At 38.0% G+C, this 288,358-nt stretch overlaps 1 protein-coding gene across 11 annotated transcripts; it reads left to right on the forward strand.

Annotated features, from left to right (window-relative positions):
- The first annotated feature begins 13,962 nt into the window (after positions 1–13,962).
- On the forward strand, positions 13,963–202,398 carry RAPGEF2 (Rap guanine nucleotide exchange factor 2). 11 transcript variants are annotated; one of them, XM_065633153.1, is made up of 30 exons: positions 13,963–14,408; positions 72,730–72,800; positions 76,367–76,423; positions 90,100–90,183; positions 109,526–109,601; positions 112,462–112,629; positions 115,269–115,286; positions 154,117–154,248; positions 163,564–163,741; positions 165,689–165,825; positions 166,393–166,551; positions 168,429–168,581; positions 168,953–169,117; positions 172,130–172,237; positions 172,328–172,531; positions 172,649–172,757; positions 175,073–175,319; positions 179,785–179,942; positions 184,549–184,789; positions 185,031–185,414; positions 186,678–186,889; positions 186,976–187,099; positions 187,718–187,741; positions 188,794–189,017; positions 189,865–190,050; positions 191,245–191,397; positions 193,909–194,134; positions 195,729–196,288; positions 198,755–199,060; positions 200,306–202,398. In XM_065633153.1, exons 1-30 carry the CDS (start codon positions 14,340–14,342, stop codon positions 200,329–200,331), a joined length of 4,959 nt encoding a protein of 1,652 aa, XP_065489225.1. In that variant the 5' UTR covers positions 13,963–14,339; the 3' UTR covers positions 200,332–202,398. The 11 variants fall into 11 exon arrangements, with proteins under 11 accessions (XP_065489225.1, XP_065489221.1, XP_065489224.1 ...); XM_065633149.1 differs by having other exon boundaries at positions 201,648–202,398; XM_065633152.1 differs by having other exon boundaries at positions 191,263–191,397; positions 201,648–202,398.
- The last annotated feature ends 85,960 nt before the right edge of the window (positions 202,399–288,358 follow it).

Raw genomic sequence — 288,358 nt, forward strand, 5'->3', positions numbered from 1 at the left:
TTGCAACAGGGAGGCAGCACACACAGACAGGCTCAGAAGCTGGCTTGGTCCTCGAGCCCTTATCTTCATGGGAAAGTTTAGCTGTTTAAAACACCAGTGTAGTTGAAGAGGTGTTGTGATGCTACACTTGTTAGGTCTGCTTATGTTTGTATTCATTTTCATACAGGAAGGGGAATAACCTTTATTTCTCTTGTCTGTACACTGTGCAAACTTCTTCCACAATGTGGAAGATGGTGAATATGTATGAATGATGAAAGTAAAAAACCACCCTTCTAACTGGCATGGTTATATTTTGTATAGAAAAAGTTTAATAGGTCACAGAAAGATAAAAGATCGGAAAATATGACTACTGTGTAATTGGACTACAGATTAAATCATATGACTTCAAAATTTTCAGCAGCAATAAGAATAGTAATGTCATTAGAAAAGTTTACAAAAGTATATATAGTTTTGAAGCAGCCTCCTGGTGGACATCAAGACTTCCTCAGGCCAAATAAACAAAACAAGCTGTCTTGCTGGAGAGGTCTGTTTCTGAGATGGAGGGAGATACGAGGCAACACTAGAGCTGCAGCACACGTTCCGCTCTTTCCACCTGCTTAGACTTAGTAGGGTTTTTTTTATTTTAAAACAGAGATCCTAAATGAACAACTGTGATAGCTGGATGCTGCAATCTATCAATACAAGAATGAATGAACTTGCTGCCAACCTTTTTGCTGAAAGGCTGGGTTAAAAAAACCTTATGTTTTGCTTCCTGAAATTTAGTGGTAGCAGATATTAATTATGCTATTTATTTGGTAACAATGCCATTGTAGGTGGTGTGAAGATGGTAAAGCATGGTGAAGACTTTGCTCTTAATACGTGATTTTCACGCTTCCCAAGGTTTGACTCTGAGGATTGTGCTTTGTCTGTCACTATGCAGTGTGGTTTTGTGTGAGTTTTTTTTCTATGAATGAATATGTTTGTCTGTACTTAAGACAGGTCTGAATTTGGTTGAAAAAAAGCCCTGGAGATCTCAGGCAAGTCATTGATTTATTGGAGAATTTATTGGCTTTGCCCACATTTAAATCACTTCTCTCAAGCTGAAGTTAGGGCAGATACACTGGAAAATGTATCCAAAATAACAGCCAAATGAATGCAGGTACCAAGCTCACCTTTGCATGCTACAGATCCCTAACATCACTGTTTCACAGAATCATAAAATAGCTTGCGTTGGAAGGACCTTCAAAGGTCATCTAGTCCAACGCCCCTGCAATGGGCAGGAACATCTTCAACTAGGTCAGTTTGCTCAGAGTCCCGTCCAGTCTGGCCTTGAATGTTTCCAGAGATTGGGGCATCTACCACCTCTCTGGGCAACTTGTTCCAAGTTCGTTTATTTTAAGAGAGCAATAGCTAAACTTTGTTGTAAAAGATAGAAAGCTTTAGTATATTAGACAACAAAATAGTTTCCAGTTGCCAGTCTCTCTGTTGCGGGTTTCCATCCCTGTAGTGACTGACTGGATGCCATATACCCTCACCAGGGTGAATAGTGTTTGCTTCAGTCCATGGTGTGGCGTCTCAGTTTCAGCTGCAAAGATTTTGGATTCAGATGCCAGGCTCTGGACTGGAACAGCTGAGGTGTGGACACATTCTCTTCTGCCATCCCTGCTGCAGTGATGAGAAGGTCAGACAATCAAATGCTGAGATTAGTAACATGATATACCATGGCAGGAAAATTCACCAGGGCTCATGCGTTGCACCCTGAACACTTCTGTGAGCATATTCAAAGTATTTTGCTTTGGGTTTTGGTTTTTTGTTGTGTTTGTTTGTTCGTGTTTGGGGTTTTTTGTTGTTGGTGGTTGGTTGGTTTGTTTTTTTTTAATTGCAGTGGCCTGAACTCCTGTATAAATTACATTCCGGTGAGCCATGGTAGAGCTGGCCTGTTCTCCCCAGGCTCATGGAGCAAACTGTAGGAAGATGTTAACATCCCTGAACAGAACTCTGAAGTAGATGACCTGCAGCCACATTAATTATTGATTATGTTAGTAGTTGCTGAGTTGTGCTAAATTGATCTGTGGCAAGATAACGTGAGTTAAAAACCACTTAAATATTTAATTCCGGGCTCTTTCTGTGTGGCAGGAATTTGAATGAAAGGCTACACATGAGTCATGACTGGAATCAACCTTTCAGTAAAGATGAGCTATCAGAATAAAAGGTACTATCTAAATGTAAATTATGCTTTATTAAGGGAGAAATCTCTTGCGTGTAAACATTTTAATGGAGGACTGGAAATCTTTTCAGATTAAATTATCTGAATATATGATGATAGATGGAGATTTTCTTGTTATTAATTCAATTCCTGCATATTTTTCTTTAATTAAACCTTGCTGCATCCGAGGCAGTGCACAAAGCACTGTAGGGAGAGAGAGAGAGAGAGAGACTGAAAGCCTGTAGGAAGAGACGGAGGACTATTGGCTGGAACTCTGTATGTTTGCTGCAGCATTGCAACACTGTGCAGCTGGAGCACAGCTTGAGTGAAATGAATCCGTAGATGACTGGTGAGAGGAAGTAAGGGGCTTAGTTCTGACATCGGAGATATATATACATATGTGTGTATATATATATATATATCGGACAAAAGAATTTGCTGATGATTGTGCACAGGGGCTTGTAATAGCAGGGGAGGACTCAGGAAGCCAGTGCCCTGCATGTCAGCAGCACCAGTTGAAGTGCCTTTGACAGCAAGATAAGTCCTGTTGAATACAAAGGTTGGCATCACTCCACCTGAAGAAGAGCCACTCAGACCTCCTCGGCATGCTCTGATTGTACTGCATTGCCCCACAAACTTTTTGAAGGACTTTGTGGTATCGTTAATAGAGTTTGGAAGGTTGGCACGCATTCTCGGTTGGCTTAGAAGCAGCAGTTCCAAACAAATCCTTCCCTGGCTTCTCCCAGCCTCTCCACAGAGGAACATCCTTAATGTAAAGCAGGCCTGGTCCTGAAGTAGAAATGTGTTTTATTTCAGCATTATAGTGCATACAGGCCAGAGTTATCTGTAGTGAGAAGAGAAGGCTTCTGCCTACTATAGCTTCTTCCTTCCCTTTCATCTCACTTCATTCCTTCATGTACCAGAGAACACTTTGGCAGTTGAGGGAATTTGTCTTGTTTTTTCTCACCCTTCACAAAGGCTGTCCTCTGCTTAACATGCACATTTTTGCCTTTGGAGCCATTTTCCTCCATAGGCTCTCTGAGCTGGCCAGCCGCCAAACAGTAGGGTGAGCTGCATGAAAAAGCCTTGATCATTGACAGGCTGTCTTACATTTTCTTTCTTGTATTCAAGATGCAGATGGATGTTATTAGAAAGGTTTTTACTTCGAATGTGCATGGCTTGTCTACATGCCTGAGATTAGTGCTCAAGACTCATCTAATGCTTTTCATCCTCAAAAGGGCTTTGCAAGCGCCAGCCCTCAGAACACCCCTGCGAGGTAGGTGCACGTGCTTTGTTATGTGCCTTATAACAAGGAGGGACACATGTTAGTAGCTTGTTCAAAGATGTATCGCACAGTAAGCATTATAAAGGAAGGAAATCTCCACACTTTCCTAATGTACTTCTGTGATGTTTTCCTGGCTAAAAAGCAAGGTTTCACCATGGCAGCATGTTTTTCCATATGAAAGAAGTGATTTGTGACATCAAAAATTAAAATGTATCTCAGGTTAGAGGACTACTAGCTAAATATGCAGCATTTCTAAAATTTATGAGGCCAAATTTCCTACTGCAGTAAGCCTCAATTAATCTAGCAGAACGGAAGCCTAAGGGGATCATCAAAGAGACCCAAGTTTGATAGAAGATTTGGAGTGCCTGCCTCAAACCATACTTCAAAACAGAGGGAAATGATTTTTGGAAGAGTGATGAAAAATGCCTGTCTTCTCAGTTGAAAGGACATTGCAGGATTTTTTTTTTCTTTAACTGCATGATTATAATTAAAACAGCTACAGTAACAGCAACAGCCCCAGTATGAACTCACTTCTTCTGAAAGGTCTTGTAATATTGTATCTCATCTTAGCGAGGGGGATGAAATAAGCTGTCGCTGTGAAAGGCATTTTTATAATTATGTATGCTCATTGAGCTTTCACTGGCATGACTACATTGGCAGCTTTGCTTTGCACAGACAAGCCAATAAAATTTTCAAATGTCGACCAGCATACATAAGGTGGCTGAGGCCATGATCACTGTGAGATGTGGTTTCTAAACTGGGTCGGTAAGGCCTTGAAGGGTGTCTAATAATCAGCCTTAAGGGTCTTTGTAGCCTCAGTGAGCTCCAGGGCCCGCAGAGGTAGCTGGAGGAAATTTGCTTGGAAAACAGTAGTCACCTTAGCCCTGTAAGGTGAGGCTGTGAGATGGTGAGGCTCTTGTCCTGAATAAACCAGCTCCTACCAGGACCAGGACCGTGCCCATAAGCACAAGGATTTGCTTTATAGACATACACCTTCTTTATGCTTTCTGGGTAAATAGGTCGACGATAGCCTGTTTAGCTCAAGTCATAAAAAGGATAAAGCTAGATAGGCTAATGTAAATGTTTATTTTAATTTTGCTCCATTTTTTCTATTTTGATTAAGCTTTGTTTTCTTTAAGATTATTTTTTTAACTGAGTAAATAATTGCATAGTTTTGTCCAGTAAAAAAGGACTCTGCAGCATCTCAGGAAACACATTGAGAATCAGTGACCTAACCCTCTGGTGCATCTGAGAATACTGTCTTCTCACCCTGCATACAATAGGGTGAAGGAGTGGAAGGGAATAAGCTAGTCATGCTTTTTTAACCCCAAGAAGGCATCCTTACTTGTTTTCCAAAATAATTCTATATTCAGATCTCATCTCCCTCTTGCTGCTCTGGGAAAGGTATCTGGCCCCAGAAATTACTCTGGAGAAAAGGGAATTGTGAGTTCTTTCCTGGTTTTCTGACCACTACTGAGTGTTTCAGGTGAATTCAGAGAAGCGATGGGCAAATCCCTGAAAATTATTTTATGGGAAATTACAGCTGGAATGAGTTATCACGTTTTTATTGATGCCACATCCATAGCCTTTAATGCCAGCTATTCTATTTCACTTTATAATCACGTGAGTCCATTTGGGCCAATTAAATATTTTCAGTTGCCTTCAAAAGAGTTGCAAATGCCTGCTAGGAGTTGAAGATACCATATGATTCAACCTTAAACATTTTGGGCAAAGACATGCTCTATCAGGGCTATGATGTACCTGCATGGTTTTGATGACAAAACATTTGTATGCTCATTGCAAAATCATGAGGTGTTTATGTTAATATCTCAAAGCTATGTAATGCTTTGGGTATGTTCAGTACTTTTATTCCTCCTTAAAATTTACAAAACCAAAGATTTGCAAGTGCTGCAGAACGGCTTCAGGTCACCTGTGGACCATTTTTTTTTCAAATGCCATCACATCTCCATCCACCTAAAAATCCCTTTCTTATTTTCCACAAGACTACTCTTGGAGGTGTCAGGTGCAACTTGGCTCCCACATGCACAGATCTTTTAAGATCTAACTACAGTAGGAAAATACTTCCCCTAGCTTCAGTGTTGCTCTCCAAGTTCAAATCAACTGAATATCCATACCATTATTGCTGGTTTCAAAACAATACGTGATGTTTTTGCTTGTAAGTCCCCTCTTTGCACTTCGAATATGTGCTGATGTGTGTTTTTTAATCAATGGTATTTACATTGCCCAGGGAGTATCAAATCACTATCTGGCTCAGAGATTTACACATGCGGTGAGAAGGACCCTTACTTGAAGTGTATAAGTGATGAGTGTGGGTTAAGAATTAAAGGTACTTCAGATAAAACTTCAGAAAGTCTATTTGAATATAGCAAAATATTCATGCAAATACTTAACTTCTGGAGCACTGATACTATTTTTGGAACACATGGGACCAAGACCAATCAATTAATGATGAAATTTCTCTTGTACTTCAGCTCCTCTTTTCCATGACAAGAGGAATCTTAACTTCATACCTGAATGCAATAGTAAGGTGAAGGCTTGAGGCAAAATTGTTAGTTATTCACATCAATGGAATGAAGTTATACAGCTCACTTCCACCTGACAGCAGAATCATTTTAAAAGTTTGTGTGTCACTAACAAAACACAGATGTCGCCATTGAGGGAATAGGGGCAAGATTGTTTTGTTGTTGGTCATGCACCCCTTTCCAGGGGCACAGCTGAGCGTATGTTAGAGAAGTATCTCTTTCTGGGGGATTAAAACAGTGCACTGTTTTTTAGCTAGAGACCAAAAGGGGTATATCCAGCCTTTGGAGCAACACTGTGAGAACTCCCTGCAACCTCAGCAGGGATCAGATCCAAGGAACAGGTCCTTAGCTGTTTTAAATTAGCAGGATTTTGTTAAGCTTATTGAAATACATGGATTTTAATCAGATGAGGACCTGGACTGTAATACAAAGATCTACTGAAGCAAGAGTAATGACCCACCCTAGCTCTTCTCCTGCTGAAGAATCTGCTTCCTCACGTGGATGCTAATTGCACACAAACAAGAGCATTTGGATGCCAGTCCCCATCCTCCAGTTTAATTGCAGGAGGTATTATTCTGAGGTATTTCAAGACTTCCTTATCCCAAGGACTAAATTCATTGGGCTGTCTCCATTCCAGCCAGCTCGAGCTGAAGGAAGAGAAACAAAAATTAAATATGGATAACATGAGTGTGCTTATTGTGGCAGTGTCCAGAGCTCTTGTCATGCCAGTCAGATACCAGCATGTTAGCAGTCTCTTAAATTGTTAATAGCATGAAAAAAGGGGAAAATTCCAGCAAATAACTTCCCCATGACAAAATCTTGAAGAGTTAACATGTTTTTCAAAAATGTACATCTTCCAAAGAGTCACCTGATTTCACACAAAATGCTAATCTCAACTACCTCTTTCTGTACAATTGCTTCCCACATTTCAGTTTCTCTTCCTGACTTAGAAAAACACTTTTACAAGATATACTTGGTTGGCTACAGATCTTCATTGGCAACTTCCGTGTGCTAGTTGCTTTGCTAAGCATAGCAACAGCGAGAGAAGCAGGTTATTTTTAATTATTATTATTATTTTTTAACTTTGTTCTCGAAATCAGGAGTGAACTCAGCAGCAGGTTCCCATGTTTTTCCAGTAGTGGTACAATAAGGCAATGGTGGGTCTTCTCAGCACAAATCAGTTGTTACAGGAGTAGGAAGATAGTGTTTATCACAACTAGCTACTGAATATTTAAAGAGTATTATAAGTATCTGCTTCATAAATGAAACAAATAGCAAAATAAACACAGAAAAACTGAGGGAAATGGATAAATGATTGCTGTCTGTCTTAAATATAGATCCAGGTAACACAAGGAATACGTTGTGTAAACTTCTACCCCACAGTTGGTAACTGTTTACAGGTGCAGTGCTGCTTATTTTTGTCTGTTCCTTCATGTCTCTACTTTTATATCAGTCAAGGATTTCTTGCTCCAACTTAATTTGATGCTTGAATTTATCACCGTATATTTGTACAGAAGCTGAAGGTCATAGTGGAAAGAGGGATCTCTTTGTATTAAGTTATTTATGAAAAGAAAGGAGTAGAAAGTCTTGGTTTTCACTGCAGATGTTACTGTTGATTGTAGAGATTCTGTGAGACAAATGTGGTCATAACAACGTTTTGAACACAAACTATTTTTTTTTTCTGTGATCTGTCTAATAAGAGTATTCTTGGACTACAGATGCAGTGAGGAGCTCTGCACACACAAGGTTAGGCATATTGTCACTTAATTTTCTGGAACAATAGGACGGTTCCATGATAAGCTTAGATCACCTTGGTAGCTTACCTCAGTGTCAATCTATCTGGAGTATGCTGTCTTTGGATAAGGTAAAATTAGATTTTAATGCTGTTTTATTCCAGGTACTAGATGGTTTCTTCCTGGAAAAATAAATGGAACATAAACTGATGGAGTATGATATCACTGATTCGTAAGTAACAAAAATATTAACTTTTCTAGCATTTACTGAACTCAAAGTTGATTCCATCCCTTTAAATCGGTACCTAGTACTTGTCACATTATGATATAGGTGTGAATATGCTTTGCCAGGATATGTATGCACAGCACAGAAACATTCACTTAAGTTCACACCCACACATCCCCATATGCTTTGAGCAGATCTAAACGGTGGCTGAAGGATGAAAGCAGCTGAACCGCATAAATATTATACACAATGACTATTAATTTCAAAGCAACAGAATAATTTATAAAGGTTGTTAGAATGCAATGTAAATGCAAACGCTCTTCTAATAAGCGCCGGTAATATCATGTTGGAACATATTTGTGATGCAGTATAGTGTGTTAAAGCAATGAGGAAGAGTGGGGATGATTTCTCTGGAAGATGGTGACAAGACTAAAGAGGTGAAAGCTGACCGGAATGTGGCATTTGGGGACTTGGTCCAAGGAATAGTTCTAGCACGGGCTGACTTAGCAGCGCCGTAAGCAATGCTGGGTGGCTGAGCGAGGACAGGCAATATCTGGAATAATTAATCAATAATTCATTACAGAAAAATGCTGCCAGCTGTAAACTTAATTTGTAGAATAATGCCCTGCAGTAATGCCAAAAGGTATGAATATATATCCGTATTTTTTGAAATAGCTAGTACAGACTGAAGCCAAACACTTCAGTCATATATAATAAAGCTGACTTTTTTTAAAAAAAAGGTTTCTGATAGTAGACAGAGAAAATTAGGCAATCAATATAGAATCCTAATACTGAAAATAACACATTTGGAGTAAAAGGTCTTAATAACAGAGTTAACAAGAAATTATTCTCTTATAAATATTTCACATCTTTGTGAAATATTTTTATCTCTGATGTGTTTCATTTTCCTTGCAGAGCTTTACATGTTTTATTTATCATTCTGCATGATCTATTAGATAACTTTAGTATCTTCTAGTGTCTTATGAAAAGTGGAATCATTGGATATTAATGATCATCTGGCTATCTACTGTTAATACATATGAGTTAAATTCTTTTAAAGACTTGGCCAGCTTTGAATAAATAGTAATCCTGTCTAGATTGATTTCCAGACAATTTCCCTTTTTCATACTTCAGCACAATCGTGTAATGTTTGGATTGTAGAAACTTCGAAAGATTATTTTAAACAATTTGATTACAGTTATTTTAAAAATAGTAAGTTTGTATCTTCTTTTAGGAAATATATTGTTTTAAAACTGAAACATAGAAATTTAAGTTCAGGCTTTAATTTGTCCAGTAATGAAAACTTCGAAGGCAGTAAATAAAGAATGAAATATTTTTCCATATTTGGGATGCTATTTACTGAAATATAATGTTAGAAATATACATGAAACTGAATAAATAGTTCACAAAACTGTGCTATAATATATTTTCAACAGCTGCAATTGCTCCTATATATAGATATCCTGCATGTTCTAGATTGTGCCTGACTATTAGGAAAGGAGTAGAGTGCATTTTTTAACCTATAATCATTCGGAAGGTGTCAGCTATCTAAAGGGACCCTGTTCTTAGTCTGTCTGATACCTTTGCTACTGTGCAGCGGGTGCAATTCAAGACCCACCGCAGGGCATGTCTCCCTGCAAGCAGCCTGTCCCGGAGCACACCAACGCCGCAGCACCCACTTATTGCTGTGTGCTTTGTGCCAGCCCACCGAAACAACCTCAACACAACCTGATCATGACAAAAGATGCCCTTCGGCTGTTTATATGTTTGTTGTTAATTTCCTGTTTAAAAAAACCCTCAAAATGCTGTTAGTGTTATTAATAACAGCACTTGCAGTGCTTTCCTTATGTCTCAGAACACTTCAGCTAAGAAGTTGAGTTGTTACTTTTGTGCCTCTCTTCACAGAAAGAGGAGCTGGAGCAGATGATGTTGAAGCAAGGTCCTGAACACCCCTTTCCCAGTAGAGGTACCAGGGCAGGAGACTCACTGTCATCTTCCATCATCACTTCCACTCTGGAGAGAAATGGGGCACACCTGTATCACGGTCACAAGCACCAATGAAGCTTGTGTAGACGTACATGAGTTTCTGAAATACAGGCTTGACCTTCAAGAATTCCTGCTAGTTTGTTCAGTGTTCATATAGTACATAGCATGGGGAGCCACCATCCATTACTGTGCCTCCTGGGTGCTGCTGCCACACAGATTTCAGCCACCCTTCCTTTTGTCCGGGCACCTTTATCAGAGCAGCTGAAGGGAACACTCTGTGGGCTGTGAATTCCTCTCAAACCGCCATGTAAATAGTTGGACAATCAGTTCATGCTGCTCCCTGAGCTGCCTCTGCTAGTGTTAAACTAACGAGTTAAAGCCGGTTTGCGCATATTTGCAGCTACAGCAGAAGTCAAATGATAAATATTCCCAAATGTAGCTGTGCAAACAGCGGCAAATTCTGAAAAAATGTACGCATTATGAAATGCATTATAGTATTCACAAATTCTTCTCTTTTTTTTCCTTTTTAAGAAAAAACAGAAGAAAAATTTTGCTTTATGCCACATGCCAGGCTCTCTTTTATAGCCTTTTGGATTTCGTACTGTCTTACAAGTACAAAAGGACCATAAACCGATGGTAAAGATTCAATAATTATTTTAGCACGGACTGTATTATCTCGCTGCTACCTTGCTGTTCTACTCTTGGGTTCAGGGGCACAGGATGGCGGTTACATACTGTGCCTGTACACTAGTGATCTCTAGTTGATAAATAGCCACATAAGTAGAGGATGCTGTGTAAAAAAACCTAACAAACAAAAAACTCCAAACAAACTAAGAAAAACACCTATATGTCCTTAATCGTGTTGTAAAAGATGATAAAAACTGGGGTTGCAAATGGTGGTATTCCCAGCCATGTATAAATCCCAAAGGGTGAGAGACAGCATTCTTGCAAATGTTAATATCCTGAAAGACAGAGCACAGAGTCTCATCTTATTCAAAGAAGATAGTCTTCCCTTGGTAGTGGCTTTACTTGTACCTGAAATTACTCATCTTTTACTTCAAATCCAATAAAATTGCATTCTGCCCAGCCCAGTGGGGATGGCTACTGTTCTCAAGGTCTGCCACTGAGCGGTTCACCAGATCGATACCTCTGTTCTCTTTTACTGTCCACCTCCACAAATAGTTATGAAAGTAACTTTTTATGGTTGCTGAGAAGGTGCCGGTGAGAGCTGGGAAGCAGACGGGTGGTTCTGAGAGCCGGAGATCAGCTGCATGAACCTGCTTCAGCTGCCATGCTCTCTCCAGAAGACAGATAAAAATGAGTGTTTATCCCAAGAAAGGGGATAAAGGGACATCCTTGGGTTTATATTCATACTGACTGTATATAATCTACTGAACTCCCCAAGGAGACAAAGTTCTTTTTCGCTACCGGAGCAGGCTGGCCTCTCCTGAGCAGACCAAGCATTTAACTGAGTGTGTGATAACTGGTATCACAAATTAAAAGCCATGTGGCTAAGTCAAGTGCAAGGCTTTCAAAATGTAAGTATCTTTTTAAAAATGAGGGTTAGCAAATGAACAAAGAGCTCACAGAAATGCTGAATTTGTTTCCTTGGCATTTAAATAACTGTTTGACCTGACCATTTCAATTTATTCCTCGAAAGAAAAGGAGGTGTTCAGGAAGGCAGAAACTCTGTATTTCTAAGGCAAAATACTTTTCTAAAATACCTTAACACAATGCTTAGTTACAGCTATCCAAAAGGATATTATGCTGAGCTGTCATATTTTGAATTGCAACCTTTTCATATTGCTGAAATATCAATACTGTAGGTACTGTGTGTATTGTACATGCTTAACTATTGGTTTCCTAGTGTAATATGGGATATGAAACCCATGTAATATTATAATGTGATCAGAGCAAATAACCCCCCTCAAAAATCCATTGTAAATCAGGATGGATAATGCAGACTGAAGAATAACCAAAAAGAAGATGCAAAATGAATGGCACATGGTACATGTGTATATTCTAAAATATACTGATCTACTGTTGGAAGTTAGAAAGCAGGGAAGACAGTGAGACTAAGAGAATGCGAAAAATGCAAAAACATTATATGCTGTAAATTCTATTTTGTTGAATATTTGCATGAAAAGGGTGTTTTCCAGTGATAATCACGTGTTCTCTAATAATTATTGTTCATACTCTAGATATTGATAATGATTTTCTTTTTTTTTTTCAGATGTAAGAACTATTCTAATTTTAGCTAAAAAAACCAGCATAAAGGACAGAACTGTATCCACCATGGAGAACATAAACAATCAGAAGCATTGGCACTATACAAATATGTTGCTTACAGACACTAAAAAGGTGTTAATGCAACATATCCTTAAATATTATTCAGAAATTGTTGGATATATTTGTACACAATTCTCTACCTTCCATTCATTCCCATTTCTAACACTTCATGTGGTGTGCGATAGGCCCTTGACATACATCTATAACCATCGAGATTTGTTACACTAATCAGAGTACAATTGGAGCCCCCAAAATCCCGTCGGCTGAAATTAAATATCACTGTGAATCACAGGTATTGTGTTACCAGATAACACGACAAAAAACGAATCAGAGCGGAACACTTCATTTGATGCTGTTACAGCTAATAGGTCTGAAATAAAAGATAATTATATATTAAAATAGAGTGGGTAGCTCTATTTTGATGTAGAGATATGAAGATGTCAGGCAAGCTAGTCTGTAGCAGGAGGGAATGGGTGCCCTGAAGTGGTTGAGGAGAGAAGCCCAGGAGAGCATTCCTTGCATTCCTGTGGCACTCTCCCTGTACATATGCCCCACAAAAAAAAGGGAATCAGCACTCTGGGTTGGTAAATGGAGCTTCGGAAAAGCTGGCACTTTCCTATAGCTGCAGGCTTGATTAATTTGAAGAAATTATACTCTCTGGGTGATGAATGCGAGGCATATTTAAAACTGTGATTTTTTTAGGACAAAGGACATTACATTTTCAATCCGTTAGTTAAAAAAAAAAAATCCCCCATAAGGACTACTAATAAACACCGACAAGCAAGATGTAGTCGGGATGTGGAGCCTTCCTTAGTCTTTTCCCATGGTCTGCCCAGAATTATTGGTATTAGCTGCAAAAATATTTTGCTAACACATATGAGTGGGATTAGCCCAAAGAGTTATCTTTGTTAATGAACCATATGTAGAACTTCTGTTGGTTTAGTAGATTACTGTCTGAAGACACAGGCTGCTTGGGAGCCATGTATGTCTAAAAGTGTAAGATTTTGTCTCCTAATACCAGCACTGCCTGTTGTGTAAGGAAAAAAAATGGTTATCCCTGTGATTTTTTGCAAATCAAAAGTAGAAATACAAATTACACTACCTTGCTCGTGATTAAAATGTGTACACCCCAGCTAGTGACTGGAAATCACAGATTTGTTAATGTTGACATGATTTATACTGTGTGATCCATATCAGCAAAGGATACACATCACTCGTAAATGCAAATACATTAATAGCATTACACTGCCGTTAATGGCACATTAATAATACTTCCATGATTCCTATTTGTCAAGCTGCTGTTGAGACATGCTCGGCGTCGCGGTAAACAAAGAAAATCAGCCATGTTGCCAGACCTTTACTCTTTAAAAACTTAAGTCCACGTGAGAAGAAACGGCTAGACGACCTGCAGAAAAGCGTTAAACTAAAGCTCTCCCGCCCTTCCCTTCCTCGTTTTAATCCCACGCAGCAACGACAGAGGGGTCAGCCGGCTGATAGGGATTACTCTTGAGAAGAGTGACAACAGGTGGCCTGCCCAAAGCAGGGAGTCACTAGATCGATGGATGCTAAAGCAACGATGTCCTGGGGCGGGGGGAGGCGGGTCGCTGGGGGCCGCGGCCGGCGGGGTCCCCCCGCCGGCCGCGGCCCCCAGCGACCCGCCCCCCCCGCCCCCGGCTCCTTCCACCGTCCCGCCCCGACCCGCCCCCCCGCCGCTCCGCCTCCCGGAGCCAGCAACTTCCCCGTCTCCGAGGCGGGCGCGGAGCTCCCCATCAGCCCGGATGGGAGGAGGGAGAGGAGAGAGGCGGCGACGGTGCCCGGGGGGATGCGGCGGAGCGGGCCGGCGGGAGGCGTAGAGCCGGTTAGAGCGGGAGCGCCGAGCCCTTGTCGCCGCCGCCGCTACCGGCGGGGCTCGGCCGCCGCCGCCTCCTGCTCCGGGCGGCGGCGCTGCTGAGCTCCGCGGTGCCTCCGCGCCGCTCCGCGCCGCCCCCCAGCTCCTCACCCAGCGCTCCGGCCGCGCAGCCCGCAGCGCCAGGCCGCGGCCGGCCTTCCCCCATCCCCTCCCCGGGCGGCGGGAGGAGGCAGGAGGGGCGCGATGGCGTCCTACGTGGATAACAGCTTCCGCCAGGCGGTGATGAAGAACCCGGCGGAGAGGAGCCCCCAGGTAGGCGGCCCCTTCCCCCGGACCCCGCGACACCCTCCCACTTTTGGGGGGTGGGGGGGCGCCCCGCTGCCCTCCGCGCCCGGCCGGGCGGCCTCCGCCAGCGCGCCCGCCCCGCGTAGCCCCGGCTCGGGGAGGAGCCCGGGAGCCCCACGGTCCCGCTCCCGGGGGTGCGGAGCGGCTGCGCTGCGGGTTTCAGCCCCGCTCCCAAGCCCCCCGGCGCTGGATTCCCGGGCGGCAATCTCACGGGAAGGGAAGAAACGCGTGAACGCGGACAACTTTCCTCCTGCTCCCTAATTTTGGGGGTGGAGGGGAGAGGGAGGGAGAAACGCCAGCTGAGTTTATTTTTAAGGTTGCTTCCGGTGAAAAGAAAAATGCACTTCGAGTATAATTTTGGGGGGTTTTGTTTTGCTGTTATCCCACAGCATGCTGTGGCTCCGGATCCGAATTCAATCCCTACTTCTACATAGCTGGCTGGAGCTGGCAGCGCTGTTTCATAATGTTGGGGCTGAGGTCAGTGGTATTCTTGGCAAGTCCTTGCTCTCCGAAGTAGGGTGAAATCCTACTATGGCACCAGGCAGGAATTTTTTAGATACCTGCACTGGGTTCCTGGAGCCCTCTTTGTTGGAGGAGTATGTGAGCTGAAGCTGTTTGTAAGCGTAATTGAACGTGGAGAGGCTAAGGAAGGTTAAATTGGGAACTGGAGTGTGTATAGAAACATTTTGACTTAACATGACCTGAAAAACAACTAAACTGAATGAGTTCCTTCTGCTCCCGAATGGTTGCTGCAGCGGCTGTTGCTGCCAACTGTCTAAAGACTAATAAGCTTTACGCTGATCCCCACATCAAGCTGCGGTTCAATAGCTAATGATACAAGGAGTTACTTTGCTTGGAGTTGTAATGCCATCTGTCCTATTTTCTAAAGGCTTGTGCTGCTCTCTGAGCAGTCCGTGTGTTCTGGTTTGGGGGAAGAGATGGTATTACTGATTATTTTGGCAGGCGGCGGATTGGCTGGTGACATTTTCAAATTGGGGGCAAAGAGGAAACCTTGACTTTCGGTCGGCAACCATAAGTCATTCCTCCTACTATAGATACGTCATTGTGGTAATGTTATTTTTATCCTCATGCTCATGGAATATGTGTGAGAAAACAAAAACTCCCATGGAAAAATATCCTGACTGCACAGGCATCGTATTTAGCATGTCTTTTTTGCAAATCTTTCTTTTTTTTTTTTTTTAAAGGAGAAAACGCAAACTGCTTCTGGAATGTATTTTTGTGGTGGTAAAATTGTTTCTCTGTCCTTGCTTGACCTTTTCTAAATGTCTGTTTGCCTTCGGTGCTGGACCCAGCCCTTCAGTGTGTTGTGAAAGCTGAAGGAGGCCGAGTGCTCTCTCCAGGGGAGAACACTCTCTGAAAACTCCTAGTGAGGTCCCTTGCGTTGATAGAGGCATAAATTCCAGCCAGAGAAGCCTGCTGGTGGTGTCTGGCCTCAGGAGATGGTCATCGAAGGATGGTGGGGTGTTCATGAGGAGTGGCACCGGCCGATGCTCAGAAACCAGTTGGTCAGGTAGTGGGACTACCAAGCTGGGTTTGAGGGACGATGCTTCCCCTGTGACACGGTCTGTGCCGTGTGGGCTGTTAAACTTTCTCCTGTCCTTGCTGCTCAGCCCTGCTCTCTAGAAGGGATAACAAAAAAAAAAAAAAAAAAAAAGGCAGAAAATAAGAAATGACGCAGTGAAGAAATTAGCTCGAGTGCAGGGATAAAGCCAGTGTGAAGGGCACAGAGAAGAGCTAAATCAGGCTCACCAGGGCTGCGTTAATGCTGTAAAACTTCCTGAATCAGCAGACTGGAAGCCTGCTGTGGCAATGGCCACAGGAAAAGAAACCCACCCTTAAATCCACAAAGCTGACACTGGCCAAAATAATCCACAAATAAGACTAAATTTGTGGGAAACTTAATGTGTTGTTAGCACTGGAAATACTTGAAAGCGATGATCAGGCGTGCCCTCCTGTTGCTGCTGAGGAAAGCAGAGCTTGCAGCAGAAAACTCGGTTGGCATTTTTGTGAATGGCTCATGTTGAATTATATGTGTTGAAGTGTTTTCTCATGTTTGATCTTGGTTCTGGAAATTTGGTTTTATTTTACAAAGTACTGGAATGTGAAAGAAATATGTTTATGCATAACAGCTTTCAGTCATTAAGTAAAACTTAAAAAATAATCTTTCTGTGGAAAGACGTGATGACCTTGTCTCTTCTTCATCCCTTAAAGTAGCTTCTTATTCTCTCTCTTTTTTACTTGTGTTTTCTTTTCGTTGCTACACTGTCTTGTAAAAGTAGTTACTTGATTTTGGCTTTTGGGAAGTCATGAGATATGTTTAAAGCTGAGAGAGGGTTGGAAAGACAAAAGATGTTTATCATATTCATGTCAGTACAGGAAATAACAGGAGAAGTATGTTAGTATTTGCTGCCTACTTCTGTTAACAAACTCATTGTGCTCAGCTTCTCCCAAATCATGAAGAGGTAAATATGCGTTTGACACTACTACTCGCCCCGCATTGTCATGGTGCAAATTTGGCAAAAGGACTTCACTGCAGGCTCAGAGGAGTGACAGTAAGATAACCAGCTCATATTTGTATGTACAGCTCTGAGAACTGCTGGGTCTGATACACATTGTCAGAGAAAGCAAACTTAACCCTGCATGAACTTCTGTAGTGCAAAAGTCTCTTGGTAATTTTGGACTGGACTGATTTTATTTTCTTTCCGAAGGTAACGGTGTATTCCGCAGTTGATCTGGAAAATTCTTAGCTTCATATCTCTTTGGTGAATTCTTGCTTACAGAGTTTTTCTGAATTTTGTGAATTACAATTCAACACTCCATTGACTAAAGAAACTCAAAAATTAAAAAAAAAAGGTACATGGCCTGTACTTTAATATGTCTGTTGTGTAACAAAGCTCTCCTCTTTAATTGCTTTATTAAACTATTCATTTTCTCTTTGAAGACATGAACTAGGAAGTTAATTTACCTACTTTGGGGAATCTAACTTCTAAATGTTCATAAATTACACATGGTTTTATGCCCTTAAGCTGTGAGTAATAGTGATCTACTTTTTTTCTCCAAATGTTGTCTTATATGAGCTGTTACAGCTTTAAGTCTTTTCAAAACAAATTCCTTTTGGCGTCATAGGCCATTTTAGAAAGTGTGCAGTTTTATACTGGTGTAGCTTAATCTGAAAAAATAGGGCTGCTTTTGTTTTCAAACAAGAGGAACTGAGCCCTAATCTCTTCCTTTATCCAAACAACTCATTTGCATGGCACGGTATGTGAATAACTAGTTATCTCAGAAACTCTGCATACTAGTTCACTGTTTTCATGCCACGTAGTGACGTCTGCAGGAAGAATTTTTCTTAATGCATGCCGTATATATGTTACGTGCCTAAGGTTTTCTTCTGGAAAATGCCGCTGTGGTACATTGGGGCAATTCAGTACAGCAGTAATGAATAGCAGAGAGTTAACAGCATCGGACAACATCTTAAGAGCAGAAGGGAGAACTGTGCAGGAGGCCTTATGTTGATCATAGTGCGTCATTTAATGTCAGAAGACATCTAAACAGGATGCTACTGTTGAGCAAATATTCCCTTCTCGAGCACTTGAGAGGAACAATGGTTTAATTATAGGATGTACCTACGCTTTTTACAAATAAACTTTCAGCTTGTTCCCCAGTTGTGTTATTTTTATACTTGTGACCACTGGTAGCACGATTGTGAGCAATCTTCAGATAAGCCAGAAATGAATGTTTCCTTCTTGCCATAGTGATCTCTTCGAAAATAAATACGAGGCAGTCTAATTTCATGGGATCATAGAAAATAAGCATTCTGTGTGTGAGTCTAGCATAAAGGATTATATTATACTTAGTCTTTAAATTCAGGCTTATTGTGTGCCTGTATATCAAATACACCAGACTGAAATTATCCTTTTCCAAAGAGCTTATTTGGGATTTCTTTCAATGGGAAAACAAAAATAGGTTGGAGCTGGAGTTTTGCTTTCAGGTTTTCTTCACTGTCAGCATGCTACTGTGTTACCATCTTGTTGTCGCTGGTATTTGAAGAGGAAGGCAACCCCTGTTACCATGCTGCGCATAACAGCAGTATAATGCTGAGAACTGGTTTTGTTGCTAAATTCTCCTGCTAGTTCCCAGTAGCCCTAAATAAAGCCTAGGGCTGCGACAGCTGATGCCTGATATCTGGCTGTATTACATCATTATAATGGTGTTTCCGTCACGCATCTCAGGGCTTTGTAACATGGTTATTCAGGAGTAGCTTTAGTTTGCAAGGTTTGATGTTATGTTTTTTGGGGGGAGCCAAGAAAATGAGGTTCTTCATTGCACTTCTCATGGTAGTGTTCAGACTTCGATGTCTACAGTAACTAATCAGTGCACGAGCCTCTTACATTTTGTGTTAACCTTGCGAGCGTAGTCAGTAATGCAGCTTGATAACAAAAGGCTGTTGCAAGTTCTTGGTCCAGGCGCTTTTCTCCTGCTTGACACTTGGCTCGAATTAAAGTTGCCATCGTAAAGTCAGCTGTCAGGGTAGTTGTTCTGAGCAAAAATAGCTCTCCAGATGCTGCAGGGTTTTGGAAACTTGTTCAAAATAGTTAATGTCTCCACAAAATGAAGATCCAGTGTGTGATGAACTTAAGTGGTGTCTCTTTGGCTACAAGTGAGGGAGATGGGTACAGATAAAACAGAAGTTATAATAGACATATACGTATGGACCTTTGGCCACAGGGTATTTTTTTGCTGTGTTTCAGCACTTAACCAGAGGATAAAAAAGCAAAGTAACTATTTGGAAAACGTGAGACCTTTACCTGACAAAGCAAGTAATGTATTTGTTTAGGACAGAAATAATTTTAGAAAATGTATTTTTGAAGTAAGTATACTCTTTTTTTCTCTTAATATTTTTTCTCAGGCTAGTATTACTATGTAAAGTAATTTAATGCAAAACAAACTTGATTATATGAATATGTCTTTTTGTGGCTGATAACAAAAACTGAAAACCCTTGCGTAGCTCAAGTTTTCTTGCGACCTTTCTAATCTCAGTCTGTCAAAACAGCCCTGGAATGTCTGGTTCTGAACTTCCACCATAAATTTTCACGTGCTTCCTAAAACTTGGGGCATGTATTGCAGCAGCCTGATCAGTATCCTGTTTGTTTTGAAAGAAAATGTTTATTTCCCAGTCTTTCTGATGGAGGGTGCATTTTCCCATAGCCATCCATATCTTTGTTGCCAAGAGCTTTGAGAACAGCGAGAACATTGAGTTTTGGATTTCTTTTGCAGTAGTTCTTCCCTGTCAGAGGACTGGTACTTTCCGCATTTATAGATTTTTGTATCCTGCAGTTATGAGTTTCTCCAATGCTTGCAAAGACCTTGGTGTGAACAGGAAGCCTTCACCCACAGAGTAGAAATAGCCGATTTGAAGCCTTGTCCCGAACACTTGTCTGCTTTCTCATTACATCAGAAGATTGCAGCTTGCTTAGCTGTACATACTCGAGCCAATTCGAAACGAGGTAACTTGGGAAGTGAGGGCTGAACTGTAGCACCGATAAACTCTGTGTAATTTCCTACTTGATTAATTATCTGCTTGCTAGAGTTTACTTTTGATTTGTGCCCTGCTGTGGCTGCAGAAGTGTTTGCACTGGGTGCAGGCTGGGTATGTTCCTGTGAGCATGTTTGACAGCCGTGTGGACGTACTCTCCTGCACTTAGAAGCCAGGAGCATAACAACGCTGCCTTGCCTTCCCCTGGCAATCCTGCCTAGGAAAGTTACTCAAGTCAGCAGTGCTGGGCCTGAAGCCCAGGGATCTTCTACTCATCCCGAGGTTTTTTTTGTCTCCTAACCTGCTGTTCAGACGTAAGAACGTGTATCCGTAGCCTCAGCGGTGCCGCATGGACATGACGGGTCCCACTTGTCCTCGCTCGCCCCTCTCTGATGAGGCCGGAGGTACCCAGAGGAGCTGCTGGGGAGGCCACGGTAGAGGAGGGTTATCGCAAGGCAGGACTGATTGCCCGAACTAGGCTTGCCCTTCTGCTCGGGCGAGTAGTGAGAAAAATCGTCTGTTGAACTTCTGAGGCAAAAAGGACTTGTCGTTTTCTTGCCCTGGGAGTAAAACTGTAGATCGGTAAAAGTCAATGGCAGAAAAGCATTTTCCCCAAATTGTGTTTTTCCTTAGTAGGAGGATACAGTGGTCTGTGCGTTATCAGGTTATTCAGGGAAAACACTTTTTACCTGGTAAAAAAATAGACTTAAATGTGATCTCTGAAGATGCTTCATTTATTTTGTGCTATATTACACTAGAGGTTAGCTAAGGTTTTGTTAAAACAGCTATTATTTCTTGAATTCCATTATTTTAAAAAATCTGTATGCTTATAAGTCTTTAAAAGTCTGTATACTTATGCAAATTACTGAGTAGTAGTTCCTAATTCATTCTGGTGAATTACTGATCTGATTTTGATAGCTTTTTTCCCTAAATCAGAATGCTGCTACTGAATCTTGTTAGCATGTTTCAGGAATAACCATATGTATACTGAACAGTCATTGTAGGAACTTTGACTTCCTCATTGAGGGTTTTTTGTATCCTCATGAGAAAATATATTTTGGCCTGTGTTTTGGGAACTTTCCCACAGTAGGAGATCTAATTTTTGCGAGGTATTGTTTGGGAATTCAAAAGGAGCGCTGGCAGAAAGATAGCTCTACAAAGATGCTTTGTGAAGGGCAGCCGAGCCTGCGCGCCTTGTTTGCTGCAGCCAGTGTTGCAGATTTAATTTGCTGGATATATTTTGCGTGAAAGGATGTATTTGAATGAGTCTCGAAATGGAAGTGGTGCTCCGCTTCCCTTTTTTTGAAGTTGGTGAAGTTGACCGCTTTTCTTGAAAAGAGGGAGAGAGAGGAGGAGCCCTACTGCAGTGCTTTTCTTATAGCTTTGTTTTGGAGTTAAAATTAGCTATTTGTTCTCTCTGGGTATCTGCGTTCTGACCGTATATCTGTAGATGTATTTCTTTGTGTGTCTCTGGCTTGTCCGACCTGAATAAAAGTGATTTAATAGTTGATTTTCAGCAGTTCTAAATGAATGTGGCCAATAATAACGAGCAGCATGTATATCATTACCTGATTAAAACACTGAAGGAATAAGATAAGGTTAAAATATGTAAATGTTCTCAAAAAAAAAAGAAAAAAAGAGCATGAATGTACTTCTTCAGTCCTGATAAAAATTGAAGGAATTTTCTTGTCTTAATATTTCTATGCATAGCAAGATGTCCCCATTTTTTTTCCTCTTATTTGTGTGTATTCTATTAAACACAAGCAACACAATGGCTGGCAGCTGGTATCAGTGTAAATTACCTGGGAAGAGTATTAAGTTTTGTGGAAGACATGTTCCTGGAGCATGCCTGTTGTTGTCGTCTGTCTTTACCAGACTGTTTGTTTTTGTTTGCTTGCTTTTTGTATGTTTTAAAGTTAAAATAAACTTGGCTTCATAAATAAAAACATTTATTTCGTAGTTATTTCTGGCTTCCAAAGGGGAAGATGGATCATGTTCCCTGTGGGATGAGGCATTAAAATTTTTGAAGGTGGTTGTGTGTTTTATTTTTTCTTTTTTTTTTTTTCCTCCGAGTTTGCATTTGCAGTTATGTATTTTTAAGGATACTCTGCCTCCCATCTTTATTTTACTTTTTCTGTAGTTGGGGAAAAATATTGGTACAGTCTTTTCTGTTCGAAATTAGTAATTCAGACTTCTTGTCCTGTTAAGCAAAAAATAGCCCAAAATTTAGAGGGGATGAGATAGGATGTTATGAAAATGTGGTTTGTAAGCAGTTGATGGGAAAGCAAGTCTGTGCCACCAGGACAGTTGGAAGAAGCTTCTGCTTGAGAATTGACTTGCTGAAACCAAAGGTTAAATCTTTCATGGTACATTGTATTTTTCTAGCAGCAACGCTTATTAAAATCTTTGTTTCCCATGCTGATGTTCTATGCTGCCTGATTTGTGCAGATCCAAATGTTTGTGAGGCTACAGTATAAACAGGATAAGTGATACAATCTTGTTAGCTGAACAAAAGAAAAGCGACTTATTTTTGTGAGATGGCGTGTGAAGGTTTTTTTTCTTTCTAAAATCTAAGTGACTTAATCTGTTTTAGATTAGGGCTCCAAATGTCAGTGTTGGTGCAGCTGAAGGTGTGAAGACTTGTGCTACAAGATTCAAGAATAAATGCTTATTGCTGTGTGTAGAGCTTCTGAAACAGCTTAATCTCCTCCAGGGAGTATATGGTGATCTGTTTTCAAACGCTCTCTTGAAGTATAAAACGAAATTAAACTGGATGGAATGTTATGAAATTATTCTTGATGCGTTTCCTAAAATGAAGTGTGGTTTTTTTTTTAACTTACAAGGCAGATGTGCAAGGTGCTTCTTGAGAAAGAAGTCTTCCTTTTTTGTTTGTTGTTCTGAGGATTAACCTCGAAGAAAACTTTTGCAATAAGTCTCTAGCGCTAGGGTTTTTCCTAATTAATGTGTAGCAATGGTGAGAGACTTAAGTAGTAACATTACCTTTGTGTGCATTCAATTGAGTGGATAAGAGGTGCTAGGGCTTGATATATTTTTGTATTGTTAAAACTGAATCTTGTCTGTATTTACATTGCTTTGATGTATGGTGGCTGAAAAGTGGATATTGGTGGCCTGTCTTCCTGGGGACAAAGAAAGATGTGAAGTGAAACAATTTTGTTTGTATGCAAGTTAAGAGACTTGCATGCTTTTCTGTTTGGTATCTGAAGTCTGGGGCATAAATAAAATGTTTTTGTTTTGACTTTGAGATAAGTGCTTAATCTTGTCAGGAAACCATTCCCTTACTCAAACAGAATAATGATTTTTCTCAAAATATGTAATCTTGCTGAAATCAGCAGTACGTTGCAATTGTGTGAGTAGCACGTACTGATTTGAATGGAGTGGATTTCAACTACTTTTCAAAAGATGTGTCAGAATACACAACTTACACAGTAGTAAATATTTAGATACATTTTGACCTGAGAGAGAGACTTAGCCCTGCAGTATTACAGATTTCTTTGTATGTGTTATCAGGGTTCCTGTGGGTGTCTCAAGTGTTTCTTATCTGTGCAACAGGGCAGGCAGGGGCTGCTGGAGCAGACACAGTGCCCCATCATGTACTGTCACCTCTGTGCTGCAGCTCATTCAGTTTTCAAAGGTGGCGTAGCTATAGCAGAAGACGACGCGCTTTTGTTTAAGTTGCTATGTGAATAGTTTGAAGTCATGGCATTTTACTGTGTTTATGTATGATGGTACCTAGTGTCGAAACAGCTTTGCATTTTGTAAGTTAGCAACTGCAAAATTAAAATGTAGTTAAAATGTGTTGTAAGTTGTGTGGAGGAAGAGCAGGCCCCACAGCCTACAAGATGATATTGTTAAAGTACCACTGGATTCTGTGAGAGCTGATTATCAATCATTGCTATTAAAAAAATCAGAGGAAGGGGACTGACTGTGCCCACCCTGACAGTCCTGCTGGGGAGCTCTGCCTCTGGAATCATTCCTTGACTCTGGAGGAACCTCAACCTCCAAAAATATTTAAAAAATGGAAGAAAAAAAATGCAGGTTCTGGGTGCTCCTGAAGCAGAATGTGTGGCAAAGTTATTTTGTGTGGTTGGGCTTGTTATCCTGGTTACTAACGTCATAACAAGATGCTGAAAGCTGAAGTGGTGTAGTCGATCTTGATGCGCGGTGTGATTTCCTATTGAGGGTCGTTAGCGACTGGCAGCTTCTCCAGAGAAAACAGTAAGTGGTCCATCAATTGAAATTACATTAGTACTGTTTCTTTGTAAAATATTAATTTAGTCCGTGGATGAAGCACATGTTGAGAATATGGAAAAATACAATTTGATAGTAGAAGTTCCTTTTTGGCTGTAGTCTCAAAGGAACAACTAGCAAATGTATCTCAAGGAAAACAATAAATGGGGGTATAGTTTATGGAGGATGTTCTCTCTGAGTATGAAAGAAGAAATAAGACTGCAGTGGTTAATCATGAGTCCCAGTCAGGTGGTCTCGTACTCTCTAAACTCTTTATTAGTGCAGTAGCTAAGTAGTTCGAATGTATTCCCTGCTAAGGAGGGAGTGAGCGGATGGTAGATACCCCCAGTGAGGCATTTTTCATTCTGTGTTCTGGAAGAGTGATTGTGAGGGTCTCAGTCTGAGTTGCATCTTGTGATCTCTGCCAATCTGTGGTACCAATTTCTAGATGGTGCATCAGATTTGTTGGGGGTCTGTAACGTATTTGTTAAAGCAGAAAAAAATCAGACCCGTTTGAATGGCAGGCAGTGATTTGATCTGAAGGCTGAAGTATTTCACACGCGCCGTAGGTACGGAAACACCAGTGGCTCCGCCAGCTACATGCTGACCAGGAACAGGCGCTTGCTGGAATGAGGGTAATTGAGTTTCCATCCTTGTCACCGCTTCTCTGTTACTGCTGAAAGCTGCTAATTAGCACCGATGCCTTGTTTTAATTCATGATGATTTAGTTTGAAAATGCCAGCTCCTTGGTCGTAGGCTGCTGAATGACTGTCAGATGGCAAGGCAATTCAAGCTCAGCTATTAAGAATAATTTGAGGTAGCAAGGCCAAGGGAAGGAGGATAATTGTTGTTGTAAATGTTTGATGAGGTAGAGGAGAGGAGTATATTGCATCTCTGCCATATTTATGTAGCCATCTATTTTAGTGCTACTACCCTTTTTCCCTGAAAATAAGACGTACCCCAAAGATAAGCCCTAACATGATTTTTCAGGATTTTTGAGGATGCTTGAAATACAAGCCCTATTCCAAAAATAAGCCCTAGTTACAGTTAATTAAAAAGTCAATTTAAATAGTGTTCAGGCAGCTATACATGTAAAAAAGTAAGCATGTTTTGGAGCAAAAATTGTATAAGACCCTGTCTTATTTTTGGGGAAACAGGGTGGCTCTTATTTTACCGGACTGAGTATTGATGGATGGCTGGTCTGCACTACTCCTAAATCCTCTTTAAGAAGATTTTAAGACTCCCATATTTAAGATGACTCTTAGAGGGACATTGCTTTAGTAACTGAAAAATTTCTGGACTACTGGATATTGCTGGAAAGTAGGATTGTGTTTGTGACACAGTGGTTTATAAAGGCCCTGTTAGCTTTGTAAAGCAGTTGTAAGGACCTGGAGCAAAGAAATTTGAGATTTGTGGTAGAATACTTCTTTTTGAGATAATGGGTGTGTTTCTGAATTCCCAGGTGAATTATTAATCCTTTATAAATTTCTCCCCTCTCTTACTTGTTCTTTGTACCTAGCCCTGATTTGACTGATGTCTTATTAATTGGATGTCTTATAGTTTCTCCCATTCTAAACCTCTCTTGGTAGTGTTTTTTAACTTTATGCCTTAAAGTCATCACTTTGGATATTTTTCTTATTATGAGAGCACTTAGAAAGAAACAGCAGGGTGCATGTGGCTAATGCATTCATTCACGTGTATTAATTTCTGAATGGGAAGTAAACTGTTTCTTTACAAATGGCAATACAGTGGGCATTATACAAGTTATTGTCCACTTTTAAAACAAAAAGTACAAATACCATCAGTATGTCCTCATTGGAATTGGCATGTGTAAAATTTCTAAATTTATTGGGTCTATAATCTAGTGTTGCTGTTAAGGTCTAATTTTCTTATGTGAATGAATATTCTATGTGAATTTAAAAGTAAAGAGAAAATAATGGTACTTTCTTACAGTCCATTTTAGCTTTTAAATGCTAAACAAGCATTTAGCAATGACGAAAGTAACACATTTTACAGTGACACAACCTACATAAGTCCACTTGGGTTTGCTGTTGACTTTGGCCCATGTTCCAGTGTATGAGTTACCTTACATTTCTTTTGAACAAAGGTGGTTTGTTTGAAGCAGGTGCTCTAATGGTTACCCTGGCCTTTATAAATAGCTTTTAGGTGAACTATTACTGCTTTTTGCTATGGGTAACTTCACAAGGCATCTTGGCTTATTGAGTAAGGTTTCCGCTCGAAGGGGGGAAAAAAAGGCATCTTGGCTATAGTTTCATGATGTTTATTGCCTCATACATTGCTGTTTATTTTTAGAGTGCGTTTGCCACAATTTGTCAGCCAAATATTGGCCTGTCACCTCTGCTGTTAGGTAGCTGCTGAAATGCTGTTTCCCCAGATGACTTTTTTTAAACTACATGTAATGAATTAATGCCTACCCTGGTTGTTCCAGGGTAAATAACACAGCTAGAACTTGCCAACTTTGCAAAACCTATAAAGAGGTTGAAAAAAATGAGACACTCTTTAAGTATTGTGACCATAGCATAATGTGTTAAACTCAATTAATGTGCTAAAATGGTTGTGAGACTCTGTGGCGAGTTGCCTGAGCGTGTCGAAAAGCTTGAAGTTTGTTTATGAACAGTTGTGAAGAATATTTCTAAGTCAGGAGTAAAATGAGCCAGGATATAAGGAAGAAATAGCAGGGCTAGTATCTAGGCTGGTAAGACCTGTCTTAACACATGGTAAAACATGGGAAGACACACCGTCCATTGCTTTAGGAAAACTATATCAGAATTTCTTTTAAGGAAAGATGCAAGTTCTGCTTTATACAAGTGACATCACATATCTGACTTGATTTCTTTTCCTGTTTCTTCTATTTATAAATGTCTTGAGTTTGGGATTTATCTGAAAAAGCTAAGGTCAGGAAGTGCCTTCCTCCAAAAATGCTACTTGTGGTTTTCTGGCATATCCTCTTCCCTCTTCTTCCCAAAGGGACTGTACAGAAAGTATTTTTCCACAATGAGACACAGATCCTTAGCTCTGCAGATTTCATGCTCTGACTGTGGCATATATTGCTTCACCTCCAAAAATGAAACTTTTGAAATTGTCTTCTGGTGTCCACAGCAGTTACGTGACTGTTTGATTAAAACGCAAAAGGCAGTAACCACTTCAATTTTTAATAGAGTTTACCTGTGGGTTGGGATGTGGAGGCAGAGGAATGTTAGGCTGTATCCTATTTGGTAGGACTTGCTTCCCATGTGGATTTTCAGTTGAGCGTAACAACTTTTAGACAGGAGCCTGTATAGACATGTGGGGGTTATGGTCATCCATTCCCTACGTTTCCACCAACCACTTAAGGTCGTGGTCTTAGCACCAACATCTCTTCCTCTCTCCTGTCGTGGAAGCAATAAGAGTAAAAAGCACAAGGTCATGAAATGCATGAAGTTTTTTGCAAGTTCTGGTGTATTTAAGATGTTTTCCCCAACTTGCAATCAAAAGGCAATTACTTAAACCAGTCCTCTGACAGAATATGGCAATTCTTAGGGCAGCAAAGATGTGGGAATGCAATGAATACTTTTGGCTAAATAACTGGTTTTGTCATAGTCAGGGTTCAATGCAAAGTGCTAAATTCAGGATTGATTTCTCACAAACAGCCCTGTTTAGTCATTAAAGTTTGCATTATTGTTTATGCAGCAGAGCAACTTGTATGCTTGTGGTATGACCATTTACAGCAAACATGTACCTTAAAGTACTTTTGAGGAATAGCTATTGCTATAAGGAATTTAAAATGAAGTTATGTTTCAAGACATGATTAAAATCTTTACCTGAATAAAGGTCCAAGTCCTCTTGTGATGTTCCACTTTTAAAAATTTATTGAAACCTATGTACTTATTGAAACTACTGATAACCAGTAACAACTCCTTTTTGGAATACAGGTTTGACAGTATGTTATATAGTTATAATGACTGCTTTGTCATTTGACTTTTATGCTGTTTCGTACTCCCATATGCGTTAAACTAAGTTGTATTTAGAATTAGGACTGTCAACAGTAGTTGAACATTTTGTTTAACTTCAGATTCCTGTATCTGTCTGTTGTAGACCTTTTTATAATGGACCTCGTTTGTGTTTAGTACTTTGCATTTACTTTTAAGAGGCTTTGCAATCTGTTGTCTTGAACAGGTTTCAATAAACCAATTGAGAGTTTAATCATCACTGTTTAACTATCTCATCCTCAGTGTGCAGTGCCAGTTGAAAGAGGCTTATGAAACCAGCTCTGTATGTTTAAAGTTTTCTTAGCTGTTGAAATTCAAAATCTGGCCAGACTGTTTTAAATGTATACCACAAGGTAGTGTGGCATTTGTTAAGAAACAATCATGAATAAATTCTTTTTCTATATTTGCCATTTTCCTCACAGTCTTGGTGCCCTGATGATTGATATCTAAATGTTTAATTCTGCATTTAACTAAGAGATAAAAAAAAAAGTGTCATTTTGATGTGAGTCCCAGTGCTCAGGCGGCTTGTGAACTGGACCTGGTCCTCTTTTTCTTGGCCAAACCCCCTCCATAGATTCTGCAGAGAGAGTAACTTGTGTGTTTTCACAACTTTTCTTTTGCTTTCAAATAGTCACCATAAAAATGAGACTGCTTTCATATTTTTCTTGTATTCCTAATTGCTAACCCTATAAAGTAACAGGGTCCTACGATTAAGACAAAAAAACGCTGAACATCTAACCTCTGTGTCTTGTCTTCTAGCTGTAAAATGTAAAGAAGTGGTAAGCATCTTTTTAGTGCTTTGCTGTCTGCTGAAAGTTGGCCTTGAAGCCACTGGGATCAGGTTGCATGTTGAAATGAGTCATTTTGTATTAGATTTAATCACTAGAATCAGTGGCTGTAAAGTTAGGTGAGAGGATGTGTTGAGTGCTGAAGGTGATCCTTTTTGTGTTGAAGATTTTCTTAGTTTAGTTAGTGCCTGAATGCTCTCTAAAATTTCAGAATGGACATTTACGTTTTAATATGGAGAGATATCTAGGGTTTTTTTTTCCCCAAGAAAATGACTAATTAGCAGCTGTAAGTAGTTGTAAAAGCAAGATCTCTTTGTTGTGTAGTTGAGTTATGAGTGCATCCAGTGGCAGACAGTCACATGTGGTGGTCTGCAGGCAGAACAAGGGTGTTCAGCAACGAGCTGTTGGTGTTGAGGCATTTGAGCAAATTCCACCTCTAAGAGTTGTATGGCCTCTGTGATAACTGCATTGCAGCTGCCCTGGAAGGGTAACTTGCTCGGAGTACACATTCAAACCTTGAAAATGCTGCAATCATGACTCATTTAGAATATTTTAGTCAGGAGCCTGCTGTTGGGGAACATATGTTTATGTATAGTAGTTTTTCAAATATATTCCAACTTAATTCACTTAGAAATTCTTTACTTTGAGAATATTAAAAAGAAATTATTCCTAGGGAATTAATTCACCACTTCAGTTAATTTTCTCAAGAAATCGGTGAAGAACTTGGAAAAGGTTTTTCCTGCAATTAAAACAAGAAGGTGGAGGCACGGGGAGAAGTAAATAAGTGATGTGTGAGACCACCTGCTAATCAGAAGATTGTCTTTTGATCCAAGATAGATACAGAAAATGGAGTGAGAATCTCCCAGGTATGAGCAAGATAGTGACCTGATAAAAAGTCAGATACAGAAAAAATGTTGGACTCTTTCATACAGCACCATCCACATAGTGGATCCTCTTCTGTGTCTGTCAATTTGCATATGATGCCACCATCAACTAATTCTGTTTCTTGGAGGACCAGACGGCTTTTTTCTTTCTCTAACTGAGAATCTCCCAGTTAGTATCAACTGTAATTTTTCTTTTTTTTTTTTTCTCTCTCCTGTCTACTGTTCTCATTTTACTTTTTATTTTTGCTTCTCATTCTCTTCACAATTGCAGGCATTTCCGTGTAGCATCTTTATTTTTGATTGGTTTGAATTGCCAGAATTCAGCTTTCCAAAAATCCCCAAATTATTCATTTCGGTGGTGAAGAATGCAAGAAAAAATGCTTTAGGGGTAGATGGGAATTCAGTCTGTCATAAGCACTTAAGTGTACTTGCTGCTTATGGACGGATTACTTCCCCAACCTCAAAAAATGCTCCTTTTATAAATCCTCTACAGTGTCGAAATCTGAAGGATGAGATAGTCATTGCACCCACATCTCTGTATGCTCATTGTTTTTAAAAAAAACACTGGGATTTTATTTTTTGCTTGTTGTTTCTGAAATGTTTATTTAATCAATAGTCTATGGTTTACATTTGCTTTTTATTAAAAAATAAAGTTCCCAGTATTAACAACATGATACAGAAATGACACACATTAGAAATGGTTTCTGCCTGTGTTTGTATTAAAAAAATTCTATTCAAACATCTGTTTACACTTGGATAAAATCAAGAAAATGTCCTTGCTGTCCTGTGGGGTGTGTGTGGTTTCTTTGGTTTTGTTTTATTTTGCATTAAAAATAAATGCGTTATGGCAACTGAAACTAACTTAGCTACACTGAAATGGTATTGATTGATAGCATGAAATGTTTGAAACAACAGGAATATGCTCTAAGTGTTCAGATGTAGAGCTTTTTTTGTTATTTTGTTCTCATTATGACGTATTTCTCTAGTGCAAGTTACAGTTGCTATTAATATAGATGTAACATTTCATAATTATCCTCAGTTTTAACAAATAAAGCGTGTTCTTTTAAAAAAAAAGGAAACAAAACTTCGCCACTTTGCGTAGGACGACTATAAAATACCTTAAATGACTGTAAGAATAAGCACATACTTTCCGAATTGGTATTTCATATTTGGGATTATGGGTAGCAGTTTGTCAGTCTTTCCCCTGGTCGGTCAAGTATGTAATCTAGAAAATCAGTTGGCAAATAAATTAATCAAACATTATGCCAACTTCAAAAAAATAGATAGCATGCACAATTAAGTACTAATTAATAACTCGTAGTGGAACCCTGAAGGCTTATAGTTGGATTTCTATGTAGTTTTGAGAAATAAGCTGTAGCTCATGAGTTTTCTGTTAGATGCTGTTTGTTTGGCACTTGACAAAGTAGCAGTAGGAAAAGTTATGGATCTGGGTACTGAGAAATGCTTTTATAGTCAATGTAGAGTGAGGGTTAAAGGTATATTTTTGTGTGTGGAAGTAAAAGTTTTAATGCCAGACTCTTCTCTCTACTGTCATCAGAGCTGAGACAGCAAGCAGAGGACTCGAGTGCTCTTTTTTCCAGCCAATTTGACTTCTTATAAATAAACCCTCTGGTGTGTATTTTTGCGTCCATCTCCTTTTAGCATTCCTGGAGGTTACAGTAGTTCCAATGATAGTAATATAGAGAAAAAAAAAATTTTTTTTTGGTGTTTCTGCCTTATGATTGTACTGCTCTTCTGTGATTGCTACCCTGAGGACAGATGAAAGACATTGCCTGTTTAACAAGGCAGATCTGGCTTTTCTGTTGAAGGGACTAGTGGTAGGCTGCTATTTGGAGGGATCTTAGAGCCATTTTAATTAGCTGAGTCGCTAAAAAGTTAAATTTAAAACACCACAGGACCCTATGTTTCTGCAGCCTATAAGGACCTACTTTTAACACTCCCAGGAGAAAATGATTTTTGCATATATTCTGATTCTTTAAAGAAGACAAAAGGTGTTTCTCTCGCCATGCAGTTTGACTTGCTACGTGAATGTGTAAGGATCATGTACTCCTCAGTAGCTAATGCAGTTACACTCCATCCTTACCTGGGTTCTTGGGTCTCCGTGGTTAGCCTGTAAAAATAACCAAAATTGTGAGGGTGAGATAAAAGCTTTCACCACTTAAGAGAGACAAAAATGATTATTGGTGAGACTATATTTGCATTCTGGAGGACTTGAGCAGACTTTTTTTAGGGAGCCTGCTACAGTTTTGGATCACTTTGACCCTCTTTCCGAAGTAGAGGAGGGAGAGTGTTCTGTCGTGGCTAGGCTGGTTGAGTCCAGGTGTACGTGTAGACTTGGGTGCTGCCAATGAAATGGATGTTTTTTCTCTTGCCCAGATGAGATGCCCTGTGTCAACCTGAGCACCTCTCTGCTGCTGTGTAAAGCTTTTATTAAAATAAACATCTGCAATTGTTTTTTCCTTCAGAACGAAGAGATCATCCTGTAACTCTGTAGAATGCATTTTGTATACAATTAGTGGTTTTTTTCCATGTTAATATAAGCTTTTCTTCCTAGTGGAATATCCTGCATTATCCAAACCCAAGAAAGATAATTTCATATTGATATTTTTTCCTGTTTATCTTAAGAAAAACTTAGTGTAGCTTACTTTGGGGAAAAAAAATATGTTCCTATGCAAAAAATGTAGCGCCAGCTTGAAAGTGTATGTTGGATCCTGTCTCATGAACAGATGCTAATATTTAAGAATTATAGGGGCAATAATTACTGTCTTGGACAACTTGGAAATATTAGCTGCAAGCATTTTAAAATGTTAATGACCTTCAGCCCACTAGTCCAGACAGTTTCTGAAGGCTGAGGAAGCTGTTAAGTACTGAAATGTAGCCCGACAGCCAACAGAGCAGATACTGCGTTGTGCGACGTTTTAACATGTAGTAGATGAATATTAAGTGCTTTACCAGAACGACATCTTTCCAAAAGCTTGGTGGTTTTTTAAAAGCTAAGCCCCAGGTGGGTAACATAGGAAAAGGAATGAAATGGAAGAGGATAGGAGGTCAGAGTATGTGCTGCATGTTTCCAGGTAGCTCCTTTTTCCCCTTCTATTAACTGTCCCCTCCAGCCACTTGGCACTTGATTTGTGGTTCTTTAGAAACACATATTGTTTCATTTACTGTAGTGACAGAAGAAAGTAACTTTTGGAGGAAGGTTACATAAGGAGAAAGTGGTGGACTTGAGTTCATAGCGACTTAACTAATTTTTTGCTTAAAGGCAGCTCAGTTGAGTTTGAAGATAACACTATTTTCAATTTACAGAAGCACGTATGGGAATATCTTTTATTGCAAAATAGTGTGGAGGGCTTTTTCATTATGACCAGCTTTTAAACTTCTTAAACTTTTTAACTGGTTTGGGTTTTTTTGTGTGTTCCCTCCCCACCCCCCCCCATTCATTGCTTTCTTTCAGATTCAGGTAGGAGTATGCTTTAACTGGAATCACATTTTCACAGTTCCTTGATTTAAATGAACTGTACTAGCAAATACACTTACTGAAGAGACTATAGTGTCATACATAAATTGCATACAATAGTGTAGCTGTGGGAATTTCTTATGTCTGAACTGGGATTCTCAGAAGAGAAATGTCCGTGATGCTTGTCCATACAGTGGTGGCAGCCTAACTTAAAGCTCTGATCAGTTTTCACACCAGCCCAAATGCTTTTAATCACGTCATATCACCAAATACTCATTTTGTTCTGCGAAGTGACATAAACTGTACTGGCAAAGCAGCTTTTGCAGATGTCTCCGCTGGTGTCAGCGAGGTTTGACTGCCTTTGCAGGAGGTTCTTTTTATAGGCCTGTCTGGAGAGAGAGGGAGCGTAGGAGTGACAATAACAGCTTTCATTTTCATGCAATTTAGTGAAGTGTTTGCAGTCTCCTTAATATCTTCCTGTACACGTATTACTTCACCAATGAATTAAACGACTGTTAAGCTTACCGATATGCAGGTGTTCCTAAATTTTTGAATGTCTGTGATGTCGATAGGTGTCTCATCTCGCTGTGCTGATGTTCATAGGAGAAACTGAAACAGTCCTCTAACTTTTTCCAGTAGATTACAAAAATATGGTGCAACTCATTATGAACCTTATTTGGAGAGCAAGAAGGGTGAGAGAAGAATGCTAAAATGATAAATATTGCTGTATGAAAACATTAGGCAGGCTGACTTCAAAGCAGGGGTTGGACTACTGACTGTATTTCATATTTGTGGAGGAAGAGCAGAGGAATGGGATAGATAGGTTCTGTAGTGTTATTTCTGATCTTGCCAATCTGGTCTGTCTTTCAAAAAGAAAGTGCTGCTATTATAAAGGGAGAAAAATCCATAGATTCATGATTATATGGTTTGATTGGGAAGCATAAAATCAGATATACTTTTAGTAAATTAAGAAGGAAAAAACACCTTTCTGTACATTTATGCTTGGCTGCAAAACAGTGCTTGTAGGGGGAAAGTTGTGAGCCAGCTAACCTTTTTGTCCCTCTTTCATTGACAGTAATATAGTACCTGTAAATACAGGTCTGATTGTTTAAGGTTTTGTTGCTTAAAATATTGGTTGTGATAATTTGAAATTGAAAGCAGCACTGCTAATGTCTACTAAAACAAATAAGAGCTTCAAGTTTTGATGAAGTGTATTTACAACAAAGGCCTACGTTCTTTCTTCTTTACTTAAAAATCGGCAAACCAAAAGAAAACTGAAGGTAGTTATCCATGCTGGTATTGGTGGATACACTGCTAATACTGCTTCAGAACAGAAGCAATATCCAAAATTAATACATGAAATAAACCTTTTGACTTACAAGTGTAAGTCTTATAGTCTCTCTTAGATCTGTACAGAAATAAAATCTGAAGCCTGACAAAGACTCAGCCTTTTGTTGCCATTAGAAATGAAATATATTCACTCCTTGGTATCTAAGACAGCCAAGCATTTATCTAAGACAGCCAAGACTTTAAATGATCTTGAAGTGCTAAGAGTAGAATTCGTGTTTGTTTGGGATGCTTATGTTCTCTTGAAGTCTGTATTGTATGCAGGGACTTGAAATAAAGATAATGGCATAATGTTCATAACTATATAAATACTTTAAAAAGTTTTCTGTCTTAATTCTTGGTGCCAAACTGCACTGGAGACAGAGGTTATATTTTGGTAATCTGAAAACAGATCTGTTTCAATCATAGCTAAACAGTAATTTTGGAGACAATGCTGGTTGTGTAAACTACAGAGACAAAAAATAGACTTCCAGTAGTCGTAAGACTTGCTTGTTTTTCATAGCTGCATTGTTGCTCATAGGAAGGCTCAGAATTCGTTTAATTAAAGCTTGCTCTGTAAACAGTGGAAAAAGTTACCATTTCTTTTATGTGATGATTCTTTTCATATCCTTTAAAAACCGGTATGCCAAATTTGACAGGAAAACTGACTGTGCTTTATATGTTTGGTTGTTTCCCACACCTGAAATTAAGAAGGAACTTCTTTAAGTAGTCATCATCTAGATTTACCAGATTTAAAAGTGAATCATTTTAGCACTTTTGACAGCATGCGTTTAACGGCACGTGTTGTGCATAGCAAAGAGGGAGCAGCAAGTAGATGGAGTGGTCGTCAGCAGCTGCCAGAACTGTACACTGGATTTAAGCCATAGCTATTAATCAGTTCTACTATGAACAGGAAAAAATGCATCAAAAGCCTTTGGGGTGTTGGGAAGGGAAATTCCTTCACTCTGCTAGACAGAAAAATATACTTTATTTAGTCATACAGCAGCTTCTTAAGTTGTCTGAACTAGCAGAGTTGCCTTTAAACCATGTTTCACTTCTGTAAATTTCATTTGTTGCAAATGTGCTAATAGAAGATTTTTCCAAAAAAGCAACTGAGGCTATTGGGATTAATTGATTATCTTTTAAACAAAGATGCAAAGGCTTAATCTATTAAATTGCCTTTCCGTGTTTCCAGAGAACTTGGAAGGAAGAACATAAATTGCTTCTGTTGCTTCTTTCAGGTCTTGCAAGTTCACTTTCCCTTGCCCCGTCTGAAATACTTTTTCTGAATCCCAAGAAGATAACACTGTGGTATTTCTAAGCTATAAATTGTGTAATGTGGAAAATTACTGAGACATCCTTGTGTGCTGTCGCTCACAAAGTGTAAGTTGTGCTGGATTGGAAGTAGAACTCTAGAAATGGTTATGTTGGTGGAACTTGAGAAAACTGTTTTCTTTCAGATTTATATAAGCTACCCATACTGCTGGACTTGCTTAGATTTAAAGGGATGTATTTGGCAAAACCCCCACAGTGAGTCACAAACGTTTTTCTGTAAGAAAACTTTGAATTTCCATTTCAGGAAGTGGAATATAAATAACTTTCTGTAAGGAGACTGAAAATTCTTTATTTAGTTTAAAATATTATTATAATAGTAAAAATTAGATCACCTATATTTTCATGGCCAAGAATTAATCAAGTGCAAGTCAGTAGTAGTTGTGCAGGCTTCAAAAGATTTTTTTGTTGTTGTTGTTTAATGTTTTTCTAGATCACTAATGGTAAAACAGTTGCAAAGATTGGTGATGGATTTAGTTATATTGATAGTCTCTGTTTTGATTTGCTACTTTAAAATTTTGAATTAGGGATTTGGAACAGGAGATAGAGACTATTAAAAAAATTAATAAATGACCTAGTGTGCACCACTGTTTCTCATTTATACTTGAATCAGTAAAAGCTGGATTTTTTTTTTTTAATGAGATGATTCTGCATAGACTGACAATTAAAGCTACTCTTGTGTCCTGTAAGGAATGACTTGCCTGTCAGTTGTCAAAATGTCACTTGTATTGCATTGTAGTTTAAAGAAATCACTGGATTTTCTGATACAGATCACAACTCCAGAAAAGTACCTGTTCTGCTCTGGTGTGTGGCTGTTGAATCACTTACATAAAGCTGCATATTTGCACAAGTGCTACAAGGGGTGGTGTTACTTTACACAAGACAGACAGAGACCTTAACATTTTTCAGATACATTTTGTAGACAGAATGCTGATGTTTCTGTTTTTCTACCTAAACTTATCCTAAAATGTGCCGTCCACATGAAAATAAACCTGATTACAGTTATTTGCATATTTCTGTTAATTTGGAAGGATACAAGTCAGAGTTTTCCAGTTATTACTACATTATCTCAAAAGATGTCTACAAAAAAAGGAAATTTCTGGCTCATGTTCCTGAAGATAACGAGGGACATGTGACAAGTTAAACGTTTTTTATTCTTCTGTATGCTTCAGCTTTGCTGCGGCTGCATATAACTTTTCTCATAGTACAAGAGAAAAATGACAGCAGGGAAATGAGAGGAAAGATGCCATTCCTCCTATGAGATGTGGTTTCATCAAGCATCTAGAGAGGAAAATTTATGCTATATGTTCAGAGTGAGGGAGGGGAGTGGGGAGCAGGTAAGAAGTTAGGAAATGGGATCTTGTAGCTAGTGGAAAAGATAAACCTGTTCCTGAAAGAAGAGACCATTATTAGTGAATGATGCGACTGTTTGCTTTTAAAATGAGCATGAGAGTGGTACAAAAGCAATTTATTTGACAATATAGGTTTTCCTGGCCTTCTCAACCTTCTTCTACAGATTCCTTGTTTTGCTGCAACAGTGACTAGAGAGGAATCTCAATGAAGCAGAATCCTAAATTAGTACCAAAGGGTGCAAGTATGAATGTTGCTGGTATCTCTTTTAGTCCTGACCCGCCTCACGTTTTTCATGTTCCGTTCAGCAATTATGCTGTCAGAGATGCTAACTGATTGACAGCTGCGCTTTGCATGTTGGACAAGTGAATGACGGGAAAAAAAGGGTCTTTGTGGTTTTGAAAGAGGCCTGATTTGTGTTGGGTGGAATATATGCAATTTTATGCTGTTATTTTACATGCAGGATTTAATTGAAAGAAGTAATGCCAGCTTACTTGTGTAGCAAGTAGGAAGGAAGTAAACATTGTAAAATAAATATGGAGATATATTCCTGTTTTCTAGGCTTCTTAACTTTCTGTAATGTCTTTTTGCTACTGCCTAGTAATAGCAAAGCTATCAATCCTAGCGATCTTATTTTTTTGATGATTCTTCTATTGTCTCAACTCATAAAGAAGCTAGAGCGTAATGATATTGTGGGAGAAAAATTAGTAAAAGTTTACTGTTATACTGTAATTAATATCGAGTTAACACGTGTCTCAGTGGAAAGACAAAGTACTATTTGCCTGCCAGGTTTAAAGACTTAGCACTGCCCTTGCTGATACCAACCTGATGATAAAGGCCTTTGTTATGGCAACTTCTGTATGTTTGATGATTTTGGGAGGCTTAGCTGAAATTTCTATAGTATTGAAATATTTTGTTGGATGTGTTTCTTCTGTCGTTCTCCCAGGTGCAGGACTTTCTAAGGTGAACCACCCAGGTAAGCAGAGCTCTTGAAATGCCTGCGTCTCTCTCCACTGGAAGTACTTGTGCTACATCCTACGAGTGTATTTTTGATGTGCACAATCTTGATACTTCTTATATGTTCAGAAATATTTTAAACTCATTGAAGTACACAGAACAGACACCCATTAAATAGAAAAGCTTCAGGCTGACTAAAAACGTTCAGTGGCAAATTCATTTGAAGGGTTACAAAAGGATTTATTTTAAGTACTTTTAATGAGGATTCTTGAGCTCTATGGTGTGATTACACCTACCTATTAAACCAAAAGTTGTTAAGAAAAAGGGTGTGTATACAGTTATTGTGGGGTAATTAAATGAGGCCTAAAAAGATAGCCCTCTTCAGTCCTGACCCTGTGAACTGATGTAGCTTGCAGTCTTGTTATTTTAATTAAGAGACTTTTGTAATGCTTGAACTTGGTGATTTGAACTACATGTCTTGCTCATATGCTTTTCAAGAGTGAAATAGTACTTCTGAGTATATAAATTGTATATGTATCGATTGGCATCTGCCATCTATTGCCTTAACCTCTAAGCTCTTCACAAAATCTGTCTTTTGAGGAGTGTGTTTTCCTCCTACTTCCATAGTCCATAGTGGATATTGTGGGCCATGACCTGCAGGGGTTTATAGAAGGTATTTAAAGCCCGTAGCTTAATTTCATGGTCTTGCTTTATACAAAATGTTGTAAAAATAAAAATCTGATCTGCACTGAAAGAGAAAGCTATGTTACCGCAAATAAAATATGTAAGTAATTCATGCTGTCCAAAGGAACTTAGAGGTCATTAAAGGTCATTAGTCAAATGTCTAACTTCTTGGCTTTCCTTATCATGAACATATTTTCATGTCACTGTGATGTGTCTAAAAATAGTGACCATATCTCCATATTTTAGTGCAGTACCAAACAAAAATGCATCCTGTTGATTATGTAAAAAATATCTAATGAGTATCTACTTTAAAAGAAGAGCTGTTTTGTTTTCTTGAAGACTAATGGTGGGGTCACTGGTCATGAAGACGGATGTTTGCAGACAGGAGCATTCAAATTTTTTGGAAACAGAAGCCTGTCTTTAAGAAGGATGAATTCTTTTGTGCTGTTCTTTAAGTTTATATGAGCCTTAGAGTACCATATAATCCAAAATGGAAAATAATGGAAGCTGTTTTCTCATAGTATTTTCTACCTGAAAACAAATGAGAATGTGTGCTTGTCCTTTCTGGGGGAGAAACCCAACAGTCCAGGAGTCTTAACATGCTTAGACCAAGCACAGCTCACTGCAGGAGTGTGGATATTGTAGAAGCTGTAACTTGCTTTAGGGTATGTTTATACTCAGGGCATTATCTTTGCTCAAATAGTGATTGGTTGGTTGTTTTTGGTTTGTTTTGGTGTGTTTTTTTTTTTTTTAAGAACAACGACAAAAAATTCTGAGTTTATTAAGGTAGATATATTTGATTCCACTTTCCTGCATTTCATAAAGACCTGATTTCTTGTATGACTACGTTTTATAAGAATAAAAACACTTACCTTGTATTTGGTAACAATGATTCCTACAGAAAGTATAGAAGGGTGGACTGTGGGTTTGTGTGTTGTGTTTTGTTGTTGTTGTTTTTTGTTGTTGTGTTTTTTTTTTTTTCCCAAGGAATATATAATCCAAATAATATTACTGTCAAGATTTTACTATCAAATGTGCATCATGATTGAGGAAGACTGGGACACGAGTGGTGGCAGTTAGCAAAAGATGCAAGCCTGAATTATACTGGAAGGTTGACCATAGCATCAGGATGGGCACAGGCTTGTGATGTGGTGTTAAGAGTTGCACTGGAATCTTGATATATTGGAACACTGGTATGTGTTGTAGAGTAGTGAGGAACATGAAGTGAACAGGTCTGACAACACATTTCAATATATCAAACTGTAGCTATCATGGTATGTGAATTTCACACTCCTGTTGTAACAGCATGCATGGAGAGGTATGAGTTTCTATGGAGTAAACCAAAAATGACCACTGATTCTTGTCTCACTTAAATAAGTTGCTATCAAAGATAGTCCTGCTCATCTGTAACGCTTCCTAAAGGTAGCCTTCAAGGGTTTGTCTAGCTCTTATTCACCTAGCTTTTCTTATAACTATTTCACTTCTCACCTTCTCGTCATGACCCTTTACCTGCGTTGACTCTGTAACTTAACGTTTGTTATAACCTAGCTAATAGTCCTCGTAAGGACTCTTCCTTTTGAGTTTGAAATTAAAGGAATAAATCAGAAATAAAGGAAATGCAAGGAATAAATCAGAATATTCAGAAAACGTGTTTCTAGTGAGGTGTACTGCACAGAGAAAGTTTCCTGCGGGGGGGACATCAGAAACCCCACCGACCCACTTGCTGCTGGTTGCACGAAGGGGCCAAGGCTGCGCTGCAGAGGGACCCGGAGTGCGTGTGCTCGCGGGGGACGTGCCGCTTGGCGTGGGGGGAATCTTTTTGGTTCTGAATTTCACTGATTCAGTTTTACAGCACAGCTGCTGTGTGGGACCAGCTCCTGCGTGTGACTGCTGCAGTATTTATGGAGTGCAGATGAGTAGGATTCGTCTTTGTTTGCAGTGAGGCAGGTTGGAGATGATAAATGGTAATTGTTTGGTAATGAGAAAGGTGTCATATCCCAAATGAGCTTAGGCTGCACTTTTCTTTTAAGCAATTGTATTCTTTTGTTTGCTACATCAAATGACAACTTTCACATAACAGAAAAAGGCGGTGTGCAGAAATTATCCTAACGCCGAATAAATCTGTTTCAAGTATGATCTCAGTCAGTTCCCTAAATAGGTTTTGTCCTCACCTAAAGCAGCAGCTGGGAAGTTGGGAAGTGCGATCCCACAGAATACTGCCCTCCCAGGAAGCGCAGCGGTGCAGGTTGCTGCCTGCCTGCACCTCTTGAAACTTTTGCCTGTAGTAGGAGTTATTTTTTTAAATGAACCAAACAAAAACATTTGGGATTTTTCAGATTATAGTGAAACTTGGGAAAAAATAGGATAATATGTTTCTTTTAGAAGTACGAATTCTGGGTAGTGGGACTTACCACTCAGTAGCTACGCAAGGGATAAACACTATGCTCTTAATGTCAAGCTTTTTAAAGCTGGATTTGCTATGCACTCTAATGCTGAAAAATGAATTTAATACAGGAAATCCTATTTGGGTGCCACTGGGAGGTTGAGAAAGGAACGTATTTCAGAAACAAACTTATTTGGCAGAACCAACAGCTGCTTTTGAGCCCTGCTGGCAGACAGGTCAGATAGCTCTGACCGTCTGGGTTTTTTTTCTTGTTAATGTTGTGGCTGCTGATTTCCTGTTACCTTTCTTGCCTTGGCTTTTTTCTTTTTGAATACCATTTTTAATTGGTACTCCATGGCACAATTATGAAATTGTGTCTTTACATTCCAGATCATAGACTCTTATGAATCCAGAATAATGTCATTGGACAATTTTGAGCTGGCATTTCCCTTTCTGTACTCATGCCAGAGTGCAATTGTCGGGTACATTAATTGGAGCATATGAAGTAAGCAAAGGAGAAGGCTGAAAAGTTCTGTTGAAATGATAGTGGAGGATACTGTGTGTCTGATATATAGGTCTAGAAAGGACTACCCAGAAGGCATTCAAGTGAACCACCTAAATGATTTGAACTCTGTTAGAGACTTGGATTTTTCTGCCTTTTCCTCAAGCCTTTACTTTCAGAGAGGGATCTGTGATTAGCAGAAGCCTGTGGTCTAGTAGCACTGAGAACAGGGAGACCCCCAAATTAAACCAGAGGAATTAATAATCTGAATAACCAGGAAAATGTTAGTTGTCAGTAAGTGCTTGAGGCAGGGCACTGTTGGGGTCTGAGCGGGTTCTCTTGCTTGAAATCATAGATCTAGTACAGTTCTATGTTAGCGGGTGTAGAAGTTGTAGGTGTGCTGCTGTATGGGGTGGCATGTGAACTGCTGCCTATGGGAGATTGGACTGGTGGTTCTGCATTTAAAACTGGTGAATGTCACACTGCAAATTACAGCTATTACTCTTCTACTGGAATGTTTTGAGGTATTTGGCACGATCAGTTGCAGTCCAGCTCTTTACCTTTAAGATGTTTAATGAAGATGGGCAACTGTACTTGGTGTAGGTTATCTTGGTGGTCTCTATTTTAAAGAATCTCGTAAACTAGTGAGGTCTCTATAGTCACCTGGATCAGCTGGAGTCTGGATTTAGTGACCGACTCTGAATTATCTTCCTTCTAAATTTCTTACTTTGGATTGATACATTTAGTGCTTATAACAACTCAGAGCTTCTTATTAGCATTTTAGTATTTTAAATATAACTTTATTTAGCTATACTAGCTTTTTGAAATTTATTATTGCATGCCTGGTGTTATTTGTAGGTGCAGAACTATGAATTTGCTTCCATCTCTCCTTCTCCCTTCTTTCAAAGGAGTCTGTTTAGAATTCAACAAAGCAAACAACTTGCCAATGTTGATATTTTTCTTTTTTCCCCTGAGCTATATGACTATTGTGAAACATGAGAACTAAAGAGTTGAGGAAATGCTTAAAGTTGCTGTTCTCCTGACTTTAATTGGTTTTGCCCTTTTCACTCACTTGTTATGAATGAGAGGACTTCATTTACAGTAAATGTATTCACTAGGAAAAAAATAAAGGATATATTGGAGAAGTAATTTTTCATCTTAAAGAAAGTATTGAGGACTTTCCTGCTTTGTTGATTGTGGTGGGTTTATTGAATACTGAACTGCACAGGAGTTATTTGTGTGGCAATCCTGCTTCCCCTGTTACCTCAGGTGCTGATCAGAAAGGATGCAGCTAAGGATATAGCTTTATTTTGGTTTAGTTTTGGTTGAACAAATGTTGGTAATTAATGTTTAAACTCAAGTTTTTGAACAAATACTATTCTTCTGTGTCTATGCTCAGAAAACTAATTGTTATGTGGGCACCTTAATTTTTTTTCTCAGTAGTGGAGGCCTGCCCAGATACTTAGTTTTTTCCTGGTCCATTTTTCTGTCTTTAATTTTTCTTAACATAGCTGAGTGTCTTCAGTGCGTCATAAGCTAGGAAACGTGTTTAATGCAACTGTGATCAGTTCAAAATTCTTCAGTCACCTTGAATAAGCTTAGTGCTGGTGGGAGGAGGACAGAAAGCAGGAGAAACAATATTTTGTACTACCCAAATTGAGCAACAAGTTATTGCTGCATGCAGTTTCTGAGAAATCCAAATTGTGTTGGTTTCCAGAAGATGGAGCTTTAATTATAGCTTCTGAAATGTTGTTTGCCCTTATTTTTCTTTTCAAAATTCTTCTCAAGCTTGTCTGTCCAGTATTATTCCAACTTTTGAAGTAAAAGAATATGCTCTGCTTTCAGAAATGTGTGTGAACTTTTATATTAAATGTCTTACAGCATTGGTGTCATTTCAGAGTTGCAGGAAAAGGAGAATAAAATGCTTGGTATCCATCCAGGCAGAGAGAATCTTGACAGTGGCAGTTGAGTAGTTTAAAAAAAAAAAAAAAAAACAACAAAACCCCAAACATTTAAAGTTCAAAACTGTGCTCATTAGAAGAATCTTTTGTAGGTGTTGTGCAGTAGAAAAAAAACCCCAACACTTATAGTCTTTAAGTTCGGTGTTGATAGCTCTACTTCATACACTGAAGTTTTCAATTTTTTTAATTCAGTAATTGGTGTAGTCTGTGCAAGTCTGTTTCTGCTGACACTGTCAGGTAGGCACAGTTATTTAAAATGAGGCATTTTGGAAGCTTTAATGGCAAGAATAGGTCGTTCAGCTGTTCATAACTCATGGCGCTCACTGTAGGTGAAGGCTGAAAAGGGACTCTGTCTCAGAGGTGCGCAAGAACTATGATTTCTCTGATTCAGCTCATGGAAGAAAATGTGGTTAATCTTGTCACCTTCCTTCTCCTGATTCAGGTGCCAAAAGATAGGAAAGGTAATAGGGAAGGACATGTGCCAGAGCTGAGATGAGTATCACAGATAGATTCAAGGAAACTCAACTTACTGGTTTGAGAATCCTGAAACCAATTACCGTGCCTGGGCTGGTACTAAAGAATGAGGAACTGGGGATACCACTCTCCTGAGTAATAATAACAACTTTGTAAGTGTCAGAGTGACACTTGAATGTAATCCTAGGTGTCTGTCACTCATTCATCTGCACGTCCTATTTCTTCAGTTGAAAACAAGTAGCTCAGCTTGGGACAGATGGTGAGTAGGGACTCGCCAGTAGCTGGTGTTACCCTTCGCGGGTTATACTAACTTCAGAGCTAATATGTTAAATTAAGATCACTGTCCCAAAGAGTAAAGTATGCAACTATAAACCCTTACCTGTTAAACTTCCTGTGCGAAGCAGGGCATTAGTCTGCCTACTAAGAGTAGGAAAACCTTTTTTTTTTTTCTTTTTTTTTTTTTCTTCTCTCTTCATGAATTGCTGTTCTAAAGTGGGCTGGGACATTTAGTTTGAGTGGAAAAAAAAAAAACAAACCAACATCCCCAAAAAACCCAACAAAACCAAAACCCTTGCTAGTATTTCAGTCATGGTGTTTTTTATGGTGTTGCGGTGTGTGGGGTTTTTGTTCTTTTTTTTTAAACAAACAGACGAACCCTTTTAAATAACACTCCCCAATACTACAAATAGTTGAATAATGCTTCTTGGTAACTATAGGAGTTGAATTCACTGTGCTTACTACTCTTTGGTTTGGTAAAATGCACACATGCTCTCTTTATTCTTTTTATGGTGAGAATAACCATCATCTTAAAAGCTAAACATCCTAATTATCGAGGTAATAAATGGTTGAAGTAGCTGTAGCTCAATGATGCAGTCTTTGTACTGTCTCCTACAGGTGTTTTCTAATAAAGGGCAGATGGCTGATACATTACGGGCTCCTCAGGGACAGCGAGTTAGGAGAAGGCAGCTATAGTTTACTGCTTCTAGAAAACAACTCCATGTAATTTCGTTCTTCTAAAGGTTTCTCCTTTTCCCTGTCCTTGCTAGAAACTCGTGTAGCTTTTATTAACAGCAAATTTAAGGAAGAATACAGAGTTTTATCTTGCTGTTTAAGTGACAACCCTTTAGGAATTGTTTGCATGGGCGAACATGTAAAAATGATTATAGTTTGTATGTATAATTTGTAGTATAAGTGTTACCAAATCTAATCAATCTAAAATAGGCCTCGACCATGAAACTGGCTTATTAATGAAATGACAAGAGAGTTCGTTTTGTTTTTCTAACATCATACACTTGAGCCTTGTTTTAGGACTGAAACAGAAAAGGCCCCCGGGTGACTGAATCCATCTTTTACAGTTGCAGACTATGATGCAGCACAGCATTTCCTAAACTGTTTGTCTTCCTTCCCAAATTTCCATTTTGGTGGTGCTCATGTTATTAGGTCAGCTTTTTCTTCTAATAGTCTGTATATTCTGTTTAACTTTATTTCTAGGGACTTGCAACTGCCCGTGACCTCTTGTGTTATCTTAACATAGCCAGCTTTTTGGGAATCCTCTCTTGCAAAAGAGACTCTTTTCTGTAGCTCTTCTGGTTTTGAGTTAATTTGAAGGAAATGACTAGGTGGGGTGTCAAGCAGTTTGTAAAAGGGCTTAAATAGTTCTGCTCTTATGGGATTTACTTCCGTCATTGCTATGTTAATGTGCCCTCAAAACTGTCCTGTTGTTAATTTTTTTTATTAGTTCATATATGGTTTTGGATCACATATGACTGATTTTTATGTGATAAAAATCCCTTTGTTTATGTATGCTTTGTTCATGCCCTGACTGTACCCTCCCAATTTGGTACCTTAACCAGATTTTTTTTTTTGGTCATAGGCATGAATTTGGGAAAAGGTTTAATAATGAAAAGGTTGGAACACAAGTGTATTCCAGTAATACCTTTCTATAATAGTTTGCTGTATGCCCCTTTATTCTAAATTCTTGGTTTTTGTGTTTCTCTATAAATAGTTACATTCTCCAGCTTTAAAAGTTTTCTGTGTGGCACTGTATTCAATGTTGTGTTCATTCAAACCATCTAATCTTTCTGCGTCCTGCCTGAGAGAGCCAAAAAACAAACAAACAAAACCAACAAAAACAAACAAAAGAACCAACCAAAAAAAAAACCCAAACTCAAATGTAACCAAAAAGTGGTTTCGCTTGTATGTATTTTCAATCTATAACTTTTAAATTTGTTCAAAAACCTCCTGTGTTTACAAGCCTGGTTTCTCACTTGCCTTGTTTAAGCGAAGCTCCTATGGGTGCTCTGTGTGTATGTGCCCATCACTTAGCAGACATACTGGAAATCCTAACACGGGTGAGCTGTTGTGTTTGAGTATTATGGGATGAAAATGATCCAACCCTCTGATTTAGTGCCCTTTTTGTCTTTTGCTTGCATTTTGTTTATGGTAGTTTACACTTCATATCCTATTTTTTTTTTCCATTAACGATTGTTGTTTTCCCTCTTAAATCCAGTGTTATATTTTGTTCTTGGCTCTTTGTAAAGATACAGTTAATTTTGAAGAAGACGATAGCTAATCTCCAATTACATATATCAGAACAGCCTTGTTTCTTCTTTCTTTGCTCTCTACTAAGGTGCTTGAAGAAGCTTTGGATGTTTAATTAGTCTTGCAAGCTTTAGCTCTGTTTGATTTATAATGATTCCACTCTCTGTTACTGCATGTCCTTGTGTCAAACTGTGGCTGCTGTTATGGGGTAACAGAATATTGAGAATACCTGCAGGCTGCTGCTTAGTGAAGGAGGGGACACAAGTGCTTGGGAGTGTGGTGAGATAGTAAAGATATATAGTTATAGAAATACCTTTTCAGATCTGTTGTCGCTGTTTTAAGATATTGCTATGGCAAAATGAGTTCCTGAACTGCACTGGTAATGTTTGAGCAGTGAAACATCTACAAATGGATGTAAACATGTGCAGTCTGCAAGTAAAGCAATTTTGCCAAAAGAAAGGAGCAAAAGCAATGTTTCTCATTTTGTTCTTGGTATCAAACTAACTAATTCCTTTCGTCTGAGGGATAAATAAATGATCAGACTGCATCTGTATATGCCTTGGGTGATTGCAGATCAAATTTTTGAACAGGCTGCACTGATTGTATCAATGTTTTTTTCAAAACGATTGTTATGTGAACACACAGGCAAATTGATGCCAGTGTCACATAACAAATGCTGTAGGCTATGCATTGGTGGTGCCAGATAAGGAGAGAAGTGTAGACTTGTTCACACAGTTATTCCATTTTGTCTAAAATGATTTCCGATTTATTCTAGTTCATCTGGTAATTGTCCAGCTTCTCACTGGGTAGGTACAAAGAGCAACACTATGAGAATTGCTTGTTAAAATGATGGCTATCCTTGAAGAAACTGGAAAAGATTTAAATGTTTAATGTTGAAAAAAGATAATTAGCTGTACTTCAGTTAACAAGATGAGTATAATGCTTCTGTAATTCTCAGGGTTCCAAGCTCAGTGCAAAGCCTTGACGTAGTTGAGTAGACAGATTTCCTTTCTCTGGAGGATGTTGATCACCTTTGTCCAACCACCTTTCCTCAGAGTGTGCTCCTGCAAAATAATAGCAAATATGAAATCCTAACATTCTGCAGTTGCATATCCATCTTCCAGAAGATGAATGGGAAGAATAAGAATTGAAGATCTGCAAAAGTCTGTTCAGGAGATCTAAATAAAAGATAAATAAAAAATAAATAAAATAAGTTCTTTTCACAGACAGGAAACAAAAGAAGCAATTTCTGTTCTTGTTGTGGAAGAACAAGTTTTCTTTTTCATCTTAAGAGGCCATAATTATTCAGTGCGAAGCTATTGTTAAATAACTGTACAAAAAATAGAGAAATTGCAAATGCCTATTCATTCACCACAAATCCAGTCAAAGCTTGTAGAGTTAGTAATCATCTGTATATTTTGTGCACTGTTTCAGCATTCAAATCTCAGATGCAAGTACAAAGTAAATTTAACCTTAAGTGTTGATGCTATTTGAAAGAATAGGAGGTGGTATGTGACTTTTTTAAAAAGCAGAATCAATTACAATATATAAATGTAAAAGGCTTGATGTACGTAAACATTTGTATAGCAAGTGCCTGGGGGTTGGGAGTCCTACAGAGGAGAGAAGGAAGGAAAGCTGTGGCTCCCTTAATTTGCTGGTACTGTGATACCTTTGGGAAATAAAAAGTAGAACAGTATAGGTCGTGATCTTTCCCGATCATATCTTTGCCATGGCGGAAACGCTCAGATGGGCTATACTGCTCTAGCTGTTCTTCCAAAGGGTTTGTTTTGCTGGGAAGAAGGGGATATTTCCTTACGCAATAAGGAAAGTGCTTCCTTTTACCCCATGTCTTTGTGTTTGTGCTGCAGCCGAATTACTCAAATTCTTCTGAGTGGCTCTTTTTTTTTTTTTGTTAATATGGTGATGCTTTCTGTTGTCAATAGCTCACACTTAACAATGCAACCTCGATGTATATGCTATATAGCTTTGTCTATTTTATGGACATACTGGTTGGAGTGGGAAAAATAAAAATCAAAACTAGAGGAGGAGTTGCTTTATACACTGGGACACAAGAAATACCTACATTAAAATCTGTCCAGAAGTCACCTGGCAGCTTTAGCTTTGGACAGCTGGAAATACTTCTTTCTAATGAGAATGCTGTGCATGGCCTTTTTAGAGGGAACAGTCATATAAAAAGACTTCTAGATATTCAGCTCAGTCATGTTACGTATGGTACCTAATACAGATAATAAATTGAGTGTTGCTATAGCTTATCTGGTATTCAGTTTAAGTAGATCTAATATATTATTACTGTGCTTTGAACATATGCTAAAGAAATAATGTTTTTTTCCATTGGTCTATTACAACTTCTGTCAATTTGATTTGAAACTAGAAAAATACCTCCTTATAATTGTATGGTGTATGATGCTTCATGAACTTTGTAGTGTTTGTTCTTTACTATGGCATTTTTTTTTTAATTGGTGAAATGTGTGCCATGGGCAGTTGGCCCCTCCTCCCCCCTCAAAAAAACCCGAACAACAAAACCAAAACCAAAGCAAAAACATTGTTAGACTTAAAGAATGCCATTTTGAAACTTTGTCCAAGGTTTTTTTCCAAAAATAAGACAATACATTTTTCACGAAAAAGATGAGTGGCAGGTAAGTATTAAATTGAGATAACTTCGTAATGTCAAGACTTTTGACACATTGCTGGAAGTTATGTTTTACTAGACACTTGACTATCTGATGAGCTTGTACAGTTTCTGTATGCTATTTTTTTAAATGTATCTGGACCTATTTCAAGTCATTGAAATCCTTTAATAGATTGATACTTGAATGTTATTTTTTAAGAAGAATTGGAAAAATATAGTCCTTTCTGAAAAATTATTTGAGAACTAAAATAATCCATGTTACATCATGTAAGTCTGTGTAGCATATCCTCTTACCAGCTAATAATTGACTTAGCCTGTTTTCAGATGGGATTTTTTTATTATAGTTCCAGATGTTTGTAGACTTTTGTGATTTGACACAAAAATGATTTTCAAATGGTTCTGGCCATGACTAAGAGGGAACTAGATCATCAGTAGTTTGGAGCCATGTGAATTGGTGCAGAGTTTATTTAATTTTGAATTGAGTTTTGAACCTTAATTTGAAAATTTGGCAGAGTAATGAATGTGTGTGGAGGCACCACAATCTCTAATGCTTTTATTTAATAGAAATGTGCAAGTTAGTTATTTGAAGAATACCATAAGGCACTTGGTGAATACTGAGTTTCACTTTGTTGCTCTTGATGGAAGTCATGTTCTTTTGCTTGACACAAAGAGTCGCTAATTGATGCTGGAAGTTTGTGACGGTGTTGAGTGTAAAAATAAGGCTTTCCTGCTAGTAAGTACTGGAGAGAATGTTTCCTCCAACATAATGCATGTAAACTTTTGAGACTGAAAAGCAAAACAAAGTTGCGTTCTTGGCTGTTGTTCCTTCGTGTATAACAATTCCACTAATTTTTAAGCACATTCTAGTTTTTGTTTGCATCTCCCTTGTTCCTTTGGTCACTCGGGAGTGAGTGCAAAGTACTGGGTACCTACAAATTGGTTTGGAGTGTAATATGTGTTAAACACTTCCTAAACTCATGCTCCTAATAAAATGTACTCTTGTCTTGGTTGATTGATAATACAGGCTTTTATACTCTATTTCTTGTATATTCTCCTTGAAAATTTGAGATGTGATTAAAATACAAGTAAATAAGTACTGCTAGACCTCCCAGCTACAAAAATGTTAATGGAAGCTTAGATTTGTTCTTTCACATAGGTGCTTTAAAGTACTGCTGGATGTACAGAATATGACGGCTTCATAATCTGATAAATTAATGTTAAAATAGAAAATCAGTTCCACTGTTTAGTGGTTTCTGTCATTACTGTTCAAGTTTGTCTTATGTCAAGGAGCTAGAGCGTATGGGAGATGACTTGCGTAATCTATTGTGTTTCTCTTTTGTTCACCTTTTTGGTCTTTTTTTTTTTTTAAGGTAGTGGTCCTCTGAATTCAAAGAAGGGAAAAAAAATACACCTTGACCCTTGCTTTTAGTCTTCTCATTTAACTGATGGACTGCTGAAACAATAGCAGTTACATCTGATACAACAACATCTTATTTATAGATGGAAGCAGCTGCATCCTCTGTCTTTGCATGCAAGAAGCCCTATTGTTTTCAAGTCACCAGATTAATGAGACTGTGGGGAAAATGAAGGCCTATTACAAAAGCTTTATTAAAGATAATTGTTTAACACAAGAAGGAAGGGAGGATGTGGCTGGTATGACTGACTTCTAAAACTGAATTAGGTGTGGTGTAAATGCAGAAGTTAACAGCACTGACAGTTTAAGCTATAATATAGCCCTGAGTTTGGCTACATCAAACCCAGCTATTTTCACAGGCCTGTAGTTTCTGAGGGTAGAACACTGAATAAGTTTGGTATGCAGGGAAAAGTCCCTGCCCCTTTTCCACCACTATGTGCTTTCTACTCATGTGCTCCCCTCAGGTGGGTTATCTGCCTGCTCAGCGTGGTTTATCAGCAGATACTTCTGTACCGTCGCCACTGGGTCACTGGGGCAGGGGATTGCCGAGAGCACAGTGGGGAGCGGACGGCCCTGTCTGGTGGTACAGTTTCTTCAGCTTGGAAATGCTCCTTTGGGATCTGGGACCAGCTGGCCAGCCTCTGAAATTGGAGCGTGGAATTTGGGAGCTCTAATAGGTTGTTAATCCCTCTGTTGCCATCCTCATTTTCCCCCTCTGTTGGATGCCCTAGATGGACGGAAGGATTTACGCCTTCATGCGAGTGTTCTCCCAGGCTATGGAGAGCACCTTGAGCTTCATTAAGAGTCCCGGAAAGACTGTGGGTGAGCAGCCGAGACGTGTTTCTCCATCCTGTTTCAGTCAGGTGTCAGTTTAAAGCCCGTATGCAGCCTGTGAAGCAGGGAATGGAGCTTAGTCCAGCGTGTGCTCCTCTTGTGTAGCACACACTCCTAGGAACTGTGAGGTATTTCCCATCTAGTTCATGCTGTGCGAATAAAAAAATGAAAACAATTGCTAAATGGAAAATATTAGATCAGGGGAGTGGTAAGAGTGAGCTTTTTTTTTTTCGTAATACAAACTCAAGTGACAACAGCGCTAGATTGGTTTGAAGTTTTCCGTGTGAATTATGAAGAACATACCTTTAAAATTTGTGCAAGTGGAAGTCTGACTAAATAATGAAGAATGCATTAAGATCTATCTGAGTTTCTCTACAACATATGGCAACTCCTCTGGTGTTGTCTGTAGCATACCTGTAATTTGTAGTGAATGTGTCTTTTGAAAGCTATCTGGTCCTGGTGTGAAGTGATAGGATTTGCTGAATCCTTTGGGTAAGTGGAGTCAATGTTTGCTTTTCACAGTCTCCAAGAAAACAACAAAGACTCCAACAGCCCCTGGAATTTCTAGTTTGAATTGTCTTGTTCCAGGTTCTGGGTTATTGAATTTCACTGTACCGTATTCTGTTGAACTGGGTTTTGGAAGTTTGACCCATTATATTTGCAGGTGGTCATCAGGTCTGGGTACCTCAGAGCCTTCTTTTGGTTCAGCAAGGATGAGTTGATCAGCTGGGTTTTTTTTAAGCTTAGTGAAAAGTTTGTTCTATATCTGACATGATTTGTTTTTCCTTCCCTTTAAAGTGGTTATACTAGTTTTTGGGAGAGAATCCCTTATCTGAATTGTGGAATATACTGAACAGATGTTGTTACTACTAGAGTTTTAGACTTCTTTTCTAATTTCAATTAAAATTTGGCTTTAGTTTACTGATTTGAAACATTATGCCGTTATAAGATATAGGATTTTTGGGGGAGGGCAGGGAGACGGGTAAGGCTTTTGTTTTGGCATCCATTCTTCATCTTTAAATGTAATTAAAAACAAAGGATTTAATTTTTCTGGTCAGCTTGTCGCTTGGCTTATGTTGTAGTGTGTTTATTGTAATTTTGGCTCTTGATTTAACCCATCTAGAAAGGTGGGGTGTTTTTTTTTGTGTGTGTGTGTGTTTTTTTTTTTAATAAGACATTTTTACCAAAAGTCAGCAAGGTAATATCTTTTTTGCCTGGAACATATTTTTATTTTTAGAATAAGCCATTATTAGGGAGATGTTTTGCACTGTTTAGGTCCCTTGACTCTTCTTATCTTGTTGAAAAATCTAGCCTTAGTAATCTTTTAGTATTAGACTGCTTTGTTGCATGGATTCTTTGGTAAATAGATTAATATCTAGGTCTTGTGACTATTAATCTTGCTCTGCTGCTTAGGTTTATTGAGGGATTTCTAGTAATTAGGACGTCTTTGTGCTTGGTCTCAAAACAGTTACTGTGTTTTCCTGGAATTCTGATGGTGAAGTAGGAAACACTGGAGACAACCAGATGTATTAGCAGTAAGAGGTTATTTGATTACTTTTGCTTTCCATGTTGTATAAAAGGCTTATAAATATTTAAGTAGTTTTTGTAAGATACTGACCTGAAACAGCACCTTCTAAACATATTAGCTGTAGGATTCAATGTTTATATGTTTGCGTAGGAGATCTTAAAAACCAAACAAAACCACAAAAAACCCAACTATAGACTATTTCTTGAAGTGCAGGCATTTTATTGCATCTTCTGTTAACTTCACTATGGGTGCTTGTAAATTGTGAGCTACTGCTAGGCTAAATCAAGTATTTTGATAATGTCAGAATGTATTTCTCCAGTAACATAGTTCTTTCATGGTGTTCGGGGCTTTGGACAATCACATGGTATCACTACTTGCTGAAGAATTTGTATTTATCAAAAGAGCTTGTTTAATTTGCTTCCTCATGCCTTTCATTAATATGACATTCTGAATAAAAATGTTGATGTCAGAACCAGGTACCAAGAGGCAAATTTGGCAAAAATGGAATATTTCTTGTCAAGAAATGAAAGCTATTGAGTGTATGTTGCAAGTCCGTTTCAGCATACCTCTTCCAATTAATTAATTTTCAAAACTTTACTGTTGCTTTGAGCTATTTTAGGATGCTTCTTAGTACCAAATGAATAGCAAATACAAGAAGCCTTTGTTTGTTTTACACAGTGCTACTTGGTCTGAATTTGTTTGTTCTTTGGATAAATTGTCAACCCAGAAACCTTTTTCCATATGTGATTTATGTTGATTTTTTACTAAAGCAAGTACTCACCAACGAAACACGTTCCAGGAGTTAATCTGGACACGTGAGCCATCTCAGTTGTTGTGTGTGCATTCCAAGCCTCAGAGACTTTCCTCTGCTGGCTTGAGGTCAGAAATAAAACTTATTCTTGGTAGTAGTTGTATTAAGCACTCAAACAGCAGGCTGTTCAAGTGAATGAAATGCCATTAGCCAGATGGGCAACGAGAGCATTTTTTTATTTTAATTTGCTTAAGAGAATGAGATTACAGCCAGAAAATTGTCTTGTCAGCCAGCCAGATATTGACTTCTTGATCTTCCATTGCCAAATGTTCAGGCTTCTCCAGCTCCCCCTGCAAGCCCTCTGCCAGCTTGCTGTGAGAGCCAAGAGTGAAAGCCCGGGCTAGTCCTTTCCTGTTTGCTGGGCAAAATGTTACCCACCAGAGATCTAAGCATTATTTTTTACTAGATATGAGAATTTGGATAAACTGTATTTGCTAAAAAACTAACAAAGCTCTGTTGGGTTTTTTTTGAGGTCACCTTTTATTCGGAGGCGGTATAAAAGTATATTTATAAATTGGAAGTGAGCAGGGTGCTCTGATTTGCTAACGTACAACTCACTATTAGTAACTGTACTGAGGGAAACTTGGTATTAAATATTAACTTTAATTTAGAAACCTGGGAAAGCTAGAAGTTCTGTTTCAGGTCACTTGTGTTGGTATGAAGTACTTGACAGGTGTTTTAATTTTTAAAAAGAAGTTATTCTGTGAGCATAAAGAACATGCGTGAATATTTGCATTTTCAAGTGCTTGACGTCCCCAGCTTGCACCTTCTGTGTGCTTCCCAGCCCTTTAGCTTGTTGCTTCCAGTTTCTTTGCAATTCTTGTTTTCTTTCCTTCCTGTTCTAGATCTTCCATGCTGTCAAATCAGTTTAAAACCAGCTAGTGGGCTTGTAAGTGATGAAAATTGAGACAGGTTGTGTACAAAAGCCTGCCTTCTTCAATCAAAAGAATAAATGTATTGAAATTAGAGATAGTGTCCTTGATTCACCTGTTTTATATGTAGCTTTGAAAAACTAGTTGTTTGTGTCAACTTCAGTTGTTACTATCTCTTTTCTCTGAATTACCTTTCAACTTTTTTTTAGATGAGGTTTGCAATTTTAGTCAGTTCCTGTAAAGCTGTTAGCATAGTACTGACATTTTTTTTCTGCCAAGGCATAAAATCAATCTTAAAACCAATTTTTCTTTGCTGATAAACCTTTATAATGCCACTCAAATTACTTCTGTAAAATGATTTCTTTTTTTTTTTTTTTTTACATCTTCTTAAAAAAGATGAAAAAGATGTTTTGTAAGTAAATTTTGAAAAGTCTCTGTGAAATCAGGCCTGCTGCAACTCAATTAGTTTGTTACTGGGACCTGTGATTTCTTCTTCAGATATGTCTCTGGATCAGTGTTGAATACAGTATTTGTTTCTCTTCCCCTGTCCCTTGGGAATTCGAAATTGCAGCAAAAATAAGACCAGTTGGCCTTACATGAACTCCCATAGTTACCAAGTGAGATGATACCGATACCACAAGTTGCTCAGCTATTGCCAAAGCCCAAGAAGGAGAAATACCTAAGGATCTGTTATACAACATTGCTGCTCGAAAAAAAATTCCTTTATTCCACTGTTTAAAGTGTAAAATTGATGTAATTAATTACCAAAGCACTTAATATGTTTGAAGTAACTCCAGGAAGCTCTATTCCATAGCACAGTACAAAGTTGACCTGTAGACTTTCTTACAGTAGCCTGAGTGTAGCGTTGTGCTGTCGTCTCCCTGCACCCTCACTCTTGTGACCATTCCCCCAAATGCCAAAGGAGCCCCCTCCCCATACCCTTGCCATCCCCATGATATAGTTAAGGATACGTTGTTGGCCCTAAACTAACTGGAGTTATCAGGTGCTTCACTGAAGGGCAAATAGTCTTTGCATATACTTCCATAGCCAACTGTGCTCCCTGCATGCACTGTGCGTGACTGTAACCTTAACTGAGTAAATAGCTAACCTCTAATAGCCAATCTCTTGCTTCTTACTCAGCTTGTACCTTCTGTAAGTTCACAGGGCAAGTTAATAATTTCAGGGAGTAGGTGCTCTTGCATTCAATCTTGAATTCAGACTTTCTTCATGTGCCATTGGAAAGAAAATCAAGATATCCTTGGAAGAAAACTGCTTTGTAATTTCAGGTTATGTGGGTAGGAATCCATGACTTCTTCATATACTAAAATGAAAATGTAGTATTTCAGTGCTTGCACAAAGAGAGTGCAAGTCAATGGCAGTAAAATACAGAACTGACCTCTGGGTGAGACAACTGTACAGAGCCAGCTAAATCATGACCGTAGCATTGGAGAATCTCCTCTGGCAAAATGTGCTGTGGACACTTAAGGAGCAACTGTCTGTGTCTGTCAGCATGGTCTTTCATCTATATAGTACCCACTCGAGCAGAGCCGGCAGAAGAGAGCACATAGTACATGTGCTGCATCAGTGCATATCTCACGATCCTAAAGCAATCTCTGGGAGGCTGCAAAAAAGCCTTCCCAGTTCTCCAGGACAGAACTGCAATTTAGCAGGGGGAGCCAAGGACACTAGTGAGTGCAGGCTTCTCCAAAGCTCATGCTTTTTCAAGGCAAGTTTTGGGCCACTGTATGTACTAAATAGAAGTGAGCAATTAGGATTTATCCAAAGTGAAGTGAAGGTGTTAAGTTAACTGCAGATACGTTAAATCTGTTGCTTGTGACAGTGAGCCACAGGCAAATCTTGCTTTGTTCCTAGACAATTCAGTTGTGGAAGAATGAATCTCAAATATAAGCAGTGCAGCCTTGGTGTTCTGCAGTCAAAAGACGGAAGGGGAGGAAGCTGTGGGGTCTCCTATTTGAGAAGAGCCATAAAGTATTTACAAAATTTTCAAGAAAATCATTGCATTGCTGATCATTTTCACAGACATATCCAGCGCGTTTACTTGTTCTAGAGCCGCTGGCTGCTTCCCATACCTTCAGAAGTGCTAAAAAGCTTTAGTTGAAAGCACAGCTGGAAGCTACATAGAACTTTTACCAGATTTTGCAGGATTTGGCTGGCCATGTAACGTGTGGGGCTTTGGAGCTGCTGCTGTATTTGTTCAGTCTTTTTCTAGTATCTGAGACTGCCAAGAGAGGTGACGCTTTCTTTCCTCCCTTGGTAGTTTTTTAGGGCTCTTTGCCCTCTAGCAGCTGCTTTGTGGTCTCTGATTTGTTTTTATGCTGGCCATCAACCATGTGTCTGCCTGTTGTGGCTAAATGCTAGTATTAGTGAAAATATAGAAGGTAATGTCGTAGAAATGTAATGAACTAATTTCTGTGAATTAAGGATGAGAAGAAAAGCAAACGGTTGACATATTTGCCATTCTGTGGCTATTGTGTGTGGCTAGGTTCATGAAGGAGCAAAAAACCTCAGATCTTTATGAAAAAGTGGAACTGGTGGAATGTGTCAAAAATGCTGATGAGGGCAGGAAGACAAAGCAACTAAAGTGACAAGTCAGGAACTTCTTTTGGCAGGAGTGTATGGGTCCTGTATGTAGAAACAATGACTTTATAATCTGAAACCACTATAGTTGCATCACCTGTTGCAGATGAAGAGTTTACAGTCTGACTGCTGTTTCCTGGACTAGACAGTTTGCCTGAGGCTACTAACCATTTGCAGATTAAATAGATAAAATCTGATAGATGAGGCACCCATTGATATGTTGGACACTAGAAATAATAATAATAATAATCGTCTGTGTTAAAAGTAACTGAGGATGTTGTTTTAAAAGGAGAAAGTCTCAGCCCTTACAGGCTTCCCTGTCGGTAGGTGTCTGGATTGCATGTGCTGTGATGATCTTTCAAAGAGAGGTCAGGTCGTGCTGGATGCTTGAGCTGAGATGCAGCACTGCGTGGAGGCAGCAGGCATGCTCTGAGGAAAGGTGGTGACAATGCACGGATGGTGTGAGTAACTCCTCAGCTATGTTTCTAGACCTGGGGGCAGCAAGCAGGATGCAGCGACGCCTTGGGTTTCCACAGAGCTAGTTTCGATCCAGCTCTGTTGCTCCTGAGGTGATTCCCTATGGATCTGCCTTCTGCACCTCAGTCTCCAGGGTTTCTGTGGCTTATTTCATCAGCAGAGAAGTGCTGTCTAAATGTACGGAGACTGCTGTGGGTATTGCCAGGCTCCTGACTTAATGAGCCCTTCCCAGTGGGGTTGAAGAGCAGAGAGCAGAAACAGTAATTATCTGTGCTGGTACCAGCACAAGGCCAGTAGAGGCCAAAGCTAATAACAAGGCTGCCTGGATCTCTGTTCCTTGTGCTGAACACCACAGGCGTGGTGTCCTCCTGCCTCACCCTCCCAGCCCTCTGCGGCACGGGAGCCGATTTACCTTTGTAGGAGTCCTTTGCTTTTAGTCATGCCGTCACTAATCATCCCTCTTCCTCTGCCCAAAGCTCATGAGCATGCTGCAGCCACAAGTTCCACTGGGTGATCCTGGAAGAAGCCTCCTGGCTACCACCCTGCTCCTGGAGGAGACGGCAGTGCTTCTGCACGGGTCTCCAATTCCTTGTCATCCAGCATCATCCCAGGCCACTGTATCTTCAGGAAATGTTCCCTGCTGTTTGAAATCACGTTTGTCACTGATATGTTCTTGTGCCGGACTCAGGAAAAGAAATGGAAAGGTGTTTGTCTCTTTTTCAGGTTTTAGGACATTTTAGGTCTGTGGAAGCAGGTAATTAATGTTGGTCATATTTCTTAGTATGCTCTTCGGAATGCTTAGATACTGACATGGTGCTCAAACATGTTTAGAGCTGGGTTTCTAATAGCATTGCAAGGGCTTCTGTGGGGCACCCATGGAGGAGGTCACACCTATTGTACATCAGAGTGCTTTGGGGAGGAGCGCAATATTTCACTGCCGTGTTTTAGCTGAGCTCTGCTTGGAGTTGCTCTTAGTGTTAAAAGAAGAAAAGGGGTCGTCAGGCTGGGTGGTAAATTACTAACTCAGGAGATAAGCAGTAATCTCTAATGAGGAATGTGCATGCTTTTAATGTCCAATTTTGGAGTTCAAACACGTGATTTTAAGCTGCTGTGAAGGTATGCGTTCAGTGCTTAAGAACAAATCTGCTTGCTCATCACTTGAGAAGTAGTATCTTGTTAAGATTTGGTAAATTGGCTGTCATATGATCAGTCTAAATTAGTTTGCAAAACAACCAGTAAGCTTTTCCACATGAAGGCTTGCTTTAAAAGTTTGTAAATAATGGTGCTTAGGTTCTGGGCCAAAATACTCTGTTTTGAAACCGAGGGCATGTATTTTATTTTACACAAGCAATTTCAGTGTTGTATCTCTAACCCTTTTTTAACTTACACTAAGCAAAGCGTGTGACATATGGTACCACTCTGGAAAGAGTATAGAGGCTGAAAAACCTGTTTCCCTTTAGTATGGGTTGGATTAAGATTCTGAGAGACTGCCTGCTGCTCTCCTGTGGACGGGGGTTTTGTGTGTCCGTGTGTTTGGTTTTTCCATCCCACAGCACTTGCTGTTGGTCCTTTGGCAGCTGCACCACCCGCTGACCTGTAAATGTCGGTGTCTGTTGGGTCCAGTGGAGGTGTAAAGAAACTAGTGTAACACATGGAGAGACATATTTGAACTTGAGGTAAATAAATAAAAAAAATCAGTTGTGACCGACAGCTAGATATCTCATTAGCAGTAATTAGAAATTGAACTCTAGTTCAGTAGTCAGTTCGTAGACCATCTGTAAGCAGTCACTGCTACTGGATTGCCTTGTGTTCTTAACTATGAATCCCTTGGCCACAGAGAAATTGTTGATAGTATTCCTGTCTCTTTACAGTTGTTGGTACAGTTACTGAACAAAAAATACAGAGCCAGCCAGGTCAGGTAATAGAGTAAACAGTATTTCCAACTTCTAGCCTTTTCAGAATCTCTTGTGTGTGGGTGATAGTGAAAATCACGTCTGTATGACTATCTCTGTAACCTGTGGTACAAACGCAGTGTTTTAAGGCATAGAACTGGAGATTCAACAAAGACAACATGTGTTATGTCTTGATCTTGAGCTTGTCTGCTGTGCAGAAGTGGATTTAGATCTGATGTATCTCTCCAGCAGGTGTGATGAGATGAAAGGGATTTCAAAAAGCTGAGAAAGAGCCATATAGAGCTGCTAATGGGGGATATAAAGAAAAGGGTGTTTCCAGATTCTCTGAGTATAGTTCGACAATACAGATGAACCAGTCTGAGTGCCTTGTTCCCTCCAGAAGGGATTTTTTAGGGACTGGCAGAGTGTTTCACCATGTGAATTCTCTCATATTCTTTAAGCTTCAGTGTTGTTCCTGACGATTTTCCCTTGTGGATGCAGTGCCAGGTAAGACTGAGTCAAGAGAGCAGTGAATCCGTTCCATTGTCTGAAGCTGCTCTGTGTCACTTCATCTAAACAGGCAGAGGCAGAGCAGATGGGCTGAACCCAGCTCATCCGCCTGCTCTGCCACCAAGCCACGGTAGTCCCGTGTGCCCTGTGTGCCGGGACAGCCTCACGTGGGCTGGCTGCGGGTATGTGCGTGACCTCTGCTCCTTGGACTTGGACCACTAAAGGGTCCGAGCATTAGCCCGAGTCAAAGAGGAGATAGCTTTGGCAAGGGGTTTGGCTCACTGAGAGCGTCTGATGCTCTCTTGGTACCTGAGAGAAAGTCCAGCCCATTTGGCAATGGAAAGCTATTATTATTATAAAGTTTGTTTTTTTTCCATATGGCGGTACTCAGAGCTGCATTTAGGTTGCAGGGTGGTGACCTGAGAGGGGCCATGCTTCACCACCACCGTAAGCCTACAGGTGCTTGACCTCGGTAGGTGTTTCCCCGTTTGACTGGACAATTTCTTTCTTGGTTGGTGTTCTGCTTCTAAGTGTGCGGAAATCTGCTCAAGCCAGATCAGAGCTCATCTGAGAGATGGTAATTGATTCATCCCCAAGTGATATTTCAAAAAGACAAGGCAAAAAAAATCCCACAGCTCTTTTTCAGAATCCTACCATTGTTCATAAGAAGAAAAAACAAACAAACAAAACCACAAAGAAACAAATCACAACCGAAACCACAGGAAAAACAAGATAAAAATTTGGAGTTATTAAATGCAGCTTCTGTTTCAGGAAATACCCGAGCTAATCAGTAAGTTTAGGCTTCGAGATTATTTTGTGGAACGTACTTTAGCATTTTCCTGTCATTCGCCTCATTTGCACAGCATGGTAAGCCCAGGTTGGGAGAATGTAATCACTAGCAGCTTTTGAGCTGAATTTTTGGGTGAGGATTGATTCGACATGCAAATACGTACTTCAGTATGATAATATGCATGATAGTCTGGGAATAATTTTCATATGACCTACTGTTGATGCTTCAAGTAAGATTAATTTGTGTTGGAAAAAATGCTCTGAAATATGCTGCTGTAAATTCACCTGCTCCAAAAAAAAAAAAATACATGAACGTAATTCATTCCTATCTCCTTTTAAAGCATGAAATCAAATTACAAAGCTTTTGTTTAAAGTATAAGCTGAACTAAGAGGAGTTGTTTGTGTCAATGTGGGAAAAATTGTATGTGTCTAAATGAATCTTTATGCTTCGTTTAAGTGCATGAATATAAAAGATGTATATTGGGGTATAAACCTTTGAAATCAGTTGGGATATAATCCCCCCGCTTTTATGGTATCTGCTTTTTTTGATTCATAAATATAAAGCAGCTGAGTAACATGGCTTTTCTTAAACGAAAACAAAACTGTCCAAAGCAAAAAGGAATGGTGCAGTTTTACTGCAGCTAATACTCGCTGTTGCCTCTGTGGTTGGAAAGGGGAACTTTGTTTTGTTTGTTTTGTGTTTTTGCTTTGATTGGTTGTAAGCCAGCAGTATAAAATTGTTGTAGCCCAGCCATAGAAAATAACTCGTATTTTCTTTTGATTATAGTACTACTGAGATATTTCTGTTGCGAGTTCTGGCAGAGCGCAGTTTCCAACGCGTGCTGGTTTCTTTTGTTTCTGGATGTGAGTTGTCATGGTAGTAACGCGGCGAGCTGCAGCACAGAGCTCCTCGCCGCTCACCCTGGGTCACTGGGGCTGTTTGCAACAAGTCACCCCTGGAGGGAGTGAGTGGGGGCTTCTGGAAAATCCCGGTTTGCAAAGTGGAGGAGGCCCTGATGCTCTGGATGATTCTGGAAATTAGCATGTTGCTGGCTGGGTTGGGATTGAATTATTCTTGGGAGCTGATTTTTCTTGACCAGAGTGTGAGGTTTGTGTTTCTGGGTTGGCGTATGTAGCTTTTTATTTTTTTTTTCTTTTTTCTTTATTTGCTTGGCAAGGGAGAAATGCAACAAGCAGAGGGTGGAGTGTGGTGATGCTCAGCGTTTGGGACAGCGCTGAAAGACCCCTCTGGTGATTTATTGCCAGGCTTCTCTGTCCGAAAGGCACTATGAGGCCAATTCTAAGGTTGTCTTTTAACAAGGTATTCCTGAGAAGTTAGATGAAATAAATCTGGGCAGTTGGGACTGTTACAGCTTTCAGATGCAGGCAGATGATCATGGGTGATTGTGCAGAGGTGGCTTACCAGGTTATCCCTTCATCAGCTAAACAGCATTGCTGCCTTAGCCTGTTAGTAAATTTACAAAGCTTGCTGGCAATGGAAAATTTTAAATGTTCACATGAATAGTTATTGCAGATCAGTTGACAAATTACAGCTCTTTAATATCACTGCAACTTATTTGCTCATGATTTGGAATGCCTGCCCCATTTAACAAATCTGTTATGCTGTGAAGGCAAGTGTACTACAAAGCATGTATCACTGGGATTTTTTTTTTAATAACATTTTAATGATCATTTGAAGAAGGAATACTATTTAACTGTGATTACCACTTGGCTCTGATGTTGAAGTACTGTGACCTAGGCTTTACAGAAATGGAGATTTTTCAGAAAATGGATTACTCTTGCCCACTATAAGGAAAAGTGTATGAAAATTTCATCTAGGCCAAGACTGGAGAGGTGGTGTTCGTTTGTGGCAGTTTGTCCAACTTGCTTAGTTATGCCTAGATTGTCTAGACTACAGTCCTTGTGCTTAAACTGGTATAATGGATATTAACTCCTAGCTGCTTTGAAACCTGTAGGCTAATTAAGCACTCTAAAACCCTACCACCAGAAAAAAGTATCTGAGAATCGTCATATCTTAATCTTGCTCTGACAGCTCTTGGGGAATCCTCTAAGCACAGCTGACTGCTAATCCAATTTTTAGTAGGCAAACCTACCTGATACACTGTGGTTGCCTTTTATTGGCCACCCTGGTAGCTCTTCCTGATGTCGTTCTCTAGGCTGAGGTCCTTCAAAATGCTTCTGTCATTGCAACTTGGTACCAACTAGGAGTTTGTTTTTGTCTGTTTACTCCAGGACCTTTGTGTATCATTTCATTTCCCTGTTTGCTGCTTTGTTCCTGGTTTTCTTTAAACGGTTTTGTTATTTAAAAGCTGCCAATCATTATAGTCTGCTCTATTTGGATAAACTTACGTAAAACTTGCCTCTGTCACAGATAGTTGTTTAAAAATAAGTCACGCTGTATTTAATAGCTGATATATTTATTAGTCCAAGATTGATTTTTATTTAGGAGGATATTGAGTATTATTCCATATAGGTAATGGAGAACATAAGACAACAGATTGTCTCAAAACAATTCAAGACTCTCCTTAGCATTGCTAAAAAAAAAAAAAAGGCAAAACTCCCTTGGAACTGGCATAACTGCAACAAAATATGTGAATGTTTGTGTAATGAATGTGAAAATGGATAGAACAGGTTTAATACAAGCTTCCCACGGTTAGCTATAAATATTGAAAAGGCATGAAAAGGCAATTATATATTTTTAATGGTGAATAACTTTAAGTGCCTTTCATAATTATGGACTGTGCAGTCAGTAGGAGAGATCTTTTGTAGTGCAACCGTTTTGTTTGCATTTAGACATGCGACTAACGTTTGGATTTTCGACTACAGAACTTAGGCTTTTGTGTTAAGCATTTAATTGTCTGACTTAGAGTCTGGAAAGCAAAAAAGAAATGCATGGTGCTACCCTGTAATTTCCTATGCTCATTAGTTTCTTCACTGACTTCTATGAAATGGCAGGCTTTAATTTCCCATCTACCCTTTCCACGTTTATACTCATCTTATGGGATGATTATAATAATGAATGTCTTAATTTCTTTATTCTGCTAAAAGCTTTATGACCAGCAGGATATGTTGAATCAATTGTGTTAATCTTGAGCCGATGTTAGAAGTCTGGTGGTGTGGGTGGGTCATTGAACCTTCCAACTCATTTTTGTACGTTTGAGCAGGTTCTGCTGGCAAGATTGTAAACAAAAACCTGTTTATATTATTATATGTAAATCTGTGAGGCATTAAGTGGAAGTAGAGGTCTTCCCGCTTCCCATTGAAAAAAATTCAAAAATAAACCCGTAATGAAATTGTCTTTTGAGGGAAGCTTATTTAAAAAGAAAATAATTCACAAAGCAAACAAAATGCATTTGAAAGACAGGAAGGCTGATTTAAATATCCTGTTGAAACATCTTGTTTCTCCACAACTATTTTACTGCAATCCTATGGTGTTTTTCCAGACTCTGACTTTGAGGCAGTAATGCAGTTGAAGTCTTTGGAGGAGCATATTTTTGTTCTGTACTGAGACAACTCCCAGTTAAGGCAAGCGAGGAAAATCGGCTTTCTCCTTTTTCTTTATGAGGTTTTGGAGTTTTTCCTGATTAGCTTCATGTGTGGGTACTTCAGTTCCAGATGAAAAACGCCTGTTCCTCTTGTTTCTAATCCTGTCTAAAAATTCCACCCGTAGCCCAGAACAACTGTCCCCACCCTCCCCACAGTGGAGCTGAAAATAACAATTTTTGTGTGTCAGCAAGTCTTAACGAGATCAATACAATTTCCCTGTTCTTTTCCCATTGCCTGACTGAAGCAGAGGAAGTGCTGAGGTGGGTTGACTTGATGGCCTGTAAACTGCCTTTCTGATGAAGGCCGATTCCCAAGCTTAGTTGTGCCTGGTTGCTGTGGAATGATGTTTTGTCATAAATTTCTTGGAATACAATACACATTAGTTGAGACAAATTCATGCAGACTTAGAACTTCAGTGGCCGCCAACACGTTTGTCTGAAGCTCAGATAACTAAGGTGGCATTTGATGGCTCTAACAGACCTTCAAATTCGGAAGTTGCCTTTAAATCCTAGTCACCTGTTTGGAGTGCGAGTAACAAGATATTTGTGTTTAGAAACTCCTCAGTTTCAAATTGTCTCCTCATTATACTGGAGAGCTGTGGTTTTGAGGTAAGCCAAGCTATTGCCTGCAGCAAGCATTTTATGGGAAGGTAGACTAGGCTGGTGGGTGGCAAACTAGGGACAGCAAAGCTACTCCACTACAGTTAGTTGTCTTTTTACCCATGTTACTGGCTTTGCTCTCCAGCTGTCCCCAATACTACTTGTTCTTGCTTCCCACCCTTCCACTTTTTACATTTTTCCTGTGCCAAAAAAAAAGAAAAAGAAGAAATGATAATGGCAAATGTGCTGTGGTGGATGATACTTGTCAGAGCATCTCTGCTGAGCTGAGTCCCCTTGAATGAGTGTCATGAATTTTGAGTGTCTGGACTTGCAGCTTGTCTGGGAGCTGATGGTGCTTCTTGGGAAGGAGAGGGCTGTGTCGGGCTCGATGGTGACTGGGTAGGTCTGGATGTTCTTGGCAGGAAAACAGGAGTCCTACGGGAGAAGAGAAGGGCAAATAGGGTCTGAAACTGTGCTAAATGGGGTCGATGAACAGGATAGGAACTTCTTCAACCCTACTGTGAGATAGTTGGAGAGAAAAGCATCACCTGATTCTGTAGGCTTTCTGTTTGAAGAATCAGACTTCAATGTTAAAAATGTTGAGTTTGGTGAAAGGAAATGCTAGTTGGTTGTTATGCAAAACTGATAGACTAAGCTTTCCACCCTGGACTATGCTTAGAAACTGAATGTATTGAGAATTAGCAGTTTTATTTTGTGTTCAGGAATGAACTTTTATTAGTCTTAGCTTACAATTTTTTATATGCTTCAAAATAGACTGATATAAATGGAATAGTTGTTTCAGGTAAATTTTCACAAGTAAATTACATAACTATTAATCCTTATAATACGGACCATGGGATTTCATTCACAGAAGTACCAATTCTGGGCTATTTGACACGTAGTTTCACTTAAATATTTATATCTGTGTAGCTGCCAATTCAGCATCAAGTCAATAAATTGTTTCCTATAACTTTGGCTTTAGTTTTTTTTAAGCTACAGATCTCTATGTATACTAGGAAGAATGGCTTTCAGAAAAATGCTGTGGTAGCTTATAGCGAAGTTAAAAGGAATAATTGATTTTAAATTGTAGTGTAATAGATTGGATTCTGGCAGGCTTCCCCTGTGGCAGCCCCGCCACCTGAATATGAAGGTCCTGATGTAAGAAAAAAAATGTCAAAAATTTGGAATACAAAACAAATACTTCATTTTAATCTCTTCAGCAAATTAGTCTTGGTATGGCTCCCTGGTAAGTCCATGCATACCTGGGCATGCTCCTGCACAGCAGCTGTGAGATTGTTTAGAAGCTGGAGGTGAAGATGAATTCATCATCTTCACGTGTGCATGGCAAGGATTTTGGTATTAGTAATACTGGATTTTTTTGTCATTGTGTAAGTCTTTTTTTTTTTTTTTGTGCTTTTGCTCCTGTCTTTTGGCAGCTTAATATTTGCAAGATGTGAACTCACCCTTAATTGGGGTAAGGTCTTACCTTTGGAGATAGGTTTGGCTGAGGTAACTGATGCAGCTTCCCCCTGCAACTGCCCTGCCTTTCTTTCAGAGGTTGCTGTCTCTGAAAGCAGTACCTTGTATCATCTCCTGAGCTGCTGTTGGTGAGAGCCTGGGAGCAGACACGTCACTTCTGTGCACATGGAAACTTCTGTTTAAGCCAGAAGTGTTTGATATTGCTGTAGTCGATTCTATTTCTTTTGGCGATGCTGGCACTGCTTTGGCCTCGGTGAGCCAGCACAGGCAGCCAGGCAGGCAGGTCCTAAATCAATGCTAGAGGAAAAATGAAAATATAAATGCTTGGTATAGCTACTGGAGTGGCTGAGGGTCAAAGGAATTCAAGTGTTGGATGCAAGAAGAAAAGGGAAAAAGACAGGATCCTGCTGCTATAAAGAAAGAGAAGCAGGACTTCAGCAACCTGCATTTGGATTGTGGCTTCATTGCTGACAAGGGAGAAAAACTTGGCATTGCCGCTCTCGTTAGTATATAATGATCTGGGGAAAAAAAGCATTAAAATACTGAAACAGAAAAGGAAGGTTCCACTTTGAGCTAAAGTAACTTTAATCAGTCATAGAAATGACAACTCCCTCCCCTCCTGCCAGCGGTTTTGTGGTCTGTTTAAACCTGTCGAAGACTGTGAGGTGCCACCTTTCCCCGGCTGCATGAGCTGTTGCCTCTGTGACTCCAGCACTGGACGCCATGGGTCTTGTGCTGCCAGCAGAGAGACTGGAAGTTCTGTCCCCACCAGCGTGTGCTCGTCCCGGGGCCAGGGAGGTGACAGGAGTGCAGCAGGGAGGGGCCGGGTGGGACCTCCCGTTTTCACAACAGTGAAACCTGGGCTTGGGGTGGGGTCTGGAGCTGCCAGGTGTGACGGGGAGCAGGGACACCCACCTGCCTCCCCCATCACCCTGGGAGCTTGGTGTTCCATGGTGTGCCGCTGGTGGTTGGCTGAATGTGAGCTCGAAATGGGTTATTTTAACAAAGATCAGCCTTTCAAAACCTGTCAGCTCAGCAGGCAGGTCTTTTTCAGCCTAAGGTGAGTATCAGGTGCTTTGAAAAGATCCTTTTTTCTTTCTTCGTCCAAGACAGTGAATTAAGGAATTAGCTTGTATTTAATTTTTACGCTTTGATTTAAAATAAACCAAACTATTATAAGATGAAAGCTTCTCTCTGCTTGTTTGCCACTTCACAGAAACGAGTGAATTTCTCACTAAGAGAGCAATGGATTTCTCAGCTCAGCGTTTTGCTTTTTAACTGTGGCAAGGAGGAATAGTTGAGTTGGGCCCGTAGTTTCATACCTCAATGCAAACCAGGGCTGAAACCAGGGTAAGTCTGATTGTTAGAGAGGTTTAACTTTTTCAGTCCAAAGTAGCAAATTTTCATGTCCTTATCACTCTACTAAAGAAAAAATTCTTCATTATGCTAGTATGAATTTGAGGCCAACCTTCTGTTTTGGTTTTGTCTGGTTTGTGTGACTGGCATTGCCAAATATGTTTGAAACACAAATGAAATGGATAGAAATGTCTGGGCATAAACATATGCAGATTTTTATTAGAATGGAGAGCAGAGGTGAGGTTGCATACTGTGTTTCTACAGATCTAATTGAAGTTGAACTGGGTTAAAACTTGAGTCTCAGTTTCGTTTCGAAGTATAGTCAGAACTTTAACCTGAGCCAGCTGATACTGTGGAAACAAACATATTCAGAAATAACACTGAATCAATTTTCGGGCTGCTCCACGCACAGCAACCCAAGCATACGCCTTTGGCTACAGTACAAATTTAAGTGTAGATTAGATTTCAGTCTTTTAGCCTTCATTTAAATAAAAACATGATTTAAGAACTGTGCTAATTTGTGCTTTGCATTTAATTTTTGGTTTTGGAGTTTCCACTGAGATGTTTTGTCAAGCTTTTGCCACAATCTTTGTGTTGAACTAGATTCTTGTAGCAAGACCAGCTGAGCCTTTGCGTTGCTTTTGCAGTTGTCTTGTTGTCTTTATTAAATTCTGCTGGATGGGTAGAACTGGAAAGCAGAAAGTTGGTGGTTTCTCTGTGCTTTTGTATAGATAGTCCTTGCTGTAGCAGAATATTTAACCAGTTATACTGGTGATGATTAGCGTTGCTCCTCCTGATTTTTAGAAACTGTTATATTAAGATAAAAGGAGAAACTGCATGTGGAGGACTTTTTCTGAAGTTTTGATGGCTCAGTCTGCCACCTTGTGGTAATTTGAGTATATGTACTTTAAAAACAACCACCAAAAAAGCATCAGACTGCTGCTGTCACCTGCATGCTTTTGTATATTCAGTGGGTTAGTTAGAGGTGGCTTTCAGGGACACTGCAAGCTAGCAGAAGTGTTTGTGTAAGTCACAGTGGGATTGACTTTAGCTGCTGCTTTAAGGTTTTGCTCAACTAGCTGGCATAAATCACATAGGCAGGCTGTGTTCTTATTGAAAGACTAAGTTATTTCCTGAGAATTGTATAATTTTAGGTTTTTGTCAAGTGTCTAGAATATAAAAATGAAAAACTTTCATAACTTACATGCCTTAGCTTATGTGCACGTGCATTATTTTTGTGAAATGGCTTTTATTAAGCCACCGTTTTAAGCATTCAGAATCTGTTCAGGATTTTTACAACGCTTGGCATAAGTATTTCTGAAGGACTCTTGCATTCCATTAATTCACTTTTAATTAAGAAGTTGAAACAGCTATTTATGTTTGATAATGGATATGTTTGCTAAGTAAGCAAAGCATAGTTTTTCCTGAGATGAATGGAAAACTGAGGAGGCCTAATGACAATAACTTGATATTCTGATTTTTTGTTTATTTATTTTCAAATTGTTTTTCTGCTACTTAAAGCTGCAGACTGACTGGAAGTGTGCAGTGCCTACTGACAATATATGAAAATATATTTAGCTGTTTTGACTCTCCTGTAGTTTTCTGTACCTTGCACCATTATGGAGAGTTTAATTGAAACAGTGATGCTGGTGGTTACTCCAAGTTCAATGCCAAGCTTTTGTGGTAGAGGGAGCTCTTTCATGTTACACACCCTCTGGAAAGGTAGAGCTTAAAGAACGGGCTGCAACACACTTCTCAGAAACAGTTGGCTGATTTAATGCCAGTGCACATCAGCTGCAGTGTTATAGTGACTATTTACTTTGATAAGATCCCACTGCCTAGAGCAGCGGTTTGTTTTCTAGCTGCCTTTTTTTGCAAATCAAAAGAAACAACTTAGTTCTCTCTCTGAGATGTCTTCAATGTTGTCTTCCCTGTGTGGCTGCAGCTAGCAACCATGATGGAAGCATAAGTAAAGATTTGTTTGAGTTTGGTTTTTTTTCTGCCCACTCCCCTTTTTTAGATCTCAAAGTACAGATCTGAGAGGCAAGGAGCTCCACCATCTGCAGTTCCTGGTGTGGGGATCTATGGGATGTTGCATTTGCAAATATTTGACAAGTGTGCTTATATTTTGAAGACTGATTATTATTATTTTTTTTAAGTGTTCATTAAACTTACCTTGTCTGTTGCTTGTGAAACTGGTCAGAATTGTACCCTTCAATGGTTAAATGCATTCCTCCTGCCTTTGAGTCACTTCAGCTGCATTTCTCAAGAAACATGACCTGTGTTCTTTACTGCCATGTACATCTGCAGGCTTTGTCACTAGGTTTGTGACACCCGGCAGTTTTGGAAACCAAACGTCCATGAATCCCTTTTACTATGCACTTCCACTTTTAGATCTGTGAATCCCTGTAAGCCAGAGTCTTCAATGGTTCTTTATTCATCTGTGAATCCTTTATTGCACATAAAATGTGTGCCACTCAAGAGAAACCTCAGTGCAAGCTGGTGGCAGAGGATTATTCTCCTGCTCGGTGTCTGCTTGTTGTTAGACGCACTTGCTGGAAATACAGCAGCACCTTCTGGCCAGGCTCTTTTCCATGTAATCCACAGCTACGGGCACCTGATCCCCAGTGGTCCGCTCCCAGCTTCCCACAGCAGCCGGTGGCTGGTGCAGCGGAATCGGGCACGTGCGGATGAGCAGTGGCGGTGCCAGGGGGGCTGTCGGGCTCGTGTCTTTCCCCACCACCAGGACAGGGCCCCCGGGAACCTCTGCTCACCCCTGGCTTGTCTGGCAAGTGGGCAGGTCACTGACTGCGACAGACATCTGCTTTCACACACTTTCATTAGTATTTAAAAAAAAAAAAAAAAAGTAAAAACGCATGCGAGTAGTATTTTCTCTTCAAAGCCTTCTATGTGTAAGGTCCCTCCATCCCAAACCATGCATAATTACTTTTGTCATTGGTGTGTCCTCTGCTCCTTACAGGACGACCAAAGCCTCTAGAGGGCAAGGGAACAGAAGGACCAGAATAGAAGTGAAATCACAGCATTTTGGCTTGTGCCTTTCTTCCACTTTTCAAACTGAGTATTTGCTTTTTTTTTTCCAGTGGGAGAAAAAAGGTGTTCTTTCTGATAATGAGTGAAAGACATCTGTTGAGTCTTAACCATTGAGTTTAACTCCTGATATCTTTTCTGATCTGTACCATGGTTTAAACATGTACAGTAACATTTCTACACTTAATGTATTTAACTAGGTTTTATTTCTATTTTTCTTCCTTAAAATTCGAATTCTTTGTGTGACATCAGTTCTAACGTCTTTGCCCACCACATAGAATCATTTCAGTTGGAAGAGACCCTCAGGATCATAGAGTCCAACCGTAACCTAACTCTAGCACTAAAATCTGACATTCTTTCTTTGTCTGAAAACAGAAGTATTTCTGTACTTCATGGTCAATTTTAAATACACAAATATTTCAATGTTTTCAAGTCTTTCATAAGCTTAAAGCTTTTATACATTCCATTACTTGAAAACATCTTCTTACAGTAGGTTATGAGAGCGGTATTGGTGTTAGTTTATTCTCAACTTTGTCAGCCTCAGCTAGCGGTTATGAGCCACCGCTCTGATTTTCACTGAATTATGGATAATATGTTTTCTCTTAACTAGCGCGTTTTAAAAAATGGATGATGAAACAGCATAAAATCCATGAGCCAAAGTTAAATCACCCCAGAAGTTGTGGCCTGCACTCTTCAGTGCTATAGTGATTTATAAGTATAACATTAGTAAAGTGTCTAGACTGACATTAGTGTTTCCATAGTTGCATCTTAGGAAGTTTTAGTCTTGAATATTGTTTTAATATCTTTGTTAATGTTGTTCTGTGAGCTGGATGTTGGAGGTCCACAGCAGTTAAATGTAAATAAGATTGTTTATGATTTTTTTTTTTAATCTCGTGCCAATAATTTTGTGTTCATACCAGCTTTTTCTGTCATTTAAGCTTGTGGTTTACCTTCCAGTTGAAGAGGATACAATTTTATAAATATTTATGTACAGTGGGGGGTTTTTTATACTGTTTTGTACTTTTCTCTTTTCCCCTGAATATGGAAAGGCCAATTTCCATGAGCTTGCCTTACAAAATAAATGAAAGTTTTGGGGTTCATTGACAGTGGGAAGCAGGTCAGTGGTAGCTGTTATTCTGGCCCAGGCTTGTTGCCTGGACATGAGTAATGACAGCAAAAGCAGAAAGGTTTCTGTGTTTGTATTTTTTGATGCGGACATACCATCATTCTTCCCCATGTCAGGTTCCAATCTATAATCAAAGGTATTCTTGCAAATTTTAACCTCCTGTAAATGTGTTATTTCAAATGTTCCTGCTGCCCCTATTAGGAGAGCTCTGGGTGCTTTGCAAAAACAGTGTTTTAGCAGCTTGTACTAAACTGAGAATCCTAATAATGTTTTTCTTATGTTTGTAGGATTTGGAGATTGTGTATTCCTATTTACATGGAATGGAAGCCTTGTCTAATCTGAGAGAGCATCAGCTAAGGTATGATACTTTATCGTTGAAAGCACTTATGTGTTAGTGGACTAACAAAGCAAAGGAACCACAGGTTTGATAACTATACACTGCTCTTGTGTACCTTACCTCAAACTGAAAAGCTGACCCACTGTATCTATTTCTTCCCTTCTTTATTTTCCTGAAACTTTCTCCTTGTATTGCGCATATGTGTCCCTATTTGTTTCTTCTGATTTCTGTGATGGACGTGTTTGTTTTCTTTTTGAACTTTAGGTCTAGAAGTAAATGCTTTACATAAAGCGTAAAAATTCCAATCCTGAATGAAAGTCTGTGTATAGTCTAGATAATTTGTGTAATATAATAATCGTAACAGCAGAATCTGTTAATCAATTTTTGTTCGTTTGTGCTTGCTTTCATGTGGAAGTTTTAGACAAATTATGTACTGCCAGTGCAAATGATACGTGGTAAAAAATTACTAATAATTGCCACCCACATGTTTTTAGTGGAAATACTTCACAAAGCAAATAAATTCCAGTAAAAAACTTCCAGATGAACTTCCTATTTTTTCTGAAGACTTGTGCTTGTTTGATTTTTTTTTTTTTTTTTTAAAGTAATTGTTTCCGTTGTCCTTACATAAACATATTGCAGCAAAGGTTTCTAAGGGTATTTGGACATCAGCATGAGGCTGGCAGATAGAGGAGGAGGCAAGCACATCTCCTGTATGTTCTACAGGGAGAGAGGGTGAATTACTGTGACTTTGCATCCTGGTGTTTGCCAACATTTGCCGCATCTGAAGATGCTGAAGCAATTTTGAACTTGATTAATCCTTGTTTAGGTTCTAACTTCTGGCCTCTTGCTTTGTTATTCTGTCAGAGTCCACATTTGGAAGCCAATATTCTGTAATTTGGAGAAAATAAAATGTAGGGTTTTCGTTCTCCAAAAGTGCTCAAGACATTTCGCGATGTGCATGTTGACTTCAAAGCAGTCTCTGGAATTACTTCTGCTTTGGAAGGAGGCCACGATCACATTCAGTTAAAGTATTTTGTGTTATGCTATTACATGCAAGACTTTTAGCACGTCAAGTTTTGCATAGTTGGAGTTGAACTGATGTTAACTTGTTTACAAAGATCCAAGTGTGCACATATGGTTGCGTGGTATGTTGATGTGTGCTTCTTGGCTTCCTGTGCAGAATGAGGTTCTTGCTGAGGAATGTGTGGAACTCGCTCTCCCAGCACAGTGAATTCCTAGAAGAGAGCTTCTGTTTGCAGTACCATACATGGAAAAGGCTGGGCTCCCAGCAGATGCGGGACAGAACGATTTATAGTAGCCTGTACGATACAGTATTTCTTGTGGCAATGGGATGCCACAAAAACGTCCGAGATGCATTAAAAAGTAGTGTATTAAATATAGCCTCTAGTAGTGAATAATGTACCATACGACTTGCTGATTATTTCATGTATTACATTTGTTTAGGAAGCAGATGAATATCACATTAGAGCAAAAATTAGACCCCAATATTGACGAGAACTAATTCAGTTTTTCAAAAATTTGAGGAAGCAATCTAGCTGGTGCTACTTGGTCACTGTAATTGTTAGCAGTTCCAGTTTAACTTAAGAATTCAAACAGTTGGCTGCCTTCTGTAAGAGGCATTTTCTCCCCATTACTGTCCTAGTAACGGGACCGAAATGCTGTAAAACTCGGACAGTATCAGTGGTGAACTTGCATGACTTTATCAAGAATGTACTTCCTTTGCTCCCAGTTCAGAGGGAAACAAAACTTGGCTTGTTAAAGTGATTCCGTTTCCTATAACTCCTTCTCTTAGATGGCCCATTGCCCAGTGTTGTTTCAGACCATCAGGGCAGAGAATATGCTTAAGCAGTATTTTAATTTTTAAATCTGACTGCTAGCAGTGACTTTCCTTTTGGTATCTTCTCACCAGTAACCTCATGTCTGCTCTCCCCTTCCCCTCTCAAAACGGAGGATTAGGGAGAGAAGATGAGGACACAGGAGGCAGAAGCAGAAAGTGTCTTTTCAGTGTTTGCAAATGATTTTGGCAAGACCTGATGTAATGGTGGGGAGCAGTGTCTGAAAAACAGGAGGTTCTGTCGTTCAGAAAGTCTTTTGCTGTGCCAGGAAGCAAGAAGATATTTCATTAGCTGAAATTGATACACAATACATAATACTTAATTACATACCGAACAGACGTTGTCTGTAAGAAAAGTACTCAAAGATGGTCCAAAGAGTAGATCTAAAATACTGGGGAGGGGGAAAGGCTGTGGTACTCGCACTCGATTTTATTTCTGAGCAAACAGAATTCAGATATCAATTTTCTATTAATAATTTATGAATCGGGGTACTACTATAAGCCTGCCACTTCTGGACAGAAAAAGTATTATTTCTTAGTGGGCTGAATAAGTAAAGTCTTGAGAGTGATGAATGCTAAGGTAACTTTTGTGGCAGCCTGTTGGCTGTTGAAATGAATGATTGAGGAAGTGATGGGAAGTGGCAATAAGAAGCTTTTTAAATGTTACATCAAACCCAGACCAACTCTTCCAGGCCTCAGATAAACTTTTTTGAGGTGTTTTGGTTTTTTTTTTTTTTTTTTTTTTTCCTGCTCGAGCAGTGATTTCTTCAGCACTTTTGTTCGCGTAGGGTATAATTGCGGGCAGCCAGTCATTGGTGCACTGAGGTTCTGGTGACTGATCCTGTGAGGAATGAGAATTTCTTTCCCAAATTTAAATATAGTTCCTCATTTGAATGTTCACATGAGCCTCTTAGGCAAATCCCTGTCTGTCTGTCAAATAGGCTTGGTGTCTGCAGTCTGCTTCAGAGCCATAGAAAGTCCAAGGGAGGCGGTAGGGTCCATTTCCTTAAGGCAGTATACGGAAATGGCATGTTAATTTTTACACCAGGTTAACATTGCATTTCCTAATCCATGGTAAATTCTATTGTAGTTGCTCTCTATTATGTGACATTTGTCAGGCAGTGAAAATGAAAGTGCTTTAATTCTCCTTCCCCGCTCCGAGACAGAGGATTTTTCTGCGAGAAATTCTCTCCACTTTGAGCCCTCTGAGATTTCAACATTAAAATCTCATGGTAATTTTTAAGTTGCTGAATTTTAGCAAAATGAGAAGCATCGATTTACTGTGCAGTGTAATTTCTTGTTATATGTGTTGTGCTTGACTTGAAAATGGAAGCAGTTTCTATATCGTGGTATCTCTGATTAGTGTTACATATAATAAATTTCCATCTGTTTCTAAATTTCTGAATTGTTTCCTCATAAAGCAACTTCCTTTTGTTAGATCACTTTATAAGATTAGATCAATATCATTTTACCCTTTTAAAATAATTTTTTTATGGGAGCAATTACATCCAGTGTCCTAAATCAAATCTGATCTTGGATGAACTAATAACTTTAATGCTTAGACTTAACAATTTATTCCCTTAAATTAAAAATCAGCTTAGCTTTAAATTGAAGGTTAGTTTCTGGAAGTGCTGGGGGCAAATGTGGAAATGCTGACTAACTTTAGAAAGTGAAGTCTTTGTGACATTGATAGGAATCGTAATTAAAAATTACTTCTTTCCTTCTTTTTCAGACTGATGTGTGAAACTGTTAGATATGAAAGGCATGAAGCTAATGAAGTTCTGTACTAGTAAGTATTTCTGATTCCGTTCCTATGATGTTCAAGGATTTAATTCATTCTAGAGTGCATTAAAGACAGTGTTTAGTGCCAGCTCCCTTGCCCATTGCACAGTCTGTATACGAATAAGAGCCACTTCATTTTCATCATCAAGCAGTGGAGGAATTGGCTGGTGCCAGGCAAGGAGCTAAAAGTGATTCTCACTTGGTGAAGTGTGTTGTGTTAATTTTGTAACCAGTGAGATTATATAGAATTAGGGAACGTGGGATGCATTTGCGTTGGAATAAGTTGTCATTTAGTCTCACATCAATTTTGTCAAAGTAGTAGCGACCAGCTTTTCGTGCCAGAGGTGCCAAATCGACATATCTGACATTATAATTAGCAAGGATGTGATCTAATGTCAGGTCTGATCTACAGTAGACATCTGAGGATTGCAATTGCTTTGTTTATGCAAACAACTCATTAAAACAAAAGGTTTAGCAGCTTTTCACTTACTGCAGCTAAGCCAGATTCTAAATGAAGATTTTTCTGGGTTGCCTGGTATCATTTGAACATTTGTGCATACAAAAAATGCCTGTGTATCCTTTATTTTATCCATGTGTATTTTTTCCCCGATGTTGACCGTCAGGATGAAGATGTGATTGAACAAACTTTAATGCTAAGCCTTGAACACTCAGCAAAGTTTAATTAATGTCTAATGAAACCTAGTAATCAGTTATGTAGGGAAATGCACAAGATCAAAATCTATAGATGGATAGATAATTTTAATTAGACCAATATAATCTTTATTCATTTTACAGACAAATTTGCTAGTGACCATTGTGTTTGTGATTTGTCCTTTTCTAGGCAGTTGGTTTGTGTCCATTATGTTCTAGAGTTTTTTAGACCCACTATCTTGGCTCATTCTAACTGTTGGTTTAAATTTGAATTAAATGCTGAATGAATCAAGACTGCTAGTTATGCATATACCCAAGGCAGGCAAAAGTTACCAGGAGATAAGTGCCTGAGAAAATACAATGTACAAACAGAAAATTGTGAAATCTGGGTTAACCTGAAGTGCTTTTTGCTATTATTTTGCACTGATTTAGTTTGTCACTCCTTTCATATGACTTCATCTTCACTTTGGTTGTTTGCTTGTCATTCCTATTTAGTTGCTTCTTGACATTTTTTTTCCCCATGATTTATTTAGTAGATTTAATGGGCAGTTTGGCAGTTCCTGGATATAGATGCTGATGCAAAATGTGCTTGCTCTGGCATTTCACATCTCTGATTTAATGTTTGATGGGCTAAACCTGAAAGTTAACACTGAATATTTTATTAAAAAAAAAAATCAGTATTTCAAAGCCAGTAATATATGTTCTGTTTCTCTGAGTTGCATCTTTACATTTTATTTTAATGGACAATTTGACATCTATTTGGTAAGAAGATCCCATGGAACATGCAGTCTAATTTCAGTATTCTATTTTATGATAATAAACTTGGAGGAGTCCTTTATTTGTTTCACAAATTCAGCAAATGTATTGAAGATGTATTCTTCTAAAAACCAAAATTCCAGCTTTACAATATACATGTTTGAAAAAGTTCTTTGCGTGCTACAGGAGAGAAGCAATGTGATAGCCAGGTTAGAATCAATCCATGCAGTTAGGATCTGCAGAAAATGAGTTTGGAAACCTAAGGTTTGTGTGTTGTCGGTTTGGTGTGTGTTGGTTTTTGTGTGTGTGTGGTGTGTGTGGGTTTTTTTTGTATTTAAAAAAAAAAAAAAAAAAGCTCTGATTTGAACTCTTAAGTTACAACTACTTCCCTCTCTGCCCCCCCTGCCCCCAGTGATGGTATGACTTGCACTGAAGTCTGAAATGGGGTGCTAATTTTCTTTGTTCATTAGAAAAATCTATTAAAATAGCTGCAACTGTTGGAGCTGTTAATTGACCTGTGTGTGTGACCTCTCTGAAGCATAACTTGATGTCTCAATGCAGATAAGCTAAATCCTTATCTCTAAATGCCAACATGAAAATGAATACAGTTACTCTGTTTATTTGCTCAAATTTTTTTCATTCTGAAAATTTTGTTCATACCTGCTCTGCTTATGAAAAGGTACATTTCTATTACATGCATGCAATGCTGAAGATAATTGTCTGCATTAAGTACAAACATAGCAATTTTCTTATCCTTCATTAGAAAAAAAAAAGTTGTTAATTTTCATAGTATCTCTATAAATTTTTTTTTCATGGCCAAAGGGATAAAGTGGAGCACGTTGTCTAGAATTGGCTCATCTCATCTGCATTTACTTTACTGTCAGTGGGTATACATGGTAGTGACAAATTCTCAAACCCTACGGCTATCTCGCTGTTTAAATGGAAACTGGGTTATTAAAAGTGGCAGTTCAGCTCGAGTTATTCTTCATTTGCCAATCATTCTACTACTTTGGTTTGATGGGAAGTTAACAATAAAAGGGCTTAAAACCTGCAAGGCAAAATTTCAGAATTGAGGTTTACTTGACACACATACCTGAGATTTTTTTTTTTTTTACCTGCTACCTTTATTAAAATCTACTTAAAGATTCCATTTAAAAAAATACTTAGTTTGGTCACTTGATATATATTTTATCAATAGTTCAAAGGCAAAAAAAAAAAAATCCAATCTGCATAATAGTCATTCTTGACATTTCCAGCACTAAGTTTCTAGTCATCATTTTCTTTGGAAACCAAAGTGTTTGCAGATTTGTAGAGAGTGTGTATACCTCTTGACAGCTGAACACAATTTTTCAGATAAAAATTGAAATGTTTGCTATGATGGCAGAGAGGAATCTTTGGCAATAAATGTTTTGCTTATAAGCAAATGAAAATGTCTCCAATAAAATAAGCACCTCTTTTTTCCCTTCTTTAGTCATACAGGGGCTGTATATGGTTTTCAGCAATGCTGTTTGATATTCTGTCTGTATGCATTAGTGGTGCTTCGCTTACTGTAAGAAAGTCTTGTGTGTCTTTAAGCTTCTCTTACTCTCTTCTCTAAAGCTACTGGATTGGCAGAAAATGTTTTAAGTTTTGATGACCTCCTGTCCGCAGTAATTCAGTATTAAAACCTCATGTGTTTCTGAATGGCCATGCTGTAGCACAGAAAATTTTGTGATCATGTTCCCTTTACTTTCTGAGCAATTTAATCTGGAACGAACTTAAATGTGCTTATAATGTTTTTAAAGAATACAGAGGAAACTCTAACCCAGGTTATTGTAAAATAAAGTGTATTTTTTAGTATTTTAGAGAACCTTCCAATAAAGCCTGATAGTGTACATGCTCCTACCTCCGACATGTCCCTTCTGGGAAGACTGCAAGAAGTATATTTTGGGTTTAAGCTCTTGAAACAGAATCACACCGTTCAGTTTTGTCTTGCTTTCTTCTTCATTCCTCACTTTTCATACAATCTAGGATGAAAAACACCCACTTAAGACTGTAGTGCTTATATTGGGGCGAGGGGGGGATATGAGAAGTAGAGAAGGCTACAAAAAGAATAAAGATATGTAATTTCAGCTGGTCTTTTGGGATATTTCCAAGTTTTGAGTTAAGTTTGCTGGTCCAGTAGCTGTAATATCACTGTCTAGATTTAGCCAGATTTTCTGAGTTACATCCCAAGACACAAAATTCTTGTTTTGAGCTAACCGCGCGGCCTTCTCCAGAGCTGGCTTGGCCCAGCTGCTGAAGCCTGAACTGAAAGAAATCTGGAAAGGAAAAAAAGGAGCATGACTTTTTGGTTGCTACTGAAATTCTTCTGGTTTTCTTAGATGAAAATGTTGGCATCTTTCCTGAGGTGGAGCAGAATGTCTGAGGGCATTTGCTTTGCGTAGCTTTGGGACAGGTTGCGTTAGAGGATCGCCCAAAGGCCCCGGGGAGGTGGGCTCTGGGCAGGGACTAGCAGGGAACTTCCTCAGGAGGGTGTTCTTCCCGAGGAGATGTGCTGTCATCTCCCCATGTTTCAAACTTTGCACAAAAAGTCAAGTAGGGATTTTTGGATGTAGCTGTGAAGTGTCTGGGTGTGTCTTAGCTAGATATCCAAGCTGTAGTTTTATTTGCAGCTGTGAGTCTAGGTAATTAACATACAGTAGTTCTGAGCAAGGACAGGTGAGAAATAGATCTATGATTAGTCTTTAAGAGCAGGACTCTGAGAGTCAAACTTTAAGTCCTACAGCGAAAGTGACATTTAGGGAATTCATATTTCTTTCACAGTGGTGTATTGCCCTGAAGACCCTCAGGAGGATAAAAGAAGCAAAAAGCAATGCCAAAGTTGCCATACTTTTCTGTGTAGCCTGACTTAATTGTGTGATGAAATGCAACAAAAATGAGCTAAAAGCTGCTTCTTTAGCTGTTGGTGCATGATTTTTAATCAGCTCTGTAGAGACGACCTTGCTGAAATTTGTATTCTGTCACACACATTTGTGTTATGGAGTGCTTTTATGTTTCTATACATGTTCGAGAAGTTTTATGATAGTGGTATCATAAACCCAAGTTATTTTGTGTAGATACAGTACATGTGATCTATAGCTATATATGTTTGTATCTTATAGATATAAAATTTAAAACCTAAAATGTTACAGAAAGGAATTTCTAGAGAAGGGTATGAGGATCAAGCTGGTGTTTCCACTAATGATATTCTAAGTTATCAGTAAAATTATTCCCTTGTATACTTTAATACTTTTTACCAGAATTCATGATTTTTGGATAGGATGCACTTGTTCATGGAGGCTTGGGTCACATTTCTGCATTTACTGTCTTTGTTTACTGAATGTTCTTGACTTCAGAGAGCCCCTATAAAAGATTTCTTCCCTAGTTTTATAGAAATATGACATACTTCAAAAATTATTTAAAATGCTCTGAATAAACAGTAAACTCAGAATATATTTGTTTGAAGCATCTCTCTGGGTGAGCATCCTAATTTTCAGGTAGGCCTCTACAGGCAATATATAAATTCTGCTTGTGCATCCATGGGTTTGTGTGGAAGTAATGCAGCAGAGCAGTGTATTTAGAAGAAGAAATGCTACAGCAGGGCTGGTCTCTCTCTTTTTTTTTTTTTTTTTTCCTTCCCTAATCCTTTAAGTATTCCTAAAGGTGTATTGCACCTTCTGATAGCTGGGCAGTTGCCAGGGTAGTGTTGGGATACTGCCAGTTCTGCACTGCAGTAAATCAGGAACTTGAATTTATACGTTGTGTTGTGGATACATTTTCTGTGAGGAATTTCTTAAGCAATGTGTATCATTAAAACAAAGACTGAATCAAGGCTTCTTAATAGTGTCAGTGGTCAATGTTTACAATCTGTTAGCTTTGCACAGCCAGTTCCAAACTTCTGTGTTATTGTTTGACCTGATTTTGAGAGTTCTTTGAATGAAGACTAAAGTAAAGTTTTTCTTGAGGGGATTTTAATTTGCACCTTTTTTTAGTGTAAATGTTTCACTAAAACCTATCATGCTTTTGTTGTTGTTGTAGTTTTGAGAATAAAAGCTTTGATTTTGGAGAAATCTGGCTAAGATTTTATAGCAGAATTCTCTGTCTTGATTGACCTTGGAATATTTTGAATCGTTTTATTTTATTACATCTGTCATAGTTTTCCTGATGATTTAGGAGACTAATTCTCTTTCTGAATTTCTCTTCTGATATCAAGGGCTAATTCACTATAGAAGTTTAATGACAATAGGTCAATTAGCTTGTGTATGTATCTTTGCATAATGTATTTATTGGTTGCCTGTTTAATCAGCAGTCTTAGTTATTGACACTGCAATAATCTCTGATTTGACTGAATTTTCAGTTTTATTTTACTGATTCTATTTCAGAAGTGGAAAAAATACAAATAAATTACATAGTCTACAGAAAAAAACATAATTCTGATTATTTGTTTTCACTGAAGAATTATTTCTTGGCTACATTCTTCTTTTTCTCACTCTTGCTACCAGGAGACAAGACACCAGTTTTCATCTCGTGTCTATTAATAAAAGAAAATCATGGAAATGTGTACTTTAAGATGTTTTTTTGGGTGAAAATTAGAAGTTCTAAATTTTGAGTTATCAGTTTTACTACTGGATATATTTTAACTTTTTCTTACATTTAGAGTGAAGACTAGGGGTAAGAATAAATGTAACTTTAAAGTGTTCATTTATTTAAAAAAAAAAAAAGTATTTGAACATTGTATGTGGCTGATGCATTAATTACCCAATCTGTTTTATTTCTGTGTTTGGGATACACTTCTTAATGTCATCAAGAGCATCTGAAGTGTTCTGGCAGATGTCAGGTAACTGCTTAACTAGCTTATTAAGGAGGGTTGTAGGCATTGCTGACAACGTGAGTAAATGGTTTTATGATTATTCTGAATGTTACAATAATACAATACTAGTGGTCAGGATCTTCTGGCAATGAGATGTTTGCTTGAGAGAACAGTTAAACTTAAGGACCTGTTTGGCATCCCAAGGCACTCCAGGGCTACTGTCTAATTGTGGCAATTGGTATTAAATTAAACTACCTATAGCTTTCAGCACACAGAGGATAACTGAAATGAGCAAAGAGAAACAGACAGATTAATCTGCTGAAACAAGATCCTATGGAGCGTACGCTTGCAGAGCAATGTTCTAATTCCTTCTTGTGTAGTAGTCAAATGCCTGAAAGAGGTCCCAGTTCTGACATGTCAAGTTTTCATTGTTTCTGTTCCTCTCAAGTGGAAATCTGGGAGCAGGAGCAATATCTGTTCTGAATTAGTCTGTGTTTACGTTCTGAAATTTATTCAACTTTTAACAACATTGAGTATACATTTTCAAGAAAATATAATCTGCTAGGTACATTTTGGTTTGTAATATAAGCTCTTTTATCAAAATAGTTACAAATGTTATAGCTTGTAGGAATGGTACTATATCCAATTTAAATGTAAATCTTGAATCTTTCAGTGGCTGGAATTTTAGCGATTTATGGAGAGAATAATTCTAGCTCCTTCATAACCAAGAAATTGTTCTACTTATGAAGTAGCTTGGACCAGAAGGTGGTCAGAGAGGCAAATTCTTCTATTAGCATGTTATTTCAAGTCCAAGTGTGGAATTTGGCACTGAAGTGATGTCTTATTTGACAGGATTAAAACATGTTTGACAGTAGCCAGCATGAAGACCTGCAAGATCTTGCCACTGTACATAGTTATGATGTTCATTATCCTAGTTGAACCAAATGTGTGCACAAGTAAGCATGTGCTAAATATGGTTCATTATTCCAGAGATTTTAGTAGTGCTACATCTTATCTTAATGAGAATGACAAGTAAATGGATCGCTGTGGGTAAAATATAACTATTTCTAAAGAAGTTCTAAAGGAAAGTGGTGCATCAGGGCTTGTTTAGGATAGGGGAAGACTTACGAGAGATGCTGTGGATATTTGAGATTTATTTGGTCTTTCAGCAGGTTGACTTAAATCTTTATTGTAGTTGAATATTTTGGAAGGTTTTACAGCATCTTATGTGATCAGGAAATCTGACGGCTAGTGTGAACACCTGTGCTACTGTAGATGGATGCCCTTTAGAATCAGTGTGTGTGGAGATGTGGCGGATTCAACGGGGGAACATGGACTGAAACGAATTATTTTTTGTGCATAATTTCTTTGATATGCTGTTAATATTGATTCGGATTCGTAGTTACAAACCTGGTGTACAAGTGCTACACATTGCGGTAAATAAAAATAACTGTAATTAGGAAATAAAACTTAAATTTTCATTAGTGTGTGTGTAACTAGTTGGGATCTGGGAATAAGAAGCTGCCACTTCCAGTGGAGTAGATAATTCACAGCATGAAGAGTTTGATAGAAATGCTGAAGGCTCTGAGAGAGCCTGCAAACTTCTTGGATCTTGGCAATCCAGAGCTTTAGAAAAACTTCCTAATTTTTGAACTCTGACTACCTCTGAGGTCTCAAAGAACAATCATATTCTAGAGGATGTAAAGACTTGAGTCTGAAAATACTGTCTAACCTTATCAACGGTGACAGCCAGGTGATGTCATCTTAGGCTATTGCATAATTATGGAACTGAAGTTTCCAAATAGAACAGTTAGAGTGACAGCTATGAAGTTACTTTGCAAAGTTCTGTCTTCAGTTTTTGGGTCACTTTCAAGGCTGAGAGGGCTGCTGTCTGGCTGCAGGTTGTAGTTGTGTAAAAGGACTACGCCAAGGCAGCTGGGGAGGAAAATGGGAAGGCATTGCAATCCAGTTTCTGAATTTCCGTTCCTAGCTCCCAAACTGGCATAAAGCATGCTGTCTTGCATTCTGGGAAATTAAATATAAATTCCCCAGGAAATCCCCTGCTCTCAAAAGTGCTCTAACATTCGGGTCAAGATTTAAAGTAGCTTTATTTGAATTTCGTACAACTAACTGAGGCAAGTGCAGATTACGAATAAAGTCTGCTTATTGGTGACTGTTTTGGTATTGGTGTTCGGTTTTGAACCACTTTAAGGTTGCTGCTAGAACCTGAGTATTCTGAAAACTTCATCAACAGGTAGCTCTATCATAGCAGTTATAAAACAATGTTAAGTCTTGGTACCCAAGTCCTTTTGTTGTTGTCTTCACAGAATACAAATCCTATCTTGTGTTAAAGATCTCTGTTCTTCTGCTTCTTACTTTTAAGATTTAGGTTTTTTCCTCTGCACGGCAGGCAAATGCTTCAAGTGCATGTAGACAAAGGGACATTAGTCTAAAGCTGGTGTGACAAGAGCAGTTACAGTTGTAGTGGAGCTGATGCCTTGAATCTGGCCGTAGGCCTGTTGGTTCTGTGAAGGATGGATGGAAGTTTGTGTCACCAAGGTTTCACTGGGGCTGTCGTTGGCTTTAATATAGCTAGGACAGAAAGACTATGCGTATTGATTTTTGTTCTTCTGACTGCCCTTTAATGTGTGACTTCAGGACAAATTGCCTGTGTCATCTTACTTTCTAAGTAATAAATCTTGTTTTCTGTAACTTGGGGAAGTGAAATAGTTGTGCTGCATGTAGCAGGCAATACAACTTTAACAGTACTGAGTTTCATCCAGATGAATACCCAGAACAGTAGATAAGCTGGAAAAAGAAACAAACAAAACCCAAATAATCCTGAGAACCCCCCACCAGTCTTAATTTGAAGCAATGCACTCCATCACTTAAGGCCAACAGATAAAGCAGTTTCTTGCCTGCGAAGATAATCTGTGGATGCCTGCTTAGAAATGTGTCAATAACTTCCGATTTCAAGTATTTTCACTCCTGCCGTGCATGCAGCCTTGCAATACTTGGGGGAGGGTGAGAAGGGGAACTCAAAACTAGATAGAAGTGCTGTTTGCCTGGGTTGGGGGGCTTTGCCTTCAGCCTGATGTGGATTGTTCACTGCAGCTCCCAGTCCCCCAGTGTCTGACAGCTGCTTCTTTAGTCATGGTGATTGGGGTGAATGGCACTGGCATCCTTACAGAAGTAGAAATTGAAAAGATCTTGCGGAAGCAAATGTCTTTCCTTTCTATATCAACTTGACTGACAGGTGCTACTGGACTCTCCCCTCGACTATCCCTTGACAAAACAGCCAAATGTCCCTCTAAGGATGCCTTTGAGGGGAAGTCATCAGCATCTATTCTGCTTCAGCTAATTCTGGATGAAGTGCTTACACACACTTAATACCCTCCTGCAAACCCAGTCAGGGATGTGTCCTGTCCACAAAAGAGCCCTTTTTAGCACAATTTATTGTCATCCCTTTAACAGAAGAAATATCCCGAGAAGGACAAATACAAGTTTTTATGATAGATACCACTGTGGACTGCCAGTGGTAGACAGTATTCTAGCAGTGAAAGAAAAACTCCTTCATTAGACTTAGATTTATTGTCTAGAATTCAATTTTGATATTTAGAAGCAAAGTGTAAAATGTGATTGCAAAGAACCTTTCAAATGCAAGTATTCTACATTGGGTAAAATGGTATTTGCACAAGTCCTCGTGTGGCTTGAAAAAGTGCTTTAGTAGTTCAGTGTAGGCTGATTCTGCAGTTCCTTCTGTTGTTCATTACAGGCACAAAAGTCCTGAAGAACGCAAATGCATTGTTGATAAACAGATGTCAAGTATAGGACAGAAAACACGGAAGCTTGATTGAAAGCCACCTGATGTTTGAATAGGATTGTGGAAAGCCCAGGGTCCTTAAAATGAAAGAATTGCATGTGGTTTGTGTAACAGCACTGTCTAGCAAAAGCTGGCTGCCAAATGGCTTTGAGGCTTAATTCTAAAAAACTGCAAGTGTAGCAAGTGTTGAGAAGTGCAAGAGTTAAATTTGTTTTCATATGAAAGGAATAAATCCGTCTTTCATTTGCCTGTACCGTTTCTGGAGGGAAGCATGTGTCTTCTGGGGGAAGGAATGTATTTTTTATAGATGTGGGTTTTCTTAAGATGTTTTGTTCGAGACTATATTAAAACACTAGTAGAGCTGTAAGGGTGAAGAGAATAAAAATCCATCCGTCAGTGTTCTTTGCTCTTGAAGACTGTCTTGGAAATATTATTATGTCTTGGCTGGCAATGACAGTTTAAAAGAATACACAGTGCATTTCGGGGAAGATACTTTGGATGCAAACATATTCTGTGGTAACCTTTCACTATTGTGGTACAACAGTACTGAAGTTGTTTTTTCATTTCTTTCGTTGGGTTGAGTACAGTAGAATGGTTTGTGCACGACATGATACAAGTACCGTAGAGCTTAGAAAGTCTCAAATATGACTGCAAAAATAAAAACAGTTATCAAAGTACACATAAAACAAAACGAAAATAAACCTAATCAGATGGTATTCGTTAAGTTTATTATTTTATCAGCACTTTCAGCTGTTGAATGAACAGATGCTTGTTTTGATTATATATAAAGTGGATGAAGTATGAAGTTTATGACAGATGAGTGAGAAGGAACAACAACTGCTTAAGAGCTAACCTGAAGGGAAAGTGGACAAACCCATGAACTGGTAAAAAAATATAAAACTGAGTTGGATGATTAACTGAGTGAAAAGACCTGCTGTGTGTGATCAAACAAGAAAAAATTAAACCACTGTAGTTAAATGTATAATCATTATAGCTGTTTGCTAAATGATTCAAAGGGAGATTCAAAAGTAGCATTAAGATGAATTTGAATATTGAACATATTGGCTGATGCTTGTGAAAGCCAGTGGCTGCCTTTCTCTTTGCAGATAAAGATCTCCAATGAGAAAAGATAGGTAAAGCCCCTTAAAAATAGATGATTTCACACGAGGATTTAAAATAGTTAATCAGCTCTCAAAGGAGGAAAGAAAAAAAAGTTTGTGTATTATTAAGTTAGCAAAAGTTAAAATATTTTATTATTGTTTTAAATACATGGTTTTAATTCTTGTTTCTATTACTTTATTCTTGGAAATGGCTTTCTGTAAAAGTATAAACAGATCTAGATTACTTTTGCTTTAGAGTCATAAAGCCAGATGAGGTTCTTTTCTGTCAGACTACACTTCTATACATAATCAAACTCCCAGTTTTTAGGAAGAAACCAAACCAAATCAACAAAACAACAAAACCACAAAAAAACCCCCAAACAAAACCACACATACACAAACAACCCAAACAAAACACAACATAAAAATATCTAATAAAAACCCACTGTAATCCACATGGAAAAATTATCACTGGCATCCTCATAGAATTACTTCCCAGCAACTTGGAAAGTCACTCAGTCTAACAGCCAATGCTAAGAATGTCAATTTTAGAGACTTTTAACTATGATAATTAGTGCAGATTACTTGTATTTAGATTGTTGTCTCTGGTTTTACACAGATGCCAAAAAACCCAACAGACTTGCAGTTCAGCAGCAATGCTGGCTATATGCCTGGCAGGGTAGGACTCATTTTGGGGGGAAGAGTGTTTGAAGATGTGTGGCTTAACTCAGGTGCATGTTTATACTTCTTAGAATGATATTTCCTTTTGAAGTGGTGGTTTTCTTGAGTTTATCTGCTCTAACCTGGTTCTCTGTCCTTATGGACAGTGTTGATTATTCTAAAATAACAAGATTGAGGACAATACAGGTCCACATGAGAAGCAAGCATGAGAAGCACACTTCAGAAAAGGCAGCTTGGTGCACGTCAACTATGTAAATCAAAATTTTTGTTGTTTAAGCAGTGTCACAGTGTTATCACTTCATTTGCTATTGTTTATCAGTATAAAGAAGTATTTTCTGAAGTCTCCATTTTGAAGATATTAGGTTTTCACTGATCGGTAGGACTTCGGTGGTCAGGTCACAGGCTGGTAGAAAAGAAACATAGGCTGCATCATCTTAGTTCGTATTCTTTGCCATAGATTGTGTCCTCAATTTCCTCTGTTAATTATCCATGTTTCTGATGTTTGTCCTTTCTCTCATGGTTATATTACAATGGAAATGGAGCACGTTTTTAGATTGGATGGCTTGCTGTTTTGCTCTCTACTGCCTTAGGCCAGCTCCCTCCCCCTAACTTCAACTTTCCTTTCACAAAGTGCAATACAGTGAGTGCTGAGGAAATAGCACTCTTGTTTTGAGGACCCTGCTGTATAGGTACTCCTTAAATTGAAGTACTTCAAATGAGAAAACACGGTGCTAACATGTACATAGCCTACTTATATTTAAGATTGGGTTTTAATACTACGCTGTCATTGTCATTAAAAGATGTGGGCTGTTCTTGCTTGAAGTTAGAACTAATTGTTGCTAGAGATTTGAGACATGTAATTTAAAAAAATGATGGTGCTACAGATTAATTAAGTAATCTGCATCTCAGTGTCACTAGGGACGTGGTTTTCCGATAAGAATGCTCATGCAGTTCTTAATGGCATACTTGAATCCAATTAGTGAGTGTCTTTGGAAGAAGCAGAAGTGGTAAAAACTGAAGTACAGATATTCTCAGTGTTAACTCTTGAAATGGCACAAGATTTCTACCGCAGCTATTTCTAGTAACCTTAAAATATTTTATTTTCCTGTCTAAACATGATTTGAAGTTGTCCAAGAAGAGTCTAAGCCTATGAAAAGGGTTTTGTATTTCTCAAGGAGCAAGATCTGAATCTACAGTAGGATGAACTGGGCCTGCATGACAAAGTCCTCATCTAGTTCCTCTATGGGATGAAGAGAGGGGGAAAGAAACTTTGTCCCTTTTATTGGGAATTTATTCTTGTGCCAGGAACAGGCGTGAAAGGGGCAGCGTGTAATAGCAGCAGATAAAGTTGATTAACAAATCTGATATAGTTATCCAATACTGTTTTACCTTGTGGGAAGATAGACTGATGCTGAAAGAGAAATTTCTCTCTTGAAAAAAGGATGAAGAAGGAGATGGCTAGAATTGGGAAGGGAAGCCTTATTTATAGAGGGGAAGATGCCACACTTCTCTTCAGCAAGAGGAAAGTAGTGGATTTGACAGAATACAATATATTTACAGTATATTGACTTTCAATTATATTTTGCAGGATTTGTGCTGTAACTGAATTAACAAATATATGTTTTTTAAAAAATGAAGTAAATGAAATGAGGCATTCTAATAATGTATATATTTGCAGGTGAAAATTAAATAGTTTGGAATTGTTTTGTAAATGATTGAACTGTGGCTTCTGTGATTTTGAGCATTTTTGCCTCTGTTCTTTGTACTGCAAATTTGGTAGTGCTATGAGTAATTTAAATTAAGTGTCTTAAACTGTGTCCTTTTTTTTTTTTTTATTCCAGCCCTGATGATATTGGTACCTGTTGGTATATCCTGCTGTCTGGTTCAGTCTTTATTAAAGAATCTATGTTTCTTCCAAGGAGCAGGTATGTCAGCTATGAATGTACTACAGTCTGTATTTTCAACATAAATCATGAGATATAGAGAATTTTTAAAATCAAAAGGCAATGTCATATGCTTAATAAAACACATAAGTACACACATAAACACACTTTTCTTACCTTTACTAGCTGTGGCAATTGTTTTATGCCTGTAGCTAGAATTGAAAACCGACCATTGTAGACAGTGTACAAACATCCGAAGTGTCATGCAACTGCTGTCAATTTAAAAATAAAACCACCGAAACCCTGAAAAATGGAGTGAAATACCAAGTTCTTGTGAGTAATCAAACTTTAAATCACAGGATGCACTAGAGCATATGATGTTTTCCTGAGGCTTTACTTACTGTGCACAAGTCTTCAGTATATGTTTTAACATATGCTTGGATCATGTTAATGCCAGTTTTGCTACTTCGGTTTAAGGTTGTGCTTCATGTAATTTTGCAGTGAGGGGTGATGTTTTACATGGAAAAAGATAAGTCTGAGAGTGAGACACTCAGAACTTATATTGCTACTGTAAAAAGCTTCATTATTTCAAGCAATGGAAAAAATGCGAATGACTGTGAGGATTTTGGACGAAGGTGGCTGAGTTTGATCATTTTAGTGGAAGCAGAGCAGAATCACTTTAAAATGCTGGTTATATGCATATTCATTCAGACTGCTATAAAAGGATCCTTTGAAGTACATAGCATGTAATAAAGTCTGTGAAAGGCGGAATGAAAGAATGACCCGTCTCTGTATGGTATGATAAGAATGAAAACACCAGAAACTTCCTTACAATTTTAAACAGTAGAAAACCACTTCAGAGCTAGTGTTGGTTGGCATATGAACAATTAGATGTTCAAATCTGTCTTTCAGTGGGAGAGTGATGCTGGTCTTGGGACCTCCACTTGATGATGGTGGCATGTTCTTGGTGTAAGCAAGTGTGTTGCATCTGTAAGAGGACAGGCACTCCTGATAAAACGGTAAATTTGATGTGCCATTAAACAGTATATGCTAAAGGTGCAAAACTGTTTTTTGTGAAAAATAGCACAACAACAGATTATAGGATCCCTGCTGCAGGCAGATGGAAGAAAATTGTCCCATATGTCACCCATGAATAGGCAATGCCAGAAAAAAAGCTGGCAGAAAGTGCTACCTTTAGATGCCAGGAGAAAGGATATATGATATCTCAGTGTAGGGTGGTTGTATATAGCCTGGGGCAAGAATTTTCTGTTCCTTTGAGTTTCAGCAGTACTTGTGCTTCAGGCAGGTTTTGACACTTGATGGGAGGTGAGATTTAATAAGATAAACAATTAACTTGAGATTCTTCCTGGAAGAATGAACAGAAAATTACAGGTCCTGTGACTCTAAGCAGAGCACTTAAGGGCTGTTCACCTGGAGAAATTCAGAAATGACACCTGGGACAATGTTTGAGATCTTGGTGAATTGTGAGTGTGGAATTTGCCATTAAAAGAAGTTTCGTAGTTGTGGATGGGGTCAGCTGCCAAAGCTGGTGTTTTGGGAAAAAATCGTAAGAGAGACGATTTGTTAATTAGCAAATATAACATAAGTCTGTGAAAGCAAACTTAAGAAACTTTAATGGTGTAAGATACAAACTATTTCTGAAGAGCAAATCCAGAGTCATTCCAGTGAGATGCTTTGTTCTCAGAAGCTGTAGTTATTAAAGGTGAGGGCCTTATTTATACTTTATTTTAATTTAGGACAAGGCTAATCGGGATTTTTACTTTATAAGTGAGTAAGCTGCAATGTCTGGGCCTTGGGCTCATCCATGACTGAGAAACTTGGGAAAAGTGAGAGGACACCCAGGTTATCCCAATTTCTGATTTGGGATACTGGTAGGTAATAAGGGATTTTCTCTTCTTTTTTTTTTTTTTTTTTTTTTTTTTTTTTTTTTGATAAAGCAAAGGCTTGAGAAGAAAACTAAGTTGTTCAGCTTTACTTATGCTGCCGGTGAATTGCTCACAAGGAAATCATAAACTGCTCAGATATACAGACTGGGTAGAAGAGACGGATTAACAGCAATACTTAAGTAGAATTTTACACTTCTGTAGAAAAAAGGGAGTGAGGCCTCCTGAAAAGGTTGCTGTCCAGAAAGAACCGGTAGGATGGTATTTCAAAATGTAAAGAATAGTGTCAAAAGTGGGCAAAAGGGAGTTACTAGATAACTTTGCTTAAACTGGCTATTTATACACATACAGGGAATAATAGTTTCAAGAGCCTTTTTGAGAATTGCATCATTTGGGAGTCTTGAAGTCTTATTGCTGTTAAGATGAATTTGCTACGCTTTAGCAAATGGAGCATGTCCTGATGCATCATTGATATCAGGTAACAGGAAGAGACCTAAACATTGCCACTGAGAGATCATCTAAATTTGATCTTGTTTGGCCAAAACATTGTCATATGAATAAACTTATTGTAAATACATATTTAGATTTTTCTGGTGGTTTTTTTTTCCAGTTCAATCCATTTTATCTTTGCCCATCTAGAAAGCCACTAGGAAATAATTTTGCAGCATGTGAAGCTGGTGAGTAAGAGAGCAGGATGGAGCTGAGAAGTCTGTGTAGGAGCAGAAAGCAGGAAGTATGTTCCTTTCTCCAAATCTGAGCGACTCAAAATTCTTGTTTCCCTAACTTTCCCCAGAGCTTAGAGTAACCCATCCCTCCTGTCCCCAAACATCTCACCATCCAACACTCCTATTTTTTTTTTTCTACATTATAATTTTTCTCCCCCCCTTTTTTTTTTTTTTTTTTTTTTGTTCCCCATGCACCCTTTGCAGGGGTTCTCTGGGCTGCATCCAGCACTCTCAGTGGGGCCTTAGGAGCTGCTAGTCCTGCTCAGACTGTGGACTTCTCCTTGCCCATCCTTCTGGCTTTGTGAAGCTCAGCTTCACTGGATGATGGTTGGGCAGTACCTGGCCAAATTTAAAATATATTTGTGTGTTGTTACCCTCCCCTCCCAAATTTCAAGAGCTTTTGCTATTCTTCGTTGGATTTCATTCTTTTAAAATGTATGTCTGTATGTAAGCTAGGGTTAAAGTAGTACCTAGACAGGGTAATTCAGATAGCCCTAGTGAAAAAATCTGCCTGCAATCTGGGAGGTGTTTTCTGAGTCGTGCTGAATTCCATCCTACTCTTAATTTGGTGGCTGTTGGCATGTGAGCCTGTAAGGAATAGGATGGAGTGCTATCATCAGACTTAGAACTGCAACTTGGAAGTACCTTAATGTATTTGACTAGGTTTATTAGCTAATTTAGTTGCACTGGTTTCAGATACAGCATCTTCAAACTGGTTGGTGGATAACACTGGAAACATTCCTTTCTTGTCTATTTTATGTCAGGCAAACATGGTTGGTGTGTGTGGTTTTTTTTCTTTTTTTTTTCTTCCCCAAATCATTGTTTCCATGCTGCCTAAACGCATAAGAAATGACCACCTCCCTGCTTTCCCACTCAAACCAGAAATAAATAATAGTATAGCAGTCCAAAAATAAGCAGCTTTGTAATGTGCTATATTTGGTCAAATAGCTGCTAGTTGAAATAATTTGAAATGAGTGGCATAGCTGCCAATTTTAGCAAAGTTATATAATGTACTGACTGGCTTGTAAAAGTACTTGTAGCTAGCTACTTGACAAGTCTTTAACTCAAAATATGTTCAAGATTGAATATTGGAATACATGAAATCCCGAATCAAGTAACTTTCTTTGGAAAATGTAGCATCTAAACCACGTCTGTTTTGTGAAAACAAGCATGAGTAACGTATTATTTCCCTATTGTAATATATTTTAGCTTGTCTTGGTTCAAATGCCAAGTAAATAGTGTTCATAAGATAAGGCTGGATTTTAAAAGTTTACAATTCAGAGTTTTAAAGAATTTTGACCTGAACAATTAAAGCTGGTGACATAAAGTAAAGCTTAATCTTGTTCTCACATCTAATTTCTCTAAATTGCAACAGTGAAATTTATTCTGACAGGTTAATGTGAGGAGGATATTTTTTTCTCCCCATATTTTCCTGCTAACAGTTTTCATACTGATTGCCTTTCTTTAACATGGCAGGCATGTACTATGGTCAAACTAAACATTCTTTAATTCCCTGCTCCTACCACGACCTAGCACAAATCAACACTTGATCCCCTCGCCATTTCCACTGAGCATCTCTACCCTGAGGCAGTTCACATGATAGAATAAGGTTTATGTATGAAGTCCAGAAAATAAATGAGCAGAAAATACAATTCCCTGAAGATTGTCCTGCCTCTCCTGTGTTTTCATGGAGTCACTGGCAGCAGTAATGTGACAGTGCCTCAAAATATCATTAGGAATGGTCTCCAGCATCCCTAGGTCTGCTTCACGCTCTCATCACGTTTTCTCAGCTGCTTGGACTTCCCCTGTGGTTTTTGTTCTAGGACTTTGGTTCCAGTGTAAGTTTTACCATGGTCTTTCATCTTATCTGACTTGGAGCTGCATTGCAAAAACATCTCCTAGATCTCCCACAGCTAACCTTGTGCTTGCCCGTGGCCTCCACAACCAGAGGATGCAACTAACTCTTAGCAGCAACAAAACGCAGAATTGCTGGGCTGTTGTTTGGTGCTTGGGTTTTTCAGCTTTTCTCCTAGAATTCATCTGAGAACATCTGGGTGGTGTGTGCTGTGCTGCAATGCCAACTTGCCATATGCAGACCTGGCTTTGCACGTCTTTAACTACTTGTTCATCTACATTATTTCCTCTTATTTTCCTTCTTTACTGCCACACCCAACCAGTTCTCCCCTCATCACTTGATATGGCAATGGAGAGCTGCTCTCCGTTTGGCAAGTTCACAAATTTTACGTACGAGAGCAATTATTTAAGCTTTTTCCTCTAATTAAAAGATTGAGTTTTGAAGTTGAGAGAACATCCGTTTTTTCTCTCTTTAAAATGAAGAGGGATTATCTATTTAAATATTGATGATTTAGCCCTGTGGTCTTGCCTGTACTAAAACAACTTAAAAAATGGAATAGAATATCAAATTCTACTGGAGAGCGATTGAAAGAATTATGGACTTGTTTTGAATGTGTTTAAAGCAATAACAAAACTAATTTTGAGTATAAATGCTTTGTCCTTGTCCAAGTGTGTCCTGAGTAACTTAAAGTAACCTCTCAGAAGAAAATTTCTTAGGGATTTTGGCAGCTTTTTTTATTTTGACAGGTAATGCATGTGAGTATACTAGTGCTGGAGCAGAGCTCTTGGCTGGATACATGCATTTATACAGCTTTATGTATCTTGAAACATACTTCCTAGCTTTTGTGATGCCTAGGACACGCTGTTTGGTGTGGTTTACATACATCTGATGATACATTTATATTTTGAATAGAGAATGGGTTTTGATCAATCTTTTCAGTGAATAAAATTATATCGACAGCTTTAATCACAACCTTCTTTCAATATATGACCCTAATATACTTGCAATTCAGTGTTTGTTAATGGCTGTTGCTGGCTGAGATTGAGATAACAGAATGAAACCGGTGTTTTAGCTGAAATAGTGTACACAAATAAACCAAGATAAATTTTGAATTTTACTAAAAAAGGTGGGTGGTTGGTTGGGTTTTTTTTTTTTACCCTGAGTAGGAAACTGAGAGTTTTAGAACAAAGGATTTGGGGCGGCTTAAGGTTGTACTTTTAGGAGCTGCTGGTTTAGTTACTTAAGCTGCAGAGGGAGTTAATCCAGAGCTGTGCTGAACTTATTGAGCTTTTCTGTTTGAGTTTTGCCTGTGGCTAAGGATTTACAGTGTCACAATGAAAACACAAAGACTGTACGTTGGATCTTTGTAAAGAAAAATAACTCCCCAGGTTATGGTTTCAAGTCTGTTTAAGAAATTACGTGAAAATGTGTGCTTTGGTTTTTTAGTTTGCCCTCAGAACTCTCACTCTTTAATATAAAACTTAATTATTTTTACTGCTGGATTTTCCCATGACCTGTTTGCTGCTTTGTTATTTCTGTACTACTCCTACATTTATGGAGTCCTAAAATTACATTTGGCCCTTTGAAGGCAACTGTGAGGCTGATGTGGCCCCCGGTGAAAATGAGTTTGACACCGTTGGCATAGAGTATGGTATCGTTGCGGGCTGACCCCCAAAGCCATCTGGTCTTGTCTGGTGTGGATGGCTTGGTCCAGCATTTCAGTCCATCAGCTGAAACTGAGGCATGGAGGAGTGTCATCTTATGGATTAATCTAGGAAAGGCTGAGATCATAAGCTGAAGAAATAAGGTGGAAGTAGTGGAGATGTTAGTCCATTTATGACTGACTGTGCATCTGCCATGAATTATTCACAATGAATTTCAAACAGACATTAAGAAAGTAATGCTAATTGCTTTGTACTGTCTGTCTCTACCTAAAAGACTGTGTATGTCCTTTTGGATGGAGATTTTGCTGTTACCTGCAAGCACAAAATCAGATTATCACAGTGGATGTGACTGCAATTACTTTGTGAGACTCCCGGAGCAAATAAAAGCTTGCTAGAGGTAACATCTTATTGCGAATGCCTGGTGCGGCCATGTACCTTGAATCTGGTGTCATGGCCAGTGTTGTCAGTGAAGCCTGGACCTTGCTGATGTGTGGCGTTGCCTTCTTCCTCACGAGGTTCTGGAGGAACTGGAGCTGCCATGAGTTTGTCCCTGGGCTCAGCTCCCTGAGGGCCACCTAGACTGGGAGGGCATGCAGGGAGGGCTTCAAGCTCTCTGGATCTGGCTGCTTCTCTTAAACATGGTCATAGTCAACTCCAGGTGTAGCTGAATTAGCTGAGCCAGAAATTAACGGGGCCTCGTCATATCACCCACTGTTACAGCAAAGTTTGTGATGCAGAGCACATGCTACTTGAGCCAGTAATGTCATCTGTCCGTACTCTTTGCAGAAATTGGTATGCTTTTAAAAAATATGAATACTTAAAATTATTTTCACAGCTAAATGAATTTGGTGTTGGATTTTGCTTTATTCCACCCGTCTCCTGTTCTGCTGAATAATTTAAGAGTTTATTGAGGTTTGAAATTGGTCATCTTCCAAGTGTGCTGCCAGTATCTGAGGTGTTGGGAAATACAAAAGGACACAGTTCCTAAATGATGAGATTGGGTGGTGTCTGGCGTTGTTCCTGTCAAAACAATTATTTTAACGCTACTGGAGTTATATTCTTGCACAGCTGATAAAATGTTAAGGAACTTAATCTATTGCGCTGGCATCTTTTGAAAATAGAATTCCAGCGCAGTGGGGCTGGTGCTACCAGGCTTTCTTCCAAGTTTGTAACGGGGAGAAGAGGAGGTACCAAAGAAGCAGAAAGTGTCAAATGACCTGAATAACTTAAGTGAGCCTGAATATTTCTAATTCCTCTTAAGGGAGGGGAGGTTTTCGTGGAAGGAAATGCTCTATGTTAGGAGAGAAGCCAACTTCAGAAGCCCAAACAAGCTGGCAAATGCAAGCATTGCGCTAGTTTCTAGGTTTGTATCCTGGAGCTACAGGCTTCAGTCTCTTTCCCTATGAAAGATCCGATGATGGACTTGAGGTGGTCTGGATCACCTGCTGATGCTCAATTGGCAGAATGATCAGGCCAACTTTACACACTTTCTGTAGGAGAGGCCCTGTTAATTGTGTAGCGCTCGTAGGTTCAAGAGTCCTTTTTCTGGTCCAGTTTTTCGTTGTTTCACTCACAGTAATTGTAAGCCAAGTCAAGATGACATTTCCTGCCAATGTTGCTATGTAAAAAAAAAAAAAAAAAAGTAAACTCTTCTTATGTTGTACTTTATTCAGGCCAATGGTGTTAATCTTCCCCATTGAAACCACAATTGTATAAAAATACAAAAAAGTTAAATGTATCTATTTTAATGTCAAAATTATGCTTAAGACTTTGTAAATGGAGCACAGAAACAAAGTATATAACAGTATAAATCTAACCCACTGCTTCTATAGCAAGTCCTGCCTATGAACCAATTTAGATTATTTTTGCATTTGCTGTGTAGAATAAGTATAATCAAAATTTTTCAGTGTGATATTAGTATGGTCTATAGCTAATGCAAAGGAAAACCAAAATCTGAGGTAACGTGGATAATAGAATTTTTCTCTGTAAGCATGAATATATCTCAATAGCTGAAAGTAACTGAAAAGTACCTTAAGGGAAAACTAAAATTAAGTGAAGGAGTTTGATAGTCTAGATAAATAGAAGATAATCTTTTAGCAGAAAGAAATGAGAGGAAAGGAGAGAATCTTTGAAAGTAGCTGATAGAGGGAAAAAAAATGGGATTAAGAGTTGGCATCATTTGCAGATATTGAAGACAATAGTCTACAAATGATGCCAACTCTTCCATTTTTTTAAATGTTAGAAAGTTGGGGTTAAAATGATGGCTGTTTAGTGTTTGAAATGTGTGCTAAAATTGTGAGCTTTTTGTTTTTGCTGGGAATGTTTTAAAATACTCTCTGGGATGGATGGGAAGACATTAATTCCACTGATTTTATTGTGGTGTGGGGTTTTTTTTTTGTTGTTTTTTTTCTGAAGGTGTTCCTGTTCTCATTGTTGAAACGCTTAGGTGGTTCTTAGTTGATACTTGTTTTTTAAAATGTGCTGCAACAAACTGGCCTTAAAATTGTATGGTTTTTATTGCTGACTCTTAGCTCATATTGTCTCTTTAGTTAGAGAGAGCTTTCTAATCTGAACGTTTGGGTTCTAATGCAGCATGTCACAGTTTGAAGTAATTGGGAACAACATCTAATCAATCGTGGGAACATGGTTCATCTTTGCTTTTATTTGTTCTTCTGTACATTATAATTATGTGATATTAATTTAATTTCAACAGTTCTCACTTATACTAGTATCTATTTATAAAAAAATCAGTCTTGATTTTAATATTAAAAAGTTGTTATCTAAAATGATAATAAATCACTTGCATACAAATGAGATGCGGAAAAAATTGAGAGCTCTTTCTGAGTAGTTAAGGAGGGGAAAATTGTCTATTAAAGTACGGTAATTATTTCAAAGTTAAATGTGGGACTTGTTATACCTGGGTATTCACTCCTGCCTACATTGCTAATTAAAAGAATCAGAAGAAAACTTGCTTTTTTTCAGTTGCTATTGCAGCCGATGAGATGACCAGTTCTGCAATCTGTTTCTTTGATTTAAGGTTCCTCCTGATTCTAGTATTTAAGGTTTTGAGTTTTATTACAAAGCTGCAAAACATCAAAAAAACCTTCAGTTACTTGAGAAAAGTGCATGATGAGATTCCTGCTGAGGGCAAAAGGAAGACTGTGTGTGTTTTACATGCTGGTAGGGTCTCTGGGCAAGTTTATAAATGTAATGATCTTTGAGAACTTACCTGGTCATTGCTCACCTAAATATAACAAAAGAATGAACTATGTGCAAAAATAGAATTTAAAAAAAAATACCAGAAAGGGAGAAGTTTACTCATATGGAGAGAGAGGGTGGAGTGCTCTGGAGAGCAGGTGATGATGCTGGTCTAGCTATCATACACTGCATATATATATATTTATTTGTTTGTTTGTTTTTGGCAAAATGTCCAAAAAAACTTTTGAGGGAAGTCCAATATAAATGTGTTATGGGATGGTTGTGCCTGTGTTACAGTTGGGCTATATGTATGGAAGAGCCTTCTCTTTGTCTCATGTGGAACTTCCATGATCTAAACTTCTATAGACCTATCTTTGGTGAAGGATAATCTTGATAATCTGAAGTAAAGACTTACTTATGTATTTGCAGGACTGTAGAAAGCTAGAAGGATTGAAAAATATGTGAAAAATATGTAAATTTTGTGAATGTTTCTGAAAAATAAAGCCAGGAATGCTAGATATGGTATAACATGCTAAATTAAAATTAATTTATTTTCAAATTCTAATCTAAATAGCTAAGCCAAAATTGTCACTATTACTTTAATGTTTTAATTTACTTATTCTTTCAGAGTTATAGGGCACTTATTACAATCATATCTTGAATGCATCTGCATTGTACTGATAAGATTTATGGAAGCTAGTTCTTGAGGTCACGTATTTAGTCCTCAGTATGAATGAATTGGTTGTATGGAGTGAGTCAGGCGTATAAGTGAGCGTGGAAAATGTCATTATGTATGATTTTACTACTAAAAAACTAGATGACATGTCAAGTTTTTTTGGTTTAGTTTTTTTAAAAGATCAGTTTCTAATATCTTAATTATGAAAGACTTTAAGGGGAATTGAAAAAGCTTACTATGTATTTTTCAAGGTAAAAAAAATGCTCTTCATTTAGGATAGAGCATCTAAAGACTTTGTATGAGGTTGGAAAATACTCCTCTGTTTTCATGAATTTCATGAATAAGCTGAACTGTGTTCAGACAAGGTCTTGCCTCTTAGGTAATGTTTTCCTACTACTCCTCATTCTTTGAGACCATTATGTAGATCTTATGATGTCATAGTTATATCCATGACAACACAGATGTCATTAAGATGAGGTATAAGCAGTTTCTCTCTTCTTTTTTTTTTCTCCAAGTAGGTTAGGAAAAAAAGCTTTCATCTTTTTGAATGTTTTCCAAGATAAAATAATATGGGAACGAATATAAAAATAAAATAAGGGTGATTTTTTCCAATTAAGAATCTTTTCTGTCAACTGTTCTGATGAGGTACCTGACTTCTAGCCTTCTGTATTATAGAGGCTGCGAAGCTGAACTGCTGCAACAGGCTAAATTTTGTTATTGCCAGTACTCCTACTTTCTAGTTTTGTTTATGTAGTTGTGTATATAGCTTATAAATACAGATCTTGGATATCACAGGAAAATTTCATAAACACATTTCTCTTATTCATATATATATATATGAAAGTCTCATAAAGAACCCCAAGTGATATTCTAGTCTGAAAAGTATTCAGGATCACCTGCTGCTTTGAAGACGCTGAGCATCTACCCTTATTTGCAGTAAATTTACGCAACAATTTGTCGTTCTTTGCAACCCTTTTTCAGATTGGTTTTTTAGCTGTTTTTCAGTTTAACTTTAGTTTTAAGGTAACATTATAAAAAGCAAAAGTGAAAAGCAACAAATTTGAAACTTTACTTTTATTTTTTAACATAAACTAGTCAAAACTTGCTACTCAGTCTTGTAACTAGGTAAAATTTTAAAATTAATGGCACTTTTTAAAACAGTTGTCTGTACTGAAAGAAAAAACTGTGAAGATCATAAGGCATATGTTTCAGGGATTGACTGAAGGGACTTTCTGTGGAAGCAAACCTCCAGAATCTAGCTAACTTCAAATTATTCACTGTGGGTTTTCAGGAACTCCTTTTGGAGTGCTTTCAGTAATCAGCTATAAAGTACCAGGTTAATGCAACCTCTTGTCTGGGTTTTATTTGTGTAAGAAATCAAGAAATCCCTATGAGTATTACTTAAGTAAAGTACTATAGTCTGTCATCTATAAGGATGCTAACTAAATGTGTTCAAAATACTGAAGAATTTCACTAAAGATTTCAGCTCGGGTTCAAATGATCTTTCACATATTTTTAGCGGGAATTCTTTAAAGCATTAATATACTCTGCATGTGCTTCTCCTATAATTTTAGTGTCCTTCACAGAGACTGGTTAGTCATCAGGGGTTCTGCGGCTGGTTTGCTGGGTTCTTCCTGCCTTGACTCCCTCCTGCCGCAGCACCGGGGTTATTGCCCTTGACACTGTCATTCTTCTTCCCCCACACGCAGCAGGTAGTTTGGGTCCCAGATGAAGCTAAGGAGCTGCAGTGATGTTTGAAGCTTTTTTTTCCTTTTCTTGTGAAACACTCCCCCCAAAGCATTAAGTGGCATGTACTTAGCTGTGACATTGCGAGTCCCATCCCTGACACAGGAGCCGTTGTATCACAGACTGTAAACATCTAAGCTATCATATGACACTGGATAAGCCTAATCATCCTTATCCATGGCATGTAGTGAGCTCATGAATCCAGGATTTGCAAACAGTGACAGGTCTGCAAATGCCTCTTCAACTCATGTTCCCATTGCCAGCATCTCAATTTTCCTTTCAACTGAAAAGCCTTTCTGTAAAGCAGCTATTTGCACTTGCTGGGAAAAAAAAAGTGCTATAAACATAATTATATTGTGAGAATCAAAGAAGTTAAAGAAAAAAAAAGAATCTATTGGTTATTTTGATAGGTATATGACTGCCATATTTTAATTAATATTTAACACAAATTAAAGAACAGCTTGTGTCTTCCCTTGCATACTTGCTTACTTTTCCTGAACACAAGCACTAATTTGAATGAGAATGGGAGAAGTCAGACTATATTATACAGAAGATCAAATCATCTGATAACACTCCTCTGTCTTTTAGTTGACAAACCAATGCTTTCCTAATTTCCAGTGTGCAGCTTTAAGTGTGGGGAAACCCGTTGCTACCTTCCCTCCTTGCATTGTCCCCAGCGGATGACTGGTCACGTTGGAGCTGCTCTGCATGCATGAAGGGCTCTGTCTTTTGTTCTGAGGGGTCAGAAAATGGCCATGCCAAATTTAGTTTTCATCAGAACACTTAAGCATTCCCCCAGGGATGGCTTGTGCATGTATATACTCTTCTAAATTGTAACTTTCTCTTTTTTTTTTTTTTTTTTTTTTTTTTTATCCCTGGCAAGGGTGAGTTGGATGGAGGAGCAGTCTGGGTTTCACAGCACATTCATGTGAAACCCAGCTAAACCTAGCTTGGCTAGAATAAGCCATTAAGAGGGACTGATGTTTTTAATTCTAATCTGGACATACCAAAATGAAACATGATGTTTTTATTATAACAAAAAAGATGCAGGAGGAGGAACTTGACTGAATCTCTTACTATCTCCCTAAGTGGCAGATAGAAAATAGTCCCCATTTTTGTTCCATCTAGACATCTACTAAGTACTGCTTTCTAATATTTCATTCAGGAATTCAATGTGACTGGTTTGCTTTAGAATTAGATCTGGCATTGTTGCAACTTAAATGTTCATCATCACATCAAGATTTGACTTTGGGATTTGTCAGAGACCAGACATTCTGCTTCTGTATCATCTGAGAATAATTGATGCAGTGATGGGAAGCAGCTGCTGGTGGTGGCTGAGGTCACGGCGCTGGTATGAGGATGCAGCACGTGCAGGCGGGATGTGCAGCAAATGATCCATCCAGAGGAACGGTGGATCCTCTGTGCCCAGAGTTTGAGAAGCGAAGGGTAGAAGGAAGATGGGAAATGCAGTAGAGAGCATTTGAATATAAATAGTGATGGATATAATAGCATTTGCAGGGTGGGTGCTACCCAAAAGCAAATGGAGACTTACATAAATGATGTACTTAATGCTATACATCTGTACTTAATTTTTGTAGTTTTCTGTGATTCTCCGAAATATGGATGTCAACGGGAGAAATGTGATTTTCACAAAAAGAGTTTGGTGATATTTGATTTATGTAACTTATTAATAAGATTTCTTTTTATCATGTATATGTTAAAAGCTCGCGAAACTGAACTGAACTCAAGCATCGTGCTTACAGATTTACTCACAGTTTAGAAGAGAAAAGGATTAATTTCAGGGATGATGGGGAGGGAAAACATTGACTTTAATCTCCAAGTATATTTAGATGTCCTGTATTGGCAAATATTGCACAGCAGAGATCTTAAGCTATAGGCTTTTTTACACCTCCCATTTGAAAACTTCAGAATAAAGCTTTTGAATATCTGATTACTAGAGCTTTGGCATAAATCATTTCGATAATCATGCATTCTATTTCTAGTTTTAGTATCTGGTAGAATTTTTTTTTAAAAAAGTAAAATTTATATTGAATTTATTTGCCTGCATAAATGTACCACAGAAAATTCTAAGAACTTGAGAAACAAGAAAATGTGTTACTTGTATTTTTCCTTGCTGTAGAACATGACTAAACAGTGTGCTTTTTGGCTTAACGGAAATGCAAGTTAAATAGACTATATGCTAAATCAGCAGCTTCATTCCAAATACTGCATTTGCAAATATGTACAATTATACAATATTTTGCACTTTAAAATGTGCTGAAGAATGTGTATGATATAGATGACCATATTTTGTGAATATTTCTTTGTGAGTCTTAAGTGTAGTTTCACTAAGACTTGTGATTCATATGTGAATTAATTATTACTTTAAGGTAATGCAAGGCGGTGAATAGCAAATGAAGTAAAGGTGAAGATTACGTGATGGCAGGAAAAACTAGAAGTTGTGTGTATCCTTTTTGAACGGGAGTTGTTACCAGTGAAACTGTGTTTTCTGTGGGTGATCTTTGATCTGTAAGAGGAAGCTTCTCACTGAGAAACCTTTTCTTGGTGTTCGTCATCAGTGAAGTTTTCTTCAGATTCTGCATCACTTTTGATGAATGCGTTTACATTCCAGTGCTGAGAAATAATTTTCCATTTGGGAGCTGGGCTGATGTGAAAACAGGAATGTGGAGGCCCCGGGCGAGGGGCCAGGGCTGAATGCTGATAGGGAAATGTTCCCTTTTCGGTAGCTGCTGCCTTTCCTGCGAGCTTGGAGAAGAGCATCTGTGTGCGTGTGTATGAGTATGTCTGGGGACCTGGGGAGATGGATGGGTCACGTCCGGAGAAAACTGCTGTGTCGTCCAGTGTCATGATAATAGTAGAAAAGATAGGAGTCACCCTTGATACCTGGAAGTTTTTGACTGTCTCTGTGTGTAAGTGCTTATAAAAATTAATGTGTTACTTGGATCCTTAGCTGTTTCAGTTAATTGAACTACTTTGTTGTTTTGTTTTATTAGTAAATCTAATAAATTTGAAGGAGAAGTGCAGATAGTGGTCTTAAATTATTCTCATGTTGCTGTTTGTTAGCCACTGCACTAATTGTAGTTTTATGATTGTCTATGTGTAAACCTGAGAAACACAGAAACAGCTTTCACTTAAAACTTGTCTTCTATTAATCAGTATGTTGTAAACTGTAATACATCTGTTCTTTAGCCAATCTGTGTATGTTTTGAGTGTAAAAAGTTTTAAGATGTGATATGTATTGCAGTAAGGTACAATTTGGGAGAAAGAAACCGTCATCTCCAGTTAGTGTAAACTCGATTTTAGAATGCATTAGAATGGAAGTGAAGTTGTAAATTACTTACATGGATGAAAATACCTGCTTTTAATACACATACTGAGCAAAAGGTTGTTTTTTTTTTCTTAGTGAATTTAGTGAATTTATTTGGAAATAATGCCTTTGAATAGTCAAGTGGGAAATTAGACTTTTTATCAATTGCTTCAGGGAATAGTATAGTTAGAGAGCAGTTGCTCAGGGAGAATGTTTAACCTTGTAGGAGTTAAATTTTTTATCATCCACTAGAAATTGGGTTTCTGAAAATAAAATTTTGTTTACCTCTAAGATATCTTCAAGTGTGTGTTGTTTGTTTTTTTTTTTTTGTAGATTTATATTAATGTCATGCATTCAGTAGTTTTATGGGGAGGTGAAAGTAGCCATAAAAGAAAAGGACTCCAGCATGAAATTGCCTCTAGGACAGGTACTGAGGAGAGCATCTGTGAAGTTTAATACTCAGGGAACCTGAAGACAGAACTTATGTGGTAGCAGGAAAAAAAGGTGTTGGAAAAACTGCTGCAAAACAAGGTTCTTTGGGGAATATAGGGGAGGCAGCAACATCCTAACCAGGCAGCCTTCTGGCTATCTAAATTACTGTTATAACCTCCACATTCCATATTGATAGCCACCATTTCAAAGATAAGTTTAAACTGTCTTAGCTTGCTCTCTTGCATATCACTGATTTTGAGAAAATAGTTGCAAAGCTGAGGTTTTCTCAGGTGCATCACTGACTTCATAGTTGCAAATGAGCTGTTTTTAACAGTTGAAATTAATAAGGCTTATGTAGGAAGAGAAGATTTTATCTTTCTGCAATAAAATATTTTTGACTGTAATTATTAAGGAATAATATGATACAGCCAAATGTGAAATGTATGTTATGAAAAATTCTCTCCTGTGTTTTGAAAACAAAAATGTAGTTTAACCTTAAGCTCCTTAGTGAAGTCATATATCCACAGGCTTATTTCACCCTACAGGAAGGGAAGGAATAAATTTGTCAAATCCCTGGTCCATTGAAGTTGGCTAATAAAGGCTTTAGCTAGCCAGTGCTCGCATAGACTGCAGTTTGTGATAAATCTGGGTAGACAAACTCACTTGCTGTGATGAGTCTGGCCTAACATCAAAGAAAGAGGAAAGAGGAGCATCTAGCAGAAGTTACTAAAATAGAATTGTTATTATGAAAATAATCTGTCAGCTGTTCCACTGAAACTTCAGTTGCTGCTGTTTCTCTCTGATATGTAGCATCCCTCAAGCCAGCTTGTCCCTGGTGTGAAGCTCTTCTGGTATTTTATAAAATGCTTTACAGCTTGGCCTTTTGGTTAACTCAGTACAGATACTTTATTATGTGTTTTGTATTTGCTGCTTTTTGCTGCTTGCTAATATTCTAAGTAACTTATTTTCAATTTAATCAAGCTTGTTTGGTGGCTTCCTCTGCCTAGTGGCTGCTTACTGACTGCCCCAGGGATTTTGAGTGGAGAAGAGAGTATCCGATGTCCTTTTTCGCTGGTCTTTGCTTTTTGTTCTTGTGCAAAGCTCTGACAAATTAATTCTCATAAGACTTACTGACTTTGATATCAGTCTTCTGAATTAAAACAATGGGATTGGCGGCGCCCTGATATCCCAGTTGTTTGTTAGAATGGCATGTCAACAGGCATTGGTGTGACTATATGTGAGTATCAAAGTGTGGTTCTGCAACAGATAGTATGAGAATAATGTGATGGATGTTCTACCACAGTCAGAGTTGGACACTTCTGAAGTGTCTAGTGGACGGTCACAAAAGAGTTTCCAAATTTGCGTTGGTTACGTGAATTCTTCACTGATGATGAATCTTCAGCAGCAGGTTGGAAGTCGAGACGTTCACAAAGATTACAGAGTTTGTTTGCAGACTGAAGTGCCTTGTGATCTTTGGTCAAAGATAATATATACGTGTGATGCGCTGTCTGCTCCAATAAATTTCATGCTGTCATAGGAACTGGAACAATACAGCAATGACGTGGTTATTTGCTGTGAGACCCAGGGTGTTACTGGCAACAGGAATCACCGGTTTTCTTTATAGTAATTCAGTACATGCCTTCTGTCTTAATATGTTGACTACCTGTTCCCTTGCGCTGAAGAGTATAACCCAAACAAGTTATTTAAGAGTAGAAGAGCACGCCCAAATCACAACTTTGCCTTTTAACCATTTTGCTAAGGGTTGAAGCTTTTGGATGCCAGCAGTGACTAGCAACGGGCAGAAGTTTAAAGCTGATAGTTACGGTCAGCAATAGAGGGAGAAGAAACGGTGGGATGGAAAAGTGTATATGCGTTTTCTGTTGAAATAAGTGTTCGCGAGGCTAGAAAATGGACTAGCAAAAATACAGTAATGTTGTATTTTAGAGCCAAACCCAATGGTTAAGAAAAAAGTATGATCTGCAAGAGGAAAGTGAATAATTCTGTGTTTGTTTTCAGTTAGAATATCTAATAGATTGACCTCCTAATCACCATTTTTACGTTGTTGTTTTTCAATCAATTAGTTGATTTACTTCCTCTGTTCTCTCCCTCTCATTTCCTTTTTTTAAAGGAAAAACTGTGTATAAGGATCAGGTTAATGACCAAGAAAATAAGTTTGTCACTTTTTCAACAGTCTGGTGAATCAAGATATTGGCTTTATTTTCTGTTATCTTTAAGAGTAATTGTAATTGTATAACATTCAAGATGGCATTGTAAAGTAAAACAACCTGTGTCTTGTTGCTGGACTACAGGAGGAAGCATGTGTTTGCCTCTAGGAAAATACGTATTTTGTCGAGAGACTTCTTTATTGAATGTTTCTTTTCAAGAGGCTTAGTATTCTGGAAATTTTGTTCTATTGTAGAAGTTCCATGTACCATTAAATGTGATTATTTTTTTAGTGAATAAGCACAGCTGGCATTTCTTTTCAATATCTGACTGCTGCCTTTTTGAACTATAAACATGCTGTTGTCAAGAGATTAGCCTTTGGTGTAGCAAGTTAAATTGTTCATTTCTACTAATCGCCAGGCAGGACAGGAGAATAGATATAAACTGGCTGGATATACTGTTCCCAGTGGCATATGAACTTCAGTTTGATTGTTATGAAATAAAGCTTAAAAAATGTTACTTTTAACAAACACTGTAGCTGAAGTATGTCACTGTGACTGTGCATTACAGGATTGGTTCAAATTCAGATTTTACAATTTTATTGAGTCTGGTTTGTTTTTCGTAAAGTTATTTAATAGCTGTTGCCCTGTGAGCTTCAGTAAGGAAGGTTTCCCCTGCCTGCTGCACAGTGCTGGGTTGGAGAAGGGGAAAGGATGACGAGCTACATTGGCTCTTGGCAAATTTTAGAGCAGGCTGGTTACAGCAGGCTACAAGAGGGGGCCTGAAGTTCCAGCCATTTTCTCATCTGTCCTGCATTCTCCTCTGCAACGGGAGAGGTCTGATATTGACCTGGCGGGCTTAAATATGAACTACCCAGAAGCACACAGCACAGAAACAAACTTTAGCTGGTTGACTTTTCTTCCACTCTGATGGCATATGATTAAGGCTGTAACCATAAAGGTCTTGTATTTCACTGAATTATGTATTGATTCTCTGCACTCCACCTTTACCTGCTGCATTTCGAGGATTCTTTGCAGTTAAACCTGCAGACACACACATTCATTTAATACAGGCAGAGCACTTCAGAAACGGAAACTAAAATAGCTTTCTATTTTGTCCTACAGAAGAAAAATAGTGTCATGCTTAATTATTACTCTAAGGTGGGAACGTGTCATAAAAGGCAGAACAAACTTGCCCTCATCTGTTACATTTGGGAATACTCTCATGTTCAGCATCCTTATTTTATTAATTTATTTCAAGTAAAAATGGACTAATTGAAGTTGATTAGCCTTTTCGTTCTTTCCTTGATATGCTCGTTAGCTTTCTTTATAGAAATGCAGATAGCTTAGGTAACTTGATACTGTAACGTCAGAAGATGCTAGATCAAACTCTGTGGTGTAGCTCAGAATCAACCATGCATCTTCAGTAGACAGCACTTGATTGACGCTTGTTTTAGTTTTAATAGAATTATTTAGCAAATACTCTTAGTAAACTGAATAGATACAAAATACACAGCTCTTGGTGTCCTGGATATCAGTTACTTGTCAAAGGACATATGCATGAAACTTGTATTGTGTAGAGGTATGTACTTTTTTTTCGTATGCTTTACAATACGTGGAGATGATGTAAATATGCTTATGGATTGTATTATAGCTCTGAATTTTGTTCTGACTGAAGTATTTTTGTTCTTCAGTTTTGGCAAGCGTTCTGCAGGAAGCTTCAGGCGTGGCTGTGAATGCATTGTTTTAGAGCCATCTGAAATGATTGTGGTAAGAATATTTTTATTCAGTTGCTTTGAAATTTTACCAACCAGCTTTGGTAACACCTCAGCTTCCGATAAAACTTGAAGAGTTTTCTGTTTTACGCATGATCTTTTAATAAATCTAAGATGTCATACATAATTTCCTTGCCATTCTTTCCACGCATACTCGCATTGTTTCAGTGATAAAGGCATCTTTTATATCGTTACATTTACTATTGCAGATATCCTGTAAAACGAAAGCTTTCCTGTGCTAGCAGAATGCGGGGGGTTTTGTGTGTGTTTTGGGTTTTTTGTCTTGTTTTGTTTGGTGGTGTTTTTTGTCTTGTTTTTTTTGTTTGTTTTTGTTGTGGGTATTTTTTTGTTTGGTTTTGTGTGTTTGGTTTTTTTTAAGCTGTTTTGCTATTAAACATAGATGCTTTGAAGTATTGATCTTGGGTTAGCTTCAGTAATTAATGTTTGATTGATTTTAAATTTGTTCTCAGATGTCTGGGGTTTCAAAAAGCAGCATGAACATTTAAAAATTCTTCTGGCTTTTCTGGATGAAGGTTATTTTGTTAGCAGTATCTGCTGTAGTCCAGTGGCAGAATAGTATTGTCTCTGAGGGTTCACAGATTCAAAAGCTTTTAATCGCTATGTCAGGGTACATCATCTGAACAAATGCATAATCAACGGGCTAAATGTGTGGTGGTTTTTTGTTTTGTTTTTTTCTCTGTCACTAAGATAGCGATCAGTTCATAATACAGGCATGACAGTTATCTAAGCCATATACTGATGATAGTTCAAATATAGGCTGTAACACTGAACATTTTTTTTCTAAAAAGTGATAGTTTCTGTGAAACTCACAGAAGCTCGAGAAATCATGGTATAGCTTTAGGCTTGTAGAAGAGATTAGGTTACTTGTTTAAAGTTGATTGATTAAAAAAAGCAGGTTTTTAACTTACCTTCATGCAAATGCAGGCATGGTTTTGTGGGCTTTAAGATCTTTGTGATTTCACTGTGAATAGGTAAAGGAGATTACATAACGGTAGCTTTTTCTGTCAGATATTTGATGACATCTCTCCCTCTTCCAATTCTAACTAAGAAAATCATCTTACGAAGCTGATACAATGTAGTAGGAGATACAAAAAGCATACGTGAGAAATGCCAATTATTTTTTCACTGTTCTTAACTAAAGCTCTCTGTATCTTGACTTCGTAAAGGAGCAGCACCTTATGCCTCCCAGTTCAGCCCAGTATTGGCCTCTTGATTTGTCTGATGGGTTTGCGTAACTTGGATCTGGCCACAAGCTCAGGAAAGTTTATTGTCCAAGATTTGTTCTCTAGAAGTATACAATTTAGTTGGTGGTAGCTGTGTGGATGTCTGTCTCGTGCATTCCTCGGTAAGCTATAAGGAAGAGTGATGTAACGATAGGCATAGGGAAAGGAGATGACTAAATGACAAGAGTCCAGAAGAAATCTTCTGGACTGATGGATGATGTCAGGTCAAGGACAAGTACTCCCACATGGATCATCTTAGTCCAAAAATAACAACCTCTACCATCTTAGGAGAGCTGAAATTTAAAACTTCAGCCTTTCGAAGGAATAATTGTACCTTGAATAGAGAGAATCCCATCCCCAGAGTTTATCGAGCACAGTAACTTTCAGTCTCGCGGCTGGATGGGGTCACTCTGTGGGGAGGAGAAGCAGGAGAGGTGATGGGGTGTCGATGTGAGTGTGTCAGGTGGGAAACAGCTACTCAGGGCTGAGGGGGTGAGTGTTACCAGCTCTTCCTGGTGATCCAGGAATTGTGCTCGTCCCCTCGTAGTAGTACACTGAAAGCTGTGTTAGAGGCGTGAGCAGACTGGTATGGGCGACCTCTGACACAGACATGCTGCAAATTCTTATGAGTATTTTGTCTGATATTTCTTTTCCTTGTTGAAAAATTTAGAGGAACCTTGCAGGGTGTCTCATAAGCTGTTCTTTACATCCTCAGAAATACTATTTATTTATCCCTAGGGGGTGGAACTGAATAGGAGAATGAGTTAACTGAATCCCTATATTTGGCTAGTGCTGAAAGGTGGTTGGTTTGCTTTTGTGTGTTCTGCTCCCCCCCACTTCTCTGTTAATCTGGAGTAAGGTTTCTATTAGGAGGAAGAACACAGAAGAGATGTTGATTTTTACTATAAAAAGATAAAAAACCAGTACTCCTAGTTCAAATATTTTCATTGCAGTATGCTGTTGTGTAGTAGCTTAGGATGACTTGAAAGACTCTGAAACCAAGACGACTGATTTTATATTAGGATATGCCTAATAGGTATTTTTTTATTCTCCCTGCTGCTGTTTTGAAGTTATTTGCTTTTATGTAAATCCAGTCTATCAGAAATCCTTCTTTTACGCTCCCAAAATATTTTAAGTAAATAATAGAAATATTGCAGCCTGTTGAACGGTGAAGTCTTTGCCATAGCTTGGTTAGGGAAGATCCCAAGTACGAATAGAGGTCAGTAGGAAAACTACCAAATGCTCTCAGTTTTCTTTTTGTAATGGACTGAGTGGTGACATGTTTGTATTTCTACAAGAATAAGAAATAGGGAGAGGGAAGGGGGGGTGACAGAATTGGGGGGTGACCATTTTTTTTCTTCTGTCATTTTTGAAAAGTGTTCATACTCAGTGATGATGTTCCTGCCACTGTTTATTTTTTTGTCATCCCTGTGGGCATTTTATTTTATTTAATTTATTTTATTTTTTAGTAGTGGCTTCATTCTTCATGCTGAAAATGCAGGAAATTCAAAGCTAACTGCTGTTTTTTGAAAACAGTATTTGTTGTGTTTCTAACAATAAGAAACATCTTTGTCTTGTGGGAAATGACACTTTCTTGCATGTGTGTTATAGGTTGATTATATGGATGAAAATGAGGAGTATTTTCAGCGTCAAGCTTCTCATAGGCAATCTCGAAGAAGATTTAGGAAAATCAACCAAAAAGGGGAGCGACAAACAATTATTGATACTGTTGACCCTTATCCTGTGGGGAAACCACCTCTACCTAGAGGCTACCATACGGTAAGTTGTCTGTGTTTATGGTTCACAACAACATAAACAGGAAAACTACTGACAATATAACAATCAAAATGACTAAAGTTGCTGGTAGCTTCGAAGAGGTGTGTTTCTGTGGTGAAGCATTCCCCTTAAAATACTGTGAATTCGGCTTCATCAATACGTGGACCTGTGCACAGCTTGCATCTTAGTTCAGAGTTGAAAGCACATTTTTTTTACTGTGAATGTCATGTGTTATTTCTTAATGTTCCAATCATTATTTGAAATTGTGAGAGAAGCTATGTTCTCATTTCCTTTTGATATTAGGTTCCTGTACAAATAGTTTCGTGTACAGTGTTAAAAGGTCAGTTAGTGGAGCAGTCATTCATGTATATGATAATGGTTATTGCCTGAAAAGGACTGTGATGCATTGCAGTAGGCCAAATTCATAGAATAAAATCTGTCATTTCTTTTTGGCATCTAAAACTTAAATGTCAACCTAATCTTTACTTGTGTCTGCCTCAAGAGCCCTTTATAGTTGGACTTCAGTGAGCTACACAGTGTACACATCATCAGGGAGATCATTTGGTCTTTTTACTTGATTTTTTTTTTTTTTGTTTTGGTATGTCTTACATCTTGAAAGTAAACTAATAATTAAAACTTATTCTACAAAATGTGGCTTTTAAATCTAAAAAAGCTCTACTAGATTAATATGTTTAGTATTGATTTCAACTGTAAGCAAAATACTGGAAAAGCTGTTTGTCTTTTGGCTCTCATTTATTTAAGCCCCCAAATCTGCTAGAGTCACAAAGATGTGGGCATAAAAAACCTGTGCATATTTAATCTCATGGAGTTCACTGGGCTGAATTTTTGCACATTGTAAGCCACATGCATGTAAATTTGCAGGATTAGAGCTTTAGTGTTTTTAAAATAGTATCTTTGATCCAATACAGTTGTAGATATTTTTCTGTTTTTTCCTTATTCCTTGACTTGTTTGCCAGTTCCCTGTACATTCTCTGTGTGTCTGTAAGTGTGTAGATGTTTGATTACATCTGTTAATTACACAGGCTTTTCCTCATGAGCTGAATAATTACATTTTATGCCAACAATTTGTTTTTGTTTATACAACAGCTTTTAATGGTTTAATTTTCAGTGCAGTTTTAATTGCCTCTAAATTTATTATGGATTCAACCAGTTCACTTGCTTTGAAGATGAAACATTTTACTGATCTGTTTTTGAAAAAATAAATATGTGGTATTGCACTTCATAGGAGTTACAGGAAGAATTACTTTTGTATTCAGATGCGTACATTGTGCTTAGCAAACAGTTCTAGTATGATTTTTATCTAACTCTCAAAGGGCAATATTTAGATTACACACAGTGCCATTTGCATTTGTGGATCCTTGCCTGTTGTATAAATTACACTTCAGGTGTGCCTTATGAATTTTTGTACGCTTAACTGGTACTAAGACCAAAAGCCCATTTTGTGCCGTTCTGTTGTGCGAGTTCATAATGATTTTGTGTATGTGTTGGGAAATTCATTGCAAGCAAGATTTCGTACTGAGTTGGAAGAGATTGCCAAATAAACTGTAAAATTTGCAATAAGTGCAGTCAAATGTTGCTTTAAAAAGTGTAATATGATGGCTATTACTGACTTTTTTTTTTTTCCCCCAAAGTAAATGGAGTCAAATAGGCTCAAATGAGTTTTACAACGCAGTCAAGAGTCTCTATACTAGCCCATTCTCTCCTAGTTTTACAGTTTTTGGTGATCTTGTATACATTGTTCTTTCATTCACTTCTATTACCAATAGGATTTCTGTTGCTTTAACCATACATGTTAAATGCTCCATTGTCTTTTCTTCTTTCCTATTTTATGTGCCCTGGCCTCCTATGTTTTCAGCCTTAATTTCTTGAAAAAATGACTGAAGAAAGCAAGGGTTTTTTTAACCACATAGGAATTCAAAGCATATGATAGCATATATCTTGTGGGCTTGTTGCCCATCCATTCTTTGGTCAGCATCTGTCAGGGTTTCGTATTTGGTGCTACTTTGTAATTTTGGACAAATAAAGAAGCATTAAAAAATGCAGATGTTCAGGTGTTACAGTAAATAATGCATTAAAGTCAAATTGAAAAAGGATTAATCTGATGCATTTGCTTTCAAGTTTGTTCTTCCTTGTGGGTGTGTTCTGATTTAGGTGTTAGGTACACAAGAGTCAAAGTAATAAAGCTGCTTTGATAGCATCCTCAAAATATTCACAAAATGTGTAATTTTCTCGACTACTAAAGCTGTATTTACCATGTAGAATGATTTTTTTTTAGTTGATAAATTATTAATGCTTTATTTGCAGTAGTCTCAGAATGCTTTTCTTCAGAAAGTTCATACAGTATTTTCTGAAGAAAGTTTTCTCTATCTTAGTGAAAACGTAGAGTGAAACATAAAGCTTCAGTGAAGATGCATGGCTGTGCTTTTCAAGAATTAAAAATTAAATGCGATACTCAGTTGTGGCATGATTTTGTGCAACAGAGTGAACTTGTAGGGACCGTGGACCCTCATTAACATAATTTTAACATTATCTTCATAGTGGTGGAATGTACTATGGCATGTCTGATAATGTTCATCTTTTCCTTTCCTCCTATATGGCATTCATTTCATTTTGGCTCACAGGAATGCACTAAACCTCAGGTATTGTAACTTACTGTGTATGGTCCACTAACAATTTACTTGTGGGTTTGCAGTGTGATATCATAATACTGATGCAATGTTATGACTAAAATTGCCTTCTAGCCTTTGCTTTGATACTTGAGTGATCTCACTATGATATAAAAATACTAATGTAAATGTGGAGTTTGGTGACAGCACAATGTCTCTTGCCCAGCTTGACTGGCCTTTCATCTTTGCTTTGATGTTCTGTGATTTAGAGAAAATGGAGAACAATAAGCAAAGCATGTATATTAAATATTTAGTGTGAGACAGACACTTTACTCGGGTAAGTCTTTCATGACATGGAAGACTCAATCTTTGATTTTGATTTAAAAAATAGGCCCCTTGTCACTACTTAGTACCTGTATTTCACCAGAACAGGGAGATGGAGTATGACAAGATGAGCACCAAAAAGGCAGCAAGAGTTTTTTGTTAGCTGAAAACTTGTGACAGTGCTTCTTCCTTGTTCTCCATTCTGATGGTGTATGCTGGTTTGATATAAGGTAGCTGGATTTTGTAGACTCCTATCAAAGTATGTGTAAATGGGCCATTATTTGAAACACAGGCTTGCCAAGCTAGGGAGAAAAGTGTGCCCGAGTCAAGTATCTGGAATGATACCAAACCAAACAAAATATAGACGTTTTGCCTGACATCAGATCTCAAACGCAGTCAAAGTAATCTGAAGATCTGAGTGGCATCTTTTAAAATTGACTTGTATTTTATAATTGCATTTGTCAGTGCCAAAGTGAGTAAATACTGAGCATCTACCAAATACAATGTTTGATAAGAATGTATCTTGTCAAACTGTTAAATGTCTCCTCTGTTAAGACTGAGGAATCTCTTGCAATAGAGCTGAAAACAAATTAAAACTATTTTCTTTATCTTCAAAATTCTTCCTTTCCTTTGATATTACTTTGGTCAATTCTTCTGATATTTTATTAGGAAATGTGCTTATTTTCAAAGTTCCTTCTGTGCCACATTGTTCAATTAATTTCTTTAAAAGACTCGGAGGGTTCAAATTTCAATGTGGTTCCAGTATCGTAAGCAAGTGACTTCTGTGCTGAAATTCTCTTTCTTCAATGTGTATGGTACATTTCTTTGAGCAACCCAGTTCTTTATCTTGAGATCAGTTCTCGCTGGTATTTCAGTGGAATGAGTCCTGAGAAACCCACAGTTACTAAAGTATTACGTCTAGGAGTGATAATGTGCTCCTCAAATCCTGACAGGAATTTGAAATACTTAATACTTGGATAACTTACCCTAATGCTTGAAGGACCATATGAAGTAAAGTCTAATGTAGACTAACTTAGGCATGTTACTTTTGGAACAAGTGTTGCTGATTTCTAGGGTGAGGAAAAATAGCAACTTGATAATGCATGGCAATAAAATGAATGTGTTTTATCAGACTGATAAAATGGTACCCTTTTTGCCATGGTTTGTGGTTTGGTAAAATGGATCTGTTCTCTTCTGGGGAAGAAAAAAAAATCCTGATAAGTTTAGGTTGAGCTGTTATTTGAATCTGGAAAACCTTGTTCAGATTTTTCTGACAGGAAAGTTTTGCTTGTGCTTGTAATATGTCAGAAACTGTTTTTAACGAGATTAGTGTTAACACCTCTTTACTTAATAATAGTAATTGGATTTTAACTTCTGGAAGTGTTTTTTTTTTTCTTTGTGTGTGTATCTATACCTAAAGCTCCTTAATGTTTTCAGTTAAAAGCCTTTGTTTTGAGTAACTAGAATGAAAGAGTGTGGACCCTTTCTTCTGAGAGCCTACATGGCTTTTCCTCTGCTTTAAGATGGTATTTTTTTTTCCTTATTTTTTTTTTTTAAATTTTAAAATAGGATAGTCACCTATGGAGTGACTTTTAAAAAGGGTAGACTTTTCTTGCAATATCTTATTGCCAATAAGCTTTGTGGCTGCTATAGTGCATCTGTGAAGAATTGGTCACGCCCAATGATGCCCAACCCAAGCGTTGCTGAGCTGGCTATTATGTGTTTAATGCATGACATATTTAGTATGAATTGACAGAAGTTCATAAAGGAAACATACATTTGTCTGAAATAAGGTCCTGTTCTTTAGTGGCATAGAGGGTACAAGCAGTAATTTATAACTCCCTGGTTTCTGACAGTCTGTCTCTCTCGTGCCTTAGACTTGATATGTAAGCTGAGCTGTAGGATTTTAGTAGTCTGTACTGTAGTCTTTACTTCGCTAAAAGCAAAATATCAAAGCTTACTGGGGAATCTCTGGTGAGATGCAGGTAGGCCTGTAAATAAAGTGCTGAAGCACCTGTGAATAAACCTGGACAGAAATGATAGTGTGTGGTTTTTCACTCTTCGTGAGAACCTGTCCAGATTTGAATTAGCTAACAGGCTTATGAAAGTTGCTGCTAGTGCATCCTCAGCCAGGCTTTTTAAACCTGGCTGCTGCAATCCCTGCAAAAGGCCTCGCTGCCTTTAGTAGCCCCTTTCTTATCCCATTCAGCTTGAGATTCATGTGAGGTGACAATCTGTTTATCCAGTGTCGGAAGGAAAAGAGCAGTGGACATGGAGCCATCAATAATCCGGGCTTCTACCCCAGATTAGAAGCGTGTAACAATTTTACTCTCACACACTCTTCCATGGAGCCAGTCATCCTGTCGATGCGTTAGGGGCAGACAAGTATCGTCCTTCTGGGTTTTACTTGAAGGAGGTGACTGAAAATTTGAATGAGAAGAGGGCTGGGAATGAAACCGTGTCTAATGTCACTGAGTCAAGTCTCATCTGCAGCCATGACTCCCTGAAAAAATGAGTGTTTTTTCTAGCTTTTTTTATATTATTTTTTAAAAAAGTATTAAAACATGCTCAGTTAGTCACTAGCAAATTGTAGAAATCTTGCTTCCTGCCTGTCTTCTCTTGTAACTAAGAGTTATTGCAAAGCATTGGCAGAGTAGCCTTTTTTTCCTGATACCATTTGCATTCACATTGTCTAGGGAGAGTCTGAAAGTTCTGGATTTAAAATTTATTTTCAGATTGTTTTGTTTTATGAAACACATTTGCTTTTTCCTTTTTCTGAAAAATCACATTTTAAAAATCAACAAAGCTGGTTTATATAATATTTCTACATTTAAGAAGGATTTGAAAATATGAATTTTAATTTTTTCTCCCTGAATTTTATGCAAAAGCTTAGTTGTTTTCCTTACTTTATTCAGTGTGTGTGGCTACTGAACTGATGTGGAAGTTTACAAGATGACAAGCAGTGTTTTCTTGTGGGTAATACAGTAGATGTGAATTCAAAAAAGCTGATTCTATTTTAGGACTTCGTTACAGATGCCCAATATAATTTGGGATGAGACTTAATGTTAAAGTGCATAGTACAGTTGCTTCTCCGAATGTATATTTATGTTTATGTTGCAAAATACATATTGCTGGTTGTCTTTCCATGGACCACTACAAATGATCATGAAATATAAGTGCTTGCTTCTCAACAGTGTTGACTTTCCAGTATTGTAATATACCTTACTATAATGTATTACTAGTGCATTGTATTCTATGTATTAAATTGATACCAATATAATAGTATACTTAATGATCTTTACATTTAGAATTTCGGTCATTTCAGTTTGAATCAGTAGGAACAGTTGTCAGATGCCCAATCTACAAGAAATTAGTTTAAAGGAATACTGTCAGTCTTTCAAGCTTGTAAATAGCTGCAGCTTTTAATGTTCCTGATGATTTTTAGTATTAGCTAGTGCTTTCATTCTAATACAAGTTCTCTTAATAAAACAAAGAGCAAACCTCATAACTATTTGTGAGTATTCATATTAAAATAAGGAAAAGCTTGCTTTTAGGAAGAAAGAACCACATCTGAGCCAATTTGTGAAGTCTAGGAAGATTACTTCCTAGGGCAGTGAAAAACGAGGTGTGGACACACTGAAAGCTTGACTTTATACAAAGTTATAAAGGGAGTGGAGAGGTCATGGGGAAAACACTCAAAACACACTTAAATTTACAAGGTATTGCTCTTAGGAAGTACGGTATGCAAGGGTGTTTTAATCACACATTGGCACAAATACCGTGTGTGTGTGTTTGCTCAAACAAATTTGTCTCTATTGATAATACATTCCACTTAAAAGAATTTATTTAATATTTATAGTGTTTATATTATATTTAAAATAAAATATACTCTATTGATAATTCCATTAATAAAAGAAAGAGGCTAGTTCATAACGTTGTCAAGTCTGAGTGCCCTTTTACCAGGAAGGATGTTTGTTTAGTTGATTTTGTTCATTTACAAAATTCAGTGTGCCATTTCAAAAGCAAATGGTTTCATTATTCTATCATGGTGATAATCTATTTATGATTTGGAATGAGATTGTGTATATCATACTATGGAGTAATACAAAATACTAAATGTATACACATAGTCTGTATATGTAATATTTGAAAACATGCAGTAATGCTAATTCCTGAAGTATGTGGCTGTGTTATATATGCAGGTGTATTCTGAAGTGACACACTACATAAATAGTGGGGTAATTTCAGGTGAAATATGAAATTCTTGAGATAAATTGGGCAGTTCCTGTTAAACTTTTTTTGTATAGAAATTGGATGTTTCTGTACTGGAACATCCACTGGTAATGTTATAATGACAACATGTAATTCCCATCCCTGTGTTCTGTGTTTGTGACAAAACATAACCTTTTTAGCCACACGGCTTCCTTCCTTCATCTGTGTGGTAAGGCACTATTACTGTTTAAATTTATGTATTATGTTATGTATTATTATTAATACATGAGCAATGCTATCATTTCATTTTGTGTAGCACCCGAAGCAAAACAAAATTGTTAGTTCATCATCCTTTTAGTAATGTCTACTGGCAAGCTAATGCAAAGTTAATGACATGCAGTGTGTTATTTACTCAACTTGCAGCTTCTGTCAGAGGCTGTCTATTTTTATATATTACATCATCCCTGCTGAAGAGCTCATATATCCATTGGGATTTACTGTTCTTGCATTCCCCTTGGAAGGGCTCACATTGATGTCGTAAGTGGACTGTAATTGTGATTACATTTGGAAATTCAAAGAGAATCATTGAAGCTATGCAGCATTTTCTACAACTAAAGTGTCAGTAATATTACCGAGGTGGTGGTTTGTTTGGTTTTTTTTTTTAAGACATTAGGTCCTGTTTACAGCTTGTAGAATTGCCAATACTTCACGACCACATACATGTGAAACTTCAGTTAATAATAGCATAGATTTTCCAGAGTAGTGAGTTTTTTTGCTGTTACTGACATGTATGCTTTTTAATATTATTTAAAAGATTACTTTTCTGAGATGTAGGGGATAAAACTAAATATGAGGTTTGTCATCAAAGCAGAAAGTTGTTGTGCAACAGAAAAATGTGTTTTTCATAACTCTCTTCTAAACTGATTGTTGCATAACGTAACTAAATACAAATATTTAATATCCACCACGTAAACTTGAGTAGAGCTGACAAAGATTAAAAAAACAAATGTGTTCTTAAATATTTTTAAATAGGATATCCTCATTAGTGTAAGGTGGTTTATTTAGGAACAATGTTTACATATAAAGTACATATGGGGAAATGGGATTTGTCTATGCATTGTATTTGTAGAATACCAATACAAATCCTTTCCACACTGCCATCTCTATACAGATGGGCATCATGAGGGATAGTCCTAATGTAGATGTTTGCCCAGTAAAGCTTGGAAAGAAGCTGTCAGTTCATTTTTTTTCCCGAGCATCTGAGCCACTGTTACGTGAGCTCTGCTTGACATAGTGACTTAAAGATAAAATGATAAGTATTTGGTGTCAATCTTTCCACAAAAGGTTCTGTTTCTGAGTACTTTTAATAGTGCTTTTGTACTTGATTTGAATAATTTAAAATGATCGTTTTGCTGAGTGAATTTCAAAGCTCTAAAAAAACCAAAACAAAACGGTATTAGTTTAAATATCCTGAGCAACTGAGGAAGTATGTAGAGCATTGAAACATGGGAAAGATGGAAAGTTCCAAGGTGGCCAACAGCATCCTGGCTTGTATCAGAAACAGTGTGGCCAGCAGGACAAGGGCAGTGACCACCCCCCTGCACTCGGCACTGGTGAGGCCGCACCTCGAATCCCGTGTTCAGTTTTGGGCCCCTCACTACAAGGAAGACACTGAGGTGCTGGAGAGAGTTCAGGGAAGGGCGACGAAGCTGGTGAGGGGCCTGGAGCACAAGTCTGGTGAGGAGCGGCTGAGGGAGCTGGGGCTGTTCAGCCTCGAGTAAAGGAGGCCGAGGGGAGACCTGATCGCTGTCTGCAACTACCTGAAAGGAGGTTGTAGCGTGGAGGGGCTTGGTCTCTTCTCCCAAGTAACAAGTGATAAGATGAGAAGAAATTGGCTTCAAATTGTGCCAGGGGAGGTTTAGATTGGATATCAGGAAAAAATCCTTTACTGAAAGGGTTGTCAGGCATTGGAACAGGCTGCCCAGGGAAGTGGTGGAGTCACCATCCCTGGAGGTGTTTTTTAAAAGATGTGTAGATCTGGCATTTAGGGACATGGTTTAGTGGTGGACTTGGCAGTGTTAGGTTAATGGTTGGACTCTGATCTTAAAGGTCTTTTCCGGCCTAAATGATTCTATGATTCTTAGACCAGAAGGTGAGTTTATTGTTTCGTTTTCTATTTTGGATTTGCAAATACTTGTTTTTTTCTTAGACAACTGGCATATGTTAGTTCCTGACCAGCTTTGCAGTTCTCTGTTGTGAAGGAAAAACAAACACCCACAAAACCCCAACAAACAAACAAACAAACCCAAAACAAATCCAAAATAAGACTGTTTCTATATTTTGAAATATTTATGTTATAGTCATGCCTGAAGGCTCCACCGAAGACTGGAACCCATACTAACACATATATACCAGACCCTTCTGTGACAAGTTTTGGTGGATAAATATAAAACAAGTTTAAGATGAGGAAGAGTGAGATTAGAGGCAATCTAATAATTTAGTAATAAAACAAGAACTGTAACCTGCAACTCCTGGCTTCCAGTGTGTGGTCGTGATCTTAAGCAGTAATTTGTGAAAGTAAATTAGAACGATGATAGTATATTTGAAGTAAATTGTGTCTACTTAGTGTAACACAGCTTGTATTTGTGTGTGTTTGAAGTATTGTGCCACTTGTAACTTTTGCTGCGTGGAAATAATGCTATAATTCCTATTTGTGAATTATTTCCAGATTTTTTTTTAAAGGTGCCAAAAAACTAAACATTTCAGAGCCTGATTGAAAACACGCTTAAGGAGTAAAGGAACTGACCAAGGTTTCAGGATAGATCTTTGAAATTGTGTTTGTTGTGGTAGTTCAGTGGTGGTGGGTTTCTTAGGGTAAAAGAGAGGGAGGTACTTTGGTTTCTTTAAAAGCTGTGTTTATTTAAAATGAAGGAAATACAGTTGTTACAATGGTAACAATAGCTTCTAGTTGAGACTCAGTAGTCCAAGTTGGAGATAGCAGGCTTCTCTCAAAGTGCTGTCACAGCTGCTAATAAAGAGGCAGCAATGCCCCTCATACTTTCCAGGTAGTCTTAAAATTTACACAAAGATTTGTCTTGGTCAAAGGTGCTTGTTAGGAAAAAAGGTGGAATAATTTGCTTTATTTAAACACTAACAAGTCTGAGATTAAATAAATCTTCTGATGTGTAAACCCTTTTACTAAGTGTGAATGCCATTGTTCATGCTTACGTCTTCCAGTAGGTCACAGTTCAGTTCAGGGGAGCTAAAAGTCCTTAGTAAAGCAAGGTAGTTACCTTGAATTTAGCACAAAGTTTTTCTGTAAATTCTTTCCCTCTCCTTCATCACCCTGTTGAAATGCTTATGCAGCCATACTTGGGTCACTTTGAAATGAAGTTGTTCTTAGATGTAAGGTTGAGCATCCTTGAGCACTTCTTAATTCCTAGTATTTACACATCTCTGGAGAATTTTTTTTTTGGATGTATAATGAAAACAACCATTGCTTTATGTCAGTTCTAGTCAGAGTCTTAGTATTGTGTTATATGAGTACGGGGACCTGGGCTTTAGTTTCAAGTGGTTAGCCTTGATTTGAATTTTCAGATAGTAATGTTATGACGTGCACCTGGAACAGCTGGCAGGTGTTTTGTGTATTGTTGATGTGGCTGGGATAAAAACTACACAGATTGTGCTCTCGCTCTGTTTTGCATTATTTGTATATGTATGTATGTGGATGTGCTAGAATGTAAAATATTTTACCTTTTCTTCCTTTCACTTCACTGAATTATATTCTCTGTATTACTCTTGGATGTTGTAATTTGGTAACTATAAAGGCCTGCAGCTAACGGGTTTTAAAGGCTGCAAATGATCCATGGCACACAAATGATCATCTTAAAACTAAGCATGCTGACAGGTTTTCTGATGGCAATCTTGGAATAAAAACCAGTGTAGAATCAAATTATTAGTGAGGCTCAGTCTGGTAGGTGCACTTCTACCTTATTTTATTTAGCACTTCTTTATCAAGGTAACCGATCTTGTAATAGCAAGGGAAAAAATTAATGCTGAATTTGCAAAATAGGATATCCATCAGTTGATGGTAGTTCATGCTATGATTTATTTGATTGGGGAAGAGAGGGAAAGGGCATTTCTTGGAATTTTGTATTGAGGTCTCTTCATTTGAAGGATGTAATTTTGTGTTTTGACTTTTTACCTATCTAAAACCAATTTGGCTCATTTTGCTTTTTAATTTTTTTTTACAAGTAAGAGACAACTGAAGTTGCCTGGGGTTTGTTACTGATAAAAGTGAAAAGTCTGGATTAATGATTTCTGTACAGTTTCTAGAGCCAGGGCATAAAGCTCTCAAGATATGTTAGTGCATGGTGCATTACACAAAGGAGGATATGCAGGGGCATGAGGAGAGAGTTCTTCAAAAAGAAAATTCTTATGCTGGTAAACTGGTTTTGGTGTTGATTTTAATTGGGAACCCTGGAGTAGGCTATTTGGAGGGTCTCTTTGCATAAGACTGTGGCTGGAGACAAAAGCAAAAGTTATTTCCTTCCAGCAGACAGTTGAAGTGAATGAAAATCCTCTGTAACAGCAACCAGCCCTTTCAAAGTTACACTTCCTCAAAATACCAGAGGTAAGTAGTTAGTTGCCCCAGGAGACATCTGAACAAACATTCAAGGAGAAAGGACTCAACACCATCACATATGGTAGTAAAAATGACACACAATTTTCACCATTATTTGGGGAATCTGAAAACCTAATGGCAGACTGGAGGTTTTCTGCCAGTCTCTTCTATATTTGCACCTTGGACGTAGTGATGAGAGTTTCAGATTCTCCCTTAAATATTTTAAGTCAGTTCAAGGAAAACTGCTAGAAAGCGTATTGTATTTGCATAAAACAAAAATACTCCCTCTCCACTACTGCCAAAATGTCCCAATGAATAAACAAACAGCAAAAACCATCAGAAAACCAGCTAGCATTTAGAGAAGATTGGAAAAATCTGGGAGTTTTTTTTTTTAATCCATTAATGTTTTATACTGAAACATTAAATTATTCCCCTGCCTTGGGTGGTCTCACATATGTTCAGTTCCTTGCCAGAACAATCATTCTTGTAATTCAAACATGTCAGCGTATTTCAGGTAACAGGATTCAATGAGGCTGGTAACATAATGATCTAGAATTTGGGCAGTTGATTAACATCAAAAAAATCCCTGAGTTTTAGTCTTACCTTTTAACAGTGCAGCAGTAGGATACACATGTAAGAGGTATGCAGTTATCCGGCTTCCATAAGGTTTTCCTGCATTATTATACAGTGAAGATCATGAATTTTTGGAGGTGTCTCATATAAGTGAAGAACTTGTGTCTCTGGATTCCTCTTGTGAAATTGGTATGGATGCAATGATATGTGTGTTTTTTGTGTTTTGTTTTGGTTTGTTTTGTTTTTCCTCCAAGATACTAAGGCAATTAGTATCTTAGTAGTGAACTTCATCCGCAGCGGGTGTGAATGTCAAGGTATTGTTTAGGTCTGGTAAAGAGGCCTTGCTAGTCCTATGTGCCCAATACCGTAATTCTTGATCTCAAGAGTGTTTGCTTTTTTGCTTTCATGTCTTTTTTTTTTTCACAGTTTAAAAGCAGAAAGCACATTCTCATGTTCTCTGCTTTAATTAACACGTTATAATAAAATCTTGTCCTTACACCAAAGTGAGAAAATTTTGTGAACACTGGGAAAAACTTCATCTATCCTGATAGACTCCCGAAGTACTGAAACAGTTAAGGAAATTAAACTAGTGACCATTCTCCCAACTGAAGTCATTAATATCTCAAATTTTGATGTCTATTTTTTAACATTTAATAACGATAGTGTTTATTTTAAAGCCATATTATATGCACTAAACTTGAGGATTGTGTAAGAAATAACTTTTTGCTTTCTGTAAAAAGCACAGGTAGGTCAGTTAAACATCACATGAAGTGGCTTCACAAACATACATACTAAACAGTGAGACCTTATAAGTGTTGCAGGAACACAAAAGATATGTGTTTTGTTTTGTTTGTGTGGTTTTTTGTTGTTTGATTGTTTGGGTGGGTTTTTTTGTGTGTGTGGTTTTGTTTTGTTTTTTGTTAGAAGTATTGTTAGATTTAAAGCATAAATATAGAGTCCAGAGAAGTTTGTGTGCTCTGTTACTGTGGTGAGCCTTTGCTCAAGTTGATTTTGTAAGCTAAATTAGATGCTCTGGAAATGGGACATTTTGTCACATTTGGGATGAGTATCCTTCAGTTATAGATTTTGTTCGTGCCTGTTCTAACATAATCATCATCTGTAAGAGAATTCGATGGCAAGTATTTTAAATGAATACTATAACTTGGTCCCATTTTAAGATGGATGGCGTGCAAACAGAAAGTTTGCTGTACTGAAAACGGAGCTGTGCACAGAAGATGACGAACGACCCTGCTGTCGAAGGGAAGATGGGCAGTCTATAGCACAGCACCCAGCTGAGGCACCAGCCTGACTGCTCTGGGCTTCTCATTATTTTAAAGATCTGGATTATAGGTTCATCTGCAGCAGCAGCTCAACAGAAGGGCATTTGTTCAAATGGTCTGTAACGTTAGTAAGTGTGTTATCAAAACAGCACGCATTGCTCCATTGTAACTGTTGCTTTGGTGTTGCCAATGGCGCGGTGAACGTTGTTATAATGATGAGAATGCCACAGCTGTGCGGATAAATAATTAATTTGGCAAATACTTTATCCATGTGTTTTGACTGAAGTGTTGCTTTAGTCATAGAAGCTCACCATGGAGAACATATTTGGTAACTTTACTTTATTCAACAGAGTTTTAAAGTTCTCAAACTTCTCGAGAAAATGCAAATAGGACAGGCGTGCCTGGACCAACCCATGTCTGTGTTACGCTGACAAACTGGAACTCGCTTGCATGAAATTGGGTCATATGGCCAGAGATTTAAATCACTGGCAGTAAATTTGCCTAAATACATTAGAATAAGACTTGTATTGTATGGGACATTTAATTGTATTGTAGCATTTGGAGTCAATTGTTATTCTGGGTTTTAGTGGTTTCAGTTAGTGGTTTTGAATCTGATGGGAGCATCAGATTGTTATTTAGCAATCTCTCATAAGGTTAGTGGGAGGGAAAGAGAGCATCAGCATTATGAAATTAAGAAGTGTGCTCCTGGGAGCTTAAGTTTTGTGTCCAGTAGCCCTGAGCTTAAAATTAAGTTTTAAACTTCCATTTCTTTCCAAGTGAGGAGGGTGGGGGGAAGTGACAATACCTCTGCCTTATTTTCCTTAGAATGATGTACTCCATTCTCGTACTCTTCAATTTAGCTGTCTGTATTCCACCTGCACATCAGTGTAATATCTGTGTAATAGTCCACTCACTGTGTATGTTTTTGGGATACACATAGTGATTGTGGGTGTTTTTGCCTTCTTCCTTCGTCTTTTTTCCTATTTCTTTGACTTCCCCCCTTGCCCTGGTTTTCTAGCTACTGGAGTTACGAAGTGGCAGTAAATTTGGTGACCTTACAGTGTTCTGTTGTCTTTTGTCTAAGTTTTCGAACACAAAGGAAATGATACTTTACATTGTGTTTAAAGGAAAAGGGAAAATGTGCTGATAACTTATGGTTTTGAGGTACTTCAGGAAAAGAATGGTTTTTGTGTATGTAATCCGAATAAAATTTTAAGTACTCCTGTAAATAGTTGTTAATGTGACTGCTCGAAATTGAAGATTTGAGGCAATCTGGTGCAGCATTTGTCATTAACCTAAAAAGTTTTAATACTCCAAGCATTGTTGACACTGCTTAGGAGAATAATATCCATGTGAGATTATATTCTAGAATGCACAATAGCTGAGAGGCATTACAATCAGATAGTACATGCTGCTGACATCTCTACCAGTTTTTACCTCAAATTCAGAACCGGTGTTTGTGAATCCTGAATCCTGTGGGTAGTCCAAGGATGTCCTAATGTTTGTAGTTACTTTTCAAAGGGTTAGGGTTTTTTTTTTTAACATTCTTTTTTGTGACTTGTAAAGAGATGCCAGCTTTCTTATAAATACAATATTTTGAAAGCAGCTGGGAATAGCCCACCATGTTCACTTATTGCACATCAGGTTTATTAAACATCTCACTTTAATCTCCTAAAAGCATTTGCAAAAATGTCTTGCTTTTTTTCAAACTTTAAGCAAGGAGTTCTTATGTGGGTTTTGAAATATACCTGCATGCAAAGTTGCAGTTAGGTTTTGTAAAACTATTCTTACTTGTTTATGATAGAAACTTTTCACTATATATTGTTCTGGTGTCTTACACTGATTTAAATTCCATTAGTTCTTCACTGAAACATATAACAATTCACCGAACCTCTGCTTTAATTATCTTTTATAAAAGATACATGTAATTATTTTCTGAACTGATAATGGACAGTGCATTCGATTACATTGTAGCACTGTGTCTGGGAAGTGGTGGTGGCTGAGGAGGGGGGAATAGGGAAATGGATTCAAACATTTATTTCTTGAAATTGTTTTGATTCACAAGTTGCCTGAGTGATGTTTTCTTCACCTAATTACATAAATATAACTTTTCATATTTTGAATATAAAGAGGATTTTTTCTGTTTTGGAGACCATCTAGTTTTCATCAGTCTGATACATGGGAACATCAATTAGACTTTGTTAGGTTGTTTTAAATTTTGCATTCATGTGTGAGGTACTGACTTAATTTTCTAACAGGCGAGTAGACGTGCGTAGTAGTGACCAGCAGAAGTAGTAAGGACTGTTTCATGGCATCGTCATCTGGAAGTTCTGACTTTCGCTACTGTCTTAATGGTTTTATTCATCTTTTCATGTAACTCTTCAAGACTTATGCCACACAAACCTCAGCTAGATTTTGGCTGGAAATACCAACTGCTGCAGAGTGAGATGCACGTTGATAGTTGTATGTAATGAAATTCAGAAAGTGGTGTGCTCCTAATGCTGGGGAGATGTTTCTGTCTTGGCAGAACTACATTTTTTCCAGACATGAGTGTAAAACACCACGATCTAATTCTGCTCATGGTGTTAACCGCAAGGCCATCAAATCATTCTCAAGAGGATTTTAATTGCTTTGTCAACAAGTAATATTTTTTAATTTTGTACTAGAGGGTTTGTCTAAGCTTCCTAGAATGAATAACTTCCGCTATTTCTGGTCAGCACGTCATCAGAAAATTGATAGCACTCAGCATTAGACTGTTTTACAAGGCTTAAGCATAACTTAGCTTTTTAAAATTATCTGTTAGTTGCACTGGCACAATACAAAGACGTCTAAAAATTCTAAACGAATTTTTGTAATTCAGTCATTTAAAGAATAACTTCTCTTTTAACATATACTAGAAGACCAAGGGCCCAAGTGTCATTACACTCTCGTAAATATATTCCATTTAAACTGTGCTGTGTATGAAATGGTGTCCTGAGAATAACTGTGCAAAAAATAGACCAGATATTTCAGGATCTTTTCTTGCTTTACTAGAATGCATTTCCACTAATTTTTATAGCTCATTTACTAGCAGTAATTGTCAGTACTGAAAGAAATCGCTGTGTAACAAACTAAACTCATTATCAGTGGACATGTTATGTTGGTGGAAGGCAGCTGCAGATTGTATGACATAATATTCTGTAGTATTCCTTTTTTTCCTTTGTGTTTATGCCTGTGTAAAAACTGTTAAGTCTTTTTTCTATTGTTTTTGTTAGAAAAAAAAAAGAAGAGACATTGAAGATACTTTGAAGCACAGATGGTCTCTGATTTTAAAGAATGTGTTGTAAACGTGTTATAGAGAACTGTACTAAAGTTGAAGCCTAATGGAAGAGTGGCATGTTCTGTTTGCCCTGGGTTGGTTTCCCCTGTGTCAAGTGGCATGAATTCATGGCACTTAGGATGTACATTATGTTAGGGCTGACAATTAGTTTATTGCTTGAGCACGTTCCCCCTTGTGTTTCAGCTCCTCTGCAGTATGATGTTGCTAGTACAGCATGAGAAGTGCTATAGTGTAAATGGGAGTGACTGGGGAAATTTCTGAGTTTCAGATATAATTACAGTCAGAGAGGAGAACTATAAAAGCCATCTGTATGTCAATCTCTTCCAGATCTTGCATCTCTCACTCTCTTTTTTATTTTATTTTTTTTTTTTTTTTTAGTGGTATTGTGGATTTGGTGTGTAGGGAAAAGCAGGAGCTGCATTCAGAAAGACTTTCAATGACGTGTTAAAGGGTTCTGGAGGGTTACTGCCACAACCCTTGGATATCTGTGGCCTGTGTAGCCGTGAAGCTGCTGAAAATCTGAGAGAGCTTGTCAAGTGCACTGTTTATAAATACTTGATAACAATGTTTACAGTTCTGCAGCAGCACTCTTTTGGGTGGGGGAAAAAGGGAGGTGATGTCGAACCCTCTGCTTTATCCTCATCTTCATGAAAAGTCGAGCTCAGTTCAGGATTTGGCAAGGTAAACGTGGGTCCTTATTCCCACCCTGACTTCAGTGATATTCTTGGGAGCCAGCAGCGAACGGATCCCTCCCCTCTGGGGCTGCCTTGATCTTCAGAGGCTGATACCAGATCCAGGCAAGAGCTTGCTGTTTTATCTGCATTGTCCATCTCTGCCTTAATGAGTGAAATGGTTAAGTATCTGAGGGGGCGAGCCTCAAGGAATGTGTCTTCCATTTGACTTGAATATTTCGGTGGATAAAGGGAGAGGGAGGGAGAGGAGAGAGAGAGAAATCCACTTACATCACTCGAACTGCATTGAGTGTGTGCCTGTGTGCAGGTTAAGAGACAGACTACAGTGTCTTTGCTTTCTGCAGGAAGCAGCAATGCCGTTTGTATCCTAAGAGGAATTTTTTATTTAGAAAAGGAAGCATTCTTTCTACCCAGGAAATGGCTTTCCTTGTGCGTTGCTATGCCAACTGCCTGCAGCCATGGTCTTCCAAAGTAAGCACAATAACGTAATTATATTGGCGTATTGCATTCAGACTCATGATTCTCTGGGTTTTTGTGTGTAACTGCGTTGTATTTTTGCTGCTGACTCTTTGGGCGGTAGACGTGTTTGTCTTGATTGCGAGGAACAGGCATCATAAAATTAAATGTCCATCAATGTCATGCTGCTAAGATTAATTGTGCAAACTTGGTTAGCTGAGTGGAACAGAGATCACTGGTCACTACTCTGTCAGCATCATTAGCAGCCAGGGGAGGAGGTCCCTATTCGCGTGCTCTGCCCTGATTTTGGGGGAGTGGAGGGTAGTGGTGGCGGGGGCTGAGGGGGGAGGCTGCGTGTGTGTGTGTGTGTGATTGCAAATGAAACAGGAGTATTAACAATGCTTGGCTGAATGCTGGAGGCTGGTTCCTGCACCCGGACTAATATAATACTGTATTAAGCCTTTTTGAGGGAGTCTCTGTGCAGTCAGCCATTTTAGCTTTTTTCCTCCTTTTTCTTTTCTTCCCATTACCCAGGCTCAGGGAATGGTTTTGTTCCCTTGGACGAATGCTGGGTATGTAGGGTTGCATCAGGCTCTGTATGTCCTGACATGCTTAGACTTTCGGTGTTAGAAAAATGGAGACTAACGCTGTCGTTTGGATTGCTGCTCTGCACTACAAGTGCGAGGGGGGTTTTGAGCTTACCAGTAGTGACACTTTTAGCTCCAGCTTGGTTTCCCCCCCTCCTCCTCTTTTTAATTTAACGCTGTAGAGGGTGACTTGCCATCCATAAGAAATTGGTACATGATGTGTAAATTCAGTTCAGCTTATGTTTCTTCATTATGAAACCACTTGCAATCCCAGCTAACCATGGAGTTATGGGCCAGCAGGAGAAACACTCAGTAAGTATTGCAAATTCTGTTTGTTCTATCAATAACCTGTCACGGGCAAACTGCATGGAGATTGAAACTGCTTGTCATCCTGCTCATGGGCTTTTCCGCTTGTGAATTTAATATTGGGTGTACCTGAGGTGGCATTAGAGTCGGTGGCTGTATTTAAGACTTTTCAGCTTAAACAAGGCAACTCTGTAGATTCTTTTTGAATGTTAAAAATTGGCTGGAAAAATGCTGACATACTTTCATTGGGCAAGAAGCTATGAGCATTCAGTTAAAATCCTTATGCATTTGTTAAAACTTTAAACAAATATTCAAGCTGTATAACAAGTGATATAATGATAGGTGGTGATAAGAATAGATTTATTCTGTGTAGTGCATGGTACTAGTGTGCCGTTGCCTTGTAGCATGGCGTTTAACATCTGTGATACACTTATGCTGAAAACGCAGAAACTGTTAGTAAAACATGGAATGAACAAAAGGCGTAAGCACTGATGCTTTTTAATTGATCCCATGAGTCAGCTACACCTTTGTCATGCTTTAATCCCATAGGCTGTCTGTGTTTATTGTTTGGGAAAAATGCATTCATAAGCAGAAGAGCAAACATTATTTAACAAGGCCTCAGGTGTCAGGAATTAGAAATGAACATTTTACATGACAAAGATTCTACAAGAATAGTTTCTTATTGCTCAGCTGACATGTTTAAATCTTCATGCTAGATTTTATATGGTTCGATATAAGTTTCAATCTTACAATTTGTTTCTTGAATAGATATTTATATATATGTTCTCTGCACAGCGTGTTAGAATTTGCATGGGAATGTGTACAGTATGTTCAGCATATACAGCTAAGAATCATAAATATTGGGAAGATGTGATAGCAGGAACTTTTTGAAGGAGGAAAATTTTCATCAGTAATTCAGTTTTGATTGTATAGAAATACAGAAACTAATCGAGAAACATTTCAGAATGTGACTGGTGGATTTTTCTTATGCATGTAGCAGACACATCACAGTTTCTTGTTGTAGACTGTTCTGTTCCTTTCCCTTCTTCGTAATTACATTCTAAGTATAAAGGAGTTCATGTTACCAAATCATTTGGTGTTCATGAAATATTTAGAACTTAATCGAAAAAAAAAATCTGCTTTCCTTCTGAAACTCAAGTACTGAAGAAGCTGAAATAGAATAGGATACCTTGAATTTGCAAATAGGAATAAAATGAGAAAGCTGCTGCATATGTATTGGTTTTTTTCTGCTCTTTCTGCTCTCCAAAGAATGTTGATGAAAAGTTCTAGATTGCTTCTGGTAACACAGCAAGTCTTAACTAGTAAAAATAATTGCTTATAGATAAAGGGAAAAATTAACCTGGCATTTCAGAGACTCTGTGTTACAAGCTCTGTCATATTTTAGTTGTATTACTTCGAGTAAATTAAATAACAGAGATAAATTTTACTCTCTGGACCAAGATGTAGGAATAGTAAGAGGGAGAAGGTTGAGGTATCACTTTACAAGAAAATTTGTTTACCTTGAGAAATGCCCACATATGTGAGAGAAAGAAATCTTACCTTGACATAGGGCTGGCACACAATTGCAGATTTTACATGAACAAAAGCCCTAGCTTAGAGTTTATAGAGAGTTTTAAAATGAAACTGTTAGGAGACTATGTAGCTCAGCAAAAAACTCCGCTTTGGCAATGAAACTTTTCTGTGCTTGCTCTCCAGGTAGAGGTTATTTTGCTTGGAAAATGGGACTGAAAAATGTGAATTCTTGGTAGAAAGAGAAGGCGAGCTTGGAGTTTCAGACTTTGTCTTGCGTTGCCTAAAAGGAAAACTTACTGAATTAGTCATTTTTGGTGATGAGTTATTTTCATGTTAGTATGTTCCCAGAATCCTAAATCTGTTATTGACATCTGACTTGATCTTATTTCAAGGAGAGAGCCTTAATTACTTCTGTGACATCCCTGCCTAGAGTCTCACGCTTGATTTGCTGGGACAATCTGGAACTGAATGCAAAAATCTCCTGTGCAAGATTTCACAAAATACTGTGAATTAATTTTAGTTAATGCTGTTAAATCTTAATTTCACAGTAGTTTAGTTAAGGAATGAAGGGTATGGTTTAAATCTACTGTTCTGTGTAAATGGTATGCAGACTAGCCGTTGAGTTCATCATGGTAAGAATGGAGGGAGGAAAAGAGAAAAATTGTGTTTTGTTTCCTAGATTACTTAATATAAGAAATAAAATCAGCAGCATCAATCAAGTGTACTGACCCTACATGCCTAATGTTTCATAAATTAGGAGAGTTTAAAGCAGTGCAATGTACACCTGTCTGAAGCTGTTGATGCTTGATGCACAATTGAAGGTGATGTTTCTTGACACACAACTGTTGTCATCTGCTGACCAGGGAGTAAAAATACGTTCTGAGTGAAAGATGGCAGAGAAATGAAAGCTGCATAGTTGAAAAAGGCATTCTGCTTAGTTCTTGTATTTAAAGTACTTAACCAGATCTTGTGTAGTTCAGTAGGTTTGTTCTATCTGGCTGTATCCTTGCTGGTTTTGTGTCCTCTCCGCTGCCTTTATAGTGCTGTCATTGTAATTTTCCTGTTCTTAAATGTTAGGAGGATGAGTGATGTTCCAAAACATGGTAATTTTGTTGATGTCAAAACAACTGTCTCTTGAACGATTTCACACATTCCATTGTATACCCGCTTTATTATATGGAAAACTCACATCGAGGTGTAGCATATGAAGGTTTCCACAGTAGACTCAGGCCTTCTAAAATGTTACATTTCTCTCTCATTTTCCCTTGTATGTGTTGTTCATAGGAACTTTTCTCCAGGTTATTGGGGAGGGGGGGGAAAAAAAAATTGACAGGTGTAATGACTTGAGATGCGTAGTTCTTTCATGACTGTAGTGATTTGCTCATGAATTGCAGGGTACATTGGAGTGACTTCTGCACAACCTTTAAGAAAGGACAAGTTTCCTTTTTACTTTAGGTATTATTTCAATAAAGTCTGCTACTAAAGGATATGTTTCACTGCCAACCCAGTCATTCTCCTTTAGTGATCCTGTAGCTACTGCAGTCTTTTGATGTGTTTGACCTGTCTTGAATTACTGAAAAAATATTGAAAGCAATAAGTAAAATCTTTCGCTTGTTCTTAACCATATTTTAGATCACAAAGATTTGTGGCTTGTGTGTGGGGGGGCCCCCTCACTCCCAAGAATGAGAAGGAAATAAGTGGTATTTTGAAGAAGAGTATCGAGTGGTAGTTGTTCAAATATGGTTATTTTAGTATGGTGTGTGGTGAGGGTGTTGGTTGATGTGCTTTCCTAAGAAATCTAGAACTACAGAATAAGCATAGTTTTCTGGAAGAGATCATCAGTATTGTTTTATAACTCAAATAGTAAATCTAACCTAGGATAGATATTTGTCCTTTGAGTGAGCATTAAGCAGCACTAATAAGACATGGGAAAGAGAGGTGTGATGATGTGATCAGGTGGCTACACTTGGTAAGCTTAACAATCTGAGGCGGCATCATACCTGGACATTTATTTATATATGTATGTATATATATGCATATATATATATGGAAAAAAAAAATAGATGTATGAAAAAACTCCAGCTAGGTAGTAACCTATTAGCTACTGTAGCTGCTGATGGTTGTGATCTTGTTCAACTTAATTACATTGTACTGAGACATGATACAGATTTGTTTCTGTTGTTGTTAGGCACCTTTATTTTTATTGCTTATTGAAACCAGATTTCTGGTTTCACCCCTTCTGGTTATTTCTTTCCTTTTAATTTGTATTGTTTGAAAAAGATGTCCTCTCTGAAGACCAATAAAGGACTTGTGGATTTTTCATGCGATTAGCAATAGTATTTTGCCTCTTCGTAGGTACATTATGATACAGTCTTTAATTACATGACCACGTATCTCCCACAAAATTCATCTCAAGATGGATAGCTTTGGTTTAATGAGCAGCTGTTTGATATTTTGTGCTAGCTTCATCACTTAAATGGCCTGGTTGTGTTTATGGCATACTATTTGAGTCCTACTCAGAAGATGAGAGCATTAATTTTATATTTCTTCTGTGGCCTTTTTTAGGTGTTTGTAACTACGGTGTTCCTTTGATTCATTAAAGTAGTGTAGGGGGACATTATCTTCATTTTCCAGGTAGCTCTGCTGAAGCAAGGCAAAAGTAAGGACAGAATTTTGAGAACTTAAGATGCTTATCAGCATAGCTTGTCCTAATTAAGTGTTCAAAGTATGGATTTTGTTATTTGAATTATCTGTGTATTGGCCCAATTCAGGCACCCCCCAGCCTAATGATCATCTGAAAGCTTTGTTTTAAGTGACTTGCCTGGCATCCTACCAGAGATCAGTGGTAGACTCTGGCTAAATTCCTGTTCTCCAGGACAACATTTAACTGTAGATTTTCTCAAAAGCTTATAAATAGCAAAATTTGGGTCATTTCATAGGAATGACAGTTGAATGCATTAGTGACCTGTAGAGATGGCAATGAAAACATCTTTGGCGCATAGGAGATATCCTGCCATCTTTCTGTTACTGTTTCAAGGCCTGGGGATTACACAACATACTTAAATGGGAGAAGAAAACAAACCAAAACAAAACCACAGACCCCAACCAACCAAAACAAACAAACAAAAAACCAACCCAAACCAAAACACAATAAAAAAGCCACCATCTATATGTATATTGTGTGTGTGCGTGTGTGCACAAAACTGCTTTCTATACCTTCTTAAGAAGTAGCTGAAACTTTTTCAGGTCAGCATCGATAGTTGGCACAGAAAAGCTCACACTAGGGCATTTGTTTAGCAAGTTTATGAAGCAGGAAAAGTCCAGGCCTCGCAATGAGAATTGGGAAGCTAAATATTACCAATTTTGGTTTATGTTCCAAATGGCCAGATGTAGAGGTGATGTCAGAGTGTTGCAAAGTGAAATTTGTGATGGTGCACACCAAAATGTTTCGTTTATATCCAAAATACAGATGTGAACCTGAAAAGGGATGTTAGCTTCTTCCAAACTGCTATTTTGAGACAGACTAATACTACTTATCATTACTAAACTATAGGCTCTCCTGCCTGATCTTCAGGAATTCTAAAAATCCCACTGAAATTGAGAACTGCTGAAACCCAAGAATTATAACAAACAAACAAAACAAAAAAAAAAACCCAAACAAACCAACCCAAAAAGCCAAACGTCAAAAGAAATAAAAAATCCTAAAGCCCTCAAGGTACTGTTGGTTTGCTCCTGGTTCTACAAGCTAATAAAGACATAGGAATAATAGAAGCTCTAAAAAGCAGATGATGATGGAATGTGGTGTGCTAAACAGCTGAGGTTAAAAATATCTGGGAATTAGCAATATGCACATCGAGTAGCATGAAGTCCATTGTAAGTAGAAGCAAGCACAGTCAGCTAAGGAAATCGTGTGCCTCTGTACCTCAAGTTGGTTCTTCCACCTGCAAAATATTTGCATTCCTGTGCAGAACAGTGGCTTGAGAGTTTTAAAGGGTGGTACTTATTCTTGTACTTCAAAAATTTCCAAGTGCATAAACTGAACATTTTAGCAAATGAACCTGTAAAAATATTTCAGCAAGATGAAGTACATAAGATTTTTGGAAATTTCATTTTTAGTTACATAAGGCAGGGAATCTCAGTGATATGCAAAGAAATACGTGGTTTATAAAAGGATTGGAAACTGCTGTCAGTTGTGTTGCTTGTTTTTGCGGTTGTGATCGCTGCTGCTGCTGATAGTACTACTCCGGTTTGCAAAATTAAGGAGGAGTGTCTCATGTTCTATATCTGCTGCTGAGATGACCTGAAGCTCATCTGCAAAATACTTCTGTACTTGATAGTTTTACAGGTTGTCTGCAGAATCAGTGAGGTGTCAAAAGATAACTGCACCTGGTTTAACAATCTGAGTGTTAAGAACCATGATTTCTAATTCGTAAACTAGAATTGGATAAACATTCAAACTGTCTTCAGACCATCAGCTCTCTGGGATAATGAATGATGTTGATGCTGGAAACTCTTAAGGTTTCTTTTCAAGCGTATTTAAAGTTCATTTTTCTTCAGCTATCTTAGGTGGGTTTTATTCTTTGATGTCTTCCAGGCTTTAAATTGCTATAAGTTAGTCCTTAACAGCATCCTTGGTGTTTGAAAAGCTGAACTAATTTTACTAACCCTTTCTTGGGTACACAGCGGTGTGATTTTTTTTTTGGCTGACTGAAATAAATGCAAGGTTTTGAGAATCTCAGGGTTATTTTATTAATGTCTGATTTTCAGTTTTGATATCATAGTTGCAACAGCAAATATATAACTCGACTAATAATTCTTTTCATTTACTATTATTGTTGCATTCTTGTTAGCATTCTCTAAATTTAAAAATTAATAAAAATGCAAGAAGAAAATATTGATACTAGGGTATTTTGGGAGTAATACTAAAGCTGTGTTTTCAGTGTTCTTTATTGCTAATGGATGACAAGTACTACTGACTGTGACTACATGACTAGTATAGTTATGTTAAAGATTTGAGAAAGTGAGATATTTATGTCTCAATATTTATCCTTGACCAAAGAACCTTGTACCTGCCATACTTAATTTCCAGTAGTGTATTTAAAAGTCTGGTTGCTGTAGCACAAGAGTAGTGTGGGATGACCCCTGCAAGTCTACAGGCTTTTTAGGATTCTAACTTTTGCATGCTTAACCCATCAATCTGTTCCTGAAATGTAACTGGCACTCATATGGTATCCCAGTACTGGATGGTTGGTTGTTCTTCCAATTTTGTCAGCTTGCCAGTAGTCTCTCTTTTTTTTTTTTTTTTTTTCTGTTCATTTTGAGGTAGTGATGATTCAGCTGAGAACTACAGGAAGAATAAACTGTACTGGCAGGGTCTCCGAGTGCTGCTCAGTGGGTTGCTTGTGAAAGCTGATCATATGCCCAGCAGCTGGAATTTAAAGGAGTGTTTGTCATTCCTTCCTAAACCCGTGTTTGTATGGGGACACTAGAAGGGCAGATGAAGGAAAACAGTCTGTTTCAGATTGGATGGGAGTGTGAGTGCCCCTCCTTTAATTCAGAGAGGCTTTCTGATTTTAATTTACATGTCTTCTGAGTTCCTGTTTAGTCAGTCGCTGTAAATGACAACAGAAATCTCTGAAGTATTTGACAAAATGTGAAGATTTTGCCTTGAATGTGAAGATGGCTGTGACTCTCTGCACTCGAATGTATGCATGCCTCCATGGCATTTGCAGCTTGTAATGGAATTGACGCTTCTCCTTTGGACTGGGAAAGTAAAAGCTGGTTTAACACCAGCCTTCTCTTTCAGCTCTCAGCTTCTTGTCTTGACTTGAATCAAGAGCCAGTTGCTTTTCAAAATCAAGGAAAAGCAGGCTTTTGAGATAGGATGCAAAGAATTACAAAGTATTACATTAAAGCTGTGTTTAGCATCTGCTAATAAGCTAACAGATGCCATGGTGATCATAAAATGTAGCTCCATATAGTAATTGTAACTTTCTAGCTGTAGATTACTTATTTTCAACTGATCCAGGGTCGGCTGGTGACCAAATGCCGGTGTTTGGTAGCAGTAATGCATCCTCTTGGTAACTGCAGTTACCTGACCTTCAGAGGTATGTGAACAGCCAGGAACCACATTGCAAACCCAGACAATAACATAGTGGTCAAAGTTCCTCAACCTGCGATTTCTTTTGCTCGGTCTATAAATATCGCCCCATTTTAGATGACTGCAACCTGTCAGCTTGCTTGCTTGCAAGCCCAGGTCCTGTATGCTGGATCATTTGGACATATCAGCTGGGTAGGATTTCTTAGTTTATAGCTTGACTCCAAACTGTGACTTTGCAAGTAAGAAAAATGGATTAAAGCTTTTTTTTTTCCCCTCCTCTCATCAATGATTTCATAAAAATGACATCGTGCTATTTTTTAGGTCTGCTCCCTTCATGTATTTAATCATGTTGGCTTGCTTTATAGTTAAAAATAGGCTTTTACTGTTCTGTGCTGCTGTTATTCCTGCAGAGCCAGGAAAATGAGAGCTGGTGTGTGCTCTTAGGACTCCATCCATAGCATTGTTTCCTAAATGCCTGTCTGCTGCTGCACTCCAAATGCTGTAGGAGTTACACAAGTGTCAGGAAGGTCTGACATGGGATGATGTGAAAGGGCATGGTAATGCCTGAAAAAAGGGAGTGTGGCTGCAGAACTGGGCTATAAATTTGATATTGGTAGTGGGATCAGTGTCTTGAAAACAGGGTGATGAAGGGCATTGTGCCTGAAAACTTGGATGTATTTGGTTGTGGTTGAAAGAAATAATCATTCTAGATTTTGGGAAATCTAAACTGAATTGTGGGAATCATTTCTTAGTTAACTATATCCTAGGTTTGCTGAACTGTCAGCACTGTTCTCATTTTAATCCAACTACATTTTTTGTGCTCTTGATATTTTTTTTTTTTCCTTCCTTATATGTAAGCAGCTGAAGGTACTCCAAAACATGCATTGTGCACACTCTGCCTCTGCTGTTCCACTGATCAGGGTACAGGTTGACCTCTAAATCTTAATGTATTCCTGATAACAAGCTAGGAAAAAAAAAATCTTCCAAATACTTGGTAGGCAGTAGCTCTTTACTCTTCTAGATTGTTCAGGAAAGAGCCAGATGTCAGACTTGGATGTGTCTCCCTGGTGTGCTTGCCTTTTCAGTTTTGACCCACATCACTTGTGGATTTTTATGAGGTTCTTTTGGCCTTAGAATGAGAAGCTGACTATAGGGGGCTTTTGTTTGCAATATCCATAAATAATGTAGAAGGGTCTTTTTCCCATTGTCCTCACTTTCAAGGAACCACAAGGAAAAAGAAAATGCATGAATTTATGGATTTCGTAGCCTTTGTAATGTGTCCTACTTAAATAATTAACTCTGTGTCTGACAGTGGTGGTCCACTGTATATTTTTAAGGCAACAGAGAAGACTCGTACTAATTATTTTAAAAGTGAAGCTGTTCATAGCTGTAGGAGCAGAATAAAAAGCAGACTAAAATGAAAACAGTGTTTCTGTTAATAAATGTAGAAGCTTGTATGCTTTCGGTGTACCTCGGCTGCTGGTGTATGACTTGGGCAAATTTTTCTGTTGTCTGACTCCAGGAGTTTCTGTCCTTTTCAGTATTGCTTGTTCTCAAAGCAATAGGTTCTTTTAGTTGATAACGGTGTTCTGATTTTGTTTTATTTTTATTTTTTAATTTTTTTTTTAGTTTTGTGAGAAAATGAGAGATTTCTTGCACTTCAGAGCAAAGAATTTCAGACTTTTCTATTTAGCAGAGAATTTCCAAGGTCCTGGAATACAGCTGTTATTTCTAAATAAATGGATACTGAAGCATAGTTTCACAAACAGTGGCTACATGTCAGTGGTCGTATACAGAAAATCTAGTTATCTGCCTCTTTCCTGTTGAAGGAAGAGGTTGTTTAGATGGGTAAATGTCACTCCTACACCTGCCACTTCTATTATTATTGTACATTACTATTCTTTCTGTGATGGTGTTACCCAGGGAAAACTAAATTGGGCAACTCCTGAGTTAGAGTTGTTTGGTTTTTTTAAGTGGTGGTTCGATGTTCCAGCAGGGGTTTTATTCAGTTTGACATGCAGAGATATCATTTTTAATGTAGTGCATGGCTAAAACATTTACCACTTTTATGAAAGAAATTATCCTTCTTAATATCTTGCACCATGGGGTGTTACAGCAAAGACCATTCTAGTGCTCTCATAAATCAGCAGTAAAGATTTGACTCTTAATTTTTCTGGTTGTTGCAAGGTGACCTAATGCAGTAGGTGATGTACATGCACATAACAAGGGAAAGTGTAGAGTCTTGCATCTGGGCAAGAACAACCCCAGGTTCCAGTATAAGTTGGGGAATGACCTATTAGAGAGCAGTGTAGGGGAAAGGGACCTGGGGGTCCTGGTGGACAGCAGGATGACCATGAGCCAGCACTGGGCCCTTGTGGCCAAGAAGGCCAATGGCATCCTGGGGTGTATTAGAAGGGGTGTGGTTAGTAGGTCGAGAGAGGTTCTCCTTCCTCTCTACTCTGCCCTGGTGAGACCTCATCTGGAATATTGTGTCCAGTTCCGGGCCCCTCAGTTCAAGAAGGACAGGGAACTGCTGGAGAGAGTCCAGCGTAGGGCAACAAAGATGATTAAGGGAGTGGAGCATCTCCCTTATGAGGCAAGGCCGAGGGAGCTGGGTCTCTTTAGTTTGGAGAAGAGGAGACTGAGGGGTGACCTCATTAATGCTTATAAATATGTAAAGGGTGGGTGTCACGAGGATGGAGCCAGACTCTTCTCGGTGACAACCAATGATAGGACAAGGGCCAATGGGTACAAACTGGAACACAAGAGGTTCCACTTAAGAGAAGAAACTTCTCAGTGAGGGTGACAGAGCACTGGAACAGGCTGCCCAGGGGGATTGTGGAGTCTCCTTCTCTGGAGACATTCAAAACCCACCTGGACACATTCCTGTGTAACCTCACCTAGGTGTTCCTGCTCTGGCAGGGGGATTGGACTAGATGATGTTTCAAGGTCCCTTCCAATCCCTAACATTCCGTGATTCTGTGATCCTGGGTCTCCATAGCTTATCTTCTGGTAGGTGGGAGAAAAAAGATGAACTTCACTAATTGTTTTTGCAGAATTGGCTTCAGTTATTGGTCCCATTATTTCCAGCTGATTTCTGTTCTGCTTATTTTTCTGCAGCTTGGCAATCTCTGATTTAAATTCTCTTCCTAAATAAACACCATTGAAATATTTCATGCTGTCAGAATATATAAGTTGCTGCATGCATTGTGCTTTTAGTATGCTGTTGACCTAAGGTGGGAGTATAAGGGATGATTTAAACTCTGTATGCTCACCTGCACAGACACAAATAGGTAAATTTCCAGAAATGACATCTGAATGTCAACATTTTTAGCAGAATAATATAGTGCTTCAATTCAATTGACGGTGCCTCCTTGGTCTATAGCAGCCTTGGTTTTAGCAGGCTCCATGTGGGGCTTTGTCATTTTGCTTATCTTGTGAATATGTTGTTGTGGACATTTGTAAGTTAGATGATTTGATATTACAGTTTTGAATAACTGACACTTAGACTACAAAGAAACACTATGCAGGTTGTTTCAAAATTCGATGAAGATAATGTCAATATAAAAGATCCTCTGTGTTGATTTGTGTGAATAATTTCAAATGGCTTTGCAGAGTTCTTTCTGCACCATGCTCCAGAATTTAGGGAACATCTTTACACTACCCAAAGGCTCTTTTGTGAAAAGGAGAGAAATAGTCCTTTTCTTTTTCCCTTCCTATGATCACAGTGAGCACGCATAAGCAGGTGTTTTGTCCAAGCCAATAAATATTCTTACTAGTTCAAAGAAGTCAGAATCTTGTTCTGCGCAGCAAAACTCTGGGGCTGTTAGGAACACATGATACCATGTACAGTTTTAAAAGTTCGTGTCAGTGTGAAAAATATTCAATAATTTTCTTTAGTTACCGTATGAAGGAAAAATGTAAATTAAATAATGTAACAAGCAAAGCTGGGGAATGTTATAGCAATATTCACTGCTGTTACGTTGCTATGACCCGAGTACAGTTGCACTTTCAAAACTCATAAAATAAGTAATAAAGCTGTTTAGTAAGCATGTTAGTATAGCTTTAAAAATCATAGATAAGGTAAAATCGTACTATTTTAAGATTTTTGCAACATTAGTCATGTATAAAGGGAAATGGTTGTCATTTAAAAATATTTTGAGTGAGTTGTCTTGTTGCTGTGCTATTTTTGTTATCCAGAAAAAGTGAGACATTACGTATATTACTTTATAATGCAAATATGAAACCTTTTTGCTGTCTGTACATCAGTCTCAGAAGCATTATATATAACCTTTTTTCCAAAATCAGCTTATTTTAAAAATATAATCCCTATTTTAAGGCAAAATTATTTACCTTTTCTTTTTAGCAACCATTTTTAAAAGTTTTGTATTCTTATTTTGAGATGCACAATTAAGAATCTCGAAACTTTAATTATTGTCATAGACATTTTTGCTTTATGTCAAAGAACGCTACAGTCAGGTTATTCTTAAAAACAAGGTTGAACAAGTGCTTTTGTAGCCTCTTGTGTGCTGAGAACATGCACCCTGCAATATTGTGTTTCTTCAGTTTTTTTGCTTGAGGTAAAGCAAAAATGTGCATCTTCCATTGTCAGACAAGGAAAATAGAGGAAACTTTCCATTGTAGAGCAAACACATGGAAAATGAGTAGCCGCAGTGCATGATTTCTTATTTGGAGCCAGTCATTAGCAGAAGAAATTGTTTATGTTCCTCTCCTATTGCTTAAGTCACTGAAAAGCACAGTTGTTGTGTTAGGAGAAAAAAACCCAAAACAACACCACTTTTCTCGTGAACTATTCCTTGATACTATAAAGCAAAGATAATCCGTTAGTTAAAACTCCAAGGGTGGCATTGACATGGCTGCAGCCAGTAGACTTAAAAAAAATTATACATTTAATTGCCTGTGAATTGTCATGTCTTTAAATTTTCATCATATTTCTTCCAATAAACTTGGTGTTTCATAGAGGTACGACTCAATGTACAAATGGAAATCTCCTGTTCTTACATCTGTGCATAGCAGCTCCCTACATATCTATATCTTTAAAAAATATTTTCCTTGGAAGTGTACAGAATACTTAAGTCTTGACTAAGAAGCTACCAGTAAGAAAATCTAAAATGTTATTATATTAATCATATTGCTTTTTGTCTTTTTTTCCTCATTTGGTTAGTCCACTTCTGAATGATAAGTATATAAAAATCCAGACTGGCTTCAGATTTTTTTGGGTGGAGGAGCGACATGGATCTGGAAGAGATTTTCTGGGTCACTGCTGTTACATGCTGTTGCACAGCACATCCATAACTTTGTCTAGCTTGGGTTTGAAAGCCTTCTCTACCACAGCTCCTGTTGAGTCTGGTTTTCAGAATCTCTGTTGTTCGTTAGGCAGCAAACTTCTTTCAACTTGCTGCTCATTAGGCTTTGCACCTGCATTGCCTTTTGCTGGAAATATTTCTTTTTCCTCCTTTCTATTTCTAGATAGTGAATATACCCTCTCTCAGCTTGGGCTGGGTAAGTCATGCTTCTCTTGCACTTTCCCAAAATACTAGTTCTTCTTCTGATAATTCTGATAGCTCTCCTCTGTGTATGACTTTAAGTCCCTCTTTATTGAAAAAACATAGAGCTGGGAATGTGTGTAACACTTCTAAGTAAGATCTCTGCTGGGACCATGGAGAAGAGCTCAGAAATTCTCTATTTTCGGATGGCACATGCTATGATCTCATTGTGTTCTTCTCCTGTGTCACCTTAACGTTTCAGTCACCTTCTGATTAACTGTTACGCAGAAACTTTTTGCTGTCATTTCTGACAGATGAGTTCCTAGATTCTTGGGTTTGGGCTCAAAGTAATCTTCGCATGCCACATTGTGTTTCTTTTACTGCAAGTGGAGTCATTCCTTGTACCAACAGTGTCTTTTCCCACCAGCACATTTGCCAGTATGTTTGGTGTCGTGTGGGTTTTTTTTGGTGCGTGTGGGTTTTTTTAATTGTTGTTGTTGGGGTTTTTTTGTTTGCGGTTTTTTGGTGTTTGCGTTTGGGTTTTTTTTGTTTAGTTGTTGGTGGGTTTGGTTTTTTTTGTTGTGCTGGGGTTTTTGTGTGGTTGGGTTATTTTTTGGGGGGGGAGCGCTGTTTGTATTTTGGATTTTGTTTGGTTTGTTTTGTTTGGGTTTTTTCCCTCCCATTTGGCAAGAGGGAAATTCTAAGATCTTTCCTATATCTGTCACTTTTTCATATTGCATCTTTAAAAAATAAAAACTACTTAGGTTGCACTTAATTTAATTTTTCTTTATTCTAGAATCAATTAACTTTGATTTATTTTACTACTGTAAGTTAGTTCAGTGCAGTAAAACTCAGTGCTGTATTTCAGGAGTAAAATGCAGTAGTTCCCATTAAACAGCTGCAGTTGAAAACTGACATGTCCCATCATGAGTGTTTGAAAAACTTAACCAAGCGTAGTTAAATTGACTAGAGTTCTGCAATCATGAAATGAAATACTCTGGGTTCAGGTGTAAAACAAAAAAAGCAATACGTGCTGTAAGAATGCCCTACTGATGGAGGCTTCAACGCTTGAAATTGTACCTATATCATACATAGGTCTTTGCTTTAACCATTTAAAATTTGCCCAGGATAGATGTTTTCATATTTGGGCTAGCCTCATTGCTTCTCTGCAGTGGTTTTCAATCCTGAGTGGTGCTTTAAAACTGAAAATAAAATCTGGCTGCAGGTGCCATCAGTTTTACCTCTGCCGGTGTAATTGTTCTTCAGCATCCTCCATGTCCGCCTGTTAGACTGCTATAGAAGAAACCCCAAATGAGTCTATATATGAGGTATACATGGGCATCCCCTCAATTAAAGTGTTCTGCAGGATTTAAAACATCTTGCTCAAAAATGTTTGAGTTAAAGTTTCCTGTAAACATATGTGTCCACATAAAGTGTTTTTGAACTTCGTTTGCTTTTGCATCCTTAGACATAAATCTTTTTTCTGATTTCCGGTGGAAACAAGATTTATGACCAGGTTCTTTGTTTTTTCCTCTCCCACAGTTACTTGTAAGAGGCCAAAGAGTTCAAAATTTAACCTTACATGTCTCTGAAAGCCCTGAAAGTAGGCCTTTTACTTTCCAGCCCAGCAGTAGTTGTCAAGGTATTAAATGCCCCAAGAGGAAGTATTTAGAAATATCGAACTGAGGGGAAAATATCAACTGGAACATGTATTATGATTAGTATGTAAATCAGTTATTCCCAAGAGAGAAATCTCTGCGAAGCCAGGCTTTATTAATTTGTTGTCCTCCACGTCTATTGTTATTAAATAATGGGGAGCTTTTACTGAAGTTCAGTGGTTGAGCTCAGTTTTCTGCACTCCTCCCCTAGAGATATTTCAGAAGTCAATTGAAACACCTCCGAAGGGTCTTCCTACAGCCTGATCTGCAACAGCGGTGCGGTGCCTCTCCCTAGTTGTCAGGTTTCATTACGGAGATTTCCACAACATGAATTCCCTTCGCCATGCAGTCAGCACTTTTGGGAAGCTGTTAATTTGTGTGCGGGCATGGGCTGTGCTGCCTCTGTTAGGGCTCCAAATGTGAGTGCTTGGCCGAGGCGATGGGGTACTACCCAAGAGTGATATGGTTATGGTATGGCCTTGTACATATGCAGACATAATATACTAGAAGAGAGATTCTGCTTCTCACACCTTGAACTACTGTTCAAAGATGGGTTCTGATCTGAATTGTAGACTTGCATAAACCAAACCAAACTGACCAATATAAAATAGCAGATACTGTTAGTGAAAAAAGTGGAGGAAGACCTGAAAAGCCTTCATACTCAATTCTGCAAGGTTTCTCTTCCACTTCATTGTTTGGGAAAAATTTTAACAGAAAGAACAAATATCTTCCAGCGATTAAGACAGAGGCACAGATATTCTTCTGTGAAGATGGAATAATGTACACAGTGTCTGAGAAATTGTGTTCTCTGTAAAATCAACCTATCCCATGCAAATAGCACTGTTATTAATGCCAGGTGAGGTAAAATTACTTAAATGCTGTGAGAGGAGAGACCATGTTTCTTCAGGTGGTTGAGGTTCCCAGAGAATTGTTGGTACTTAAATGTATATCCCCAGTGAAAACAGTTGTAGTACAATCTCTTTATTTTGGTCCCCAGAGCAGAACTGCTCTAATTTTAAAAGCACCACAGATGCTCAGGTACTGTACTTTAAAAGTACTAAATTATCCTTTGTTGCCCAATGAAGAAGTTACACTTTTACCAGGTATTTTCTGACTGAGATTTCTGAATAACGTTCAAAACAAAAATATTCTGGTCTTGCAGATTTGTTGCTGTTCATTTTAAACACATTATAATTGCTTGAGTTCTGAGTTTCAAAACCCTGAGAAGAGCTTTGGAAAATTTAGTATGCTTCAGTTCAGTATGATTTAATTCAGTTTAGTATGCTCTACTTCAAGTCCATTCTGCATTTTTTTTCTTTTGTATTCTTGGTTCACAGCCACCGTAAATACCTATATGATACAATCTTCTCTCCTCTCCCAAACTTAACTGACATTTGTGTTTGTGGAAGGAATATTGTTGACGCCAGATTTCCTGAAGAAGGCACTTTTGAATATAAAGCACTATATTGAATATGTGACACAAATGCTGTGAAAAGAAAAAGCAAATACTAACAGATCTGGTCCTACAACAGATAAATAACATTAAATAAGAATGGATGTGTGTCAGTGATGCATTTCATACTTTTCCTTTGAAAAGAGTTGTCCCTGAGAGCTTTTCTCCATTCCCCGGATACCCATTTACATTTCACCACCTCTGTCCCTCTGCAGAAGTCAATAATTCTTCAAGCAAAGGATAATTATGTTCAGTGCATTAAATGCTTATAGGATTAGCTGCTGAGAGCTACAAGATATACAGTAAGTGACAGTCACTGTGCGTTTCGTAAGGCACTCGGTCTGTCTTGCTCTCTCTTCAAGACCAGCAGGTCACGTTGCATTAACTTAAATCTCTGAACAGTTTTATGGGGGCTGCCTATAGCAAAGTATCAGTGGAGGACAATATTAAGAGCTTTCCAGAAAAGGTCCTTATAATGCTGATGTGTTCTGCTGAGGGATTTCTATATAAACACCTGCTTAACAGTGGTAGTACCCAAACGCAGTGTTTTCCGAACACAGGTTGTGTCTTGCATGGTACTCAAGATGGAGAACGTTTTTAAGGGTAGATCTTTGTTAGGTTTGAGCCACAGTTTCACATAAAGATGTCCCTTTGAGGAATATTTGGAGATTCAAAATACATGAGATACTATTGTACAAAGTGAACAAAACACAGAAAACATAATTCAAGTGAGAAGGTTTTCATCTAACGCTTGCTGAAGTTTTCGGAGAAAATACATAGAAACTTAACGTTTTCCATCCTACCCATAAGTACAAGGAAATCTTGCTTCAGTAGGAATTACATCGTGATTTGAACTGTGTATGGTTGAAACTTTTATTTTAAATTTAACTCTGCACTGGAAATGTCAGCCTTCATCATGTCTGTAGACAGAATCAATAGAAATTACTTTATTATTCTGTGATTGCTTACATTGACTGCTGTGTTTGTAATCACTGAACCATAAAAATGTTTTCCTTGATGTTTCTCATGGTTAGCAAAAGAATTATTTTGAAATAGCATATTGATGAGTACCCACCATTATTAGAAGTATTTCTTTCTCCAGTCATTAAATATCATAAGTCTGGGTATATCCTTAAAATGCATACAACAGACTTACAATTAATATAAAAATGAACATTTACATAGTAGTGAAATAAAATGTTACTGAATTGTTAGGATACTGAAGAATACTGGATTGGTGATCTGGACTCTTGGAGTGCAATAAACATTTTAAAATTTCGATCTTGGTGAGGAAAAAAATGGGAAAGACCAAGGCATAGTATTTATTTGGCTGCTGTTGATCTTCCTTTATGAAAATATAAACAATACCAAAATAACTTTGTTGTAAGTTACTTATTTAGATTTATGAGACTAAATGCACAATCTAGAAGAGAAATAAACTACCTTTTTTGTATTATGGTGGCTTTCATATTGTTTTATTAGTAAAGAGGTACTACAGAATAAGCACTGAGAAGTGAGCGTGTGTTCAAAGGCTGAAGAATCAGTGTTTGCTTGTGTTTCCTTAACTTGAGAAAGTGGCAGTAGTTTATGAAGGTGATACTTTGTGTTGTCTTATGTCTACTGTACTTGCTTAGCTTGTGCTAGTGGCACCCAATTACTTATAGGGGTATTCATCAGGAATTGCATAACAGAGTGTTACACTTTTGCTCTATTAAATTTCATCTTTCTGCAGTTGTACTTCAGTCACTTTGCAGGCTTTATAAATCTTTCATAAAGTGCCAAGCAGCCTTTAGTAGAAGGCTTTGTTTCTAAAATATTTACTGATATGTTTGCTTTAAAATGAGTGGTATATTGGCGCTCTCCAACCAGCATTCCTCCTTTATTTTAGAATTATATTTGTGCTTATGTATTTCCAGTTGCTGCATTCGTACTTGCTGTTTTCACATGCTGCGTTTATAATAAATAAACCGAAAACAAGCCCCAAAACCAAATCAAAACCAACTCCACAACAAAAAACCATAGAGGAATACTATTTCAATGAAGAAAGGATTTTGGTATCATTTCACCCATGTTTTGTTGCTTTCGTACCTTTTTTATGATATACCTGAAAATTTTCATTTCTTATCAAGTAAATATTCTGAAAACATACTAATTTAAAAAATACTTTATTAATTGGATGAGCCAAATGATTTCTTGAGTGGAAGCTACATAGAATGCAGCAAAGCTCAAGCATTTGGCCAAGAGACTAAGAAAGAGGAGAATTTGAGCACAGTCCCAGAAGTAGTATATGTATTCAGTGCCTTTATTTTATACAGAAAGGCACATTGTAGGGGAGGAGAAAATCATGATGTTCTTAAAATAGGAGGAAAATATTCAGAGCAAAGTAATTGTTAGCTTTGCATGCATAAAGCAGTGACTCACTTTGAGGGTGGAAGTAGTGAAATGCTGCTGTTAAGATGGTAAGATGTGATAAGATTTAAGGTATTGTACAGTTCAAAATGGAGATAACTCTTTGTCCTTAAGATAGTTTCACATAATTGTTTAATTTTTCATTTGTTTTACGGTATTCAAGAAGTAAAAATCATGGCATTCCCAGATGTGCTCATTTTCCTCTGGTTTCTTGACATGTTTATAAAGTGTTTAAATGTGTGTATGTATACATTCATGGACACCTGGTAAGAGCTATATGTATATTTGTAAAATACTATTTTGACCTCTGTCAAATTAAGATTAGGGCTTTTGTATTAAGTATTTTATCATTTCATGATAAAAATGAGATAAAAATGTCTCTTTGGTTCTGACATCATTTGTGGTGCCTTTAGTTTGTTATAGGTGATGTCTCTGAGGCAAAGGGTATGTTCTTAGACATTGTCATATTGTGGCATGATCTGGAGGATAAGGTATGTGTGTTATATCTAGCATGTACTTGACTTAAAACATGTGAAAACTTTTTTTTTTTTAACTGTGATACTAAATACTTGTCAATACTCAGCTGTTGAATGGAATGACAGCTGACCACAAGCACCAAGTGCTTAAAAATTTCATGATAGATTGACAGTAGCACAGCAAATATACCTGTTGGAGTGAAGCAAACTGTCCTATATTTCCCAAAAGCAGAACTGATGTTCCTAGCTGTGTTTTCAGTGGAGATAATAGCACAGTTTCATGATGTTGTTCTCTAATCATGTTCACTGCAAGTAATTAGATGTAAATACCTTGTTTTGGGCCAGATAACTTGGTGCTGGTTGCTGGGACTACTGAGGTGGTTGAACATTGCATTTTATGCTTGCTCTGCTTACCAAAACCATTTATTAAACATTGTGCTCCAGGAGTGACAGGTGTAGGCTCTATGTAGAAGACTTAGGCACATGTGGGTTTTCATCGTTATCAGTGCTTTACTTTTTTCCCTGTTGTGTGCAAATCTGTATGTTAAATATTTTGAGTATGTGATTAAGATAGAAATGCATGTATTTCTCACACATACTTTTCATTGAGCTCACAATTTAAATGGTTCAGCTTATTTAATTTTTGGATTTTTTTTCCTCACACAATTTCTCACCTTAACTTCTTTGGGGGCAGGGCAGTCAAAGCGGATGCTGCTTTCGGGCATGTAGCACAGAGATGTAGTATTCTGCAAAGATGTGAGCATGTGCTTTCTGCTTGTGAATAGTCCTTTTTGATTAGGATCAAAGTGACTAGTTAGGTTGCCGTAAGTAAAATGCCTGTTTCTCATCTTCTGCTGTCACCGCTTGGCAAGTCCAGCTCTTGCAGCATGGCTTGGACTTGAGGAGTTATTCCGAAACCAGTAATCATCAAACATCCAGCCGATTGTCTACAGTCAAAAAAAAATCAGGCAGCTTGCTTTTATTTGCAATGTGTTGCATCAGTTATGGTGGAATCCCCTGATTGCCTGTGTAGTAACAAAACATAAATCCTTGCTGTTCATTTGAAACACTAAGTGCAGTCATTATATTAAAGCTTGACTGCATTTTTTTTAACATAGTAGCTGGATTGGCTTTAATGTAAGGTTCTTAAGAATTGTTATTGCATTGATAAAAAATAAATGCAGTTGTTAATGACATGGGGATATTTGAAGGACGCTATGAAAAATTGAACTTGTTTGGCTGGGCTCAAGACTGTTGAGACGCACCTCCCTATGGAGTTAATATTTATTTGTGATTACAGTAGTTATTACTTCATAAAATATAAAGCTCTCAAAATATTGTATATTTATGAGTTATAAAATGTGCAAATCTTAGATGATCTGTGTCTGGATCTCAAAATAATATATATGAATTCTACTTGGAAATAAACCTGAACTACTTTAATTCTAAGAGATTGTACTTTCAGAAGTATTCATCAATATGTTGTAAAAGCTGTGGTGGTTCATTTACTATACATTCTACCTATGGAATGTATACTTATTTGTAGAACGGCTTGAATCATAATAAAAATGGATATAATGGCCTGGAAATCAGTAAATACTGTTCAGATTTATGCGAATTCAAACTTACAGATTGAAAAGGGAAGTAGCAGAGACAACAGATACTATAACTAATGCACTACTTCATACTGTATTTTCTCCTTCTGGTATATCATCAACAGTGGTGAGCATGATTAGATTTTTCTGGAGGCAGCATCCATGGCTGCATGTTTTAGAGTATTGCTTTTGTTAATTGGCCTTTCTTTGTTGATTGGTATGTGAAGATCAACTCTAACTCTGGGCTTACTGAAGTTTTTTAGATTATTCATGTCTGGTTTTTGTTTTTATCCCTTCCTTCAGGTAAAATATTAAGACAGATTTTTTTTTTTTTAAATGTAGCCATTTTTGCTATCAATGATGCAGTCATGCTATGTCAAGGAAGAAACCTTTTCAGGTGTATTAGGAAATGCCAGTCAGTCTAAGTAAGACCAAGGTTTGCAGTTGTCTGTGCTTTCACCACAAATCCTAAAGGCAGGGTCTTTCAGTGCGTGTTCCGTAAACAGACTTATACCCGGCAAACAGCAGTAAAACCATTCAGTACCTTTAACTGTATAGAGCTAATCATTTTCTCAATCATGTTCTCTCTTGACTTGCGGATTATTTTTTTCATAACTTTTATACTGATCTACCTATTGTATCTTATGTCTCATTCAGAATGAGCTCTTATTTTCATTTGCATCTGGGCAAAATGGTAATAGTGCCAAGGTTATTCATAACTGACATGAGTGGACACGCTGTGTGTGACATTCTTGGTACAAACACACTTCTGTAGAGAATATCTACATCGCGTGCATTAAAACAAAAGAAATAAATCAATGAGCAAAGGTTTTAAATTCTTGAAGCATTTATTGCATACCAAAATTGATACATTGACATACTTTTATTAACTAGTGGTGGGATGCAAGTTTCTTGGGGAGAGGAATAATTTGCTTCTGAAATAGCATTTAAATATTTCTTTAGACAGTAAGTATTTTTCTTTATCGAAGTTCACTTTCTGTAGTCTGGCAATTTTTACAGTTCTTAAATATTTTTCACAGAAGCTGTGTGCATAAAGCAATAGCAAAAATATTTGTCACAGATCTTGGCGATTGATTGTTAAATGACCAAATATACTGTCTTGATTCATTCTTGAGTGCCATGTGTGAGCAAACTCGTTTCAGGATTGCAGCTCTTTGCAGTTGTGTTGGTTTTCCCACATTTCCTATTTGCCATGCTATTATTTGGCTCAAAGTGTAACAGATAGCTCAGTGGCTTAGATCTTACTTATCTCTAATGTACTTTGCCAACTTCAGAAGCAAAAGAGTTAGCTAAATCCAGAGCAGTGCTTGTGTGTGGGGGGCTTTGTTTGTTTGTTTAATTATGTGACTTTATTCGCTTTTAATCCCTGTCCTACAGGAAACCATTGATATTGAAACTAGCACAATATTCATGTGTGCTTTAATTCTAACCAAACGCCATAGCAAGATGTTGAAGAGTTTTGGCATAAGGGTTATTGCTTCACTGGTATTTGTCCTAAGATACATGGGTTTTTTAACATCTCTTGTGTTTGCAGCTGTTTGGTGGTATTTTGCTGACCTCTGCATTAATTTAAAGAAACTGCAAAACTCAAACTTTTATGCTGCATTCTCAAGCCCCAGTAGTTTTCTTAATACACTTGGTACTGGCAGAGAGTAAAGTGTGACATAAATGATTTTTAATTAATTTTGCTGTGTATCTACCTCAAATTGTAATGATGCTTTTTCTGCTCCACCTATAGCTTCCTGCAGATTTCACAAAGCTGCACCTTACTGACAGTCTCCACCCACAGGTGACCCACGTTTCATCCAGTCACTCAGGATGTAGCATCACGAGTGATTCAGGAAGCAGCAGCCTTTCTGATATCTACCAGGTAAGGCTGGAATGGATGCTGAGGGGAGGTGCAATTGCCAGCGGTTTTGACATTAATAGCTGAACGTCTGTGCTATTGCATATTGTCAGTTTTTGTCTGAAGCAGCACTCGATGGATTTCAAAAAGACTAATTTTTCTTTGAATCGTAACAATGTCAGGGTTTTATCTGCCACGTACTAGATCTGGTGTTTGTGAAAGCTCAGTAAAGTGTGTTGCCTTAGTTTGTCAGGATCCAAGTTGGCAATGTAGAGGTGTAGTGTTTGGCAGCATTTTTGGATTGTGCTTCCTTAATTTTGTTTGTAATTGGTAATTAGAGGGGAGGAAATGTTCCTGAACTTTAGCATGGAGAGCCAGTGTGGTCTCTCCAGCAAAGGTCCCTGGTAAGACCTACCCAGTTTCCCTGAAAATAAGACAGGGTCTTATATAATTTTTGCTCTAAAAGATGCTTACTTTTCTATATGTAGAGCTGCCTGGACACTATTTAAATTGACTTTTTAATGAACTATAACTAGGGCTTATTTTTTGAGTAGGTCTTAGGTTTCAAGCATCCTCAGAAATCCTAAAAAAACATGCTAGGGCTTATTTTTGGGGAAACAGGGCAGGAGGTAAAGGGTTTTTTTTCCTGACTCCAGCACTTCACCTTGTCTTTCTGTCTGTCCGATTTGCCATGTGTAAAACAACAGCTGGGGTGTTTAGTGCTAGAAGACTGAACTTTGAGATCTGCTGAGAAAAGGTCCATGTGAGCTGAGTGTTATAAGTTGGATCAGAATTTCAAAACTAAAGATTTAGGACCATGTAAGGGATTTTTCTTCTTTTGATGCTGTATTTGACAGTTCTTAGAGGTATTGGCTTAAAAATCTAGAACATATTTAGTAGCGGGAAGAAATATGCAGTGACAAGCCAGTGCTGGCCTGACTTGAGGGACGTATTCCAGAATCCCCACCAGCATCTCAGTAGTGCTTTCTCTTCTAACTGTCCTGGGAAAGATGGAGAGGTTGAACTGGTGAGAGTTTCTAAGTTATTACACTTAACAAGGGTTGTTTTTGTCATAAAGATCTATCCTCTTTGTTTGGAGCAGCTTGAGTTTGGAGAGATTTACTGTGACCTTAGAACTCTTTGGGGAGTGTGTGATTCCTCTAAACAAAAACCAGCAAAAAACCTGAAATAAAAGGTTTAGATCCTTCATTTGATGTTTACACTTCTTGCAATGCTGAAGGAGAGGATTTGTCCTTCTGATAAGAAACTATAGCAATTTGTTATTCTGAAAAACAATGAATCAAATCTAATTAAAATGTTCTGTCAAAACAATGGCAAAAAATTAAATGAGACCAGTTCTACATTAAGTAGTTTACTGGAAGAGGAATAATGTTTGTGTGGGATGCTTTTAAAAATTCAAATATAGCATTTAAATAATGGGAAAAGCATCCTATATACAAACATATAAGTGCAGTTGTGAGCGTAGTTGTAGCATGTAGTCGGCTTCAGGTGAATAAGCTTGTAGGCGTTTCTGTAGGAGAAGATGGGCTATAAAAAGGTCCCAGTTCAATTTAGATAGTAATTGCAATAATGCAAAGGTTTATTTTTGTGAAAAATGTCAAAGTTACTGAACACTTTAGGCATAGCATATGCCAGTCAAGTATGTTTGTCAGAATTTCTTCTGAGAGAAGATTACTTCGAGACAGGATTTAGGTTTATACTGTGAGGGTGAAGAACATGTAAAACCGGCTTTGTTCTTCAAGTCATCTATAGATTTTCATACCTTTCATTCCAAAGATTTTACATTTTAACACAAAAATACCAAGTACCTCTAGAGACACAGTGGTAGGTGGCATTTAGTTACAGTCATATAGTTGCTCTCTAGATAAGTTGGAAGTAAATTTTTTTGGAGTTTCAGCAAAACCTTTATAACTGTGAAAACGATCATTGAATTTCTGAAAAACTAAAAACCAAAACCAAAAAAACCCAACCAACCAACCAAAAAACCAACAAAAACAAGCATACAGACGTTTCAGAGAAGTACATCTTTCCGTAGTCACCAACCTGGTGTATGACTCCCGTAACAAGTTTTGTTTGCAATAATGGGATCAATAGGATGGTTGGTGTTTGAAGAGATTTAATGGTTTTGTGAAGTATTTACATGGGGAACATTTACTTTTTTAATATTCTTTTCTATTTAATTTAAAAAATAATTGAGGATGCCTTGTCGTTCTTGGTGATCTTAAAAAATATCTGGTTTCTTAAATCTGCAGTTAATACTTCATTTAAAGATCTCTTGGCACAGATGTATTGAGAACTTTGCGATTGTACAATGTCAGAGTAATTATTAAAATAACCTATGCCTTTATCAACATTGAGAAATATGAGCAGTTATTGTGGAATGTAGCCCCATGTTTTTGTCTTGATACATGTACTTGAAGAAAAAAATATTTTTAAAAATGAATTGATAAGTACAGGTGTGGAAACTGATAAACTTAAGGTTCTTAAATTATTGAATTCAACTTTATGGTACCAAGTATTGTTTCATTTAATGATTTCTCATATTGTGGTAAATCATCAGTTTCTTACCTCAGTTTTAGTTGTAAAGGGATGTAATGTAGCAATGTTATGTTAGGTTAAAGTACTGCCAAAAAAAAAAGCCACAACAAAATACAATGGCTGTAATTTCATTTCGCTACGGTCAAGTCAAGAATTAAATAAACAAAAATACTTTTTGGAACTGAGATTGAATCAGTCATTCTCTCTGAATTATTTGCCTTTTAATTCTTTCCCAGGTGTTTATTTAAAAACTGTAAACTGTAGCCAAATCATCTGCATGTTATTTTTTTTTCTAGTTCTGTTTTAATAGGTATTAGGCAAAGCTCATTATCATTGTTCCTCTGTTTCTTGTTTTGTATATAATGTCACTTTTCTGTTCAGTAGAATGGCCTTCTGTTCGTTATGCCTAAATAGAAAGGAAGGATTTAGAAAGATTTCCATCTTATCTTTCAGTTAATAAATAAAATATTTTTTCAATTATTCTATTAATTAGATCTTCACTGTCAAAATCTGAGTTTATGATATGTGAAGTTTTGCATCCTAGTAAGTTTTGGTTCTGTAGCCTTAAGAGCAGCTGTTTGCAGTGAAAATATGTTCATGACCTTTTAAGTTTTTTTTGAATAAATCATGAAGCTGAATCTTCAGATGCTTTCAGCATTGAGCTGAGAATATTTCTTTTTAAATATTAATGCCATAACTAAATTTGTTTGTCAAATGTTGCACATGGAAGAATTTCTTTTAGGATAAGAAGTACTTACCAAAATAAAATAAATAATCCTTTGTGTTTACCCCACCCAAGGCTCAAAAATATTTCAGGTGCCAATCAGTAAAGTCCTTACATGTTGTTGCTTGTATTTTAGGAGATAAGTTCATAAAGTGACTAACTCTGTAATGTGACTGGAGAGGAAGGGGATGCTGGATGTTAGGAGATTATGTGCTGGCTTGTATTTGCCAAGAACAATACTGGTGTTGATTTGGCAAAGCAAATCGCTCACTCCTGCTTCCAGTGTATGTGTGGCTGCTCACTCCTGTTTCTCATGGTTGGTTGATGCTTCCTTGTATGGACGCATAGATCTGCTCCTATATGCTCCTAAATGCTTCCCATACCCGTCACGTATATTACCACGTGATGATCCCGGTCTCAGAGCGAGGAGATTTAAGCCCCTCAACGCGTGTTATGCCTCGCTCCCTGTTTTGGGAAGGCTTTGCTGTGTTGGCTCAGCTCTTTCCTTGGCCAGCCTTCCTCTGCCTTATCCTGCGCTCAGCCCAGTGCCTTCCTGCTGGCCCCACGTGCCCCCCAGCGTCTGCCCAGACGCTCCCGGCGGTCCAGGAAACCGGGAACATCCTTTCCGAGACCCTCCCAGGATGTGTGTATTGCTTGGAAATTTTGAAGATGTCAGCTTTGTTTTTCTCACAAGTCCGATACTTGTATGGAAGCAAGGTTCACCTTCCAGAAAGTCTTCCTGGGAGAACCAAACCACAGAGTCCATGCAGCCTGCCCCCAAGTTGTTGTATGCAAAATAAAGAGGTTTTACCTTAAGATCGTGAGTCTTTCTGACTGTATCAGCCTCTGCAGTGCAGGGCTCAGGATAATTCAAGAACGTCTGAAACGGCTCAGGTAACGTAGGTCCCCCCCCACTTTTGGCTAAGCCCTGTGCAGTACTTTAGCACTCTGGGTGAGTTTGGGTCCTCTAATCTCTTCTGCAATTAATAGCTTAGGAGTAACTTTCAGAGTCCTTGTTCATGGGAAATGTTGCTCTGTTTTGAGAAAGTGGCAATTAGTTGGTGAGAGGGGAGGGTGCTGTTCCTGACCATCTTTCTATCTCTAGAGAGGAATAGTGCTTAGACTGAATCCTGTGATAGATGTGGGTTGCTGTGCTGTAAATTTTGTAGTAGGCAATGGAAGAAAAAATCTGGAGAGAGCAGTAAAAATCTTAGCCTGAAGGATTTTTAAGGTGTTTCATGGTCATTTGCACTCATGTTAACAGAGTAAGAAAAAATAAACTTACTACTTTAGATTTATGTATGATTTGTGTGCATGTAATAGTTGTAATTGATTGTAATATATATGATAATTCTTTAACAAATACATATTCTAATTACATGGATCTAATTGCAGCGATTTATTTATATTGTAAACTTCTACGCAGTGAGTTGAAAGTTAATGTAAAACAAAACCTCAGCCATGATTTCTCTCTGTGTAAAAGCTGGATCCAGTGTGCCTATATAATGACAGGAAGAAATCTTTCAAGCTAATGGGACTTTTGCAGGTAATTTACTGGAGATATAGGGCCAATGTTCTTGGTGTCATGAATCAATATCTACTTTTAAAGTCAGATATAAAAAAATGATGGTTTTGCTAATAAACACTTTAAATTTAATTTTAAAGTTTACTTTTTAGCCGTTGAACACTATAATGAATGAAAAATAAGGTGGGGATGGGTTTTTTTGAGCTGAGCTTGGCTGCTTACTTTGTTACCTTCCTGGGCTTGAAGGACTGCAGCAGATGATTAATGTATTTCTGGTTTGCATAAGAAGTGTCTTCTATACTTTTTTTATTTTTTATTCCAGTGTTTTTTCTTTTGCATGTTTGGAGATTTTGAATTGCTGATTTAGATGGTGACATTAGTCATAAAGGGGATGTATTCTTCGAAATAATGCATTTCTTTTCCTTAATGTTTCCTAAAGAAAATGGGTTAAATTAGAGAAGAAAAAAAAAAAGTCGTCTAAAAAATTGTTTAGAATACTAAGAAATCAGTAGTTTATGTGGTTAATATAGGGGTTTTCTAGTTTTTTGCCTTTATATTTTCAAGATGAGCTGCAATCTTTTTCCCCGAACCAGTGTAGAAAAGAAAACCTTGAAGGCCACCTAAACCAGAGCCTGTCTTCTTGTGAGCAGTTCTCCAAGTCTTCCCACTTTCCTTCCCATAGGAAGGCTGGTGTGTGTGTGCAGACGTGCGTGATGAAGCTGTTATAATACTGGAGGGAGTTAACTTCCTTGTAAACATCATCTGTTGGATGAGCCAACATCCCCCTGGACCTCTTCTGATCTGTTTCTCAACAGATACCCAAAAATTGGTTGGAGAAGGAAATGAGGCAGTAGCAGAGGTCATCCTTTTTAGCTGTTCATGTCAGCCATCACCTCTCTCATTATGTCTGTCTTCATGATGCCTCCAAAAAATGGAAGACCACTAGAGCTGGGCTTCATCAGTTTCTTCTCATACCAGTCTAAAGGTTCAACAGGGTTTTCCATTTCCTCAATCTGCCCAGTTTGGCCTTAAGGGAATGAATGATAGTTCTTTTTTTTTTTTTAAAAAAAAAAAAAAGGTATTGGAATCAGGCAAGGAGCCCAAGGCTGAGAATACTTGTACAAAACTCCTTTACTTGCCATCCTTTCCTAGTTATTTTACAGTATTTGTTTAATCAGCTGTTATCACTTAAATCTAGAAGGTATTTTGGTCTTGGAGATCCTTAGCAGTTGGAGCAATCATTTTTGTATCACTACAATATTAGCCTTTACAGACACTGCTTAAAATTGGGCAAGTCGCCTTAGGTACCAAATGAGAAATAACTCCTCACCTCGGGTTTGAAAATGTCTCCAGCCTCGTGACTTTCTTGTTGGTGATGTGACAAAATATTAGGCTGTCATTATTAAGTGTCTCCCTTGAAGATTCAGCAATTTTTTCATGCCATCTTTCCAACTGTGAAGAAAATTTTCGTTGCAACTGATATTCAGAATTTGGAGAGACGTTGTTTTGTACTTTAAGTTGCAACCAGCATTTTTGTTACATGCAATTTCTTTAGATTTATTTAAGTGAAGCTAATTTCTCTTATTACCGAAGAAGCAAAGGGCAACATGCACCCATGAAAGCACTGATTTCTGAGGTGTGTTTCGTATTTGATTAAATGTCCTGGGAAGCTCTAAGCCTCATGATTGACTGTAGTACAAATTCTCTCAAGTATTCATCATATTCTGAATTTTCTGCTGAGGTTTATAAGGAAACCTCATTCTTCGAAGGAGCTGATTGAGGTTTTCCATTTAGCCTTACACAAATGCATGGCTCTTGCTTCGTAACTATGGATTCCTGTGTGGACATACTTGTTTTTTCTAAAGCCTGAGGGAGTACGAAACTGCTTGAAGTAGGTGGGTTATGAAGTTTAATGTGTCAGCAAGAGGACCTTGAATCTTTAATGTCATACTTGGTGCTAGTAAGCCTGAAGAAGCTATTTGCAGTGCTCGCTTAGATAAATTGGTGCATGCTTTTAACATGGAGACAGATTCAATTATTCTTAGTAATGTAACAAAAATAATGCAAAACTTTTTGCATCTATAAACAGGGAAGGAGTCCACGTGGGATGAATTGTTTGGTTCTTTACTGAATGCACATTGCCTATGTGGAAAGGCTATGTTTGTGTTCCTTTGCTAACTTCCGCATAATCATAACTTTTTAATAAAGTTGTTTAATTTTTTTTTCTCAAAATAAGGTTTATTTTTAAAGGTTAAAGTTAATTTAATGATTTTTCTTGTTACTTTGTGGATTGTCGCATTCAGTTCTGACCTTCTCTGTTGCAGTCATTTATGGTTTTGAGTAACTAATATGTTAGAAATAGTTGCTTTATCATTCAGGTTTCCACCCATGACTTCAGTTGTCAAGGATTTAATTAGCTCTGTAAAAAATTATCAACTTCAGGAAATACTTGTAACTTTCAGTTCTGATTTTTAAGGTATTTTCTGGATACATATTTGAGTTTAATTTCTGTGAGATTTTTTTAAAAAATAGCATCAAATTTTGTTGATAGTAGATCTCTGACTCCTGTTCAGTTTTTTTTTTCTTGTTTTAAGACAGTCAAATAACATGTCTTTGAATAAGTCAGTTTTGTACAGTATGCCTAATTTTCTCATGTATGTTAGCATCGTGCTACTAAATTCAGTTCTGCATTCATCTTACTGACATGCTTTTGGGAAAGCTTATTCTGGACAAGTATAATAGGAGGGGTGCTTGTTAGTCATGGGAAAGTTTGCAAAATTGACTCAGTCCCCCTGTCACTGGAGCTGTCACTGTTGGAGACTTCTGGTGTCATAAGCTGTGTGTCTACTGACTCATCGTCACTAATTTTTCCACCAGTCGCTTTTGATGAAGGCTGTTCTGTAGGACTAGTGAGAGCAACTGTTTCAAATATATCACAGGGAACATGCATGTTAAGCACAGTAAGACTGCTAATGAAAATACTGTTACCAGTGCTATCATTTTTGTGATTTGTTTGTATACCAGTATAACGTCCTTCTTTATCCTGCTTAAGAAACATTCATCTTTTTTTTTCTTTCTTGAAAGAACAAACAAATCAAACCAAACCAAAACCATCAAAAAACCCCACCAAACCAAACAAAAACCACAACAATTGAGAATAGTTTTAGTATTTCGTAGGTGGTGTTATGCTTTTTATATTAACAAGACCCTGTTACAAAGCTTGTGTTTTACTGTAGGACAGAAGCATTTAAGAATGCCACGAGCTGCCCTGATCCATCTCCAGCCATATGCTGCCATTCAGAAGGTGGCCGCATATAATGGCATTAAACTAACAGATGTCAGCCACAGCTAGTGAGGCAGGAATAGGGAAAATGATTCTATGAAAATAACAGCGTAATTTGTCTTACCTTCTCTGTATTTGGAAGGTGACCTAGTTTTTGAGTTGGTTTCTGTTTTTACGCCGTGAGAGTCAGATTGATAAAACAGGCTCTAGTAGCTGTGTTTGCCCTATGTAATGTTTTTAAAGTAGACATAAGTGCATTTTGTGCTCCCAGAGTTTCTGAAACACGCCACCCTTACAAGGTGATTTCTCATACCTACAAACTTGATTTCTCAAGCCATGGCTTAAAACTCGCTTGTTAGAAGCTCGTGTTTCTTTAAAGTCTCTTGTAGCTGAGCCTTGGCAGCTGCTGTGGTATTAAATCAGGTTCTGAGAAAAAGCAGATTTTTCAGCTATGACAGACAAATGTTCATGGGATTTGTTAAGTGTTCGCTCTTAAAACTGAATCATTAAAATGTATTTATGTTTAGGTGCTATACTAATGACCTCAGGCTATATATGGACTATGTATTCCTTCATTTTAATACAATTTAAAGGAGGTGAAATTTGGCAGATGTTCTGTGAAATCCATCTGTGGTGTTTAAGCAGAGACCTCACAATTTTTTGTGCATCTGTAAATTCTTATACTGTTTATCAGCAAATGAAAGCCATATGTAATTATATTCGACTGGAATCATTAAAAAAAAATACATTCCTAGGTTACTGGGAGATTGCAAAATTCCTATATCGTTTGCTGCTGTACTTATTTCCCAGAACTGTCTACCTAAAATTATATTGCATTCATAAGTGTCTGAAAATGTAAAGTTGGGGTGAGAACAGAAACTGTTTTAAATGAACTGTTTGTTTAAATAAATAAATATAGATTCGACTAATATTCCAAGGAATTATTGCTTGAAATATAACTGCCCTCAATTCTCCCAAGACCTACTGATTAAATAAGGTATGTTGAATCCTGTTGATGTGTGGCTGATTGAAACAAGTGTTAAAAGCTCTGCTTAAACAATGTCTGGGGTTGATTAATGGCTAGTTGTTTCAAAAAAAGAAAAAAGATATATAAAAAATAATGAGTGAACTTGGATGATCTGTTAGGTGATATAAATAATTTCTGTGTATTTAACTAGAAAACTGTAGCAGTGATGAACACATTTGAATGGTTTCTTTTTTTCTTGAATTGTTCATACATTAATTTAGGCTACAGAAAGTGAAGCTGGTGATATGGATCTCAGTGGGTTGCCAGAGACAGCAGTGGATTCTGAAGATGATGATGATGAAGAAGACATTGAAAGGGCATCGGATCCTTTGATGAGTAGGGATATTGTTAGAGACTGCTTGGAGAAAGACCCAATAGACAGGACAGATGATGACATTGGTAAGTATTGCAATGGAGCAAAATACTGTCAAACTTGTTCTCCTTCACCAAAAAGAAATTAAAAAAAAGAGCTTGAGGTTTTATTTTAATTGTTGGCTTTTGTAGTTGGTAGGTTTAGTGTTTATTCTTTAAGGTGACTCATAAATGCCATACATTGAATGAGTACAGCCAAAGAAGAGGAAAGCACACATGATATGGGTGAAAACTATTAGTTATTGGCCCTTTAGATCTCAAGCTTCGACATAATTTGTATCAGAACTGGTTTGTGAAGTAAACATCATTGCATACTGGAAAATAGACAGAAGCTTGGCAAAGTCAACATTAACATCAACACTGGATGCTTATCATATTAATTATTTTAATTGTAAGTTGTGATGTTGTGTCTGTTTTTAACCACAGATATATATTTGTGTTAAAGATTGGAGCCATTAAGACCTTTATGTAAATGTGTATCTAATCAAACTAAATTGCTATGTTAATGTACAGGCTAATCCATTGAAAGCAAAGCAATGCAGAACTGGAATTCAATTTCTTATCATTTCTAATCTAATCTGTTTTGCTGGCTGAGTTTTAATTTTTTCTTTTATCAAGGTATGACTAAATGATGATTAAAGTTGATTATCAGATGATTAAGGGACTGGAGCATCTCTTGTATGAGAAAGGTCTAACTGTTCAGCTTGGAGAAGAGAAGGCTCAGGGGGATCTCATCAATGCGTACAAATACTCAGAGCAAGGATGCAAAGAAGTTTGAGTCAGGCTCTTCTCAGTGGTGCCCAGTGAGAGGATCATAGGCAGTGGGCACAAACTGAAATGCAGGAGGCTCTGTCTAATGACCAGGAAACACTTTTTCTTTTCCTCTTTTTCTCTTCTCTTCCTCCTTTTCTCTTCTCTTTTTCTCTTCCTCCTTTTCTCTTCTCTTCCTCCTTTTCTCTTCTCTTCTCTTCCTCCTTTTTTCTTCTCTTCTCTTCCTCCTTTTTTCTTCTCTTCTCTTCCTCCTTTTTTCTTCTCTTCTCTTCCTCCTTTTCTCTTCTCTCTATGTGTGACTGAGCACTGCACAGGTTGCCCAGAGAGGTGGTAGAGAGGTCTCCATCCTTGGAGATATTCAGAAGCCATCTGGACACAGTCCTGGGCAGTTGGCTGTAGGTGGTCCTGCTTGAGCAGGAGGGTTTGACCAGGTGACCTCCAGAGGTCCCTTCCAACCTCAACCAGTCAGTGATTGAGTGAATAAAAATTTAGGAAAAAGATGGTGTTCTATTGATTACTTTTGGTAGATTTTTTAGATCAAACGGAATGCAAAAATGCCTATCATTTAGGGCATATAATCTCTCAGCGGGACTACTAAGAAAAATTGAGTTCTGTAGTTATGAACAAGGTACAAAGCAAAAATATGGGAGAAGCTCACAGCTGAGTACAAGTGCAACTCCAGTGCGTGCAGAAGACGGAGCAGCAGTAGTCACCTTTAAGGCAGTAATCCTCTTCTGTCTGGAACTTTGTAAATGTGCCCGATGACAATAATGCAGTTTACTGTTAGCTCTAGCCTAGGAAGGGATGGCTTTACTAATGAACTTGCTCAGTTTTGTTAAATTTTTCTTCTTAATGTCTTGCTGTGTTTTATATAGACCTATCATAGTCTTCATGGACTTACTGCCCTGGCTGGCTGGAGTATTACAAACGTCATGGGTTGTATTCCAGGCTCTCAGTTACATTACAATTCTTCCATTATGCTGACTTTTACTTTGCAGGGCTTCTATTGATGATATGACGGGCCAGTCTGTGTCTACAAAATACCCAGTGATTACAACAGGCCACTGTACATGATTTATTAGTATACAGAAATGATTGTGCAGCATTTTAGCTTAAGCAGCCTCGGGCATCTTGCTGAAGAACTGCCTTTGCTGTGCTTTGTTGTTTTGACATGCACGACTCAGTGGGCTTTTTCTCCTTCAGAACAACTACTGGAATTCATGCATCAATTGCCTGCTTTTGCCAACATGACAATGTCAGTGAGGAGAGAGCTCTGTGCTGTAATGGTGTTTGCAGTTGTGGAGAGAGCAGGAACTATTGTACTAAACGATGGGGAAGAGGTCAGTAGAAGTTATTTGGACTCTCCTATTATACCAGACATCTCAGATTCCACAGGGTTAAGGTCGTCTTTTGTTGCTTAAAATTTTTTTTAAAAAAAGGTGTAACATTGAGCAGGTAAATTATGCCTCTTTTTGTTCTGCATTAGTTTGAAAGCTTTTGTTTAAGAACTTGTACAACATTCCTTATGCAAGAAAAGCACAAGAAAATACTCTTCATAATGTACAAAATGCTTCCTGCCTATAGGAGCTGATTTGGGGACTCTCTTTCAGTGTTTAAGTGGTGTTTTAAAACCACGTTTTTCCTTTTTATTTCCTTTAAAAAAAATCAGTCTTACATTAAAAAAAAAAATCAGTCTTAACATTAAAGTTAAACATATGATTCCAGTTTTCTTGAGCTAGAAATTGCTGCACATTTAAGGTAAACTAGCTTAGTTTAGCTTAGTTTTTAATAGATGCTAAAAAATAACTTTTTTTTTTTGAAAAATAGCAAAGGTTGAATCTATATAGTATGATATTACAATGTTAGATGATTCAATCTTCACGTATCCTGCAATGTTTGGTTTATAGCTGGATTCCTGGTCAGTCATTTTGAATGGCTCTGTGGAGGTGACATACCCTGATGGAAGAACAGAGATACTTTGCATGGGGAACAGTTTTGGTGTCTCCCCTACCATGGAAAAGGAATATATGAAAGGAGTGATGAGAACCAAAGTGGACGACTGCCAGGTAGTGTGGTGGACTGTAATATACACAAAGTCACATACATACAGGCATAATGCCACTCAATAGCCAGTTTTATTTTAATATATGTGAAATCTCCAGCATGTAACCCTGTACAATAGTTGAGAAATATGTCACCTGCATACTCACAGTCTGGGAAATCGAATTCTCTTCATCATTTTGGATTAAGAGGTTTGTCTACATGCTTTCTCCAGAACTTGAACACCAGCAGCCTGTTGTGTATATCCATTTCTTCAAACCTTCCTTTAGGATCTCAAGGTCATTAGTCATTACAGGCTGTTTTACTTCTACAGGCAGTAGCCGTTCTTCCTTACTCAACTCAGCTATGGAATCTTAAAGTAATACAAGTTCTCTGTCCCATAGTTTGAGCAGAGAATCTAGTTTCAGCCAATCTGGCCTTTCAAGGAAAATGCCTTGACGTTTGCTGTAATGCAAGTAGTCAGATATGAGGAACGCTTCTCGGAGCATAAAACCACTAGCATAATCTGGATATGTGGTCGCTATTTATGTATTCCCATCCAGAAGACAGTAGCCAAACCCTGGGTAAATTAAGCAATTCTTCCCCATGAGGGCAGTGAGACACTGGAATAGGCTGCCCAGAGAAGCTGTGGATGCCCCATTCCTGGAAGTGTTCAAGGCCAGGTTAGATGGGGCTTTGAGCAACCTGGTCTAGTGGAAGGCGTCCCTGCCCATGGCAGGGCTTGGACCAGATGTTCTTTAAGGTCCCTTCCGACCCAAACCATTCTATGGTTCTATGTTTTTGCTTTGTCTTGATTGCTGTTTACCTTCCAATATATGTCCCTTGAAATGGGTATAAATGTGTGTTAATGTAGTCACCTGGTTTAGTTTGCCTATCTAACTTCCAAAAAGTGCATAAATGGTATCTTGTTAGGATACTGTTTTGGAACAGATCCAAACTGTGGGAGTTCTGTTTCAACTACTGCTAGCTGCTGGAAACAGAAAAGGTATGTAAATGAATTATGAAGAATGCAGGAGAAAAATACTATCTTTGTGAATCTCATGCCTATGTCCTAAGTATGTACATGATGACTTAACAAGTTGTCAATCAGAAGAAACACTATCATTTCTTTTAATTTAAATACCCAAGTTCATGCAACAGTTTAATCTTGAATATTGGCCCAAAAAGAGACCAAAGTATAGAACCTCCAACAAGTTATAAAAGACAATTCATAGTGCATACAGTATTTCTTTTTCTAAGTTGTAGTTGGTGGTCTTAATTATATTTACATAGTGTAGGTGCTAGGAATATTCTTCAGATATTTATTCTCATACTTATTCTTGGCTGACCAGATGATTATAGAAAATATTTTTCCTGCTGTATGCTTTAATCCAGAAGTAATTTGTTTCTCTGTGCCTGCATTCATGTAATTGAATAAATGTTAGTTTTCTAATGATTGACTTTATTAATAATAGCTATGAAAAATGAAAATTATTTACAGTAGCAGTAGGCATAAAAAGCCAAAAGCTAGGTTTTCTGTTCAATCTCATAACCCTTCTAAATACCACACTAGCTTGCATGGGAGAAAAAATACCAGCTAGGATGCAGAGCTTCACCTCCAGCAGACAGGAGGTCCAAGCAGCTGAACAAAAGTGGCTGATAATGCTCAGTCATTTTGCTCTGATGAATCTAGGTGTCCTCTAACTGCAAAATTGTGGTGGAAGTATTGTGCTTGTGTGTTTTTCTGCTTACTACAGCTGAAGTGCTGGAAAGAAAAATTTGTCTCTCTGCGGGCTGAGAGACGACTTTATCTTTTCTATTAATAGAGTACTTGCACCTTAAGTGTAAATGTTTTTCTGAAGATCTTTATCTTTTAATACTGGTGTGCGATGATTCTTTCCAGTTTGTTTGTATAGCCCAGCAAGATTATTGCCGCATCCTCAATCAGGTGGAAAAGAACATGCAGAAGGTAGAAGAGGAAGGTGAGATTGTGATGGTGAAAGAGCACAGGGAGCTCGATCGCACTGGAACAAGGAAAGGTCACATTGTCATCAAGGTAAAAGCAGAAAAGGGAGTGTCTTGCAAAAGTCTGTGTTCTATAAACTTCTTAACTGGGCAAGTTAGTTGCAGGATTGAGATATATATTATAAAAATATTTGAAAATAGATGAATAATATTTTTCTCTTTACAGTTACGCACATTGATAACTAGATGATTTCTATAGAATTCAGTTACAGAAATTTTTCATGTTTCTTATCATGATGGTTAAGCTGTTATGTTTACTTAGCTCATTAGTCAACAGATGCCAGTATTCTTTCTAGTGTAATGCATCTTCAGTATGTTATGAGAAAACAAATTTGCATTTGTTGAAAATCTATTTTAATAACTGAGGTTTGGGTTGTGTTGTTTTTGGTTTTTTTTTAATAGGGAACAGCTGAAAGGTTAACAATGCATTTGGTGGAAGAACATTCTGTGGTAGACCCAACCTTTATAGAAGATTTCCTGTTGACATATCGAACCTTTCTGTCCAGCCCAATGGAAGTGGGCAAGAAGTTGTTGGAGTGGTTCAATGACCCCAGCCTCAGGGATAAGGTTAAAATCCTCTGAATTATAGACCTGTTAGCATTTGCATTGAAACAGAGGCTATTAAGAATAAAATAAGTTTTAGAGGGCGTGACTAAAATGAATAAGGCACAAATAGCTTGTGGTATATTTTAATGGCAGAATATATGGATAAAACCAATAAAATATTTTTCCTTATTTTATTTAAATACTAATGTGCTCATGCAAGGAAATTAGCCCTGTTTTACCTTGGTGTGTTTTTACAACAATAATTCAGTTGCTTGCAAGTATAGGGAAAGCTTTTTTCCGATAATGAGTATTTTATTTTCACATAAGTCAATAGAAATCTATTGTCTCTTGAAATTTGAGCATATAACTAAGTTCTGTCTTTACCATACATAATACTAGTTAGCACAACTTGGCAAACATTTTGTGATAATTTATTCCCGTATAGAGACACTAGAAAATATAGCCATTGTTGAGAATCTGTTGAGCATAAAACACAGCATAAAAAAAGAAAACCCACCCAAACACAAGAAAGCAATCAAAATCCTCTTCCCTAAACAAAACTGCCATGATGGAAGAATAAGGCCCTGTCTATCCAGTTTTGGCACACTATTTGCACTGTCTATTGAGGCTATAGTGTGCTTCACACTGTAATGCTTTATTTTCACTTGTATATGACTTTGTCATATGTAAAAAAAGCTAGTAAATATTTCCAGACTTTTTTTTTTTTTGCAAATTAGAAACTGAGGAAATTATACCAATAGGGTTAAAGAGAAATTTGGTTTTCAACTTTTATTTAAATCTGGATATTTCTTCTACTAGAAATGCTAGTACATCTGTGCCTCGAAGGAAGTACCTCGCATCTGGCAGAGAGGATAGGCTTTGCAGCTAATATTGTTTAGCATAGCCTTGTTACAGCTTCAGAGCTATAATACCAGAGTTCATCTTTAAACTTATTTTTCTTGTCCTCCCTCGGATAATCCTCTCAGCCTCCATAAAAGCATGAGAAAGCACAGTTGCTGGTATCAGGTCTGGAAACAGAGCAGCTCTTTATTCTGCCGTCTCAATAACCAGCCTTTTCTGACACTGAGTAGCACTGAAAAAAAGGCAGGAGTAAGGGAACAGCCTGGGAGAAGTGGAGATAAGCAAGTGGGGAACAAGGAATTTGGAAGATTTTGGCTAGTTTGGATTAGAGGCTGCTAGGCAGTGAGGAGAGGGAAAGAGGTGAGCAGTACTTCCTGAGAGTGACCAGTACTCAGTAGTAATCAGACTGCGCCATTTGAGGTCCAGCCTTACTGATGATTTGGCTCAGTAGTAGGGTACTTGACTTTACAGCTTTAATCCTCTTTTAATGCTGTTCCTGTTGTGACACAAATAATGCCATTCTTCTGGAAGTCACTGTTCAACCCTTTCCAGCACCATGTCATTTGGGTACCTTAAGTCTCAACTTCGAAAGCAGCATTGACAGTGAAGCTGTCACTGCAGTGATTTAAAATATATTACGTGGTATGCCTTGCAACTTCCCAGGTAATTTTAAAAACCTGCAATTAGCCTAAATTTAACCAGACATTGTCAGAATCTTCCAATGTCATCCGCATTAGTGAAAACCAACACAAATGTTTAACAGAAAGGAAGTTCATCTTCAACTTCAAAGGTGGAAAAATCAGGAATATGTCAGAAGTGCTGCCTCTAGCCTAAATCCCTGTGGCTCGGAGCTGCAGCACATGGTGCTGTGCAGTTGCCTCCTGTTAGAAATCTGAACTCTGAAGGAGTTCTGAGGTACTTGATTAGTTTGGTCATGAATTGTGGAAGTTTTTCTGAATTCACTTGCTTTTCTTGGATAAAAGGCAAACTGCTTGGAAACCCTTGAGAGAGTGGCATGGTTTGGTTTTGGATGCCCGGTGTCAGATCTTTAGTATAAGAGGCTGCAGAGGTTTAGATTTTGTACAGATGCAAAGAATAGACAGGTGTCAGCTTTAGCTGATTAAAATTTGTATGAGATTTTCTTCTTATGCTCTAGTTTTTGAAATGTTTAGGAGTTTTGCTCTACTAACTTAATTTCCCAGCATAACAGAAGAAATGCAGCTGTATTTTTAAGATAAATGAGTGGCATGACCTTTTTGGATTCAGGAGCTTTTTTTAAAATAGCGCGAATCAATATTGATTCAAGACATCAAAACTCTTTTTAATTTGTTAGGATAAATGCTGCTCATGTTCCAGGTCAAATTGCACACTAAGATAAAATTTTACAGTGGAAGCATATTGTTTTTAAAGAATGCAGCTCTTATTTTGTGGCTTTACCATCACTAATATTAATTGATAGTATTCCTTGAGGGTTTTTTCCTAACAAAGTATAGAATACCAGCTAGGATCCTTGTGAACTTGGTAATCATAGTTGCTTGGGGAGAGCAGGGGTGGAGAGAAAGGAGGAGTAGTAAACTGAAAGGCTGACTCTTAAGGAAAAGGATTACATGTATTCACTGTTAAAATCTTTCCTGCTTTTCACAATAGTTCCTTTTACCTGCCTCTCTAAATATACAATAGCTCTTTTACACAGGTAGAAGCCTAATGAAGTTAGTGGTGGCTTATCTAAAGATTTGTGAGATTCAAGAACTGATATAAAGCAGTATCGGAAGCTTTGTGATCATGTGCTTGAAGAATTAAGCAGATTTGGAGATGTACATGAACAGGAAATTGTTACAAGTCAGAAATGAATCTAACTCATTGCCTTGTACCTGTGTGTTCTATTCCCTACTCAATTGGATTTGATACAGCTAGTGTTAATTTTTAACTCATAGTATTCTTTGAAATACAACATACAGTTGCTTATACAAGTGAAAGCAATTTTAATATTTAACTCATTCTATCCTCCTGGTAAATGATTGCATATTAGTAAAGTTAGGTTTGGCTGTAAATATATATAATATTTAGGATTCCAGTGAAAATTGCTTTAAGGAGCAGTATTTTTAAGGGACTTGGCACTAGTTCCATTCTGGGTATTTCTGGAAAATATTTATATTATTGATTAATTTTCAGGTTACACGGGTAGTATTGTTGTGGGTGAACAATCACTTCAATGATTTTGAAGGAGATCCTGCTATGACTCGATTTCTGGAAGAATTTGAGAATAATTTGGAGAGGGAGGTAAGAATGAGGAGTTTTTCTGACCATCTAGGGTGACAGGGAGTAGCCAGGCTGCTGTTATATATGACTCATTATGCTTTTCTCTTGTAGAAAATGGGTGGACATTTGAGGCTGTTAAATATTGCTTGTGCTGCTAAAGCTAAACGAAGATTGATAACCTTAACAAAGCCATCTCGAGAAGCCCCTTTGCCTTTTATCTTGCTGGGAGGGTCAGAAAAGGGATTTGGAATCTTTGTTGACAGTGTAGATTTTGGTAGCAAAGCTACAGAAGCAGGCTTGAAACGTGGAGACCAGGTATGTAATTTTAAAATATGGTTTTGTTTTGTTTCTCTTTTTTTTTTTTTCCCTTCCCCTTTTTTGTTTTCTTTCTCTTTGTTAAATAAAAATAACACTGCCTGTTTGTATTTTTAGATACTGGAAGTGAATGGTCAAAACTTTGAAAACATTCAGCTGTCAAAAGCCATGGAAATCCTTAGAAATAACACTCACCTGTCTATCACTGTGAAAACCAATTTATTTGGTAAGTTTGTGTGCACTTTTTGTTTTAATTTCTGTTCTAGTTTAGATGAGGTGTTAATTTTTTTAAGTAGTTTAAAATGGTTTTGTTTGAAACATTTTTGTACTGAGGAGGATAGAAAAAGGAAGCTTACAGGTCCTGAAATACCTTAGTTCGAAATTACAGAGAAAAAAATTATGAATAGGGTCTGGCATGAAGGGACTTCACTCTGACAGGTGCGTATTTCTATATTAAGAACAACTATTGTGAACGTTTAGCTTGAATTTATAAAATGTGTTTGTTCGTGTAACATTTAGTCCTTTCACAAGAAAGAAGCCTGTCTTACAATTTCATTTGATCAGTGATCTTAATCTGCGTGCTGAATTTGCTCATAGTTTTTCAGTCCACGCCTACAATAAGTGCAACAAGTTTAATAAGAACTTTCTTGCCAGGTAGGTGAAAACAATCTCGCTACTTTCCGAATCTATTCTCTTGATTTCTCCCTCTAACAAGTACGAAAAGCGGTGATGAAGATGTATTTCAGTAGCCCAGGACCTCAGCAAGCATCATATGTAATTAATAGTTTGTGAGTTCTGTTGGATTTTTACCACTGGATACTTGGATTATTTATATAATTTAGTGATATGTTCCCCAAGTATCTTTTTCAGGGTCAGGTTCTTTGTCACAGATAAGTAGGGCAGAATATTACCCCAGGATGTCACTGCATCTACTGATGATTAAATATGCTTAGGTTACCTCAAAGTCATTTGTCAAATCTGTTTTCTGGGGATTTTTTTTCTGCTTTGCAGTAAAGATACTAATATTTCAATTGTTTCTTCTAACTAAGGCATTTCTTGATATGTCTGTATATGCTTGTTTAGCAGTATGTGCTTTTTTATCTGTGTGTAAGTTCTATGTAACTATCCTTCACACTCCAGGTTTTTGGATCTCGTGTTGCTTTAGTATGTTCAAGTTAAACCACATTTCTTCAGAAGTTGTGTTTTTCTAAGTTTTTAATCTTGTTGCTTCCATCTTGTTGAAATCCCATCACAGTAGAGTCTCAGAACAGTTACTTTCTGTGTGTTGTGTGCAGTATGCCTTATCAACAAATCCCAAAAGGAGAATTTTCTTCTTTTTTTTAAACAGCATCTTCTTATCCATATTAGTTTGTTTATCCAGCCCCCAGCTCTTATCTGACAGTACTAATATTGGCTTGGATTCCTCTCCTCCACTTTTCTTTGTGTGTCTTATCTGAAGCTTTTGAAGTCTCTTGGTAATTTGTTGTGTACCTCTGGAGATAAGGATGAATATTAAGGACAAAATTAATACATAATAAAAATATAAACAATATATTTATATATTAGAATAAATACATGAATATATATTTTTATATTATAATAAATAATATAATAAAACCTAGCCCCAGTACTCATCCTCAGCTGCTTGCCCTTGTTCCCACTTTTTCTACAATTCCTTGGATTTAATTATCAGTTTTCATTTCATATTAAAAATCAACTCATCAGATGATTTTCCCATTTATACGTGGAGACTTCGTTTCACATTCAGAATATGTGACTTGACCTCCAGATTGGTTTTGTTTGATTTATTTGAAGATATTGACATTTTTGTGAAGCTAAAAGTTGCAGTACAATAACTAATTCAGAAATTAATCAGATGGTTTTGCCTCAGAGATGACTCTTTGCTGGGGAGCTGGGGAATTGTAGAGGGTTTTTTTTGTTTATCTGGCAGATGGATACAACAGCCCAGTCAAACATTCAAAGTATCCCAGTAGTCTCACACTTTCTTATTTCCTTTATTTCTTTTTGCAGTTTCTCCTCTGATTTCTGTTGTTTTTTTGTTGTGGTGGGGTGTTTTGTTTGTTTTGAGTTGGTTGGGGTGTTTTTAACATCTTGTTAATAATTTCTTGTCCTTCTGAGAGCTTTTATTACTGGCTATCAGTTTAAAACCTTCTTTCTCAGTTAGTTTTCCTATCTCATTTTTGTTTAGTATGCTCCTTTTATGCATGCTACTATTCTGCAGAAGCCTGTTGAAAAGCCAAAGTCCTTCTGTTGACACCATCCGTGCAACCGTGTGGTCACCTACTGGATTTCTATACTGAGCTGGGCCAATTTACTGATTTTTCTGATTCACACTACAGAAAATGAATGTCCTTTAAAATTTTTAAATTTTAAAAAAGTATCTACAGTCATTTAATACTTGAATTGTCAGAATATCCTGATAAGTTTTTTGTAATGATTAATATTAAACTGATCTGGTGCACAGAGCTTGCTTTTACATGTTTGTTCTTTTTATTTCCCCTCTTTTCCTGTCTTCTGCAGTTTTTAAAGAACTCTTAACACGGTTGTCAGAGGAAAAAAGAAATGGTGCTCCCCACCTGCCTAAAATCGGTGATATTAAAAAGGCGAGTCGTTATTCTATCCCAGACCTTGCTGTTGATGTGGAGCAGGTAATAGGATTAGAAAAAGTGAACAAGAAAAGTAAAGCCAACACAGTTGGGGGAAGAAATAAGTTAAAGAAGATACTTGACAAGACTCGAATCAGTATTCTGCCTCAGAAACCATACAAGTGAGTTCTTAATTTCCTCTTTAATATTTGCTTTGTGTTAAATTTTAATTCTTATAATTTGTCATGATACTTTTTTATTTATTAATGCAAAACATGTTTATATCTGAAAAAATATACTAGAAAATACTAGTTTGAATATTTGAATGATCACAGACTAACAATGCGGCTCCTGACATGAATATGGATGTATTTCAGTTCTTACAGATAAAGTGATGGCACAAAACTTTTAATTGTCATTTACTGTTTTCTTTTAAGAGGGCTGCTAACAGGCAATTAATTTCTGATTAACTCTGCAAGCAAGTTTGCTTGCAAATGTTTGACAGGAGCAGTTATTTCAATTTATCCACATTGCAGTGGTCTGTAAGAATTTCTGTGTACTGTCATAAAGGAGACTGAGGTTAAAATTTTAACTTGGGTTCTTTGACAGAACTGAGTATTTTTTTAAAAGAAAGCTAAATATGGCATCTGATATCTTTTATTCTGTGAACACATTTCAGAAATCAAGTTCTGATAAGGATTTTTGGAAACAATAGAAGAATGAGTTTTATGAGATTTTGTGGGAATCTGGTTCTTTGCCAAGACAGATGGCATCCATGGGAAAAATTAACTGTAGAGGGTAGTTGATGTGTAATCAGCATTTTTCTCTTGCATTTTTCTTTTCTGTATCCCATTGAGGAAGAAATCTATTCTATGTAAATTCACGAAGGGCATACTTATGCTGAAAATGTAGGATGCTTTCCTGCTATTAATTTTTTTGAAGTTTGTTTAATGTTAGATATTCCCTACTAAATGAATACTCTTCTGAAACATTATAAATAGAATGCTAGTAATGTAAATGTCAAATGACTGTAAATTAGTATTTCCAAATAATGGATATTTCTTAAATTAATGCAGTTACATTTCAGTAGAGGAGAATCTGTAAATCTTCTTTTTATGTTCTTTGTCTTTAGACCGTTTTATTTCACCGGTCTTGTAGGTTTGTTCCTCTGACGAGGCATGCATACTGTTAGGCATGATTTTTTGCATTGTTCATGGCTTTTGCCTGAAATTTTCCTGTTGGTTTTCTTTTATTCCTTTCGTTTTTGCACTTTTTCTGTGCAGGGACCTCTTTAGGTAAGACTCAGAAAAACAGTACGCTTGACCTATTTTTTTTTTTCTTTTGCTAGCTCTGCTTCATGTTTTATATACAGCAAATTGTCTGCAAAGCCTGATGACATTCAGTTGTTTGTGTCTGCACAGTTTCTGCATAGAGAAATGTAGCTGTAGAATTTCCCGTTTGTGCATTTTCCCCAATTGCATAGAAACTTCTCTCTCTTTCTTCCTAATAGTTAATGGTATTGCATATATTAAGGGACTTCACCTATTCTCACATGTTTTTAAAGACCAAAAATCTAGAGGGATGAGAAGGCTGATTTACTCATTAATCAAAGTAGGTATTTAAAGGCTTCAGGAGTCAGCTAGCTCGTGAGGTGAAACTCTACCTTTTCAGAACGTGAATACTGCAGAGGTCTCTAGTGCCTCCAGAATGTATCCAGACAAAAACAATCTTTAAACTCGAATGAGGCCACTCATAGGGTGAGCTTGTCTGCTTTGTGAGATGTTGAACCAATATCAAAGAAGAGTCAGTTTGAGCAGGAGATAATGCCTTCTTTCAGTCTTGCTTTTTAGTCCAATAATGTCAAGTAACTTCCCGAACTGAGGAAATAGCACCGTCTCCTCTGCATCTACTGGGAAATCTCCTTGTCTCCACCATCTGTGAGGCACCTCTTGAAGTGTACTTGTGGCTACAGCCTCCAGTGGAGCTCTTTGCTTTCTTTACTCTTCTAATGCAGAGTGTTTTTGTGGTCTGTAGGCTCAGTTGTTCCAAATAAGCATTAAACACAATCCCTACCTCCATCTCTAGCAAAGTTGTGCCTGGTCCATAGTGCAGCATCCCGGACAAAAAACCAACCCACTCTCTCTATGTGCAGCCTTGCAGTGGGATGCACAGTATACGTATTTTGAAGGAAGATGCATTCAGACACCTCTGCCATTCCATTATTGCTTCTACCCTGTTTGTCACTCAGCAGGAAAGTTATTTCTTAGTTAATGCTGCCTCCCTGCATGGCAAATGCATACAGAAAGCAATAGAAATGCCTTTCTTTTAAACCACAATCTCCTTTCTCCAGCTTAATAAAATATTTTAGCTAACAGCAGGGGCAGTTCATCTTCATGAGCCCTGCGGTTTTCAGTGTTGCTAGTTGTATCTGAAATTTCTGGGGTTCATTTCTTGTTTGCATATGTTAGAATTCAGATTCTGATTTTAAAATAGAGTCAGCAGTGTAAGGTAAATACTTTTCAATTTAGTGTGTGAATACTTAGATTTGAGAAGCATTTTAGAAACTTTTTTTTTTTTTGAAACCTAACATTTGTCAGTTGATCCACTTTGCTGAAGCTGCTTCGGTCATGATTCACAGGATAGGTACAAGATTATATAACACTGACGAACTTCAAAAGGAATTCATAATGTAAGGGAAACTATTAATATAAGGGGGAGGGTCATATTGTCATTTGATTTGAATTCAGATTGAATACTGGCGCATTTATGAAATATATAGTTGTTTGAAATCACCAGAAAGCATTTTTTGAGGTTCAGGAGCTTTGGAGTTTTTTGTTCACTTGTTGTTTGGGTGGGGGTTTTTTGTGTGTGTGTGGAGTGGTTCCTACTTGAAAAACAAGACATCAATAGCTGGGAATACTCTCAGTTGTAGTGAAAAACTTACTTGATTATGGCTTAGCATAAAAGTGCTGTGTGCTGAGTTGATCATCACTGCTTGTCACGGTATTTTGTGCTTTGTGTGGAAGTAAAAATATTACAGATGTTCAGATTCAGCTTAACTTCTGATTGAGAGAGAATCCAAGAACTTTTTTTTTCAGTGGACTTGAATGTTTCTGTCACTCTCACGGCTTGGGGTTTACACTTCATAAAATATTTTGGTAATACAGAGTTATCTTGTTTTTGAAAACCAAAACAATGAGAGAACCTAAACACATCATACAGAGATACCCCTGCAACCTTTTTTGACTTGTGTTGCTTTCTAAAAAGCAGTTGCTGTGTCCATGTAATTAAAATTGTGTCTTAAATGCCTGGAGATACTGTCCTAGCTTCCCAGAGCGCTGTTGAATTGATAGCACTTAAAGAAGTGGTACAAGAGTGTACTGGGTAAAGTGATTCATTGGTAAGCACAAAAGGATGCTTGTGCTGTAACATCTCAATAGGGATAATTATCAGGCCCTTCATTACTTCTGTTTAGGTTTTCTGAGGATGGATAGAACACTAGACAAAAGCTTAAGTGCCCCAAATTAGGGTACAAATGGTCATTTGTGTTGCATCATTTAATTTAGTAGCTTGACTTTTTAGAGTTGCAGCAGTTTGCAATGAAATCTAAGTTCTGGTTTATGCTTTATTTACATGTGTAGATGCAGGTTTAGATGTGCTTGGCTTTTAAAAAGGCTTTGTCTATTGTAGCTAAGTTTTTAATTATTTTCATTTTCCATAATGGCCGCTATTCAACATTTTACATCCTCAGAGATTATATTAAGGATTTGAGAAATGTTCAAGGGCTAGCTCCAACTCTACGTCCTGTAGCAGTTGTTCTGCTTCACCTGTTGATTATGAACACAAAAGCAATAAACAAATTAGTGCCTGCTATAATATGATGATAGCTGTGTCTCTCATCCATCTAGCACTACTGACCTCCTTTGGGGCTCTGCCTTTCACGATTTAATAGACAAACCTCTTCACCTCTATCACAGATTACTTTATTTACAGCCATCAGGCACTTTGGAGGGGATGCTGATAGCACCCAAGTGTGGATGCTTATCTTAGCCTTCTGAGTTAGCGTCACTTCAGTCACATTCAGTGAAAATAAAATCAGAGAACGTGTGATACAGCGTAGGAAAATGCAAGATCTCGACAATCCTCTCTTATCTGTCTGTTGAAAGATCTTAGCAAGCTGTATGGCTACAATAACTCCCAAAGTGCAGTTGCAAATCCTATCTGGAATGAAGTGAAATTCAAGTCTTGTAAAACGGCACTGTGGGGACAGCAGCATTAGTCAAAGTTCAAGTGATGGGGTGGTGCAAGAATGATGAGGTGTGTACAACCTTTTGAATAAAGGTCTTGGCGGCTGTGAGAAATTGTCAGAAAATAATGAGCTTGGCAGCTGCTCAGAACTTTGTGGTGAACATGAGGATCTCCTGGCCGTGTGAGCAGGCAGATCTAATCGCTTTGAATGGACATTTGGGTGCTCTTGACAAAGCTAGACAGCAAGCACTGTTGTCTGGAGAATTTAAACTTCTAAATAGTGATTACTCTACTAAAAATTGTGTGAAAATGTAGCAATATAGATGTCCCTGCATCCCTCTAGTATAGACTAAGTTCTGAATGTCTGCAAGTCCTGATTTTATTTCTCTCTGGACGCAGCGACATTGGAATTGGCCAGTCTCAGGATGACAGCATTGTGGGACTGAGGCAAAGCAAGCACATTCCTCCTGCTTTACCTGTCAGCGGAACCCTGTCATCCAGTAATCCTGATCTACTGCAGTCTCATCACCGCATCTTAGACTTCAATACTACTCCAGGTAAGGATTATTTTTTGTTGTTCTTCTTGACCTTATTATTTCCTTTCACTGATGTGTTGGGTTTTTTTTTCCTCCCTGGACTCCCACAGTCCGAAGATGTGTGTAAGGTTTTTATTAACAGTATGCTGTCACCCACAGATTAACCACATATAAATGCATTAGGATTTATGATGTTTGTTCCAATATACTTTTACCCAAATGTATTAGATGTCTATGTTTCAAGTATGTTGTGTACATAATGCCTGTTATTGATTGAATGCTCTTGGCCAATGAAAACATGTTTTGCTTGGTATTATACAATTTGCTCTGATAGATCAGTCTTTGCAAGACTGCACTATTTTCAAGTAGCACAGCAGATCATTAGCTTACAGTAAAGCAAAAGGGCATTGGATTGGGACACAGGATGTGCATTTCAGTCTTTTTCTGAACAGACTTCTTGTACTGCATCTGTAAGGGACAGAGTTTCAAAGTTCCCTGTTAGATTCCCTGCCCTACAGTTGTATGCTGAATTCTTGGTATATAAAGTGATGCTGAAATAATTAAAAAATGAACACATTTAGCAGAAAGGAACAAAGCATGGGGGCGAGTGAGGGAGAAAAAGAGGGAGAAAGTGAGAAGTTTGAGAGCCTTATCTTATGAAAAGGATTTAGCCAGAGCTCCTGGCAGGGCTGGGATTTGGGCTCTTATCTGGTTGCAGGAAGGTTCTTAGCAGGAAACCTCTGAGTTAAGTATCCAAATCGTTGCTATTAAAAGATAGCTGCTGGAGGAGGATATGGTGATGGTAGCTGTGCAGACACTTGGTTATTTTAGTCTTATATTTAGAGTATTTCTCAAGAGTAAAACCAAAAATTCTATGCTTTCCTAAGCCTGAGGGATTTCAAACTTTACTTGAAAGGGCAGTGCTTAAACATTAGCCTACATACTGAGTTGGTGCAATCTTCGCACTTGAAACTGTGATGCTGGGCATTGCTGCTTTTCAGGTTTTTGGGGGCTAGACAAGACTACAAGAAGGTGGTATGTGACTTTTGTCCCAGTGTCTAAGATTGCTCCTGACAGAGTAGGAAGACTGGTATTTTTTAGTATTTTATCTAACGACTGTTGTCCAACATTTTGAAGATATTCTTTATCAATAAGCACCTAACTTTTCATCAGCATTTTATCTAAAAATGGGTTCCAGCTTGCAATTTATCTAGACAGGACGGTTCTAGGTAACTAAAGTGCACCTAATGTGGAGCACAGCGCCTGGCTGACTTCCAGAGCTGTGGGCATCACTGCCTCGCACAGTTCAAACAAACTCCATTAATTGATAAGGAAAGCCGTTACATGTCTGAAGATCCTTCAGTCATAGGTGGAGTTCAGAGAGGTTTAATAAATGAAAAATGTTCTGCTCTTTGCCTTTTGCTTTGAAGAAACAAGATAAATAATGATGTAATGCCATTACTTCAGTCTTATAGCAGCTTTTCCATTGTCTTTATAGAAAATATGTTAATTAGTACCTTGCCATTTTTTTTAAAAAAAGCTCTTTTTTGTTCTTTGCTTAAAATTTGATGAAATGTCCACATACTGAGTATTTTTAAACTGATTTGCAGGTGTAATTTTTCCCTGTGTAGATAGAAGGGGAAAAGGGAACTGAAATTAAAACCACTTACCTTAAGGGCTTTAGGGATAGTTGCGTTGTAGGTAAAAGAGTTGAATTATACCTCTATATACTTTAAGACTTGGAAAAAATTAAAGCCTGCAATTTTAATTTCTTCTGTTACCTTGGACTAAATTAAAGATGGAGATGGAGGCAGCTTGCAAGAAATTGAATGCACTGGAGAAGAAAGAGGAAAGTGTAAAACAGCCATCCCTTGAGCCTTTGGGGGATATCCCTTAGGAGAGAGAATAAAACAACTTGCTGTTTTGGAAGGGTAGTCTTTGAGGAGAAAATGAGAACATACTTTTTTTAAGCTTGAAATCAGCAAGGACTCGTTTTAGTTTCTGTTCTGATTTGTACAGGCTATTTCAAATATACTTGTTAAGGTTTCTTTTTAAATGTTCAAATAGTCAATAGCACTTTGATTTCCCTTCTCTTGTGCTGCCTTTGCTATTTGAATGGAAGTCAAAATAATACAGTAATGATGAGCTGCCAGTCACTGGTACTTTTTTCCCCATGACACCAAGCATTCTAAAGGACAAGATTCATATCATGTGGCATTGCTTTCTTCAGCCTATCGCTCCAGCTTCCTTTTTTGAAAAGAAGTGAAGGAGAGGTGATTACAATTCTCTTCAAGTGCTTTTTTATTTAAAAATTATTGCCCTGAATTACTCGCTACCATTGCTATAGCTGTAATAATTTCAACTGCTGGCAGACTTCTCTCTATTCTCTGTACTGCTTTTGCCACCAGGTCCGGTAGGTAACACAGCCTGAGAAATTGCATTGTAAAATACAGTGCAAAGGTGACGCTTTTGTATTTGGTATTCTCTGCATTTCTTCATATTGACTTCGGCAGATTATTTTCTTCTTGCACAAAACACTTGCTGCTTGGGAGTGAGTTCCTACTTTGGTATTGTTTGTAGTAGCTTCCCATCTTCATAGCATTTCTTTGAGTGGCAGATATTTCTGTAACAGCAAGAGGCAACAAGACCTGGAGAGCATTCTGGTTTTTAATTACGGCTTTGAGGAGCTGTGTCTTTGCATATGCCTTCCTTAAGATGTCAAAAATGTAGAAGTTATTTTGGTCACTGTGCCATATCCCTCTTCAACTAATTACTGAAGGAATATGGGTCAATATAGATTTGGTGATAAAAGGCAAAATTGGCTTGGTAGTTGTAAGGTATTAGTACATTTGCTTCAAGTACTTAGAAATGGCTAAAAATTGGCCTATACTGATGCACTTTATGTGTAACTGATGGTGTAATCGCTCAGTTCTAATGTGTTTCAGTATTACTGCTTCTCAAGTTGCAAAAATACTACTATGAGCTTAAAATTTATGAGCTTAGTTCCATGAAAGTTGTAAACTAATATATTTAAGCCTAAACAGCCTTTGTGGGATGTAAACCAACTCATATCAGAGAGATTTATCTTAATGCTTTCCAAATAGTTATTTTGGAGACATGCAGCAGCAGTGGGAAGACATTAATTTTTGTTCTTTTTCACAAGATTTATGTTGCTGAATAGATCTTTCTGTAGCAACTTGAATACGTACTATGCACATTCAGACAATCAGGTCTTGTCAAAAAATATCGTGATTGTATTGAAGTGAATGTTTTCACCTGGCAGTTGTTTTTTCAGTTTGGCTGGGTTATTTTGTTTGTTTTGATTGGTTGTTTTGTTGTTGTTGTTGTATTTTTGTTGTTGTTCGTTTCGGTTTGGGGTTTCTTTGTTTGTGTTGTTTTTCTTGGAGTTGTTATTGGGTTTTGGTTTGGGTTTTTTTTAAATAATTATCAGTTTTAGCTGTAGATGCAGAAGGCTTTCTATTACTATCTATCTTTTTTCATATGACCTTTATGATATAATTTTTTAACATATTCATTAAAGAATAATGACTAGAAGTTGTGCCACAAAACTAGAAAGGGTTATTTGTAGCAGAGGGAAGAAATTGAATTAATTGAAAGTACTTCATCTTGTCAGTTAAAACTACTTTATATTAAAAAAATCCAGCATACAACTTAAAAAATAAAAAATTTATAATAAGAATAATCAGACTTCAGCTGATTAATGGTCTAGATTTCAGTTTATTAATAAGCTTATGGATATATCAAATCTAATATTTAGACTTAAGCTGGTAATTTTCCAGATTTCCTAAAAAAGACCATCTTTTTCATGTTCACTGTAAGTTTTCTGTCATCAGTCACTTGAAACAGTAACATATTTAGAACTTGAATATTTGTGAAGTGTTTTTCTGTCTCTGGCTGTTCTAGGTCTTAATTACTAAAACATTGGCACAGAAAAGAACAAGTTTTCAGTCTGTTACTTACATATTTATCATTATGATTTAAATGTATCAAGGATAGTATTTTTGATAATTAAGTACTTGGCTGCATTGATACTACTGCAGTTTGTGTATACATGTGTGCTGGCCAGTATACATGCATCTTCCTAGCTACTTATATGTACACGTCTTCCTTTTGTGTGTGTCACTATGGTTGAGTGTCTGATGTAGGAAAATGAGTCTATTTTCTTGAAAACATCCTTAGGAAGATTGGCACTCCTACCACCTAATTTGCATAAACTTCTTACATGTCAATGTGTAGGGTAGTGGTGTTGAGTGCCCTTGATTTTTTTCTCAAACTAATATGGAAATTACCAGGACTCAACATCTGTGAAAATCAGGCTGCTCATTTGTTTGACTGTCCAGACTTTGGAAATGTTAACATACTTTTGTGGCTTGCTCCATTGATAGCCTAAATAACTTATTTTCCTGGTTGTTAATAGAACTGGTCTGTCATTTATTTAAAAAAAAAAGCACAGCTGTTTTATAAGGAGGTGAAACAACGACACTGAAGTAAATACTGGTAGATCTAGTCATTAGACTCAATGTTACTGATATTGTTGCTTGTTACTATACCGTTAAGTTTTTTCTGCTTTACTAAATTGCGTACCTTGCATGTAATTTTTTTCCAGACTTACCAGATCAAGTTCTGCGGGTTTTCAAGGCAGATCAGCAAAGTCGCTACATCATGATCAGTAAGGACACAACGGCCAAGGAAGTGGTCATCCAGGCTATCAGGGAATTTGCTCTCACCACAACCCCTGATGCGTATTCACTATGTGAAGTCTCGGTCACGCCTGAGGGTGTAATCAAGCAAAGGAGGCTTCCTGATCAGTTATCCAAGCTTGCTGACAGGATACAGCTGAGTGGCAGGTGAGATTAGAGACTGCGAGCTAAATATGACTGTGCCAGTTTATTAAGTCAAAATCCCATTAAAAGGAGCGTTATTTAATTATTAATGTTGCTGCTTTACAAGAAATTGCTTCTTATGCAACTTCTAATTAATATGTAAGCCTGTTGAAATTCCTTTTATTCTATGATTTCAATGGGGTCATTGCTGTAACTTTTACCGGTATTTGAGTATATTGTATCGTGTCTTTTTGAATTTTTACAGGTATTACCTGAAGAACAACATGGAAACAGAAACTCTTTGTTCAGATGAAGATGCTCAAGAGTTACTAAGGGAAAGTCAAATTTCCCTACTACAGCTCAGTACTGTTGAGGTGGCTACCCAGCTGTCTATGAGAAACTTTGAGCTATTCCGTAATATTGAACCCACGGAATACATAGATGACTTGTTTAAACTCAAATCAAAAACTGGTTGCACTAATCTAAAAATGTTTGAAGAGGTGATAAATCAAGAAACATTCTGGGTAGCTTCTGAGATTCTAAGAGAAACCAACCAGCTGAAAAGGATGAAGATCATTAAGCATTTCATTAAGATAGCTCTACACTGCAGAGAATGCAAGAACTTCAACTCAATGTTTGCCATCATTAGGTATAACTGCTTAATAATTTTAATTCTAAATAAAAAGCAAAGTCTCACTTCTGTCAGTCCAAAAAATTTATTTAACAGTGTAAATCAATTAATATTGGTAACATTAACACTTGGCAATCCAATAAGGAGGGTATTTCCAATAATCTGAACTTGACACTGAAATGTTTGCTGAAGTATTATTTGGAATGCTGCTATTGTGTACTTATTGCTCAAGGTAATGAGGCAAGAGTCATTGGTGAACATGTCACTAGAGAAACTACTGCACTTAAAACCAAAAACCAAATGAAACAGCAGTTACATGATGAAAAATGATACTCTAGTAATAAATGAAAGGGTTAATTTCCCAAAGGGAACTCACCAATTTAAATGTGGTTTCCAGTATCGTGAATACATTGAGCCATGATATGTTGCCTTTGATTATCTTGGTATCAGTGGTTTCCTGGATGGAACTCTTGATAATAGTCAATAGCAGACTATGGTGCCATACAAGCAGCTGTAAATAAATATCTTTTAGTGAGAATAAAAAAGTACTGAAAATCTTAGACAGAAAACCTTTCTTAGATTTGGAATGAAAGGTAGGGGAGAAAACTCTGTGTGTGTTTATACACATTTTTTACAACATTCACATTTCCTTTAGAGTGTCCAAAGTTAGGCAGAAAGAACCTAACAAAATAAATACCTAAATATTGTCTCTTATGAAAAAGCTTGAGCAAGTTGCATTAAAATGACAATGTTATCACTGTCTCTGGCAAAAGCTCTTGTCACATTCGTAATGGGTCCAAGCTGGAACACAAGAGGTTCCACTTAAATGTGAGAAGAAACTTCTTCTCAGTGAGGGTGACGGAACACTGGAACAGGCTGCCCAGGGGGGTTGTGGATTCTCCTTCTCTGGAGACATTCAAAACCCGCCTGGACGCCTTCCTGTGTAACCTCACCTAAGTTTTCCTGCTCTGGCAGGGGGATTGGACTAGATGATCTTTTGAGGTCCCTTCCAATCCCTAACATTCTGTGATTCTGTGATTCTGTGATATCATGCAGATATCTCCAGTTTTTATAGCTTTTATAAAAGTGATCTTAATTGTTCCGTCAAAATTACACTCTAACAAAAGGAAGTTTTCACTTTTTGTTACTGTATTGACGTTGTTGCGCTATGCTATTCTGGCTATATGGTGTTTCTACCAAAATTTAACATGGTCTTTTGTAGGAATTTTTGTTTCTTTTTATTGTTCTTGAACTTTTTTGCATTTTTTTGTTTGTTTCAAGTGGCCTGAATTTGGCACCAGTTGCAAGGCTCCGAACTACTTGGGAAAAGCTTCCAAGCAAGTATGAAAAACTCTTTCAAGATCTACAGGACTTGTTTGATCCATCTAGGAATATGGCAAAATATCGTAATGTCCTTAACAGCCAAAACCTACAGCCCCCTATTATCCCCCTGTTTCCTGTTATCAAAAAAGACCTTACATTCCTTCATGAAGGTAAAAGTAAAGTACCTAATCTTTTATCAGCTAAGGAAGAGTAACTTTGCTGCCTAATAACTGATGTTGGTAATTGTCAATTGTAGGAAATGATTCAAAAGTGGAAGGCTTGGTCAATTTTGAGAAGCTGAGAATGATTGCGAAGGAGATACGTCATGTTGGTCGCATGGCGTCCGTGAACATGGATCCTGCTTTAATGTTTAGAACGAGGTAAGTGTGTTGTATTAGACAGAGCTTTTCCCAGCTGAGAGAAGGCTAGGTGTGGGCAAGAGGTGCTTGTCAAGCGCCTCTTGTTGTCTTGGAGCAGTATGAATTTTTTGTGTGTTGTTAACAATCTACTAAAATGTTGTGGTGTTCTAAAACTGGAGAAACTGATTACATTTTGTGTTTATGAATATATATTAAAATGGTTTATGTTATTCCTTAGATGCCAGTTACTTCATAAAAAAGAGATTCTGTCAATGGGAGGGAGGGGGAGATTCTGCCTTGAACACATATGTTTTAGTCTGTTTGAAAAGCTGATGTGTGCCAGCCTTATCATTTTGATTTAGAAGTGGGAATGAAGCAGTGTCAGCTGGTGGTTTTGGAAAACGTGGAGTGAATGCTGTTTGGCTTCATGTTAGGCCAGCTTATTGCATACTCTTTTTCTTAATTTGAGCTAGAAGAGTTTGTAATATCTGACTGTATGCCTAAGTCAAGGCTCTTTTTAATGTTTGTGGGCTTCCAGAACTGCTTGTCCTGAGGTCTGGTCTTTTTCTTTCTGAGCTTGTGATCTTTCTCTGTCTCTTCTTAAACCCATGCTTTATTCTTCCTGGCTCTCACTTGCAGGAAGAAGAAATGGAGGAGTTTGGGGTAAGTGGTTGGAGACAACACACACAGACATTCATTCCTTCCTTACCATTTGCATTGTTTCCTACTTGCTGTCTTTAATTTTCTGGCGCTTTGACATTTTTTCCTTTTGTTAACCCTTTTTTACTGACAATACGTTTTAAACCAAGAGTGCTTTTGCTTTTGAGGTTAAACACAAAGATTGTAAATTATTTATAAGTGGTTGCAGATAGGAGTGAGGTGTTCTTCTTCCCCACCTCCAATTCAAATTGCCAAAGGAAGTGACTTTGAGTAAAAGAAGAATTCTAAAATGGCATGGTTGCAACAGCCGAAACTTGCTGTCAGCTTTCTTGTGCCTAATAAGCAATTACCACAATCAAATACAAGTGTTAAAACTTACAGTATCTGCTAAACTAACTTATTTTCACATTACAATTCAGCCATCATTTTTACTCTTAACAATTCAGGAACAATGCGTATCTTTCATGTAGATGTACATACATTGAAATGTGCATGACGTTTATTTCATCATGAACTAGCTGACCATTTTATTTAACAAAAAGCTGTTTTCAACCTAGCAAGTTACAAGGAAGTTCTGTTCTGTAAAACTGAACAGCATGTTTTGTATATGGTCTGATTTTTAAAGTATTTAGAGAGCTTTCAAAATTTCTTCTGTATCTGTATTTAAATTTGAGCCTCAACTGTAGTCTTCTGTCAGCATTGCCTTACTGCATGAGCTTTTCCTAATGCTCCAGTCTTCTCAGTAGCTGGCTTACGTGAGAGAGCTAGCCTGAATGCTTTTCTAGATGTGTGAAGTGATATTGCTTAGTAGGAGCAGAACAGGTTAAAATATGTGTGTAATTGAAATAGTGCTTGTAACCGAGTAAAAAGATTTCCCTACCCTTATCCTTCTATCTGTTATAGCTGTTTGACTTACTGGAATGAGGCATGAAAGCTTTGACCATAGACTGACATTCATGCAATCTTTTGCACGTTTCATGTTTATCAACTGATACTGTGTTGGACTAAGTCATACTTTTCCCCTCTTTCCTCCTCCTGCCCTCCCTTCACTTCAGGTCCCTCAGCCAGGGCAGTACAAATGCAGCTGTGCTGGATGTCGCACAAACGGGTGGTCATAAAAAGCGGGTCCGTCGCAGCTCCTTCCTTAATGCTAAAAAACTGTATGAAGATGCTCAGATGGCACGGAAAGTAAAGCAGTATCTCTCAAATTTGGATCTGGAAATGGATGAAGAAAGCCTCCAGACACTGTCTCTGCAGTGTGAGCCAGCCACCAACACACGTGAGCATTCGCATTCGTTATGAATTTTAAGGAAGCTATTAAATATATAATACCTCTGTTCCTTCTCCAAGGAAGTAAATGGGAACAGCAACTAGACAATGGGGTGGAAAATGAGGTTTCTAATCATTTGCAAGTACTGAACATCTATGAATCTTGAGGAAATCATCTTGCAGATTAACAATATAGACAGAAAACTTTTATATAGGAGAAGAGGCTTTTCAGATGATGATGTACTAAAGTGCACAAGGTTTCTGTGGATTTGTCTGTATAAAGTCTATGGAGGAGCCAAAAGTTTCTCTGCAGTTCTGACGTAGTCGGGCTATGGATGTGAATAGAGTTGGTCATCCTGGGTACCTTGGGCTTGAGAGGGGAAAGGGATTTTTTTTACATCCAGGTGTTTCAGAGGCACCTGGAGGACTGTACCTGGTTGCAGCAAAGGGAGACCCCATGCTGGAAATGGATTTTGTTTTGATTTGACTGAATGCTGCTTGTATCTTGTGCCCTTCCCTTCCTTCAGGGTAATAACAAATAGTAATTATATATCCGTTCTAAACCAATTGTAGTCCTTATGGCAGTCCAGTATAGCTTCTGGTCATGTTTTTGATAAGTATAACTTAAGAAAATTTTATTTTGAGAAAGAAAGATTCTTTGATAATGTACATATTTTAAGTGGAGTTAAATCTCCCCATCTTCATCTTTTCTCTCTAAATGTATCCTACTGCATTCATTGTTCAAGTATTGGAGCATTTCTTAATTATTAATTGGAGGGCTTTGCGCACTCAGATTAAAACTCCCACAATATTTTTAGCTAGTAGTCATTCCATGCTTTCTGTCATTTCTTGCAAAGTGCCGAAGAATACAGGAGACAAGCGATCTGGAAAATCCGAAACTTCACCAGTGGCTCCCCGGGCAGGCATCCAGCAGAAAGTGCAGCAGCAGCAGCAACATAAAGTAAACCAAGCACTGCAGGTCCCTGCCGTGTCCCTTTATCCCTCTCGCAAGAAAGTGCCAGTCAAAGATCTCCCACCATTTGGTAAGTGGAACAGTGAAGCACTTGGTTTAGTACTCTGAAGTTTATTTGCTCATGTCAGGGAGACAGTTTTAATTAAATAAGATTCAGACCTTTATTTCTAATAGTACTATGTGCAGATTATGGCAGTTTGTGCAGCATATATAATTCTGATTTCACTTTTCATTAGTTTTACTTATGCGCTGCTTAGGCTGCTAGAGAAACATAGAAGCAGCAAAATGAGCAAGAAACAATTCCATCTTCCTTTAGTTCTTGTTGATTTTACCTTTAAATTTTAATCTTAAAGGACTTTGAAGCACTACAGACTGCATTTTTGCTCATGATGGGAAAGTTTCTGAAAACCGGTTAGGTTATGTTGATGAAGCAGCTGTGAATTATTGAGAGCAGCATTGTGATCCTACGGATCAAAGATAAATTCTGTAGAATGCTTGAAAATAACCTGTACCACATACATTTGCAAAACTGTCAGAGAAGCTCCGTCTTCACTTTTAAGACTATTCCAGGGTAGATTTTTGAGGGGAGGGGAAGAGAAAGATGGATAAATGTTACCTAAGAAAAGCAATTCTTGATGCCCTAGATCTTTACATCATACATCATCTTCAGGATGTTGTTACTCTTTAGTTTCCCAAAATAAGCTGGTGCAGAGAGAGTTCTCAGAAATGAAAGGGAGAAGAGCAGCTGCAGAATGGCCTTGTTTTGTAAGCCTGATCTTATTCATCTTCTTTCCAGCTTTCTTTGACCTCCTGGGCTACTCTGAATAGAAAAGAAACAGAAGAACAGTTTACACTCTTACTATATAAATGGTTACTAACCAGTGAGATTTGTGTGTTTGTGTTCAAAATAATTTTAGTTCAGGTTTCTCAGTAACCATTACTATGCATATCCTTGATTTATATATTGTATACGCAGTATTCTGCAATACCAAATCTGCATTGAGTTTTCTGTGACAAAGTATTTATTTTAGGTGGCCAAAACGAAAGAACAGCTTCACTAATATGCAGAAATAAAGTGCTATGCTTTAAACAGGAGTAGGTTTAAACTTTTTGCTTCGTTTAAGTTGGTGTCAAAGATTCACAAATATACAGGAAAAGTATTAGGTTTTTTCCTGTATGGTGTCAGCTCTATGAATGCATTATGAGACAGAAAGACATATTTATACTGGACTTTACATCTGCCTACATTGATTCTTATTTAAAGGCATTAACTCTCCACAAGCTTTAAAGAAAATTCTTTCATTATCTGAAGAAGGAAGTTTGGACCGTCACAAGAAGCAGTCTGAAGACACAATATCAAGTGCATCTTCACAGCTGTCTTCTCCTCCCACTTCACCACAGAGCTCTCCAAGGAAAGGTATTAGACGTGTAATATTTCTCATTCTGTTTCCTGAAGCTTTGGAAACTTCTGAGAGAGAATTTGGAGACTCAGGATAAATTACTGCTGCTCCTATTTTTGTCACAGATGGTCAGCAAGAGGGCAGGAAGTGTAGTGCACAGTGGGGATACCTGAAAGGACATCCAGGAACCTGATTTCAGGGGTATCTGAAAGCCACCTGATTAGCAAAGGCCAAGAAGGATAACCTGATCTGATACAGGATTTGATGCATTAGGTCACTGTCATTGCAGCTGCTTCTTACAAAAATATTCCCATCACCAGTGTTTCCTGCCAGTGGAAGGATGTGCAGATTGAAATTTAAAATCTTTGTACTGCATTGAGCACATTAACCTGTTAAAGGAATTATTTGCTGGGTCATGCATCTGAATGGGATGTGACCTATGTATGACAGGCAGGCTTAAGATATTTGGGATTCAAATCACTAATACACAATATTTTTACTATAGCAGCCTGATGAAATATTCAAACAATGTATATGGATATTTGAGGACTGGCGTTACACATTGGAGCTTTCCTGACTAAGTTCTTTTTAAATGACTTTGTAGAGTTATTTTTTAAAGTGAATTTAGGACCTTAAAGGGATTTTTTTTTAAAATCCCGTTTGTTTTTATCATTGTACTTCTTCTGGTTATAAATTTACAGAACAGGGAATGGAGGCATTTTACTGTAGTTGAATTAACAAAAAATCTCTTTGGAAGTATGATAGCCTAGTTGTATTGCAGATAACTTCTCAGTTTTTCTCTTTTCAGAATCTCATAAACCTTCAGTTTAACAGTTACATAATGTAAAATCATATAAAACATATATATTGAGGTTGAGTGCCCATAACAGAAGTTTAGAATGCTAAAGAGATGAACGTGTTGGAGACTTCACTGTAGCAATAACTTTACCATCCCTGTGCAGTTTAGAGAAGGATTTGAAGCTTATGTGACTCTCACTTTTATCTACTTTCTTATCAAATGAATAGCTAAGCCCTTTTCTTAATGTGGTAGGCGGCAGTGCCGATCAGTTGAGGCCTTATGGCTCCAGACTAATGGATCTCACCAGTTCCTTCTCTCCTCTTGGAAGTGAGAACAGTAACAAGAAAAACAATTCACCAAGGACCTCCAGTCTAGGTGGGGCTTATGGAAACAAAAGGGGAAAAAATACCTCCGGTTATCTGAAAAGAGGAGAGATTAATATAGCAAGAAAGTACAAATGCCTGTGCAAAATCTCTATTGAAGTGATCTTTACTAAGGTCAGATGGAGGAGGGTGTTATGTAGAGAAGACTTAGAATATCATCTAAAGTCCTTATAAAGAGATCAGGATGATTTCTCCCAAATACTGTGTTTGCAAAGAGTGAATTTATATGAATTGGATCGGGCCTGTGCATTTATTTAAAAATGAATTGGGATTCTATATTGGCTCATAGTGGGGAAAAGTACTTTATTTTTTGCAAAAAGCAAACTGTAAACGTGATTATAAATGAAACAAAAATCGGCTTGATGGTGTCATGAAGCTAATGGTATGCTCTTTCAGGCAAAAACGGTATGTTCTTTCAGGCAAATCTGGCAGCGTTAATTCTATGTTTTCAGCAAGTTAATTGGGATAGATCACTTGAAGTAGTCTTGACACACGTAGACTGAAAGCAAAAAATGAAAACTGCAGTTACTTGTACGTTTATGTTGTTTAATGATCTTTAACTTAGCTGGCAAGAACATTCAGCCCAACTTTGTTTAAACTAAAACAAAAGCTGAATTTGCCTCTGTGACATTTCATGGTTTGCAGATTTTTATCTCAGTCTGGCAGTGTCAATGCTACCTCCAAATTACAGTATAATTCTGTTAATATATGCTATAGAATATTGTCTTTTGGGAATGTAATTAGTTAACCAAGTACCACAAAGAAAGCCTGAAAATCTCGAATATGTTTTTTAAACTTTACTGAAAAACACTTCAGGCCCTGTCTCAGCCAAGAGGGGTAATAAGCAGTCAGTGCAGACATCTGTGCTTCATGTTGTATCTGCTGTTCATTGCTGAAGTGTAGCTTCGCAGAACACAAAAACTGTGGGAGAGGGTCTCTTGGGTTACTTTAAGCATGAATCTTGTCTAAGGCATCTCTTTCATTCCAATCTTGGTGATGATGTTTACGTACAGGCAGTTTTTTGAGAAGTGAGATTCCATAATGAAGGGATGCAAGTACCATGATGCACTCGAAAATAATTTGGGGGCGGAGGGTAGAGAGGAAGGAAAGCGAGCACTTGGTCTCTAAATGAGGAGTGCATGTTCCCACAGTCTTAAACCTCTTACTAAGAGACAAAATACATGGTGTTACACAGTTCTGCTATGTATCTTTGTCTTTTTGCAGTGCTGCCTCTGTGTAAATGTAATGGTAGTTTTGATGTACTGTGGTAGCAGTATTGCCGGCTGCCTGGCAATAACTGACAAATCTTCTCAGAGAGTCTGATTAATGTGACGTTCCCTTTGCAGGCTATACTTTGGCTCCTAGTGGCACGGTGGATAACTTTTCAGATTCTGGTCACAGCGAAATTTCTTCCAGATCTAGTATTGTCAGCAATTCCTCTTTTGACTCTATGCCAGTCTCCCTGCATGATGAGAGGAGACAGAGGCATTCTGTCAGCATCGTGGAGACAAATCTTGGTGTGGGAAGGATTGATAGAAGAATCATGATTGAACCAGATCAATACAGCTTAGGGTAGGAATTTTATTTGTGCTTACTTACATTATGCTTTCATATAGTGCGTATGTGGCATGTATATGTATATTTGTTCATGTAACTTTCCCTGTATCTCTCTCAAATATTTTTTTTTTCTCCTCTGCTCTTAAAAACTGCCATTTCAATGCTGCGTTTTGTGGTGATGCTCCATTTTTTGACAAGAAAAGGTTTTGCACTCCTGAGTGTGTGATGAGGTCTACAGCAGTAAGACTGCCTCTGTAGACTTTATCATCTGAGCAGTTAGTAGTGCTGTAGATTATCCTCTTTATGGCAGACTAGTATCCTAGCCTGTTTTCTAGAGTGGGATTGACTGATTTAGATGAGAAATTATTCATGCAATTATTCAGTGATCAAGCTGAGAACAGAAATGGCTAGTAATTTTCCAGTCTGTTTCATAGAAAAGTGCATATTTATCTAACTCAAAAATATTTGCCTTCTTCTAGTCAACAATAATTGGAAGCTAAGATTCACATTAGGCTGCTGGTTTTCTAGGTAATTTTCTAGGTAATTAACTTCTGTAATGGTGGGGAAGATAGTGCTGTGAGGAGTTCTCTAAACCTCTAACAGTGAGCCCTGGTCTGAAAATAATTAGAGCTCTGGCTCCTGTTTAGTCTCCACTTACTTCTCTGAGCTGTTATTTGGATGCTTCAGTCCTCTGAATGGTTTCAGGGTTTTTAATCCTGTGGATGGCAGGTCTGTTCCAAAACTGATGTACTTCAGCTTGGGAATCCCAGGCTATGCAAACTCTTTAATCAGATGTCTTAAATGTTTGGAAGAGCAGGGTTCCAGTCAGCACAGCAAGCTGCCCTGGAAGGACAAATCTCAGTAGCCTGGGTAGCTGATAAACAAAAGTGGCACTTTGTCAGTTCTCTCTGCTGCTATGTAAGGGATAGTGTCAGGCTTACTTAATCGCTGAAAGGCTACGGAGAGTATGCTTGCTTTACAAAGTAGCATGTGTTTCCAAAATTAAGGTTAGAATATATTCCCATTTGCAAGAAATGTTGAAAAGCTGGCTTTCAGAGTTTCCTAAGCAGACAAAAAAATCTGAAAAGCTGAAACCTAACTGAATGTCAGCCGCCTCCTGCTAAAACTCAGTTTCCAAATTTTGATCCTTTGCTTTGCATGGCTGGAAAAAGCAGTAGGAACCCTATCTATCAGTCTTTTTCCCTTTCTATATGTCAATGCAGTTTGCCTATCTTAAAAGGGCTGCTGCAAAGCTAAGATTTTACCTTTTGAAACTACTCCACTGAAGTGTTAAGTTTCATCAGGATATCTATCCAGTGATACTTTTGTTTTCTTGAGAATGAGCTTGAAAGGAACGTGCTCTATTCTCAAAATGGAGTTAGACATTAACACTAATAATACTTAATATAAACTGTATCAAAACCTTGAATTGTAGAGTGGTTTGGGTTGGAAGGGGCCTTTTAAAGGTCATCTAGTCCAACCCTCCAATATGTTTCCTTTTCTCTTGATTGTTGAATTCTTCATGTGTCCTGTAAATGATCCCCAATTCCAACACTGGATTTTTGTGTTTTGTTTTGTTTTGTTTTTTTCCTCGTCCATGCGCATCTAGCTCATATGCACCCCTGTCAGAAACCAGAGGCCTGTATGCTGGAGCAACTGTGCTTTCTTCTCCTAGTACAGAAGAGCTATCACAGGATCAGGGGGACAGAGCTTCGCTTGATGCAGCTGACAGTGGCCGTGGTAGCTGGACTTCTTGTTCGAGTGGTTCTCATGACAACATACAAACAATACAGCACCAGAGAAGCTGGGAGACTCTGCCTTTTGGACATGCTCATTTCGATAGTTCAGGCGATGGGGCAGGACTGTGGGCCTCGGGCAGTCATATGGACCAGCTGATGTTCCCCGATCATGGCACAAAGTATGGCAGGCAAAGTCAAGGCAGGGAGGGCCTTGATCAAGCACAGTCCAGAGCAAGCTGGGCATCCTCAACGGGATACTGGGGAGAGGACTCGGAAGGTGATACAGGTACCATAAAGCGGAGGGGTGGGAAGGATGTTTCAACTGAAGCTGAAACCAGTAGCATAACATCTGTACCAGCAGAGGAGTCAAAGCCAGCTCCCGTGTCCACTCATATAGCAGTATCATCAAGTAGTACAAAGGGGCTCATTGGTAAGTTAAGTTTACTGTCAAGTGTTTTAATTAATTTGCTCATGGTTCTTCATATTGTTCTAAAACTGCATTTCATTTATCTGGTTTGATTTTTCCATTTTTAAAGCAAAACCAAACACTCTGCAGTCTCTCAAATTTTCCTCTTGAACGGTGCATTTATTGCTAGGGAAAATATCACTTATTGTTGATTCTCAGTTCTGGCGGCTTCTTTGTGTTTCAAGAGAGCCTGCCATACATCAGAAAAATAGCTCCACTACTGGACAGTGTTTTGAGAGGTTGATGTATTTAGATGTCTGTTCAGAAATGTGATTTTCTCTTCACCGTAAGGCTCCACGTTCTATATTTAGATATCTTAATAAATGTGGCCTGATTTGTATAGAAGCCTTTTACTTTATACATCTGTATGACTTGTCTGATAATTCAGAATATTTCTTACTTCTGAAAATGGGGTCACTTTATGCTTAACTCCCAACCGAGATGTTTCTTTGGACTGCTGAAACTCAAGTGGTTCCTAAGAAATTAGAGCTGAAATACGTTTATAATCATTCAACAAAAGACAGATCAGATAATATAAAAATTAACAGGAAGGTGTCTTTGGCAGTACTTAACATTTTTCCCATACTGTTCCTTTTACTCATCCGAGTCCTTGGGCCATCCAAGACCTCTGCATTTTTGCCTCTTTCATTGCCCCTCACTTTGCCTTTCTTCAGGTTAATAAGAAAAACTATCTAAAAGCCGTTTTGCGCTGATACAGCTGAAAAAGTCTGCCAGATTGAGGTCACGCTGAGACCACTGTGATAAACTGCTTTTCCATTTTCCACCTAAGTATATTGCTTAACAGTGGCCCGTTGCTTCAAAGCTTGGGTGCAGATCCGAATCCCTGAGCTATGAAGAGGAGGAAGCTGTTCAGTTCAGGACTCCAGGTTCTGATTCATGCTGCTCTCTAATTTTACTATTTGAAGCCCTTGGTTTCCACCAAAATGTGGAACGAGCATGTCCAAACTTGCCTCTCAAGGCAGTGCTTTCCACTACATTTTTGGAGACTTGAGAGAATGTGAAAGAGGATCCGAAAGTTCAAGCCACACACTTCCATGCACTTCGATACTATTCACTAATTATCCTGCAAATGTAACTCCGCACATCACTCCAACAGAAGCCACTATTTTTACATGGTTCTTGTGCACTGAATAGGAGTTGATGTCTTGCAGTATTTCAGTAGAATTTTTCTGCAGAATTTCTTTTGCATCAAACTTACTCTTCAGAAATCTTTGAATAAAATTTCTCAGAGACATCTTCATGCTGCATTGCTCAGGTAGAACAGTTGGTCCAAGAAAAATACTTAGATTCTATTGGAAACTCTTTTGGTTTTATTGTATTACCAAGACTTTCTTTTTAGTCTGTAAAAGCTCGTGTCCAAGAAGCGCCAGTCCATTTTAAGCTTATGCTGCCTTTTTAGTCAATTCCATGCTGCGTAATGCAGGGTGATGTTGTCATCACCACTTGTTCAAGAATATATGGTGTATGACAAGCTGTGGAGAGTAAGTGGTCTGTGTCAGTGGTTTTTCCTGCTGTATTTGCCTTTATGCTGCAAGTGAAGTGGACATATGTTAAAGGGCTAGACTCACAGAAGATGTTCAGTATCAAAGGCCCAACTGAGTTCTTTAAGTACATAACTCCAAAACAGAGTCAGCCCTATCTGCTCTGTCTCTGCAGATGCTTAACGTTGTTAATTGCTGTTTCTTCCCTTGAAGTTCTCTGCAGGAGAGAACTTTGAAATATGCCCAGAGCTAGGTCTTGTCAGTCATTGTTCATATGGGCATACTTTCTAGTTTTAATTTTGCAGAGAGTACAACTGTAAGAGCAGTGGGCAGTAATGCATACAGAAAGTATGAAGATGAAACCCACTTCTCTTCCTTACCTTTTGGAAATGTAACTTATGTCTCATTAAGTAGTAAGATTTGTAGGAAGAAATAATGTATCAGGTGCTGCTTTTTTTTCCTCTGGAAGATGCTAAAAACAGAAGAGTTTAAGAGCTCTTAGGTACACAGCCCGTCTTCTGGATTACAGTAGTCGCATGTTTGAGGAGATGCCAGTATTCCTGATGGTTGCCATTTGTCTCCCATATTATTTTGATCAATGTATATTTTATTCTGTATAGTTGATGGAACGGCTTCAGTTGCTAAGTTTGAGCGAGTTCTCAATGTAATTTGGTGAATTTTATTAGACTAATGCTTCACTGCTGAAAGAATAGCTATATCCTGCGTTTGTTGTGTATTCTTTATTTTCTTGCATGGTTTATTTTGCAAGACCTTATTGTCTACCATATAGTAGTTAACTTTTGTCCTTTAGATTTTCTCCTCCTGGGCTGTTGAGTTGGCTGATGTGTATTTAACTTTTGCTGTTTATTTTCCTTTGAGCAGTTTTTCTCTTACTATCTCTTATAATAACCTGTTGTTTTTCCTACAGCACGAAAAGAGGGTCGATATCGGGAACCACCTCCAACTCCTCCTGGTTATGTAGGAATACCCATTGCTGAGTTTGCAGAAGGTGGTTCTCATCCAACCAGAAAGCCTCCAGATTACAACATAGCACTTCAGAGGTCTAGAATGGTGGCACGGACATGTGAGACCCATGGGACATCAACTCCACAGCAGCAGTCGCATGGCCATTCAACTGGCAGGCCTGCGAACAAACCTCAGTGGCATAAACCAAATGAGTCAGATCCCCGTCTGACTCACTATCCGTCTCAAGGGTTTTCCACAGAGGAAGATGGTAAATTTCTAATTGTTAGATTTTGAGTATGCTGCATGCAAAAACAGTCAACGCTTGCACAGATGCAAAGCAAATTACACAAATGTGTTCTGCCATAGAAATCCTTGCCATAATTTGTGCTCTCTTCCATCTTTCATAACTTGCTATTTGTTAACTTTTTGGAAGGGGAGGAATTCAGTTCATCTTAAATATAATTTAAAATTTAGAATGTAGGTCCACCTAAATCTTGGACAACCAAGCAGTTGGCTTAGGCAGCTTCTCTGGACGTGCCTATGTTTACTAGGTACGACCCTGGCTGCCCTTAAAGTCTCCAGCATACTTAATGTTTGGCACTAACCATGTGTTTAATGGTCAAAAAAGTATCCTGGTCTATAGAATACCTGCCCATCCACCCCACAGAGCATCGTTGTTCAGATTTATTTGGATGGTCGCTTGCATTCTACCTGAAACTCTTGCACTGTGGACACTTGGTCATCCACACCAACTGCTTCACATAACAAGCCCACTACCCTTTTGCTACCTCACTTGCTCCAGTGTATCTGTATCTTTATGCTTTAGCTCAGCTATAATGATAGAAAGACAATGTAGACATAGTCTTTCTGTTCTTCTGTGGAGTGCAAGCATAGCTGGATTGCATCTTTAGGGCTAGGTGCTCAAAATTTAGGCAAGGCAGTGCCCAAATCACATGTTCGAATGCTTTGTTTTGCTTAATGATAGAAAGGCTAATGTTCCACTTCCCTCCCTAACTGTTTAGTTACTAAGGTTTTATGTGCAGGATGAACTCTGCAGTTGAACGTGATGGAAAAAAATGAAGTCTATTTTAATCAAGTTGCCTCAAACTTTGAGAATTACCATAACAGATAATTTTATTTCTACCAATTAATTACTAAAACTGCACTAAAGTTTTATGCAATCTTAATTTAAATAAATCACAGATATATTCAGGGGAAAATGTAAGATGGCTTTATGAAGCTGTTGAATATCTAGGAGTAGCTGTTGTGTTCCTCAGGCTGAGGAACTGCGCTTAGCTGTGTTATAGCAATTGACTTATTTTCTTCAAGAGCGAAATTACGAAAGTGTACTTCCCATGAGACCTGAAATGTACAGATATTTAGATAGGTTTGAAATATATACCTAATACAATGGATGGACATCACGTAAGCGTAGTACAGGTTGTTTCATTTAGTAGCAGTCTTGTTCGATATGAACTAAATTCTATTTTCCCCTATCCTGTTGTGTTTGCAGAAGATGAACAAGTCTCTGCTGTCTAAGACTTGGGGCTTTTCTGGATCCAGAGTGAGCCACCTTAAAGGAGAGCACAAGAAGACGTCCCTAGAATAGGAGCCTTGGAACTATAGTTAAAGGATGGTGGACCTATTTGCCTCCTTCCCTGCCTTAAAGCAGCATGGGGCTTCTTCCTCCGCCCCTCCCCCTTCTGTCCCCTCTCCCCTTGCATGTGAAATACTGTGAAGAAATCGCCCTGGCACTTTTCAAACTGTGTTGCTTGAAATGCACAGTGCAGCAATCTCCAAGCTACCACTGTCGCTGTCTGCCACATCACACAGTATCATTCCAAATTCCAAGATCATCACATCAGGATGATTAACTCTGGCTGCACTTCCCAATGCCTGGAAGGGTTTTTTTTTTTTAATCTTCCTTTTAGATTTTAATCACAATCCTAGCACTTAGTCTCATTGGGATAATGAGATAAGCTAGTTGTCAAATTACATTGGGCCTTTAACGTACAAAGAGAAAAATGCATTGAAATCCTTCAAGGAGGCAGTGCTTATTTGCTTGTTTACAATGCCTTTGTTACGATTTTGTATGTTTGCATTTCAGAAATCAAATATTGCATCTGCTTAGTAATTACAGTATTATTTCATGCCTGTAAGTAGGGTTGCCAGCCTGAGCTCCTGGAAGGAATATTGCTACCACGTGGCGGAGCAGGGCAGATGGGAAGGCAGAAGTTGCAGGATGCAGCCTTTCCTTGACCGTCTTGCTTCACTCTTAATGTTGCCCCACCATGGAATCTTCAAAAATTTGTAAACGTTAGAATTAATGGCATCCCCAGCCAGGTCTAGTGTGAATGCAGAAACGTGCTTGCAACTGGCCGGTGATGGGAGAGGACACTGTGTGTCTCATACCTGTGCCTTGTGGAATACAGGATGGCATACTGCAAGTGTCCCATTCTAATGAGACAGATGGCAACCCCACGTTTAAGTTATATATATAATTTTTTTTTTTTTTTTTTTACTCTATAGTAGTTCTATTAAAAGAAAAATTAACTGGATAACATTGCAGTGAAGGCAAGTTGAGATGTCACAGCTCGTGTCAGCTGTTAACACTGATCTAATAACCTCCATCTATTGACTTTGGCATTAGGGGATAAACGAGCCTTTAATGAAAAATAACACGTTTAGATTTGCCATCCTTTGCAATGCAGAAATAGTCACAACTGTTAATGGCTTCATGGAACACTGCATGTGTAGAGAAGGCCAATGTGTAGCAACCACCTGCTCACAGCTGCTATTAACCCTATAATGACTGAAATGACCCTCCCCTCTATTTTTGTGTTGTTTTTGCACAGACTCCGGAGAAGTGAAGGCTGCCAATCCGAGTAGTACTCAAATGTGAGGAACTGCTGGTCTTGGATTTTTTTTTTTCCATTGAACTCAGCTGATCATATTGATCAGTAGATAAACGTAAATAGCTTCAACTTTTAAAGATCAAATTGCAGTGTTTTTTCACTGTATCAAACAAATGTCAGTGCTTTATTTAATTCTCTCTTCTGTAATCATAGCTTTTGTCTATTTGCTTATATATCACATTGTCGATTATGCATTTGTAATTTTACATGTAATATGCATTATTTGCCAGTTTTATTCTCAAGGCTATGGACCTCGTGCATATAGAAATACAAAATCCTAGCTCTATCACAAGTTGCACAAATGTTATATAAGCATTAAGTAATTGTAGACCATAGGACTGCTAATCTCAGTTCGCTCTGTGATGTCAAGTGCAGAATGTACAATTAACTGGTGATTTCCTCATACTTTTGATACTACTTGTACCTGTATGTCTTTTAGAAAGACATTGGTGGAGTCTGTATCCCTTTTGTATTTTTAATACAATAATTGTACATATTGGTTATATTTTTGTTGAAAATGGTAGAAATGTACTATGTTTATGCTTCTACATCCAGTTTGTATGAAGCTGGAAAATAAATAAATATAACATTAATGAAGTCCATATTGATTCTTATGCATTTTACATGTTCCACATACTTGAACAAATTTATGAAAAAATTTTACTTCTCTGTGTATTAATATTAAAGGGACATTGCCAAGTGATGTGGGCAAACCACTGGTGTGGAGTTTTTATTAATATACAGTTGTGCCGCTGCTGATTTTTGAAACATTTGATGTGTGTGTAGTGCTGAATGAGAATGACTGATATGTTGTGTGTCTCCAGCAGAAATATTTGAGATGCCAAGAAAGGAGCACACATATGGTCTTGGGTATATATAGAATGTAAACAGATTTAAAGGCAGGAGCGTGTTGATTTTATATTCTATATGGTAGAAAAGTAGGGAATACATGTATCATTTGGATAGGGAGAAGTATGGAAAGTGATCAATTTGTGCTTTTACCAAAGAAGGCATTTCAAGTAATAAGGATCACCCAGTAGCATCACCAGTAATAAAAGCTGACAATTATTCAATGTCAAATCTGTAGATTATTTTTTTCCAGATGTTAGATTCATTATTTTCAGTAGTATGCAGAAGACGAGGTTAAAATGTCATGGTTAAAGCCATTATCAGCTGTATCTCATTTAGCTTTAAAATGCTTGACAGGTGTTGTTTCCAGATCTAAAATTAGTTCATTGCCAAGAGAAGCAACAAAATGCTCTCTATAGATTTAAGTCTTCCTAACATAACTCTAGAAATGTCTCACACTTAAAATACAATCATAAGCAAATTAAAAATAATTTAAAATATAGGTCTCAAACATTCTTTTTTTTAATCACTGGAATCTCCAGCACTGTAAGGAAGGAAATTGTGGAGACTATTAGATTTGTATGGGGTGTATGTGTGGGTGGAGTAATCTCTGTGAATCTGTGGCTAATACTTTTTGGTTACATTTCAACAAGCTAGAGAACTGCAGTTGGTTCTGACATTGATAGAATGAATGTACGTTTTTATGTATCTTCCCTCCAAGTGTGTCCTTTGGCAACACTAAAGGTACATTGTTAAGGTAATAATTCCTCTTATCAGCTTGTGAAGTATACGAACCATTTGCACACTTCTAATTTTTTTTCAACATGCTTGATACAGTATTGAATTAGGCAGCATTCCCTATCCTCCTGTTTATGCCTCCCTTCTGTAATTAATATTCTTAGAACACATTATGTAGAGACATCCTCAACACTCATCGTCTGATACACACAGCTTAATTCATCGTAGATTGAGAGATAAGGAACACTTAACAAAACAACCAATTGAGTAGAAGTGAAGGCCGTGCTATGGTATGACTTCTTATGAAACAGATTTGGTGGTTGTTCTAGTACCTTTGGGATGAATGTTGTACTTTACCGTGTGGATGCAGCAAGATGTGGACAAGTAACTCTGCCGGTTGCTGGGATTTTGTGTTAGGTTAACAGAAATTGCACTGAACACTGAAATCTAAGGAAACTTTTTTTTGTCTGCAGAAATGTTATTCAGTTATCTGTACTCTTTTATGACCTTTTTACTGAAACTTGTTGAGGCAGAGGCTACTTCTTTATGCAGTACTTAACACACTGGGATCAGCCATCACATTCTTAAAAGCTGAGGTACTGAAGGTGCTGCCTTAGTGGATTAACCGGGGTCATCTGGAGAAGCATGCATGTTTTACAAATCTGGGACTAAAATGTTTGGTCCACCTAAAGTGCAGTACAGTATTGCTACTGTAAAACAAAACAGTTTGCTTCAGAACTAGTAGGAAATGTAATAAAGTTCCAGACCTCCTGTCTCGTGTGGATTGTTCAATAGTTGAGACAAAATCAAGTCTGGGGAATGCAAGTGATGATTTAATTGCAAGTATTAATACCTTATATATTACTTAGTATGTGATAAAACAGAAAAAAATACTTTTGTGGACAAAGCTTATATAGCAGCAACAGGCTGTCTAATATTAATTAACACAGATCTATTGAGGAAAATATGAACATTATTAAAATTACTCTGACTCCCTCAGAAGAAACCATCCAAGATGATTAGTATAATTTGGTCACTTATCCCTAGGTTGTCTTTAAGCTTTACAGTCTTGTGTCAATTAATGGCATGCTTTGAGAGAAGGCTGGGAGTGAAAGTAGGTTTATTGCTGATGTACGATGGAATCAATTACTTTGTTTTCCACCAAAAAGAAGACAAATTACAATTGTAGTTTTTACTAGAATACAAAGATCTTTAAAACTCCATCTTCCTTATATGCAGTGACTATTTAGGAATGAGTAGATATATACCCCAGGTTCCAAAATATTAGCTATTTTTCAAATTCATAAATTGACATAGTTGTATCATAGGAACAAAACAAGAAGCTCTAAACCTCGAAGATGTTAAACTACTGGCAGCTGTCACCTGCATATTCTAAAATATTCTTGTTTGGTTTGCCTGGATTAAATTTATACAGTGACACTCAACACATAGGGCTGCATTGTCTCGGGGGGGAAATGAGTCTGGGCTCTCTGTGTCAAGACTCCGTTGGTGTTTAATCACTAGTTCCTCTGCTTAAGTGTAGACTTGTCTACCTGAGCCTTATATTTCGTGATGCTCTCTCATGGCTTGGCATGCTTAGTCTTCTCTTGCAGTTTGGACAATTTGTTTCGTTATTATATTGTTTTTGATGGATCCTTAAATGGGTAGTTTTATCCTATGTAGCCTAACCTCTGAATGTGGGATCATTTTGTGGCACCGTTGCCCTTGCTGGCAACAAAACTCTGTGTGTGTGCGTATATATGTGTGTGTATATATATATATACACACATACAGACATATATATATATATAAAAACATTGTATGCTAAAGCAGCATCCACTTTTTTTAGCTAGGTTGTCTGCACAGAAGCCGGTACAGCATTATTTAAAGGCATTCGAGAGGTATGGTTTGTACATATTTTTTTAAACTGAAACTTCCACCAGGGTAGTGGTGTTTAAAATGCCTTTTCAGTCATCACCAAATTATTTTGACATGCAGTTGTTATCTTCTGATGCAGTCCCAGAAAAAAATTGGCACTTGCCCCTGGGTCAGTAGCTGTGGCAGAGATAAATTGCCCAGGTGGTGTGTTCAATCTTTTTGGAGTCTTTTCTCATCACTAGAGAAATATAAGGGGTTTTTTAAACAAGTTTTTATTGAGTTTTGTGTAACAAGATCATCTGAACTGTTGCTTTTGTTTGGTTTGGTTTGGGTTTTTTGGTTTTCTTCTAACAGCAGATAGTCTGTGTGGCCCAGGACGGTTTTGCTTCCTGGGTGCCTGTGGTCAGAGTCCAAATAAACCAGGGAATTGCACTGATAGAAAGCAGCTTTCCTGACAGAGGCCCTGCTTGTCAACATTGGTGTAGAATGGGAAGGGTTGTTCTGATTTGGCAGTTCAAGGCACCGTCATACAAGCCCCTTGAATACATGTTTTTGCTCTGAAGAAGAGGTAGGTTTTGCTGTCTTTCTTGGATGGCTGGTCTACAACCCCAGCAGATAAAAGGTAATGAGCCTCCTGTGCATGTGTACACCATTCTTGGAGTAAACATTTTTTTAAGCTGTGCATATGTCTCACTGTGTCCATATATTCTTCCTGTCTGTCTTGTGAGAATAAGACAAACGTCAGTAGGACAGATAGGGGAGTGGAAACTTGTGTAGCCCTCTGCATCTTGTGCAGTTTGAATTTTTTTAATGTAGATCTAAACCTACTGCTTAAAATGGAGTGTGATCTGCCTTCTGATCTGAATTTTATGCTATTTCTGTCACTCCGATTATCCTGTTGTCAAGTCCCATACAATAAGAATACTGTTGATGACACACATTCTGGATGGCTTTTGTATCTTGGGTGACCTATGAAATAAGTGATTTGTTTTCACTGTAACATCAGCTGAGATCTTGGCTGAAGAATTTTACCCAGGTTTCAGTACTGTACTTTGACAAAGTCTGTGCCTTCTTGTCAGAGTTAGAGGAGAACAAGGAAACTTAAAGGTCTGTGAAATGCAACCTCTGAGGAAAGCTGGAGTCCTGTCTCCTTAAGCTAAAGAACTTGCCTGTCCCTGGGTTCTGTATGATGCCTTTGAGTCCACGTGATGTGAGTGGAGGTATCAGCACAGTGCAACTGTTTAAGCTGAACAGACCTGAAAACTGGTGGAGGTCCCTCTTTGATGAAGGCTGAATATAATAGTTTTTAAAGAATTTTGTATTTTGTTTTGTCTTCTGTTCAAATAATGATGTTGGCAAAATCACTAAGCTTCCTGAAATTTGCATACTGGGTCTTGGTCCACATGAAGTTTACTTGGCAAGTCAGTTGTTATATTTGTGAAAATGTCATAGCAAAGATTTTCCTGAAATTCATGTTCATAAGGCTTATGTATTTATTGCTCTTGAACACGATACAACAAAACATTCATGTTTTAAGAGCTTTATTGACTAAGAAAGGGTGTACTTAGCTGCCTCTCCTTTTCCCAGCACGTACGTGCTTTTCCTCCTTCTCACGCCTCTCTTGCTCTTTAGATGCACGATTCTCTCACCCTATTAACCTCTTCCTGTTGCTTATATTAGCTGCTTTCTCACACAGCTTCTCTTTGCTCCTTTGTAGAACACAGTACCACCCGTTTCCTTCCTCCCAAAGTGTGTTTTGTATGCAGTGTTCAGAAACAATGGAAGGAGGCAGCGCTTCAGTGCTCAAAAAGCTTGAAAGGAGTGTACCCAGGCAGGGCAAATTCAGACTTCAGTTATTTCTCTGCATATACGTAGCCCTTTTCTCAATTGTTTCCGAAAGCTGGTTTGTTCAGGTTTCTGTGTAGTACCTGATATATATATATCCATGGCATAATGCTTACTTCGTTGTACTTGCAATAGGTATGATATGAAGAATACAGAGCTATTATTTTTTTTCTTTTGCTGAAGTCTTTGTCAGATGCAAACCAAGTGTGGCTTAGGACCGGCGGAGAGAATTGGGGAGGAGGGGAAGCACAGGAGGGGTGGTGGTTCTGGCGAGGCTTCTCAAATCTTAACAGTAATCTTACAATCTACAGGACTCTGTAATTCAGGGGGTCTAGTCTATCCGATTAATTACATTTCTGCTGCTTTTAATAATGTTCGACCAATATATATTCTTTCTATTAAAACATGCTTCTTTCCAAACTCATGTTGGACAAATCCTGTTGTTAATGACCAATACAGGACTGAACGACTTTTATTTTGTGTAGTACAACAGTTGTTGGTTGGGATGTCTCCGTTCCAACACTTGCTCTTCAAATGGCTGACTTTCCAGACTGGTGAGCATAGGCGCTCTTTTTTGGCATAGCTTTGTGTTTGGATCTTTTCCATTCTCTTTATGGCAACTGGCATGCAACAGGTTTATTTAATGTTTTTGAAGTCTCCCTGTATCTTCTGTAATTCATCGAAGGTTGTTTCCAGTTCCTGGTTGCTTATGCTGCAGAGCTACTGAGGTTAAGAAGTCAATTGGATGCATCCCACTTCTTTTCTTGTGACTTGTAAATGGGATGTAATGTTGCCATTTCAGTCAATATGGAGTATGTTACACATTCTGATAATCTGAACCGCTGAAGCAATGTCTTCAGGCAGTTGGTATCACCCTTCTTAAGGGGCTTGGCCTAAGGCTTGCAGACGTCAGCTAGTGTCCTGTAGGTACTACCACAGCCAGTGTTAATTTCACTGTCCCCGGTATTTCTGGCAGGTGTTTGAAGGTTGTGGCTAAAGCTTCTTTCGTGTCACCTTTGTATTAGGGACATAAAAATGCCATCACTTGTGGGCAAGACTCCCTTAAGGGCCTGTTTGCACATCTGGTTGATACACTGAGCACAGTATAATTTTCAAAATCTTTGTCCACTTGCAGAGAGTCTAGATACTCAAGTGATATTGTCTATATCACTAACTGGGGATGAGTTGGTTTAGTGTTTGATGCAGACACTGTTTTGGTGCCTTCACAACTACTGGCCTGGGGTTTAAGTGGGGTTTGCCTTTGTTTTCCAGGATTCTTTTTCCTTTGAGTTCAAGGAGTTCTTCCTGAGGTAGGTGTTGCACACTCTGCATCTTCTAAAATCTTTGCAGACCTCTAAGCTGCTGGGATGTCACACTGAATTGTTTGTTCTTAGTACATTTTTGATTTTTTTACTTGCCTAGCTACTGAATGAATTATTTGTTTTGGGTCTAGGACCACTGAGGTTTCTGAATTTATGTGTATTATCTGAAATCAGGAGTACGTGGTGGTTTTGTAGTACCTGCAGTGTCAGCCTTTATTCACTTCTTAGTTGTAACCTTTGGTTGTAGAGTTGTCCTGATGACTGTATCCTTGTAATTTAAATAAATTTGGCTGAAATGTCACTTTCTTCTTCTGCATACTGTTAAAGAAATCATTGCAGCTGAATGCATTTGGTGCCTGCTGATGTGCTGATATTCTGTTTCTCTTTGCATCTGGTGCTAGTGCAAGTGTCACAAACAATTTCTTTTTCTCGTTTTGAAGTGCATTAATGCTATATTCACAAAATACACTTGACACTTAAGATGGGCTCTTCTTGGACATCCTTTCATTTGTTAGTGTCTTTGGCCAACAAGCAGGACATTTTCTCTTGAGGATACATCTCAGCATGCAGACAGATGGCTAGGAAAGAAAATGTTTATTTTCCTGTATCCAGAGAAATCCTAGCTGGTACAGTTATAATTCTTAATTCTTCATGTAATTCACAGGTGCCTGAAGAACTTAAGTTTTGTGTGGCAGCCTGTACTGTAATGTCTTGTTTGCTGATTATTTTATTAAAAAAGTCTTCCTTGCTGTGTGCTGATACTGTTTGTCCTGACAAGATGTTCCTAAAGGAATCATTTTTATGGTTGGGAAACTGAACAGCACAGATTTGCAACTCTTTCTGCTGCAGATAGCTACTAGGGCTTCCTTAGTCCATACTTCCAGTCTTTGCTAAATTGAGAAGTACATAACTATCCAGATATGTAGCTGGCATTCTTAACACTTTATGTTGTGAAGAAACATGCTTATTTGGAATCAACAGAAAACAAATAATGCTATGACTTTTAACAAAATTTCTATAAGCAAAAGTTATACTCCTCTCAATTAGGTGATCTGTATTTATTCCTCCCTTCTGCTCCATGATATTGGAGCTATTTTATCCAATGTTTCAGTTCTAACACAGTTTCATTAACATGTAGACCTATATTATATCTCATTGCAGTGCGGCGTCCTGATGGCCGCATGATTTGCTATGTACTTTTTCCACAGCAGGAAGTCCCAGTTTGGTTCACGCCGGAGTGACCTGCGCTCTGGAGCTGAGAAAGTCCTGCCCTCAGTCCCTGTGGACATTTCGGAAGGTTGCCTGTTGGTGGGGGTCACCACAAACCAGCATTGTGGCTGCATCACGAGCTGCTGCAGATTTTTGATGCTCTGAAAGTGTGCATAAATGAGAGGCACACATAAATAAAAGGGGAAGAATGCAAATTGCTGGCCTCCTGAAAGCGGTCATGTCCCCGCTTCATGCCAAATGAGCTGCTTGACAGTAATTCAAGTTCCTGAGGCAGGATGGGCTGAAGTTTCTTGTGTGGGCTGTGGATCCCTGCCTGCTTTGTGTCCTTGTGGAGAAAAGGGCATAAAGCTGACTTAGCCTAGTGATCAGTGCGGTTCTTTGGATTACCTAGGATTGTCAAATAAACTGCTGTTGCTGCTGTTTGGGGTTTGTAGGTTGATGTTTTATACATTATTTTACTGCTTTCCTTCTCCCTTCAGCTGTATATCTTGCAATCTTTGTAAATTTAGCCTATACCAATATTTGTTTCAACATATGAGCTTTTACTGCATAGTAAAAGGGCAACCTGCCCTTCATTCCAGTCCCCCCCCGACACTGTTTACCTGCACTTACTACATCAAAGATGAATGCTTAATTTAGACTGGAGACTCTTTAAAAAAGGCAGTATGCATTTACAAAATATTATCAGTGGATAACTCTTACTTCCTTCGCAATTTTTTCCTCTTTCTTGAAGCAAGCTCTGCATTGCCAAAGTTTAAAAACAAAACAGACAAATAAGCAAAACCCCATTTCTCTGCATCAAATTATAGATGCACATTTAAACAGTTTTAAAAACACTGCTTGCTCAGTGAAGGTCACCTTCTTTCACCTGAAATATTATTTTATAAATGAAATGTGCTGGGATTTTAGAAACATGGAATTGGCCAGATGTACCAAATCAATACCTTTCACAAATCTGCTAAAAATATGTACTTAATAGAATACTGCATGTTGATGACATAGCATTTATTCTTATTACAATAAATTGGGTGTTTCAAAGATGAGAGTTCAGTTAAATTTATTGACCTCTTCACCCATACTTAAGGAAGAAATATAGTGATGGAATGACTAAGACTGCCATTGTTACAAAGGTGTGGAGAACGTGAACAAATATAACACTTATTTCCATCCTCATCCCTTAGGTGTCACAATGACCTTAGCGTTTCCAGCTTTTTGTTGTAAAGTAGCATTTTTCACTCCAAGGACAAAAATGTACAAGGAAGGTAACTGGTCCAAACCACAGAATGGACATCATGCTGATCTGACCCTCTCCAGTAGTCTTTTAGGTATACTCGCATTCTGGCTAAACCACAAGCATGCAGAGCATCGGTAATACGCACTAAAAAATCTTGAATGCACTTAGCTTTGCACGAAAAAGTGGCAGCAATTCTTTCACTATTTCTTTCTTCTTTTAGTGCTAGGAATGTCAATCAGATGAGATTAGATCTCTCTTGTTTACCGATCTCGTTTCTTGCCACAAATAAGTAATAAAAGTAATGCAAACTAATACGAAGAACAAAGTGCATTTCAGAAAACAGAGTATAAAAATAATATGAGAAAACTATTACTTAAAATATATCATGGGAATTAATACCTGAAGATAACAGTCCTGAAATGTTGTGCTTTAAAATCAAAATACCTGCTTTTATAGAAATAAATTGTGTTTATGAGTTCATAGGCTGATTCTACCTTCTGATCATTACTTTAAACTTTTTCCAGGTCTCTCTTTCATCTAAGACACAGTAAATAATAAACCATCTATGCTTACAACATATTTACAGATGAGTAAAGTGCTGGGGCAAACAAGGCTCAAGGCAAGCACAGTATGTTTAGCGTGTTTGTTGCCTCCTTTGACTGTAACCTATGTGGAGATAGAAGATCAGGTTCTTACAAGATTTACACTACCATTTTAAGACGTCTAGAAAACATCTGGAGAAAAATATGGATGCAATAACGAAGCCTAGAGAAAGTGTGTTTGAACAAGTCACCAAGAGAAGTAAGGAGATAAGGCTGTCTTCCTGAAATTCCTGATACCAGTTCGTGCCCCAACGATGTGCTGTAATGGGACCTTGCTAATATTGTATTACAAATAGGTGATACGGTTGCATAGAGTCACAGTGGAAATAAAGGAGGTCAGGGCAGGATGAAGAGTAAGGCAGCTCAAGGACTCGGAGCAATGAGAGCGTGACTGCTCAGAGAATGTCCCTGCGAGCCTGCAGCTGAAGTGCAGCGCTACGTCCCACGTGTGTTTTTCCCAATAATATTTTTTTTAAAAGTCAGCTTCCCGTTTCTTCTCTGCCAAACTTGCGGTTTAAGGGCTGGACACCTTGCTTATGTGGGCCTAGCTGTTTCGGGGAGAGGTCCTGGATTTCAAAGCGAACCTGCGAAATGCTGGTTTTAGTGAACTGTGTGCGAGGGGAGGCTGAGGGATGAATCTGTGCATGTGCGAGAGACCCCGTGTGCTGACTGTGCGGTAATGCACTGCGGCGGGGGTGCCTGAAAAGAGCCATATTTCGATTTCTCTGCTTGCGAAAGTGTTGTATGCCTCTGCCTAAAAAATCCTGAGATTATTTCTTAGTGGTTTTGTTTGTTTGATTATTTTTGGTTGTGTTTGGTTGTTTGTTTGTTTTCCCTTCGCTGAAGATGCTGCTGCTAAATCCATCCATTTCAAAGTACTAGTTTCGTAAAGAAAATCGAATCTCCTCTTAAAGTAGGAACAAGACTAGAAGAGTAGCTGGATTTTTAGAAAATATATGCTCTCCACACGTGGTAACCACGTGTATATTGAAGAGGTACCATTTATGGTAGAGTAAATTTCAGAGATGCTGGAATTACAGGTGTTTGTGGTGTGGTGGTGTTGGTGGTGTTGTTTGTTTGTTTGTTTGTTTCCCTTTATTCTTGTTGGGTTGTTTTTTTCAAAATTATGTGGTGATAATGAGCCAGTCCTGAGTTATTGGTGATGGTTAGCATGTCCAAGGGGAATGGAAGAGTTGAGAATGTGATGCTCTAAACTGTGTAATCCTACTTAAACTGTTATAAATAAAGAATCCAGCGTCAACGTCTTTATTAATCCTTTTTGTGTAGTCTGCTTCCAAGCCTGAGTTCTGCAGCACATGTACCCTGTTTACATTCGGAGATTGTTACTCTGAAGATGAAGCTTGTGACCTGAGGTGAGTGGAATTGCTGTTTGCAAGGGTTTACATGTGTGTCCAAATGTTATTGCGTCGAAAATGTATTCCTATCAAAGGAAACATAGTCACTAGCTAATAAGTAATCTCTTGAACTCAAATCACTTTTCTGGAATGAAATATTGGTCTTTCCAAACTTATTTTAGTTACATTGACTTTCCATTATAAATTCATTAATGTGCAACTGCAGGCCATATGTAGAAGGCCATACTGTTACTGCACCAGTATCAAAAGATGCAAACTAAAGATGTGAGAGCAACTGAAAAGATGAGAGATATATATATATATTTATCCTTGTTTCCTGCATGTGTTTTCTGACATTTGAAGCCAAATAGCCTTTCTTCTACAATTTTCTGTACATTGTAAGAACACTAGTTAAACATCTCAGGGATGCTGTCACATTTCAAAGAGATGCGAGCTGTATGGGAGTAACTATAGTGTAGAAACTTTTGGTTATTCAGGAATGTAGAGTGGTGTCTTAAACACATCATTAGGGTTATAAAAATTTATGGATTTTCTTCAGTAATAAGTAAATGCTTGGGGGAAGGGTTGTCTTCTGCAAAACATGCTACCAAGAAACATGTTTCAAACTACTTCATTACAATATCAGAACTGGGAAGCAAAAATCTGGGCACTGGAGCTTTTTGGAAAAAACATGCACCAAATGCTGTGAGCCTTGTTCAGAAAAACAAAATCATGCAAGCTGACAGCAGGTGGCTGTTTTCAACTTGATCTATCAGCAACAAGTGTGTCACTGAATGTTTCTTGGCGGTCAGCAGGCCATCTTGGATGAGGACTGGCATGCAGACATTTGGCAAACAGACCAATGTTCCCACCAGCTTTGCTCCCAAGCTGGTGTTCCACTTGACTACTCAGTCATTGCCTTTAGAAGATAAAACTTACTACTGAAAAGTATTTGCGAATTGGGAGATGCATAGGAACCTGTTAAGTGTTGCCAATAGCAAGACAAAAAATACTTTGCTTTGGAAGGTACCAACAGCTATGGCTGAACAGACAACTTCAAAATCTGTCAAAAAAACTAGACTAGCTCTAAACATATCAAAATCAAGTGTAAATGCTGCTCAGCAGAACAGCTTGTGGAAAGCCTAGAGAGGAAACAAATTTAGTTCATGAGGGATTTAAACAAAAACTTTTCTTGTCAAATAATTTCGACTGTTTGCATTTATGCTCATTGCTGAACATGTATCTGTCTCTAAGCTACTTGACATTTGTGGAATGGTTTTCTGTAACTCTGTTTGTCAGCTCCTGGTACATGATGTTGAGCTTTGCCTGTGTACATGTTCTTGCCTGCTAAAAGTCTGTAGTACTTGCCAGGCGTAGCTTGTCTAAGTTCTCACAGGATCACAAAATGGTTGAGGTTGGAAAGGACCTTTGGAGGTCACCTCATCAAACCTGCCTGCTCAAGCAGAGCCACCTACAGCCAGTTGCCGAGGACCATGTCCAGACGGCTTTTGAATATCTCCAAGGAGTGAGAATCTACCACCTGTCTGGGAAACCTGTGTCAGTGCTCAGTCAGCCTCACAGTAAAGAAGTGCTTCCTGGTGCTCAGATAGAGCCTACTGTGTTTCCATTCGTGCCCATCGATTCTGGTCCTCTCACTGGGTACCACTGAAAAGAGCCTGACTCTGTCACCTTTTCACCGTCCCTTCAGGTATTTGTACACATGAATAAGATCCCTCTCGGAGTCTTCTCTTCTCCAGACTGAACAGCCACAGCTCTCAGCTTTTCCTCATAGGAAAGATGCTCCAGTCATCTTAGTGGCCCTTCAATAGGCTCTCTTCAGCATGTCCATGTCTCTCTTATACTGGGGAGCACAGAACTGAACACAGCACTTCAAGTGTGGCCTCGCCAGTGATGAGCAGAGCAGAAGATTCATCTCCCTAAACCTGCTGGCAACACTACTAATGCAGCCCAGGAGCCCATTATCCTTCTTTACTGCAAGCACACGTTGCTGGCTTATGGTTACCTTGGTGTCCACCAGGACCCCCAGGTACTTTTCCGCTGAGTTGCTTCCCACCTGGGTGGCCCCCGGCATACACTGGTGCATGGAGGTTTTCCTCCCCAGGTGCAGACTTTTCGCTTACCCTTACTGAACTTCATGAGATTCCTGGCAGCCCATTTCTCCAGCCTGTTGAGGTCCCCATGGATGGCAGCACAACCCGCTGGCATATCAGCTGCGCCTCTCCAGTTTTGTGTCATCAGTAAACTTGCTGAGGGTGCGCTCTTCCCCATCATCCAGACCATAAATTAACTTCTTAAATAGGACTGAACTCCACATTGAGCTGTGGAGTACGCTGCTAATTATTGTCCTTCGGCTAGACTTCCACTGACTTCCACTGACTTCCACCTTCTGGGCCAGGCTGTTCAGCCAGTTTTCAATCCACATCACTGCTCATCCAGCCCATGTTTCAACAGCTTCTCTCTGAGGATCTTTTATGAGACGGTGTCAAAAGCCTTACTCAAATACAGGTAAACAATATACAGTGCTCTCCCCTCATCTGCCAGGATAGTAATTTAATTGTAAAGGTTTTTCAAGTTGGTCAAGCATGACTTGGTGAGGACATGCTGACTACTCCTGGTGACTTTCTTGTCTTTCATATGCCTGGAAATGCTTTCCAGGATTAGATGCTTCACCACTTTCCCAGGGTTTGAGGTGAGGCCGACCAGCCTGTAATTCCCTGTGTCCTCCTTGAAGACAGGAGTGATATTTGCTTTCCGCCAGTCTTCAGGCATTTTGCCCGGTGACCGTGATCAATCAAAGATTATCAAAACTGGCCTCATGATGAACAGCTGCCTGCTCCCTCAGCACTTGTGGCTGCATCCCATCAGGGCACATGGACTTATATAAATCCAGTTTGCCTAAGTACTCCCTGACCTGACCCCCTTCTGCCAAGGGTACATCTTCCTTGCTCCAGATTTTCCCATTGGTCTCTGGGACCTGAGGTTCCCGATGGCCAGTCTTGCTAGTAAAGACTGGGGTGAAGAAGACATTCCTCAGCCTTTTCCATGTCCTATGTCATCAACGGCCCCACTTCTTTCAGCAGTGGGCCCACATTTTACCATATGTGTGTGTGTGTGTAATCAAACTCCCCAAAATGTTCATAGACAATATTTTCAGAGAATTTACCTTTGAAATAATTTACTATATTAACATAAGGGCCTTGCTACAAGAATTGTGTACAACTAAAACTCTCTCTTCTGTTACTGTATTAACATAAGGGCCTTATTACAAGTGAAACCGTCTCTTCTGTTTCACAATCTGTTACATTATGATAATGCTCTACATGCTGTTATTGCTGTTGGGGATAGATCCAGCTGGTACTTATTATCTCAACAGATTCATTGTATAACAGGAAACTTCATGTACTTGTATCAGTTGCCTATAACCTAATTTAAGAATAGAAAAATATAGTCTATTTCAGTGAGATAGCTATCCACCGAAATGAAAGAATAAAAAAATGTTCTGAGAAAATGAGTGTAGTGGGGGTTTTTTGTTTGTTTGGTTTTTTTTCCTTCTCGTAATCTGGGTTTTTCTTCTCATTGGTATTCTTAGACTTTATTGAGGAATTTTATTATTATACATTTTATTCGAATTGTGAACTGATAACTGTTCAGACATATATCCAAGAATAGATTTGTGGAATAACATCAGCCAAATTTCAAGTGTCTTCAGTACACATTGTATGTCTGTTCAGGTGCGCAGCTTGTGATACATACGTGGAAGCTCAGAATGTGTGCAGCTGCAAAACTGTCACACGTAGGTGTAAAAAAAATGCTGTAGTTCTGTTTCAGAGTAATGCGTATCAGCAGATTCATTCACAAGCCTGAGAAAGCTTCTGTCTTCAAACAATATCTTTCCTATAGTCGTCATCTTTAATGTTGGATAGTGTGAGAATACATTTTCAACCCTCAAGTATGAGGGTTTTAAATAATTGAAGGGAAATTGTTCTATTTTAAGAAGGACTCTCTCCTCAGATGACAAGCTTCACACATCCAAAATAGGGCTTAGAGCAGTGGACCCTTTCTGCAGTTATTAGACTTCTAAAATGGCAAACATTTGAGTTTCTTTTTCATTAGCAAAATTGTCTTTCTCTGTGCCCCCTTTCCCACCCCGCAATGTGCAACTTCACAGTGTTACTGAAGCCAATCCAAGCATCAGCTGCCTTTGAAAGGGGCAGCCCCAGCTTTGGCAAGCTGTTCCCACTTTGTGTTAGCACAGACGTGATCTGCCAGATACAGAAACTGATACGGCTGGAAACAGCTACAGGGGAAAAAAAAAAATGTGGCTGGATCAGTTTCCCATAGTGAGTGGTGACACAGAAGAAGAAAAAGCAACATGTGGCCAGGAAGGGGAGCGGCGCAGAGCAGCATGATCCCATGTGGCAACTGCAGCCTTCACTCATCCTGTAATTCCTTATCAACCAGGCTCCTGTTACTTTTGTATGGTGCTGGCTGATTCCTTGGTTGTATGGAAATGTGCAGCACTTTGCTGGCCCTGCCACCCCGTGCAGTTTTCTGTGCCCAGGCAGCCAGAGCAGCCAGGTTTGCAGGGGAATGTAGAGTTTCTGTCTGTATTTCAGCCTGCTTGCTTCCAAGTCGTGTAAAATGCTGCTTTGGATGATGCCACACTCACACTGCAGCTAAGGCATTTATTACAATAGCTTTTTCTGTAAATGATGTGACACTGCAAGTTGATCTTCAAAGAAGAGTGAGAGACGGAGAGGATAATTTGGTGCTGGAGGCTTCAGAAGATTAGACATGATGTTTACTTTCTCCATTTAGACATCAAATGCAAATTCGGGTGATGTGTGCTAGCATCAGTCTAGCTACTTTCCTTACATTTTAACTGTGCTCTTTCCTTGTATTTTACTAAAGCTCTCTGCATGTGCATATTACAACATATTGATACTCTATGTAAGTATTTAACAAGAAAGCCTCAGTGAATTTGTGATTCAATGTGTGGTGTTTGTCCTACACGTAAACTGAAGTTACATTGTTCATACAAAGGCAAGTGGCTCAGCTTCCTTTCAGCAGAGAGGAATTCCTGATATCGCTTACATAATAATCTGAGGGGGTGAGCAAATGGCTCGTAAAAGTGACTCTCAACTCATTAAAACAGGATACAGTCCCAACACAAATTTTGTGGTGAAAATATTGCTAAATTAAATTAAACCTTCCCCTCTCTCCCCCAAGACTCCATCAGCCACAAACTCCAGTGATTCCTTGGCCTCTCAGGAAAAAATCTTTGTCTGAATAAGTTTAAGTGATCTTTGTATTAAAATGATCAGCTTCATTTTTAACAGAGGAAATATGTCGTAAAATAATCCCGTTTCCCCACTTGATTTAGAGATACTGAAGTGTGCTGATTGAAGAGTTTAAAGGTTTCTTTGAGCTCTGAACTATTTACAGTATAATTCGGTTCTCAGCTTCAAGTAGCTGGTTTCATAATGGTTAACTTCACTTTAGCTCTCAGAAGTTAAGACCTAAACCTTGCTAGAAGAATGTAGTCAATCACAATGTTTCATATCATGTTGAAACCCCAGATTTTTTGTCAGTAAAGTTTTATGAGGAAATGCAAGGAAATAAAATGTAGTCTAAGGAAATGGGGGTCTGTGAAGAACAGTCAAGCCGTCTTTGGCGAAAACTCTCACATGAGAAAGAGGATGCTGGCATCCAAACTCATTCTCTCTCTGTATCAGACTTCCTAAACTTCTCGATATTGCAAGAAGTTAACTCAGGTGAAACTACATTTATTACCAAACTGGGCATATTAACCTAATATGTCAGTAGTATGTCTCTTTACAGAATAGCTTATAGGGAGGGTTCACCTAGGGTCTGCAATTCCCAGTACTGTACAACAGTCGTGCCACCTGCTTTTTGCCCTGACTCGCAAAAGCTGCATTTGGGCAGAGTTACCAGGTAGTGTTCTGTAGGTACCTGGCAATGGGGTCGATGGGGTCTTTGCCATGCCTGTCTGAAAATGAATATTTCTTGGCATAATTGCGAAGGCAAGTTTATACCTCCTGAGATCATGGAGTTTTGTGTGTGTGTGTGTGTGTTATAGAAGGTGTGAAAGATACCCCTGCAAGCAGATTGAATACAAATGCAATAGTTCTTGGTGCCCATCTATCCCTGCACATAAAGTTGCAGTGACAACAGCGGCCTATGAGCCTTGAAGTCCAAGGTAGAGGATCCATGTTTTCTTTTGTTGGACCTCAAGAGATTCAGCTGGAGGATATTGTTGCTGTTATGCTAGAGAGAAGCAGATGATGGACTAGATCTAGTGCTTTACAGAAGTGCCATGGTGAGAATAGGCTACTTTCTAACACAGCGGCTGCCTGAACTAGGAAGGGTGAGGAAAAAGTTAACACTTTTGAGCTGGATTTGCGTATGATTGAAACTTATTCTCCTTCATTAGGGCCTTTGAGTTTTCGAAAGGTGAAATAGCAGTTGCTTTTTATGTTTCTGTGTATGTACATATATGTATATATGTTCTAAGCTTGATCTTAACTAACACATCTCCTCTAATGTTACAGGTAATTCCATTCAGCCCTAAGATGCCTGTGGTTTTTATCTTTATATAAATATATATACATTTTAGGCAGAATGAGGCTTTGTTTTACTGTAACACAAATGAACCACAACATACAAGCTAACTCTTAAGACCAGATAATATAGTGTTAAAAACTCTAATTGGAATACGAAGCTTAGCAATGTTTGTAGTATAAATATAGGACTAGAATGCAAGTCTGAAAATAATTTCATTTGGAAACAGTTCTGGCCCATTGTTCTCTATTGTTTTTGACTGTCTCAAGGGGATGAGGGTGCCTTTTTTCTTTCAGAATCGAAGCATAATGACATGATGTAGGAATGCGATGATGATTTAGAAAGCTGGTTTATTTTTGTTTCGGTTCCTCTAAAGTTCTAGTAATTTTCTCTGGCTGCTCTTGCCGTCAAACAGCTGCTCGTCGTGTTCGTGCTGGTGGCGAACAGTCTCCCCGGTGCGGTGACTCGCAGGAACTGCAGAGCAGCTGCCTCGGGAATCGGGTGCGAAGAGAAACCTGCATGCGGAGAACGCTACGAGCCGAGCACGGTGGTTTAAGGATGTGTATTCAAGGAGTGCACTGTTTGATAAGTTACTCTTTATGCAATCTAAGCTTTACCTCTTTCTGTAAGCCTTCAAATACACAGCTAATATAGGCAAGTCACACTTTAAAAAGCTTACACCTATACACTGCTCTAGATAATGTGGAACATATGGTACAGTGGCTAGTACCATCTCCTGCTCCTCCTCCTTTTGGTTCAAAACTAATCTCATGTAGTTTCTGATTATTTGAAATCTATGTTACCTAATGGGGTGATAATACACAGCTTCACAGGTTCACGTCCTGCACAGAGGTGGTTTCTGTGTATTATGCAGTTTTACTGAAAAATAATGATATAACTAAACTCCAAATAGCTAGTGAGATTAGGTGATTCAATATTAAAATTACTGTTAACTGAATAATTGCATGGGACTGCTCTCCATTCAGACAGCCAATTCAAGCCCCTGTTTTGTATGATGTAAGCTTAGACAACTAACCTTTAGATACTTACGTTCAGGACCTTTATCTGGAAGAGTTCTTGCTCTTGGAGCTCAGTTTGGTTGTGCACACTTCAATATTTATTGAAAGTGCCATAGAATATCCCATCTGGTCTCCAAAAGGGCATGGATCTCTCATAGGTACCTGGCACCACAGTGAGCATGTGTAGACTATCCTTGGGCACAACGTAGGGGCAACTAAACTGACTCCTAAACGTTTGTCCAACCGAAATAACTACCTCAAATACCAACTGTTCAGTGACATGAACCTCTTCCTTTCTTTTTCTAGTCTTTCCTGAAATTCTTCCTACCAGCCAAGAAACCTTTCCTGACTGATTTTTTTTATGTCTGTTCTGATACTCTTAATCAAGTTTTGATTTTAGAATACTGAAATACCGAATGCCATATTAGCTGAAACTTGTTGCTATAATATTGCAACACTGCAAGTTCCATTGTTTGCACAGGCATTACTGCTTAAATATGTCCAAGGTGACCTAGAAACTTCTTATAACCGTGCTAACTCACTCATCTGAACAGATCAGGCCTTGCTGTGTTGGGAGGAATGACTGACTGCAGGTATCTACTGTTCCTGTAGATAGAGACTGATTTAACTGCATATGCAGGCTACTAATATAGGCGTATATTTTCCTGAGTTATGCAAGCATAACATTCTGTTAGAAAATGTTTTTACAATGAAAAATGGCATGAATATCCTTATGCTGTCATGAATCAGCATTGACTGGCAGTGATTTAACTTAGATTTCCCTTCTGAAAACGGATCCTTAGTGTGAAACTGCCAAATGCTTATTATCTAGTGTTCATAGCATGACAGCCTCCTAAAGGTCCAATTCAGAATGGACTCTTTCTAGCTTGTATTGTTATTAAAAATATATATATAAATACAATGCCTGATGGAAAAGGAATCTAATATTAACTTCTGGATTTAAGCAAAAGTTAGACAACAGAAGCACTAATGTATCCAAGTAAGAGGGAGTTCAGTGTTCAAGTGCTAAGCTGACATAAGTGTGTTAGTGCATATTGGAGTGTGCTTTTAAGTCAATCTGCTGACTATCCCCAGCTACTGTACTTTGGTTTGCAACCTGGAGCAGTCTTAAAGTTAGTGAACTGGATTCCTCTTGGGTGAAACACTTGCAGCAATTCTCCAGGAGGCACCTAACATTCACTAGCTATAGATGGGTGTTCTGTTTCTGGGGAAAAAAAGATGAGCTAGGCCAAGGGGTATAAACAGACCGAACTTAACCATGTCTGGTGTGGATGTTGGGTTCTCAGGATCAAGTAGTTCACATTACAAATCTGTTTCTATTTGTTCACAGTGCTTCCTGGTAGCCTACATCATCAATGCTGTCACATGCTGTCACGCTCCATTGGGAGGCTGTGACTCTACAAAATGTTGTCGTGGCTGATGGAGCACTACAGCAGTGCTTGGTAAGATGTGAACTCACGTGAAACTAGTTTTGAGTAAGCAGCCTGAAGCTTTCAGGTGGAGTGGAAGGCAGGGAGGTGCAGTGAGTGAGAAAGGGAATCCTTTCCAAATACTCTTTTCTAATTCAGCAGTGCCTCCTTGTAGCAAATAGAAGCAGTGTCGTGGGTTCAAAGTAGTGTATAAAACAAACTGGACAGAACCTTTCCTTCAGGACCTCATGTCAGCTAAAAGAAGTTTATAAATAACTGAAATAGTGCCTACGAGGAAAAAACAAACAAACAAACCCCCACCTCTTCCTCTTGAGCTAGAGCAATATATTTTCAGGAAACAAGTGTCTGTAATTAATCATGCTCTAGTCTTTCCACAAGCAAATTAGACATTGATTTTTTTTGGGGAAAGGTCTTATATATACATTCAACATTAAATTGGTGATGTTCTAATCCTAATGTGTTTTTACTGGATTCAAGCAAATTGATTTGCACATGAATGATGCTCTGTGACACAATCACAATGTATTAATACTATCTTCTGTGTTACTAGCAAGAACGCCATTAGTGTAATAGGAAATTGTAGTTATGACCTAAGGCATACGTCTCCTTTTGGTTTAGTTATATGAAAAATGAGTATCTGAGTGACCTGTTACACTTTTATTAAAGTTTAATATTTTATCAAAAATAACAGTAATATTTCAGGAAACTTCACGGTCTTGCAGTACTCACAAGACAATAATTAAAAGGAAGATGACTATACTTTTTTTTCCCATTTTTTTCTTGGTTAATGGTTGTTAATGGCATAAAATAACAATGTTAAGGACACATGCCTCCACAGTATGGTAAAGTTTTCTGCAGTGTTTCAGTATAGTCTATAATACTTATTTCCACAGATGCCTAAAGTGAAGGACCAACATGCTGCAATTCTAGAAAAATAAAAATGAAAGCTTAAAAGAGCAGCTGTGGTCAAATTCTGCTTAACAGTGACAATGAGATCAAATGTTAGATATCTGTAGTTGCTGCAAGATCTAGTTCTTGGACCTTAAGGAGATGACAGGGAGCAGCAGTACTCTGTTGGCAAGTCAACAATTATTCACTGTAGCGAAATGCTTAAAAAAAAAGTTAACATGGTGGATGATTTATAGTGTCTCACTTAAATTCTCTGAATTGCACAAGGAAGGACCTTCTTTCTCTTGACTTCACAAAGATTTAGATCAGCTAAATTACGTATTTACTTTAGGTAATATGAACTATTTTCTGTCCTGATAATGCTGCATTCAAGCTAATTATTTCAGGTAATTAATTCAGGTAATTAATTTGCATGTTCATATAGTCATACATTTTATTTCTTTATTTCTGATATCTGTAACTCCAACATGGAAAGGCTATTTCTTTAACATCACCAGAGAAAGCTGATCTCTACTGAGTGACACAGCAACATGAAGAGGACAAACCAGGTAAGTCCAAGGATGGGAAAGTGGAGCGGCGAAAACTTCCGCTGTTGTTAAGATTCACTAGAATCTGGCTGGGGACAATGGGAGGAAGAGATGTATGTAGTTGTAACTACAAAAAAAGAAGATTGTTGGGTAGCTTTATTTTAACAACAGCTGGTATTAAGCCGTTTAGTCTTTCCAACTGTTAACAATCAAATATAGTCAGCAGAAGCTGTGAATTACAAAGGCTCTGAAGTCCTGTTTGTTATGAAAAAGAAGAAATAAGAAATGTTTTGAAGAGTGAGTGACCTTTACCCCTCCCAAAGTAGAGAAATTATTTTTTCCAGTTACGGGCCATGATTTGTAAGGAGAACACATGCCTTAAACAAAATAGGTGGTTGCAAGGAGTTAACAAAAGGCCACTGGAACAAGGTTCAAAGCTATATAAGGTACATATGAATCTGACAAAAGCAAACCACACAAGCTGACCTGTAATTGTTAAGTTGACAGCTGAGGAATTACATGAAATGATTAGGGAAACATAAGATGTGTACTTAGAAGTGTGAGTAAAGGAACTGTGTTTTTACTATCAAACAATGCTGAATGTAAGTGTCGCTGCTTGCACATATGGGAGGAGGCAGCCATATATCTGTAGAGACTGCCTGTCCCTGCCAAAGACAGTGTGGTGAATGGTATAGGAAGGTTATTTGGGGGTTGGAAAATCTAATTTAAAGGCCAGAATTACAATAGGTTCAAGCTAGTTGTGGCATTGCAAAAATTCTTAGGGCTTTCACACATGCCAAAACTATAGACTAAATCAAACAATATACCTCATGTTTAGTGCTACAGGAAAAAAATGTTGCCAATGATAAGGTAGGCACAGGTGGTTGTGTGGTGTTTTTTTTTTTTTTTTTTTGCACTGAAGGGAAAAAAGACCACAAGTAGCTAACTTGCTGTGATATTGTGTTTCCTTGAGATAAACTCACTAGAGAATGTCAAAACTAAATAAGTGATCATGCTTAGTAAATATTTTTTTCTTGCCATATATTACCTATTTTTCATATGCAATAGTCTTTGGCAATGGGACAGAGTTTACTGAGACTGAATGTAGTAAACTGGTGGAAGAGTGGAGGTTTAGACATGAAGTTGCTAGAGCCCATTATCTCTAGTATAACAAGGTATTAGGAAATGGTATCAGAATAATTAAGGTTATGCTAGAAAAGACAAGAGAATCACTCTGATCTACATTCAATATTTTTAAATTGCAAAGTGATATTAATGAAGTATAAGTTATGTGCTAATAATTTGGTTGCTGCTTAGAAGGATGTCTGTTGGGATTTGCAGGTTTATGAAGACCCAGATAAGGAAAGAAAATTCTGAAAACCCTCTACCCTGTAAATATAACAAAGCTTGGTATGATTTAGTGTGCAAGGAATTCTTCCCATTTCATGAAAATAGTGATGTTAGAGAATCTACACTGCGCGATGAAGAACAGTGCAGTTGCCAGGATAGTTGTAGAGAAACAACCTCCCATAATTAATGGAAGTTTGCATCCTTGGGTTAGAAATCTCCAGTGTTTTTACTGACCCTCCTAGGAAGAGGTAAGAATAAAAGGTTATGAATCATCTGTTTATCTGAGAAAGGGGCAGCTACTGCAGAGGCTATGCTTGCACCCCCATCCTCTCTGCAGCCAGACTGGATCTGGAAAGACTTAAACTAGCCCTGAGTAAACTGGTGTCTACTTGACTATGCAAAGAGGCCCACCTTATTTCTGGAAGCGTTGTTCCCACATTATGGTGGCCGTTCCTGTGCAACTGAGCTGTCACAACAAAACTAGTTAGCCTGGGAGCACACTGTGAGGATGTAACTGCATTGCATCTGATGCTGGAGCTGGCTCAGGGATGATGCAGTGCTCGCTTTGTGCAGCACAGACGTGCCTTGTTTGTAACTGCTGGGAAGGAAAGGCCAGGGCTATCACAAGAAATAACCTTCAAAGCCATGTGACTATGGGATCCCAAATACCTGCATGCTTTGGAGAAATAAGCAACGCTTATTGAACTTGAGATGGGAGGGAAGTAAGTGGGTCAGACTGGGGCATTTTTCCTGAAAGGGCATCACCTTCGTCCAGGCAGTGCTGACAGGGACAAATTAGAGCCAGTTCAGTTACTGAACCAGAGAATGCTCCAGCCAAGGTCTGGGGGAGCTGTCTCTGCTGTGACAGCTGACCCTGCTGTACATTTGTGTATCGAGGTGATATGTAAAAAGCACTCGTCTCTCTTGGGTAATTCAAAAACCCCTGCGTAAGGACTGCTGAATGAAGGGTCACATTCAGCAAGCATTAATTTAACCTCAAGCAATGCTATAGCTGTCATGTAGTTTTGAATCGGTGAGGTTTGTCTGTCAGCGCTGCTACCTTTGAGATTTGTAGATGTGTTTAGTCTCACAGTCATTTATCTTTCTTCTGATACCATCTTTGGAATTGCTGCATATATCCATCCATTTGTGTTTTCATCTGCATGTGGACAACCTCAACCCTATTAATATGTTTTACTCTGGCTTTCTGGGCCACATATTTAAAGAAGCGTGAAGTGGTACCAAAATGTGAGATAGCTAAAACCAAAATACCTTCAAATTACAGCTGCGATTTTGCCCCGAAACTGTAGGTAAAGTAATCTCTTCCAGCTGTACAGAAAGTCATTTCATACCACACACAAATCCATTGCAAGTAATACTTTGGGGGTTTCTCTTTATGATGCTGAGTGTCACGCTTTCTAGAAATGTATTAGAGAAAGGTCAGTGAAGCCACTGTAATTTCAAAGAGAGCTTCTTTTTTCTAATACATTTCTGAGGAGACACTGAAACAAATACTTGCAATCCACCTTGATAATTCTAAGCACAACTGTATCACTCATCAAAATGTTCAGTTGTGTGAGGCATCTGTAAGAGCATGTGTTATTGCAAGGCAGTTTATAGGACAAACAATAGCTAGTGTCAATGCACAGTACTGTGCACTAAATCAATGAGAGACGCTTTTGACTTTAGGTTTGCACAGGTTCACAAAAGAATTTGTTCACTTCAGTCTCAGCAGTCGGCTGTGAGATGTGTTAGTCTCCCGGTGAATGCATTCTCATTTCTTTGTTCTAGGACGTGTAGGTGCCTTGCTGACAGAGGATACTATTGATTAAGAAAACTGCATATTTTTTCTTTTTTTTTTTTTAAATTTATTTTCTTTTTTTCAGGTGTTGTAGGGGTAAATTACTGAGCTGGTGCCCCAACTGAAAACCTTCAAATAAGTCCAGGGTGCTTTATGAGGAAATACAGTTGGTTCAACATACCATACCTCATTATCTAATAACTTGTTGTAATGAGACCGGACAGTATTACTAAAGAAAATCATTGTTTGGTCGTGAGAACTTATAAGACTTTTAACAGGATAAAGCTAAACTCAAGTTACTTTTGGCAATTTGGTACTCACCTCCCCAAAAGTCCCCACTTCCTATTAAAAACTAGTACTGCAAAAAATGGGGAAAAAAACCCTTGCAAGGTATGAGATAAAGATAAGAAATAATTTGGAAAGCAGAACTCCAAAGTTTTTGCTTGGAAGTGCATAAAGAAATTATTCCACATCTCATCTGTACTGGTTTCAGCTGGGATAGAGTTAATTTTCTTCCTAATACCTGGCATAGTGCTGTGGTTTGGATTTAGAATGAGAATGATGTTGATAACACACTGATGTTTCAGTTGCTGCTAAGGCGTCAAGGACTTTGTGCCAGGTGCACAAGAGCCTGGGAGGGGGCACAGCCAAGACAGCTGACCCTGACTGACCAAAGGGATATTCCACACCATCTGATGTCATGCTCAGTATAAATGCTGGGGGAAGAAGGAGGAAGGGGGAGGCAGAGCAATGGCATTTAACTTCCCAGGTCACCATTATGTGTGATGGAGCCCTGCTGTCCTGGAGATGGCTGAACACCTGCCTGCCAATGGGAAGTAGTGAATGAATGCTTTGCTTTGCTTTGCTTGCCTGCACAGCTTTTGCTTTGCTTGTTAAATTCTATCTCAACCCATGAGTTTTCTCACTTTCCCCTTCCAATTCTCTACCCCATCCCATGATGGGGTGGGGGTGAGGGAAATGAGTGAGTGGCTCCTTGGAGTTTAGATACCAGCTGGGGTTAAACCACAACAGTCCTTTTTTTGAGGAACTCAAGTCATGACTCTGTCCTAGCCAAAACCAGGACACTACCTCAAAGATATTTTAAAAATATTCTCGTGAGTCTCTCTCTTTCCTGTGTGCTCATTATCAAAGATGACCACAAAAGTTGGTTAGAGGGGTTAAATAATAATTTTGTCTTGATGTACCATTTAAAACATGTCTCTTCTCTGCCAGCTGAGTTCCTGCCCATTCCTTCAGCCTCTTTTCCCAATAAGTCTGTGGCTTTGCACTGTGCCAGCTGTACCTACTTCAGACAGATGGGATGCAAACGCCCGGACTCCCTCCCTCCCTCCCTGCAGACGGGCATGGGATGTGTGTTGCTCTGAAGCAACCATCTTACTGCAGAGAGCAACTGGCCAGTGTTTAGAGAGGTGGTGACAAGCAGGTTGATGAAAGAGAGTGTTACGCCGTGAGCAGCACAGGGAAGAAACCAAAAGAGGAATCAGGAATTTTGAATTTGTGCCCAGGAGAGGAGTTGCGATCAAATTTCCTTACAGAGGGGCATACTAACTGGGTTGTGGTGAAGAAGGGAGCCTCACCTCACCATCTCACCAGCATTTCTATTTGTGGAAAAAGCATTAAAATTGTCCACTTTTTTTTTTTTAATTTTATTTTAATTTTACCCATTTTTATCCTTCCCTTACAGTCAGTCCCAGGCGCTGAGGTGTAAGAACTAATTGACCCAGGAAAACATCTATCCCTGAGGTGGATGCAGCAGCTGGTGAAGACCTGGGGGAAACAAAGCACTGCCCCGGCCTTCCCGCAGCCAGCGATAATGGCCTGTCACTGCTCTGAGGGGCAGGATATTGTGTTCGGGTGGATTTTTTGTTAAAAAACCCATCTTTTGCAGGCTTTGCTGGCGTGCTGTAGGTTACACCATGCCGTTGCTAGGTGGCAATGTGTCTTCAGGAAAGGCCACGGCGGTGCTGCGGGGAAGGGGCCTTGGCTGCGGCCCCTGCTCTGCTGCACCCAGAGACCTCTGAGGTAACGGCCTCCTCACCACTTTTCTTTAACTGCTAAAACCCCTTTTTAATATAATATAATTTATTGATTTTGGGAGTGGGGAACAGAACTCGAATCTCTGCTCTGTGTCAAGCTGATTTAACACACAGGGCATATGGGCGTAGGTGCCGGGAGCAGGGGAGCAGCACAGCCACCCCAGCCTCTCCGTGCGGGAGGTGCCGCATGTCAGGGTGGTCGGGAGTGAACAGGAAGGGACTTGCTGATAAACTTCAATATGAAACTTTATACTACTTAAAGTGACTATTGTCAGGGCTAGGCTAATATTTTAGAAGCTGATGAGCTTTTTTTTTTTTTTTTTTTAATTTAAATAGGAACATGCTGCAAGATGTGAACCAGAGATGTGTCAAAATCTGCCTGCAACCTTTGCATGTTCAAGAGCGCCTTACCTTCAGAGTGCCTTTCCTTCTGGCTCTCCTCTTTGTAAGACCTTGTGTTACTTGGCTGAACATTAAATTACCCTGTTCTAACTGATATGCTAGAGGTAGGTTTTACTCAAGAGCAAGACACAGTCCTGGATTCAGAAATTTAGCTCTGTACAGACAATTGCCATTTGTTATAGTTAGTATTAATGTGTTCCAACTTTATTCGTTCTGAGCAAGATGAGCCAAGGATACATCCAGTATTTTTTTTTATACTGGTAATTGGGAGTGGAAAGGAAAATTCTTTTCATCGATCTGATCCTGGTTGTTATTTACTCAGAAATGACAATTTTTTTAAAGAGAATTAATTATGAGCCAGTCATAGAATTCCAGTTCAGTGCAGCTGGCTGGCAATGACTGGTTCAAAAGCCGTAATTATTACAAGTTTGGAAAGATAGCTGAAATGACCCAGATGGTTAGCCTGATTAAACTGATCCAAAAGTCACCAGAAGTAGTGTTAATCCTATATTTCTACTGGGTACAGCAGTGCATAAAGACCTATGATAGCAGGGGACAGGTGCTAGTGAATCAGGTTGAAGTGACTGAGAGCTGTACCATAAAGACATCCTGCTGTAAGCCAGCTGGGTAGACCTTTGAAGCACAGAGGCACTGGTGGTGGAAAGCTGAGAGGTTAAAACACAGACACTGAACGAAATAGATCCCCTTTGCCAGTGTCTGGCTGAGTGGTTATTGGCCCATACACAGAGTAGAAGAATAAAACAAACTAAGAAAATAAACTGAGAAGGAGAATGAAGGCAAGAAGAGCTCCATTAAGAGTTGAAGCTCTCTGGAAAATAATCAAGGCAGAGTTTAAGTAGTGTTTTGTTTTCTATCATATCAGCAAGCACTATGTTCCAACAAAAAAACCCAAAGATTGTCTTGGCAGTGGTCTTATATGTGACTAGTTTTGGAGCACTTAATGTATTCTGGCAGTAATAGCTGTACAAGTGTGCTAGCGGAAGCTGCTTCTCTATGACAAAAAGAAACACGTGACAGAAGTGTTTAAAAGAAGTGAGGAAAAAAGAAAAAAAATGCATTGATGTGAAAATGTATTCATGATTGCCAAATTTGGTACTGTTGAGAGATTAGAATAATAGGTGAAAAAGAATGCAGAAAGGATCCTTAAGATTGAAAAAGTATGAGAGAAGGATCATCAGTACTGTATGTTTTCTTCAGCTAAAGAATGACACTAGGGAAGCTTTTAAAGTTTGGCAAGTTTTTTTCCAAAAACTTGGGCCCCTCATGGGAAAGAGCTGTCATAGTATCAGAGAATGCACCAGTGGCTATGAGGTTGCAGTGGAATGTTGTTGTAGCATGTGTAATCCATGAGTTCATACATAAGGATTTGCTGGAAGAGGATGTCAGAATACTTGAGTGCCTACGGGAGGTGTTATGTAGGTTCATCCTGTGATCGCTTCTTAGCTCTGCTGAATTATGTAACAAGGACAGTGAAGTGGGATTGGTCTTCTGTGACGAATTCTTCAAATAGGACTTGAAAAAAAAAATATGGCTCCATAATTAAAAACCAATGTCTGGGTCAGTAGGGAATTGCAAATGTATATAGAGGCAACTATGTCAAATCAAACCAAACCTTGGTATGCTTTGGGATCCTGGGACCTGGCCTTAATCTATAAAGATGAGGCTAGAAGTACCTGCAATATAAACTGAAGGCTATGAACAGAAGGAATGTGTCGAGAGGTAGCCATTGGACTGAAAGAGGCTGTCATTCCAGACAGTCCCATATTTTAAAATTACAGTTTCTGCAGGTTCCAGAAGGAAACAAGATAGGTGATCTGAATTAGCTGGCCTGACAGAGGGATAGACAACAGACAGAGTGGTTTTAATTTGTGAAATTAATTATCCCAGTATAACCTAATAAATATGATGTCCATGCTATGGGGACATCACCAGAAAATGAAAGGATCCACAAAGACACCTTAAACATTGCTTTTAAGCTTACATATATATGAATATTTCTGGCATTCCAAATTACGTATGAGCTGGTGATTAATTGTTGTTATATTTGCATGGGAAGGTAAGACACAGCTAACTGTCCCCTTTGGAGTTTCTGGAGCAAGCTGCTGATTGTTGTGTGACTACTTATGTTGAACAACGTTATGTTAGAAGTCTGAGAACAAAGGAAACTGATCTTGCCTTGGATTTCTAAATGCTACAGTGTGCATGACACAGATGTGTATGTGTATGCAACTGATAAAAGTATCATACCAGTCCAGCCTCTTTCAGGAAAGCTAAATTCCAACATAATAATGGCTTTTTATAAAAGCTTAATGTGATTTAGATGAAGCTGTCCAATAATTTGCAATACACTGATTATATTTTAAACAATGAAATTGGCCAGTCTTTCTTCAAATAAACTAATTTCGTCCTTGCCCTCTATAGTCATTGCTGTAGAGCTTAGAAAATCAGTAATTGCACTGTGCTGTTAATTTCATTTATTTCTCTCTATATTGTACATTATAAATACTAAAAAAGGGCAATTACCTGAAAAGTCAAAGTTAAGTCATCTTTGTTGATAGACTGTAATGACTTAAATTAACATCTTGTCCACAGCACTCCCCTTGAAATGAAAGCAGTTATAAAAGCATACTCATAAGTTTGCCTAGCCACTGTACAAATATTTTAGAAAATAAGGTCTTTGCTCCAGGAAATATCAGTTTAACAGATACTGAGCCAGCAAAGACACCAAATCAAATGGAAGAGATAGAGAAGGCCATTAAGAGAGAGGATTAAGTTATTCATCTCTGAATGGCGTTTCCATTTCAGTGAAACTACTTGGAATGAAATGGGCAAATAGCTTTCTCTAAAGAAAAAAATAGCTGCAGTGTGGTGGTGTCATTTGCTTAGGTTATTAGGAGATGACTTTGATTTGGAGTAAGGGTGAAGAAGAGTTCGAAAGGAATTTTAATCAGTATTAGCAGCAAAAAAGAAAGGAAAGACTGTGATTCATGCAGAAGAGCATACTCTGGGCAACAACAGGCACTTGCACAGCCAGGCAGACTGTGAGTTAATTTCCTTGAGCGTTGCTTTTTTCTTCCTCTTCCCACCAAGGCTGTGGATGCGTCGCTCAGTGTCTGCGCAGTGCAACACACAGCATCCCCAAACCTTCCTCTCTGCTGGTCAGTGAGATTGGCAGCACACTGCTCTGTTCTGAACTGAGCAAGGGGGAAAGGAAAGAGCTCGTGGAAATGCAAAGCAGGGCAGGCTGAGGGAGGCAACACCATTGCAAGGCTCCTGCTTTTGATCAACTGCATTATCACTGGTGAGCTAAGCACAGAGCCTGCAGTTACGCAGGATGGTTTGAAGATTAATGAGTGTTATGGGTACTGGGAGAACCAAACACCAGTGAAGGGAACTTAATTGCGCTTGTGCCAAGGATCATACAGTGGCTGGTGCTACGTTCTTTTCTCTTCCCTAGGCCATTGTAAAAGAAACTATTTTGACTTCAATGAGTTTTTCATAAAAATCAAGCACGAAAAAGTTTTGGAAAGACCTGTAAGCTTTCCAGCCTGAAAAATGTGCGCCCTGCACCTCTGCTGTTGTGAGGAAGAGTGATACCCTGTGGAGACAAAGGGAGGGATTATGTGGGAATGCCAGATTGCTTTTGAGAAACCCCAGTGTTATTCTTGATATTGGGAAAGATGATATCGTTGCTATTTTCACTGTTTAGGAAAACTGCAAGGGCTTGATTTTGGCTTACCTTTTTTTTTTTTTTTTAATTGTTAGTGATAGGGATCCAGTTACACAGAGAATGGAATTGTCTTTGATGTCCTTAGTACCTCTTGCAATTTCCCGGCTTTTGAATCACTCCTGTACCTTTACCTTATTCAAGTGTACATACCTGTCAAACTGGTTGAGATAGAAATATGTCAATTTCCCACTGGCAAGCAGGTATCCTGGTACCAAACAGGCACAGTGGTTTCAGAATTCCATGGATTGAGCTTTGAGACAGAGGTGTAATTTCTGTGGTTTTTTTGCCTTTTTTTTTTTGTTTGTTTTTGTTTTTAGTTGGTTTGTTTGGTTTTTTTTGGGGGGGGTGTGTTTTTTGTGGGGGGTTTTTTGTGGTGGTTTTTTTTTTTTTTTTTGGTGGTGGTTGTTTTTTTTTTTTGTTTGGTTTTTTTCCCCCTCCCCCCTGATGTTAACAGTGTCAGAAGAAACTTAGAAAATTACTCAGTCTGGTTTATTGCTCCTCTGTAGTATTTCAGAACCCTCCAATGCTATTAATTTCTATTATGTTCAGAGACATGGCTGTCTTGAGCCAAATACATTTATTTTTTTTTTTAAGAATAAATGGTGTAGATTGAGCATACCTGTCAAGTAAAGCAGTCGTCACATCTTGCTGGCTGTATGAGCAGGGTGGGAGAGCCAGGCCACAACAGACATGACAGAGGTGGAGGAGAAGAGTAATAGATAGTTGGTTTCTTCCTGCATGAATTGGAGAGGACAGAGAGAGCGACAGTGAATTTCAGAGAGAACATTTGGTATTCTCAGCCTAGAAAAAAAACAGGAGGGGAAAAAAAGTATCTAAGTCGTAGTCCAAATATGCACACTTGCCATCACAGAGCATCCACATGACCCTATTCTGCAGTTTAGGTAGAACTTGTGGTGAGCACTGGTTGCTTCCTTAGGACTTGGACCGAGAGTGTTTTAGTGGCTCACTGTTATTCTTACTACTATAGTGTAAACTGTTGAATTTTGATTTTTTTTTTTTTTTTTTAAATTTATCTGCTACCTTTCCTTTATGCTTTTCTTAATCATCTGACTGGCCACTTCTACTAAGGTCACAATATTTTCATAACATCTTGTGATTTTGTGCATCCCTAGTAAACAAACAATATTGAAACAAGCACAGAATAAAATAGTAAAAGGAATGCAGTAATGTACATCCTTATTTGTAAATTCTGTGTACTACTATGAATGATGTCAAACAGTAGAATAGTTTATCTATAAATATAGACATACTGTTGTTCAAGTCATCATACAAACTGACTTTCATTCCCATGGCTGTGCTACACTGCTCAGATAGCCCCTTGGACTTTGTTTCCAGTCTACAAGTCAGTGTAATTTATCGCATATTCCAATTCTAAGTACTCTTTTTGGGGGCAGCAAATGTCCTATTTTGTAATACTATCTTTACAAATACTAATCTAAAATTGTAGTCCAAACATTGCAGCAGGACATACTCTTATGTGCCAGACATGCAAAGCTGTGCTTCAGTACTGTGTTCAGCATTTGCTTAGGATATCAACAAGGTACTTCAATTGGTAACCAGTATTCGATCAAATCTTGTCACCTAGAGAATAAGCGTGCACATCTAGTATATATTATGGGCACAAATACCATATTAATATTCATACTTTTGGGAAGGAACAGAACACCTCTTTATCTGCTTATTACTGTAAGAGACCAGCCTTATGATGGGTCTTCAAAAGAGGTATCTCTATGTAGTGTGAGGAAGGTAAAAGATATGTTTCTCAAATATACAGCCTTGTTTATCTTCAGAGGGGGCAGGTAATGGTTGTATATGCTATACTGGTGGACTTGGCTTAGGAAACCAAGGTAACACAAGTTAAGTTATTTCAAAGGTGATGCCCACCTCACAGTCTGCAGAAGCACCAAACTTCTCTCATCACAGTGCTAAAAGGTGACTTGTCAAGAATATAAGCATCTATCTGCAGTGCAGGCAAAACTGATTGGAAGCAGAGAATGTTGAGCCCCTGCTCGGTTGCTCCAGGGCCTTGCTGTCTTCTTTCTTTAAATAGAGCTTCTGTTCTAGATCTTTGTTGCTCCCCAGTCATTCTTGCAAAATGTACACATACCTGATAAAGTTAGATACCAGTGTTTAGTCTCCGAGCATCAAAGCACTGTGTCTCATTTCTTTTATTGCTGAAAGAATGAGTCACTCCAAATTTCCCATTAAAAATATTTACCTTTAGTTCTGTCTTGTTGCTCTGCAAGTCCAGTTTAACCAGCTGCTACTAAAGATGCAGTAACGTTAAAACTGAACATCTCTCCTTTTCCTTCCTATTGGTATGCTTGCCTACTTTGGAAGTTCTCTATACATTGGACTGAGACATTTCTGTTATGTTTGCTCCCCTTTTCAAGCAAACTTAGGACTCCAACATTTTCAGTTTCCAATATACATTACTTATGCATATATGCTGTAAATATTTTTCAGTTCCTGTGTTCCTGCTGATCTATAATCAGGTTGCTCTGATTTTTTTTACCATTTTGTGACACCATAACATAATATTAGATTATAGTGGTGTAATGTCATACATAATAGCATGAAGACAACATATAATAACATGAAGACATGTAAACCTGGAGATTGACTCAGCCAACGTACTCACATATTTAAACCCAAACCTGATTTCTTTTCAGAAGGCTGCTTCAATGATTAAAACACTTATTGAATGCTTCAATAAGAAAATGCAATTAACTTCTTAAAAAGCAGACTTTTCAAAAGATTCACACCTTTATGAATCAGACATTTTGCACTCTGGAGCAGTATATTAACAGATTAGGTTCTCGCTAGAAATGGTTTAATAAGTTGGACTGGCAAGCAGTGAATCAGACAGCATTTTAAAAGTCTTAAATAAATCAGTATAGTTTTTTCTGTGCTGCACCTTGTGTTTTGTTTTCTTCTTCTGTCTTTTCTCTATCCTAAGTTAAAATCTCCAGAACCACTGTAGCTCAGACAAATAGAATAATTTTAGTGAGATAGCAGATCTCAAGACCAGGACTGGAGCAGAGCCTGAATGAATCCTGCGTTTGGATAACAGTTTCATGTCTTTCTCACAGACTGTGTTCTGCTAAGTAATCGAGCTTTGAATTGTGGCAAAAGCATAGGCACAAAAATACATGCGTATATGGAAAAGAAGACAATGACAATTTAATAGTTAGGGGTTTGTGTCAAAGCTGTCATTTTCAGGTTTAGATATCAGAAAACGCCTCTGTTACCTACCATATAGTCAAAATAGGTATGCTTAATCTTTCTAAGTTCTCTCAGACTAGATTTACATTGTATGGAGTCCTCTTGCACACCCTGAAAGAATAATCACTCTATCTTCTTTCCGGTGTAGGTTTTACCCATTTACAGCCATTCTGTGACAGCTGTTATAAGTTCCCAGAGATTCATTCTCATATTTCTTTTCATTTTTGCTTTGCTATCACTAACCATTTATACTGCCTGCCTTTGACTTTTTTCCAAGCAGTGTAAAATGTTAGTATCTTCTTATCTTTCATGTCAGGAAAACCTGGCAGATCACTGTAAAGCATATTAAAAGTGACACTCTCTCAAATATGTGTTGTGTGTGTACATATATGTATGTATAATATACATATTTAAGTATATGCCCAAATTTTAAAGCTAGGCAATCCTAACCCCAAGGATACATATTTATGATGAGCAAACTTGACAAAAAGACTGGAAAGAAGGTACTGTGTAAAAAAAACCCAACACAAAAGAATGCCCACAACAAAAACGGACCTTATTTAACATTGTTGGCAGGATTGCATGAGCCTATGTGGAGCATCATCCCTCTGAAAAGAGACAAGAGTTTCAGAAGTTACAGATGGCAAACCTCTCAGCCTTGGAAGTCATTCAGGCTTTTGCATGTTCCTTCTGTAGGAATAGTGTCACTTGCTACATAAATCTTGGGAAAGAGCTCCTGTAATGGTTAAATGGTCCAGAAAAAAAAGCTAGCAGTTTGGGATTGAGACAGCTGATTTTTTTTGCTCAGTGACTAAAATGAGGGAAAAAAAAGTAGGGCAGGTAATGTCTCACAACCACTTAAACCCCCAATTTTTCCCCTTGGTGAAAAAAGGTAAGTAGGCCAGAATGATTAACTTTCTCTAAGAAAATGATTCTGACTGTCTTCATTAAATGTAACCAACTTTGAAAAGGGAAACCGACATTATTTTTGCAATCGTAAACCAGATTTTTTTTTAGTATATTAAATATTTCTTGGCTATAAAGATATAGTAAACTTGACTTGAATTCACAAGGGCAAACAGTTGAAACTTCTCTTGATTTTGTTATAGTAATGCAGAATTATCAAGTTTCAGTTGCTGCTTTTCAAGGCAATAACACACCAGATGTCAGTCAAAGAAGCTGGAAGAAATAGCATCTGAAAAAGACCATTTAAAAACTACCTGTTTGGCTTGCCTGCTGCTGTCATGGCAAATCCTCTGTTGCTTCAGTGAACTCCACTTGGATGGCTGGTGCGCTCATGTTGAAATATCCATTAAAATCAAGGGGGAGTCTGCAGAGGCTCAGGGAGTTTGCGAGTGTAGAATTACTGGTGCATTATTGACTAAACTACCTCTCTAAGGCAAGTATGGCTGAAAAATAGATTGGCCTCTCAAAGCACCAGATGCAAAAGGTCTCAATTCATGCTTTCACCTTATTAAGTAGGAATGTAATCCAGAATGAGAGACAGCAGATAAGATAGAGTCATCATGGAAAGTTAAAAGTGCTTCCTGTTAGTGTGAGTCAGCTCTTTTTAGAACTTCATGTTTACTCTTAATTTCTGATGCAGCCTTTTTCTGCATTAAACCAGAAAAGTTGACCATGGGATGAAAATGGTTGATGCTGCTTAATATGAGCAGGATGATTGAAAGGATGAATTTTAATACTGTAAAAATAACACCAAAGTGTTTGCTCCTCTGACAGGTGAGATGATGTTTTTATTCAGCAGCAAAAAGAGGGTGAGCAAATGGTTAATGTTAATGGGATGAGAAAGCTGTGTATCTAAGCAGAGGTCTGCACAAAATAGCTGCCTGCAGCCTTAACTGTTAATTAGCTCCAATACTGGTTCAGCAACCACAGCCATGTTTCGTGTGACCTCACTGGTCTGGCATCTGGGCAATTATCTTTGGGATAATGAACCCCTTCATCCATAGCAGAACAACAACATCTCACTTGGCTTGCAAAAGATCAGAGCCAATCTGCTGCTCATCAGGGTGCCTGGCATCCCCTTTGTATCACACCTTATTTCAAACCTAACCTTTCACATCCTACATTAATTGTTTTTAGATTAAAAATTAATGAATCAATTTTAACAGCATGGAGGGGGTGAGGGGGAGGGGAGTGATAAGCACAAAGGATCATCCAAGAGGTAATTTGGATCTTAAATATTCCTGTCTGAGTTTTGAAAAGAAAGAGAAACAACATTCCAGATCACTGGTTACCAATAATTGTAATCTTTTTAATCTATGAAGAACTGTAATTAACAGAAAGTATAGTCCTTCTCCCTCAACAGTACAGTTTTATTGAAAATAATTCTGACTATTCACGTAATGTACAAAAATTATAGAAACAGCCACCAAAAGACTGTACCATTTTTCTTATCTTTATGTATTCCACACCATGGTGTGGAGCAAAACTTTTGAAACATTTGACCCTTCACAGAGGTTTTTGTCTTATTTCAGTTCATCCTTAAAGGGTAATGTGAAGACTTGCTTGATTCCACTGAAATAATTGAACATGTCGTGGCTAAGTTTCTGTAAGACTACTCTTCCATGTTTATTGATGAGCTAGGAAGCTTTTCCTCTTGCTTTGAAGAGTACTTATGAAGATATGTTGCAATTTCACAAAGCGTGGCAATCAGTGCACGAACCTGACATGAATTGCTAATGTTTTGAATTGGTTTGTTTCAATAAAGTATAAATAGGAAATACTTACAGAAGCCCAAATTGTCTCCATGCAGTGGATTTTGCAGAGTTTGTGTGGCTTCACCTTTTCTCCCCCACTTGTAGAGTACAGTTAGGCTTCTTCTGCAGACTTTGATGAAACTGAAAGACAGAAATGGTTTAATTTTCCTCATGGTTTGAAGCAAGGACGCATCTTTCAGCTAAGAGTAGCTATTGAGTTTCCTTGAAATTGCAGCTAGAAAGGTACCCGTTGCCTAATACAAAGCAGCAACATGAAAATTTGGTCTGTTGTCCTCCTTTTTATAAATAAGCTAACACTAATAAATCATCATGTTGTGAGACCTACAGAATATATCTTTGGCTGTGAAAATATCTTCCTTGTTTTTATTCACATAGCTATCTCAAATTTGCTTTAACATTCACTCAACTGTAACTCTCTACTTATGGTTTTCCATGTCTTCGAACTGTTAGTTTTATAACTCTCATTTTTCTTTCCTTTGGATCAAACTAATCAAACACAAGTAACTAATTTACATTGTAACCTGCAGACTTTTCATTATCACACTGGGAAGGTGAGAAACTAAGAAATTAACAGGAATGAGATATTTGCTTAAGAAAGTCAGGAGGAGATTTTAGTGTTTTTATATATAAAATGCTAACTTTCCCTGATCATCTTTCTGCATGGCTTAAAATTACTTTGAATTTCAGCTGTCCAACCTTTGTGTATGCAATAAGTTGAAAAACCTGTTATGGACTTTAAATTACACGAGTAATTCAAAGACAAGTTATTTACCCTCAGAAGTTACCTCTGATTGGAGTAATTCCACAACTCAACTTTCTGACTGGTTTGCATGATGTGTTATGAGGGACGACAGCAATGTTTTGGAAAACACTTATGTCACACTGGACTCCTGGTGCCTCTTCAGCTAGCACTGATGCTATCTGATTGATGACTTTTTTCTCATCAGAACCTGTCTCCTTTTATTCTGGATACCTAGTGAATACAGCCTCTGTTGCTGTGCTTTAATAGCCATTTCCCTACATTAATTATCATTGGTGCCGTTTCGCTATTGATCCAGTCCTGTGTTCTGTTTGCCCTTTCAAGTGCTGCCACAGCTTTGATGAAGGGAAAAATAAAAAAAAGTCTATTGTTACCTACAAACACTTTTGCTTTTCAGTGGATGGGCAATTTAGTATATAGGCTCTTTTGCCATTACAATCCCCCTTATGAATCTTTATGAGACATCACAAATGTGCAGAGTGCAAATACAACAGAGCCCAGTTCAATCAGCAAAGGTTAATGAAGACAGCTTATTAGTATCCTGCTGGGTTTGTTGCTGAATGTGTTGCAGTAATGCCGAGAGGCTTTGCTCTCATGGGAGCCACAGTACAGCAAGGCAGGGCACACACCGTATGTGGACAGAGGAACAGAGAAGGCTTGTAAATTCATAGCCAAGGCTGACAAAGGAAGTGTAATTGAGAGGACTGACAAAAATAAATTTAAACAGCATGCAAGGAACGTTCACAAGGGTCTTTATCTCCTACTTTGCTAAGGTGGTTATGGACCTGGATAAGTTATTAAGCACATGGCTTGAAAAGGGAAGGAAAGGGAATTCTGTGACTCAGTGAAGATGTGGTCCAGAAGAATGCCTTGGGGTCTTTTTAATAATGGTGGGGTACTTTGCAATGTGACTGTCCCAGTCAAACCAGTATTATTCTAACTTTGCAGAGGGAGACTAAAAATAAATGACATTTCTTCTTGTAAAAGTGAATGGGAGTGACTGGGTAAGGCTTATGCTCAAGGTAAGGAGGAGTAGAAGTTGGATGCCTGAGTTGCAAAATGAACTCCCATCTCCGGCATCGCACTTCTATGTCAAAAGGATCATCTATCCTTGTATTCTGTGTTATAAATCCAAGTGCACTGTCTCATATGAAACAGGAAAATCTTCAGCACAGTTTTTTACCAGGCTTATACTTTTTCTGAATTTTCAAGGCACTATCGATCTCTAATCAAACCCTTTCTTTTGTAAATTCAAGCTAACTTTTACGCATTCAGGGTTTGAGTCAGATCTTTCAAAGCGATGACTTGCTGGGAAGCCTCCCTCCCTGTTCCCTTTCCCCTCAGTTTTCCTTTCAATTTTGCTTGGAAAATATTTTGTTACATCATTCCTGGTGTTCTTTGCTCCTTTTATAACCAGTATATTACTGTAGTGGGGTTTTTTTGTTTGTTTGTGTGGGTTTTTTAAATGGAATAGAAATGTACTTAGCAATTGCTATCTTTTTTTTCTTCCCTTTATTTTCTGGTTCTTAGCCTGTAAAACATCATTTACTCTTTTTTTTTTTTTAAATCTAGTTAGATTACATCACATGTGTGGGTATAAATTGTAGAATATGTCTATTAGCCTAGAGCTCGCTTTAAATGATCTTATGCTCCGGTGAGATTGTAGAAAAAGAAAGGATGTCTGGTGCTAACAAAGAGACTTACAGAATGCTGATGCAAGAAATGTGTTCCCAGCTCTGCTGCTTGCTTGTTCTGAGACTTCTGTGATGCACTGTCATACTTCAGTGAAGTTTTCCAACCTGGGCTCTAAAAATTACTTTCTCTAGTCACCTATGGACAACATGCCAGTGCTGATTTTGAGAGCTGCTGAATGCAGAGTTCCCTCACACTTTAGATAATTGCAGGCCTGCACCACCTCCAGAAAATCAGGTTGTTTACTTTAATGCCAAGCTATGGATATCAATTCCTCGTATTATATATACGTTTGACTTCATAGGTCATACACCATAATTATTTTAAACTGTCTTGCTCTGATGCATTTTCCTCCTGCTTTTTTTTTTCCCCCCAGAGCTCATGATTTTGCCTCAGGTCACTTAGATTATTATTAATGGTACCTCTTATACGGATAGGTGAAAAAGAAAAAAAGACTTTTTAGATGAGTCAGGCTGACATACTCCCCTCCTCGTGTGATTACCAGGGGAAGGTGCTCTTTGTTGCCAGGCCAAATTTGATAGTTTGGGGGCAAGTTAAGTCATCTGAAGTTCATTATGGCCCAGGGTCTAGCTGTTTTATGTACCAGTCTAGTAAGGGATGCTAGAGACCACAGTACAGAAGCTGCAGTTGCTCAAAATCTTCCAGTCATTGCAGACAGGCAAAAACCTGCTTTTGATTCTAGAGTTTGGTTGTGATCTGAAGAAGGCTGTCTTGGTAGTGAAGTTATTTCTGAGGGGTGAGCTAGAGAGTAAGTTGCTTGCTGATAGCAAATGATATCCATATCGTCTGTCAGAGGCTTTCCAGATTCTCTGTCCTGGTTTTGAATGGCAGCAACAGGTCTGGCCTGTCTCTTTTTGGAGCCGACTAGCAAGTGGTGCTATTTTAAACAAGTCCTTTCCTTTTCTGAGTGCTGACATATGTAGAGTGAAGTATTAGCATTTTATAACATTTTAAAGTGTTGCCAACTCAGGAGCTCCAACCTCACAAGTCAAACACCCAAATTATGAAGTGCAAGTGTTAAGTTTGTTAAATGTGTATTGTTATTGAAACTTGAAGAGTCCTGGTTTCCAGGCCCCAATATGATATGAAAAGAAGGGCTAGAAAAACACTTCTGAAAACCACAAAGGAAAATCAGAGGTTCTTTAGTAGCTGATCCCCTTCAGCTAGAGTGAGAGCAATAAAAATGTCAATTCTAGCATGGCCTTGTGACTCTGGAGATATCTTATCTTGCTGCAGGAGAGGGCTGTTTGAAGGAAATGTTTTTTTATTATGGTGCCGATATTCTGGAGTCTGAAGATATCATTCTCACTTTATAGCTGCCTCCTGCCAAGCTATGTAAAATGCACAGTTGATGCCACATGGCTTAAATGTGGGGCAGTAGCAAATGCTTTTGCAGAATGATTGATAGGAAAGAATGCCTTTTCCCTCTTGAGACATTCCTTGAAGGGATAGCAGAGCTAAGAGGAACAGTTTGAGAAATGTGTTTAATCTAGCAAAAAGTCCTGTAATTTGCATTATCACTTCCTATGACATAGCATGACAAATAAGATTTTAAATGCTTACGGCTATGCATGCTTTAACATGAGATTAGTTTTACTGCCTTGTTACATATTCTAGTTATATCAGGATCTGCTTAAAAAGCATATTAAAAACAATATGAGCCATTCATGTAAATATTTCTCTTTCCTGTGAATGACTTTAAGCATAGAAAGAGAGCATATTTGAGAGGTAAAAGACACATAAAGAAACTACTCAAGTCAATGGTTTGTGAAGGATGTTAACATAAGTTAATGCCATCTGGAAAGCAACGATTAGATGAAGATGGAGAAAATAAAAATTGGTGTGGCATAACTTTATTAGGTGTTATTTGTCCATGACTAGAAGTCTAAGCTGTATCTTGAGTTTACTGAAAAGTCACCTTCATTTAAATTTCAAGTAAGTGAACATTGACTGAATATTGTAAAATTCAGTAAACCATTTTCTGCTTAAGAAGTCACATGTAACTTCAGGAGCTTACCAGTCTTGAAAATTGCTCTCTTTTGAGGCAGGTTGCAGCTATGTGGAACAATAAATGTAATGATAGCTATGGTTTTTCACATTAGTTCCTTCTGTATCCTATTCTTCAATCCTTGGTGTCAAAGAAGGTTGAGTAGCTTTTCACTATTCCCTTTCCCTGCAGTGGAGATCTGCAATTCTTTAGTTTTTGTGACATATCAACATGTAGAAGTTTAAGAACTTGTCTTTCCCTACCTTGACTACTGAATAACTCCTGTCCAGCTGATGCATTTCAAACCACAGGGGTTTTCTTTGTCTATGTGGAGTGTTGATCTTTGCTGAATATTGTTAGTTAGGTCTGATAGCATTTACAGTATAGTCTAGTTCTAGCAAAAGATCACCAGGTTTTGCATATAATTTCTGTTTATTTGCAGAAACCAGACAGACTCAGACTTGTGGCTGCATAACACACTGCTGGATGGTTCTTGTATGACCTCATGTTCTTTAGTCAAGAATTTCAAATTAATACTTTAAAAAACAACTATAACATATCCACATGGTTCCTATAAATTTAACAGGGTTTAATACAAAATAATGCATGTAAGAAAATGAATTATTATGCCTATGGGAACCATAACTTTGCATTTCGTCACTTTTGAGTGTTAAAGTGGGTTTTAAATTCCTAGTCATACTAGCATTAATATAGTGTGGTGCAGCAAATACTTTCCCTTTCCTTGCCCATTTTTCTTCCAGACCCCACCACCCGTTTCACCTTTCTTTTTTTTCTGAGGAGAAATAGAGACAATTCTTAGGACCAGTTGATTCTTGCTCTACCTGTGTTAACAAATCCAAGTCACACTTTAGATAAAATAACCCTCAGTATTTTGCTTAGTTTGCAGAGTGGGAATAAAGGAGAAGGTGAGAAAGCTATTCAGCTCCGGTTGCTTTTTAAACAGTGGGGAATGCAGAAACTTCTAAATAAAACAAATAATGCTTGCAGGCAGAAAACTTGAAAAAAATGAGTTTAACTAGAGCACTACTGCTTCTGTCTAGCACAGAGGGGATTTCACAGTGCTATATCAGCAATTTAAAGGTTAATGAAGACCTGACAATAAGAGGTTGTTTCAAACTTAGCATTATGTCCTCTCTGTGAATATATTAGTGGCAATTCGGAACAGTAATTGTGTCAGCAGCGAGGAAGCTGTGTTAGCCTCAAAGGCTTTATCTGAAATATATTTAAAATTAAGACATCTGATGAGAAGATGGTGGGCCTGGACTAGAATACTGATTCTGGAAGAGCCTTGAGTTTTGATCTTGATGCTGATGAACATGTTTTTTTGTTTACCTCCTTGAGTTAAAATGAAAAAAAATGATATTTGAAACCATGGTGATGGGGAGCAATATCTTCTGCCTTCATGAATCCCTTAATAGTCTAAACCAGTAGTGTAGGGATACAAAAGGGAGACCTAAAGAATAAGCTGTTACTATCTGACCCATTTCCTTTTTGAAAGACTGGTGGGGGCAGCTGTAGGGTTCCCCATTGAAATTATCAAATTATCATCCTGGCACTGCACCACAAATGTGTAAAAATACCCAGCATTATTAATAATTCTAAGGGCATACATATTTCCTTTCTCCCACCCCGCCCCCATTTCGTACATTATGCTACTCATTTCAAGGTAGGAAGACTACATTTTATTTTGTCCAATAAATATTTATATTTGGCCATCTTAATCACAAATGGTCACAGCGGTTATAGGCAGGAATCTTAGCCTAAAGTCAGATATTATGTCCCTAGTTCAGAATATTTTTAATATGGATGGAGAATTGTAGCTACAGAAAGATAATGCAATGCAGAGTACTCTGTGGTAGTATTTTGCATGTTGAATAATAGGTTCAGTAATTTTGGTAACCATTTATTCTGTTAAGTCCATTTCATTTTATTGCGTCTTCCTGATTTTTCTGCTCCTGGCACTTGTGCTTACTGGACTGGTGCAGAATTGACAAAAAGCCTATCATTCAAGTGGCTGATAATCACATTTGTTAGGATCTATGATCATACAGCGCAGACACGCAATTACACAGGAGATAATACCTTCATTCTATGTACTTTCATTTTATTATGGAGTTACTGTTGCCTCTCCACTTGTTAACATTAAGCTCCATTTTTCACTTTAATTCTATCTATTGGTTTTGTGCAACTAAAGCAGCATACCTTATCTAAGTTCACAGCACTTCTTGCTGTGTATAGATACAATGTTTTTGCTAATTTTAGTTCAACTCTTAGCTTTCCTTAAACTCTAGAAATTCAGGAACCTCTGTAATTAGTTCTGGGTTTGTTGTTGTTGTTTTGTTTTCTTTTTTCTTTTTTTTATTGTTCTTGTTCTGTTACACTTCGTAGTTTTGTATCTGATGAAAAACTGAATGCACAGGTGTCAGCCTAATTTCTTAAGAAATGAGGTTTATGTGCTGTGCAACTGTCAGGTCTGTCACTAATATTTTTTGAACTCATTGCCCGGCTTCAGCCATATTGACAGAGAGTAGAGGTCTCAAACGTATGAAAGGTCTACAAGCTTGTGTAAATTGGCAGCTATATAGAAGAGGGAGATCCAAACCAGTGTCGATGACATGGTGTCAGTGGTGGCAGCCAGCTGAGAGCTGCACAGCCAGCTGGCTGTGTGGGACAGGCCATGCTCTGAACTAGCCCTGGCACCCAATGCCTGGGAAAGAGACAGGAGACTGAGGGAGTAAAGGAGGAGAAGGGCTTAGAGGGTGGAACCACATACAGATCATAGAATCATAGAGTTGTTCTGGTTGGAAAAAACCTTTAAGATCATTGAGTCCAACAATAAACCTAACATTGCCAACTCTACTGCTAAACCACGTCCCCAAGAACCTCATTTACACATCTTTTAAACTCATCCAGGGATGGTGACTCCACCACTTCCCTGGGCAGCCAGTGATAATCCTTTCTGTGAAGAAGTTTTTCCTAATATCCAATCTAAACCTCCCCTTCCTCATGTCCAATCACTAGTTATTTAGGAAAAGAGACCAACACTCTCCTCACTACAACCTCCTTTATCCCCGCAAACTGGATGTCTTCAGTTCTGCTGCCTGTTGAACAGCTTGTTATGGAGATTGTGTGGTAGTGTAAAATATGTAAAAAAAATAGGTAAAATTTAAAGGATTGCTACATGTATATATGTTTTTGCTTTGCTTGTATTAGGTCAATAACAACAGTTATGTTCAAGTAAACCCATGGTGACAGCAAAAGTAGTTTAACCAGCCGCCACCCTGAGTGATTCTGTTGGTAGAAATAGGTGAGGGGGAGGCTGAGCACAGGTTGATCATACTGCTAGGTTACTTGGGCTCACACCTTCCTCTGTAAAAGTGTCCATACGGCTGCATGATGGCTTCATGTATCAGTAGAACTATTGTTTTAGTAAAACCAAATTTGTAATCAGATTCACGTCACCAGATGTCATCACCGAAGGGTTTCAGCAGGTATGTCACTTGCCATTCCTTTTATCCAAATTTTATTATATTCTGTAGTTGTTATATCCTTGTGAGTAATGTTTTGTCTATGAGAAGTAATGATTTGTCAAACCCCAGGTCGTTGTGGTAGTACTTCTGTTACATATTGTAACTATTTACAATAAGAAAATAGCAGAAATCATGTGCATTGTTGTGGATTCCAAATGCATATTACAGGAAAAATCTCCAACTAGTATAATCTTAAGTTAATGGAGCTGTAAAACTGTGTGGCTGTTAAGATAATCTATGATTGTTGCTGACAAAGTTTATTATGCTCCATTTTTGATGGTACAATATGCTATTATATTTTTCCTTCATGCATATGCCTCTGCCTATATAGTGTGCCAAATAATGCATTGTAGAATATCGTACAACCTGAGGAACTTTGGGGCTGAAACTTCATAGTAGTGGTTTTGAATTACACTATAAGGACTTTTCTACATAATCCTTATCCATGCTAAAATATTGCCATGTGCTGAGTTTGAAGTCTAGTTGATTTTGTATAGGGACTAAAGGACTAGGGAGCTTATGATGTAGTAGTGGGTAGTTTTATGCTCTAACAGAAACATTAGGGATACAGTAAATTGTAATGTGTAAACTGTTCTGAGGGTTAAATAGTGACTCTTCCTTCTGCTGGGAGGGACCTGATTAATTTCTGGGATAGCTGCAGTTACAAAGGGGTTGATACACTATGCAGTATCAGCATAACTTGGTTGGCAGCTGCCTTATGTCCCCTTCTACTTTAACAAGAATTGTGAAGCGCAATCTTGCAATATAGGCAGGTTGCCTGATATCCAGATTGCTCAGTATCGTGCTGATTGGATTTTGACCTTGCTAGACTGGAGAAATAGCAAATAATATCTGGTCTTAAATTTCTGAAATTAGAAATACCCTGGGGCAAAAATAAAAGAAACCCCAGGCTGTTGCTAGTATACTTTTTGCAGTTTGGTAACACTCATGAATACATCTCTTAGTAGGGTACAGATGGAGCTATGAGGCCATATGGTCCATCCCTGACAATGGCTTTGAAGCTGTCTGCTTGCCAGCAGAAATAGGAAATGGACAAGTATGCAGAGTTGTTGTCTGAAGAAATGGTGTTTTCTGCACGCTGTGATTCATGCGGAAGCAGAAGAAAATGTGTGCCAGCAGGTGCACATCCTCAATAAGTAGGCATATTAATATTGTGCATTTCACTGCTGAAGAACTTGAGCCAATCAAGGTAGTTGATTTGTTTACTTGTATCTTATTGTGGATCTGTGAGAAGTGCAAAAATTGGTGGGTAACAATTTTGTAACAAATAGGATATGGTCTCCACTGCAAGGAGAACTTCAAGACATGAAAAGGGACGTTATCTAGATCTTTGCTGAACTTTTTGCACTGAAGCAGTGATTTAACTCAGCTGCCTGAGGAGGTTTTGGTTTAAACTTAGCGATAAAATCAGATTGATCAAGGTTCTGTCTATGGTCAGATTTATGAAACAAACACCATTCTGAATTTGTGATTTGTTGCTTAATACTTTGTTATGTGACTTCAAATTTATGTCCTTCTTGGGATTTGTGAACTTAAATGATGTTAAAAATTTCAAAACATCCTTTATTTTTATTTTTCCTGTAGCCAAACGCGATTTCAGTATTTTCTCCATGGATTTCCTTGCCCTAGATCCAAAATCTGTTACTCTGTAAGCAAACGTATCTCCTCTACAGATAGCAAGGTTTAGGAGAGAGTCACTAGGAAACAGATAGTACTTCCCTGAGGTATCTAACACCTGCTAATGGTTTGATTATCCAGAAGAAAGCTGAGCTTGATTATAGTCTTAGAAAAATATAATCTAGTTGTTCAGAAATGTTTATTACTTGTAAGATTTTTTTAGGATACTTTAAAAACTGTTTATAAAACCCCATCACTAGTTTCATACTTTTTGGTAGTCACAGCAGTTAAAAAAACCAAAACAAAACGAACCACCAAACGACAAAGACATTTAAAAGCTGTTTTCAGTTGCACTTTAACGTTCTTTTCATAGAGACTTCATTTTGTTTACTATTATTCTGTCTTAGGTTAGGCTCATTTAAAGGGTATTATTACAATACACATGGTAATGTGGTCTCATGAAAACTGATCTTTGGACTCAGCCTAAATCTTCCCCTCCCCATCTCCAACAGTTACTAGAGACAATTACGTAAAAGTTGTGCTGGTTTGTGTGTGTATATTTAGAGCTGGGTGAGTGATTACAGCAGCAAAATGATATGAGAGATAAATCTACATTTAAATAAATTTATTATTTAACTAGATGAGAAGTAATAACCCAGAATTTCTAGTATGGAAATATCTGTGGGAAGTTAATACAGATATAAGAAACTGATAATGTCATAATATAATTGTCCATTTATCTACAACAAAGTTTTGCCTGTATTTCTGATATTACTTATCATTTTAAACTCAGTGTTCGGAGAACTGCTGCAGCTCAAGTGTTCAATTAAAATTAGTGTTGATAGATAAAATATTAAACAATTCCTTTTAAAAAAATTACCTGACTTTTCATGTACTGTGCTTTTTAGTTTATGAAATAATCTCTTAATTCTCCATTTTTAGGAAAAGTTTGGTTTTTAATCCAGATGAAGGCCAGCAATGAGGTGAGTCTTCCAAGAGAATGTGGATTTCACACAACCGTGGGTTCTGGACTAACTGATAGAAACCTAAAGAATTTAGTAGCCGGAATGACAGTAAGTGCTCATTGACAGTTGTGGAGCTGGCATGTACCTTGAATCTAGTTGCTTGCAGGCACTTTTTATTTTTTGAAAATTGCAAATTTTGAGGGGATTTAGTCAGTAATGCTTTCAAAGGAATAAAAAGGAATAGATTTGGAGAAATAGGAGTCTTTCATTTTAGCATTTTCAGAGTAAGAATTCTTCCTTTTTCATCAATATGCAGCTACTCAGAAGAATGTGGAAAATTATAATAAAAATATAGTGTGGTAGAAAACATAAACTTTTCTCTCTTTTAATAAATTACCAGAATGTAGCAACCTTCTGAAGGTGAAGGTAATTTAAAAATTTGTTTGATATTCAGTTCACATAGCTAAGAAAATATAAATACACTAAAGCCTTTACCTATCTGGTTCTAATGCAGTCACTTATTCCATGTTCTGCTTAAATCCTGTATTAATATTCATCACATATTCTCACCCCCAGGAGTTTTCTGACCGTTTTCAGTTATCACATGAGTAGGTAGTAACATTCTGTGGAAAGAGAAATTGGGAGGATGATGAGAGATGAATATAACTTGGAGTGATGATTAAAATAATGCATGTCTCAGAGCATGACCTCTCTTTTTCCTGTTCTTCTTGGTTTGTTGAGGCACCCCATGTTGCTGGTGATAATATTGCTCACTGGTAAAGTGAGCATGTTTTTAAAATGTATAAGAATGTGCTTGAAAAATTCAAAGCACTGGGGAAAGGTCTAGACAGTAACCCAGTGAAGTATGTTATACAGGATGGTTTGTGTACTCTGACTTTGCCTCCTCCTGAATATCTCTGTAATAACTGTCTTTTGTGAAGATCCCCAAAAAGTCAGAATGAGAGGGGAAGGAGATTTGATTATTTAGCTGACTTCTCTGATCAATAATTTCACTACTAAATATGGTATGTATATTCAGTCAGATTTAGAAAACATATTCAATGACATGAGAATGGAAAATCTACTGTCGAGACAGTTTGAGTTTTTCTTCCCCTTCCCCTTTCCCTTTTCCTTTTCCTCTCCTTCCATTTATGTGTTTCTGTGTCTCTTCTGTGTAGTTGTTGTTTGTTTGTTTATTTGTTTGATCTGAATTAATGTATTTCAAAGCAGCTCCTTCTCCTCATCCCATAGAATCATGGCTTGAAGATAGTTAATGTTGTCATTAGGTTTGGTGTTATAGAGCAACAGAAAGGGAGGTATAACATTTACGTGAATGTTTTTAGACTCCAGGACATTTGCAGGTGTAGATAACACCAAGGAAAGATATAACACTCTCTGATACAAGCTGTACTGGCTTATATGTAGTTTATATTTGTTGTACAACTTTTGTGCAGGAATGATTTCACATTCTTAAAAAAAAAAAATAGGCACAGCACAGAATCAGATTAATCCCCACAGGTCCGATAAAGTAAATAGATTAGGTGAGTGTTCAGTAATGCTCTTCAAATGTTTACCCTCTTTCAGGAATGTTTGCAGAAGTGGAAGTAAAAATTGTTATCTGTGTAAGAGTACTGTGGGTCAAGGATCAGTGAAGAGCTATAGAATGTTAAATTAAAGAACTGGAGAAATAGTATAATAGAAAGGGAACATCCACCAAAAAACCTCTCTGACTGTGAATGAAGTATGTTATCATTTAAACTTGACTTCAGGCGGCTGTCATTTCAGAGCAAGGTCTGACACTATAAAGAGTAGAAAACCAGAAGCATTGCAGATGAAAGTAACAGGCTACACAAGAAATAATTTACCAGGGACAGGAAAACATATTGCTAATATTGCCCCAAAGACAATATTATTCAGTGTTAGAAAGAAGCCCATATCTCTTGAATGTCCCCAAAGTGTACAAAGGTTGTAACATGGAGCTGAAATTCGTCACTTAAGAACAGCGTCACACATTACCCTATGGAAATGAATGAACAAAAAGTCAGAACTATGGCACATATTTTGCTCTGGCTTCAAACTTTTCCGTGAATGATATCATGATATTGTTTTACTGGGGTGCTTACTTACTTGGTGGCCAAAGAAGCCTCCAGGCTGAACAAACCCAGTGACTTTCGTCGCTCCTCGCATTGCTTCACCTCTAAACCCTTCACATATTAGAAGCTGGCTATCTTTTCAAGTTACCCTGAATATTGATGAGCAACAAAATGGGTACATTTTTATTTACTGGGGGCCAAATGAATGTTGAGCTGAGCTGCAAATACAGTTAGGATGCAGGGACTTTTAACTGGATTATAAAAAACGGAACTTTCCAAATTTGCAGTCAGAAAGAAGATACAGGCTCTTCAAAAATATTAAGTTGTTTAAGAATTAGGTGTCTCTTCAGTGTTTTCATGATTGGAACTAACAGAAACATAGTCTACTGTTCAGTAATCACAGGTGACAACTAGGCCTTGTGGGAGTTAATAGGGATTCTGCCATCAGCATCAAGGAGACAGGATTTGCATATTAATTTCTGGATGTGTGTGCATTGTATTAATGAGTAGCTAGAGTGAAACACTCTGCCTATATTCATAAATCTGCATTTCATGCTTCTACATACAAAATAGGTATAAAATTGTATTTACTATACTCTGGGGCCTATAGTCTTGGATATGAAAAAATTGGGTCCTAAATATGTCTACTGAGAAATATACATATTCCCTGAGAAAATCCTTAGATGCAAAAATTTATTGCTAGCTATATACAATATGTATGCACATCAGTTGCAATGACACAATAAAGAATGTTATAGATTTTTCAGAGGAGTACTGTGATACCAAGTTTAAAAGGTGCTTGAGGAATATAAACTACCCATGAAAGCTGTAGGGAAGAAGAAGTAAACTGTATCTCTATGCATTAGAAGAGTGGTGTTAAGAGCATCAAACCTGATGCAGGTTTAAACTACCTGCATTAATGTCAACATTTTACATTGTATGTAATACAGCACCATTTTTAGGAACAATTAATAGCCCACTAAAGATTTCTCAAGTTTTCCTGTAAGGGCATGAATTCTGAGAGAACAGGAATCACTAATTCTTTTTTTTTGGTAAGCAACAGAGGTGGATGACCATTCATACTTTTAAATTATATAATTTTGCTGTGTGTTCCCATTTTGTTCATTTTCCATGTACATTTATGTGATTGAGTTCCATTGGAATGGCAAGTAGCAAAAAGCAAGTTTCAAAGTCATGTGCATGACTATGAAAGGAAAATGGATTTTAAATTTACATGCATCAGCAGCCTTTGCACATTCATCTACTTAGGAAACAGGTCTAATGGTGATGTTCATTTGTGTCTACTCACAATGAATTAAGTGCACAATAACTTGTTAGCTCTTTAAGGTTACCCTGAGGACTAAGGCATTTCTCAGAAGATTTTAACAGTTGTGTTCCTGTGTTAAGTGATTGCAAAGATCTTGTCATTTGGTACAAAATCAGTAACCAGGTAAGCTGGAGAACATTTTGCTGTAACTTTATTGTAGATTTTATTTTCACTGACCTTTAACAATACTTTTATTGTTCTGCGTATTGTTCTGCTGCCTTCTCCCAGCTTTTCTTGACAACTCATCCCAAACTCACTTGATACTATCTAAAAGAATATAATTTCTGCCTAAGGGGATAAAAATTAAAAACTATTCGAAGTTTCTCAGAATAGCTGATATTTTATACAAGTTATTTTCAAAGAATAAAACTGTACAACAGTTCTACAAACCCTTTGGAACCTATGCATAGTGATGTTCATTTGCAGTATTCACATACCTTTCATGTGAATCTGATGAAAGGAATTTAATTCCAACTTTTATTTAAAGGACTTGATCAGTTCAGGTTGACTTGTTTTTATTGGATCAGGACCAGACAGAGGGAAATTCTTATTTTCGGATAATCTTGTATATTCCTTTTTGAAAGGAACTTCATCTCCTCTTATGTTATGCTCTCTTTAGCTTTGTTCAGGCTGTTTTTTAAAAGCTGGAGTGATGTGATGTGGTTTCCAGTGGGAACCTAAAAGATCTTTTACAAAAAGCCTCTACTGCTACTGATGAGGGGATGGGGGCAGGGGGGTGGAATGGGATATGAAGTAATGAATGTCTTTAATCAGAAGTTTTGGGATTAAATCTAAGTTTTAATGGCTACATCATTTTATTTCTCAATGAAAGGTGAAACAATGTTGTTATTTACATGTTGAGATATTAAAAAATGGAAACTGGCTTGGTACAGAAGGTGTTTCTTCCATTAATTGAATGACAATTCCCTCTGTGACACTGAAATCCAAAGTTAAACTTATAAGCAATCTGATCTAAATATTAAAATATGCTCTTTTCCATGTGCCAGATGATAGTGAGCAGTCTACAGTCACACAAGTTGTATTTCCCTCTGCTGGTTTCACTTAATCGAAGTAATTTTCTATGCAGTTAGTCAATTTTCTTCTTAGTAGCTAGCATGGTCTTTTCTTTTGGATTTAGTTTGAGAATAATAAGATAGAACCCATGTTTTTTTCTAGTAGCTTTCTAGTGTTTGGGATTCAGTACAAAAAGAATGTAATTGCTCACTGATATCTTGGTTTTTGCCAAGGGGACAAAGGACTTTTCAGCTGTCCAGCTGCAGGTTCAAGACAGCCTCTGGGAGGGAACATAGCGAGACAGCACCCTAGACTGACAACCAGGCTGATCAATGAAGTGTTCCACACCATGAGCATCACACTCCATATATAAGTGGGAAGTTGCTGGGTACAGCCCTTTTTCTTTGATGGCCGCCATCTGTAAGGGTTCCTACTCTTGTGGCTTCCCTACACCCCCCTGTCGGTGTCCATGTTTGACTGGGCTCACTGTGCTCGCCGTGTCCACCCTCTGGCATTCATTGCTGGGAGCATGCGTTCCAGCGGGGAAGTATTGCTTTGTATCACTCTTTTATTATTTTTCTGTTTAAGCTGTTTCCATTTCAACCCAAGAGGCTTTCCTCCTTTTCCGTTCCCCTGCAGAATCAAAAAGAGAGAGCGAGCAGCTGTTTACTGTTTTAGCTGCTAGCCCAGTACTAAATGTTAACACCCTTTTTTAATTGCCACCAAAATTAAATAAAGTAAGGTTTTTGTCCAGTTTTCTTTGTTATTCAGTGAAAACCATAAAAAAAGATAGCATTTCCACCTGACCAATATAGAAAGACATTTATTTTTCAGTCTTTAATACCACCTTTATATTCACTTCTAGATTGCTCTATTACTTCTTTCATTTAATCTATATGGGAATGAAATGCTGTAGCACAAATTCATGTTGCAGAGAAAAGATTTTATTATTGAAGATGGGTTGACTCCTTTCTGTTTGCAAGAGTTTTGTTTTATTTCCCTGATTAAAAAGTTGGTTGTTGAATAATGGAGTTAAATTAGAGCATGTAATTTCAAACTTGGTCCTTTATAGTTTGTTAACCTAGCTTCCGTTTCTCCATATTTTTCATTTATACATATGGATCCATTATATTGTGCCTAACTGAATATACATAATTTAGATGTAATTTTTTTTAGGTCTCTGTTAAACTGGGAGTCAAAATTGCTGAAGAATTGTAGTGTAAAAGATCCTAGTAAGTTGTAGTTATGCTGAGCTTGGGTGTGGTCAACAACACAACTGTGGAGGGCCTATGTCAGTTTAGAAAATCGCGATTCTCAGGATAAATCTTTTTGTCCTTTGACAGGGTGAGCCTGCTGATCAAAGGTTTGCACCCACTTAAAATGTAATCAAAATTTACATGTACTCTGGCAGAAAAGACAGCATGTGCATCCCACTCGCTATTCATTCTGCTGTCATGCTGTATTTTTCTCTTCTGCTGATACAACTAGTTCTGTGTTCGTACTTCAAGGCAAGTTATGGAAATGGTAGAGGTCTCAGATTCCTTCAGAGTGTCTTCCCCTAATTAAAGATATTTTAGAACATATAGCTCTAATGCTTCATCCAATTTTTAGTGTACCAATAAGAACCCTGTCTTATATTGTAGGCAGAAAGATGTATTGTAGATAGACCCCAGGTTATAGGGTTGGTAGAAACTGAAGGAAGCCCTCCTTTGCCAAAGGAGTGCTAAGTACATATCGACATTTTTACATCACTTTGTAATTAAAAGCAGAAAATAGTATTTTCTTTGATGATTATACTTTCTTTGTGCATGTCCTCAGAAAGCTATAAGCCATGGGGTGATACTTGTCCTCTGTCCGATGGTGGAAAAGGTAGAAGTTTTGGGGAAGTCAAATCTTATTTATATGGAATTTGGGTTCCTATAGTGACTTTCAAACCAGCTCGCAAGATTCATGCAATGCCAAAATTATGCATTCAGATCCACAGCCTGGGTCCTCATAATGTTTCTTCGGGATTGATAAAACTCCCTTTTTATAGTACAGTATAGCCAAACATCAGTAATAAGCACTTCCATTCAGTCTGATGATTAGAGCTAATTTAACTTTAATTAAGTCCAAAGTGACCTAACTAAAAACATAACTGGCAGGTGAAAAGTGTATAAAAAATTTGCTATCTTTTCTTCCTTCATTCAGACAGTTTTTGTTCTCCTTCAGTAGTGTGTTGTTGGTTTTGGGTTTTTTTGGTTTTATTTATTTATTTATTTTTTCCTGTGATGTATTGCAAAGAAACATATCTGGTACCCAAACAACAGAGTATTTCACTAGACTCATGTTTCTTTTATAGAAGGAAGTGGCAACCACAAGAAAACTAAGACGTTTCACATTGTTTAAAGGGACATGCAAGCCAAATACCTTTTCTAATTAGGTATTGTATATTTTTTTCCCCAAGTATGTTTCTTTGACCCTCATATGTATAATCCAATTTACCATAAACTCTAATTCACTCTTTAACAGCTCTTTTAAAAATGTCAGTTCAAGCTATTAATGCATACAGGTAAAATTTAACTGCATTCTATTTTAGTGGTATCAATATTTACCAATATTATTTACATACAATTTTTTTTTTTACTAGTAAATTACAGGTAAGGTAGGACATACAAAAAAAATGCCATTGGTAGTTAAAAAAACCAAAACAAACCTAAGTTAAGAAGAACTTCTTATTACAAGGCATCTCAAGCATGTATTACCTATCTCCAAATACATAATATTGCTTTTTGCAACACCCCCTACCGCGCTTTTTGTGAAGTTCAGTCCTTCGGTAAAGCTTATGCTTTCTTAAGAAATTCAGAATTTTTCCAGAACAGTTGATTGGCTCAGGACTGAAATAAATATGTGAAATCAGATATTTGGGACTTATTGTATACCACTATGTGAATTGCCTTTTGATTTTTCTCTTTACTATGCTGTTTTTTAAGGCAAGAGTACATTTATGGACAAAAAAGTACTTACCACTGTGTTGTTATGATAGCCCTGCGTATGAAATATTATGTTATAAACATCATCCTATCTAAGAACAATAATTCTAATTTCAAGAATTTCTGATTAAAAACTTTAATATGCTGTGAAGGAGTTAAGTTGGTCTCTAGTCACTGAAAACACTAAGTTCTCAGGATTTTTTTTTCTTCCATGTCTTTTTATAATCTTGGTTACAGATGCAAGGCCTGCGATAAAATCTCATCTAATGAAACAAGGTCTTAATCATCAAACTACACATATCACTTCTGTTCAGGCACTCAACTCTGTAAAAATATAAGAAAATAAATGCAAAAGAATAATAATTTGGTAGGTTCAGTAAAAAAAAAAGTCTTCAAGGGCCTAATGGGGGGTTAGAGTGAAGAGAAAACCAGGCTCTTCTCTAATGTAAGCAGTGAAAGGTTGAGAACCAACAGACAAAAGATTCAGTACAGGAAGTTCTTATTAGATGTAAGGAAATGAAGGTGGTCAAACATTGAAAATGGTTGTCCCAAGAGGTGGTGGAATCTCCATCCTTGGAGATATTCTGAATTCAGCTGGACAAGGTCCCGAGTGACCTAATTTGACTTTGGAGTTGACTGTACTTCGGTTGTGTGTGTGTGCTTGTAAATTGGATTACATGACCTCCAAATATCCCTTCCAGCTTAAATTATTCTATAATTATTTGGTACAACTGAACTGGGAAATTTGTAGCAAAGTGGTAATGCCAGAAGATTTTAAATTTAGATTGCAATAATGAGTATCCATACAGAGTCACCTGAATGCCAGATGTCCTACAGGGTTCCAGTGGGATAGTTTGCAAAGCAACAGTCATCACATTTTGAATAAGCATTGCAGAAAGAATGGATATTTACTTTGGAATTTTTCCAGTGGGAGAAAAAGTAAAATCTGATTCCAGAAATTAGAGACTAGTGTAAAGCATCAATTCTGTGTAAGCAAGTGCATGTAACCTGAGTGAACTTGGCCAAACACAAATAACATTTTCAAGCTGATACATATTTACAAGGTCTGCAAGTAAATAAATCCACCACAAAATGATGTGAAGTCTGTTTGAGTGCCCTTCTGGTGAGCAATCCAATTTTACTAACACCAGTTCTCTCTGCTGTGGATGATCCATGCAAGAAGAAAAATCTTGGATGTAAAAGCGAGTCTGAAAGCTCCTTAAAAAATTTTGATTTTTCTCGGAGCTCAACTGAAGTTATACATCTGCTAGCTCAATGGAATCTGTAGGGGATTAAAAGAAATATTTAAATTAATGTATGATACATATTACCAGACTGAATAATAGCAATATCTGTTTCTGTCCACTGTATATCTTTCCCTCATACTGTTTCCTCCTTTTGACCACAGAGTACTTCTTTTTCCTTACACACTCCATCAAGCTTTTTCTATCAGCCAGATAGGAATTTCAGCTGTCATTGTGGACTTGTGATCCCTTTTTTTTTTTTTTTTGTGACAGCAACTGTAGCTTTCACCAGAAATGGGAATTATTTGTCCCTTTTGGTGTCCATTTTCATCTCAATGTTATGGCTTTGTGGCAGGGTTTTATATAGCCAAAACTTTTTAGCAGGCTTTTATTTGGGTGTTCAGCAATTTTCCTTCAAGGATTTTGTAAAAGTCACTGCCAGATTCTATTTTGTAGAAGTATTTGAGAATTTTACGTTATTTTTCACAGAACACCTAAGGAAACTCAGGTGTTATCCTATATTAGCTTTCCAAACATATTAACTCATTGTGTGTTTTGTTACATATCAAATCAAGAAGATAGAAAAACCTTGTTTGCATGTATGTTCAGCAGAGTGATGGAAACATTGAAGCTAAGCAAAAGCCAGATCCTTTAGCTGGTAAATGCTTATTTGCAGCCTGATGGTGAAAACGGAGGGAATGCTGTAATAAGCAATTTTAGACTAAGAATGATTATAGTATTCAGTTTGGGTGAAGGACAGGAGGACAAGTGGTTTAGTCCTCTAAGCACTGTATTAGGGAATCTATGAAGAAACATCAATTTTCGGACAATCCTGATGTCTTGGAGCTGTTCTTAGATGTAGCCTTAATACAATTGGTACAGATAATAATTAAAGGCTTTTGTGTTTTTTTTTTTCTGTCTCCCCAAAGCATCAGATTAAATATTAATGGCAAAAATCCCATTGACCTCTGGGATGATCTCTGGGCTGAGTTTGTACATACCTTGTCTTCTACAAAGATGTCCTGGGAAAAGTATGAATGAAAAAGCATTGTAAACATTTGAGTGAGTTTTTTATTGTTGTGAATGAATGAGCTATTAGAATGAGGTAAGCTAGCAGACTATATATTAAAAAACAAAACAAACCAAAACACAACAAAAAACCCCAAACACCTGAAATCAATCCATATTAATTTATTTGCTTACTTACAACTTAGATATGAAATGCAATCTAAGAACAAATTGATATTTCATTTTTGCTTAATAAGACTGAATTGAAATAAGTGATATTCCAGCTGCGTTCTGCATGGTACGTTGATTTTTCCAATTCCAGAAGAAATTAGTGATCCAAATTTGCTTTGAAAAAACTGCTGTCTAAACCATGAAGCTGTCATAGTGTCTCGTTCAGCTCAACACTCAAGTAAGAAGTCATTCTTTAAAACAGCCCATTAGAGCACTGAAGTGTAAATAACTACTTATTCCAGTTCTCTCGAGAAAAATATGTGTAGTTTTGGCATCCATTCAGCTCTGAAAAGTATTCGATTGTACTTACAAAAGACATTCTGCCAAAAAAAAGGAAAGAAGGAAGGGGGGAAGGAATTAATCTGACAGGAATTTATCAACATTAATATAGTGAGAAACAAGTTAGAGGAGTTAACAAACTAGCTTGTCCTGAGGGAAACGAGGCTTTGACATGAAACATCTTTTGCTAATGTTAACATCCTAAAGAATACAGTCTGCAACAACCACGCGGGGTGGAGAAGCATGTCAACAAATAAACATCGCCACGCTACCCATCGTCTAACTGTGCTACACAGAGATTTTGCTGGTGATAACATCTTCTAACTGCCTTAGATGGGGGGAGGAAAAGACAGTTTTGTCAGTATTTAGGATTCTGATCCTTTCTGTGGGAATCGATCTTGCTCAAAATTTCTGGTATTAAAAAAGTTTTCTGGAAAAAGCAGTGGACAGAGAACTGGTGACTCCTACTGAACCATCATGGAATGCTTGGTTAGTGAAAAGATAAGACTGATGACCAAATGAGTTCAGCACATGAATGTTTAAACCCTTTGAGTGGAGCTATACATGGAAGCAGCAAATTATTTTTGCCTGAAGCCACAGCAGCAAACTCTGCCCCACAACCCTTAGCAGAGGTTTCCATACAGTTGGTCTCTGATAACCTATTCCAAGGCATCTAGGAGGCTGGTGACCATGTCAGGCTGTGGTTGTGGTTTCACACACAACTGACACAAACACAGTTGCAAAAGGGAGGTGCCCTGGTCTTGGCTGCTACGTATTCCTGTCCAGTGCAGTCCCTTCTCAGCCATCTGCAGGACCTCATCTCAGCCACACAATCCTGATGCTTTTTCTCCTTCCTTTCTGTACAGGAAGTGATGAAATGATAACCGAAGCCTCAAGGTGCCTTTAGGAACTGGAAGTTTATCTCCTGGTCTGAAACCAATCATGGCTGATACATAGTTCTTGCAAAGTGAAGATTTTTGCTCTTCTGCTGAAATCCCATGTCACACTTTTTCATGATCAGCAGACTCACAAGGAACAGGTTCAAGGTTTGTTTATCTCAAATCCATCTCTTAGTTTGCCTGTTTTCCCTCCTCTTCTTCCATGTGTAAGCAATCATTATGTCTGTCTGGATAGTATTTAAACACATTATTCAACAGATGATAATTTATTCAATAACATGTTCTTCATATTATTTTTTTGGTTTTCCAGCTGATCTCACACTGTCTGAATACAACATTCTGTAAAACTAGCTGGGTTCTTCCTCTCGCTGAGCACTTACGGCCCCCCTCTCTGTTAAGCAGACTCTCACAAAAATGAAAGAATACTGACAATGAGTAGGACTGACAGAATGGAGGCTAAATAGCTGGATTCCTTTCTCAATGCTCCTCCAGAAATGCTGAATTACTGACCTTGGGATGTGACTAGTCGAAATGCAAGAAGTCATATTACGGCAGAGGAAATAGATAATAATCACATTTTTGTTAGAAGTATGTTTATCTCTATTGGCTCAGCTTTGTATTGTGATCTATTGTAGGAATTAATTTGTTTTCTGGGACAAATGAGTAAAAACGTCAGCTGTGCCAGGAGAAGGAATTACTTTGGTGAACGTGCCTGTCTGTCAGATTATTCTGTGCTGCTAGTTGAACAGTTAGTATGAGTACTTGTGTACCATTTCAATTGAAATTAGCTGGGTTTGTGTACACTTGTAAAATAGTAGCTCTTTGATAATTTGGCAACAATTGTGACTGTGACCTTAGAGATGGTGACGGTCACAAATTTGGTTCAAAATACCAGGAGCTGTCAGTATCATCTGATTGTAGGTACACTAGAACTACAGCAGCAGGACATAGCTTTTAATGTTGGCAGCTAAAGACTGATGGAGAAGGGAGAACAGCATAGGGTAAAAAAGGCACGGGGAGAACTTGAAGCAAAGAGAGCCACCATAATGTGGGGAAAAACCTGCCCTCTAAACACAGTAGAAGAGAAGAAATGCTTAATACCTTAGGCCAGAGAGGCAGGTAGGATTGCCAGTGCACATCGATGGTGCAGCATTCTTTGCCCTTTTCATTCAAGAAACCTAAACAGGGTGTGCTACTTGGTTAACGCAACAGACCATTCAACATAGCTCCCAGGAAAGACAAATCTCCAGGGTTCTTTTGGAGTTGGATGGAGGGTGATTGCTATGCAAAGAAACACGAATGCTGAAGCTGGTAAGGCAAATTTTGGCATTGTGGAGTTCTGTGGCCTAACTCTGTGTGTTCATAATATACATTATATCTACAGCAGATTAAATTATCCAAATTGTATTTGAACCATTAAAATCTCAAATCTGGAGTAATGCTGACTGCATTTGGAACATGTTGATGATCTAAGTCAAGGGCACATCAATATTAAAACAGAAGCTTATGCCAATGTACTTAAATACCAACTTGTTTAGCCTTGATCCAGGTGTGCTCCTGGGTCATGTCAGGTTGTTTTTTTCTGTGAATTTTGTTTCCCTGCTGCAGTGCAAAGCACTGATACACAGATATTAAAAATCCTAACTAATCCCCTTGTCTAATGACTGTGTGTGTGAGAGCCTGTCCTTTTTCTCTGAAACATATCAGGCTGGCTATGAAAAAGGGAGCAAGGCTAACACTTTACGATGATTACCAAAGGATGTCTAAAAATCTTCCCTTCTTCACTCCAGTTTCTCACCTCAATCACTGCTGACTGCAAAAGTATCAACCTTTTCCCTCAGTCAACAGTCCCCTAATGCAGGAGTTAGTGTTTCCTCTGTCTCCTTGCTTTTCTGCTATTTTTCTGCTTCAACAACTCATTACAAGTTGTGGACTGTATTTGTTCGAAATTCATATATGATTAGCAGTAACTACCATGGTTTTGCTGCCTAGTTTTAATTTCTGTGGAGGAAGATGACCTAAAGTATAAATGCAACTCTGTACACATCTGTTTTACTTTATACTTCCCTTTAACAGAACTGCCTTCACTGACCTGCTGCACACTTTTGGAGCAGTGTAGGGGAAAGGGACCTGGGGGTCCTGGTGGACAGCAGGATGACCATGAGCCAGCACTGTGCCCTTGTGGCCAAGAAGGCCAATGGCATCCCGGGGTGTATTAGAAGGGGGGTGGTTAGTAGGTCGAGAGAGGTTCTCCTTCCCCTCTACTCTGCCCTGGTGAGACCTCATCTGGAATATTGTGTCCAGTTCTGGGCCCCTCAGTTCAAGGATAGGGAACTGCTGGAGAGAGTCCAGTGCAGGGCAACAAAGATGATTAAGGGAGTGGAGCATCTCCCTTATGAGGAAAGGCTGAGGGAGCTGGGTCTCTTTAGCTTGGAGTAGAGGAGACTGAGGGGTGACCTCATCAATGTTTATAAATATATAAAGGGTGGGTGTCACGAGGATGGAGCCAGGCTCTTCTCGGTGACAACCAACAGTAAGACAAGGGGTAATGGGTTCAAGCTGGAACACAAGAGGTTCCACTTAAATTTGAGAAGAAACTTCTTCTCAGTGAGGGTGACGGAACACTGGAACAGGCTGCCCAGGGAGGTTGTGGAGTCTCCTTCTCTGGAGACATTCAAAACCGCCTGGATGCCTTCCTGTGTAACCTCACCTAGGTGTTCCTGCCCTGGTAGGCAGATTGGACTAGGTGATCTTTCAAGGTCCCTTCCAATCCCTAACATTCTGTGATTCTGTGATTCTGTGATCAGTGTACCTGTACCGTGTGTGATTTTAGCTCACTATCTGAAATTTAGGCATAATTTTTCCTTTTTAAAATCTTTTCTGGAATCCCTGAGGAAAAGACTGTGTTTGAGCCAAGTACTAAAATCTTTGAAGTAAAAAGTATGCACCTCAGTTGTTGCTGGTTTCTCATTCCTCGTCTTCCTAGTTTTTCCAAATAGATTATGCCAACCCAGTAAATTGTACTGGGCCTTTTGTTTCCTTGTTTTTTGGTTTGATTAAAAAAATGCAGAAGAAATTATAAACCAAGAAATCTACAATCTAAATCTTTGAGGTATTTTCTTAATATAAGACCTGTAGAAGTTGATGTACCTAGTGGCTTTGTACTCATAGATGAAATACAGAAATTCCAAAGCCATAAAACAGATGATAGGAACTTTGTTTTCAATCTGCTTATTTTGGGTGTGACTGCTGTAATTTAGGTGTACTGAGGTTGAGCGTTGCTCAGTTTTTAAAATAAAAAATTAGATTTTCTATTCTTAAGTGCTGTAACTAATGACATGACTCTAATGAATTGTGATCCATGTTGCTACACTGAAATATTTACAACAGTTGGAAATCTCAGTTAGATTATAGAGTATTCACCAGACAGATTTTACGAAAAAGTAAACCAAGGATGGGGTCTAAGAAAGCTTAATTTATTGGAATGCTTCCAATGATACTCTGGAGATCAGCCATAATTCAGGGGAGTGTATTGTCTGCCATACTGGGGATCTGTAGTGGCTAGGTACAACTATCATTGCCAAACATCTGCACGTCTCCAAAACAGGCCTACAAAAACAAACCAAAACAAACGAAAAATTTCACAGCTACTTAGAGATTAACAGAGAATTTATAATAACAAAAAAGGTAGTGATGTCAGGTATAATTTGCAGTATGACTTTATCAATTGCTCTTGTAATGATGGGAAACTGTTCTTAAAGCATGCAAGTGGATTGGCAGGAGTGGAGAGTTTTCACTCTCAGGTTTCTGCATGTTGTTTGGTGTCTCGTTCCTTTGCCTGCCTTCAGTCACAGAGGTGTCTATTTTGTGGAAGATATTAACCAGCTGTCAGATAATCATGCTCCTAGATGAAGAAAGGAGGGGGAAACAGTTACAACAGTTAGAGGAGGAGCTACTGATATATATCCTTAATACCCTGTGAACAGTTGATAGTGTTATTAGTCATTCCCTTTTTCATTTTCATGAAATATTGAGCAGAATCAGTCACATAGCAAATAAACACTTAAGAACTAGGGACTTTTATTCCACTTGATCTGTCCTAATATATTGTCTCCACAATTTTGGCACTAAAAATGGTGCAGAAGCATTGTAAAGACCTGCCCTTCTAGTGACTTTGTAAAAGGACTTAAATAGAACAGAGATTGAAAAGAAAAAAACATAGAAAAGAAAGATGCAAATCCTTTTAGGATTTTTCATTTATGTTTGAGCAGAGAAGTGGTCACAGGCCACAGTGACTTAAATTACTGAAGTGCTGCTTTTGTTCTAGTTTGGATTTAATCATCTTTGGGTATGAGCAGAGGCTCACTTTAAGTGTCTCACTCAAAAAGGAGTAACTGCAATATGTACTTAGTTAAATTACATTGGTGTAAAACTTCTATGAAAAGAAGATTGGCCTTGTGGTTGGGAAGATCTCATACTGAGAAAGTTAGTGGTAAATTTTATCCTGAATGTGCATGACCTGTGGCATTCTAGTATATATATATATGAAAAATGCTTTTATCTTTGATAAAGTACAAGATAATGGAAAAAATATATAGCAGATGGAGAACAGCATTCTGTCATCTTTTGGATTGTGCCATGGCTGTGCATTAAATTGACTACACTGCCCAAATTGGATGACTAGGACAGTGAATTAAGGCCAATGAAAGAAAAAAGAACAAAAAAGCTTCTATTCTTCTGTTCTTCTGTTGTTAGCTTTCCACCAGGTCTGATAAAACCCAGACTAACAAAACTACTAGGCAGTAACTATATTTGGGTAATGACACAGACAGTAGAGACTGTTGAAAGGTGCTGGTGAATCATCTTTTTTCTGTCAATGATTGGATAAAAGCCTGAAGAAATGAGTTAGCAGCAGAAAAATTTGTATGATTTCTTCTAAGCATTCAATACTCTTGTGCACGTCACTGTTCATTCCTATGGAACAGCAGGTCAAGTCAAATTTCCAGATGAAACAATTAATACTTTAGATGGGGAAAATACATGAGCAAGCCACATGCAGAGACTTTGTATACTTTGGCCCTTCAGCTGCCCTCAGGGTTCAAGTGCCAGTTACCATCAAGAAATACATCAGTCCTGGTTTCCTTTGTACTTCTACTTGTACAGAACATAAAGTCAAAAGTGTTTGCCTAACCAAGCTGTTCCACTAAAGTTTTCTTTTTCACATATTTTAATTAATTGGTTGCAGCTTTGGTCTTCTTCACTCCTGTTATGGAGCACTTAAAAGAACTTAGACTCCTTCGTGTTTTTGCCTTTTGGTATATGAAATTCATTACAGTGACAGTTAATCACTTGAAGATTGCCACCCCGGTGTTTCTAATGCAAGTAGACTGACATCAGACCAAAGGTACACTCTGAAGTTCCCCTTACAAATGAAGTACTGGAAAGTCTGATGAATCAGAGTCCTTAAGCACGTAGTTAATTTGAGCTGATGCCCTTTTTATTTCAGAAGGAGTACACCCTTTTCTTAAATGTTTGATCAGGTTGATAAAGAACATCAAATGCTGGCCTTTTATACATCCCTTTCTGATTAGAGCTTTGGAAGACAGATGACTGCTATGTGATTACTGAGTAACCTTCATGTCATTTTTAAAGGAGCTCCACTACTCTCACTTATGCTTAGAATTGAAAATCTTGCAAGATCATATAAACTATTACAAACTGAGCATGGATATGCTGGAGGAACCGAAGTGACAAAGTCAGGATCTAATCATGGTGCTTAGTGAATTTCAGATGATACAAAAGCAAGGTGAGAGAAACACTTACTGGGATTTGGGTGCTGCTAGGAAAAAAAGCAGGAGCTCTACAGAACATTCCCCAAATGCAAATAGAATTTTCTTGCTGCTTTCATTTCTCTGTCTGGAAGCCTTTTCCTGAACTTGTTGTAAAGATGTATTTTTAGCTGATTTATTACCATTTATTACCGTATCTTGTACTGATAATATTGCTCCATTTAGTTATGTGTAATCATTCTAATAAACTTTCTTAGCAGTTATTCCAATTAATCTTCACTGAAACTGGTTGACCAGAACTGTATGCAACATTCCTAATTAGGCCTTTCTGTTCCTCTCACAACAAACATATTTCCACATACATTTGTGAATTCATTAGACCATTCATAGCTTCAGCAATCAGTGTTCACAGCCATCTTCCAATAGACTACTTCCAGTAGACTACACCTTCCAAAATACTTACTTTTTTTTTTCACTTTTCAACCTACATGATCACCCATAATTAACGAGCCGGGAGTTCTTAACATGTGTCCCCAAGTGCATGAATCTGTTCTTTCTACTATTATATCTCATTCTATTAGTCAAATCAATACAGTAATTTAATGCTTTTATAAGATGATCTAGGTTTGTAATAATGACAATACTGCACAACTTTACAGTGTCTGCTAATTTCAGATATATTTTTCCTTAATAATTTTAAATAACTCATTAAATAGGACTGACAAGACACCTAGTAAACTCTCATTCTATGGCTACCTGGCCAGGACAAGCTGTTGTTGATACCTCTAGTCACCTCCGTAGCTGCTTTAGAAACCTTGTATTAGCATCTGTCTTCTCCACCTTCAGCAAATATTTTCTGCAGGGATACTGCATCCAATGCCTTATTTAAGTCTCTGATAAATAATATTCTTCTGTCTAAGCAGATAACTCTTGAAAAGAGATATTTGGTTAGTTTGAGATGATCCACTGTTGATAAAGACGTTATAATTTATATTGACTTCCATTTATCTCTCTGCCCTTAAATCTTCCTTCAAACACTATTCTAGATGCTTTTTAAAAAAAATAATTCAGTTTAATAGGTCTAGTGATTCCAGACTTGGTCTTTGTTCCTGTTCTTCTGAGTATAATTTCTGTGTTTACTGTTCTCCAGTTATAAGATACTGCTTCCAAAAATCCTAGCACTTGGACTTGTGATTTCATTTGACAGTTTCATATTCCTATATTCCAATGTGGGAAATTATCCAACTCGTCTTATTTTTGCTTTATGAGGTATTAAGAATCTTAACATTTATTTCTCTCTCAGGTGTCATAATTTCTGATGTTCTACATTTTTACTCCTTACTCCACTAGTGTCCTCATCATTAACTTTATAGAAAATGGAGGCAAAATATGCATTTAATATGTGGATCAGACCTAGATTAATGTTATTCTCTATTAAAAAAAATCTCTATTAAATAATAAATTCTGTATTTACAGCATGATAACTTTTTTTTTGTTTCACATGCTTCTTTATTTTTATTGTTTGTAAAGAATTTTTGCTGATTGTTTCAATGTTAAATATAAAGTCTAGCTCGAGAAATCTCAGGCATTTTCCTTCTATCAACATCCTCTAACTTGTGACGAACAGTGCTGTATCTTTGTTCTTGGTAGATTTGCATGTGTACAAAACCAAATAATTCACTGAAGGAAGCCCGTAAGCTTTTTCTATTAGATTTTCTTTTTTTTCCTTGCTTGCAGTGTGAACTCTAAATAGTGTCTGCCGTTTGATTTAAAGTAATTCCTTGCATTCTATGTTTTAAAAGCTCTGCGTTCCTGAATTCACCCTGTGGTTTCTTTAGTTCCTTTCTAAAATCCTAAACATTAGTCATAGGCAGACCTGTTGTTTGTCTCGCAGTTTGATAAAGACTGATTTCAGCTCATGATCACTCAATCCGAGATTATTTTCTATGAAAAGTTGTTCTGTAAGACCTTGTTTCTTGCTAAACCTGCGTCCAAACCAGCATTAGTTTTTAATAGGTTCACTAGGTATTTATTAAAGAAATCTGTTTTATAGCAAGTTCAAGACTACCTAAGCCTTCAGCTCTTAGAGACGGCATTTATATTGCGTACAAGTTTGAGAGATTAATATCCCACATTCACACAATCACCACTCTGTATTTCTCATAATCTTTTAGAGATCAGTCTTCATATTCTGTCCCAAGCTTAGTGATTCTGTAACAGTGCTCCAAAGCTCTCTCTTCTAGGGCTTTTCAACTTTTATCTTAAAGAGACTGTGCTTTTTCACTACATGATTAGTTTTCAACCTATAGTCCACAGGCTCAGGGAATTCCAGTGTCTACTTGTTTAATGCGAGTAGAAGGTAATTAAGAAAGGCGAGTTTATTGTCAATAGGCCTAAATACCTATATTCTCTCTAGACACCTTAATGCCTCCCTGTTAATTGTCATACATTTCTATAACATGCAGAGCTGCCCAATAATCTCCAGTTGTATTTCTGTCCTTCTTGAATAACTGAAAGGTTTAGCTCTTTAATGAAGTCTGATAATTTTTCTGCTTTTTTCCATTCCTGCAATATCCAGTTACATTTTATACTTGATGTTAGGCTTGCTGGAACTAGTTGAACATGTTTTACTCAAAAAGTAATTAAGTGGAGAATGAACACTTTTTTCCTTTTGAAACTAAATTAGGAAAGGTTTGATGGTTTTTGTAAGCTTTCAGCATTTTGTCCAATCCTCCAAAACACAGGTTGGAACCAACTTATTATGATACTAAAACTTGACTGTTTTTCTGTTTTTTCCTCAGAAACGTAAAATATTATCTTAAAAACGAAAGCAGTTCTAATGTAAATATTTTTGTGTTGAGCAGTACATTTCTAAAGAAGCTTCTGACCAAACATTCCTTCAGAAGTTGTGTTTTACTTAGTTACGTGAACACTAAGTAGTAAACTGACATTAAATGCTTCTGATGTTAATGCAAGTAAGTCCTTTTTGAGGAGAAGAAACTAAATAAAAATACAAAAGGCTGCAAAGCATCAAAGACTTCTGTTTGACAGCTGTGTTTTTAAAGTTTAGGAAACAATAGCAGAGCTAGTTGAGGTTAGAAAATTATAATAATTAACAGGGAAAAAATCAGAAGCAACAATCCTTCAAGCAGCCAGAACTAATTAGTGAAGACATTTTAAAATCCTGTTATTGAAGAGGCTGGATTTAGGATAAATATCTCTTCCTTTCCCCACAAGAAGAGATAAAATTTCACCTGTCATACTTTATTAGGATTATCAGACATATATTGCTGCTGAGCCATCAGGTAGGACTACAATAAATCTCAGTACACTGGTCAGCAATTACTGCCAGCATCCAAGTATGAAAAGCTGAGTAGAGAGAACTACCTGTTTCACTGGATATTTTCTTTTGATATGATTTGCTACCATAGGTGCTATAAAGCACCTTGTTCTCAGAATTTCCCATATTGTTCCAAAGGCACCTTGTGGCTCTCCCCAAGGACATAGTAATAATGTCACCCCTAAATAAACCGATGAATGGAACTGGGTGGAAAAGACGGTTTTCTATTGTCTGATGCAATCTGCAAGTAGATTTCTAGACATAAAATAATCACTAGGATTCTCAGGAAATAAAAGATTTTTAGAAGTCAATGTTCATCATAATATTTGATATTATGGTGCTAATATTTACAAATACTCCTGTTGAGCAACCGACTTCACTAATATTAATTTAAAGCTAATATTAAATACACTACTTATCTAGCACTTTGTTTTAGAATACAGATGTTTCACTTTCAGATCTTCTTGACTGATGATAACTTTATATATTTGTTCTTTTTCTGTCTAGAATAATAATTGACTTAAGTGTATTTTGCAAAATATTTGCTCAAGAAATGAAAGATGAATGGCCATGAGTGCAAGTGAGTAATTCTACCTTTTTCCCTACGGATTTTAATAATGGTATAATGTATAACTTGAACATTAGTGTTAGGTGCCTGATCAGCAGAAATACCAATGCACAGCACTAATATTCTGGCTTTGTGAGTTCTTTCTAGTCTAGAGATCCAAAACCTGAAAGAGATATCTGTATTTAGTCTTTTTTAAAACTGAAAATAGCACCCCTCACAGGTGGGAAAATGATGTGCAAAAAATGTATAAATTGCCAAAAGATGCATTCAAGTCCTAGCTAAAAGTAGAATCTCTTATCCTGATTTTATGAACAAGAGACAAAATTTCCTTATTTGTCCTGACTAGAAATTTTGGGGTGCCATTTCTCTAAAAATTATATGTTGTTTGCACAAGGAATTTGTGAATTGCTATCAGAGTGTGCATGTATGGAAGCAGGACCATATTTAAAAGTTTTCTTTAAAAATAAAAGTGAAATCTATTTTCAAAGCAATACTTAGAATTTCTGGATGAAATTTTCAAAAGTGTATGATCATGTTGAAAATAACATTAGCTATTAGCTATTGAAGTATTATGTATTAGTGTTAGCAATTAGCTACAAGATGGTCATCAATATGAGAGTCAATGTGAAATTGCTTACCTCTTTTGGGAGATCTCATCTGTTGTGATTTGACAGTTGAGTTGCAGGGATGGTCCACAGTACAAATCGTTTATTCGAAAATACTTGCAGATTTTGAGGTGAGCGAAAGTTTCACATCTTGCCACTATGACAGATGAAATAGTTTAACATGGTTGTCCGGCTTAAACTTTCTGTTTTCTGAGTTAATTGATACCAGTTAGTTTAATCAAGAGGAGCAGGACACCTCATGCTAATAAGTTCACTGCTTACTTTAGGTGTTTACTTTTTTTGGTTGTTGTTTATATATCCAAGATTATGTGCTGATGTGCATGGCTCATTGCTGGAACAACTGTATCTAGGAAGTGAAACACAGTTCAGTAGCTTGTCTTCTAAAGAAAACATATTCTAAGAACTAGCAATCAGTTCAAGTCTCAGATTTATCAGAAATAGAACCATAACTCCAGGTCCTAATAACTATTTTTTCAGTGTCAGAAGGGGTGTTACATACATGTGGGATTTTATAGGCCCTTAAATGAGACTGAAATATGTTAATGAGAGAGCTTGTGTTTCTCTTATATTGGGAGGAGGAGGGAATGAGGATTTTCCAGCATTTTGTATATATTCTAATTTTTCTTTAGCAATTTCTATCTCTCCCTAGATATCCCATGATGAGGGATTTCTGCCCATGCATGTTGAAAGAGATATCTCCAGCACACCTATGTGCAAAATGTGTCCTTCAGAGTCAGTTATAATTAAGGCTGGGGTAAATAGTGTGAAGTGTTTTGAACTGTTAAATTAATTTGTTTCAAACCAGCTTTCTCCTTCTTTTCACCTCTCCTTGCTCTCCAAGCAATCCCAAACATTCACAGAATGCAAACCCCAAGGTTTTATCTGTGGTGGGAAAGAGCCGCATTTTGCTTTCAGTTGCACAAGAGTTGGTTTATGTGAATGTAAACTCATCCAGTCGGGAGAGTATGCAAACATTCTGCAACACTGCTGACCAACTGCAGCTAAACACTGCTTGCATTTTGACTATTTCATTTAAATGACAAGACCAATATTTTATTAGGTATGAAGCAAAGCTTAATATTAAATTCATACAAATGGTAGCCTGCTGGCAGTTCCTCCGGAGCACCCACTATATCAGTATCACTGAACAAACCGTTCTGTGAGAATTATTCAGTGATCTCTTTGCAAAATACAGGAATGTTCAAAGGTTTCCTGCTTTTGACTGCTACAAGATAGCCTGACTTGCTGGCTTCATATGATACTGCTCCACAGTGTGATGCAGATGGTTGCAGATCTCAGACATACAGAGCTCTGCAGTTATTGCGTGCCCATATTGTATTTTGGAGGCTTCAGACTAACTCCAAAGAAGGATTTGTGAAATCTTTGAGGCAGTATTTTTTTTTGTAAATTTGAATCCAACTGGAGTCTGTATCAGCCTCAGAATAACTTTTGCAGTGTTGAGAGATGCTTGGGTTTTGGTCCAGCTGGAGTATCTCCAGAATGTCTACTACCTCTATGGCAACTGGGAACTACACTTGGAAAATATTCAGTGAATTGCAGACTGTTTTTGTTTTTTCTGCCAAAAAAAAATCAGGATCTCTTGAAGCCCTGACAGCTGTACCTTGTCATGGAGAAAATACTCCAAAGAAAAAAGAAATGACCATTAATCTTGGCAGTACATTACTGTCTAATGACTAATTATATTTTATACATCAGTTTTTACTGCCTAGATAGTGCTGTCATAGTTTCCCTGAGCAACCATCGGGAGTTCATTTCTCTTTGCAAATCAGTCTTGAAGCTTCATATCTTGTCTTTTGCTTGTAGTCCAAAATTACCATTGAAAGTTACAGGAATCTAAGGGGAATTTGTATGAGTAAGAAAAACAGTATGAGGATCATTTTGAAAATAATATTGGACCTGAAATAACTAGGGAAATGGTTGATAGCAAATGGCTGATTGACTATGATGAAAAGGACCTTGCGATGAGTAGTAGTTGTATTTCAATGTCACTGTTAGCTTTCACACATTCACATGGTGTCTGAGAGCAAATAATTTCACTAACATTTGGAGTTACCAGTACTAAATACCGTTCTTTTCTATAAGAGTTTACTGGGAAATTTTCCTTTGACATAGTAGCTTCATGGCATATAGGTTATCTTGACCGATTTTTCTGGAGCTATAGAAATTGAACCAATTTTATGATGCATACTGATAACGAACTGAATTCATGTTATCTTTCTGCTTCTCTGAAGTGCAGTGAGTCACAGAGAAAGTGTTACTCTGAAATTCTGGCATGTCGCTCAAGTGAATGCCAGAAATATGAGCAAAAACTTTCATGCCAAGTAACTGTATTTAGTTGTCAGATATGCAAGAATGGGTTAAGTGGACACTACTGTCATTACTGCTGGAGTAGGAAAAGCTGTTGTAGGAAAAGGGTCATGTGTACCCTATAGGTTTAGGATCAAGATATAGCAAAGCTCAACTTTTGTCTTATTGAAAGAAAATTTCCCATTCTACTTCTTTTCTCCTGCCGTCTTCTCTCTTATTCTTTGCTCTGCAGTTGTGCCCTTCCCTCGTGTCAGCTTTAGTGCCTGTCAGACATTTATGGGAGCCACTGAAATTCCATAAGCCAGGAGTACCCTTGCCCTCCCCCTCTCTTTTTTTTTTTTGTGTGGAGCTAGTTTTCTGCTAGGTTAGTGCTTCACATTCTCTTAGATGGAAGGCCCAACAAATGCCAGGGCTGGTTCAAGGCTGATACAAGTGCATAGCAGTTGGGTGGTGCAGAGGGAGGAAGTGGTGGGATTGGTGCCAGCTGGAGATAGTGAGCTGCTGAATATTAGTATCATCCAGTCCTTTTTTTTTTTTTTTTTTTTCCTCAAGAGTGAGAAACAGTTTCCTTAAGTGCTTTCTGTAGCCCAAGAACAGCTAAACACCTGCAATGGCTGGCAGCAGCTCCATTCCTCCAAAGTCAGGGAATATGTATAAATAGTTTAAAATAGGATTTTTGGCTAGTTCTCACTCCTCAGCTCTAGAGGCACTGAACTGTTGCCAACTCAGAGTGCCACTCAATTAATTTGAAAAATGCTCTTATAAGATAGAATAACTTTTCTAGTGACTGTCTAAGTATCTGACACTACAGCTGAGGCAGTTTCAGTTGAGTTCAGTCTTTTAAAATAATGTATAATATGGTGGTGCGCAATTAGGTCTGTTAACTTCAGTGTAGAAAGTAAGCCCCAGGAGGAAAAGTTGATGATAATGCCTAGTATTAAGATATATTGGTAAACAGATAATCCTGCAATTGAAATTCCTCTTCACTATACCAGTACTGTCTATGTCAGAGAATATAATAACCTCATACTTTTGACCCAAACAGTGAGTTTTAGGGAGGCTTACAAGTTCTTCCCAAGAGGGGAATAAACTGATAATGGAATCATATTTCTTTCATACAATCCTGATCATTTCATAGGAAGAATACTCTGTTCCTCTGAACAGAGTGTGAAGAAAACAGCGAAAAATAATTTCCTCTTTCACAGTTCAGAGCATGTTTCCAGCTGCTAATTTATCCAATTTTTTCCTAGCTGTTTGGTATTTGAATGTTATGGCTTTCTTGCTACTTTTTAAATTTGTAGCTATCTTGTCTGTCTTCTATGTCTCATGTTTTGAGAGGTCCCAGAGAGCACTCCTTTGTTTTCTAGACTGCTCATCCAGAAAGTTATTGTCAGCTGAATTGTCTTCTGCAGATAGAAAGTGAAGCTGACAAGAGCCTTTCAGCTGAGTAGCTGAAAGTTACAGTTTACTTTTGGGGACAGTGAGGAGGTGTGTAAAACCTTGGTCTCAGTCTTGCTGGTAGCTTAGGCAAATATGAATTGGAGGTCTCTGATAAGGAAAGCAGAGATCCAAAGTCCTCAGCAGCCTACCTGAAGACACTAAGTAAATGTCCTGACAGCAGTGAGGTATCTGTCTTTTCAAGTTCCCAGTGGAAAACCTACAGTTTCTCAACTATTCCAATGCTGTGAAAAACACAGATCTCATGAGGAGGATATTTTTTTATCAGAGTATCGTGCAGATTAGGTATTCCTAGCCAGTGATAAAGTTTGACAGTATTCAAGAAGTGGCTGCAGTTCATCACAGCCATCATTCCTGCGTTGTACTTAGCCCTCTTCTCATGGAGGCTGTTCTCCTCCCTGTTCAGTCTGCTTTGTATTTCTTCTTCACTCTAGGGCAGGATTTGAGCTGAGTTACATGCATGTCTTTCATTTTTCATGGGTACTAAAAAGGGAGTGACTAATACGTAAGCTTAATGTCACATGCAGAATGGCTGCAGCTTCTGTATAATAACAGCACTGAGCTTTCTTGTACTTGTGCCAGCATAATGACTGTAACCTGGAAAAAAAAAATGTTGGTCTCTGAAAATTGCTGCAAGTTCTTGTCTGTTCCCAGCATCCTGTAGGAGGCATGAAAATGTTGAAGAGAACCTCTGTTGACTGTCTTGGGACTTAATAAGCAGGGAAAAGAGGTTGAGGGTAAATGGAGTAGCTGTGACATTTCAGAATGCCCTTCCTAGTAATTCTGTTCTTGATTGGTTTCCAGTATCCTCTGAATAGCCTCTGTGACAGTTTTAGGGAAAATACTGTTTAAGGAGCATGCTAAATGAGAATAATCTATCAGTGTCGTCCTTTTTTTGGTTTGTAGGAGCTTTGAGGATCATTCTAGACAGTCTTCAGAGAACTTAACTATTAGGCTCTTCAAAAATCGCTGCTGGACATGTGCAAGTGTCAGGTTTTCATAACTGTAGAACCTGGTGAAATGTGGATGAACTCCAGTCTTTCAAAACGTAGACAGTGATGAATGGTGACTCTAGCAAATTCGAAGCTCCACTTTGAAGTTTAAGAAACACTAGAATTTATCAGCACAACAGCCAACTAGTACTTTTTTAGGTCGACCTCCCTTCCCATCCCCCAAGCTCTCTCAAGGGTTTAAAAGTTGTTTGTTTAGCTATGTCTAAACAGGATTGCTGAATATTAAAACCAAAACTCCCCCAAATCCATCAGTCTGTGCAGACACCCAACATGGAAAAATTCAGCCAAAATAAGAATGCCAATGAAAATGATGAAAATAAATGCAGACAGGTAATTTTACCATCCTAATGCCTCCTATGCCACTTGCGAAGAGCTTCATGTTGCAGGAACCAGTACAAATTGGAACAGATACATACAGATGGTGGAAGGAACTGTTTTTTGTCTGGTCTTTTCTTCTATCACTATTCTCAGCAAGCTTTGTTATCCTTATACTGCCAAATAATTTTATGTTGATATACACAAGCAAAAAACTCAGGAGATAAACCCCAACTACTCTAGAGACTAAACATTGTTCTTTCCAAATGTGTGCAACTTTCAGTTAGTTTCAAGACTATAGCATTTATTACAGGGATTTTTATAACAGATGGTGGAGAACTGAGGGAAGATTTTGATCCAGATATGCCTTCCTGTTGAAATAATTCAGTCTTCTCTCCCCTACTTTTAGCTGTCATTAAATATACTCAGTGACAAGATCCAGCTCTCTAACCCAGGAGATCCCAAGCTCTGTCTATTTGCTCAAGCACCACAAGAAGTGGCACCAACAGCTGTGGGCATTTTGGCAGCATTAGCAGCTTTGTACTAGGCCAAGAGTATGAGTCTACCAGTCTGCTCCCTTTCCTCCTTCCATAGGTCTAAAAATGGGTTTCAAAATCTTTATTCTCACTGACTAACACACTACTCTCAACCTGAAAACCCCAATCTCATTGCCATAGATATGTCCATCATGCCACAAAACCTGTCATCTCAACTTCTATCCCTTTAGCCCTTCTGTCTCTTCTGCTTGCCTTGATGGTGGGGAGACCCCTACTCACAGGTGACTCCAGATGTGCAGAGGCATCACCTCTGGGGTGAATCACCTCACAGGGACATTAGGCACTCCTATCATGAAGCACTTGGAAGTGGTTGAGATTAATGGCATGCATGTGCACTTTTGGATTTTCTACTGTAAGCAACATTCTCAATGGCAATTATTTTACGCCAATGTAAAAAAACCAGGACAAAACAAACCCCAGCAAAACCAAAAACTTAGCTTGTGGAATATTTCATAGGCAAAGATGGAAAATATTTGTTGTACACAGAATGAATGGTAATGACAGGCATAAATGTTAACCATGTCTAGATTTGAATCATAGCTGTGTTTTTAAATTGGTTTCTCAATGCAACATTTCAGCACTCAAAAAGCCAGCAAGCATTTAAGTGGAGCAATAGTGAAAAAAAAAATCTGGAGACTTAGTTGAAATATTTTGTGATTCTTTTTTAATCACTAAAAACAAGCATGAGAGCTGTGTATATACTGGTATTGTACTGTCGAATCGTACATCGTAGATGTATTTTTATTGTTGGTGGTTTTTTTATCAAGTTTTTACCTTTATATACTCAAAGATACATACTTATACTTGCCACGGATCTTTGTTGTCTTTGAAAGAGATCTCTGCACTGCAGGAAGTCACAGCCTCTGGGCTTAGTTACGTTGTTCTCAGTAGTACAAGCACCTGGATATTTAACTGACTGTTAACCATTTTCCATAAAGTGTTGATGTACTTCGTTGCCTGCTTAATAAACTTGAGATTAATCTACTTTTCAAAAAACTCAATACAGGATATATGCGTTGTGAGCAGGTGAACTAGGAAAGGTTTTATAGGATAAGAACGTAATATCTGAATTACCTCTAGGTGGCAGTGAGACCTTATTTCTTGACATGCACTGAACTGGCTGTTTCAGTGTCTCTGCAAAGAGTGGCTTTCTTAGTTACAGGCTGAGCTTTGTTCAGTTTTCAAGCCATTTTGGATACATCTTGAAATCCTAGACACTGTATTGCAATAGCATATACATGGTTGTAAATCAGTTAGTCCTGGAAATGTGGACAGATGTACTATGTGGCATGGGCGCCATGAATCAGCAAGTCTCTGATGCACACTGTTGTGTGACCAGAGGACGCAGGGCCAGCCCAGTTTGTGGCCAGGGACTGTTGCACGCACACACACGGAGCTGAAGGGCTGTGTAGCACACACATGGTAAGTTTAAGCACTCTGGATGTATACAATGTGGCGGACTGCACATTTGTGTGAATCGTGATCACTGGTGTGACATTGTGGTGGGTCTGCAGTATATCTTCCTTTCCACATAAACCAATGGCTCCAAACTGTGTTTTCTTTACATTTATGCATCTTTTGCATGCTGATGTGGCTGCACACTAGCACAAATAGCTTTCAAGGTGTTTGTACAGCTGTTTGGGCTCAGTGTAATGGTGGTATATGTGATATTCTGTTCAGCTCAATGACTGCTGCTGTCACTTGAGCATGAGCAAGGGACCACACTAAGTGCCGCTAATGAAGAGATTAGAGGCCCTCTAGTAAGTCCTTGCTGGCTGACAGTATTAATTGTAATGCTGAGGAGATGGAAATTGGCTCTACAATTGTAATTCAGGCTCTGATTTAACAATGTGTTTAAATCCATTACTTTCAGCACGTTCTTGTGTTGGCTGCATTTTAGCAGCATAGCCACTACCTTTCTTACATCTCATCTGGGGAGTGTTTTCACTTTTATGAATGTCCTTAATTTCAACCTAGGAAAGTGCTTTTTGTGCTTACACAAAGGAAAGCATGTCCTTAAATGCTTTACAAATTGGGGTATATATTAATATCACCAGCTCTGATACTGTGGGTTAAGAACAAGAAGCACTATGTTATGAGCTGTATGGGTTCTACAATGTTCACCAGAAAAATGTTTAAAAAAATGTTCTTATCATGAGCAAAGCCGATGTCCTTCTGAATATCATCAGTTCCCTATTCTGGTTAACAATGCAAATGAGTGTTTTGTGGTTGGTGTTTTTGTTTTTTTGTTTAATATGTGACACTTTTTAACTCTATGTTCTGCATGGCTAGGACTAACAAATACAGCTAATAGCTCATCAGTAAAAGGATAGCAGTGGAATAATTTGGGTCTCGATAGCCTGCAAGTTGAATATCTCAGTAGAAATGTTTTGCGGATTGTGCCAAACAAAGTAAAATGTGAAATGAGTAAACAATTTTAAACTGACTGAGAAGCAAATGATATATTTGGTAGAGGTTTCCAATACAATATATTTTGGCATTAAAATTTAAAATGAATCTGAATACATCTCTTTCAGAAAACACTGTTGTAATGAAAGACTTAGCAACTTGATGGATGTGAATGCATAAGTCTCATAAATTGAGATACTGCAACTGGGATTGCTGCATTAATAGGAATGAGATTATCATAGCGTTAAATCATACAGCCATACATTTAAAAGTACGTACTGGGAATAAATGCATATTGTATAATATCTCTTTGTCTTCTGCTCTCAGCCCAGCACTATCACACTACATCACAAATATGAACATTGGTAGATTCTGACTTCTTGTCTCACACAAGAAGCAGTTTTCAGAGGCAGGTCTAATAAATGATTACGTAATTGCTATTACTTTAATGAACTACCATGTTTCTTGGTCCTGATAGTAATGGAAAAAAAATATGAGCTGGCACAGAATTTTGTTACCAAAGATAATGTACAAAATTATATTAATGAAATATTTTTATAGAAGCCAGTGTTTCCTTGAAACTTCACTTTGAAAGGAATTTTATCTATCTTTAAGGTAATTACCATTTTCAAGACACATTCTAATTTTGTATTCATGCTCTGATTTCATAAGGTTGTCTCTGGCTAGACAGAATACTCCTAAGACTGAGAAAAAACTATCAAAGATGTACTCCAAATGCTGCCATCCCTAAATGTAAGATTTGTAAACTAAGCCTTTTGAAATTACCAACAGAAACAAGTATAGATGTCTCCTTTAGCCTTTTCTCACAAGCTTTTTGCAGAAAAATGAGAAAACATGCAAATACAGATAGACCATCACTTTGATACATGTACAAAGACAATACTTTCAGAAAAGCTCAGATAGTAAATCTAGTCGATTATAAACCTACTATGACTTGAAGATGCTCCACATTTTGCTATGAGGGGCATTGTACTGAGGTAGATATGATTCTATAATCGAATTCCAAAATTCTTCAAGAAATTTCTGTAAAACCTACTTGTTTCGATTAGTATTAGATCATTTTGCACCATTCTGAATAGGTTTCATTTCTGTCTCAAGGTACGAGGTATAATGCTGGTTTGCTGTGTGTGAGATGTTCAGAGGGTGACAGTGGCTTTGTAAATCTGCCAGGGAAGCTCTGCGCACCATCAGCTCTCTACACAGAGCTGTGTTACAGGCTGAAGCCAAAGTTTCTGTATGGAAATACATCTAACAAGAGTCTAATGTCACCTGAAACCGTTCATTAGCTCACACTCATAGATGTTTTCTTAATGTGACTTTAACCTAGAGTTGGCTGTGTCTGTGCCCAGCCTGTTCAACAGCATGTCTGCTCATGAGCTTGGATCTGCTTAACATTGTCCCTCAACTGAGTGGTAACAGTATCGCAAGTGTTATGGAACTATTTTACGCTTCTTTAAGGACCAGTGAACTGATTTAAAAGAAGGAGAAAATCCCATGTACTTGTGAGAAGGATTTAAATGAAAACCCTCTCAGAAATCCCTTTCCACTCAATGGGATTGTCAACCAAAGTTGATGAAATTCTTGCCAATGCTACTTTAAGTATGCACTGATCTCCTTAGTTATTTTGATCTTACCTTGTATACACTTATATGCACATCAAAAGGTAGATACTAGTGAAAAACGAAGATATTGGAGTGTTGGTTAAAAAGTTTTAATTACATGTATTTTCTTCAAAATATATTTTTTCAAGGATATGGGTCGATTCTGATTACATTTGAGTATTTCTGAGATTTCGGAGTTCTTTTGTTACTTCTGAGCAGACAAAAAGAAAGAAAATAGGAGGGAAAGAAATACTAAATAAAACTGAAATAGACTTCAAATGTGAATTCTTTTATTCGGACTATGAGCCCTGGGACATATAGCAATAATATTGGAAAGGATTGGGTTTTGTCTGAATAAATGACAAAAATATATTTCAAAACTTAAGCTGACATTTAATGGAATTATAGAATTAAAACTAGCTTTAGATTTTTTTAACGTACATTTGAGCCTGATTTTGATGTTATTCCCTTTGATGTCAGTAATTGTTCACTTAATGCTGCATCAAGAGCTTTTTTTTTTTTTTTTATTCTCTGAGAAATTAGCAAAACTGGTGACTGATGGTCAGTAGTTTCCTACCTTCATGAACATTCAATGATAAAATATTCAAATGCTTTTACTGGAAGTCTGTGTTCCTGACCTTTCATCCCTTCATTGCTTGTTGCTCCTTACTTGTTATCGAGGCCTAGGTGCATGAGCAAAATTAACTGCTTTGTGTTACTTGTCTTTTTTCATTGGTACTTCTCAGACTGCTAAATGTGAATGTTTGTTTTTTAAAAATAGAACAAAGGAGATAGTCAGGTTAATTAGTAATGTTTTCCTTCCATACTTACAAAGAATCCAGCTGACAATTTGGACGTGCAAAAACCACAGAAAAATCTCTGGAATCCATCCATTGTAAATTGGTATTAAAAAAAAAAAATGTTTTATGCCAGGCATTTTTTTTTGTTACTAGTCGATCTATGATAACTGGACATGTAGGATTTTGGCCTATAACCTCATGGTGGTGCGGTTTATAAGTCTGTCAAGCTTTATTTAAACCATGTCATATCTCATATTTTAATCAAAATATATTCAAAATTATGTGTGTTCATGCCTTTCAGGTATGTCTGCTATCATAAAGGCTGAGAAGCAGGATAAATTAGCACAGTGCTGACAAGCTAGACTGATCATTTAAAAATTAGTTTAGGCATTTCTGTATTGCAGGGAAATTACCAGAGCGTACTGAGATGGAATTAAAGCCTGTCTTTCCCCCTTCCTCCTTCTCCTCTTCGTTGGCAAGAGCTGCTTCAGTAGGTCTGACTCAATCCCATGTCTGTGTAGTTCCCCTCCTGCCTTCCCTCTCTGCCTGCAGCTTATTTGGGCTGCCTCAGTCCTGGATATTTGCTTGTTCTCGTTTTGCAGTCTTCATGGTTTCTCTCTCTTTTTTTTTTTTTTTTTTTTTTTTTTTTTTTTTTTTTTAAATGTGTTGCTTAGTGAATAAGATTAATGCAATCTCAAGTTACCTGTATAAGCATAGGGCAGATATTTCTCACTAGTACTGCGATTTCCAGAGCAGCTGGAAGTGCTGCATGTCCAAACTTAGTACCCACACTCCCATACATACAGCCTCCTTTGAAACTACCACTGGGAATTTATATGCTCGCCTAGTACACTGCAGTCAACAAACCCCTGAAAGGCTGTTCTTTGCTGTCAAAGAGTGCAGCCCCTAACGGACTTCTCCCATGGTAAAGGTTTTCCTATTCAAACGCTTTCCTGCCTGTCTCAGTTCCATGGTCCCGTAATCGTGCTGCTGCAATTCTGTGTAGAGTTGTGCAGTCTGATCTAAACAACAACAAACAACCTGCACCATTAAGTTGCCCCACTGGGCAGGTGCAGGTACATGACGTGGGCCTGGAGGGAGCAGATGTTTTCTTAAAATTGCTTTGGTATTGGAGAATTTACAACACGGGACCATATCCTAAGATGTTCCTGAGCACATAAAGACTACGTATGTTTATTGTAGAGAAAAGTGCTAGGCGTAAGTTAAATTTTCACTCTACCCCAATATGTGAAGGTAACATATTATTTCAGGAGAAATTTGAGGACTTGTTATTCGAATTATGCCAGAGCATCCTGGAACGACAGGTGTTTTTATTAATATATTTCTGGTGTTGGGGAATAAAATCAGATGACCTAAAGATTTTTCTGTTTGCAAGATCTGGTTAGAGTGATGATAACACAGACTCTGTGCAAGAAACATTGCAATGATGACATAATATATGTCTGAAATGATGTAGTGTTTTCACAAATCACAAGATGAAGGGATAGCTTATCTTCAGATTTTAGCACTTGCTACTGCCGTATGAATTATATTGTATAATCCTTACATTCTGCAAATTGTCTGCAGTCACATATATTCAATTTAGGGGAAAAGCACATAAAGTAAATTAGGTTAAAAGAACTCCCAACTCTGCATTTTGTAATGCTGATTTAATAGCAGCCCAAAAATAATACAGTAATGACAGAGCATAAGTGTTAGCATTATGTATAAATAAATGTCAGGCATAAATTTTCTTCTAAATTTGCCTTAAGAACTGAGTTAGGATGGATGTCCCTTGTGACTATAAATACAGAACATCTGACAAAGGCCTGGCAAACAAGAAGTTTATCAGAAAGCGGGTGATGGGCAATCATATAACATTCAACATAGACACCTCTTGAGTAATCTCCTCTTCCCCCCAGCCCTCCCAGCTTGGTGCAGCTGAGATCGATTGTAGTGATGAACACCTCAGGTCCCCCTGGAGGCAGAGGGCTGGGAACTAGAGAAAGGCTACATCTGGGAAATTTCTGAGGAACGCAGGGAAAACTCAGTAAAGAAACTCAGGGGAAAAGAAAAGACAGATGGTGCATGAGGTAAATCACAGGACCTATGAATAACCCAACTACTAGATTCAGAAATTAAAGATCTCTCTGTTCAAGTAAAGGTTGCACTTTTTTATCCTAATAAGATACATGAAGAAGTTAGAGGTTACTGCTGATACAATCCAGAGAAACCTCTTACATGTTAATTTTCCCTCTTTTGCCTTCATCTCCCGAGTTCGAGCGTGGTGACATTTTTGAGATGATTATGAGGTGTAAAACCATAAAGAACTCTTTAAACATTAAATGTGAGAGACTGGTACACTATGATTTTCTGACTGAATGCTGATAATCAGTGTACAGGAGTCAGTTTTGACAAGAGTCTGGTAAACAAAAAAGTATTATATTATTGTTCATTATCTCAGGAGTTGAAGGTACTTTTTGCTTGTAGCTCATATTTTCTCCTTGAATTAACGTTTAGATAGACTTAACCAAATAAGTGCTCTGGCTACAGTTATCGTATTACGCAAAGAATAAATTATGCTTTTAAATTACAGTAAACCAAGATGAATAGAAAGATCAATAATTTAATTTTCAGGTGTCTTAAAGATGTCTGTGAAATATATGTTCTGGCATCTTCTGCAACCTGATTTGTATTTTTACACAATTTTAGAGAAGATCACATAATGACAGCAATTGTTCTATCCGGTAGTAAATTAACATATGGAGACCTGGCTTTGTGACGGATGGCTGTTTTTGATGTTGTGGAAGCTAAACTCTAATGATTTCATATTTACAGAATACACCCTCTTAGGTTTGTGGTCAAACTCATTAGCAAAAATTGTGGCGTGTATGTTCTTTATACATAGTGGTGATGTATTCTGCTGCAGATTTTGTCTTGGAAGCAGAGGTTGAGAGAGCTGTGTTACAGGGGATAGAGGAGCTAGGACAGGGGTCGGTGTCATGGGTGCAATCAGCATCGTTGAAATCACCGGTTTTGGCAATTGGACACCAGGGTCCTGATAGCAGCTCTGGGAGCTGCAGCCTCTGCCCTGCCCTGCTGACTCTGCACAGTATTTCTAGCTGTAGATGAAAAAATAAAAAGATTATAATAATGATATATTTGTCCAAATTCGTGATTGCCATGTTGTCATAGATGTGCCACTTGATTCTCATGAGAAAGGAAAAATGAAGGATGGGTGATGATGGAGTGGCTGACCTGATGTCTGGCGTGTGGAAAACTTGAGAACACCTATAAAAACGTCTGCTTCTCAGTGCTGCTCACATCTGTGAATTTTTTAGGAGATATTTCGAATTAGCTGAGTGTGAAATATGATTCTGAGGTGATTTGAATTTTGTGGACTGCAGCAAAAAATGGCCAATAAAATGGTAATAATAAGAAGAAAGGTTACGGAATGGTTGTTAAAAGCATAACTCAACCCAAAATGTATTTCTTACAAAACCTTAATTGTCTTGCACATGGTTTTGAAGTGTAATATCTCAGAATAACTTACTCCAAATATTTTTAATATACTGAAATAAATGAATTATTTCAATGTAACCTTATTTTCTTTTTTTTCCAAACCTATGGCTGTTATTAGGCTAATGGAAAAAAAATGAAAATTTTGTGGTATGATACACAGTTCCAATTTCACTGCTGACCATTACTAAAAGGAGCGCAGTAGAAGTTGAAAGAGGGTTTAGTAGTTACCTGGATTTATCTGCACATTGAACCAGTCATGTATGTACTCAGTTCTGTTAATTTTCATGTGTAATACTTTGTATATTTAATTTCTTTATTGATAATCACTATACTTTGTTGTATAGTGAGGAAATGGCATGCCAAGATTCTTCTTTCCTTCATTTTGAGCACAGCAGATCTTGTAGGGAATACAGAGAGAGAAGAAATTCTTATAAAATCCTGTAGATCCTTCTCATGGAGATTTGGCTGGTAAATTTTAAAGGTCCCTTATGTACAGAGTGCAATTACCTGGAATGTCAGAGCTTACCTGCCTTTAGCTCCTATGGGATGTTTAAATTTCATGGAGTTGGTATTTTTTTTCCTTTGCTCAGGTGAAATATCCAGGCAGCTCTTTTTATGTTCTCCAACCACTGCTTGAATTTCTGAAGTTGATTAGCAAACTCTATTTAAAAAAAATGGTATGCTTTTATACCGATTTTGTTAGGTGAATTCAGGAGAAGGAAAGGTACCTGAATTGATGGCATTACTGATGCTTTTATTGGGGCTTGGCAAGCACATGCACATGTCTGCCGGTTGGGCCTGCAGCCTAGGTTGTTTAAAGAACAGTTGCACATAGGGGAAAGCCACACTTCTTTCCAAATATATAGCTGTATTTTATACAAATAACAAGCTTTTTATTACAAGTAATGACTACAAAATAAAAGAGGCTAATTCTTTCTAGTTTCCTCTTTTCTAATGCAACCAGTTTTGCAATGGGTGGATCTTTCACGCAGCAACAGGAAAGTGTGTTTTTTTTTTTTTTTTTTCCTTGGTTGGAAAAGATGACTACTAAATCAGAAAAAAAAAAAAAGGCAGAAGTAGGTGTTACACCTGAAAGTATTTTTTAGAACTAAGTTGTGTGGTGTGTGGTTCGTTTGTGTTGTTTTTTTTTTAGGGGATAGTTGTGTGTGTGGACAGGGCAAGACTTCATATTCTTAACATTTAAAGTTGGCAGCACCCTGTTAAATTGCTTTGTGAGAGCTGGGAGTGTGCTGGCTGATGAATGCATACTCTGTAGTGTGTGATACCATGCATATAAAATGGTTTATTGAGCAAAATAAACAGTTCTCTGCAGTCTCTGACAGACAATTCTACATTTCTCTGCAGTCTCATAACTGACAGCTATGACCAGTCAAGTCTACCTTGCAATGACTCTCTGTTTCATAATTTAACCCTAAAAAACTCTTTAGTAGTGCACACCTGTCACTTATTGTGTTAGCTGATATTTTTTGTAATCTTAAGCACACGGTATTTTTCTGTCTCCTCAGACTGAAATAGTAATTTCTTTTTCATAATGTAGACATATGGTGTATTTTAAAATAATATTTAACTGGAAAACTTAGGCTTTCATAGGTCTTCTGCTTATCTTTCTGATATCTCATATGAAAGTGTTGTTATTTCTTAATAAGAATAGAAATAATTTTTCTACCATTATTTTCAGTAAACATTTTCAGGTAGTCTCTGCTGTTTAGTTGTTTCTTTTTAAAAATACAAAATTTGCACAACTTATTTTCATCATCCAATTTTCTTATTTTCTAAATGGAAAAGTGGCACTTACATCAACACAGGGACCCTAACTTTTTAAAAAGTTTCATTCTCATTTGAGAATTTATTTTGCATCTGCTAAGTACATAGTTTTGTTCAGTCTTTGCCACTGATTTCATATATTTGATTTGCTTGTGCCAAAATGCATAGGAGGAAAGAGTGGAGATAGCAGAACCAGTATAACTTCATCCAACGTGTCAAACCGGCTTCTATAATTTAAAATGGTCTTGCTTTTCTGGTGCATGTTTTTTAACAGGATAAGGTTTCTACACTCTTAGAGACTCTTCCAGCATTCTTCATTAGTACTAAGTACACTGAAAATAGAATGAATAGAATCTGTACCACAATGGTAGGTATGTGGTTCTGTGCTCATTATTTTTGAAATCTGAACAGAGTCAAGATTTAGCCAGAGATGAGAGGTTGATCAAAATCAAGTTAGTCTCATTAAAGTATCCAATATAAACAATATATATAGTCTGTTGTCAGCTAATTGGTATTGTGCTAATGAAGAAAATTCAGAAGTTAAGAATAGGTTCATAAGGCTGAGTGTGTTCAAGCTGTTGCACTGTTCCTGCTGGGTCTGACCACCTTCAGCATTTCTGAAAGGAGAAAACTCTTTAAAAGGCTTATTTTATGCCTGGTAGCTTTTGAAACACTTTGCAAAAGGGAAAAGTGAGCTTATTCCAAATCTACAGCAAGATAATTCATTATCAGGCATGTTCACTACTTTGTAAATGACCTCTTTGCAGAAGCCCATGCGAAAGGTCATTGACCTAAAGAGAAACCCAGAGTCCGTGCTGAAGAGGAGCATTGTGCAGAAGTGCAGACAAAGTGATGTATTTTCCTCTGTTGTTTTTCAGGTAGCTGTGTGACAATATGCTGGGCTAGTGTCAACAGGAAAATGCCAGCAGGAAGCTGGGTTACTGTTAGATTTGGTTTTTTAATTATTTTTTTTTTAAATGGAACTAGGAAGAAAAGGCTTCACACTACAAATATTAAGTAACTGAGAAAGACAGCTTATTTTTTGCTAAGTTTACAGTGCACTATGTTTTTTCACCAGGGAGATATTAAAGCTTTATCACTTCCATTTGACAACTTCCTCAGCACCATCGTGCATTAAAGTTCAACTCTACTTCCCTAAAAAACCTGTTAATTTATGACTATTGTGAAATTCTATAGCATGGATCAATATTGATTTTTCTGGACCTGCTTCTCATTAGACTTGTTAAAATAAACAATTCAATTTTATAAAAAATCTTTATATTTAAATTGAGCCAGAAGGTGCTTGAGTCTTATTGCTGTATTTTGAGAATTTGAAGACTCCTGTGAAGACTTAAACAGACTCAGGCTTGCCTGAAGCAATGTGTAATAGGTTTTTATGGTTTTCAGTCAAAGAATCCAGCATGAGAAGAAAGAGCATTTCATTTATTCCAGTCACTAAGAGAACAATTAACTGTCTGAGCAGCTCACAATTCTTGGGTAACCAAGGACAGATTATTCTGACTCATTGTGGTCACCTTGGCACATAGGTCACATGTGCAGAATCAGCCTGTGTCATGGCACAGCAGAATCTGACACACTGGCTGCAGTTTGTTGCCCATGTGGAAGTGTCTGGGGCTACAGGAGATGCCCTCAGGGTATCCAAGACATCTGTGCAGACCTGGCAAATATGACACAAGATGAATGGGACACCCATTCTCTTCTAGCATGTCAGCTGAAGGCCAAGCTAAAAGCCCTAAAGCATTTGAAAGAGTGCTAGGTGCCTATGTATGCACAAGTGTATCAACCCCACTGGGTAGAGAGTTGGAGGATGAACAGCTTGGTGTTTTTATTGAAGCCCTGGGTGGATAGTTGGGCTGTTTTTGAAAATTTTGATTCGGTGCTTCCTCTTCTACTTTTCCTATTCTATG

Source organism: Caloenas nicobarica, chromosome 4, assembly GCF_036013445.1.
Source record: "Caloenas nicobarica isolate bCalNic1 chromosome 4, bCalNic1.hap1, whole genome shotgun sequence".
NCBI lineage: Eukaryota > Metazoa > Chordata > Aves > Columbiformes > Columbidae > Caloenas > Caloenas nicobarica.

Excerpts from the sequence above, each read along its gene's own strand:
- RAPGEF2 (XM_065633149.1), top strand. The coding sequence starts at position 14,340 with ATGGCGTCCTACGTGGATAACAGCTTCCGCCAGGCGGTGATGAAGAAC. Across the intron at positions 187,100-187,717 it reads GCTTTAATGTTTAGAACGAG|GAAGAAGAAATGGAGGAGTT; the intron begins GTAAGTGTGTTG and ends TCTCACTTGCAG. Across the intron at positions 189,018-189,864 it reads TGAGCCAGCCACCAACACAC|TGCCGAAGAATACAGGAGAC; the intron begins GTGAGCATTCGC and ends TTTCTTGCAAAG.